General features: G+C 45.2%; 10 protein-coding genes across 18 annotated transcripts; 6 read left to right on the top strand and 4 right to left on the bottom strand.

The window, feature by feature from the left end:
* The first annotated feature begins 12001 nt into the window (after nt 1-12001).
* LOC125461833 (glutathione S-transferase omega-1-like) lies at nt 12002-27601 on the top strand. The gene is made up of 6 exons (XM_048551100.2): nt 12002-12134; nt 13827-13935; nt 15740-15962; nt 21731-21832; nt 22691-22797; nt 26410-27601. Exons 1-6 carry the CDS (start codon nt 12110-12112, stop codon nt 26561-26563), a joined length of 720 nt encoding a protein of 239 aa, XP_048407057.1. The 5' UTR covers nt 12002-12109; the 3' UTR covers nt 26564-27601.
* A 780-nt stretch (nt 27602-28381) lies between these two features.
* On the bottom strand, nt 28382-39368 carry LOC125461832 (inositol 1,4,5-trisphosphate receptor-interacting protein). 2 transcript variants are annotated; one of them, XM_048551099.2, is made up of 2 exons: nt 31856-33561; nt 28382-31628 (listed from the first exon to the last, which is right to left on the bottom strand). In XM_048551099.2, the coding sequence occupies exon 2, from the start codon at nt 31614-31616 to the stop codon at nt 29769-29771; it is 1848 nt and encodes a 615-aa protein (XP_048407056.1). In that variant the 5' UTR covers nt 31617-31628; nt 31856-33561; the 3' UTR covers nt 28382-29768. The 2 variants fall into 2 exon arrangements, with proteins under 2 accessions (XP_048407056.1, XP_048407055.1); XM_048551098.2 differs by lacking the exon at nt 31856-33561 and adding an exon at nt 39243-39368 and having other exon boundaries at nt 28385-31628.
* Nucleotides 39369-74585: 35217 nt separating this feature from the next.
* Nucleotides 74586-107167, top strand: LOC125462032 (gamma-glutamyl hydrolase-like). Of its 2 annotated transcripts, none has more exons than XM_059652906.1 (11): nt 74586-74662; nt 81503-81650; nt 88086-88117; nt 92419-92530; nt 95105-95155; nt 99013-99097; nt 101123-101261; nt 101873-101979; nt 103700-103793; nt 104185-104322; nt 106620-107167. In XM_059652906.1, the coding sequence occupies exons 2-11, from the start codon at nt 81634-81636 to the stop codon at nt 106739-106741; spliced, it is 897 nt and encodes a 298-aa protein (XP_059508889.1). In that variant the 5' UTR covers nt 74586-74662; nt 81503-81633; the 3' UTR covers nt 106742-107167. The 2 variants fall into 2 exon arrangements, with proteins under 2 accessions (XP_059508889.1, XP_059508890.1); XM_059652907.1 differs by lacking the exon at nt 74586-74662 and adding an exon at nt 74836-74905.
* Nucleotides 107168-112836: 5669 nt separating this feature from the next.
* LOC132210792 (calcium homeostasis modulator protein 3-like) lies at nt 112837-119049 on the top strand. The gene is made up of 4 exons (XM_059653203.1): nt 112837-113391; nt 114824-115205; nt 117755-117890; nt 118914-119049. The coding sequence occupies exons 1-4, from the start codon at nt 112837-112839 to the stop codon at nt 119047-119049; spliced, it is 1209 nt and encodes a 402-aa protein (XP_059509186.1).
* A 3801-nt stretch (nt 119050-122850) lies between these two features.
* Nucleotides 122851-125529, top strand: LOC125461951 (calcium homeostasis modulator protein 1). Its single transcript, XM_048551353.1, has 2 exons — nt 122851-123402; nt 124243-125529. The coding sequence occupies exons 1-2, from the start codon at nt 122851-122853 to the stop codon at nt 124714-124716; spliced, it is 1026 nt and encodes a 341-aa protein (XP_048407310.1). The 3' UTR covers nt 124717-125529.
* Nucleotides 125530-130592: 5063 nt separating this feature from the next.
* pdcd11 (programmed cell death 11) lies at nt 130593-187557 on the bottom strand. Of its 3 annotated transcripts, none has more exons than XM_059653020.1 (37): nt 187455-187557; nt 186018-186125; nt 183803-183943; nt 179513-179677; nt 178013-178174; nt 176014-176137; nt 175368-175549; nt 172639-172746; nt 168788-168994; nt 167570-167694; nt 167071-167131; nt 165998-166144; nt 165485-165736; nt 165024-165164; nt 163025-163219; nt 162277-162351; nt 159782-159877; nt 158946-159165; nt 156523-156672; nt 154963-155078; nt 153368-153882; nt 151574-151636; nt 148329-148431; nt 147657-147746; nt 146405-146507; nt 145692-145869; nt 144844-144900; nt 142542-142664; nt 141000-141122; nt 140085-140262; nt 139098-139211; nt 137813-137965; nt 136927-137174; nt 135902-136070; nt 134635-134788; nt 133309-133474; nt 130593-131178 (listed from the first exon to the last, which is right to left on the bottom strand). In XM_059653020.1, exons 2-37 carry the CDS (start codon nt 186114-186116, stop codon nt 131007-131009), a joined length of 5475 nt encoding a protein of 1824 aa, XP_059509003.1. In that variant the 5' UTR covers nt 186117-186125; nt 187455-187557; the 3' UTR covers nt 130593-131006. The 3 variants fall into 3 exon arrangements, with proteins under 3 accessions (XP_059509003.1, XP_059509004.1, XP_059509005.1); XM_059653021.1 differs by having other exon boundaries at nt 137813-137962; XM_059653022.1 differs by lacking the exon at nt 144844-144900.
* Nucleotides 187558-187892: 335 nt separating this feature from the next.
* atp5md (ATP synthase membrane subunit k) lies at nt 187893-195855 on the top strand. 2 transcript variants are annotated; one of them, XM_048550737.2, is made up of 4 exons: nt 187893-187994; nt 188743-188847; nt 195037-195139; nt 195717-195855. In XM_048550737.2, exons 2-3 carry the CDS (start codon nt 188761-188763, stop codon nt 195133-195135), a joined length of 186 nt encoding a protein of 61 aa, XP_048406694.1. In that variant the 5' UTR covers nt 187893-187994; nt 188743-188760; the 3' UTR covers nt 195136-195139; nt 195717-195855. The 2 variants fall into 2 exon arrangements, with proteins under 2 accessions (XP_048406694.1, XP_048406695.1); XM_048550738.2 differs by having other exon boundaries at nt 187972-188088.
* A 948-nt stretch (nt 195856-196803) lies between these two features.
* Nucleotides 196804-213019, bottom strand: taf5 (TAF5 RNA polymerase II, TATA box binding protein (TBP)-associated factor). The gene is made up of 10 exons (XM_048551442.2): nt 212154-213019; nt 210063-210378; nt 209393-209556; nt 207448-207583; nt 204960-205080; nt 202377-202506; nt 200764-200928; nt 198741-198918; nt 198458-198635; nt 196804-197286 (listed from the first exon to the last, which is right to left on the bottom strand). Exons 1-10 carry the CDS (start codon nt 213017-213019, stop codon nt 197069-197071), a joined length of 2472 nt encoding a protein of 823 aa, XP_048407399.2. The 3' UTR covers nt 196804-197068.
* Nucleotides 213020-213866: 847 nt separating this feature from the next.
* On the top strand, nt 213867-244341 carry LOC125461985 (pancreatic lipase-related protein 2-like). 2 transcript variants are annotated; one of them, XM_059652904.1, is made up of 13 exons: nt 213977-214104; nt 218297-218345; nt 219661-219815; nt 222795-222920; nt 224401-224535; nt 225320-225428; nt 226011-226130; nt 227419-227538; nt 229597-229715; nt 233503-233632; nt 240897-241008; nt 242616-242783; nt 244017-244341. In XM_059652904.1, exons 2-13 carry the CDS (start codon nt 218297-218299, stop codon nt 244084-244086), a joined length of 1413 nt encoding a protein of 470 aa, XP_059508887.1. In that variant the 5' UTR covers nt 213977-214104; the 3' UTR covers nt 244087-244341. The 2 variants fall into 2 exon arrangements, with proteins under 2 accessions (XP_048407400.1, XP_059508887.1); XM_048551443.2 differs by lacking the exon at nt 218297-218345 and having other exon boundaries at nt 213867-214104.
* Nucleotides 244342-256980: 12639 nt separating this feature from the next.
* tlx1 (T cell leukemia homeobox 1) lies at nt 256981-273598 on the bottom strand. 3 transcript variants are annotated; one of them, XR_007249567.1, is made up of 4 exons: nt 272980-273598; nt 270180-270417; nt 260041-260573; nt 256981-257338 (listed from the first exon to the last, which is right to left on the bottom strand). XR_007249567.1 is itself a non-coding variant. In XM_048551206.2 (3 exons), exons 1-3 carry the CDS (start codon nt 273434-273436, stop codon nt 260351-260353), a joined length of 918 nt encoding a protein of 305 aa, XP_048407163.1. In that variant the 5' UTR covers nt 273437-273598; the 3' UTR covers nt 256981-260350. The 3 variants fall into 3 exon arrangements, 2 of the variants coding, with proteins under 2 accessions (XP_048407163.1, XP_048407164.1); XM_048551206.2 differs by having other exon boundaries at nt 256981-260573; XM_048551207.1 differs by lacking the exon at nt 260041-260573.
* Nucleotides 273599-287631: the final 14033 nt, after the last annotated feature.

Raw genomic sequence — 287631 nt, 5'->3', positions numbered from 1 at the left:
GCGGCCCATGCGGGTGCCCATGGCCACCCCCTTTGTCTGTAGGAAGCGGGAGGAATCGAAAGAGAAGTTGTTGAGGGTGAGGACGGGTTTGGCTAGGTAGATGAGGGTGTCGGTGGAGGAGGACTGGTTGGGCCTGCGGGACAGGAAGAAGCGGAGCGCCTTGAAGCCATCTGCATGCGGAATACAGGTGTATAGGGACTGGACGTCCATGGTGAAAATGAGGTGTTGGGGGCCAGGGAATTGGAAGTCCTGGAGGAGGTGGAGGGCGTGGGTGGTGTCACGGACGTAGGTAGGGAGTTCCTGGACCAAAGGGGAGAAAATGCAGCCCAGATAGGTGGAGATGAGTTCGGTCGGGCAGGAGCAGGCTGAGACAAGGCCCGACCAGTCCCCCTCCACCGACACCCTCATCCGCCTAGCCAAACTTGTCCTCACCCTCAACAACTGCTCTTTCGATTCATCCCACTTCCTACAGACAAAGGGGGTGGCCATGGGCACCCGCATGGGCCCCAGCTATGCCTGCCTCTTTGTAGGTTACGTGGAACAGTCCCTCTTCCACACCTACACAGGCCCCAAACCCCACCTCTTCCTCCGGTACATTGATGACTGTATCGGCGCCGCCTCTTGCTCCCCAGAGGAGCTCGAACAGTTCATCCACTTCACCAACACCTACCACCCCAACCTTCAGTTCACCTGGGCCATCTCCAGCACATCCCTCACATTCCTGGACCTCTCAGTCTCCATTTCAGGCAACCAGCTTGTAACTGATGTCCATTTCAAGCCCACCGACTCCCACAGCTACCTAGAATACACCTCCTCCCACCCACCCTCCTGCAAAAATTCCATCCCTTTTCTCAATTCCTCTGCCTCCGCCGCACCTGCTCCCACGATGAGGCATTCCACTCCCGCACATCCCAGATGTCCAAGTTCTTCAAGGACCGCAACTTTCCCCCCACAGTGGTCGAGAACACCCTTGACCGCGTCTCCCACAATTCCCACAACACATCCCTCACACCCCGCCCTCACCACAACCGCCCAAAGAGGATCCCCCTCGTTCTCAAACACCACCTCACCAACCTCCGGATACAACGCATCATCCTCCGACACTTCTGCCATCTACAATCCGACCCCACCACCCAAGACATTTTTCCATCCCCACCCCTGTCTGCTTTCCGGAGAGACCACTCTCTCTGTGACTCCCTTGTTCACTCCACACTGCCCTCCAACCCCACCACACCCGGCACCTTCCCCTGCAACCGCAGGAAATGCTACACTTGCCCCCACACCTCCTCCCTCACCCCTATCCCAGGCCCCAAGATGACTTTCCACATTAAGCAGAGGTTCACCTGCACATCTGCCAATGTGGTATACTGCATCCACTGTACTCGGTGTGGCTTCCTCTACATTGGGGAAACCAAGTGGAGGCTTAGGGACCGCTTTGCAGAACACCTCCACTCGGTTTGCAATAAACAACTGCACCTCCCAGTCGCAAACCATTTCCACTCCCCCTCCCATTCTTTAGATGACATGTCCATCACGGGCCTCTTGCAGTGCCACAATGAGGCCACCCGAATGTTGCAGGAACAGCAACTCATATTCCGCTTGGGAACGCTGCAGCCCAATGGTATCAACGTGGACTTCACCAGCTTCAAAATCTCCCCTTCCCCCACCGCATCCCAAAACCAGCCCAGTTCGTCCCCTCCCCCCATGCACCACACAACCAGCCCAGCCCTTCCCTTCCACCCACCGCATCCCAAAACCAGTCCAACCTGTCTCTGCTTCCCTAACCTGTTCTTCCTCTCACCCATCCCTTCCTCCCACCCCAAGCCACACCTCCATCTCCTACCTACTAACCTCATCCCACCTCCTTGACCTGTCCGTCTTCCCTGGGCTGACCTATCCCCTCCCTACCTCCCCACCTATACTCTCCTCTCCACCGATTTTCTTTTCTCTCCATCTTCGGTCTGCCTCCCCGTCTCTCCCTATTTATTCCAGAACCCTCACCCCATCCCCCACTCTGATGAAGGGTCTAGGCCCGAAACGTCAGCTTTTTTGCTTCTGAGATGCTGCTGGGCCTGCTGTGTTCATCCAGCCTCACATTTCATTATCCCATATACAATGACTTACTGTTTTCTGTACTTCGAGCAGAAGTACAGAACTTTTCTGGAGTAAATCCACATTGACCATCCTTAATTAAATCAAACCTCTCAAGCTGTCTGTTCATTCTACCCTGATTTTTTCTTCTATAACTTACCCACTACCTGATGTCAATTTGACCAGTCAGTAATTCTGAGAAGTGTTCTTATACTCTTTGATTCGATTCCCTTCAGTGTGGAAACAGCCCTTCGGCCCAACAAGTCCACTCTGCCTCTTGGACCATCCCACCCACACCCATCCCCCTATAACCCACACACCCCCTACGGGCAATTTAGTATGGCCAATCCACCTAGCCTGCACATCTTTGGACTGTGGGAGGAAACGGGAGCACCCGGAGAAAACCCACGCAGACACGGGGAGAATGTACAAACTCCGCACAGACAGTTACCCGAGGCTGGAATTCAACCCGGGTCCCTGGCACTGTGAGGCTGCAGTGCTAACCACTGAGCCACTCTCCAACCCTTTTCTCAACAATGCCATTTCAAAGAATTGTACTGCACTTTATTGATCATTCTACTCATTAGCTGTCTTCACAAAGTGACAGCAATCTGTACCAAAATATGTTGCAGAAATTCAGTAAGACTCCTTAGACAGAACACTCCAAACCCATGACCTCCACCACCTAGAAGGACAATGGCAGCAGATACATGGGACCCACTATCTGAAATTTCCCCTCCAAGCCATTCAACGTCCTGACTTGGAAATATATCACCATTCCTTCCATGTGGCTGGGTCAGAATCCTGGAACACCCTCCTTAAAGTACTGTCTGTGTATATACACTACATGAGCTGTAATGATTCAAAAAGGCTCACCACCATATTCTGAAAGGCAATTAGGAATGGGCAATAAATAAATGTCTACATCCTATGAACAAATTTGTGGAAATTGTTATATCTGTGTTGATGAAAGGAACAGATAAATATGACTATGACAGATAAATATTAGAGGAGAATGTGAATGTACAGGTGGAGAAAAATGTTAAATAGAAAGGGAAGAAAAGAGAGATATGTGTTCCTAAAAATTGCATTGTATGAAAGATTTAAAAAACTTACAACTTGCTTGCTGCTTTACCGTTTCAGATTGCTGTGAACCTTTGCTCGCTCTGTTTTCTTACTCATGCAAGTGTACCTTGTCCGCACAGAGCAATTTCTCTCTGCTGTTGAATGTTTATTGATGGGTGAAACTGCCTTCAGTGCTGGAGAACAATGGGACAGAGAATCTTGCCATCTACTTTGAACCTTCAAAACAAGTTCAATCTACTCCAGTTCCTGGGCCTATGTTTGACATATAAATATCATGTTGATCTGTATGTACTGTTTTATGGCTTTATTGTCTTGAGCTGTTGATTTTACTGTCTTATTTTCCTTGATTGATGGAATGGGTGTTACGTGTATTGCTAACATTTATTATCCATCCCTAACAGACCTTAAGAACATGGTGGCCATGTTCCTAATTAGCAGCATTCCGTGTGGCATTAACTATACCCTCAGTTGGTTCCAGAGAAAGCTCCAGGTGATGGAGCATGAAGCACACTTGTGCAAATCATAAATTGGCCCAAATAAACCCCATGAGCAGGACAAGCAAATCTGAGGCTTGCTGCAGGAACGCCCTCAACCAGAAGAGTGTGTTTATTGATTTTATGATTAAATGCTGTGAATCATGAATCGACTAAGTAGAACTGACAAAGTGCCAACTGTCAAATTTTTGCAATCCCTGGCATTTAAATTTTGAACACCATTGTTTGCTTGCATCTGTAAGAGGGAACCAAGTTTGCTAACACTTTCAACAGAGGTTTGTTGACATTATCCTAAGTGCTATTAATATCGCATTATTAACGCTCAACCACTCACACAACCTCTCATTATCACAATGAGTGATTTTACATTATGATTTGGCCGACAGCTCCAATAAGTTATTAAAAGAATAGGTGACTTTGATGTGGGATTATGAATGCAGTTAAGATTTCAGCTGATGTTAGTGCTGATAAACCAGGTCCCAGATTGAAATCTGGCTCAATTCTTGGTTTTAATGAAATGCAAGCAGGCAATGTTGCAGATTTGGTTTAAATCACAAAATAGAAGTTTATTATGCAGAACAACTGAAAAGAAAATAGAATAAATCAAGCTATTTGTGTATAAGACAAATCTAACAATTTCAAAACACTTAGTAAAAGCATAATCACATTAATCCTAAAAGCACTCTTTTAGAACTCACATCAGAGAGAATGTCTTTCTTTATCACAACTACATCTTTACTTTTTAATCCCAGTCTTAAGAATCTTTCTAGAGTCTTCAGACAACTGAGCTTAAACTTTATCAGCTTGAAGTAACCCCCTCAAAGTTTCAGCCAAATACTTCTCGTCTAGAACTTTGCTGAACCCCCTTACACTATTTTCAACAATTCTAAAATAACTCCTTCCATTCTCAAAGTTTTAAACATCCAGGTTCGACAAAAAAAATCATTTTTTTCCAAGCTACAGGTGTTTCCCCTAATCAAAAGAAAAATAAATTCCTCACCTTCTAAACTGGAGCCTAATGCACAACACTTTGCTTTGTTTCCTGGTAAAATTCTATCAATTTGAACAAAAACCTATACAGGATGAATTTCTTCCACACTGTGTTTTAAAAGAAATCACGGTGGCTCCAGAAATATTTGCAAGTTCATCATTAAACCTCTTCAAACAAACAGGAAATCCATAAGTTGCTGGTGTAAAATTCAAAAATCCAAACTCAAAAACAAATATATATTTATCACAATAAAAATGTTTGCTTTTAAAATGGATTGAATACTTGATGAGATTTAAATATACTGAATGGGCTTTCATGAATGAGTATTTTTCTTAAATGGTGAAGTCTGTAATAGGCACTTCAAACTTTATTTTATTCCTGAGGCCTGGGTTACATGTTGAGTGCTGGGTGAATTGGCATGGAAGCTGTAAGGGCAAAATATGGTGGTGGGAAATAGGAATTGGTACTAAGGTGACATTGGGGTTTTAAGGTGGTGCATCATTTAGTGGAAGAATTTGCATTATTCTGGAGTCTATGAGAGGCCATTGAAGATAAGTGGTGGAAAATAGGTTGGCATTGAACGTATCAGAGACTGTTGGAGGTGGATGTAGTGGCATAGATTGACATGGGTTTATGAAGCGCCATTGGAGGTTAGGTACATGTGTTAGAATGGATAGGGGGAGGGGTGAGTGCTATAGGGTTATAATGTAATAACAGACCTAGAACTGAAATCTTTCAAGCAGCCATTCCTGGCACTTAGCTGTCCCTGTGTATGTCTGTGTGCCACGTAGTCCGGTTCAGTTAATGGTCATTGGTAACACTTAGGATATTGCCAGTGGGGATTCAGTAATGGTAATGCCATTGAATGTTGACGTGATGGTAAGATTCTCTTGCACTTGTGTACATAAATATTACTTACTATTTTTCAGCTTAAACATGAATGTTGTCCCAATCTTGCTGTTGTATCTGAGGGGTTACAAAAAGAACTCAATTCAACGTCATCTTTTGTGCTCCTAAGATGCTGCTGGGCCTGCTGCGTTCATCCAGTTCCTCACTTTGTTGTCTCGGATTCTCCAGCATCTGCAGTTCCCATTATCTCTCTCAACAATCAACAATACACATCTCACCTTAAATCTTATGATGAAAGGAATGACATTGTTGAAAATTTCTGAACCCAGAACAACATACTGAGGAACACTGCAGTGATGTCTTGAGGCTTAAATGTTTGACCACCAAACAATTCCCTCAGTACTGAATAGGTCTACAATCAGTGGAGATTGTACATTGTTCCTCCAACAAGTCCCATTGACTCCAGTGTTGCAAGGTCTCTTTGATGCCAAATTTGGTCAAATGTGGCCTTGATGTCAAGGGCTGTTACTCTCACCTCTTGAATTGGAATTATGCAATGAGATCAGCTGCTGAATGGCTCTGGCAGAATCTAAATTGAAATTCAGCAATTGCTGAGTAAGTATCCCCTTGGTAGCACTATTGTTCACAGCATTCATTATCTTTCTGATGGATTGGTAATTGGCTGGATTGTCCTGCTTTTTTTTCAAAGCATATTACCCTGGCAACTTTCCACATTGTCAGGAAGATATTAGAATTGCAACTGTACTAGAAATCACTTGGCTACAAACATAACTAGTTCTAGGGCACAGGTCTGGAACATTGTCAGCGCCCATCACCTTTGTAGTGCCCAGTGCCTTCAGTTGTTTCTTGAAATCATTGTGGAATGAATTGAATTGGCTGAAATCTGGCATTGGTGATGCCAGGGACATCAGGGAGGCAGGCATGCTCATCTGGTTGGAGGCTATTGCAGATGCTTCAATGTTACATACACGCTGACTACATCATCATTGACGGTGTTGGGGAGTTGTTGGCACAATTTCCTCATTAGTTATTTAATTGTCCACCATGATTCATCATTGAATTGGGCAGGATTGCAGAGCTTTAATCTGTTAGTTGTGGGATCATGTAACCCTGCCTATCTCATGCTGGATTTTGTGAACTGAACTTGCAAATCTCTCTGCTCCCAAATGTTATGGCCATTGGTTTGGATTTGTTGAAACCCCTGATCATTTTCAGTTGTCTAGATGAAATTAAAATCTGAAAGTGTGCATTTATAAAGTGCATTTGTATATTCAATCTATAATAAATATTAACTAACTCTGCATCTGGGATCCAGTGCATGGTACAGATTACCTAATTTAAGAAAAGATGTAAAAGTGTTGGAGAGAGCTCATACCAGATTGGACTGGAAATGGGGTTTTGTTTTAATCCGGTAATACTGGTCTTGTGCTTGCCGAAGTTTAGAAGAATATGGTCAATGTGGAGATGATGTTTTCTCTTATGGGAGAACTAGAACTACGACTCACTGTTTAAAAATCAGGGATTATAGAATCATAGAGTCATACAGCACAAAAATAGAGCCTTTGGTACATCCAGTCCAAGCCGACCAGAATCCCAAACATGAGGTCAGTTGGCTCACCTCACCCAGAGCTACAAATCTACTCCAAAACCTTGTAATCCTAGTCCCATCTGCCTGTACTTGGCCTATGTCCCTCCAAACATTTCTTATTCATGTACCTATCTAAACGTCTTTTAAGTGTTGTAACCATACCCACATCCACCACTTCCTCTAGAAGTTCATTCCAAACACGGACCATTCCCTGTGTAAACAAATTTCCCCTTATGTCTTTTTAAAACCTTTCTCTTCTCAGCTTAAAAGTAATGTCCCTGAGCCTTGAAATTCCCCATCCTAGATAAAATATACCTACCACCATTGAAATAACTCCACAGAGGTCAGTATCCCATCACTAAGTCACCCTTTATTTACACATGCAGTGTACTCAACAGTGGCCTGGCTTCCTCAGAGCCATCTCTCATAGTCAACACAACCTCTGATACTCCTGTTTATATCCATCATCCAGGGCTCCCTGATTGAACCAGGTTAATAGCCCCAATCAGGGAACTCATACCCTATGAGGTCCTCCTGGATGACCTTGTTACAATCACTACGTCCTTCCCCATCTAAGCCTGGGGATGTAGGCCTATACTTTTTCTTGTGCCCACTCCTGGGGCATTTTCGCACAAGGCCCAGTTCCTCTCACTCAGCCTCAGGTATAGGCAGTGTGTATTGGACCATAGACCATCTCTTGTGCCCAGAGAATCTCAGAAGAAATTCATCCTCCTCCTCATGCGGTAAAAATATCATGGCTGCAACATCTGAAGTGTCCATCTCAGACTCCAAGGTTTCTTTGACACTAGATAGAGGGAGAGAACCCATGGGTTTCAGCAGCCTTTCCCGGTGTCCTGTGGGGCTGAGTATAGTTTGCTCCTGCTCTATTTGTAAGTTTGTAGCTTTCATGTGGTCTACACCCTTGTTCACGATCACCTCAACATTGTACTTCAAGGGACCTGACCTTGCATTGACCATGCCTTTTACCTGTGCATAAGGCCATTTTCATGGTTTCAAGACAAAACATTGTCCCCTGAAGTAAACTGTCTTTCTCTCTTAGAGATGTCTTGTGCCCAGCATTGTCTTTCCTGATGCCATTTCACCATCCCCTCAGCACAGTTTGGTATCTAGTGAAGCTGTAGGCTCTTTCTTTAAACCTGGCTTCAACGTTTGGGCTGCTCTTTTTGCCAGACCATTGGACGATGGATGCTATGGAGCTGCCCTTGTATGCCAAATGCCATTTGGCTTTTGGAAATACTGGAATTTTCCAGTGGCAAATGATGGCCCGTTGTCCGTAACCAACACTTCTGGCAGCCCACGTACTGCAAAAGATGCTTGTAGCTTTTCTATCGTTGTCCCCATGTTTTGTACATTCAACCACTTTGAGTGGGCATCCACAATGGCTAAGAACTTTGACGTCTATGAAAGAGGGGCTGGCATAGTTGACTTATAACTGAGGCCAGGCTTAACCCAGCCATTCTCATGAAGGTAGGGGAGCTGCTGGCGGTAGTTTGTGTTCTTGTTAGCATGCTGGACACTGCCCCACCAATGCTGCTATATTGGCATCCAATCCTGGCCACCAGACATAACTTCTTACCAACACCTTCATTCTGGACACCCCTGGATGACATTGGTGGAGTTCAGCCAGTACCTGGTGGCGACATTTATTCAGGGCAATCACTCTTGCTCCCCATAGTAATATACCATCCCTTATGGTGATCTGGTCTCACTGGGTCCAGAAAGGTTTCAGTCCTGGTTTGTGATGGCTTTCTGTTTCCCCCATTACCACCAGCTGTCTGGTTTTGTTCATGCCGACGGTCAGATATTGCCAGTATTGATCGGAAGAAAGTCCAAGAAGTTTAAAACTGGAATGGACACTTCTGGTGACATATTTGTCAGTGGGAGGCAGCTCAAGCCATCTGCATTTGCTACTTGGCCTTCCAGACAATGTTCCAACTTGTAATTGTAGGCACTTAGAATGACAGCCAGCCATTGCATTCGACCAGAAGGTATGGGCGCCAGGGCCTAGTCCTCTTTGAGTAGCACTGGCAGGGGTTAGTAGTCAGTTATTATTACAGATTTATGTATGTAAAGGTATTTGTAGAACTTTCTCACATCAAAGATGACCATCAAACCTTCCTTTTCTAATTGGCATATTTGCACTTTGCATCAGCCAAACTCCAGGAAGCATATACTGTTGGGTTATCCTCTCCATTAGTCACCTGTGAGCCAAAACTGCCCCGATACCGGATGGGGAGGCATCACATGTCAGCACCAGATCTTGCTTGGGATCATAACGTGCCAACACCTTGGACGACAATATCTGCTTCTTCACTTCCCTAAAGGCTATGTCTTGGCTAGGAGACCATTTCCAGTGGTTTCCCTTTTAAAATAACAGGCGTAAGTGTGCCAGGATGGAGACTAGGTAATGTATGAACTTTCTGTAATAATTCACTGATCCAAGGAAAGACCTGAGCTCTGATACACACCTGGGATTGGGTACCTTTGATCACCCTCATTTTATCTTCGAGTGGATATAACCCAGTCCTGACTCCGTAGCACAAATAGGTGACTCAGGGTGGAGTTCTGAGAAAGGGTCACTGGACCCGAAACAATAATTCTGATTTCTTTTCACAGATGCTGCCAGATCTGCCTAGCTTTTCCAGCAAATTTGTTTTTGTTTCTGATTTACAGCATACGCAGTTCTTTCGGTTTTTATTTAGGTCATTCAGGGTGCCTGGTACACACATTTTTCCCTTCTAAGGGTATGGCCACCTGGGAAAAATGACTGAGGACATGTTTAAGTTCTCTAAGTGCCTCCACTTTTGCATGTAAGGAAAATGGCACTGGGTGGGCTATGCAGAACCAGGGAGTTTCTTCCTAGGCAACATGCTAGGTGGCCTTATCTCCTTTGATAGTCCCTCGATCTTCCCGGAAAACCAACAGGTAGTTAATTTAGGACTTCACTCAGGAAGCCATTTTTAATTGAAAAATGTTGAGCCAGTCAAGCCGAATCTTTCTCACCCAATTTTGCCACATCAGGCTTGGGCCCCAGCCTTTTACTACATTCAGTGGTAGCTGTACAAGACTAGAGCTGAAGTTGTACCCTTAATGTGTAAAGGTTCCCTGGTATAGGTTCTTCGTCTAGCCAAACTTATGATTAGAGTCCAGAGCAAATTTTTTTTAAAGACTGGTTCGGCAATCACTGATACCAAGCCAGCATCAAATTCTATTAGAACCAGGTGACTCTTTGGCCAGATGTTTGTTTTGAGTAGTTCTGATTTAGATGTTGCTAAACAATTGAACTATTCCAAGCCAGATGTAGGTGGCCTTTCCAGGGTGTGCACTCTCCTGGATATCAGCCTATTAGGCCTAGGGAATCTTTTGTTGCCTCCTGTCCACACACTGGCAGTAACTACAATGGCTTGCCAGTCCTGAGCCTGAAGAAAATGTTAACTGTTTGGCCAAGGGTTGCCTTTGTTTTGAGGTTTTGCTGTGGGCTGAATAGAGAGTCTGTATTCAGAGTATGTCCTCAGTGAGGCTATGCAACTGCCTTCACTCAAGTGGTGTCCCTGAAGCTCCTTCAGACAGGTGAAGTTGTCCATTCCCGTCAGAATACCCTGTAACTCATAAGCTCCACTTCCCACATTTCCTAGTGACAAAGTCAGGTGTAGTGGTTTTCTAAAGTATAGTTAGGCTTCAGTTAGTAGGCACTTTTGCATGGTTATTCCATTAATCCCACATACCGAGTGGTCTCTCTGTGACTCATTAAAGGTTAAATCAAAGTCACATGCCTCTGCCAGTCATCTTAACCTCATAAAAATCCCGACACGGATTCCCCTTGTTGTTGAACTGCAGAGTAAAACCAATAGCATCTCAGAATTACAGGAGGCTTGGGGTCATCATACTCCTCAACTAAATCTGTCAACTCTTGAATGGTTTTAGTGTCTGGTGCCTCGGGAAATGTTAGGGTTCTAATAACCGAAAAGCTTATGGCTTCATTGCTTTTCATCTGCCCCAATGTCATTTGTCTGGAAAAAAAAATCCATCCCTTCCACATACTGGGCCCAGTCTTCAGCAGGATCAAATAAGTCAAGCTTCTCAAATAACAGCATGATTCCAGAATGTGTGCCCCAACTCAAAGAGGACTGTTTAGAGTGAATTTCTTTGGGAGAATTTTTTTTTTCTCTTGTCACCACTGAAGCAACCCCATAGAGGTGGTATCCCATGACCAAGTTACCCTTTATTTACATATGCATTGTGCTTGACCCCAGCCTGGTTTCCTCAGAGTCAACTCTCATAGTGAACAGAACTTCTGACATTCCTGTTTTAATCTGTCAGTCAGGGCTCCCTGATTGGACCAGTTTAACAGCCCCAGTCAGGGAACTCATACTCGTTGAGATCTACCTGGCTAACCTCATTTCAAATACCACAGGGGCTGCACATTTATTACAGAGAATAGACAAAATTTATTCTCTCAGAGGATTGTGAATCTTTAGAATTCTCTTCTTGAAAGGCCCTTGAATGTTTTTAAGACAGAAGTGAATATATTCTTGTTTAAAAAAAAGGGTGTGAAAAGGTGATCAGAGTAAGCAGGCATGTGGAGCTGAGGTTATGATCAGATCAGCTATGACCTGATAGAATGACATAGCAAGGTGGAGGGCTGAATGGCCTACTCCTACTCCTGCTCCTAAATTTAAGTAAAACACCTGTTAATAACTAAAGATTTGAGTTAGAACTCCTCCTTTGGGCCGACGATTAATGTATTCCGACTTACTCTCATTGTGGCCTTGACTTCAGGAAACACCCTGCGTAAATATTTGCGGTGAGTCAGCAAATTCATAATTTTGATAATGACGCCATAGTGGGGTGGGTCTACACTGGTTGATTCTACTGGCTCCATTTACAGGCTTCAGTGAACTTGGTGCTTCAGACTGTGTAAGCTGCTGTCTGTCTCCTGAAGTGTCCAGATTGATCACAGACTCAGCTATGTCTGCAAAAGCGCTGGCAAAAGGTAACAAAGTGAACAGCCTAGCATGTGTGCATGAGGGAGAGGCTCTGAAAGGTTTCTGCTTCTCAATCAATCTATCTTCTTATCTCGTGTGCATATTTATCAACTTTGTTTTCATCTTTTCTCCCCTGTTTCTCAGTGAAATTTGACTGTTGATTTGACTGTGTACGGGGCAGCATGTGTGCATGTGTCTGTATGAGTATGTTTATAATTTGACCTTGGCTGAATTTCCTGTCCCTCTCGGTGCATAACTGTGCCACTGACAGTTTCTGTGTGCCTGAGGCCCTCTTTGTCTCTGTATATCTGTGTGTCTCTGTCCACACAGTCCTCCAGTCTCCCTCGTTCTGTTTGTGTCTGCCTCGGAGCTAGAGAGATTGGCCTGAATTTTAATGCAAGACCAGATGTCATATTGGTGCGACTGAAAATGGGACAAATCCTGCACAAGTGGAAGGTGAGGGGCCCGATCCAATCGGCAACAGAAAATTAATAGTGTCCACCATCCCAGAGAGGCAAATGTCAGCTATAGAGGGAAAAAGAAAAGTCACTGTCATATGGAGGGAACTTCAAAGAGCTTGTCTGAATTTCTTTCATTGTTCTGGTTCCAGGAGGGCAGGCTCTGACCTTTAGGATGCTGGGGCCTGCTCCCTGGCCCGTGGGACAAACTAAAGGAATACCTGCACTGCCGTGCCCAACCCCAACTCTATCACTCCTGGGATGCTGCAGAAGCTCCACTTGGTGGTGTTCTCACACGGAGAGGGCTCATACCCAAACCCTGTAAATGCTGTTGGGGCATAAAGGGTTGATAACTGGACACCAAGCATATCAGTTGCTTGCCTGTTCCTGCAATTAGTAACCAGCTGAGCTGCTGCCCTTCCTGATATTGAGGGCATCATGTAGCAACAAGAATTTGACTCCCAATGTATTCTGCTGCCATTTTACCACCTGCCAGCTAATCTCCAGAAGGCTGTTCAAATTCAGCCTGTTGTCTTGTGCTCAGTGACAAATGCTGTTTCTCTCATTTGGAGTAATTCACATATTCTAGAGAATACAGGAAGAGACTATCGTCCTCAAGCCTGTTCTTTGATAGTTCTAATGCAATGAAAAACTCTATTCCTCTTCATTCATACCCCAGCTAATCTCTCCATTCAAAGCATTCCTGGTATTTTTCTAATTCCCTTTTGAATATCCCTGTTGAATCTGCTTCCAAAGCCCTCCTGGGCAGTATGTTCCAGATCACAGCAACTCGCCGCTTCTATTCAGCCTCCATCAGCATTCGTTTGTCACCAAAGTCAGTTTGAAACTTTCTCGAATCTTAAATCGACATTGCCCTTTTAATCCCACTGCTTTCAATTTTGCTACCAGGATAGGCAATAGCTTTTCTAAAGCCTTTTGAAAGTCAAATATATATGTCCGATCGTACTTTCCTAGTCCCTCAGTTTATCAAAGAATCTTATCAGGTTAGTCAAGCACAGGCTACCTTTAGCAATCACTGCAAACAATGGTGTAATTGGTTCCTTTTCTCAATGTTTAAACTGTTTTGTTATCCCACAGCTCTGCACTGTTGGTTTCACAAGGTGCCAGTCAAATGCTCCAGGGATGCTAGTTTCCATATGTTTGTTGCTCTATCACTGAAGGCTTGATGCCAACTCTCATAAATGTTTTTGTGACCGATGATTGATCCCTCTCCGTTTGTAGGAAGCCCTGCGCCAGGCCCTGTGCCTGCAGGAATGATTCGCCTGTACAGCATGCGATTCTGTCCATTTGCTCACCGTACTCGCCTGGTCTTGGAAGCCAAGAAAATCAAGTGAGATGGATATTTCTCAAAGTTCTGTCTGAGTTAATGTCAGATACCCTCTACAGTTTCAACAGGCCTAGTAATTCCGAGCCAGCCCCGACCCATAGCCAGATCTGCCCCTCTGCATGCTACCTTTGATTGTCCTGGCAAAAGGCACCCATTTGGCTCCTCAAACCTGCTCCACCTTTTAACACGACCTACGCTGATCTTCTGTCTCAACCCTACTTCCCTAAATCCTCTTAACCCTTCATTTGTGGAGTGATCAAAGACCTGTTGATCTCAGCCTTAAATATATTCAGCAATGCATAATCCACAACCCCTTGGGGCCTAGAATTCTGAAGATTCACAACTCTGTGTGAAGACATTATTCTCCCTCTCTCATTGTTTTCCTGAGACTGTGATTCCCCAGCTGGGGGAAACAGCATCTCACTGTTAACAGTCAAGCTCCTTCAAATTATTGTATGTGTCAGTGGGACATTCTTCTACTTTCCAGAGAATGTGAGGTTATTAACAGGACCCCGTTTAGTAGAGCAATCACTGGGACAATTATTCTTTCAACTTGAGTTCTGAGTAACTTGATAAGCTAACGTCTTGAACGGCATTGTGTTTTTTGAGCAAATTCAGTCACAAAGAGGAACTTAGAAGGTTCATAAATGTATGATCCTGTTAGATGGTGAGTTACTGATTAATCCTTATACAGAGAGTTCCAAGATCTTGTGGTCTTCTGCAGTTTTGCAGAGGCAACTGTGTTGAGAGTTTCTGGGCTGACTGCAGGTCTTGACAATCCTGGGAGATGTCAGGGCCAGGGATTGGAAGTTAAAAGACAAGTTCAGGAGAGGAAGGAGGTGGTTTTCACCAGGAGAGAGGGAATCAACTAGAGGGGAGTTTGAAAGAGGAGAATGTTGCATCTTCTGTGGAACTGGGCCAGGAAGTGGTGAGCGAGTTAAGGGACTTTCCTCTTAAAATGCACAGTCCTTTACTTACTATATACACACAAACAAAACGCTGAAATCTTCACCTTGAATTTTTATTGCAGTTGTAACCTGATTAATTATTCCAGAACACTTCACATGAGTATTATAAACCAACATTTGATGTATAAGGTGATATGCGACAGATGACCCAAACCTGCTAAAAGAGGTAGAATTAGACCAATCTTTTAAGGAGGGAGAGAAATGGAGAGGCTTAGGGAGGGCATTCCAGAATTTAAGCTCCAGAAAACTGAAGGCACAATTGTCAGTGAAAAAAAATCAAAATTGAGAGTGGACAAGAGGCCAGAATTGGAAAAACATTGTACTGAAATTTTGGATGATTGTAGAACTGGAAGAGATTAAACAGATAGAGAGGGATGTAGCCAGGAGCAGATTTGCAAACAGAAATGAAAATTTTAAATACACAGTCAGCTTTGTTAAAACCTTAAGGGCAATATTTTGTGGATTTACTGTGAAGCCAAGGAAACATTGCTGTGGTTAAAGCACAAAATCACCAACTTTTCACTCAGAAGGTGTGTACCCTAAAGTTTATTCATATTGTTTTTCCAACTGAAGGGGCCTTGTTTAATCTGAACACATTTTTGCATGACATACTAACTCCGAGAAATAAGGAGTGCAGATGCTGGAAGACAGAGTCTACAGGGGTGAGGCTGAAAAAGCACAGCATGTCAGACAGCATCCAAGGAGCAGGTAAGTCAATGTTTCAGACCTAAACGTTGGCTTATGTGCTCCTCGAATGCTGCCTGACATGACATACTAACTCCAGTTTGGTAACTTTCTGATGGTACTAAGATTTTTACCTAAACTCCTTTCTTTTTAAGACATGAAACTATCAATGTCAATCTGTTGAACAAACCCGACTGGTGCTTCGAGAAGAACCCCCTTGGCATGGTGCCAATCTTGGAGACCTGCAAGAATGAGCTGGTCTATGACTCACCAATCGCCTGCGAGTTTCTAGATGATACGTACCCTGCCAAAAGGCTTCTGCCCACGGATCCCTATGAGAAGGCCAAACAGAAGATGCTGCTGGAACAGTTCAGTAAGGTGAGCAGGGAGTATATGTTTTTACTGGATTGAGTGTGACAAGCTTAGTTTCTTGGACACAACAGAGGGCACACAAAGATGTTAATGGCCTTCAGCCAGCTCATAGAATCATACAGGTCAAATGCAGGCCAATTGACCCAATATTCCTATGCCAGCTTTCAAAAGAGGTCTTTTCACTTAGGCCTACTCCCTTACTCTATTGCTGATTACTGACCATTAGTCTGTTATAAACTCATTAATAGGGATTTATTCCTGTGGTTAATCAGGAAGTTAATAATATTGGATCATATGACTGTCAGGAAAGCAGACACGCAACTCAGTGAAGCACAGAGTTCTCCAATGTAGGAATCCTCTGGCTTCTGATGTTGGTTTTGTCCACATATGTTGCTTCAAAACTGGCCTAAGCTCATTTTCAGGCCACTGGTTACTATATCCCCACTCTGAACCTTTTCTCCTTACAACACATTTTGTCAGAATTGACAAAGGGAGGTGCAGAATTCCTCAAGGAGGGGGAAGGAGAAGAGCAGACAATGGTGGCAGTTCCAAGTGCTGGGCATTGATCTTAAAATCAGGTGCATATTTAATGACTGGAGGTGGTTTTATTTGAAATAGTGCTGGGTAATTTAGAAAGTCCGCTGGGAAACCAACTGGTTTCAAACAGGAACAGAAGACTATTCCTGTTCTGCTACCTATCAGTGAGATGAGAGCTGAGATAATGGGAACTGCAGATGCTGGAGAATCCAATATAACAAAGTGTGAAGCTGGATGAACACAGCAGGCCAAGCAGCATCTCAGGAGCACAAAAGCTGACGTTTCAGGCCTAGACCCTCTCTCTGATGATTCCATATTTCCACCATACATGGCATTGCCATAAATGGCTCTGGTCACAGTGCAATGTCTGTCCAGCTCCTTCCTCCAGCTGGGCCTTCAGTTGTTCTTTGCTGAATTGGCACACAATATTTTCTTTAGATAGATCCCACAGTTTTCACCTTCAGCAAACCTTTTTAGTCAGTGTTCCAACAACACAAGAAAGAAAAACAGGATGAGACTGCACGGACCATTGACAGTCCTCTACGATTCTGTAAGATTATGGCTGATCTTGAGCTTCCCACGCACTCCCGTGATCCCTGTGGAGAACAAAAATCTGTCTTTCTCAGCTTTAAACGTGTTCATCAATGTAGTATCTTTTGAGGAGACAATTCCAAAGATTCGCAGTTCATCGAGTGAAAAATGTCACAGCCTTAAATGATTAGCCCCATATCATGCAAATATGTCCCTGCATTCTAGACTCCTCAGCCAGGAGAAACAGCTTCTCAGTATATTCGCTGTCAAGCGTGTTCAGGATCTTTGACACTGCAATTGCCTCTCAATTCTCTTAAACCCCAGGAAATATTGACCCAATTTACTTAGTCTCTCAACAAAGGGCAACTCCCTCATCCCAGGTACCAATTTAGTGAATCTTCACTGTAGCACCTCCGATGCAAGCATGTCTTCCTCTTAAATACAGAGTCAAAATTTGCATGCCATATTCCTGATTTGTTCTCACCAAAGCCTTGAACAATTGTAGCAAGACGTCTTTATTCCTGTACTCCACTCACCTAGCTGTAAACGTTAACATGCAGTTGCCTTCCTGTCTGCTTGTAGGTACCTGCTACTAATATTCTATGCATCTTACAAGAGCACTCCCATGTCTTTAAGCATAAAAATTTACAAGTTACAGAGAAATACAGAATTATTACAGTGCAGAGTAAACCATTCAGCCTGTCACAACTGTGCCAGCTCTTCAAATTAGTATTTTATTCCAATGCCATTCCCCTACCCTCTCCATTATCCTGCATATTGTTCCCTTTCATATAGCAGTTTAACTCACTTTTCAATGCTTCTCCTGAACCTGCCTTCACCGCATGCATAAGCAGTGAATTCCAGCTCCTAACCACTCGCTGCATTGTTATAATCCCAGCAGATAATCCTGCTCAAGTCAAATCTCAGAATGAAATGAGATTTGATAGATCACAAATTTATTTTGACAGTTTTTTACTATAATCTTAGTCACTCAACATATTCACATGAGTTTGCCAATGTTCTCTTAATACAAGAATGCAAAAGGAAAACAAAACTAATAACCTTATATATTGGTGTATATGCAAGTCAAGATGAATAGTTTTCACATAAGCAACTTGGACAAAAATGTTGGAACTGCAGATGCTGGAGAATATGAGACAACAATGTGAAAAGCTGGATGAACACAGCAGGCCAAGGAGCATCATAGGAGCAGAACAGCTGACATTTCGGGCCTAGTCCCTTCTTCAGAAATTGGGGCAGGGGAAGGGAATAAATAAATAGGGAGAGAAGGGGAAGTGGATAGAAGATGGATAGAGGACAAGATAGATGGAGAGAAGATAGACCAGTCAAAGGGGCGGGAATGGAGCCAGTAAAGGTGAGTGTAGATGGGGAGGTAGGGAGGAGATAGGTCAGTCCAGTATGACGGACAGGTCAAGGGGGCGGGTTGAGGTTAGTAGGTGGAGATGGGGGTGGGGCTAGAGGTGGGAGGAGGGGATAGGTGGGAAGGAGGACAGGTTAGGGAGGTGAGGATGAGCTGGGCTGGTTTTGGGATGTGGTAGAGGGAGGGGGGATTTTGAAGCTTGTGAAGTCCACTTTGATACCTTTGGGCTGCAGGGTTCCCAAGCGGAATATGAGTTGCTGTTCCTGCAACCTTTGGGTAGCATCGTTGTGGCACTGCAGGAGGTCCAGGATGGACATGTCGTCTGCGGAATAGAAGGGGGAGCTGAAGTGGTTCGCGACTGGGAGGTGCAGTTGTTTATTGCGAACCGAGTGTAGGTATTCTGCAAAGCGGCCCCCAAGCCTCCGCTTGGTTTCCCCAATGTTGAGGCAGCAACAATGGGTACAGCGGATGCAGTACACCACGTTGACAGATGTGCAGGTGGACATCTGCTTGATGTGCAAAGTCTTCTTGGGGCCTGGGATAGGGGTGACTGGGGAAGTGTAGGGGCAGATGTCATGCTTCCTGTGGTTGCAGGGGAAAAGTGCCAGGTGTCGTGGGGCTGGAGGGAAGTGTGGAACGGACAAGAGAGTCATGGAGAGACTCTGGAAGGCAGATAAGGGTGGGGAGGAAAAATTGTCTTTGGTGGTGGGGTCAGATTGCAGATGGCGGAAGTGTTGGAGGATGATGTGTTGGATCCGGAGGTTGGTGGGGTGGTACGTGAGGATGGGGGGGGATTCTGTTTTGGTTGTTACTGAGGAGAGGGGGTGTGAGGGATGAGCTTTTTTTGCAGGAAATGCAGGAGACACAGTCCAGGGCGTTATCGACCACTGACACTGAGCAGGGGTGGAAGTTGTGTTCCTTGAAAAACGAGGACATCTGTGATGTACGGGAGTGGAATGCCTCTTCCTGGGAGAAGATGCGGTGGGGGCAAAGGAATTGGGAATAGGGGATGGCATTTTTGCAGGAAGGTGGGTGGGAGGAGGTGTATTCTAGGTAGCTGTGGGAGTCGGTGGGCTTGAAATGGATATCGGTTTCTAGATGGTTGCCGGAGATGGAGACAGAGAGGTCAAGGAAGGGGAGAGAGGTATTTGAGATGGTCCAAGTGAACTTAAGGTTGGGGTGGAAGGTGCTGGTGAAGTGGATGAACTGTTCAAGCTCCTCGTGGTGGCACTGATACAGTCATCAATGTAACGGAGGAAGAGGTGAGGTTTAGGGCCAGTGTATATTCGGAAGAAGGATTGTTCCACGTAACTACAAAGAGGCCGGCATAGCTTGGGCCCATGCGAGTACTCATGGCCACCCCCTTTGTCTGTAGGAAGTGGGAGGAAGTGAAAGACAAGTTGTTGAGGGGGAGGACGAGTTCGGCTAAACAGATGAGGGTGTCAGTGGAGGGGGACTGGTCGGGCCTGCGGGACAGTAAGAAGGGGAGTATGGGGAATGCAGATGTATAGGGACTGGATGTCCATGGTAAAGATGAGGTATTGGGGACCTGGGAATTGGAAATTCTGGATGAGATGGATGGCGTGGGTGGTATCATGGATGTTGATAGGGAGTTCCTGGACCAAGGGGGAGAAAAGGGACTCTACAGAGGTGGCAATAAGTTCGGTGGGGCAGGAGCAGGTGGAGACAATGGGTTGACCAGAGCAGTCAGGTTTGTGGATTTTGGGAAGGAGATAGAAGTGGGCAACGTGAGGTTGGGGAACGCTGAGGTTAGAGGCTGTGAGTGGGAGGTCACCTGAAGTGATGAGGTTCTGGATGGTGCTTCAATGATGCTGTTTGGCCTGTTGTGTTCATCCAGCTCTTCACCTGACAAAAATGTTAATCTTTTTCCCAGCAATATCCTTTTCCAGATAAACCGCAGATAACTTAATCCCAAATAAGTTCCATTTCTATCTTAACTCTTTAACTTCTTACATAGCCAGCTCTTTCAGTTTGCTTATTGTACCGCTAAACAGTTTTAAGACTTCTTTTCAGTTCTGATGACCTCCATCTCATTTCAGTCCTAACAGCATGAACACTTCCACGCAAACTCTCACAGCATGGAGATGTCAGAAAAATTATAACCATTCTGCCATGATGAAATTGAAACTTGATCCTTCAGAACTAAACTCGAACTAAACTAGCAGTGTCCCTGGTCATTTAGTTTACTGTATTTCATCAAATCTACAGTGCAATCATTTCATCAATTTACCCCACTAGTATTCAGATAGTTCCATGATTTTTGGAAAATGACTTTAGGCCATTTCTCCAAATGACTTTCTTTCTTCTTTTAAACAAAAAAAAACCCTCATAGAGTGGAAACCAAAGTTTATTTTCCCTCAATGTTTATAAAATCCAAATTTCCAAATGGTTGTATTTTATACAGCTTTATAATTGCAAGAAAAAGATTTTCATTTTTATTGTTTAATGTTTCAAGTATATTTCATTTTTAAAAATTATTTCTCGTGTCTCTGTAATTTCCAATGTTATGTCGTTCAATAACCTTGGATACAGCTCAGCTTTTCCTATACCTTGTCAACTTTAGGTACATATAGCCTATTGAATACCTACTTGTTTCCACTTTTATACTCCGCTCGTGACTGAATTTCCTCCTCTTTCACCATAACCTAGTTCCCGGCAGACAATTTGCTATTAGATTGCTAAATTAACCCTGCATCATTACACAATAATACATCTCTACTCAATGTCCCTGTCCTATTTGTCAGCTGTGTGTCTCAATGTTTCGCTGATATCCCTGTCTCATTCTCCCTGAAAGTGATGGATGGAAGGAAGATTTTGAATTTATCCAAATTCTTTTATGACCTCAAAAGGCAACAATTCAGTTCTGTAGAAATGTCACTGGACGCAAAAAGTTATCTCTGCCTTAGCTCCACAGATGCTTGCCAGCTCTGCTGAGTTTCTCCAGCAATTTCTGCTTTTGTTTCCAGCAATGATTAAGGGAGAAAAATTGTCAGAAAACTGAGGGGAAAATGCCCTCTTCAACAAAGTGCCACAGGTTCTTCTAGCATTCCTTCAGAATTGCACCAAGCTTTCAGCCTGGACTTTATGCTCAAATCTCTGGAAGAGATTCTAACAAAATGAGATGCAATTCACTGAGTCACATCTTACACATGTAGATGAGCGTAAAATCTGCTTATGCTGTCAACACAGCCACACACAATTTGTGAAACTTTGTATTTTAGCAGTGCTAGTGAGTGATTGTGTATCAATGTCTGAACCTGGATGTCCAGTGATTTCTCTACACTGCTGGCTTTTCCGTGACTAGGTGATGGGTTACGTGTACAGGATTCCAGTGGAAAAGAAAAAATCCGTGGACACTTCCAAAATGGAAGAGGAACTTAAAGTTCAACTCAGCAATTTCGAGCAGGTAAGGCAGGAATTGGTGAAACCAGGAAGCAGAAATGGAGATACTCTGGATTATGGTAGTGTTGAAAGGTGACATAGAATGCTGGGTCTTTGAGTATTAACCCAGGATCTTTAATATTCCCCTGACCACAGGGAACAAACCACAGGCTCCTTGCTTGATGGTTCTTCTAACAAACTGCTGAGCTTGAAGATAACACAAAACACCACTTTAAGTGTGACATACTTAATAGAAATAGAGATGACAGAATTTACTTATGTTTGTATACTCCGTTCTATAACCTTAGGACATCCCATAGCCAGTGAAGTGCTCTTGAAGTGGTTAAGCAGCATACAAATCAGCATCGATATATGCATAGCAAGATCCCACTAACAGCATAGTGATAAAGACTGGAATTTTTTTGATGTTAATTGACAATTACGTATTGGCATAAAGGGTGGTGTTGTGGCAATGTCACTGGACTAGTAGTTTAGAACAGCTGACTAATGGGCTGAGGACATTGGTTCAAATCATTACCTTGGCAGGTGGTAAAGTTTGACTTCAATAAAATCTGGAATTAAAATGCTAGCCTAATGGCCAGCACGTAACAACTGTTGATTGCTGTAACGGTCCATCTGGTTCGTTAATGTTCATTAGGGATGGAAACTTGCAGACCTACACCAATGTGGTTGATCCTTAGTCCACTTAGTTTAAGGAAAATTAGGAACGACCAATAAATACTAGCCCACATCTTGTGGATAAATTTTAAAAATGCAGTGATTAAGAATTCACTGGTCACATCCCATTCCAATTTTCCACATCTGGGTAGTTCTGGAGGTGCACTTTCACCTACGCTGTCCTGACTGCTGTTTTTTTTTGCAGAAATTGGTTGATTCGAAGACTCGTTTCTTTGGTGGTGACTCTGTGACAATGATCGACTACTGGATTTGGCCCTGGTTTGAGCGCATGGAAGCCCTTGGATTCAACAAGTGAGTTTGGAAGATTAAAATGGCGTGTGAGTGGCTAGCAGCACAGCTCAGATACTGATCTTCCAATGTGGGTCAAATCTAACCCAAACTGATAGAATTAACCTTCCTCTTTTCAGGGGTCCTTTGAATGATGTAGTGTGAAATTTAGGCACAAAGATCTTTCTTTCGTTCACTGGCATTAGGTCTTTATAAATATGAAAGGAAGTTAATGTTAAGCTAGAAAAACAGAGTATTTCTGTGGAATTAAGCCTGTTGTTTGCAACTGGTTGAGGATCTTTTTCCGTACAGTGTGGAAACTGGCCATTTGGCCCAACAAATCACGCTGACTCTCCAAAGAGCATCTGACCCAGTCTCACCCCACTTACCCTAACCATGTAACCTTGCATTTCCCGTTGTTAACCCACCTAACCTACACATCCCTGGACATTATGAGCAATTTAGCACGGCCAATCCACATAACCTGCACATCTTTGAACTGTAGGAGGAAACCGGAGCACCGAGAGGAAACCCACACAGACACAGGGAAAACATTCAAACTCCACATAGACAGACAACCATGGCTGGGATTGAACCCGGTCCCTGGCACTGTGAGGCAGCAGTGCTAGCCACTGAGCCACCATGCCCAGTTTTGACTGACTCGTCCTCTCTTCATGAGTCCTCCTTCTTACAAAGACATCCTTTCCTCTGAACAGCGCCTGCTGCTGCTATGCTTTGTGATCTTGTTCAGCATCGCCACCTGCTGCTGAAGTTTGCACTACAGTGAAACGTGTTTGGAAAGTCACAAACGGGTTTTAAGTGGGTTTGGACACAGAGTATGAAGCGGCCCCAACTTTTGTCACTAACTTCACAGCCTTCCTTATAGATATCAATGGTTGCTGCTGTCATGAAGCATTGTTCAGAGACAATGTGGATGGAGTTTCACTCCGTATCTAACCCCATGCTCTATTTGGTGCAAGAAGCATAGAAGATGAGGGAGGAGATCAACAACACACGGAAGCGTAGAAGCAGGAAGGGGATGAAGGAAGCCTCTCTCTTGAAGATTGAGCCAAAAATGAATTGCAAGGTTTGCTGACGCTTCCTATCTCAGTAGCACCAAGATGCTCAGAACCTGTCAGTCCCACCCCAGCTATTGCTGATCTCTCGGTCTGGAAGCTACAGACCTCAGTGTTCTAATTTCAAAGAATTCCACAATAAGGCAAGAGCAGTTAAAAAAAAACTCAAACCAAAATATTGGACCTGCAGAATGCAGTGAATGAGGCATGACTATGCATGTTGTTACTGCATAAATTTAACAAGCTTTTATCTAACTCATTTGCTTCATTTGCAAGGCCAACTAAGATCTGGCTGAGTCTAACAGAGAATAAGTAATGTCACCACTCATAGATTCAATGTTTTATATGCCCTTTGATTATAAAGGTGCTTCAATAACAGGAATGTACAGCCCTGGCAGAGTCCACTTCCCCATTGTGTTTTGGGAACTGGAAACAATGACCGACTGTCACATCCATTTAGAGTTCTATCACTCTGTCTTTAACATGATTTGATTCCCAACCTTTGTTTAAAGGCACCTACGGCAGGTACCGTAATTCATTTCATTTACAGGTAGTGAAGAGGAACCTGTTGTGATAGGAATGAGGTCAGCCAGGTGGACTTTGTAGAATATGAGTTCCCTGATTGGGGCTGTTAACCTGGTCCAATCAGGGATTCTTGGCTGAGAGATATAAACAGGAGTGTCAGGAGTGCTGCCCACTCTACGAGCTGGCTCTGTGCCAGCTGGAGGAGAGTCATGTACTATGCCCGTGTAAATAAAAGGTAACTTGGTGCTGGAATACCTGCCTTCGTGGAGTTATTTCAGAACCAATACCTGCTAGAAACAGTGATCAATTAATATTGACTGCTGTAACTGGTTCACACCCTTCCATCTCCCAGAGGGGAATGGTAACTGGGGGTCCAAGGAAATCAGCTGCTGCATTTCTTTGGATGGTGGGACAAGTGATTCTAAAAAATCAAAGTCAAATGCCACACATTAAGTTGTCTATTGATATTGATGTGAGATGCAAGGTTTTGCACTTTGGAAAAAAGAATACAGGCATGGACTATTTTCTAAACGGTGAGAAAATTCATAAAGTAGAAGTACAAAGGAATCTGAGAGTGTTGGTCCAGGATTCTCTAAAAGTTAACTTGCAGGTAGAGTCCGTGATTAAGAAAGCGAATGTAACGTTGTCATTTATCTCAAGAGGGTTGGAATATAAAAGCAGTGATGTGCTTCTGAGACTTTATAAAGCTCTAGTTAGGCCCCATTTAGAATACTGTGTCCAATTTTGGGCCCCACACCTCTGGAAGGACATACTGGCCCTGGAGCATGTCCAGCGAAGATTCACACGGATGATCCTTGGAATGGTAGGTTTAACGTACGATGAAAGGCTAAGGATCCTGGGATTGTATTCATTAGAGTTTAGAAGGTTGAGGGGAGATCTAATAGAAACTTACAAGATAAAGTATGGCTTAGAAAGGGTGGTCGCTGGGAAGTTGTTCCATTAGGCAGGGAGACTAGGACCCATGGGCACAGCCTTAGAATTAGAGGGGGTAAATTTAAAACGGAAATGAGGAGACATTTCTTCAGCCAGAGAGTGGTGGGCCTGTGGAATTCATTGCCACGGAGCGCAGTGGGGGCCGGGACATTAGATGCCTTCAAGGCAGAGATTGACAAATTCTTGATCTCACAAGGAATCAAGGGCTACAGGGAGAGTGCAGGGAAGTGGAGTTGAAGTGCCCATCAGCCATGATGAAATGGCGGAGTGGACTCGTTGGGCTGAATGGCCTTCCTTCCACTCCTATGTCTTATGGTCTTATCTCTCTGGCGCCTTGTTGGCAGGCCTACCCTCTGCTTTGGAGTTTCTGAAACCATATTGATCATATGATGAATTCCTGCCCCCTGCTGGTATTTGTCAATTTCGTCCATCACCAGCTAGCTTCACCCAAGCCAATGAAACACTCATTGCTTGCTGAATGCTAACCTTTGTGGAATGTTTGCACTTGAAACAGTTTCCTCACCAGTGACTGTGCCATTTCTTGTAAAGTTGAGCCTGTATTGTTGCAATTAGTAAGAAATTAGTAATAACTGCTATTGGGGTTGGAGTTGCCGGGACAAAGGGTCTGGATTGAGAGGTCTAAGATGAACAACCAAAAACACAAAACTAAATGTAGGCAATCTGGTCCAGAAGGCAAGAGAAGCACCTTCAGATAGAGACAATTAGAAGGTTGTGAGATATACTCCCAGAATTAGAAGATGAGGCAGAAATTTTGCAAACATTGCAGATTAGATCAATCAAAACAAATTGGCATAAATGATTATAGCAGCAAGGAGATGTGAACTGAACTATTTATTCATGTGGGGAGTAAATGCTATCACGGTCTGGTTGGGCTGAATGGCCTCTAACTCTTGTATGTTCTATGTTTAGCTCCAGCTCTCTGATTAGTTGTGGTTCTGAGGGTAGGTCTTGCTCCCGCTGAGGGGACAGTCTGGGGTATATAACAAAGGGAAAGGGGCTTTATTCAGGTGCAGGTTAACAGCTCTTGTCTCTCACTGAATCTCTCTTCCTGTTTCTGCAGGCTCCTGGAACAGATGCCAACACTCAAGCACTGGATGCAACTCATGCAGCAAGATCCTGCAACCAAGGCCACTGGCTATAGCACTGATATCTACAGAGGATTCTACGAGATGTACTTGCAGGGTAACCCTGAGGCCTGTGACTATCATCTCTAAGAAGAGTCACCTCTAATTAGACTCAGCAGAGAACACAGGCATCTGCCCCCTACTTTAGACAGTACACGGCAGGACATCAACGGTTTGATATATACTGATTCAGGAGTCACACCAAATGTTCTACCAGCTCCCGATTCAATCCAACTTTGCATTACACCTGCAGATAGTGAAAATTAAACTTGCAAAAGCTGGAAGCCAGAAATAGGACTGAGAATACAAGGCCAGCATGAGTCAGATGGGAATTAAATAGAGGGTGAATGGTTGTTACCCATTCACTGACCTTCGTTCCCAATGTTGACATACCTGCTCTCTCACAGACAGTGGCACTGGCGTTATTTTTAGATTATCCTCTAAGTGCCTCTGGGGAAATGAGTCTACACAACCGAAACTGGCTGCCGAATTCATAAGCTCTGGTTTATTTTGGCTGCCTGCCTTTTACTGAGCAGCATCTGATTGGAGATATTCAGTAAACCGACCTCTCCCTTTAGAATATTTTTAAAAGGGATACTTTCCTGTTTTTGTTTCAGTGTGACAATATTGCTCTGCCTGTTCTGCTGCTCTGAACAGTCTGGGTAGAAATTTGTCTTTGTCACATTTTTATAGTCTTCCCAACCCCCACTTCCGAAATGATCATGAATCCCCAGGAACTTGTCCTGGTGTCAAGACACAAATATTCAGGGTTCCTTTTGTATCCTAGAACCATGTTCCTTTTTCACAACTTTGCTAAACCATGGAAGTCTAGTGCAGTGCTGAATGTGTCAATCTAGCCACACACATTCTCACTGAGATGTTTCTGTTCCTGTTTTGGACTGTCCAACTTCCTGTTTCACCTCCTTTCGATTTCAATCGCACCATCATACCATTGGCATTGTCACCGTTCCCTATCTGAAGGCAGATTCTCGATTACCCACTCCCCATCCACACTGCCCAGGCTGCGGAAGAGCACGGTGTGATCCTGGTGAATCTTAATGCCCCAATGTCACTGCTGCCAACGTCTTGATGAAAATTATAGACAGAATAAAAGATGCCGTAAAGAGATTTCTGCAGCAATTCTTTTCATGGGGTGGGGGGGTGGGGGGGGTGGTGGTGTGGCAGAGTTTGCTGATGAGGGATGACAAGTCCAGCCAGAGGTCATTTATCACCCAGTATCCTACAAGCTGTCAGCATCACTGAGATCTTTGTGCTTCAGTTTAGAGTGGGCTGGTTTACTCCACATGGGCTTAGCGTGTGGCAGGTAGGTCTGGCGGGGTGGTAGGGGGTGAATTTACTGAGTTATTTGGATTTGGGAAAGCTCCTGGTTGTACCAGTCACAGGCTAGAGCTGGGCAACAGACCATCATTGACATGGGAGTTCCATGAGACGGCATTCCGGGGGCTCATTACTCCACTGGGCTGAGAGTTCTCTTGGGATAGGCTGAAGCCAGATGACAGCCTCCTCTACCACCATCAGACCCCCTAAAGATGGTCAAAGAAGGCATCTGATAGCTTTCAGGCCCTAGTTGTCTGGCCTCACCACTGGTGAGATATTGTCAGGCCTGGCATCTGTACCCTCAGGAGGGGCTGATCATTGACAGCAATCCATGAAAATCATGAGGTAATGCTTTGGAACAGAACTAAGGGCTCTCTGGGCTGAGCAATGCACTGGTACAAACAGCCCAGTCAGTGATCCACTTGTTACAAGCACAGCCTCATTTCCCATTGCTGAAGGGAAGCTTCAAGTAGTCAAACTGCTTTAAAAAAATGAGACTGGATTACTGACTCAATCTTTAAAAATGCACCAAGTATCTCTACAGAACATTTCACCAGTGTGAGGCTGTCTCAATGTAGTTCATAACCAAAAAAAGGCATTTGAACCCGTGCTTCTTTGTTTTATTTAAACATATCATGTTTCTGTTGTAATCTGGAAACACAGAAGCTCAAGAGCACAGCAACATTCTATCAGAGTGCAACAACTTAATGACTGGATAATTTATTTTGTAGCGGCAGCTTTGACACTGGAGGGAACCACTCCACTTCCTTAAAATTCTGATGTGAGGAGATTTTACACTCACCAGAGACAGTATCTGACCACCTGACAGTGCGGTGCCCCTCGGTACTGACCCCCCGACAGTGCGGTGCCCCTCGGTACTGACCCCCCGACAGCGCGGCGCCCCCTCGGTACTGACCCCCCGACAGTGCGGCGCCCCCTTGGTACTGAACCCCCGACAGTGCGGCGCCCCCTCAGTACTGACCCGACAGTGTGGCGCCCCCTCAGCACTGACCCTTGGACAGTGCAGCACTCCCCTCAGCACTGACCCGACAGTGCAGCACTCCCCTCAGCACTGACCCGACAGTGCAGCACTCCCCTCAGCACTGACCCTCCGACAGTGCGGCGCTCCCCTCAGCGCTGACCCTCCAACAGTGCGGCGCCCCCTCAGCACTGAGCCGACAGAGCGGCACTCCCTGAGCACTGCCCCTCCGACAGTGTGGCGCCCCCTCAGCACTGACCCTTGGACAGTGCAGCACTCCCCTCAGTGCTGACCCTCCGACAGTGTGGCGCCCCCTCAGCACTGATCCGATAGTGCGGCACTCCCTCAGTACTGCCCCTCCGACAATGCGGTGCCCCCTCAGCACTGGCCCTCCAACAGTGCGGCACTCCCCTCAGCACTGAGCCGACAGTGCTGCACTCCCTCAGTACTGACTCTCCAACAGTGCGCGCCCCCTCAGCACTGACCCCCTGACAGTGCGGCGCTGACTTCACAATCTAAATCAGTGCCTGAATGTCTGAGTGGCTGACAGGTCAGGACATCATCAGAATGACTGATGGGATCTGTGTTTGTAAGGCTGCTCCGACTTTGATCCAGTCAGTCTTTGTTTTGTAAATTGAAGCTGCTCAGCAGTGATATTTATTCTTATCTGTTAAGCAACAAATACTTAAAACAAAATAGACCCTAACATCCAACAGTGGCTGCAGGCAACTGGCTCTGAGCTGCCAGCATTAGCGAGTTTGCCAGCTGTGCTAGTACAGCATGGAGGTATTTTGGCTCTGAAAGCGTGGATGGACTTTCCTTACCCAGAGGCCAGAAGGTCAGGGTTCACATGCCCTCTTGTCCTGGAGGTGTATTTTAACAGGTCTGAACAAGCTGATTAAATAAAATTACAGCAGCCAGTCTCACAGTCTCTTCACTCAAGATTCGTGCCCCCTCAGTAAAAGGTATGTCTGTCTCTCACTCTTTCTCAGGAGTGGTCTGCATTGTATCCCCATCCTTCCTGAGGTGAAGGATGGTCAGTTCCTCCTGCATTTGCCTTCCCTGCTCAATTTGGCCTGAAGCTGCCCCTTTTGTTGCGTCAGAGTGTGGTCTCCCCTCTCCCCGATCTCTCGGGTTAACTGTGCTCTGCTGCTGTGCTGTGTCATGCTCCGATTCGTTCTGGCTGGGATTTTCCAGGCTGTATTCCTGAACCAGGACCGGCGTGTTCCTCAGCATCTCAGACCAGGTCCAGCGCGCCTTCCGATAGCAGGCACAGTGCGTGACAAAGCCACGGAACAGGTTGAGGGGCTCGGCAGAGCGGAAGGAGTCTGGGATGTCAAAGTCAGGGAGGACGGCTGTGTTACCGATAATGAAATGGTTCAGGCGTTTCTCCAGCAGTGCCTTGTCCAAGTACTGTAACAGGTCCCTGAGCCGGGACCAGAGGCAGGAATGGTGCCATGCTCCTGGGTGTTGGCTGATCATCAGGTGCAGGAGTGCAGTCTTGAAGTGGTACTGGCTGAGACCACTGGCCCCAGTTAGATTGCACTGTTTCTCGTGGAGAAACGAGACGATTTGCAGGCACATCAGGTGGCAAGAACTTTCTGGAAGCTTCTTCGCCATCATCTTGAGGAAACGTTTCTCGTAGACAGCAAACGTGAAGGGCCAGGCTGTGTCATTGGAATGGGCAGTGCCAAGAAGGGGCACATCACTGCCCAGCAGGGGCATAAAGTAGACATCAGAGTTTTCAAATTCCACCACAGGGAGCAGGCTGAAATGCACAGTTTTCCCTGAGCGAAATCTTATCCTCAGTGCTCCTGGCCTCTCCAGATCTCGGAAGGAAAGCTCAAAGTCGTACTTGTGTGAGATCTTAGCCCAGGCTTTGGTCAGGGCCCTCTGGAACCATCGGGTGACCTGAGTCTTGCCCAAATAGGGAGCAGTGGCAGACCACAGCAGCTGGTCTTTTTGTCCAGAGCCTGCCAGTCTGGTCTCCAGAGCGTTCTCGCTATGGACCAGGCACAGCATGTCCTCCACCAGCTGGGTCCGGCCGCAGACACAGCCAGTCGAGTCCTCTTCCAGATTAATTACACGGACCATCCCAGTGCCAAGATCCCCAGGGACCCCTCCCCCTGAAGCTATCCCTAGCCCTCCCCCAGCGCATTTCACTTCTGCTCGGAATTGGTAAGGCTCTGGGGGTGTGAAGGGCACAATCAAGTCACACACCAAGGGCCTCCTGACCCTCCAGTTCTCATATAAGCTCCCGATGCCAATGCACTCCTCCACTTCCATGTCCAGGTCCCGGTTACACACACTTCTCAGGGCCTCCAGCAAATCGTCCGCGCACCCTTCCACCAGCTCCTTGATCCTGCACAACTCAGCAGCTGGCACATGGACACACTTGTCATAGAAGCGGACCAGTGCCCGATGGTCTGGGAGGGCTGCGCACCACCACGCCTCCCCAGTGGCACCAGAATCTTCGTCCTCGTCCGTCACCTCCTGCATACACCGCAGTTCCGTGTCCTGCCTCCAGATCTCCAACAAAAGGAACGCAGCCACAGACAGGGCACTCCACAGGTTCCAGCTGTACTCCTGCCCCTTCCCCGGCTCCCCGCTAGACTCCAATCCCAATTCTCCGTGAGACGACTCTGCCATTTCCCTCTCCAGCCTCTGCATTTCAGCTTGAAGATGTTCCTCACGCTCCTTCATCCGCCTCAGGGTCTCCAGCTCCTGCTGCTGCTCTCCATTCCACCTGGGCTCCTGGAAGGTGAATGGCTGATTGATCACAGTGACCGCCATGACCAGGCACACGGCTAAGATCCCAACCGGCATGGCCACCCAACACTGCAATGGGGACAAAAGAAAGAAAGATCACCAAGAAAATCCACTGGGAAAAGCAAGAGGCATGCAAACATGGTAAAGGAATATCCTAAACAGAGGGGGAAACACAGGACCAAGCACAGACAGGGCCAAATACAAGATCAAACATGAAACTACGCACAGGGAAAAACTCTGGACCAGATACATGGAAAGACAGGACCAAAAAGATACCATGCATTTATTTACAATACCTCTGCATTCTGGAATATTATTGCACTGAGGAAGACCGTTCAGCTTGTTGTGTCTGCGGTATCTCTTTGAAAAAAAGCTAATTTATGCCACATCATCCTCACCTCCACTCCCCTGCCCTCACGCCATAGGCCTAAATTATTTTCCCATCGGCCATTTTCAATTCCATGGGTAATGAATTTGAATGCTGAGGGCAACAATATGTTGCTCTAGCAGACCGAGGACACGGGGAGGAGGGAGGGTGGATTCAATGGGTGATCACAGGGGGAATGGATGTGGGGCTGAGGATTGATGGAGGAAACTTCCATTGAGCATTAGGATGACTAGAGAGAGGGAGAGAGATGTCAGTGAGATAGCAGGCGACTAGATTATTTTGACATCCCACAGTGCCTGCAGCAAACCCATTGAGCCAAGGGGAACGTTTAGACCCTCCCTGCTCTGATTCCGAATATACATGTATGTATCAGCAGCAGGAGTAGGCCATTCAGCCTCTGTAATCAGCTCAATAAGATCATAAATTATGTGATTGTGGCCTCAATTCCATATTCCCACCTGCCCCCGATAACCTTTGACTCCCTCAAGAATTAGTCAAGAATTTATCACCCTTTGCCATAAAGATGTTCAATGATCCTGCCTCTACCACTCTCTGACTCTTAATGTTCTGAGGGAAACTAAATTCTTCCTCATCACTCTCTAAAAGGGAGGCCTCTTATTTTCAAACTGTGTCCCCCTAGCTGTAGTCTCTCCCACAAGAAGATACCACCTCCTAGCATCAATCTGGCCAGATCCCCTCACAGTGTTAAATGATACAATAAGATCAACTCTCATACTTCTAAGTTCCAAATACAAAGGGCCCAGCATGTTCAACATTTCCTGATAAAAGAACCCTACCTCTCACAGTTCTCCTGTGAAATATCATCCCTCCTTAATTAAGGTCACCAAAACTGTACACAATACTCCAGATATCTCACCAATGCCCTGTATTAGCTCAGTTGGCTAAACAGCTAGTTTGCAATGCAGAGCAATGCCAACAGCATGGACACAATGTCCACAACTGGCTGAGATTACCATGAAGGATTCTCCTTCTCAACCTCTCCCCTAACCTCAGGCATGGTGACCCTCAAGTCAAACCACATCAATTGCCTCTCTCTCTCTCTCTCTCTGAAATGAGAGAGCAGCTCAAAGGTCTAGAAGGACTATAAGAAAGAGGAGCAGAATTAGGCCATTCAGTCCATTGAGTCTGCTCCACCATTTTATTATAGCTGATATGTTTCTTTTCTCTTTTTTATTCTTATTCATTTTGTGGGATGTGGGCATTGCTGGTTGGCTAGCACTTCTTGCCCATCCTTAGTTGCCGTTGAGGAGGTGGTGGGGAGCTGCCTTCTTGAACTGCTGCAGTCCTCCTGCTATAGGTTGACCCACCATGCTATAAGGGAGGGAATTCCAGGATTTTGACCCAGCAACAGTGAAGGAATGGTGAGATGTTTCCAAGTCAGGATGGTGAGTGACTTGGAAAGGAACTTGGAGGTGGTGGTATTCCTCAATATCTGCTGCCCTTGTCCTTCTAGATGGAAGTGGTTGTGGGTTTGGAAGATGCTGTCTGAGATCTTTGGTGAATTTCTGCATCTTGTAGATAGTACACACGGCTGCTACTGAGCGTTGGTGGTGGAGGGAGTGGATGCTTGTGGATGTGGTGCCAATCAAGTGGGTTGCTTAGCCCTGGATGGTATCAAGTTTCTTAAGTGTTTTTGGAGCTGAACTGATCCAGGCCAGTGGGGAGTATTCCATCACACTCCTGACTTGTGCCTTGTGGATGGTGGACAGGCTTTGAGGAGTCAGGAGATGAGTTACTCACCGCAGTATTCTCAGCTCTGGCCTGCTCTTGTAGGCGCTCTGTTAATGTACTGAGTCTGGTTGAGTTTCCGGCCAATGGTAACCCCCAGGATGTTGGTAGTGGGGGATTCAGTGATGGTAACACCATTGAATATCACGCGGCAGTGGTTAGATCATCTCTCATTCTCCTGCCTTCTCCCCATAAGCCTTGATTCCCTAACTAATCTAGAAAGTATCTATCTCTGTCTTAAATACACTCAATGACTTGACCTCCACAGTCCTCTGTGCCAATGAGTGCCACAAATTAACCAGCCCCTTGCTGAAGAAATACCTCTTATGTCAGTTCCAAATTTTCACGCCTTCACTTTGAGGCTGTTCTCTTGGGTCCTAGTCTCTCCCACTACTGGAACCATCTTCTCCCTGTCCACTGTATCCAGGCCTCTCAGTGTCCATAAGTTTCAATCAGATCCTCCTCCATCTGTCAAATTCATCAAATACAGACTCCAAATCCTCAAGCACTCCTTACATAACCAGCCCTTTGTCCCCTGGTTCATTCCTGTCAAAGTCTGCTGGACCCTGACCAACAACAGCACATTCTTACTGAGATATGGGCCCAAAACTGCTCACAGTATTCTAAATGTCATTTGGTAAGAGCCTTATACACCTTATACAGCAATACATCTCTGCTCTTGTATTCTCGCCCTCCTGAAATGATTGCTAACATTGTCTTTGCCCTCTTAATTGCTAACTGAACCTAAATGTTAACTTTAAGAGAATCCTGAACTAGGACTCCCAAGTTCTGTTGTGCTTCAGATTTTTGAAGCCTTTCCCAGTTTAGGAAGTCGTCTATGTCTCTATTCTTCCTACCAAAGTGCATAACCTCACACTTGCCCCTCTCCTAGCCTGTCTGCAGCCCCACCACTTCAACATCACCTGTCCCTTCACCTATCTTTGTCTTATCTACAACCAAACGACAATGCCCTCAGTTCCTTCATCCAAATCATTAATGTATAATGTAAGTTATAGTGGTCCCAACATGGACCCCTGCAGAACTTCACTAGTCACTGACTGCCATCCTGAAAACGACCCTTTTATCCCCACTATCTGCCTTCTACCAATATACCAATTCTCTGTCTATGCCAATATCTTGCTCCTAACACCATGGCAAATCTGCCAACTTTACCTTTATGTAGAACTGTAGCTAAACATTTCTACTTTTATATTCCAAACCCCTTACACTAAACAATAACATTCCATTTATTTTCTTAATCACTTGCCGTACCTGCATAATACCCAACAGTAAATTGTATATCAGGATACCCAAGTCTCTCCTAAGCTCAGAATCCTGTGACCTCTCTCCATTTATATAAATAAGGGCACAAGAAATTCTTCTAACCACATTCAACCATTGAGAATTAGTTTCGATGAAATAGCATTTTTGACGATGCTCAGGATGATGAAGCAGACCCTGAAGCACAGACGCGGTGTTTCCGCTAACAGTTGTCCCGGTAAAAGTCATGAAACACAGCAACTAGGAATGCAAAGAAAGTGACAATCCATCAATTTCACCTTCTACAATCCTGCCACCAGGATATGAATCTAACTCTATGTAACATGTTGATAAAGCACATTTCATAACATACAATTGTCAAACTTTTCTGGAAGTACAGCCACTGTCATAGCATAGGAGTCACAGCAGGAGAATACAGGCATGACAGTGCAGCGCTCCCTCAGTGCTGGCCCTTTTGACGGCGCGGCGCTCCCTCAGTAACGACCCTCTGACAGTGTCACAATTTGTATGAGAGGTACATCTTGGAACTGGATTAACGAAAGTAGCAGCATTTTATTTTCAGCTGCTGCTAATAATAACACTGAGTTTTTCAATTCTTTTCTGTGGTTTTGCTCTGATCTCAGTAGCAGGGGTTCTTTGAAAGGAAGTTTCCCTTGTTCTTGTTCAGAGGTCTGCTTCATCATCCTGAGCACCGTCAAAAATTCTATTTCATCGGAACTAATTCTCAATGGTCGAATGTGGTTAGGAGAAGTTAGGTGACTGAACTGATGCCTCTGGAGATGAGGTTACTCTCAGAGCTGGCGGCGGGTCAGAAAGAGGGGAGGGCTTTTTGACCAGATGGGGTCTTTAGTCTGGAAGCTCGCTCCCTCCTCTGGTATTTCATCTCCACACCGTTCCCAACTTAGGTCTGATCATGTGTCTGTCATCTCTCTCCTTGAAATCAACAACTTGAGTTGTAATGTGGCTTACTCTGAAGTCACTCTGCTACTATACTTAACACTGATGGTGAAAATAGATCTGGAGATACCGCACAGGAAAAGCTCAAAACACAAGTTTGATGCCAAGTTGTGTAAAAACTGTTTTGATTGGTGACTAAAAGCTGAACAAAATCGACTGGTTTGAACTTGAACTGGATTAGCCACATGAGTACAATGGTTACAAGCACACTTCAGATTCTGGGAATTTTTGCAAGGAGTAACTCGCCTCCTGATTCCCCAAAACCAGTCCACCATCAACAATGCACAGGTCAGGTGTGGGAAGGAATACTCCCCACTTGAGTGGGTAAGTGCAGTTTCAACAACATTCAAGAAGCTCAAAACCATCCAGGACAAAGCAGCTTCTTGGCTGCCCCCCCACCAAAATATAACACCTTCAACTTTATTCCCTTCAATAAAAACAAACAGCAGCAGCATTCTATACTGCATACAAGATGCAACGCAGCAACTGTCTCAGGTTTGACTGCAGTTTCCAAACTTGCAATCTCCATCATCTAGAAGGGTAAGGCCAGAAAACACATGGGAACACCAACACTTCAAGCCACCTGCCATCCTGACATGGAAATATATTGCTGCTCGTTCAGTGGCACTAGGTCAAAATCCTAGAACTCCCTTCCTAAACACATTTTGGGGACTCCAGTGGTTTGTGAAAGCAGCTCAGCACCACCTTTTCAAGGGCAATTAGGGACGAGCAATAAACACTGGCCCAGCAAGCGACACCCACAGCTTATGTGTGAATAAAAAGTTCCTAAAGCTTTCTCACACTAGAGGTTTTCCTCAACTTGTGTCTGGGTGGACTCGTGGTGAGAGATTGATAACTGCAACTGGTGAATAACTTCATTATCAGTGTCTCCTGTAATAGCAGAAGGTAAATGAGAAGGTGTTTAGTCTAACTATTACTGTCTTCCCATCTGTGAATGGCCCTACAGAGAATGCATAGAATGCCTGGACTGCTCAGGATAATTGTTTCTCTGCACTACAGAAAGGACAGTCACTGTTGACTTGACCAGAGTGACAGAACGCTCCCAGAGGCATCATTACGCACGTCAGTGTTTTAGATCTCTCCATATAACATGCCCTAGTAGTGCCTTAGTGATCAAAGGCTCCACTTTGATATATGTTGGCCCATGTTTATGTTTGATAAAGTGATTTACCACTGCCTTCAGTTGGATGGTAACTCTCCAGCTCTTGATGTCTGCAATTGGGCAGATTGAAAAAATTAATAGTCAATATGCTTGACTACGTTATGAACACACCTTCCTCAACTAGCAAATCATAGAGTGGGACCCGAACCCAGACATTCTGGCTCAAAAGGCATGGACACTACCCACTGCATCACAAGACCTCACACCTTAGATACAAGAGCACAATGCTGGAGGAGATCTGTGTGGGCAGTGGAGCAGACACACATTTTCCATCCCAGGATCTGTGTTCACAGCAAGCACAGAAAGGACAATTTCCTTCACAAGGGGAAGCGTGTCTCTGTCTCCCAGCTGAACTGCTGAAGGCCCCAAAGAAACAAAGCTCTGATAAACCAATATGACTGTCATTAAGCTGAGAGAGCGAGGGCAGGTTGTGAGAATCCCTTACTGTTCCAATCTCTGAAGCTCCATGACAGTCAACACTCTGAAGTGAGCCAGTCATTTCCGAACTAGTGAAGGAGAAACTGAGGTCAGAAAGTGGGGAAAGAGGCAGAAAAAAATAACAAAGGGCATCAAATGGAACAGGCCAAATTGGAAAAGTGGAAATGCAACACAGACTTGCCAACTTCCAATCGAGTGCGCTCATGACTCTGAGGAGCTGTGACGGGGAAGAACTGAAACAGTCAGGCCACAGAGAAGGAAATAGAAAGTAAGTGAGACAAACAAAAGAAGATAAAGATACTAGTGTAGAAATATGCACAACATTGTCAGTAAGGGCCCACATGGGATTGAACCAAACTGTTCACCATCTTGACTTGAACTGAACTCCCAAATCCATGTCCTTTTTGTCATTAAAATCATCCTATTTCCACCTCAGAGAATCCACCCCATCTCACTCATTGACCGCTGAAAACTTTGTTCACATCTTTGTTACCTCCAGGCTTGACGATTCCAGCCATCCAACATTCTACTTTTGTCAAGTTGAGGTCATCCAAAACTCTATTTGCTGTGTCTTTACCAAAACCAAGGGGGAAATGTTAGTTGTGGCTCAGCCCCAGTATCTTACTTCACAGAAAGGTTCTCAGATCACCTCCTCCACCTGATTCTGCCTAATCATGCTCACATTGAACTTCCTTGGCATGTTTTACTGTAGGACAGGTGCTATGTAAATGCAAGTTATTGCTCATGAGAAAACGAAGAAGCTCAGATTAAGAAGGATTTCCAGGGAACTTCATCAAATGAGAAATCAAATTGTTCATTAAACCCCAGAGAAGGCCATAAGCAGGGAGAGAAATAAATGTTTCTGCAGAGGGTAAGGATTAAGGGATATGGTGAGAAAGTGAGTAGTATTGAGGAATGTGTTTCATCGAATTGCACAATAAATATACACGATTTTTAAGTTCCTATTTGATATTCATCTCTCCCAAGTGAGAGCTGGTGTTTAGGATGGAGGTTAATGAGATTACAGTAACTCCAGAACATGCAAAATTGGATGATCAGGAAACTGAATCTTCTAGATCGTGGGAAAGATGCGATAGGGAGCAAAACTGGATCCTTAAAAATCTGCAGAAGTTACACAGGCATTCACTGTGTTAATATCCCAGGTTGATATATAAATGCAAACTGGTGTGTCCCTGACGCCATTACACGCACATAGTGATTGTCTTACACACGCGCGCGCGCGCTCTTCCTCACTCTCACTTTCACATTTCCACCGTCACTCTCTTACACACAGTCCTCCTCATAAACCCTCAGTCGCACCTATACTGTCTCACTCACGCGTGAAACGCGATCTAAACAAGTTTTGACTCCTGGTAAATTCTATCTCACTAGGACCTGTCCTTTAAATTCTGCATTTAAAAACTTCCCCTTTAAACAAGGCACAACTCAGCACCACCATAAAAACCAATCCCTCTCTGACTGCGGACTGTTTCAAACTCTCCCTCTACACCGAGAGTCTTGTCTAATGGACCGACAGGGAGTCTGAGCTAGTATTAAATCACATCATTGCCACTGAATCTCAAACTGTCCTGCCTGCCAGCCGGGAGAGACAGAGAAACAGTAGCCAGCACACAAAGCGAGTCAGTGGGTACAGCTTCCAGCCAGAACCCGACCCAGAGTCACTCACCTCCGGGCTGTAACTGAGCTCCCGGGACTGGAGAGCGAGGGGCTGGGGAAGGGAACAGAGGGTGACCCAGCGGCCGGTCAATGCTGTCAGGTTTGCTGCAGGCTCAGTTCCTTCCCCTTTCTCCGCTCAAAGCCTCTTCTCATCCTCACCCCCGCCCCCCACTTGACTCATTTCCTGCAGCTTCTGATTTGATCGCCAAACACCAAAGGAAGCGAGAGGTAGATACTGTATGTTTGAGCTGTAACCTCTGGGAAACCCGTACAACTGCCAACCCCCGGGGTGGTTGGCAGTTGACCTGATGGTCAGAGTGAGCACCCGGGGAGAATAATCCCCTCCACATAACCGTGGCTTAGATCTGCCCCATTTCCTGTCCATCATTAAGGAATCTCACATCCAGAATAACTTTATTACCTTCCTTACAGTCCCCTGCCCGAAGATCACAGGCTGCTGAACCCATCGCTTGTGCCTTTCTTACCTCAAGAGTCCACAACTCCAACGACACCACTCATTGGCTGCGCTCTCTCTCTCTCGCCCTGTAAACTTCAACATCCTCCAAATTGACCAAACCCAAATTAAAATCTGTCATAAACTTGCAGAAGTCCTATTCTGCCATCACTCTCAATGCTCGCTGACCAACACTAGCTCCCCATCTGGCAATATCTTGATCTTAAAACTCTCATCCTTGTTTTCCCCTGATACAATTGACTGTCCACAGATCTTGTCACTTCTGCACTGCACCAGCAAGATATTTCAGTCCTTGACTGCCCAGTTAGCACCTTGGGCAGTGTGTCACTTATGGGGATCTGACCATCATTGGCGGGGCCAGTATGGCCAATCGCTAGTTACCCCTTGAGAAGGCAGTAATGAGTTGTCTTTTTCCAATGCTGTAGACCCAAAATGCTCTTGGCGAGGGAGCTCCAAGATTTTGACCCAGTGATACTAAAGGAACAGTGATATATTTCCATGTAAGGATGGCGGGTGGCTTGGAGGGGAGCTTGCAGATAGTGGTGTTCCCAAGTATATGCTGCCCATGTTCTTCTATTTAAGTATCTAAGGAGCTTCAGGGAATTTCCGCACTGCATCTTGAGCATGGTACACTGTGTTGATACTGAATTGTGGTGATGGAAGTGGTGAACGTTTGTGGAAGAGGTGCCAAGCAAGTCCTCCTGAAGTAGTATCATATCAGACTGGAAACTCTGTTTCTCTCCGGAGATGCTGTCAGACCTGCTGAGTTTCTCCAACATTCTCTATATTTGCTTGTGATTCTTAACCATCCTTTGAAATGGCTGAGCAAGCCAATCTGTTCAAGGGAAATTAACCATGGAGAACAAATGCTTGCCTATAGACATTAAAAATATATAAAGTGTGCTGTTGCAGATGAGTCAAATGGGCAGAATGTCATCATCCTGCATCGTAACTATTCCATCTGGTGAGATTATAGCTGGTCTGCAACTACCTCCTGAAACTCAGCTTTGTCCCCAATCCCTGAGTATCTTTTGTAAATAAAGATCCATCAACCTCAGACTGAAAAATAACCAATTGTTCTAACATCAGTTTGGATGTTGCGCACAGGGTTTCAAACTGCTCCCACCCCTTTGTGTAAAATTGTTTCCAAGTTGCACTCCAGAAATGTATGGCTGTGATTTGTAGACTCTGCCTCATGATCCTAGACTCTGAGACCAGCAGAAATCGCCTCGCTCTATTGGCTCTATCTCTTCCCGTAGCATGCCAAAAATGTTTACATTCTGGGAATTACAACCCCAGATACTATAACCTCACTTTATAATTTAACCTTCAGATTCCAAATCATTGAGGGAATCAAGGGTTATGAGGATAAGAGATAACACAGAGTGGAGCTGGAGGAACACAGCAAGCCAGGCAGCATCAGAGCTACAGGAAAGCTAACGTTTCAGGTCGGGACCCTTCTTCAGAAATCTCTCCACATTGTGGTATCTCTGACTCCAGCATCAGCAGTTCTTACTATCCCTTATGAGGACAAGGCTGTTTACACTATATATGAATGGCTTGGAGGAAGGAAGAAAATGTACTGTAGCCAAATTTGCAGACAAAACAAAAACAGATGTAAAACGCAAGTTGCAAGAGAGTTACCAATAGATTACAGAGAGATATTGATAGGTTAAGTAAGTGGACAAAAGTTGGCAAACGGAGTATAAGTGGAAAAATGTGAAATTCTTGATTTTGGAAAGTGGGGGGCAAAAGAACAAAATATTACTTAAATGTAGAAAATCTGCAGAAGGCCGCATCACACAAGCACTTCAAAGGGAACTTGTGCATGAAACACGGAAAGTAAGCACTCAGGTACAGCAGGTAATCAGGAAGGCTAATGGAATGTTGGCCCTTATTTCAAGGGGATTGGAGTGTAAGAGTAGGGAAGTTTTACTGCAACTGCACAAGATGCTGGTGAGACCATATCTGGAGTACTTAGAGCAGTTTTAAGTCCGCTTCTTTGAGGAAAGATATAATTTAATTGAAGGCAGTTCAGAGAAGGTTCACTAGGATGATCCCTGGTCTGGATAATTGCCTTATGAGCAAAGGCTGAACATCATGGCTCAGTGGTTAGCACTGCTGCCTCACATCACCTGGGTTCAGTCCCACCCTTGGGTAGCTGTGTGGAGTTTGCACATTCTCCCATGTCTGTGTGGGTTTCCTTTGGGTGCTCTGGTTTTCTCCTGCAGTCTGGGTGGGTTGGCCATGTAGTGCCAGAGATGTGTAGATTAGGTGGGTTGTAGTGGGATGCTGTGAGGGCCAGTGTGGATTTTTTGGGCCGAAGGTTCTGTTCCCTTGCTATGGATATTCTATGAGGTTGGAAATCTGCTAACTGGAGTTTAGAAGAAATAGAGGTGATCTCATTAAAATATATAGGACTCTTAAAGGTATTGACAAGGTCAATGCTGAGAAATGTTTTCCCTTATGCAAGAGCCTAAGGTCAGAGGGCATAGTTTCAGAATAAAGGGTTGCCAATTTAAGACTAAGATGAGGAGGAATTTCTTCTCAGTGGGTTGTGAGTCTTGGGAACTACAGCAGCTTTTGGGGCAGAGTCGTTGATATATTTAAGGCTGAGATAGATAGGTTCTCCATCAGAGCTGACGTGAAGTGTAGAGGGAGCAGCATTTATGCAATGGTTGGGAGGGGTAGCCGTGTGGAGTGCCTGGGGAGAAAGGGTGCTGATAGTGCAGATGAAGTGATCAGAATGTGAGATTGGAACAATGGTGTGTCTAGCTGCCAAATTTGAAAGAACAGACAGCCCCACTGGGCTGGGGAGTGAGGGGTGACAGAGAATGTAACAAGTAAAGCTAAAAGAAAGGGAAGGAATGGGGCTGGGTTCACAATCTGAAGGCGTTGAACTCAGTATTATGTTTGGAAGGTTGTAAAAGTGCCTCGTCTGAAAATGAGATGCTGTTCCTCCAGATTGCACTGTGATTCTCTGGAGCACTGCAGTGTGCTGAGGCCTGCCCCCAGCTCCCCACCATTGCATAAATGCTGGCCCCTCCATACTCAAGTCAGCTCTGATGAAGAGTCACTCAGACTCAAAATATTAGTTTGCTCTCTCTCCATGGATGCTGCCTGAACTTCTGTGATCTCCAGCATATTTGTTTTCGGTACAGATTCCAGTATCTGCTGTAATTTGACCCTAGATACAGGGAATCTAAGGTTATGCGGAAAATATTGGGAAGAGTATGTGAGGAACGTTGGATCAGCTATGATCCTATTGAATAACAGAGCTAGCTGTTCTTGTTCATATTTCTGAAAATGGAGTTGAGGATTGTTCGATCAGCCATGAACTCATTGAGTGGCAGAGCAGAACCATTGGGCCCCATGGACGACTTCTATTCCTAAGTCATACGGTCTTGTGGTCAAAGTATTATTCTGGAAAATACAACACTGCACTCACTCCAAGATCAATCTGTCCTTCCTAACGTGGTACCCAGAGCTGCTCACAGTGACTCCAGATGCAGCCTAAACAAAAATTATCACTGAAATATAACTTCTACCACAGTGAGAGTCAGTGTGTGTCTGGGGGCTGAACCCCAGTGAGAGTCAGTGTGTGTCTGGGAGCTGTACCCCAGTGAGAGTCAGTGTGTGTCTGGGAGGTATATCCCAGTGAGAGTCAGTGTGTCTGGGAGGTGTATCCCAGTGAGAGTCAGTGTGTGTCTGGGAGCTGTACCCCAGTGAGAGTCAGTGTGTGTCTGGGAGGTATACCCCAGTGAGAGTGAGTGTGTGTCTGGGAGGTGTATCCCAGTGAGAGTCAGTGTGTGTCTGGGAGCTGTACCCCAGTGAGAGTCAGTGTGTGTCTGGGAGGTATATCCCAGTGAGAGTCAGTGTGTGTCTGGGAGCTGTACCCCAGTGAGAGTCGGTGTGTGTCTGGGAGCTGTACCCCAGTGAGAGTCAGTGTGTGTCTGGGAGCTGTACCCCAGTGAGAGTCAGTGTGTGTCTGGGAGGTATACCCCAGTGAGAGTCAGTGTGTGTCTGGGAGGTATAACCCAGTCAAAGTCAGTGTGTGTCTGGGAGGTATATCCCAGTGAGAGTCAGTGTGTGTCTGGGAGGTGTACCCCAGTGAGAGTCAGTGTGTGTCTGGGAGCTGTACCGCAGTGAGAGTCAGTGTGTGTCTGGGAGGTGTATCCCAGTGAGAGTCAGTGTGTGCCTGGGATATATATATCCCAGTGAGAGTCAGTGTGTGTCTGGGAGGTATACCCCAGTGAGAGTCAGTGTGTGTCTGGGAGGTGTAGCCCAGTGAGAGTCAGTGTGTATCTGGGAGCTGTACCCCAGTGAGAGTCAGTGTGTGTCTGGGAGGTGTATCCCAGTGAGAGTCAGTGTGTGCCTGGGATATATATATCCCAGTGAGAGTCAGTGTGTGTCTGGGAGGTATACCCCAGTGAGAGTCAGTGTGTGTCTGGGAGGTGTAGCCCAGTGAGAGTCAGTGTGTATCTGGGAGCTGTACCCCAGTGAAAGTCAGTGTGTGTCTGGGAGGTATATCCCAGTGAGAGTCAGTGTGTGTCTGGGAGGTGTACACCAGTGAGAGTCAGTGTGTGTCTGGGAGCTGTACCGCAGTGAGAGTCAGTGTGTGTCTGGGAAGTGTATCCCAGAGAGAGTCAGTGTGTGTCTGGGAGGTGTACCCCAGTGAGAGTCAGCATGTGTCTAGGAGGTGTACCCCACTGAGAGTCAGTGTGTGTCTGGGTGGTATATCCCAGTGAGAGTCAGTGTGTGTCTGGGAGCTGTACCCCAGTGAGAGTCAGTGTGTGTCTGGGAGGTGTACCCCAGTGAGAGTCAGTGTGTGTCTGGGAGCTGTACCCCAGTGAGAGTCAGTGTGTGTCTGGGAGGTATACCCCAGTGAGAGTCAGTGTGTGTCTGGGAGGTGTATCCTAGTGAGAGTCAGTGTGTGTCTGGGAGGTGTATCCCAGTGAGAGTCAGTGTGTGTCTGGGAGGTATACCCCAGTGAGAGTCAGTGTGTGTCTGGGAGGTGTATCCCAGTGAGAGTCAGTGTGTGTCTGGGAGGTATGTCCCAGTGAGAGTCAGTGTGTGTCTGGGAGGTATATCCCAGTGAGAGTCAGTGTGTGTCTGGGAGGTATATCCCAGTGAGAGCCAGTGTGTGTCTGGGAGGTGTAACCCAGTGAAAGTCAGTGTGTGTCTGGGAGGTGTATCCCAGTGAGAGTCAGTGTGTGTCTGGGAGGTATATCCCAGAGAGAGTCAGTGTGTGTCTGGGAGCTGTACCCCAGTGAGAGTCAGTGTGTGTCTGGGAGCTGTACCCCAGTGAGAGTCAGTGTGTGTCTGGGAGGTATAACCCAGTGAAAGTCAGTGTGTGTCTGGGAGGTATACCCCAGTGAGAGTCAGTGTGTGTCTGGGAGGTGTACCCCAGTGAGAGTCAGTGTGTGTCTGGGAGGTGTATCCCAGTGAGAGTCAGTGTGTGTCTGGGAGCTGTACCCCAGTGATAGTCAGTGTGTGTCTGGGAGCTCTATCCCAGTGAGAGTCAGTGTCTGGCTGGGAGGTGTATCCCAGTGAGAGTCAGTGTGTGTCTGGGAGCTGTACCCCAGTGAGAGTCAGTGTGTGTCTGGGAGGTGTATCCCAGTGAGAGTCAGTGTGTTTCTGGGAGGTGTATCCCAGTGAGAGTCAGTGTGTGTCTGGGAGCTGTGTCTCAGTGAGAGTCAGTATGAGATGAACATTAAATGTTTAGTAAAATTGAGCCAAGCATGAATGGGTTCCTGTTCTCAGTGGGAGTGGCTTGTGACCTTCAGTCCATTTACTGCAAATATTGCAGTATTTCCTGGACGGAGATGTTTGCCGAAAACTAGCCAGACCACCTAACCCTCCCTTACCCCCTCACCCCTTTCCTAGCCCCTGTTGGCCATTTGACTGTCCACTGATATTTGCTGTTGAGTAAGGGTAAATTTCAGCCTGTGTGTTCTTCCCCCGCCCGCTACCGCAGCCCCCATCTTGATGTGGTCGAGTTCTGTTCCGGTCGATCACAAACATAACAGCCGGACACACAAGAACTGGAGGAGGATGTTCTTTCATTCAAATAGGCTGTGCCAGATCTTTATCTTAATCTAAAGTCCATTTACCCACCTTAATGTCTTTAATCTTTGCCGACCAAGCTATTACACAGTTTTGATTTTTCATTTGCGACCCGAACAGCTTCAACTGCTTTTTAGTAGAGAATTGCAGATTTCTACTTTGGTGAGAAAGCGCTTGCTGACTGCACCCATGAATGGTCTGGCTAGGATTTTAAGTATCCTGCCCTTGAAGGAAACAATTTCTCTCATTCAATGCTATCATATCTTTAAATCACTTTAAACTTCTCATATTTATCACCCCATAATCTTCTAAACGCTCGGCAATGTAAACCTATTTTCATAATTTAACTGTTTCAGCCCCATGGTCATTCTGCCAAATCTGCAATACTCCTCTTCAATCAATTATGCAACAGTGCTGAATTAACCTATAAACTATGTGGGTGCAGTGGATCATTGGTTAGCAGTGTTGCCTCACGGCACTAGGGTCCCAGATTTGATTCCATGCTCAGGCAATTATCTATATGCAGTTTGCCTATTTTCCCTATGTCTGTGTGGGTTTCTGCCTGGTGCTCTCAGTTCGTAGAGGTGGATTACTCATGGGAAATGCAGGCTTACAGGGATACAGTAGGGAGGTAGGTCTGTTGGGATGCTTCTCAGTGGGTCGGTGCGGACTCAATGGGCCGCATGGCTTCTCTGATTCCATGATATCCTCCTTAATCCTGGCGCAAACAATTTGTACGTAAAGAAGACGAGGTGTCACAGCACTGCAGAGCAAGTACAAGTGGAGAAAAACCCTGCTGGTCATCCATGGAACCCTGAAAGTGAGGAAACAGACCTTTTGGCCCAAGTCAACACTGATTCTCGGAACAGCATCCGCTCAGACGCATCCTCCTCCCGATTTCCCGTGGCTGACCTGCACATCTGTAGACTTTGGGAGGAAACCAGTAGAAACCCACACACAGACACAGGGAGAATGTGCAAACTCCAGACAGACAGTCACCCAAGGCTGGAATTGAACCCAGGTCCCTGGTGCTGTGAGGCAGCAGTGCCGACCACTGAGCCACCGTGCCAAAGCAATTGTGTTCAAACTAGAAGTTTGTAGTGAAGTGACTTTCTCACAGTTCCCTTGGTTTCTTGTCAGTGAGATCACCAGCTGTCAGCCACAATGTGATGGAAAGTCCTCCATGTGGATATCTGGTCCCTTAGACATGGGCCTTGATGGTAAGGTTAACAGTTCACCTTTCAGAGTTTATGAGGAGATCTGACATATTGATACCTAGAGATTTCTCTGATTCACAGGAGATATTTCACCGAGATATTCCACTGGTTTTATTTAAAAGTTACATTCTCACTAACTTAGGAGAAAGGGGAGGTGTTTTCCCTCTTACTAGCTCATCCAAACTGCCCACAGCTTTAAATCTGTGGCAAAACACACATCCTCTCAGACTAAAGGCTGTTGCTAGGTAATATTCAACATTAGGGCCCTTCCAAATTTCTGTTTGTCCAGCAATTAAGTTCATAAAATAATTTCTTTTCTTAAAAAAAACTTTCCTCCCAAGGTCACACGGCTTTTTATAAACAGCAAATAATCCTCTGTTCTTCTGAACCTTTGATATTTGCGTTCTAAAAAGTCAAACAGTAAATCTTTTGCAACCCAGGAATGTTTCAAATTTTCTATTTTCTAATTCTTATAATCTATAATTATAAGTATTGTGTCTGTCTATGTGTATTTCCAACAAGACAGATCCAATTTAGTCAGCCTACCATCCTAGGACATTCCTGTTAACCCAGGGATCAATCTAGGACACATTCATTGAGCTATAGTATCAGAGATAATGGGAACTGCAGATGCTGGAGAATCCAAGATAATAAAACGTCAGGCTGGATGAACACAGCAGGCCGAGCAGCATCTCAGGAGCACAAAAGCTGACGTTTCGGGATGAAGGGTCTAGGCCCGAAACGTCAGCTTTTGTGCTCCTGAGATGCTGCTCGGCCTGCTGTGTTCATCCAGCCTCACATTTTATTATCTTTTCATTGAGCTATATCCAATTTATCTGTGCGTAGCTCACAATCAGAACAAGATCATCAGGAATCGGTGGGAATTGGTCTGTGGATTTGATCAGCTGGGGTGGGTACAGCTGACGTACAGCGTACAGCTGGCTTGCTCTCAGTGAAAGTTCAGCTCTCCTGGCTTGCTGGGGAAAGCAGGATTAGAGACAGTTATTGAGGTAAGCAGTCCTGGGCCAGGGATATGGTGTCGGAGGAGCATGGTAATGAACTCTGTTGCTGTACTTTGAACTACATGAACAGTTTAACTGCTGGCTATATTTATGTAGCACCTTTAACTGAAACATCTCACAGTGCTGCCCAGGAACAGGAATAAAACAATACATGATACTGAGTCATGTGAGAAGGTAGTAGGACAGGTGACTGATGGCTTTGTCAAATAGGTGGGAGTTTAAAGAATGGTCCTGAAGGAGCAGAGTGAAGTACATACTCAGAAAGAATCAAAGACAGATTGCCTGACAAACTCAGTAGGTCTCGCATCATCCGTGGAACAGAGTTAACATCTTGAGTCTAGTATATCTCTTCAGGTGAAGGATTTAAAATGGAAATCCTGCCTGAGAGAACAGCAAAATGTCTTCCAAGTGGATGGAAAAGAAGTGGCAGTGAATTAAACTTTCAAATCAAACCAAGATAGTGCAGATGCTGGAAATCTGAAACTAACACAGAGAATGTGGGAGAAACTCAGAGGGTCTGGCAGCATCTTTGGAGACAGAAACAGAGTTGATGTTTTGAGTCTGGTATGACATGAGGCTTCAGGGGTTTAGGGAGGGTGTTCTGGAGTTTGGAACCCAAGCAGCTGAAGGTAGGGCTGCCAATGGTCTAAACTCAGACTATTCTGTAGGGCAGAATTAGACGAACTTAGATGCCTCAGAGAGCTAGGGGCCTGGAAGAAGTTCCAAAGAATGGGAACGAGGGACAGATGTGGAAACAAGAATGAGACTTTTACTTAGAATCCATACAGTGTGGAAGCAGGCCATTCAGCCCATCAGGTGGAACCAACTCTCCAAAGACCATCCCACCCAGACTCACCCCCTACCCAATCCTTGTAACCCTGCATATCCCATTGGCTATCCCACCTAACCTGCACATCCCTGGACACTTTGGGAGATTTAGCACAGCCAATCCCCAACCTGCACATCTTTGAACTGTGCACTTCAGACAGTGGCCTGAGGGTGGAATTGAATCTGGGTCCTTGGCCCAGTGAGTGTTAACCACTGAGCTACTGTGCTGCTACTTAGGAGGCTTTGCATGATTCAGGGCCAGTGAGAATGGGGTTGGCGGGTTGGGATATTAATGGTGCTATAGGGTCTGCATAGATTTAAATGGGAGCAGCAGAGTTGTAGTCAATGTGAGATTTGCAGAGGGTATAATGTATGAGGTCAGTCAGTAACACAGTGAATTAACACTTCTGTTCTCTGCCTTCTGTGAATTACATTGTTCATGTCTTACACATCCAGAGGAAGACAGCTTTATAGCAGCCAAGCTGTGCAAAGCATGATCCCACAGATAGCAGTGAAATGTATAGCCAAATAATCAGAAAATTTAAAGAACTGCAAATTATGGAATTCAGAAACAAACGCAGAAATTGCTGGAAAACCTCAGCAGGCTTGGCAGTCTTGGTGATTGAGGATGAGTCTCTTCCACTCTCAGGGTGCATCTGTAGGTTGCTGTACAGTCCAATGCAGCTACCACAGGCTATGCTACACTTGGCGCGGAAGGTGATCATGGGAAGGGGGAGGGTGGGGCATTGGTGTATAGCAGTGCCTCACCCTGGCTTTCTCCTTTTCCTGATGGCAAGTATTCAGGTGCTCCACACCTTTCCAGATGCTCCTCCTCCACTTGGGACGGTTTTGGGCCAGTGATCTGCAGGCGTCTGTGGGAATGCCACATTTCGCCAGTGAGGTCTTGCGGGTGTCCCCGAAGCATTTCCTCTGCCCACCTGAAGCTGGGAGTAGAGCACCTGCTGGGGGAGTCTTGTGTTGGCCATGTGGCCAGCCCATTGTAGCCGATGAAGTTGTGGGTGGGGGAGGGGATCAGTGCCTCGATGCTGGGGATGTTAGTCTGGCCAAGGATGCCGGTGTTGGCCTATCATTCTTCCCAGCAGATTTGTGGGATTTTGCACTGGCAGAGTTGCAGGTACTGCTCCAATGTCTTGAGGCGTCTGCTGTAAAAGTCAACGCCTCACAGCCATATAGGAGCGTGGGAACCACCACAACTCTGTAAACCAAGATGTTGGGAGATCATACCACTGTAGGAGATACAAGGGCAAGTGCAGTACAATCCCACACACCAGCATCCCATCTATGAGGGATGATGACAAATGTTAGAAGTTCCCCCGACTATGTGGGCAGCACCTCTGATCTCAGGACTCTCTACTGATGAAACAGTAAGCAGATAGTTAGGTAACAAGTAGAACACTGGAAAACAAAAGAGAGAAAACAGGTGCGGAGGCATGTGCAGGATGTTAATAAGGATTAACTCCCTCAGTTTCTCACGTATTAGATGGTGAGATTCCGGGTTCCTGGAGGTAATGGGGAATGATCTGAAGGCCGTAATTCAAAAAGAGAAAAGACCAGGCACATTACTGAAGCTTAATCAACAAAATGCCCCACACAGCAAATAGGAATCTCCTCGACCATTGAGGACTGAAAGCCAAGGTAAAAATGAGTTATGTCCTGCTCTGAGGTCCTCTGTAAACTAATAATACTGCACTCATTGTTCAGACAGAAGATCTGCCCCAAAGACTGATGGACTATGTGCCCCATGCCTGTGTCATGTTCTCTCTCACATGCCATGTAAGGGATACTGCAGTTATGGGATGTGGAGTTGTATCTGTGCCTGTGACTGGACTCGGTGATATACCAACTGGAGACTTTCAGCAAATCCAACCACCTTGTTAACCAATATGTTCTTTCTTCATAACTAGCTCAGCACATAGATCAGAGAGGCAGCCACCACTCATTACCAACTAACTAAACAGGCATGAAGGAACATAGAATCCCCTACAGTATGAAAGCAGGCCATTTGGCCCATCAAGTCCACACCGGCCCTCTGAAGAGCATCCCACCCAGACCCACCCACATATCCTATTCCTGTAACCTTGCATATCCCATGGCTAATCTATCCTTACCTGCAAATCCCTGAATGCAGTGGGCAATTTAGCATGACCAATCCACCTAACCTGCTCATGTTTGGACTGTGGTAGGAAACTGAAGCTCCTGGTCGAAACTCACGCAGACAGAGGGGTAACATGCAAACCCCACACAGACAGTCCCTGAGGCTGGAAGCGAACCCTGGTCCCTGGCACTGTGAGGCAGTAGTGCTAACCACTGAGCCACCGCGCCACTCCAGAAGCATACAGATTAGGAGCAGGAGTAGGCCATTCAGCCCTTCAGGACTGCTCCACCAGTCAATATGATTATGGCTGATCATCCAACCCTGTTCCCACTTTCTCCCCAGACCCTTTGATCCCTTTAGCCCAAAAGCTATATCTATCTCCTTCTAAATCTCAACCACTTTCTCTGGCAGAAAATTCCACAGGCTGGCCACTCTCTGGGTGAAGAAACTGGATCCTTACATACAAACCTGTATTCCCCATGGTTGTATGGTACTGAAGCCCAGGCAATTTGCAGCAGCCCCCAAAAAGCTTCAATAAATTCAACCTCTGGCACCTCCAACACACCCTCTCTTTACGAGGAAAGGCAGCGTCAACAATCAGGCATCCTTTCAAGGGCAAACATGCCAAAGTTGTCAACACTAATGAAACCAGGACGATGTTTCAAATTTGAGATGATCAGGACTCAGCATTAGAAGTACTAGAAGGAAGTAGTATTCTGGAGCATGCTCAGAAGTGCTCTGAGAGAAAAATATCAAGTGAGGTAGTTTCTAAATTACTCCAACCTCTCCTAACTTAGCACTTTCACTTTGGATTTGGAGCAAAGTACTTGTGTGATACAATTTTGCAAATAACAGTGTCCAATTTCAATAATTCTGCAGATCATAAGTTTATTTTCTTTGCAATCTCTACTCTGCATCCAAATTGACAGGCCTTTGACGATATTTTACAGCTTTGATATAACAATGCTTTCTTGGTCATATACAGATGGAAGATGATCACATCCCCAGATTTATAGGGAGAGAGTGCATTCCAAGAAACCTGCAGGACAACCAAAACTCTGATACAAGGATTCCGTCAAAAAGAGACATGAAAGCATGCATCGATCACAGCAATTGGCAAAGTCTAAATAAAAACCAAAAGAACTGCAGATGCTGTAAATGAGACACAAAAAAAGAGATTGCTGGAAAAGTCCAGCAGGTCTGGCAGCATCTGTGAAGAGAAATCGGAGTTAACATTTTGGGACCGGGACTTGAAACGTTAATACTGGATTTCTCTTCACAAATGCTGCTAGACCTGCTGAGATTTTCTAGCAATCTCTATTTTTGTAACTGGCAAACTCTAGCTACTAAGAAATGCATTTGGCTACACCAGCTGGGGGCAGGAATTTGCTGTTTTGACAATGTGGTTGGAGGAACTCCAAAGCAGAGCTAAGCCCTTAAAATAAGGTGTCAGCAAGCAGACATCATCCCACATCAGCATCAAGGGGCACTTTCAGGTGGCACCTTACATAGAACATAGAACATTACAGCGCAGTACAGGCTCTTCGGCCCTCAATGTTGCACCAACCTGTGAAACCAATCTGAAGCCCATCTAACCTACACTATTCCATTATTATCCATATGTTTATTCAACAACCATTTAAATGCCCTTAAAGTTGTTGAGTTTACTACTGTTGCAAGCAGGGCATTCCACGCCCTTACTACTCTCTGAGTAAAGAACCTACCTCTGACATCCGTCCTACATCTATCACCACTGCCTTGCCTGTGCCTTTTTAGAATCGACTTATCCAGCCATCCAAAGAAATACAGCAGCTGATCTCCTCAGAGCCTCAGTTCTGAGGCTGCACTCCCATCACATCTGGCAGATGGAAGGATACCAAATAAAACAAGTAAGTAGCCAGTCAGGGGGCAGTTGGAACAGTGGGAGATAAAAGAGAGAAACTTGGTGCAGGGGAATGTACAGGATACCAGTAAAGATTGACATGTTAGATAGTGAGGTTCTGGGCCCATGTAAGTGAGTGGGGATTGATTCTGGAGGCTGTCACCCAACAAGAGAGAGGATCAGGCACATCACTGAAATTTACACAACAAACACTTACATTTTTATAGCATCCTAATCGTAGTCAACCTCTTTGGACCGAGAAAGACGTTTTTAGGACAGGTGATGAAAAGATTTGCTATTGAAGCAATAATTCCTGCAGTGCCACGAAGGAGGAAAGAAAAACACAAAGCGTTTAGGGAGGAAACTCAGCCACAATTGCCAGGATCAGAAGTCACACAACACCAGGTCATAGTCCAAAGGGTTTACTTGAAATAACAAGCTTTTGAAGTGGTGCTCCTCCATCAGGTAAAGTCAGCTGACATCACCTGACAAAGGAGCAGTGCTTCGAAAGATTGTGATTTCAAATGAACCTGTTGGACTATAACCTGGTGTTGTGTGACTTTTGACCTTGTCCTCCCCAGTCCAATGCCAACACCTACTCATCATAACTGGCTTGGCCACCAATAGTGGAGCAATTAAAATCTTACCACTTAACATAGCCATAACTCAGTGGTTAAAAAAATCTCTCAGTTTATTCAGAAACTAATGACTTCAGGTTCAAACCCCCAGACTGCAGTACAGACTTCTTTCAGAGATAGTAGGAACTGCAGATGCTGGAGAATCTGAGATAACGATGTGCAGAGCTGGATGAACACAGCAGTCCAAGAAGCATCAGAGGAGCAGGAAAGCTGACGTTTTGCACCTAGACCATTCTGGAGAAGGGTCTAGGCCCAAAACACCAGCTTTCCTGCTCCTGTGATGCTGCTTGGCCTGCTGTGTTCATCCAGCTCCACACCTTGTTATCTTAGTACAGAATTCTTGCTGACACACAGAGTCAGTGCTGAGAGTGTGCTGAGGGAGTGCTGCACTGTCGGACAGTCAGCACTGAGGGAGTGCCGCACTGTCGGACGGTCAGTACTGAGGGAGTGCTGCACTGTCAGAGGGTCGATGCTGAGGGAGTGTTGCACAGTCAGAGGGTCAGTGTTGAGGGAGTGCTGCACTGTCAGAGAGTCAGTACTGAGGGAGTGCTGCACTCTCAGAGGATCAGTACTGAGGGAGTGCCACACTGTCAGAGGAATGGCACGGCAAGGAGCTGATTGAATCAGTGTAATAACAACCTTCAATGTTTGGAATAATGTGGATGGCTCAAAACTGCTGCTTTTCTATTGCTAACACCCTTCTTACTTCAGTGACTATCAGGTCCTACTCTTTAAAGAGCCTTTCAGCAATTGATTTCGTCAAACAGTTAACACAAATGCATTGGATTCCTTCCCGTTTCGATTGTAATTCCTCTGATCTGAATTTGTTGAGCAGGTTCAGTCAGGTCATGTGATGTGGAATTGTACAATTAATGTCTGTTGTCTTCTGCTTTACAGTCAGTTTGTGGGTGATACCAATGAGACTCATACCAAACCGCAGAGCCTTTCAACTTTGTCAGCACCAACAGGATATTGCTCAAACGGGCTGTCCATCTGTTTGAATTATCCTGTCATGGTGACAGACATTGCGAATTATCCTACCACAGAGAATTATCCTGTCACAGTGTGATGATGCTGTCACGGTGCGAGGGATCCTGTCACAGTGTGAGTGCATTAGATTAAATGTGTTAGAGTCATGAAGCACAGAAACAGACCCTTTGGCCCAACCAGTCTGCACCAAACATAATTCCAAACTAAACTAGTCCCACCTGCCTCTTCCTGGACCATATCCCGCCAAACCTTTCTTAGTCATATAACCATCCAAAGGTCTTTTAAATGTTGTAATTGTACCCACTTCCACCACTTCCTCAGGAAGTTCTTTCCACACACGAACCATCCTCTGTGTAAAGCATTTGCCTGTTATGTCTTTTTTAAATCTCTCTTCTCTCACCTTAAAAATGTGCCCTTTACTCTTGAAATTCCTCATCTTAGGGAAAAGACATCTGACGTCAACTCTATCTGTACCTCTCATTATTTTATAAACTTTGGTCAGGTCACCTCTCAACCTCCTACGCTCCAGTGTAAAAAAAAGCTCCAGCCTATCCAGCCTTTCCTTATAACCCAAGCCTTCCGTACCCAGCAACATCCTGGTAAATCTCTTCTGAACTCTCACCAGCTTAACAGTATCCTTCCTATAAATGGCTGACCAGACCTGGAGACAGTATTCCAGAAGAGGCCTCACTGATGTTCTATACAACTTCAATATAACGTCCCAACTCCTACACTGAAAGGACTGAGCAATGAAGGCAAGTGTGCCAAACGCCTTTTTACCCATCCTGTCTACGTGTGATGCAAACTTTAAAGAATTATGTATCTGTACCCCAGGTCCCTTTGTTCTACAACACTACCCAAGCCCTACCATTAATTGTATAAGCCCGACCCTTGTTTGTTGTACCAAAACACAATTTTTGCACTTTCCCAGATTGAACTCCAGCTGCCATTTTTCAGCCCATTGACCTACTTGATCAAGATCCCTCTGTAATCTTAGAAAAGCTTCTTCACTGTCTATCATGCCATCAATGTTGGTGTCATCAACAAACTTACGAACCATGCCTTCTATATTCTCATCCAAATCATTTATATCAATGACAATAAAACAGAACCCAGAACTGATCCCTGTGGAACACCACTGGTCACAGGCATCCAGTCTGAAAAGCAACCTTCCCCCGTTACTCTCTGTTTCCTGCTGTTAAGCCAGTAATGGATCCAATTGATGAACTCACCCTGAATCCCACATGACTTAACTATACTAACTAGTCTACCATCTGGAACCTTGTCCAAGACTTTACTAAAATCCAAATAAACAATGTCTGTTCCTCTGACATCATCAACCTTTTTGGTAACTTTCTCAAAAAACACAATTGTGTTTGTGAGACACGATTTTCCTCTCACAAAACAATGCTGATTATCCCTAATCAATTTTTTGCCTCTCTAAACATCCAAAAATCCTATCTTTTATAACCACCTCCAACAATTTATCCACCACCAAAGACAGACTCAGAGACCTATAATTCTCTGGTTTCTCTTTGGAACTTTTCTTAAACAAAGGTACAACATTAGCTACCATACAATCATCAGGCACCTCAGCCACAGTTATAGATGATGCAAATATTTCTGCAGGGCATCTCATAATTTTCTCCCTTACTTCCCGCAACACTCTGGGATGCATTAGATCGGGTCCCGGAGATTTATCCATCTATATATTCTTTAAGAGTGATCCTGTCACAGTGAGTTATTCTGTTGCTGTGAGAGTGATCCTGACATAGAGAGAGACACCCTGTCACAGAGTAAACAAGCTGTAGAGCTGGATGAACACAGCAGGTCAAGCAGCATCAGAGGAGCAGGAAAGCTGACATTTCAGGCCTAAGGGTCTAGCCCTTCTGGCTCCACTGATGCTGCTTGGCCTGCTGTGTTCATCCAGCTAAACACATTGCTGTCTCAGATTCTCCAGTATCTGCAGTTCCTACTATCTCTGTCACAGAGTAAGTTGTTCCAGTGCAAGCGTTCATGTTAGAGTGAGAGTTAGCTCGTCATACTATGAGGAATCCTGCTGCAATGTAAGGGATCCTTTCACTGTAAGTGATTCTGTCTCAGTCAGGGTTACCCAGCATACTTTGAGGGATTCAGTCACAGTATGAGGGATCCTGTTGCAGTGAGAGGGATCCTGTCACAGTGTGAGTGATCCTGTCACAGAGTAAGTTATTCTAATGGGAGTGATGCTGTCACAGCGTGAACTATTCTGTTACAGTGAGAGTGGCCCTGTCATAGTGAGAGACACCCTGACATACTGAGAGTGATCCTGTCACAGCGTGAGCTATGGTGTGAGTGATCCTGTCGCAGTGTGAACTACTCTGTTATAGTTGGAGTAATCGTGTCGCAGTGTGAACTGTTCTGTTATAGTGTAAGTGATCCTGCCGCAGTGTGAACTATTCTGTTATAGTGTGAGTGATCCTGTCGCAGTGTGAACTGGTCTGTTATAGTGTGAGTGATCCTGTCGCAGTGTGAACTATTCTGTTATAGGGTGAGTGATCCCTTCGCAGTGTGAACTATTCTGTTATGGTGTAAGTGATCGTATCGCAGTGTGAACTATTCTGTTATAGTGCGAGTGATCCTGTTGCAGTGTGAACTATTCTGTTATAGTGTAAGTGATCGTGTCGCAGTGTGAACTATCCTGTTATAGTGCGAGTGATCCTGTCGCAGTGTGAACTATTCTGTTATAGTGTGAGTGATCGTGTCGCAGTGTGAACTATTCTGTTATAGTGCGAGTGATCCTGTCGCAGTGTGATCTATTCTGTTATAGTGTGAGTGATCCTGTCGTAGTGTGATCTATTCTGTTATAGTGTGAGTGATCCTGTCGTAGTGTGAACTATTCTGTTATAGTGTAAGTGATCGTGTCGCAGTGTGAACTATTCTGTTATAGTGTAAGTGATCCTGTCACAGTGTGAACTATTCTGTTATAGTGTGAGTGATCCTGTCGTAGTGTGATCTATTCTGTTATAGTGTGAGTGATCGTGTCACAGTGTGAACTATTCTGTTATAGTGTGAGTGATCCTGTCGTAGTGTGAACTATTCTGTTATAGTGTAAGTGATCGTGTCGCAGTGTGAACTATTCTGTTATAGTGTAAGTGATCCTGTCACAGTGTGAACTATTCTGTTATAGTGTGAGTGATCCTGTCGTAGTGTGATCTATTCTGTTATAGTGTGAGTGATCGTGTCACAGTGTGAACTATTCTGTTATAGTGTGAGTGAACCTGTCGCAGTGTGAACTATTCTGTTATAGTGTGAGTGATCCTGTCGCAGTGTGAACTATTCTGTTATAGTGTAAGTGATCGTGTCGCAGTGTGAAATATTCTGTTATAGTGTGAGTGATCCTGTCGCAGTGTGAACTATTCTGTTATAGTGTAAGTGATCGTGTCGCAGTGTGAACTATTCTGTTATAGTGTAAGTGATCGTGTCGCAGTGTGAACTATTCTGTTATAGTGTGAGTGATCCTGTCGCAGTGTGAACTATTCTGTTATAGTGTGAGTGATCCTGTCGCAGTGTGAACTATTCTGTTATAGTGTGAGTGATCCTGTCGCAGTGTGAACTATTCTGTTATAGTGTAAGTGATGGTGTCGCAGTGTGAACTATTCTGTTATAGTGCGAGTGATCCTGTCGCAGTGTGAACTATTCTGTTACAGTGTAAGTGATCGTGTCGCAGTGTGAACTGTTCTGTTATAGTGTGAGTGATCCTGTCGCAGTGTGAACTATTCTGTTATAGTGTAAGTGATAGTGTCGCAGTGTGAACTATTCTGTTATAGTGCGAGTGATCCTGTCGCAGTGTGAAATATTCTGTTATAGTGTAAGTGATCGTGTCGCAGTGTGAACTATTCTGTTATAGTGTGAGTGATCGTGTCGCAGTGTGAAATATTCTGTTATAGTGTGAGTGATCGTGTCGCAGTGTGAACTATTCTGTTATAGTGCGAGTGATCCTGTCGCAGTGTGATCTATTCTGTTATAGTGTGAGTGATCCTGTGGTAGTGTGATCTATTCTGTTATAGTGTGAGTGATCCTGTCGTAGTGTGAACTATTCTGTTATAGTGTAAGTGATCGTGTCGCAGTGTGAACTATTCTGTTATAGTGCGAGTGATCCTGTCGCATTGTGAACTATTCTGTTATAGTGCGAGTGATCCTGTCGCAGTGTGAACTATTCTGTTATAGTGTGAGTGATCCTGTCTCAGTGTGAAATATTCTGTTATAGTGTAAGTGATCGTGTCGCAGTGTGAACTATTCTGTTATAGTGTGAGTGATCCTGTCGCAGTGTGAACTATTCTGTTACAGTGTAAGTGATCGTGTCGCAGTGTGAACTGTTCTGTTATAGTGTGAGTGATCCTGTCGCAGTGTGAACTATTCTGTTATAGTGTAAGTGATAGTGTCGCAGTGTGAACTATTCTGTTATAGTGCGAGTGATCCTGTCGCAGTGTGAAATATTCTGTTATAGTGTAAGTGATCGTGTCGCAGTGTGAAATATTCTGTTATAGTGTGAGTGATCGTGTCGCAGTGTGAACTATTCTGTTATAGTGCGAGTGATCCTGTCGCAGTGTGATCTATTCTGTTATAGTGTGAGTGATCCTGTGGTAGTGTGATCTATTCTGTTATAGTGTGAGTGATCCTGTCGTAGTGTGAACTATTCTGTTATAGTGTAAGTGATCGTGTCGCAGTGTGAACTATTCTGTTATAGTGCGAGTGATCCTGTCGCATTGTGAACTATTCTGTTATAGTGCGAGTGATCCTGTCGCAGTGTGAACTATTCTGTTATAGTGCGAGTGATCCTGTCGCAGTGTGAACTATTCTGTTATAGTGTGAGTGATCCTGTCGTAGTGTGAACTATTCTGTTATAGTGTAAGTGATCGTGTCGCAGTGTGAACTATTCTGTTATAGTGCGAGTGATCCTGTCGCATTGTGAACTATTCTGTTATAGTGTGAGTGATCCTGTCGCAGTGTGAACTATTCTGTTATAGTGTGAGTGATCCTGTCGCATTGTGAACTATTCTGTTATAGTGTGAGTGATCCTGTCACAGTGTGAACTATTCTGTTATAGTGTAAGTGATCCTGTCGCAGTGTGAACTATTCTGTTATAGTGTGAGTGATCCTGTCGCAGTGTGAACTATTCTGTTATAGTGTGAGTGATCCTGTCGCAGTGTGATCTATTCTGTTATAGTGTGAGTGATCCTGTCGCAGTGTGATCTATTCTGTTATAGTGTGAGTGATCCTGTCGCAGTGTGATCTATTCTGTTATAGTGTGAGTGATCGTGTCGCAGTGTGAACTATTCTGTTATAGCGTGTGTGATCCTGTCGCAGTGTGATCTATTCTGTTATAGTGTAAGTGATCGTGTCACAGTGTGAACTATTCTGTTATAGTGTGTGTGATCCTGTCGCAGTGTGAACTATTCTGTTATAGTGTGAGTGATCCTGTCGCAGTGTGAACTATTCTGTTATAGTGTGAGTGATCCTGTCGCAGTGTGAACTATTCTGTTATAGTGTAAGTGATCCTGTCGCAGTGTGAACTATTCTGTTATAGTGTGTGTGATCCTGTCGCAGTGTGAACTATTCTGTTATAGTGTGAGTGATCCTGTCGCAGTGTGAACTATCCTGTTATAGTGTGAGTGATCGTGTCGCAGTGTGAACTATTCTGTTATAGTGTGTGTGATCGTGTCGCAGTGTGAACTATTCTGTTATAGTGTAAGTGATCCTGTCGCAGTGTGAACTATTCTGTTATAGTGTGAGTGATCCTGTTGCATTGTGAACTATTCTGTTATAGTGTAAGTGATCCTGTCGCAGTGTGAACTATTCTGTTATAGTGTGAGTGATCCTGTCGCAGTGTGAACTATTCTGTTATAGTGTAAGTGATCGTGTCGCAGTGTGAACTATTCTGTTATAGTGTGTGTGATCGTGTCGCAGTGTGAACTATTCTGTTATAGTGTGAGTGATCGTGTCACAGTGTGAACTATTCTGTTATAGTGCGAGTGATCCTGTCGCAGTGTGAACTATTCTGTTATAGTGTGAGTGATCCTGTCGCAGTGTGAACTATTCTGTTATAGTGTAAGTGATCCTGTCGCAGTGTGAACTATTCTGTTATAGTGCGAGTGATCCTGTCGCAGTGTGAACTATTCTGTTATAGTGTAAGTGATCGTGTCGCAGTGTGAACTATTCTGTTATAGTGTGAGTGATCCTGTCGCAGTGTGAACTATTCTGTTATAGTGTGAGTGATCCTGTCGCAGTGTGAACTATTCTGTTATAGTGTGAGTGATCCTGTCGCAGTGTGAACTATTCTGTTATAGTGTGAGTGATCCTGTCGCAGTGTGAACTATTCTGTTATAGTGTAAGTGATCGTGTCGCAGTGTGAACTATTCTGTTATGGTGTAAGTGATCATGTCGCAGTGTGAACCATTCTTTTATAGTGAGTGATCCTGTCGCAGTGTGAACTATTCTGTTATAGTGTAAGTGATCGTGTCGCAGTGTGAACTATTCTGTTATAGTGCGAGTGATCGTGTCACAGTGTGAACTATTCTGTTATAGTGTGAGTGATCCTGTCGCAGTGTGAACTATTCTGTTATAGTGTAAGTGATCGTGTCGCAGTGTGAACTATTCTGTTATAGTGTAAGTGATCGTGTCGCAGTGTGAACTATTCTGTTATAGTGTGAGTGATTGTGTCGCAGTGTGAACTATTCTGTTATAGTGTAAGTGATCCTGTCGCAGTGTGAACTATTCTGTTATAGTGTGTGTGATCGTGTCGCAGTGTGAACTATTCTGTTATAGTGTGAGTGATCGTGTCGCAGTGTGAACTATTCTGTTATAGTGTGAGTGATCCTGTCACAGTGTGAACTATTCTGTTATAGTGTAAGTGATAGTGTCGCAGTGTGAACTATTCTGTTATAGTGTGAGTGATACTGTCACAGTGTGAACTATTCTGTTATAGTGTAAGTGATCGTGTCGCAGTGTGAACTATTCTGTTATAGTGTGAGTGATCCTGTCGCAGTGTGAACTATTCTGTTATAGTGTGAGTGATCGTGTCGCAGTGTGAACTATTCTGTTATAGTGCGAGTGATCCTGTCGCAGTGTGAACTATTCTGTTATAGTGTGAGTGATCGTGTCGCAGTGTGAACTATTCTGTTATAGTGTAAGTGATCGTGTCGCAGTGTGAACTATTCTGTTATAGTGTAAGTGATCCTGTCGCAGTGTGAACTATTCTGTTATAGTGTGAGTGATCCTGTCGCAGTGTGAACTATTCTGTTATAGTGTGAGTGATCCTGTCGCAGTGTGAACTATTCTGTTATAGTGTAAGTGATCGTGTCGCAGTGTGAACTATTCTGTTATAGTGTGAGTGATCCTGTCGCAGTGTGAACTATTCTGTTATAGTGTGAGTGATCCTGTCGCAGTGTGAACTATTCTGTTATAGTGTGAGTGATCCTGTCGCAGTGTGAACTATTCTGTTATAGTGTGAGTGATCCTGTCGTAGTGTGAACTATTCTGTTATAGTGTGAGTGATCCTGTCACAGTGTGAACTATTCTGTTATAGTGTAAGTGATCCTGTCGCAGTGTGAACTATTCTGTTATAGTGTGAGTGATCCTGTCGCAGTGTGAACTATTCTGTTATAGTGTGAGTGATCGTGTCGCAGTGTGAACTATTCTGTTATAGTGTGAGTGATCCTGTCGTAGTGTGAACTATTCTGTTATAGTGTGAGTGATCGTGTCGCAGTGTGAACTATTCTGTTATAGTGTGAGTGATCCTGTCGCAGTGTGAACTATTCTGTTATAGTGTGAGTGATCCTGTCGCAGTGTGAACTATTCTGTTATAGTGTGAGTGATCCTGTCGCAGTGTGAACTATTCTGTTATAGTGTAAGTGATCGTGTCGCAGTGGGAACTATTCTGTTATAGTGTGAGTGATCCTGTCGCAGTGTGAACTATTCTGTTATAGTGTGAGTGATCCTGTCACAGTGTGAACTATTCTGTTATAGTGTGAGTGAACCTGTCGCAGTGTGAACTATTCTGTTATAGTGCGAGTGATCGTGTCGCAGTGTGAACTATTCTGTTATAGTGTGAGTGATCGTGTCGCAGTGTGAACTATTCTGTTATAGTGTGAGTGATCCTGTCACAGTGTGAACTATTCTGTTATAGTGTGAGTGATCCTGTCGCAGTGTGAACTATTCTGTTATAGTGTGAGTGATCCTGTCGCAGTGTGAACTATTCTGTTATAGTGCGAGTGATCCTGTCGCAGTGTGAACTATTCTGTTATAGTGTAAGTGATCGTGTCGCAGTGTGAACTATTCTGTTATAGTGCGAGTGATCCTGTCGCTGTGTGAACTATTCTGTTATAGTGTGAGTGATCCTGTCGCAGTGTGAACTATTCTGTTATAGTGGAAGTGATCCTGTCGCAGTGTGAACTATTCTGTTATAGTGTAAGTGATCCTGTCGCTGTGTGAACTATTCTGTTATAGTGTGAGTGATCCTGTCGCAGTGTGAACTATTCTGTTATAGTGTAAGTGATCGTGTCGCAGTGTGAACTATTCTGTTATAGTGCGAGTGATCCTGTCGCAGTGTGAACTATTCTGATATAGTGTAAGTGATCGTGTCGCAGTGTGAACTATTCTGTTATAGTGTGAGTGATCGTGTCGCAGTGTGATCTATTCTGTTATAGTGTGAGTGATCCTGTCGCAGTGTGAACTATTCTGTTATAGTGCGAGTGATCCTGTCGCAGTGTGAACTATTCTGTTATAGTGCGAGTGATCCTGTCGCAGTGTGAACTATTCTGTTATAGTGTAAGTGATCCTGTCGCAGTGTGAACTATTCTGTTATAGTGTGAGTGATCCTGTCGCAGTGTGAACTATTCTGTTATAGTGTAAGTGATCGTGTCGCAGTGGGAACTATTCTGTTATAGTGTGAGTGATCCTGTCGCAGTGTGAACTATTCTGTTATAGTGTGAGTGATCCTGTCACAGTGTGAACTATTCTGTTATAGTGTGAGTGAACCTGTCGCAGTGTGAACTATTCTGTTATAGTGCGAGTGATCGTGTCGCAGTGTGAACTATTCTGTTATAGTGTGAGTGATCGTGTCGCAGTGTGAACTATTCTGTTATAGTGTGAGTGATCCTGTCTCAGTGTGAAATATTCTGTTATAGTGTAAGTGATCGTGTCGCAGTGTGAACTATTCTGTTATAGTGTGAGTGATCCTGTCACAGTGTGAACTATTCTGTTATAGTGTGAGTGATCCTGTCGCAGTGTGAACTATTCTGTTATAGTGTGAGTGATCCTGTCGCAGTGTGAACTATTCTGTTATAGTGCGAGTGATCCTGTCGCAGTGTGAACTATTCTGTTATAGTGTAAGTGATCGTGTCGCAGTGTGAACTATTCTGTTATAGTGCGAGTGATCCTGTCGCAGTGTGAACTATTCTGTTATAGTGTAAGTGATCGTGTCGCAGTGTGAACTATTCTGTTATAGTGTAAGTGATCGTGTCGCAGTGTGAACTATTCTGTTATAGTGCGAGTGATCCTGTCGCAGTGTGAACTATTCTGATATAGTGTAAGTGATCGTGTCGCAGTGTGAACTATTCTGTTATAGTGTGAGTGATCGTGTCGCAGTGTGATCTATTCTGTTATAGTGTGAGTGATCCTGTCGCAGTGTGAACTATTCTGTTATAGTGCGAGTGATCCTGTCGCAGTGTGAACTATTCTGTTATAGTGTGAGTGATCGTGTCGCAGTGTGAACTATTCTGTTATAGTGCGAGTGATCCTGTCGTAGTGTGAACTATTCTGTTATAGTGTGAGTGATCGTGTCGCAGCGTGAACTATTCTGTTATAGTGTGAGTGATCCTGTCGCAGTGTGAACTATTCTGTTATAGTGTAAGTGATCGTGTCGCAGTGTGAACTATTCTGTTATAGTGTAAGTGATCGTGTCGCAGTGTGAACTATTCTGTTATACTGTAAGTGATCGTGTCGCAGTGTGAACTATTCTGTTATAGTGCGAGTGATCCTGTCGCAGTGTGAACTATTCTGTTATAGTGTGAGTGATCCTGTCGCAGTGTGAACTATTCTGTTATAGTGTGTGTGATCGTGTCGCAGTGTGAACTATTCTGTTATAGTGTGTGTGATCGTGTCACAGTGTGAACTATTCTGTTATAGTGCGAGTGATCCTGTCGCAGTGTGAACTATTCTGTTATAGTGTGTGTGATCGTGTCACAGTGTGAACTATTCTGTTATAGTGTAAGTGATCCTGTCGTAGTGTGAACTATTCTGTTATAGTGCGAGTGATCGTGTCGCAGTGTGAACTATTCTGTGATAGTGCGAGTGATCCTGTCGTAGTGTGAACTATTCTGTTATAGTGTAAGTGATCCTGTCGCAGTGTGAACTATTCTGTTATAGTGTGAGTGATCCTGTCGCAGTGTGATCTATTCTGTTATAGTGTGAGTGATCGTGTCGCAGTGTGAACTATTCTGTTATAGTGTGAGTGATCCTGTTGCAGTGTGAACTATTCTGTTATAGCGTGTGTGATCCTGTCGCAGTGTGAACTATTCTGTTGTAGTGTGAGTGATCCTGTCGTAGTGTGATCTATTCTGTTATAGTGTGAGTGATCATGTCACAGTGTGAACTATTCTGTTATAGTGTGAGTGATCCTGTCGCAGTGTGAACTATTCTGTTATAGTGTGAGTGATCCTGTCGCAGTGTGAACTATTCTGTTATAGTGTGAGTGATCGTGTCGCAGTGTGAACTATTCTGTTATAGTGTGTGTGATCGTGTCGCAGTGTGAACTATTCTGTTATAGTGTAAGTGATCCTGTCGCAGTGTGAACTATTCTGTTATAGTGTGAGTGATCCTGTTGCATTGTGAACTATTCTGTTATAGTGTAAGTGATCCTGTCGCAGTGTGAACTATTCTGTTATAGTGTGAGTGATCCTGTCGCAGTGTGAACTATTCTGTTATAGTGTAAGTGATCGTGTCGCAGTGTGAACTATTCTGTTATAGTGTGTGTGATCCTGTCGCAGTGTGAACTATTCTGTTATAGTGTGAGTGATCCTGTCGCAGTGTGAACTATTCTGTTATAGTGTAAGTGATCCTGTTGCAGTGTGAACTATTCTGTTATAGTGTAAGTGATCGTGTCGCAGTGTGAACTATTCTGTTATAGTGTGAGTGATCCTGTCGCAGTGTGAACTATTCTGTTATAGTGTAAGTGATCGTGTCGCAGTGTGATCTATTCTGTTATAGTGTGAGTGATCCTGTCGCAGTGTGAACTATTCTGTTATAGTGCGAGTGATCCTGTCGTAGTGTGAACTATTCTGTTATAGTGCGAGTGATCCTGTCGCAGTGTGAACTATTCTGTTATAGTGTGAGTGATCCTGTTGCATTGTGAACTATTCTGTTATAGTGTAAGTGATCCTGTCGCAGTGTGAACTATTCTGTTATAGTGTAAGTGATCGTGTCGCAGTGTGAACTATTCTGTTATAGTGTGAGTGATCCTGTCGCAGTGTGAACTATTCTGTTATAGTGTAAGTGATCGTGTCGCAGTGTGAACTATTCTGTTATAGTGCGAGTGATCCTGTCGCAGTGTGAACTATTCTGTTATAGTGTGAGTGATCCTGTTGCAGTGTGAACTATTCTGTTATAGTGTAAGTGATCGTGTCGCAGTGTGAACTATTCTGTTATAGTGTAAGTGATCGTGTCGCAGTGTGAACTATTCTGTTATAGTGTGAGTGATCGTGTCGCAGTGTGAACTATTCTGTTATAGTGCGAGTGATCCTGTCGCAGTGTGAACTATTCTGTTATAGTGTGAGTGATCCTGTTGCAGTGTGAACTATTCTGTTATAGTGTAAGTGATCGTGTCACAGTGTGAACTATTCTGTTATAGTGTAAGTGATCGTGTCGCAGTGTGAACTATTCTGTTATAGTGTAAGTGATCGTGTCGCAGTGTGAACTATTCTGTTATAGTGTGAGTGATCGTGTCGCAGTGTGAACTATTCTGTTATAGTGCGAGTGATCCTGTCGCAGTGTGAACTATTCTGTTATAGTGTGAGTGATCCTGTTGCAGTGTGAACTATTCTGTTATAGTGTAAGTGATCGTGTCACAGTGTGAACTATTCTGTTATAGTGTAAGTGATCGTGTCGCAGTGTGAACTATTCTGTTATAGTGTAAGTGATCGTATCGCAGTGTGAACTATTCTGTTATAGTGTAAGTGATCGTGTCGCAATGTGAACTATTCTGTTATAGTGTAAGTGATCCTGTCGCAGTGTGAACTATTCTGTTATAGTGTAAGTGATCGTGTCGCAGTGTGAACTATTCTGTTATAGTGTAAGTGATCGTGTCGCAGTGTGAACTATTCTGTTATAGTGTAAGTGATCGTATCGCAGTGTGAACTATTCTGTTATAGTGTGAGTGATCCTGTTGCAGTGTGAACTATTCTGTTATAGTGTGAGTGATCCTGTCGCAGTGTGAACTATTCTGTTATAGTGTAAGTGATCCTGTCGCAGTGTGAACTATTCTGTTATAGTGTGAGTGATCCTGTCGCAGTGTGAACTATTCTGTTATAGTGTGAGTGATCTTGTCGCAGTGTGAACTATTCTGTTATAGTGCGAGTGATCCTGTCGCAGTGTGAACTATTCTGTTATAGTGTGAGTGATCGTGTCGCAGTGTGAACTATTCTGTTATAGTGCGAGTGATGCTGTTGCAGTGTGAACTATTCTGTTATAGTGTGAGTGATCGTGTCGCAGTGTGAACTATTCTGTTATAGTGTGAGTGATCCTGTCGCAGTGTGAACTATTCTGTTATAGTGTGAGTGATCCTGTCACAGTGTGAACTATTCTGTTATAGTGTGAGTGATCCTGTCGCAGTGTGAACTATTCTGTTATAGTGTAAGTGATCGTGTCGCAGTGTGAACTATTCTGTTATAGTGTGAGTGATCCTGTCACAGTGTGAACTATTCTGTTATAGTGTGAGTGATCCTGTCACAGTGTGAACTATTCTGTTATAGTGTGAGTGATCCTGTCACAGTGTGAACTATTCTGTTATAGTGTGAGTGATCCTGTCGCAGTGTGAACTATTCTGTTATAGTGTGAGTGATCCTGTCGCAGTGTGAACTATTCTGTTATAGTGCGAGTGATCCTGTCGCAGTGTGAACTATTCTGTTATAGTGTAAGTGATCGTGTCGCAGTGTGAACTATTCTGTTATAGTGCGAGTGATCCTGTCGCAGTGTGAACTATTCTGTTATAGTGTGAGTGATCCTGTCACAGTGTGAACTATTCTGTTATAGTGTAAGTGATCGTGTCGCAGTGTGAACTATTCTGTTATAGTGCGAGTGATCCTGTCGCAGTGTGAACTATTCTGTTATAGTGTAAGTGATCGTGTCGCAGTGTGAACTATTCTGTTGTAGTGTGAGTGATCCTGTCGCAGTGTGAACTATTCTGTTATAGTGTGAGTGATCCTGTCGCAGTGTGAACTATTCTGTTATAGTGTGAGTGATCCTGTTGCAGTGTGAACTATTCTGTTATAGTGTGAGTGATCCTGTTGCAGTGTGAACTATTCTGTTATAGTGCGAGTGATCCTGTCGCAGTGTGAACTATTCTGTTATAGTGTGAGTGATCCTGTCGCAGTGTGAACTATTCTGTTATAGTGTGAGTGATCGTGTCGCAGTGTGAACTATTCTGTTATAGTGTAAGTGATCGTATCGCAGTGTGAACTATTCTGTTATAGTGTGAGTGATCCTGTCGCAGTGTGAACTATTCTGTTATAGTGTGAGTGATCGTGTCGCAGTGTGAACTATTCTGTTATAGTGTAAGTGATCCTGTCGCAGTGTGAACTATTCTGTTATAGTGTGAGTGATCCTGTCGCAGTGTGAACTATTCTGTTATAGTGTGAGTGATCGTGTCGCAGTGTGAACTATTCTGTTATAGTGTGAGTGATCCTGTCGCAGTGTGAACTATTCTGTTATAGTGTGAGTGATCGTGTCACAGTGTGAACTATTCTGTTATAGTGTAAGTGATCGTGTCGCAGTGTGAACTATTCTGTTATAGTGTGAGTGATACTGTCACAGTGTGAACTATTCTGTTATAGTGTGAGTGATCCTGTCGTAGTGTGAACTATTCTGTTATAGTGTAAGTGATCGTATCGCAGTGTGAACTATTCTGTTATAGTGTGAGTGATCGTGTCGCAGTGTGAACTATTCTGTTATAGTGTAAGTGATCGTGTCGCAGTGTGAACTATTCTGTTATAGTGTGAGTGATCCTGTCACAGTGTGAACTATTCTGTTATAGTGTGAGTGATCCTGTCGCAGTGTGAACTATTCTGTTATAGTGTAAGTGATCCTGTCACAGTGTGAACTATTCTGTTATAGGGTGAGTAATCCTGTTGCAGTGTGAACTATTCTGTTATAGTGTAAGTGATCGTGTCGCAGTGTGAACTATTCTGTTATAGTGTGAGTGATCCTGTTGCAGTGTGAACTATTCTGTTATAGTGTAAGTGATCGTGTCGCAGTGTGAACTATTCTGTTATAGTGTGAGTGATCGTGTCGCAGTGTGAACTATTCTGTTATAGTGTGAGTGATCGTGTCGCAGTGTGAACTATTCTGTTATAGTGTGAGTGATCGTGTTGCAGTGTGAACTATTCTGTTATAGTGTGAGTGATCGTGTCACAGTGTGAACTATTCTGTTATAGTGTAAGTGATCCTGTCGCAGTGTGAACTATTCTGTTATAGTGTGAGTGATCCTGTCTCAGTGTGAACTATTCTGTTATAGTGTGAGTGATCCTGTCTCAGTGTGAACTATTCTGTTATAGTGTGAGTGATCCTGTTGCAGTGTGAACTATTCTGTTATAGTGTGAGTGATCCTGTCGCAGTGTGAACTATTCTGTTATAGTGTGAGTGATCGTGTTGCAGTGTGAACTATTCTGTTATAGTGTGAGTGATCGTGTCGCAGTGTGAACTATTCTGTTATAGTGCGAGTGATCCTGTTGCAGTGTGAACTATTCTGTTATAGTGTGAGTGATCGTGTCGCAGTGTGAACTATTCTGTTATAGTGTAAGTGATCCTGTCGCAGTGTGAACTATTCTGTTATAGTGTGAGTGATCGTGTCACAGTGTGAACTATTCTGTTATAGTGCGAGTGATCCTGTCGCAGTGTGAACTATTCTGTTATAGTGAGTGATCGTGTCGCAGTGTGAACTATTCTGTTATAGTGTAAGTGATCCTGTCGCAGTGTGAACTATTCTGTTATAGTGTGAGTGATCCTGTCGCAGTGTGAACTATTCTGTTATAGTGCGAGTGATCCTGTCGCAGTGTGAACTATTCTGTTATAGTGAGTGATCGTGTCGCAGTGTGAACTATTCTGTTATAGTGAGTGATCGTGTCGCAGTGTGAACTATTCTGTTATAGTGTAAGTGATCGTGTCACAGTGTGAACTATTCTGTTATAGTGTGAGTGATCCTGTCGCAGTGTGAACTATTCTGTTATAGTGTGAGTGATCCTGTCGCAGTGTGAACTATTCTGTTATAATGTAAGTGATCCTGTCGCAGTGTGAACTATTCTGTTATAGTGCGAGTGATCCTGTCGCAATGTGAACTATTCTGTTAATTCCCGAACTGAATTGAAGATCTCAAATTGCTGTGGTAGAATTTGAAATCCCAGTCTCTGGAATCTTCCTCCACATCAAAGACACATTTGAAAGGGACAAATGCTTGGGATCACAGCAGGCCAGGCAGCATCTATGGAGAGTCAGCAATCTAATGTTTCCAGTCGTGATGACTCTTCATCAGAGCTAATGATGCTCTTGTGAAAAGTCACATCGGCTCATAACGTTAGCTTTATCTCTCTCCATGGATGCTGCCTGACCTGTTGTGATCCCAAGCATTTGTTGTTTTCAGTACAGATTCCAGCATCTGCAGTAATTTGCTCCGACTTTTGAATGGGATTGCTTCCCCTGGTTGTCTTGGTTAAATTCTCAGTTACTCACTCCACTGACTCATCTCCACTATTTAAAACTGTGACTGGTTCCTGAATGAAATTGCGTGGATGCATTTAATGACATAATTTTAAAAATTCAGAGGTGTAAGAAACTATGTGAAACTGACAATGACATGGGACTGAGACACACGAATCAGCAACTGAGGGACAGTGACAGAAGCTGAAAAATAACAACTGTCCTGAAGAAGAGTCATGCCAGATTTGAAACCTTAACTCAGTTTCTCTTTTTGCACATACTGCCAGACCTACTTAGTTTCTCCAGCATTCTATGTATTTGTTTCAAATGCCAATAGGTATTGAGAAACCCACCACCATCTGTCCAATTGTCGCCAGAAATTCACCCACACTGTTACCTTTGGATCTATCTGAGACCCTCCTACTGTTTAATCTCCATCCCCCACCCACCACCTTGAGGTCATCTGGAAATACAGTGTTAGTTTTCACATGTATGCTGACTACAACCAGCACCATCTTAGAACTATCTCTTCAGACTCCTCGACCATCGCTCACTCAGATGGTGTTGTATGAGGCCCTGGATCTGGAAGAGTTAATTTTGATGGGGATTAGCTCCACCCAATCTGATGATGTCACACCTTCTTTGTGTGAAGAATTGTGCAGCCCTGAGTCCCTGACGGAATCAGGCAGGTCACTTCTGGCCCCAACTGGTTTTAATCAATTAGTTAATGTTCTTTGTACCTTTTGCTACCTGACAATAAACTACACATTGTTATGAAAGGCAAGTGCCTCTTCTTGTTAAGACTCTTTAATTGTTTCTCCTTTACCACTGAGAATTAGATAAGCCTTAGAGTCAGCCTTAGGAAGTGGGTTGGTAACAATGATTTATCCTGGTCATAGGCCATCAATAGTTAGTACTCACTGCCCAATAAGACAGATTTCTGATTCAATACTGAATGAGCAAAAATTTTCATAAAACTGAAACCATTGTTTTTTGACTCCTTTTCCCAAGTTACCAACTCCATCCCTCTACCTGGTACCAGTCTATTCACATAGAGGAGCCTCACGTTTGTCCCATGACAATGATCGTCTATTTCCATAGCTGTATGAACCCTCCAGGTCTCAGGTCTTCTGCTGTTCAGACCGTCAGCCATGGGTTTTTTAACCTCTGGACTCAACTATTCCTACTCGCCCCTGGTTGGTCTGCTACACTCTACATTCTGTAAACTCAAGGACATCCAAAATTCTGCTGCCTCTGTGTGAACTCACAGCAAAACCCACTTCCTCCTCACCCCTCTGCTTGCTGACCTGCTCTGAGTCATGGTGAAGCAATGTCTGAATTTAGAAATTCTCAACCTTCTTTTTAAATCCTTCACCACTTCAGTCTTCCTTAATTCTTTACACTATTCCAACCTCACATCCTATCTTCACTCTTCTTTTGTTCGTTGCTTGGTTTTAATTGCTGCATCTTCTGTTGCCTAAGAGCCAAGCTCTGAAATTCCCTCTCTCCAGCTCTCCTTTCCTCCTCTCCGCCTCTCTCCTCTCCATTTCACTTTCCTCCTTTGACACATTCCTTTAGTTCCGACTTCTTTTACCAAGCCCTGGATGATCTGAGCAGTGACTTGCGATATTTCATTGTGATGAAGATGCTACTATAAGTTATTATTGTTGCAAGACATACACCATGATGAGAACCACTGTATTTCCCTTCCGGCCATTCAGCTGCTGAATGGGTGTGGTGGGGGGAGGGTGAAGGAGTGTGTCAGAAATGTGGAACTGGAATCTCCTGAATGAGCACAGATTGTGCAGTTGATGATTCATTCTGTCCGAGGCAATTCCCCACTGTTCACACCCAGAGTTTGTTACACAGTAACAGGATGAGGCCATTCAGCCCATCAAACCTGTTACACAGCAACAAAAGGAGACGATTCACTCCCTCAAGTCTGTTACAGAGAACAAGAGGAGGCCATCAGCCCCTTGAGACTCAAGTACAGGAATAGAGATGGCCCTTTTGAACTGTTTTAACTGCTGATCCCTATGTTTTCAGCTCTGGAGGGAACATGATTGGAGAAATGTTTCTGTGTTGTTCCCTGCCCTTGCCTTTCAGCATTCCAGAGTGAATGTTCCCTCTGTGGACATCCCATTCCACTCCTTGATCTCTGCAATAAACGCCTCCTACCTTTCCCTACTCAAACAACTTCTTCCAGCTCCTCCCCTGTCGCTATCCACATTCTCAAACATTCCCTCCAGATGATTTCCTTGTGACTTGTTCCAATTTGCTGAACTGTATTTGTTGTACACAATGTGAAGTTCTGTACACTCTGCTCCATAGAGCAGCCCTGGCCACTCTCCCAGCCTGACCCCTGAGCTTCTGATTGCAGTGGTAAATCACACCCTCTCAGCCTCCATCCTTGACCTCGGACAGTTTCCACGGAGATCACAAGGGGCGTTGCCTTATCGTTCAATGTGGGACCTTACAGCTTTCCATATCCTGGGCAATCAGCTGCCCTCGGCTGGGTTATTATCTCCTTCCTGAGGTGCAGTGCCCAGTGCTGAATAGTGACCACCCCCTACCTTCTGTCACTACCTCACCAGTTCATAGAATCACATGATACAGAAGAGGCCCTTCAGCCCATCAGGTCGGTACTGCAACAAGTACAATACCACCTGCACTAGTCCCACTGTCCCACACTAGGCCCGTAGCCTTGAATGTTATGACACTTAAAGGGCTTATCCAAGCACTTCTAAAAGGCTGATAAAATGTGAGGCTGGATGAACACAGCAGGCCAAGCAGCATCTCAGGAGCACAAAAGCTGACGTTTCGGGCCTAGACCCTTCATCAGAGAGGGGGATGGGGGGAGGGAACTGGAATAAATAGGGAGAGAGGGGGAGGCGGACCGAAGATGGAGAGCAAAGAAGATAGGTGGAGAGGGTGTAGGTGGGGAGGTAGGGAGGGGATAGGTCAGTCCAGGGAAGACGGACAGGTCAAGGAGGTGGGATGAGGTTAGTAGGTAGCTGGGGGTGCGGCTGGGGGTGGGAGGAAGGGATGGGTGAGAGGAAGAACCGGTTAGGGAGGCAGAGACAGGTTGGACTGGTTTTGGGATGCAGTGGGTGGGGGGGAAGAGCTGGGCTGGTTGTGTGGTGCAGTGGGGGGAGGGGATGAACTGCGCTGGTTTAGGGATGCAGTGGGGGAAGGGGAGATTTTGAAACTGGTGAAGTCCACATTGATACCATATGGCTGCAGGGTTCCCAGGCGGAATATGAGTTGCTGTTCCTGCAACCTTCGGGTGGCATCATTGTGGCAGTGCAGGAGGCCCATGATGGACATGTCATCAAGAGAATGGGAGGGGGAGTGGAAATGGTTCATCAAGAGAATGGGAGGGGGAGTGGAAATGGTTCATCAAGAGAATGGGAGGGGGAGTGGAAATGGTTCATCAAGAGAATGGGAGGGGGAGTGGAAATGGTTCATCAAGAGAATGGGAGGGGGAGTGGAAATGGTTGATCAAGAGAATGGGAGGGGGAGTGGAAATGGTTGACCTCATCCCACCTCCTTGACCTGTCCGTCTTCCCTGGACTGACCTATCCCCTCCCTACCTCCCCACCTACACCCTCTCCACCTATCTTCTTTGCTCTCCATCTTCGGTCCGCCTCCCCCTCTCTCCCTATTTATTCCAGTTCCCTCCCCCCATCCCCCTCTCTGATGAAGGGTCTAGGCCCGAAACGTCAGCTTTTGTGCTCCTGAGATGCTGCTTGGCCTGCTGTGTTCATCCAGCCTCACATTTTATCATCTTGGAATCTCCAGCATCTGCAGTTCCCATTATCTCTGATACTTCTAAAAGGCTGTAAGGTTTCCTTCCACCAATAACCTCCCAGGCAGTGCATTCGAGACCCCCACAGTGTTCTGGGTGAAAAAAAAAATGCTTTTCCTCAATTTACGTTGGCTGGGAGCTCAGGGGAAATGCCAGTCTGCTTGTTCTCCAGGGGAATGTTGTGGTGCTCCTGTGTTTGTGTCTCTGTGCTGTCTGCCCCATGGGGCCTGTTTCAGCAGAAGCAGTGACACCGAACACCCACAGGGCACAGCTAATACACACACACACACACACACACACACACATACAGAGCAGCCAAGTGAAATATGAGACTTTCTCGGCCTTTTGCAGATGGAGCCGTTGCAGTGTGGTTTTGCAGGGAGCTGATGCTTATAAAGAACTGCAAAGATCGAGTCTAGTTACTGCGCCTCATAAATTCCATTGTAAGCATGGCAAAGGACTGACGCAGCTCGAAACAACTCGCTCGATGAGTCAGAACAATCGACGTGCTTTCCAGTTTGTGTTGTTGACTGTCACTCCCCTCGAGATTTCCCTGTTGTTGCCTCTTGTTCTTTCACTTCAAATCATTTGCTCGAGAAAGAATCTTGGACTTGCATTTATGTAACACCGGCTGGATGTCTGCAAGTGCTTCACGGCCAACCGAGTGGTGCATTCACCGCTTTCAAGTATGCAGTATGGATGGACAATGTATACGCAGCAAGATCCCACAAACAGCAATGTGATAAATAACCAGTCCGACCTGTCTCTGCCTCCCTAACCTGTTCTTCCTCTCACCCATCTCTTCCGCCCACCACAAGCTGCACCTCCATCTCCTACCTACTAACCTCATCCCACCTCCTTGACCTGTCCGTCTTCCCTGGACTGACCTATCCCCTCCCTACCTCCCCAACTATACTCTCCTCTCCACCTATCTTCATTTCTCTCCATCTTCGGTCTGCCTCCCCCTCTCTCCCTATTTATTCCAGAACCCTCACCCCATCCCCCTCTCTGATGAAGGGTCTAGGCCCGAAACGTCAGCTTTTGTGCTCCTGAGATGCTGCTGAGCCTGCCGTGTTCATCCAGCCTCACATTTTATTATCAATGACCAGAGAGCCTGCTTTTTGTGACCGTAGGATGGTTATTAGCCAGGACATTGTGGAGAACTTCCCTGCACTTCTGAGAAATAATGGCCATGGAACTTTTGACATTAGTCTCAGGAGGCAGTTGCCATGTGGGTTTAACGTCTCAGCTGAGGGACATAGCCAGAAATCACTCAACACCAGGTTACAGTCCAATAGGTTCATTTGAAATTGCACAAGCTCTCTGAGTACAAGATAATAAAACGTGAGGCTGGATGAACACAGCAGGCCAAGCAGCATCTCAGGAGCACAAAAGCTGACGTTTCGGGCCAAGACCCTTCATCAGAGAGGGGGATGGGGAGAGGGAACTGGAATAAATAGGGAGAGAGGGGGAGGCGGACCGAAGATGGAGAGTAAAGAAGATAGGTGGAGAGAGTATAGGTGGGGAGGTAGGGAGGGGATAGGTCAGTCCAGGGAAGACGGACAGGTCAAGGAGGTGGGATGAGGTTAGTAGGTAGATGGGGGTGCGGCTTGGGGTGGGAGGAAGGCATGGGTGAGAGGAAGAACAGGTTAGGGAGACACAGACAGGTTGGACTGGTTTTGGGATGCAGTGGGTGGAAGGGAAGAGCTGGGCTGGTTGTGTGGTGCAGTGGGGGGAGGGGACGAACTGCGCTGGTTTAGGGATGCAGTAGGGGAAGGGGAGATTTTGAAACTGGTGAAGTCCACATTGATACCATATGGCTGCAGGGTTCCCAGGCGGAATATGAGTTGCTGTTCCTGCAACCTTCGGGTGGCATCATTGTGGCACTGCAGGAAGCCCATGATGGACATGTCATCTAGAGAATGGGAGGGGGAGTGGAAATGGTTTGCGACTGGGAGGTGCAGTTGTTTGTTGCGAACTGAGCAGAGGTGTTCTGCAAAGCGGACCCCAAGCCTCCGCTTGGTTTCCCCAATGTAGAGGAAGCCGCACCGGGTACAGAGGATGCAGTATACCACATTGGCAGATGTGCAGGTGAACCTCTGCTTAATGTGGAATGTCATCTTGGGGCCTGGGATAGGGGTGAGGGAGGAGGTGTGGGGACAAGTGTAGCATTTCCTGCGGTTGCAGGGGAAGGTGCCGGGTGTGGTGTGGTTGGAGGGCAGTGTGGAGCGAACAAGGGAGTCACGGAGAGAGTGGTCTCTCCGGAAAGCAGACAGGGGTGGGGATGGAAAAATGTCTTGGGTGGTGGGGTCGGATTGTAAATGGCGGAAGTGTCGGAGGATGATGCGTTGTATCCGGAGGTTGGTAGGGTGGTGTGTGAGAACGAGGGGGATCCTCTTTGGGCTGTTGAGGCGGGGGCGGGGTGTGAGGGATGTGTTGCGGGAAATGCGGGAGACGCGGTCAAGGGCGTTCTCGACCACTGTGGGGGGAAAGTTGCGGTCCTTGAAGAACTTGGACATCTGGGATGTGCGGGAGTGGAATGCCTCATCGTGGGAGCAGATGCGGCGGAGGCGGAGGAATTGGGAATAGGGGATGGAATTTTTGCAGGAGGGTGGGTGGGAGGAGGTGTATTCTAGGTAGCTGTGGGAGTCGGTGGGCTTGAAATGGACATGTTACAAGCTGGTTGCCTGAGATGGAGACTGAGAGGTCCAGGAAGGTAAGGGATGTGCTGGAGATGGCCCAGGTGAACTGAAGGTTGGGGTGGAAGGTGTTGGTGAAGTGGATGAACTGTTCGAGCTCCTCTGGGGAGCAAGAGGCGGCGCCGATACAGTTGCAGGAGGGTGGGTGGGAGGAGCTGCAGTTCCCATTCTCTCTGAGTACAGCCGCTTTGTCAGCTGTAGTGAGAGAGAGACACAGTTTATAGGCAGAGAGACCAATGGCCAAGAGATCAAAAGATGGTGTGAGAGGAAGGTCAGGTAATAAGTCTCAGCAGGTGATCAAGAGAATTAGACAGTGAGTAATGGGTCAACAGCTGAATAACCAGCAAAGTGATGACCCCTAATCCGATCAGGTGAGGCAGAGAGATATAAAAAAAATTAAAAATAAGGTGGTGCTGGAGAAAAACTAAACTGGAATCACAGGCCGAATACAAAATTGCGCAAATTAATGATGGTAGAGAGATCATGACAATTTATCAAAGTGATGCTGTCAAAACGGGACAGTAAGGAAGGTTTTACAGATACAGAACAGCGTGGTGGGGTCATATGTAGCACGACATGAACCCAAGATCATGGTTGAGGCTTTTTTCATGGAAATGGAACTTGGCTATCCATGTCTGCCCGGCGATTCTGCGTTGTGTGTGTCAAAGGGCACCTTGGAAGACACTTACTGGAAGACAGGAGGCCGAATGTCCTTGTCCGCTGAAGTGTTCCCCGACTGGGAGGGAGCATTCCTGTCTGGCGAGTGTTGTGTTGTCATAGCGGCTGCATGGCTTTGCCGATACACCATGCCTCGGGGCATCTTTGCCTGCGGCTTATGACATAGACAATGTTGGCCACGTCACGTGAGTACCCGCCTGGAATATGGTGATCCCACTTGTGATGGTAGTGTCCGTGCTGATGACTGACATGTGTTGCAGAGGATGCCATGACTGGGTTGTATAGTGTGGTGGTCGATGTTGTCCTGAAGGCTGGGCAGTTTGCTGCGAACGATGGCCTGTTCAAGGTTTGGCGGTTGTTTAAAGGCAAGAAGTGGAAGTGTGGGGAAGCCTTGGTGAGATGATCATTGTCATCGATGACATGCTGACGGCTGCAAAGAACGTGACATAGTTCAGGGGAAGGGTACTCTATCAGTCATATCTTGTGTCCATCTTCTGAGGAGGCCATTGCAGCTTTTCGCTTTCATCAGAACTGGCAATCGACGAGTTGAGTATCATATCCAGTTCTTACGAGGGTGTCTGTAGTGTTCCTGGTTATTCAGTTGTCTGTATATTTCTTTGAGGTAGTCCATTCTATTCTGTATGATGATGGCTCCTCCTTTGTCTGCTGCTCTGATGATAGTGTTGGGATTGGCCTTGAGAGCACAGATGGCGTTCTACTGTGCTTGGGTGACATTCTGCACTTCCTCGCGTGTGTGACTGATGACTCTGGTGATCACCCATCTCCTGATGTCTTGAGCAGACATGTCAAGCCCAGGGCAGCGGCCTTCTGGATGAGCCCAATCCAACTCTTTCTTCTTTGGTCGCTGCACCATGGATCTCACTGCTGACAATCCTGGGGTTTAAGGCTCCGGGAATTCTTCCATAAACCCCAGGATGTCAGGAGCGAACCCAATGAGACAACAGTTGACAAAGAGATCCATGGTGCAATGAACAAATAAGAAGGAGTCGAACTGGACCTCTCTGGAAGGCCCCTGACCTAGCTCCATGTGTTTGCTCAAGACATCAGGAGATGAGTGAACACCAGAGTCATCAGCCACATTCGAACCCACTGTGCAAGGAGCCCCCGGCTACTGTCACAACACCAAAGATCTCTTACAGAAACTCAGCGCCCTTGGACCAAGAGCAGTCCTCATCACAATGGACATTTCGTAACTCTACACCAGCATCCCCCATGACGATGGCATCGCTGCAACAGCCTCAGTACTTAGAACCAAAAACTGCCAATTTCCAGACACCATCCTACAACTCGTCCACTTTATCCTTGACCGCAACATCTTCACTTTCGACAATCAGTTCTTCATCCAGACACATGGAACAGCCATGGGAACCAAATTTGCAACCCAGTATGGCAACATTTGCATCCAGAAGTTCAAGCAAGGCTTCTTTGCTGTGCACAAGGTACATTGATGACATTTTCTTTCTTTGGACTTATGGTGAGGAATCACTGAAACAAGTACATAGCAATACCAACAAGTTTCATAACACCATCAAACTTACCGTGGACTACTCTTCACAATTAGTCTCATTCTAAGACACACGTGTCTCCAACAAGGACAGACACACCAGTACCTCACTCAATCATAAACCCAAGGATAACTTCAGAATGCTGCACTTCTCTAGCTTCCACCCTAAATATATTAAAGAAGCCATCCCCTACAGACAAGACCTGCAAATACACAGGATCTGCTCAGATGAGGAGGAACACGACAGACACCTGAAGGTTTTGAAGGATACCCTTATAAGAATGGGATGTGATGCTCGACTCATTGATCACCAGTTCTGACATGCCACAGTGAAAAACTGCAATGACCTCCTCAGAAGACAGACACAGGACATGACCGATAGAGTACTCTTCATTTTCCAGTACTTCCACGGAGTAGAGAAACTATGCCATGTTCTTCGCGGCCTTCAACACGTCATTGATGATGATGAGCATCTCACCAAGGTCGTCCCTACGTCTCCATTTCTCACCTTCAAATAGACCATTGTTTGCAGCAAACTACACAGCCTTCAGGATAACATCAACTACAACACCACACAACCCTGTCACAGCAACCTCTGCAAGACATGTTGGATCATCGACATGGAAGCTACCATCACACATGGGAACACCACCCAACGCATACACAGTAGATACTCATGTGACTCGGCCAATGTTGTCTATCTTATACGCTGCAGGCAAAGATACTTCGAGGCATGGTACAATGGCAAAGCCACGCAGACGCTACGACAACAGATGAATGGACACTGAAATAATTGGAGGGCTGGTGGAATGTTTAAAGTGAGGTACAGAAAGGAATCAAAAAGGCTAATCGCACAGTCAAGGCCTCGTCTGGAGTATGTGTTCAATTCTCAGTCTCTGGAAATACTGGCCACCTGAATAATGTCAGGGTTGACTAGTCCACTAGCCACTGACACTTGAACTCCAATGCCAATTTTTCACCCTATCCCAGCCCCTAATCCTGACTTCAGAACTCCATCTGAATCACACAATGGAATTCCACAAAAGGGATTGCCCATTAGATAGGAAGGCGCATGAATGATTGTTGGTTCATGTGGGTGAATCAAACATTACTTGCATTCTGAGCATTCCTGTGTTTTTAATTCTCTACGAATTATCCTCAAACGGGAAACGAATAGTCAGAAATGACACAACGTTAGCTCCAGAAACAGAAGTAAACAAAATTACTAAATGATTTAGAGAAACAGCTGAAACACAAACCGTGCCTCACCCCCCTGCCATACGGTTGGGGGTGGTAGTGGGAAGCGGATTTCCCAGGAGGAGGTTTTGTGAAGGGCTGTAACAGGAGGTCTGGGGAAGGAGTGAGGGGTCAGACAGGGGGCAGCTCACCCATGGTGGTATTGGTTGGCACCTGGGGTTAGGGCAGGAGGATAGTGTGGCACGATAAGAGTTGGTGACAGTTGCCGCACACAGAAATAGTCACTGGAATTTACGGCAAGTTACGCTTCCTTTCTGCAGGAATGTCTGGTTCCACAAGACTTCCTGAAAGCGTTCAGTGAAGAGCAACGTGAATCGTACAAGAGTTTGCAAAACAATTGCGTAGAGGATGTGAGGTTTTTTTTGCATGCGGCAACTTCTGTTGGTCCGGAATAAGTTGCAAGAGCAGTAGAAGCAGGTTCAATAGTAACTTGAACATGAAAGAATTGGAGGGCTGTGTGGAACAACAGTTGGGGAGTGCGACAGGCAGAACAGCTCGAATGAGGAACCAGCACAGATACGAGGGGCAGGCAGTGTCATTCTGTGCCATGTTGTTCCGTCATTATATTGTTAACATATTTCAACAAATACTTTGTTGCATCGCTCCTTTCAGTCTGTTGGAGAACCTATAAATTAAGCTGACTGCATGTTCACACTTGAATTTCATAAGCAGGGCGGTTTTGCTGGAAAAAGTGACCCCCTTCCTGTGAGAATCTAGAATGAGGGTTATGGTTTAAATGTAAGGAGGCTTCCATTTCAGATGGAGGTGAGGAGGAATTTGTTCTCCTAAAGGCTCATTACTGATTGGAATTCTCCCTGCTGAACATATTTAAGGCTGGGTTAGTCCTATTTTCACCTACAAGGGAATCAAAAGTTATCAGGGACCAGGAAAGTGGAGTTGAAGTAACAATCAGGTCAGCCGAGATCCCGTTCAATGGCAGAGTAGGGTCGATACGTTGAATGGCCTACACCCACTTTTATTTCTCATGTTCCTATTTTGTCCTCGTCTGTTAAACACTGAGCGAGGCTTTGATTAATCTGAGCACCTTCAAGTAACCTTGTGAAATGAGCTCAAAATTTCTCGGGTGAAGAAAGAGTTAAAAGATTTACTCTGTGATTTCCCAGACTGTGACATTACAAGGAACTCCCTTCGATTGCTGCCAATATATACAGCTTCCTGTCTCCGAGAATCATTCAATTCCTGATCCGTGTGAAGGAACTCCCTCAGAGCTCCCCTCACCAGCAAAGAAACGACCATGAATGGACTGACCAAGTGAGTGGTTTGGTTTAACTCTGGAGCTTTGTCTGATGGGTGGTGGAGGGTTGTTGGTGTGGTGTGGTGGTTTATACTGTCTCTGTGTTGGCGACAGTGTTTTTCCCATTGTTTACAATGCTGGGCACTGCCAGAGAGTTTGTGCTGAATTCAATAACTGCAAATAAACTGGCTGCATTTCTCAGATTAAAGCCAGAGTGTATTGGAGCTCAGGTGGAGTGGGGTCTCGGATAGACCCAGGTCTCGGATAGACTGGGATCTCAGGTAAATTGGGATTTCAGATAAAGTGAGATCTTAGCTAAAATAAGATCTCGGTTAGACTGGGATCATGGTTAAACTAAGAGCTCAGGTAGATTGGAACCTTAGACTGGGATCTCAGGTAGATTGGGATCTCAGGTAGTTTGGGATCTCATACAGGTTGAGATCTCGTACAGGCTGGGATCTCGTACTGACTGGAATCTCAGGAAATGACTGTTGATTGTTGTTAAAAACTCATCTAGTTCATAAAAGTCCTTGACCAGCACTTGAATGAAGCACTGAGACTGGCAGCACAGAGAATGTACTCTGGGAGAGGAATTTCATTGTCCATCACCCAGAGTGACTCAGCAGCAGTAGCATGGATCAAATTGGTTGGGTCCTAAAGGACATTCCTGCCCAACTGGGCCTACAGCAGATGGTGAGGGAACCAACAAGAGGGAAAAACATACCTGACCTCATCCTTACCAATCTGCCAGCTGCAGATGCATCTGTTCATGACAGTATCAATAGGGTGACCATTGCACAGTCCTTGTAGAGACAAAGTCACTCCTCACATTGAGAATAACCTCCATCTTGTTGTGTGCTAAATGAGACAGACTTCAAACACATCTAGCAATTCAAGACTGGGCATCCATGAGATGCTGTGGGCCATAAACAGCAGCAGAATTATACTCCAGCACAATCTGCAACCTCGTGACACCCCATATCCTCCACTCAATCATTACCATCAAGCCAGGGGGTCAACTCTGGTTCAATGGAGAGTGCCAGGAACAGCATCAGGCAGACTTGCAAATGAAGCGTTAACCTGGTGAAGCTACCAAACAGGACTACCTATACACCAAACAGCATAAGCTGTGTGGGATAGACTGAACTAAGCAATCCCACAGCCATCAGATCAGATTTACGTTCTGCAGTCGTGCTACATTCAGTGATCAAAGGCGGGAGACAATTAAACACCTCACTGGAGAAGAAAATTCCACAAATGTCATAGAATTTCTACAGTGAGGAAGCAAGCCATTCAGCCCATTAAATGCACACCAACCCTCTGAAGATCATTCCAACCAGACCCATCCCCAGTAACTCTTCATTTCCCATGGCCAATCCACATAACCTGCGCATCTTTGGACAATGGGAGGAAACCCACACAGACACAGGGAGAATGGGCCAACACCACATAGGCAGTTGCCTGAGGGTGGAGTTGAAACCGGGTCCCTAGTGCTGCAAGACAGCAGCGTTTACCACTGAGTCACTGTGCTAGTTGGGTCACACTTCAATGAGACTGATCACATCCTGTGTTGCAAGGATAGCTGTAACTCAGGTAGACACAGATTGTGGTCTGAGAGATAATGGGAACTGCAGATGCTGGAGAATCCAAGATAACAAAGTGTGGAGCTGGATGAACACAGCAGGCCCAGCAGCATCTCAGGAGCACAAAAGCTGACGTTTCAGGCCTAGACCCTTCATCAGAGAGGGGGATGGGGTGAGGGTTCTGGAATAAATAGGGAGAGAGGGGGAGGCGGACCGAAGATGGAGAGAAAATAAGATAGGTGGAGAGGAGAGTATAGGTGGGGAGGTAGGGAGGGGATAGGTCAGTCCAGGGAAGACGGACAGGTCAAGGAGGTGGGATGAGGTTAGTAGGTAGATGGGGGTGCGGCTTGGGGTGGGAGGAAGGGATGGGTGAGAGGAAGAACAGGTTAGGGAGGCAGAGACAGGTTGGACTGGTTTTGGGATGCAGTGGGTGGAAGGGAAGAGCTGGGCTGGTTGTGTGGTGCAGTGGGGGAAGGGGACGAACTGGGCTGGTTTAGGGATGCGGTGGGGGAAGGGGAGATTTTGAAACTGGTGAAGTCCACATTGATACCATATGGCTGCCGGGTTCCCAGGCGGAATATGAGTTGCTGTTCCTGCAACCTTCGGGTGGCATCATTGTGGCACTGCAGGAGGCCCATGATGGACATGTCATCTAAAGAATGGGAGGGGGAGTGGAAATGGTTTGCGACTGGGAGGTGCAGTTGTTTGTTGCGAACTGAGCGGAGGTGTTCTGCGAAGTGGTCCCCAAGCCTCCGCTTGGTTTCCCCAATGTAGAGGAAGCCACACCGAGTACAGTGGATGCAGTATACCACATTGGCAGATGTGCAGGTGAACCTCTGCTTAATGTGGAATGTCATCTTGGGGCCTGGGATAGCCAAACTCGTCCTCACCCTCAACAACTTCTCTTTTGACTCCTCCCACTTCCTACAGACTAAGGGGGTGGCCATGAGCACCCGCATGGGCCCCAGCTATGCCTGCCTCTTTGTAGGTTACGTGGAACAGTCCCTCTTCCGCACCTACACAGGCCCCAAACCCCACCTCTTCCTCCGGTACATTGAAGACTGTATCGGCGCCGCCTCTTGCTCCCCAGAGGAGCTCGAACAGTTCATCCACTTCACCAACACCTTCCACCCCAACCTTCAGTTCACCTGGGCCATCTCCAACACATCCCTCACCTTCCTGGACCTCTCAGTCTCCATCTCAGGCAACCAGCTTGTAACTAATGTCCATTTCAAGCCCACCAACTCCCACAGCTACCTAGAATACACCTCCTCCCACCCATCCTCCTGCAAAAATTCCATCCCCTATTCCCAATTCCTCTGCCTCCGCTGCATCTGCTCCCACGATAAGACATTCCACTCCCGCACATCCCAGATGTCCAAGTTCTTCAAGGACCGCAACTTTCCCCCCTACAGTGATCGAGAACGCCCTTGACCGCATCTCCCGTATTTTCCGCAACACATCCCTCACACCCCGCCCCCGCCTCAACGGCCCAAAGAGGATCCCCCTCATTCTCACACACCACCCCACCAACCTCCGGATACAACGCATCATCCTCCAACACTTCCACCATCTACAATCCGACCCCACCACCCTAGACAGTTTTCCATGCCCACCCCTGTCTGCCTTCCGGAGAGACCACTCTCTCCGTGACTCCCTTGTTCGCTCCACACTGCCCTCCAACCACACCACACCCGGCACCTTCCCCTGCAACCGCAGGAAATGCTACACTTGCCCCCACACCTCCTCCCTCACCCCTATCCCAGGCCCCAAGATGACTTTCCACATTAAGCAGAGGTTCACCTGCACATCTGCCAATGTGGTATACTGCATTCACTGTACCCGGAGCGGCTTCCTCTACATTGGGGAAACCAAGCGGAGGCTTGGGGACCGCTTTGCAGAACACCTCCGCTCAGTTCGCAACAAACAACTGCACCTCCCAGTCGCAAACCATTTCCACTCCCCCTCCCATTCTTTAGATGACATGTCCATCCTGGGCCTCCTGCAGTGCCACAATGATGCCACCCGAAGGTTGCAGGAACAGCAACTCATATTCCGCCTGGGAACCCTGCAGCCTAATGGTATCAATGTGGGCTTCACCAGTTTCAAAATCTCCCCTTCCCCCACCGCATGCCAAAACCAGCCCAGTTCGTCCCCTCCCCCCACTGCACCACACAACCAGCCCAGCTCTTCCCCTCCACCCACTGCATCCCAAAACCAGTCCAACCTGTCCGTGCCTCCCTAACCTGTTCTTCCTCTCACCCATCCCTTCCTCCCACCCCAAGCCGCACCCCCATCTACCTACTAACCTCATCCCACCTCCTTGACCTGTCCGTCCTCCCTGGACTGACCTATCCCCTCCCTACCTCCCCACCTGTACTCTCTCCACCTATCTTCTTTTCTCTCCATCTTCGGTCCGCCTCCCCCTCTCTCCCTATTTATTCCAGAACCCTCACCCCATCCCCCTCTCTGATGAAGGGTCTTGGCCCGAGCGTCAGCTTTTGTGCCCCTGAGATGCTGCTGAGCCTGCTGTGTTCATCCAGCCTCACATTTTATTATCACAGATTGTGGTATGCTTCACTGGGATATGATCATCTTCTGAGTGAAGAACTTTTGCCCTTGAATGTGTCTTTATGATCCACTTGAAACATTGTACCTTCCATTCTAAAAATAGAACTTCTTTTCACTAAGTCTGTGGAATTATCACTAGATTTATTTGACACATATTCAAAATATTAAACTTCAGCCCATTTCGTGGGATACATCAGCAGAAACTGCACAATGAAGACAGTCCAGGCCAGGAGGTGTATAATGTCTTTTTTTGTGTCGTTTGCTTATTAAACACTAATTAAGTAATGTCCCCGTCCTCAATGATGGAGGTGTTCGGCATTTCATTGTAAAAGACAAGATTGAATCATTCGTAACACATTTCAGCCGGAAGGGCTGAGTGGATGATGTATCTCGGCCTCCTCCAGGTATCCGCGATATCATTGATGCCAGTTTCAGCCAATTCGATTCACTCCATGTGATATCAAACAGCTAAAGACAAAGGATACGGCAAAGTCTATGGCCCCTGACAACTTTCTAGCAATGGTACTGAAGACATGCACTCCAGAACCAGTGGCACCCTTAGCCAAATTATTCCAGTGCAGTTACAACAATGTGGCAAATTGGCCAGGTGTGCCCTATCCACAAAAACCAGGACAAATCCAACCCAGAGATAATGGGAACTGCAGATGCTGGAGATTCCAAGATAATAAAATGTGAGGCTGGATGAACACAGCAGGCCAAGCAGCATCTCAGGAGCACAAAAGCTGACGTTTCGGGCCTAGACCCTTCATCAGAGAGGGGGATGGGGGGAGGGAACTGGAATAAATAGGGAGAGAGGGGGAGGCGGACCGAAGATGGAGAGTAAAGAAGATAGGTGGAGAGAGTGTAGGTGGGGAGGTAGGGAGGGGATAGGTCAGTCCAGGGAAGACGGACAGGTCAAGGAGGTGGGATGAGGTTAGTAGGTAGATGGGGGTGCGGCTTGGGGTGGGAGGAAGGGATGGGTGAGAGGAAGCTACCTACTAACCTCATCCCACCTCCTTGACCTGTCCGTCTTCCCTGGACTGACCTATCCCCTCCCTACCTCCCCACCTACACTCTCTCCACCTATCTTCTTTACTCTCCATCTTCGGTCCGCCTCCCCCTCTCTCCCTATTTATTCCAGTTCCCTCCCCCCATCCCCCTCTCTGATGAAGGGTCTAGGCCCGAAACGTCAGCTTTTGTGCTCCTGAGATGCTGCTTGACCTGCTGTGTTCATCCAGCCTCACATTTTATTATCCACAAATCCAACCCAGCCAACTATTGTCCTATCAGTCTACTCTCATCAGCAAAGTGATGGAAAATGCCATAAACACTGCTATCAAGCAGCACTTACTCAGCAGTCATCGGATGTGGCCAATCCATCCTTGTCTAACTAGCAACACTATAACCCATGAAAGGACGTGAAAGTGGTCACCGAGCAGGTTACTAAATGCTGTGGTAGAATGTGTTTGCATTGAGCTGGATCATTCAGGGCCTGAGCATGTAGCCCACAGAGTTTCAGTAAGTGATAGGAGCCATCAGACAGTATTCCATGTCACATAAACAGAAGTTGCTGGAAAAGCCCACGGGTCTGACGGCATCTGTGAGGAGAAAATTACAGTTAACATTTCAGGTCGGGTGACCCCCTTCCTCAGACCTTCCTGAGTTCTGAGGAAGGGTCACGAGACCCAAAACATTAACTCTGATTTTCTCTTCACAGGTGCTGCCGGACCTGTTGAGCTTTTCTGGCAACTTTTGTTTTTGTTGCTGATTTACGGCATCCGCAGTTCTTTTGGTTTTTATTCAGTATTCTGTGTAGCTTCCTCAACCTTGGGTTTTGAGCTGTAGGGTGAGGCTGAGCAGGCTGGGGCATTTTCCCTACAGTGTTGGAGGCTGAGGGATGACTTTATAGTGGTTTTGAAAATCATGAGGGGCATGGAGTGGGTGAATAGCCAGGGTAGGGGAGTTCAAAACTAGTGGGCATGGGTTTAAGATGAGAGGGGAAAGATTTAAAAGGGCCCTAAAGGGTAACTTTTTCATGCAGAAAATGGTGCATGTATGGAGTAAGCTGCCAGAGGAAGTGGTGGAGGCTGGTACAATTTTATTACAACATTTAAAAGGCATCTGGATGCGTATATGAATAGGAAGGGCTTAAAGGGATATGGGCCAAATGCTGCCAGAAGGGACTAGATTAATTTAGGATATCTGGTTGGCACAGTTGGGTTGGACCTTAAGGTCTGTGTTTGTGCAGTACAAGTCTGTATCAAGAGGAAGCTCATTCTTTTCTCTTTACTTTGCCAGGACTGAAACTCTGAATGACAGACCAGTGATCGGTGAGTGATCCCAATACCTCTACCGCCTTCATGCTGAGGAACAGGCTGATCCAGGCTTTGGGTGAACTGAGGCAACAGGTTCCAGCAAGGGCCACCTCATCACACAGTCAGGGGAGAGGGACAGAGAAGATTGGAGAAGAACATTTGGGAGATATGGAAAATGAGATGGATAGAAAAGAGACAGCGTGTGAGGGAGAATGTGAACATAGAAGCTAATATGGAGATGTGCACCAATACGACAACAACAATTAAAGTTAATATAGAACCTTTGATGTATTAAAATGCCTCAATGCACTGCTCAAGAGCAATTATAAAACACAGTATGACAATAGCAACACGAGGAGATATTAGGTCAGAAATCAAAGCTTAGTGGAAGAGATTGGTGTTAAATAGAATCTTTAAGGAAGGGCGTGAGGGGGAGGTGTAGGGAAGGATTTCCAGAGTTTGGGGCCAAGGCAACTAGAAGCACAGCCACCAATGGTGTTGTGCTTAAAATTGGGAATGTAGAGGTACCCAGCTTGTAGTGCGGTGTTATGGCTAAATTACTATAAACTACCTTTAATTTGTCTGCTGAGTACAAAATTTCGCCAACAATGGGAAGTGTTGGCCCAATGGTGTTTTTTCTGGATTGTTAATCCTCAGGTAATGTTCTGGGGACCTGGGTTTGAATCCCACCATGGCAGATGGTGGAATTTGAGTTCAATAAGAATCTGGAATCAAGAGCCTGATGATGACCATAAAACCATTGCCAATTGTTGGAAAAACCCATTTGGCTTGCTAATGTCCTTTAGGGAAGGAAACTGCCATCTTTACCTTGTCGAGCCTACATGGTGACTCCCAAACCCAAAACAATGTGGTTGATTCTGAACTGCCGTCTGGGCAATTAGGGATAGACAATAAATGCTGGCCTAGCCAACGATGCTCACAATCCATGAATGAATAATTATTTAATCTTTATTGCTTGTGGCAACCTTAATAAGACCCCACAAGTAGCTATGACTCCAGCCAACAAGGATGTGCCCGGAGTTCAATCCTTGTGCAGTGTTGTTCTCCAGAGCTCTGATCCCAAGGAATCCTGGAATTGTATTATTTTACAGTTTTATGAGAGTATTGATGATCCTTTGGATTCTTTCATCCATAATATTGGCCACTCCTTTGATACTATTGAATCTTCATGTTGTCTTCTTATTAGAGTAGCTTCTTTGTTCCTTCTTACACTGGGCATCGAATTGTCCGTTTGAAGACACACTTTCCTGCAGTTAACTCCTTAAGTTCTTCTGAATTTTGTCATTGTGGCATAAGGCAACCATTTAGCAAGTGTATTAAAACCATTTTGTTGATATAACTTTGACTCCTTATTCTCCCAGATATGCCTAATTGCTTTCAATTCCTATATAGGTTTGTCATTGTCCCTTAACAGTTAATTCCAGACAAGTACAGTTATTAAAATTCTGAAGTTTACACTATCACAACAGATATTTGAAAGGGTTATGAGATTGAAGGACATTGCAGAAATAGGACTGAGACCAGGGAGGGATGTGAAAACAAAGATGAGAATTTTAAATTTGTGATGGTACTAAACAAATGTTGGTCAGCAAGTTCAAGGGTGACAGGGAAATGGGATGCAAAACAAGTTAAGACATGTTCGTAGAATCCCTACAGTGTGGGAACAGGCCATTCAGCCTATTGAATCCAATACCAACCCTCTGAACAGCACCTAACTGCATACCTTTGGTCTATGGGAGGAAATCAGAGCAAACCCACGCAGACACAGTGAGAATATGCAAACTCCACACAGACAGTTGCCTGAGGGTGGAATCAAACCGAGGTCCCTGGTGCTGTGAGATAGCAATGCTAACCACTGAGCCGCCGTGCTGCCCTGTGGTAGAGTTTTAGATGGCCTTTATTTTATTGAGAGGAGAATGTGGGAACACACAGGAATGTTACTGGATGAGTCAAGTCCAGAATGACAGAGGCAGGAATGAAAGTTTCAACAGCAGATGGACTGAGGTAGAGAAAGGTTTGGTGATGTCACAGCGGTAGAAATAGGAGATGAAGGTATGAAATACCATTGAAAGCTCATCCTGGCATCAGATTGGCTTAAACTGAAACTGTTGCTGGGAAGAAGGATGGAGTTACTCTTTCGGGAATGCAATTTGGAATGGAGACCGAAAAAGATAACTTCAGGTTTCCAGAAGCTATGCAGGTTGGATAAGCAGTCTGCTCATTTCAGGACAACAGGAGAGGTGGAGAAAAGTGAATTAGAGCTGGGAGTTATCATTGCACATACAGACTCTGACACTGAGAACGGCACGGAGATATAGAAGGGAGATTGATCCTTTGGGACACCAGAGGTAAATGATGTGTGAAAAGGAAGGCAAGCCGTTATAAGTGATTCTCTGCTAGGATCAGTTAAGAATGGAAACGGGTGACAGCACTCCCTCCCAGCCAGATGATAGCGAGGAGGTGTTGGAGGAGGACTGTGTGGTCACTGTGTCAGGAGGACAAGTCTACGACAGTCACAACACACAGAATGTCATTGGTGAGTTTGATAAGCGGCATTTCAGTACTGTCGCAATGGAATAAACCTGATTGGAGGGATTCAAAGATTGGATTCCTGGAAAGATGAGAACGATTTGGGGGGTAGCAACATGTTTAAGGACCTTGGTGATGAATACGAAGTTGAAGGTGGGGCACTAGTTTGCAAACAGAAACAGTCAAGGGTTGGTTTTGTGAGGAGAGGGTGATGTCGGCGGGTTAAAAAGAGAGAGTGACAACACCTGAACAGAGAGAATTGTTTACAATATCGGGAAACATGGAGGTTACAAGGGGAAGTCAGGCAGTGTTCAGTGGGAAGAAGGTGAAGGGAACATAAGATGGGTCTAATGGACAGGTTGAACTCAGAGAAGGTGAGAACAGGTAAACTAGAGAAAGATGTGAGGTCAGGGCGGAGTTGGGGGTGGGGATGAATTGAAGGGTGTTTGGTCAGGAGGGTGAGTGGGAGGGAGTGACACAGCAGAGACAGGCGAGGGGACTGTCTCAATCTTAGTGACAAAAAAACTCCATGAGCTCTTCACACTTGTTATTGGAGGAGAGGCTGGTGGGATCAGGGTGGGGGTCAAAGGTCATGTTGGGGTCAGGGCTGAGACATTTAAGAAGACCATTTGCTGTCGAGAAAGGAAGCTGGGGTTACCTTTGAAATCCCGGGTGAACCTGGAATAGTGAGCAGTTTGGGAGGAATAGAGAGCTCGATAATATTTTACATGGTCCAATTATATCTGCCAATGGATGATTAAACTAATCACAGGCCTAATTCCAAATGGGAATGTTCTACACTGATACCCACCAAGGGACCCTCAGAGCAACTTACATAGGCTGATAGCCAGGGTGCTGATGATTTTGATCTCTGGTTTGTGCCTTCATCATAAGAACCAATTTCCTGCCCAATGATATTGCCCACTCCTATTTCAGCTCATCTATTGCTCAGCTCTCATTCATGCCTTTGCTTCCTCTACACTTCACTAGTCCAGCTTACTCCTGCCTGCCCCACCCTATTCTACCCTCCAGAAATCAATTATCTAATGCCCTACTGATCAGTGGCCCAACGCAGACCAGGTCTCCTTCTCTTGCCGCCCCCTGTTCTCACTGCCTGACATTGGCTCCTAGAACAACATCTTCTCTGTTTTGAAACTGTCATACTCATTTTCAAACACTTGCATCCCCGATCCCTCCCTGTCTCTGCAATCTCCTCCAGCCCCCACAACCACCTGGGATATCTGCGCTCCTCTAATTCCACCCTCTTGACCATCCCTAATCCTTATACCCATTCTGAACAAAGCCACCATTGGCAGCCCTATCTTCAGTTTCTGAAGTCCCAAGAGCTGGACTACCTCCTTACAACTCTTCTCCCTCTCTCTTTATATCACTTGTCTCCTAATTCATGCTCCTTAAGACTCACCTCTTTCACCAAGATAATAGGAACTGCAGATGCTGGAGAATCTGAGATAACAAGGCTGGATGAACACAGCAGGCCAAGCAGCATCAGAGGAGCAGGAAAGCTGACCTTTTGGAAGAAGGGTCTAGACTCACAATGTCAGCTTTCTTCAGAAGGGACTTCTTCTAAAGAAGGGTCCAGACCCAAAATGTCAGCTTTCCTGCACCTCTGATGCTGCTTGGCCTGCTGTGTTCATCCAGCTCTACACCTTGTTATCTCTTTGGCTAAGGATGGGTTGTTCCTACAAAGTTCCTTCGACTCTGTTCAAGATGCTAAGTAAATGCAAGTTTGTTGTTTTTACCCACAGGGATCTTAGCACAGCACACTGTAGATGAACTGACCGAGGTGGCGAAGACCTATGTGGCCATTCCCTATGTGAAGTACCTGGAATCAGCTGGGAGCAGAGTGGTTCCCATCAGGTGACACCATTGTCATTGTCTTTGTCTCCCAGTGGGAAACTGGGGGAAGAGTAGATGGTTCAAGGTGGGAAGGATTAGTAGAAAAAGTCAAGATGAATCAGGAGATATTGGTCAGGAGGTAATATAAAAGATCCTGAAGGCCTGGGGAGGATGGAGAAAGGAAGGATGTTTCCTCTTCTGGGAGAATCTAGAACTGGAGTCACTGTTTCAAATTAAGGTGTCAACCATTTAAAAAATATGAGATTATTTTTCTCTCACAGAATCATGATTCTTTGGATCCCTGTTCCTCATAAGGCAGAGTCCTTGAATATTTTTAAGGCAGAGTTAGAGAGATTTCTGCTGAGTAAGAGGCTGAAAGGTTCTCAGGAGTACACGGGAATGCAGATTTGATTTAATAATCAGCCACGATATTGGATGGCACAGTAGGCTCAAGGGGCTGAATAGTCAACTCCTGCACTCTGTTTGTATTTTTACACTTTTGTATTGCTGGGCTTACGTATCTACAGATTGCAGGAGGGAGGGCAACTGAAGGAAGGAGAAAGAAGAGGAATCATTGAGAAGGGTAATGACATGTGAGAAGGAGAAACAGAGATGAGGAAGGGGAATTCTACTGAATTGAAACTTTGGGGAAGGAAGAAAGAATTGCATTTATCAGGGCTTTACACAGAATTGCAATGGCACTGGAGGTAGTCATTCAAACATCGTGTCTGCACCCACTCTCCAAATGGGCATCATGACTTAGCATCATTTGGTGCCCTTTTCCCTATAGCAATCTAACTTATCAATTTAAACAATCTTGAATGGCTGAATATAAACCTTATTGAGCTTTCCTCCATCACACTTTCAGGGACTATATTCCTGACCCTAACTACTCACTGTGTGAGAAAAGTTTTTTGCTCACATCACATTCACAAATCACTTTAAATCTGCGCTCCCTTGTTCTTGATCCATTTTTTAGTGGGACCATTTTCTTCTCAGTTACTCTGTGTAACCTCTTATGAATTTGAAAAGTTCAATCAGATCATGTCTCAGCTTTCTCTTCTACAAGAAGGACAGACCCACAACTTCTCCAATTTATCCTCATAACAGAAATCGCTCATCCAGGGATCTATTCTTTAAACCTCTTCTGCACTGCCTGCAGTGTCTTCACTTCCCTCCTAAAATGTCACATTGGGACAGTACTGGCTGAGCTGACTTGGTATCATTTGAAATTCACCATTACCTACCTACTCTGATAATCCATACATCCATTAATAAAGTGCATAGTAAAGCCTAGGATACTGTATACTTTATTAATCGTGTTCTCTCCCTGTCTTGCCACCTTTTAATGCACTTATGCACTCCAGTCCATATTGTACTACATCCCCATTACACTTGTACCCTTTGTTAGCTTGTCTGTCCATGTTCTTAACAAAATGCATCACTTCTCACTACTCCACACTGATTCTCATGTTGTTTTCCAATTCCACCAACTTTATATGTCCTTTTGAAGTTCTCCTCACAGTTTACAATCATTCCAAGTTTCAAATAATTCTCATTCTCTCATGTGAAATAGTGCCCTGTTCACCAAGGTCAAGTCATTAATTTACAAGAGGAAAGCAAGTACCCCAAGACAGTTCTCTGGAGAGCTCCACCCTAAACACTTCTCCATCCTGAAAAATATCCATCCACCATTACCCTCTCTTCCCTATCTCTCAGCCCAATTCAGGTTGTTACTTTCTCTTTAAACCCATGATCTATCATCTTGCTCAGGAGATTGTTGTGTGACCACAACCAACATGCTCATCAACCCTCCATTACATCCCCAAATCTCCAGCTAGTTAATTAACCACTGTTCTCCCTTAAAGAATCAATTCCTGTTCTCCTTATTTAACCCACATTTCCATGTGACTATTAGTTCTATCCTGAATTAGTTGATTCTAGAAGTTTCCACATTATAACTATTGAACTGACTGGTCTGTAATTGCTCGAAATATCCTGACAACCAGTTACACCTAGAGGTGGCAACCAGCCAGTGAAAGTTGGTTGAAGTGTTGGAACAGGAACTGGAGAAGGATGGGACCAAGAATGAAATAAAGGGACAAATTGATGGCAATGAAGTGATTATGGTGATAGGCAAGATGAAGACTGTGTTGTGATTAGAATTAGGGTTATGACCAGGACTAGAGATGATGCTCGGTTAGGATTGGATTAAAGTCAGCGTTAGGATGAGGGTTGAGGTTAGGATTGCGTTAAGGTCAGAATTAGGGTCAAGTATAGGGTTGGGTTTGGATCAGGGTTAGGGATTAGTTTGGGGTTAGGGTCAGGATTCAGGTCAAGGTTAGGGTCATGGTTAGGGTTACGGCCAGGTTGAGGGTTATGTTTAGGGTCAGGGTTGGGATCAGGGTGAGGGTTGGGTTGGGTTCAGTATTATTGCTGAGGGTTATAGTCAGGGTTAGGCCTGAAATTGGGCATGAAGTTAGGATCAAAGTTATGATGGAAATAAGCTTAGCTCTACAATGGTGATAGACTCTGTCAGGTTGAAAATGGCTGAAGTTAATTGACTGACGTTTGGTTCTCCCTCATTTCCTGCAGGTTATATCTCACTGAGTCTGAGTATGAGAAAATATTCCATTCAATTAATGGGTAAGCAATGAACTATTTCTCATCTCTTGATCTGCTCTCTTCATTGAACTTTGCAAATGTTGGTTCTTAATGGTTTCATTGCACTTTAATATTTTATCACTTTCATATGCCTCTCTGTGGAAAGTACATCGGATCATTTTGTTTAGTGTGTTATATTCTTCTGCATGAATATCAAACTCTTCCTGCCCTCACCTTGAGGTGTGATAGAACATAGGAAATTATAGCAAAGGAACAGGCCCTTTGGCCCATCACATCTATGCTGACTATGATGCCATTTTAAACTAATCCCACCTGCTTTTACATCATCCATATCGCTTTAATGCCTGCCTATTCATGTGTCCGTGTAAGCACCTCTTAAACTTTGCTAGTCTTTTCTTCCACTACCTCCCCTGGCAGTGTGTTCCAGGCACCTACCAGCCTCTGTGTAAAAGACTTTGCTTGTACATCTCCTTTAAGCTTTCCCCCTCTCACCTTAAGCCTATCATTTAATATTTCCACCCTGGGAGATAGGCTTCCAACCTAACTGAGCCCCTCATATTTTTACATACTTCTGTCAGGTTGTCCCTCAGCTTCCAATGCTCTAGTGAAAACAATCCAAGTCTCTCCTTATAGCTAATACATTCCAATCCAGATAACATTCTGGTAAATAAAATGTGAGTCTGGATGAACACAGCAGGCCCAGCAGCATCTCAGGAGCACAAAAGCTGACGTTTCGGGCCTAGACCCTTCATCAGAGATGGGGATGGGGTGAGGGTTCTGGAATAAATAGGGAGAGAGGGGGAGGCGGACCGAAGATGGAGAGAAAAGAAGAAGTTACGTGGAACAGTCCCTCTTCCGCAGTTACATGAAACAGTCCCTCTTCCGCGCCTACACAGGCCCCAAACCTCACCTCTTGCTCCGTTACATTGATAACTGTATCGGCGCCGCCTCTTGCTCCCCAGAGGAGCTCGAACAGTTCATCCACTTCACCAACACCTTCCACCCCAACCTTCAGTTCACCTGGGCCATCTCCAGCACATCCCTTACCTTCCTGGACCTCTCAGTCTCCATCTCAGGCAACCAGCTTGTAACTGATGTCCATTTCAAGCCCACCGACTCCCACAGCTACCTAGAATACACCTCCTCCCACCCACCCTCCTGCAAAAATTCCATCCCCTATTCCCAATTCCTCCGCCTCCGCCGCATCTGCTCCCACGATGAGGCATTCCACTCCCGCACATCCCAGATGTCCAAGTTCTTCAAGGACCGCAACTTTCCCCCCACAGTGGTCGAGAACGCCCTTGACCGCGTCTCCTGCATTTCCCGCAACACATCCCTCACACCCCGCCCCCGCCTCAACAGCCCAAAGAGGATCCCCCTCGTTCTCACACACCACCCCACCAACCTCCGGATACAACGCATCATCCTCCGATGCATCCGCCATCTACAATCCGACCCCACCACCCCAGACATTTTTCCATCCCCACCCTTGTCTGCTTTCCGGAGAGACCACTCTCTCCGTGACTCCCTTGTTCACTCCACACTGCCCTCCAACCCCACCACACCCGGCACCTTCCCCTGCAACCGCAGGAAATGCTACACCTGCCCCCACACCTCCTCCCTCACCCCTATCCCAGGCCCCAAGATGACTTTCCATATTAAGCAGAGGTTCACCTGCACATCTGCCAGTGTGGTATACTGCATCTATTGTACCCGCTGTGACTTCCTCTACATTGGGGAAACCAAGCGGAGGCTTGGGGACCGCTTTGCAGAACACCTCCACTCGGTTCGCAATAAACAACTGCACCTCCCAGTCGCAAACCATTTCCACTCCCCCTCCCATTCTTTAGATGACATGTCCATCATGGGCCTCCTGCACTGCCACAATGATGCCACCCGAAGGTTGCAGGAACAGCAACTCATATTCCGCTTGGGAACCCTGCAGCCCAATGGTATCAATGTGAACTTCACCAGCTTCCAAATCTTCCTTTCCCCCACCGCATCCCTAAACCAGCCCAGTTCGTCCCCTCCCCCCACTGCACCACACAACCAGCCCAGCTCTTGCCCTCCACCCACTGCATCCAACACCAGTCCAACCTGTCTCTGCTTCCCTAACCTGTTCTTCCTCTCACCCATCCCTTCCTCCCACCCCAAGCCGCACCTCCATCTCCTGCCTACTAACCTCATCCCACCTCCTTGACCTGTCCACCTTCCCTGGACTGACCTATCCCCTCTCCACCTCCCCACCTATACTCTCCTCCCCACCTATTTTCTTTTCTCTCCATCTTCGGTCCGCCTCCCCCTCTCTCCCTATTTATTCCAGAACCCTCACCCCATCCCCCTCTCTGATGAAGGGTCTAGTCCCGAAACGTCAGCTTTTGTGCTCCTGAGATGCTGCTGCGCCTGCTGTGTTCATCCAGCCTCACATTTTATTATCTTGGATTCTCCAGCATCTGCAGTTCCCATTATCACTGTACAACATTCTGTTAAACCTCGTTTGCATCCAGTCCAAAGCCTTCACTTCCTTCTTCTGATGAGGCAACCAGAACTGTACACAATACTCCCAACGTGGCCTAACTGAAGTCTTATGCAGCTGAAACATGTACACTCAGTGCCACAACTGATGAAGGCAAGCATGTATGTGCCTCCTTTGTCATTTTATTCACTTCTGTTGCCACTTTCAGGGGTCTATAGACTTACACCCCAAGATGCTTCTGTATATCAATACTCCTAAGAGTCCTGCCATCAACTGTATACTTTCCTTTAACATTTGATCTCTCAGAATGCATCACCTCACATTTGTCTGGATTATGCTCCATCCGTCATTTCTCTACCCAACTTTCCAAGTGATCTATATCCTGCTGTATCTTTTCATAATCTTTTGCAACTCCACAATTTTCGTGTCTTCTGCAAATATACTAATCAGATTGCCTACAATTCCATCTAAGTCATTTATAAATATCGCAAACAACAGAGATCCCAGCACTGATTATGGTGAAACACCTGTCACAGACCTCCAATCAGAAAAACACCCTTCTACAATTACTGTCTGTTTTTATGACCAAGTGTCCAATAACGAATATTGAACCAGGCTATCTCTCTCTTCATTCGGCTTCTCCATTGAATACATGAGAACATAAGCAATTGAGAAAAGTGAATGAGCCCAGGAAGTCTGCTCCCTTTCATTCCATAGACAAACTCAGATTCTTCTGGAAGACGTGACTACCTGATGAGTAGAGGTTAGGTAGAATGGGCCAAATGGCCTGTGACTTTCAAAGAATGAGAGGTAGACAGATTGGAACACGTCACATCAAAAAGGGAGTGACAGAGTCATCACTGAGACGATATTTCTCCCTGGCAGAGAAATCTAGAAAACGGGCAGATAGCCTCAGGATCAAGAGATTTTGAACTCAATGCCAGAGAGTTTTGGATGTTCGGTCATTGAATATACTGAAGAGAGAGGCTGATAGCTTTCTCGGATGTGCATGGAATTAAGGAAAGTGGGTACAGTGCGAGAAAATTAAGTTGATGTTGATGTTCGGCTATGACCTCAGTCAATGGTACAGCAGATTTGAGGGGCAGAGTGGCTGACTCCAGCTCCTATTTCTTATGTTTCCACATGAATAAAATGGATCCATTAGCATCATCTTTAAACCTAATTCCTTGAGGAGAATTAATCAGGTTCTTTGTTAAAAAGATAGACGGGCTTCCCTTTTCATTTATCTCTCCCCTGTCGAAAAACAGATCGTGTTCAAATTTCTCAGGTGCCTGAGCTACAGCGCACAGCAAATTCTCAGCCTCTGCATAAGAAACTCATTGCCGAGCTCGACTCCATACACCGGTCTGAAATATTGAGTCAAAATTTCTTCTTGCCCCAGGATCTTACTGCCAGGCGGAGCTGTCGATTTGAAGACATCGGAATTTGCCCGAGTTGCTGGCATCTTCTATCGATTGGCACTGAAGGTCTGTAAGTGTTCGAACCACCTTTGGACAGTTTCGATACTTTTTATGGAGGTGACTGGGATAGATGCAATGAATGACAGGGGTTAGAATTGTGGTATCAGCAGAGCACAGTTAGTGTCAGAGGCTTGAACCAGTGGCAAGGACGCTGATTTTCCACCGACACCAAGAGAATGGATAGGAGCAAAACCGCTCAGGTACGGGGCACAGTACACAGTGAGGGTCATGTTTAAATTCCACCCTCCGGTCAGAAAATGGGAAGATGAAAACATAAAGCAATGGACACAGACTCACTATCTGTCGCCCTCATGACACTGAGCCTACGACAGAAGCCAGAAATTGCCAAGCTCTGTCAGATGGCACCATGGATCCCTGAAAGCCACTTGAGGCAGTGTCAATCTACCACCTTATCTGAAAATTAGAGTCTGTGACAGTGTAGCACTCCCTCAGCATTGACCCTCTGACAGTACATCACTCCCTCAGTATTGACCCTCCAACAGTATGGCACTCCCTTAATACTGACCTTCCGACAGTGCAGCACTCCCTCAGAACTGACCCTCCGACAGTGCAGCACTCCCTCAGAACTGACCCCTCCGATAGTGCAGCACTCCCTCAGTACTGACCCTCTGACAGTGCAGCACTCCCTCAGTTCTGACACCTCCGACAGTGCGGCACCCCCTCAGTTCTGACACCTCCGACAGTGCGGCACCCCCTCAATACTGACCCCTCCGACAGTGCAGCACTCTCTCAGTACTGAACCCTCCGACAGTGCGGCACTCCCTCAGTACTGACCCCTCCGACAGTGCGGCACTCCCTCAGTACTGACCCTCCGACAGTGCAGCACTCCCTCAGTACTGACCCTCCGACAGTGCAGCACTCCCTCAGTACTGACCCTCCGACAGTGCAGCACTCCCTCAGTACTGACCCCTCCGACAGTGCAGCACTCCCTCAGTACTGACCCCTCCGACAGTGCAGCACTCCCTCAGTACTGACCCTCCGACAGTGCGGCACCCCCTCAGTACTGACCCCTCCGACAGTGCGGCACTCCCTCAGTACTGACCCCTCCGACAGTGCGGCACTCCCTCAGTACTGACCCTCCGACAGTGCGGCACCCCCTCAGTACTGACCCCTCCGACAGTGCGGCACTCCCTCAGTACTGACCCCTCCGACAGTGCGGCACTCCCTCAGTACTGATCCCTCCGACAGTGAGGCACTCCCTCAGTACTGACCCTCTGACAGTGCAGCACTCCCTCAGTACTGACCCCTCCGACAGTGCGGCACTCCCTCAGTACTGACCCCTCCGACAGTGCGGCACTCCCTCAGTACTGACCCCTCCGACAGTGCGACACTCCCTCAGTACTGACCCCTCCGACAGTGTGGCACTGCCTCAGTACTGACCCTCCGACAGTGCGGCACTCCCTCAGTACTGACCCCTCCGACAGTGCGGCACTCCCTCAGTACTGACCCCTCCGACAGTGCGGCACTCCCTCAGTACTGACCCCTCCGACAGTGCGGCACTCCCTCAGTACTGACCCCTCCGACAGTGCGGCACTCCCTCAGTACTGACCCTCCGACAGTGCGGCACTCCCTCAGTACTGACCCGCTGACAGTGCAGCACTCCCTCAGTACTGACCCTACGACAGTGCAGCACTCCCTCAGTACTGACCCCTCCGACAGTGCAGCACTCCCTCAGTACTGACCCCTCCGACAGTGCAGCACTCCCTCAGTACTGACCCCTCCGATAGTGCGGCACTCCCTCAGTACTGACCCTCCGACAGTGCGGCACTCCCTCAGTACTGACCCTCCGACAGTGCAGCACTCCCTCAGTACTGACCCTCTGACAGTGCAGCACTTCTTCCCTCCATTGAAACGTCCGGGGAACACCATCTACATGAACACTCTCCCATTCTCCCGCCCACTCACTGGAACACACTGATCTTGCCACATGGAAGGTCTCTGGTCTGTGTGCTGCTGGCAGTGTATTTTCTGTGCAGTGAGTATAAAGCAGATTGTTTGTGTTCGGTGCAGGCCTGTGACCAGGGTGATTATTTTCCAATCTGGGGAACGTGTTTGGGCCACCAGCTGCTGACAGCTTTGACAGCTGGAGAGGATCTCCTGGTCTGGACGGACAGCTCTAACGTAGCATTAACGCTAGAGTTTACTGACGGTAAGCCCACTGACCTTGTTGCTCAGGATGAGTACACCATCCACTCCCTGCTGGTGGCCCCATGCTCTCTGGAACCAGGATGAAAGAGGCAGGTGTATGTGGATCTCCAACTGGATTTTCTCACCTCCAATTGCACTCTCTACTCCTCTCTGAGTGTGTCCTGATTTGGAAAGAGGGATGTAATCCACTTGATTTCAGGACCACTTCAGATGAAGAATGCCATTGGTCCCTCTAATTCCATCCCTTCGCAATGTCAACCTTCCTGTTTCGCCGTCACACCATCCACTCTCCCTCTTTCCTCAGTATCACACTATCTACTCTTTCTCCTATTTCACTATCATACCATCCACTCTTCCTCCTTCCTCAGAATCACACCTTCCACTATTCCTTCTGTGCCACCATCACACCATCCACTCTTCCTCCTGTTTCACCATCACACCATCCACTATTCCTCCTTCCTCAGTATCACACCGTCCACTCTTCCTCCTGTTTCACCATCACCATCCATTCCCCAGTTGTGAGTTGGGAAGATTGCATGAGCTCTTTGTCACTGTCTTCATTGTGCTCTGGTTCAAATGTAGACAGATGATACACATATGTTTATTTTTCAGAAGGAAAATCCAGTCAAATGTTTAGAGAGTTTCCCCCAGAGCTGATTGAAGTTTTATCAAAGAAACCATTGACTGGAAATTTCCACAAGTTCAGCATCACAGAGCAGGTGAGGCAGGGATCTGCAGAGCCTGTCTTGTGGGCCGCATTGGAGCCCTGGGGGCATCAGGAGGTGGAGGGGCACATGGAGAGTTGGGTGGGGGATGAAAGAGGGACACTGGTAGGGAATTGGGAATGGGGAGGGATATGAAAGGGGGGAAGGGATGTGGGGTTGGGGAGGGAAGGGGGTTGAAAGGGGGTGGGATTGTTGGTTTCAGGGAGGGGAATGAAAAGGGAAAGGGCTGTGGGGGTCGAGAATATGGGATGAGGAGGGGGATGTGGGGAAGTTATAGGAGATGGAAAGGAAGATGTGGAGAATGGGTGACAGGGATAAGGGCCGGGGAGAAGGGAGATATGGTAAATAGGGGGGATGGAAAAAGCTAATGTTCACAAATTTACTGCTTGCTCTACATCTTCAACTTCCTTCCCCATGGCATCACATTTCCATCCTTTCAGTCATATGTTTATGTTGAGAAATGCGCAGTCCCTCAGCACTGACCCTCCGACAGTGCGGCACTCCCTCAGCACTGACCCTCCAACAAAGCGGCACTCCCTCAGTACTGACCCTCCGACAGTGCAGCACTCCCTCAGCACTGACCCTCTGACAGTGCGGCACTCCCTCAGTACTGACCCTCCGGCAGTGCGGCACTCCCTCAGCACTGACCCCTCCGACAGTGCGGCACTCCCTCAGTGCTGACCCCTCCGACAGTGCAGCACTCCCTCAGCACTGACCCTCCGACAGTGCGGCACTCCCTCAGCACTGACCCTCCAACAAAGCGGCGCTCCCTCAGTACTGACCCTCCGGCAGTGCGGCACTCCCTCAGTGCTGACCCCTCCGACAGTGCAGCACTCCCTCAGCACTGACCCTCTGACAGTGCGGCACTCCCTCAGCACTGACCCTCCAACAAAACGGCACTCCCTCAGCACTGACCCTCCAACAAAGCGGCACTCCCTCAGTACTGACCCTCTGACAGTGCAGCACTCCCTCAGTACTGACCCTCCGACAAAGCGGCACTCCCTCAGCACTGATCCTCTGACAGTGCGGCACTCCCTCAGTACTGACCCTCTGACACTGCGGCACTCCCTCAGTACTGACCCTCTGACAGTGCAGCACTCCCTCAGTACTGACCCTCTGACAGAGCGGCACTCCTTCAGCACTGACCCTCCGACAGTGCAGCACTCCCTCAGTACTGACCCTCCGACAGTGTAGCACTCCCTCAGCACTGATCCTCTGACAGAGCGGCACTCCCTCAGCACTGACCCTCCTACAGAGCGGCACTCCCTCAGTACTGACCCTCCGATTCAGCGGCCCTCCCTCAGTACTGACCCTCCGACAGAGCGGCACTCCCTCAGTACTGACCCTCTGACAGTGCAGCACTCCCTCAGTACTGATCCCTCTGACAGTGCAGTGCTCCCCAAGTACTGATCCCTCTGATAAAATTTTGAAACGTGATGTCCAATGTGAGTGTGGAATAAGTTGGTGATTGGGAGAGGATGGAATTTTAATCAGCTGGGAAAGCTGGAGTGAGGATGTTGGAGAGAGAGGGATGAAAGTGTAATGAGGTGAGGCAGAGGCAATGATTGGGGGTTTACAGGAAAGTGGGAAAGTGGTGAGGTAAAGAGAGTGAGAATGTGACGGGAGGAAGGAGGAACTTTTAGCTAAGGCTAATTGATGTCCTGTGGTGAAATGGCATCAGTTAAGTTTCTCTAATTTCAGTTTATCTCCTTAGGCCTTTGTATCCAACAAGAAATTGCGATCATTCTACAGACTCATCTCCACCAGCAGAGACTGTCAGGGAGTCCCATTTGTCTCCACGATGGAAGGTGCGTGAGGGATAGTGAGCCCTGGGCCGAGGAGTATCACCCCCAGCCCTTTCCCCTCTGCCCATTCATGCCCGGTCAGCCCCTGGTGCTGGACAGTTCCAGGAGTTAGTGGAAGCTGGGGCAAACAGTGTTTTTGCAGTTCCATTGTTAACTTGATCCTCAGTGAAGTGTGAAACTAGGCACTCACGTTAAATTAATTTATGTGATAGAACATTCCAGTGACTGTCTCCCCCAGCAACAGTCTCCCCCAGCGACAGTCTCCCCCAGCGACAGTCAACCTCCCGTGACAGTTTACCCCAGTGACAGTCTCTTCCAGTAGTAGTATTCCCCAGTAGTTGAGTTTGTCCTGGTGGATTCTAACTGTGTTCCGTTACCTCTCTGTCCCTTGCAGCTTTCGCGTATCCGTTCTACGGCACTCAGTGGCATCCTGAAGCAAACCGCTTCCTATGGAAGGAGAGTTTGGCAGCTCCTCACTGTTCCCATGCAGTCAGGATATCCTACCTCTTGGCCGAGTTCTTTGTTAAAGAAGGTAATTCTGCAGCAAATTCAGTTGATTCCATTTCAACCAGTGCACGGAATTCCCAGCAACTTGGACACAATGGCCCTATCCACTGCAGCTTTCACTTGGCTCCCCATAGCCTTCACATCACTCCTAGAACATCAAGGCCTATCCCTTGGTCACTCTGTGTTTCATAGATTCAAATGAGGACTTTTGGCCCATCACGTCCATGCCGGTCAACACAGACCTAACTACACTCCTTCCATTTTACAGATTTTTGGCTCGTAGCCCTGGAGGCTATGGCAACACAAGTGAATATCTAAATATTGCTTAAATGTTACAAGAGTTTTTGACACAAGCATGCTTCAGGCAGTGAGTTCCCAACACCCACCACACACTGAGTAAAAATATTTCTCCTCATCTCTCTTCTCTAACCTTAACTCTATGCTCCCTGGATATTGACCCCTCTGTGCTCTCCGATCCACCCTGTCAATACCCAACATAAACACAGGCATCTCCAACAGACCCCCTCTCAACTTTTACTGTTCTGAAGAAAGCTGCCCAGTCTATGCCACCATCCTGATAGCTCAGGCTGTCCAACCCATGCAGCGTCCTCCTAAATCTACTCTGTACCCTCTTGAATTCATTCACATCCTTCTGATAATGTGATGACCAGAATTCCACACAGTACTCCAGCTATGGCTCAAACTGTGTTTAAAATCCTTGCTTTTTTGTTCTACGTTAAAACCAAAAGAACTGCTGGAAGGTGCTGGAAATCAGAAACAAAAACAGAAATTGCCGGAAAATATATTCTGGGGAAGGGCCAACTGGAGATGAAATGTTAACTTGGATTTCTCTCCACAGATGCTGCTAGACCTGCTGAACTTTTCCAGGAATTTCTGTTTTTGTTTCTTGTATCCTATGCCTTGTCTGATAGAGGCAATGGAAGAGTGCAGGGATTTGGATAAAGATCAGGAAGAAGAGGGAGGTTAAGTGGAATAATGCATCACCAAACTCAATCAGTACCAAGAGCAATAGAAAATCAATAAGATGGTGGCACAAGTAGAGATGAATGGTTTGGATCTAATCACCATTGCAGAGACACGTTTGCAAAGTGACCAAGATTGAAAATAAATATTCCAGGGCACATAATATTTCAAAAAGGAAAATAGAATGGCAAAGAAGGAGGGGCAGCTCTGATAGTGAAGGATGACAGAAGGATATAAACAAGGAAGGACGTTAGTTCAGATGATCAGGAAGTGGAATCAGCAATAGTGGAGATTTGGAATAAAGAGGGTCAGAAGACATTGATGTAGGTATATTGTGGGCAGAGCATTAAACAAGAAATAAGTTGGCTTTTAACTAAGGCAATGTAATAGTTGCATTGGAGTCTTCAATCTTCACATACAGTGGATCATTCAAATTGCCAAATCCCATTGCAGAGATGAATTTTTGGAATGTTTTAACGTGGGTTCCTTTGAGAAGGAGGCAGAAGAAATTATCTTGTGGAATGGGAAAATAGCAGAGACATTAAATATTGTTTCTGCTTGCCTTCACAGGAAAAGACACAAGTTACACATGAGAAATAGAGGGTCAGCTGGGGACTAAAAAAATTGAGGAAATTCAGGTGCTCAAAATCAGCAGAGAAAATGAACTGGAGAAACGAACAAGACTAAAATTCAATAAATCTCCTTCACAGATGGCCCATAGCCTGGGGTTTTAAAAGAGATAATTACAGAGATAGTAGATAGACTGATTAGGATTTTCCAAAATTCCTTTTGTTCTGAAAACGTCCCAGTAGATTCAAAGTTAGCAAATGTAACACTGCTATTCAAAAAATGAGAAAAAGAAACAGGGAAGCAAGGATCGGTTGGTCTAACCTAACATCAGTCATCAGGCAAGTATTAGAATCTATAATTAAGGAAGTTTTGATAACGCACTTGAAAAAATTATCCTATGATAAGTTAGAGATAATATGGCTTTACAAAAAAGAAAAACCTGTGTGAAAAATGTGTAACGCTGTTTGACGATATAACCAATAGGATGGATAACGGATGGGTGTAGTATATCTAAAAATAGACAGGTTACGTGAGTGAGCAGAGAACAGATGGAGTGTCATTTGATTTGATTTGATCTATTATTGTTACATGTGCCGAGATACAATGAACAGTATTGTTTTTCATGCTAACCAGACAAATCTTACCTTACATAAGTAAATCAGGGTAACGGAACAGAATGCAGAATAGCATGTGGGGTTATTCAGAGAAGCATTTGATCATTGGGGTTAAAGATCTTTCATCAGAATCTCTACTGTTCCTTCCCAACAGCTAGAAAGAACCTTCATCAGTTTGAGACAAAGGAAGAGGAAGAATCTGCTCTGATTGACAATCACAAGCCAGTGTTTGTAGGTGACAAGAATTCCTTTAGAACCCTCTACTTCTTCGATTAAGAATGCAGTTCCCACCTCCGTTGTTGTCCCAGAGTCCCCACTACTTTGCATAGTGAGGTGGAAGTGGAAGTTTACTGGAGGGCGATGTTCTGGGATTGTGGCTTGTCCAGGAATGAGCATTGTGTTTGCCCCTCCTCCTACTCCATGATACTCTGCTGCAGAGTGATATTTCCTCTGAGTGATGGTCGCCAGGAAATTTGACTGTGCGGGGATTGCCGCTGTGTCCGGTCCTGGTGTGAGACGGGCATGCTAGGCATCCGAATTCAGATTATACTGGAGCTGGCTACAGAAACCTGGATAATGTCATATCTGCAGCTCATTGCCAGAGTTCACCAGATGTGGGCCAATGGACACATTCAGGGAACACAATCAGACAATCGGATTTTTTTCTCTGGTCTATACTTTGTGTCAGAGAAGCCACTTAATAAAACCTGTCAATGAAATATTTGTTGTTTACAAAGTGTTTTCCTCACCATTTCATCCCCTCTGCAAGCCCTTCAACTGTGGCAAAATTCTTGGAAATGCGGTGCCTTAATGCGTGGACAAATGGCAACAGCCATGTTAGCACAGTAGGATCCCAAAATGAATCACCAGTTAGTTTTTAGTGGCGTAGGTTAAGGGTGGAATGTTGTCCAGGACATCTCCTGCTCACCTACCAACATGGACAAAGGTCACATTAATTAAAGCTAAAATGTTAAAAGACCACAGATTGAGAGAATTCAGGGGCTGAGGAAGAGAGAGTAAAGACCGTTGATCGTAATGTTTCAAAACTCCTTGAAGTAATTGGGCGGGACAGTTAGAGGAGCACCTTTCTGTTTAAAATCAGGGTATTCCACATTAATAGCAGACCAGCATCTGGAATTAGGTAGACTAGCTAGTCAGGGAGAGGTTTATAGATTAAGGGTTGGATATCTCTGAGTGACAGAATTTACAGGGAAGCGTTGTGTGAAGTTTGATCTGACCTGACAGCTTCAGAGTGCTGACAGACACTCCATTTTGCTCTGTATGTGGCTTTAGGAAGCAGTAGACAATCCTTGCAGAGCCAAGGTAGCAATCTGGCCTGGTTCATGAGCCAGGCTGCAGCCCTTTTAACACAACCAAGGTAGCTATTTACAGAGCCATAGTCAGACCTAGTCTCAGGTCAACGGGGTCGGTTCTGGACACCATATTTTACTGAATTAAATTCAGTGGAATTTGACTCCATAACGTTAACCCAGGCTTGAACTCACTAATGCAATATCATTACCACTGTACCATCTAGTGGAGAAAGTGATGCTGGTGGTCACGTACCTCCAACTAGATAATCCCCAATCCTCTCCTGGAGATTGACTAGAAACAGCATTAGCCAGGCCGATTTCACAGTGTTCAATGTTCTGGTCACACGGTGAAGAAGAACTCAATATAACAAATTGCCATGAGGGCATCAAACACACACAGAAAATGATGGAAATCCTCAGAGGGTCAGGCAGGCTCTGTGTGAGCGAGGAACAGGCTGCTTAAAGCAAGCTTTGCAGACCCAAAGAAGGACCCAAAGAATGTGCATGTGTGCTTTGCTCTGTTTCCGCACACATGTGTACGTTAGCCTCTGTGTATTTGTGTGTGTGTGTGTGTGTGTGTGTGTGTGTGTGTGTGTGTGTGTGTTTGTCTGTCCATATGCTTCTGTCTGAATGTATCTGCGCATGTGTGTGTATGCTTTGCTCTGTGTGTACATGCGGGTGTGAACTTTTGTGTGTGTGTGTGGGTGTGTGTGTGTATGCATGCGTGCTTTTGTGGATGTGTCTGTGTGTGCATGCGCGTGTGCTTTTGCCTGTGTGTGTGCACGTATGTATGTGCTTTTGTGTGTGCATGTGAATGTGAGCATGTGTTTGTGTGCTTTTGTCTGTGCGCACTTGTGTGTATGTTTGCTTTTGTGTGAGTGAGTATATGTGTGTGTATTGGTGAGTGTGGGGGAAGTGTCAGAGATGGGGTGAGGGTTAGGTCATAGGATGTAAGAAATGTGGAGGATACAGAGGTGATGCTGACAAATTGTAGAATTCAAAGTCAAGTACTAAAGACTGTAAAGTGACATGGCAGAAAATGAGGTGCTGTTCCTACAGCCTGACCTGCAATTTGTTGCCATACTATAGCAGGCCCAGGACAGAAATGTTTGCCTGGGAGAACAGACATTTATTGAAATGGTCTGTACAGACAGATAACCACAAGTTTGGTTGTAAAGACAGATTTAAGAGAAGGAGATAATTCCAGAGATTTGGAAGAGACTGAAGACAAGGTCACCAGTGTACAGCTACTTACATGATGGATGATCAAAAGGCCAGAGCTGAAGAAAGGTAAAGATCTTGAAGGCTTGTGGAGCTAAAGGAATATTTTCATTGTGATTGTAAAATTGTACAGAAGTATCAATATCTAAAATGTAACATTGCCATTGCAACATTCTGGTGTTAACTCCTTCTTTGGGTCTGCAAAGCTTGCTTTAAGCAGCCTGTTCCTCGCTCACACAGAGCCTGCCTGACCCTCTGAGGATTTCCATCATTTTCTGTGTGTGTTTGATGCCCTCATGGCAATTTGTTATATTGAGTTCTTCTTCACCGTGTGACCAGAACATTGAACACTGTGAAATCGGCCTGGCTAATGCTGTTTCTAGTCAATCTCCAGGAGAGGATTGGGGATTATCTAGTTGGAGGTACGTGACCACCAGCATCACTTTCTCCACTAGATGGTACAGTGGTAATGATATTGCGTTAGTGAGTTCAAGCCTGGGTTAACATTATGGAGTCAAATTCCACTGAATTTAATTCAGTAAAATATGGTGTCCAGAACCGACCCCGTTGACCTGAGACTAGGTCTGACTATGGCTCTGTAAATAGCTACCTTGGTTGTGTTAAAAGGGCTGCAGCCTGGCTCATGAACCAGGCCAGATTGCTACCTTGGCTCTGCAAGGATTGTCTACTGCTTCCTAAAGCCACATACAGAGCAAAATGGAGTGTCTGTCAGCACTCTGAAGCTGTCAGGTCAGATCAAACTTCACACAACGCTTCCCTGTAAATTCTGTCACTCAGAGATGTTCAACCCCTAATCTATAAGCCTCTCTCTCTGACTAGCTGGTCTACCTAGTTCCAGATGGTCACAAAGTCACAGACAAAAACACATAGACAGACAGGCAGACATACACACACTCACATGTGCACACATGCACGCACACACGCTCACACATACATATACACACACGTATACACATACACACACGTACATAGACATACATGCACAAACACACATATATGCATACAGACACACGTCCATGTTCATGCACATACACACATACAGACACAGCACGTGCAAACACATACACACACACATAAAGGCACACACACATGCACACAAACATGGAAACACATATACACACAGACTCACACAGACAAATGAACAGACACACACTCTCCCACACATGTACATGCACACAGACACATACATACACACACATACTGACACACACATGCACACACTCTCCCACACACACACACACCCACACACTGACACATAAACACACATCCAGAAACACAACATGCACACACATTCACAACTTCCTTGACTTTGCTCTCAGGAGAGTAAGTTCATTTTCTCCCTTTCACACCTTCATTTACAGCTGTTTTCCCATCTCTACCTCCAGTTCACCATCATTAGCAACCCCCCATATGTCTTTCACTCTGGACACCCTCATCATCTATTCCTCCTCCCCTTCTGTCTGCAGAAGCACAGATTTGCAACAGTTTAAGCTCTGAAGAAGAATCATATCCGTCTCGAAATGTTAACACTGTTTCTCTCTCCACAAATGCTGCCAGATCTGCTGAATTTCTCCAGCACTTTCTGTTTTTATGATGAGACACTATGCCTATTTAACACCCTGGGTGCTGTGAAAGTGCAATGTAAATGCAGGTTCTTGTTGTTGGCCAAGCTCTTCCTACCCATGCAATCACAGACTCATGGAAGGAGGCTGTTTGGCCTATTGTTCCTGCACTGGCTCTCCAAATGAGCATCATAACATCGATCTCCTGCATTTCCTCCACATTCGTGCACATTATTTCCAGCCACACTGCGATGGCTCCATGCCAGAAATAAAGAGCTGCTGCCCCACACCATGATAATGTATGATGGGGTTACTCCAGATTCACATTGAAACCTTTCATCAGAGAGGGGGATGGGGAGAGGGAACTGGAATAAATAGGGAGAGAGGGGGAGGCGGACCGAAGATGGAGAGTAAAGAAGATAGGTGGAGAGAGTGTAGGTGGGGAGGTAGGGAGGGGATAGGTGTGTCCAGGGAAGACGGACAGGTCAAGGAGGTGGGATGAGGTTAGTAGGTAGCTGGGGGTGCGGCTTGGGGTGGGAGGAAGGGATGGGTGAGAGGAAGAACAGGTTAGGGAGGCAGAGACAGGTTGGAGTGGTTTTGGGATGCAGTGGGTGGGGGGGAAGAGCTGAGCTGGTTGTGTGGTGCAGTGGGGGGAGGGGACGAACTGGGCTGGTTTAGGGATGCAGTAGGGGAAGGGGAGATTTTGAAACTGGTGAAGTCCACATTGATACCATATGGCTGCAGGGTTCCCAGGCGGAATATGAGTTGCTGTTCCTGCAACCTTCGGGTGGCATCATTGTGGCAGTGCAGGAGGCCCATGATGGACATGTCATCAAGAGAGTGGGAGGGGGAGTGGAAATGGTTTGCGACTGGGAGGTGCAGTTGTTTGTTGCGAACTGAGCGGAGGTGTTCTGCAAAGTGGTCCCCAAGCCTCCGCTTGGTTTCCCCAATGTAGAGGAAGCCGCAACGGGTACAGTGGATGCAGTATACCACATTGGCAGATGTGCAGGTGAACCTCTGCTTAATGTGGAATGTCATCTTGGGGCCTGGGATGGGGGTGAGGGAGGAGGTGTGGGGACAAGTGTAGCATTTCCTGCGGTTGCAGGGGAAGGTGCTGGGTGTGGTGGGGTTGGAGGGCAGTGTGGAGCGAACAAGGGAGTCACGGAGAGAGTGGTCTCTCCGGAAAGCAGACAGGGGAGGGGATGGAAAAATGCCTTGGGTGGTGGGGTCGGATTGTAAATGGCGGAAGTGTCGGAGGATAATGCGTTGTATCCGGAGGTTGGTAGGGTGGTGTGTGAGAACGAGGGGGATCCTCTTTGGGCGGTTGTGGCGGGGGCGGGGTGTGAGGGATGTGTTGCGGGAAATACGGGAGACGCGGTCAAGGGCGTTCTCTTTCACCGTGGGGGGAAAGTTGCGGTCCTTAAAGAACTTGGACATCTGGGATGTGCGGGAGTGGAATGTCTTATCGTGGGAGCAGATGCGGCGGAGGCGGAGGAATTGGGAATAGGGGATGGAATTTTTGCAGGAGGGTGGGTGGGAGGAGGTGTATTCTAGGTAGCTGTGGGAGTCGGTGGCCACCCACTGCACCCCAAAACCAGTCCAACCTGTCTCTGCCTCCCTAACCGGTTCTTCCTCTCACCCATCCCTTCCTCCCACCCCAAGCCACACCCCCAGCTACCTACTAACCTCATCCCACCTCCTTGACCTGTCCGTCTTCCCTGCTCTGACCTATCCCCTCCCTACCTCCCCACCTACACTCTCTCCACCTATCTTCTTTACTCTCCATCTTCGGTCCGCCTCCCCCTCTCTCCCTATTTATTCCAGTTCCCTCTCCCCATCCCCCTCTCTGATGAAGAGTCTAGGCCCGAAACGTCAGCTTTTGTGCTCCTGAGATGCTGCTTGGCCTGCTGTGTTCATCCAGCCTCACATTTTATTATCTTGGAATTCTCCAGCATCTGCAGTTCCCATTATCTCTCACATTGAAACCGCTAAGTCACTTTAATGCAAATCTCAGTTCAGCAGCCCCACCTGGTGGACAGGTGTGCCCTTTGCGCACACACCTGCCTGTCTTTGAGTGATAGCTCCTCAACCAATTAGTTGGCCAATTTAAAGCAAATGTCACCGAATCTGAGCGTGACAGGGGTGGGTTACGATTAGCCGAGCACCCAAGCTCTCAGTGAAAAGTCGAATTCTCACTTGACGGTTTGTTGCCTCTTGGCTCTGTTCCTGCAAACCATTCCCAAATCTGACCACCATGGATCGCTTCATCAGCATCTTCCGCCACTTCCAATCCAACTCGGAGTCAGTGATGAATGGGATTTGTGGAATCTTGGCCTTGGCAAGTGTGCGGATCTACAGCTCTTTTCAATTCATCTGCCCATGTTTGCCCATTTACAATACGGTCTATGGGATTGGGGTCATGCTTATCCCACCCATTATCCTCTTCTTCTGTGGCATTATTGTCAACAAACACTCGCTGTTGATGCTGGAGGAATGGTTGCGGCCAGAGAGTCAGAGGACCAAGGACCCATCTTTACTCCATTACATGTTCCTTGCTGTAGTCCAGAGAGCAGCCATCGCTCCTGTCATCTGGCTCGTTGTTGCCCTGCTGGATGGCAAATGTGTTCTTTGTGCTTTCAGCACCTCAGTGGATCCCAGTCGATTCGTCAACGTGAGCAGTTGGTCTAGAGGAGATCTGCTGATCCTTCTGTCCAAGGTGCCCTGCAAAGACCTCACAGCTGACCAGCTTCAGCACAACCTCAGCTTCCCGAGGAAAGCGGTGTACAGGTACCTGCGCTCAGTATCTCAGGTAAACTGGCCTCAAATCAAACGGGATTCAACTTAAGCAGGATGTCAAGACTGAGGGGTCAAAGGGTGTACAGGAGATTTTGTTTTATTCATTCATGGAATGTGGACATCACTGGCTGAACCAGAATTTATTGTCCATCCCTAATTGCTCAGTTAAGAACCGACGACTTTGCTTAGGGTCTGCAGTCATGTGGCGACCAGATCTGGGAAGGATGGCAGATTTCCTGCCATGAAGGGCATTCATGTTTTACAACAATTGGCAATTAACACCAGATTATTTTAAAAATCAAATTTCACCAACTTCCATTGCTCAAACCCATTTCCCCAGAGCACTGAGCCGGGGTTTCTGGATTTCCAGCCAAGTGACGTACCTCTACACCATTGCCTCCACTTTACCAATTCTTTGAAAGTGCCCAAACCATTCATCAAACCAAATTAAAACAAATTGATCCAAATTAAGATGTGTCAGGCCCCTTAAAGGGGCAAAGTAGCAATAAAAAAATTGAAAATTTACATGAACAAAATCAAATTAAAATATGAATGTAGTGATTATCAATGCACACCAGCCCCAGCAGTTTCCATCAGCCATGGTTCTCCAGTGAGACAGTGGATGCTATCTATTCCCTCTCCAAGGACACCTGGGCATGTACATAACCAAACAACTGGCCGAATGGCCTTTTGACCTCCCACTGTCTGTACCTGTGTAGGGCCGCCTCGGGGGACCTCAGTGAATGTGGAGAGATTACAGGAGCTCCGTACAGCAGAGGACTGAAGTGGGAGAGTTAATCCAAGCAGTGAAAATCAGGGAGCGTGTTGATAGAGTAAATGAGGGGCAGGAAAGTCAGGGGCAAATCGAAACTGAGAACACGCAGTGTCTGCCCAATGTCAGTCTCCGAGTGGTAACCTTCACACTCTGTCAGTTTGGGTAGAAGCTGAAATCCATGGGATGAAATATTAGCGTCTCCCAGTTCTAGCCTGTTATAGATGGGAGGACAGCTTGAGTGACACAGAGAGAGCCATACTAAGTCACTGGTTAATTCTGATTGCCATGGGATGTTGAGTTAGTTCCACTCTCAGTGCTGAAACTGTAAATAAAAGGCTGTTATCGGACTGTCATTTGAACAGGGCTGTATTTGCTATGGCTGGGTCACTTGTTCGACAGGTAAACCAGCTTTCTTCAACAGCACCTGACTTAATTTCACTAACCTCAGCGTTCTCATTCCTCAATTCTCAAATCCCTCTATCCTGACCTTCCCCCTCCATCACTCTGAGATCCTTTGGTTTCCCAACTGGGCTGATGATGGAGGACCTTTGACCTAAGTAACCCCTCTGTTCCTCAGAGTTTCCCTCAGTCACTCTCCCATCCTTTAGCCTCCTTTTGTAAATATGCAAGCTCGCTGCGCCAATGGCTGTTTGTTAATTGTTGTCTTTAGGCTCTAGGGTGGACCATCCTCCTGGTTCTGATTTTGACTGCATTCCTCTCTCGCTGCCTCAAGCCATGTTCGAAACATGTCACCTACCTCCAGAGCCGGTACTGGAGCAACTACATTGACATCGAGCAGAAGGTGTTTGAAGAGACCTGTTGTGAGCACGCTCGAGGATTTGCCCATCACTATGTCATCCAGTTTTTTGACAGCATGCAGGATGGGTTCCAGACATATTGTCATGATAACCATGTAACGGGGGCTGAGGGAGACCCGCTTCATGGCATCACAAACAAGGAGCAACTTGATGCTCTCCTGGCAAAGTGGTTCAACACTAAACCTCCACTGAATATCATGCCTGTCAATCAGTACCGAGTGAATGCTGACCCTGGTACAACCAGGGAACCCCCACAGCTTCAGCAGCAACCCGCAGCTCCACTCAGCCGTGTCAAACATACAGTGCTGTAGGAGCAAGTTCACCACAGTCACGGGGCCTCTCTGACCAGCTCCCTCAACAGAGTCAACTCCAACAACAAGGACCCCTTACCATGCAACCAAACATCAAAAACAAATTCACGCCTTCCCCTTTGGATCACTGTCCAGTAACTATCACCTCTGCTGCTCCCTTCACACCAGCGTATGGGTCACTCCCTTGTAGTCTCTTGAAATGTTTAGTCTCCTTTACAGCTACTCTCCTGGACCGGTCACTCTCCTGAACCGGTCACTCTCCTGCAGGGCACTTTCCTGTCCGTGCTGGGGAGAAATGCACACAGGGATGGTTGAGAACTAGGAACGAACGTTGAAAAACAAAAGCAAAATAAAAAAGGACCGCAACAGTGAAAATAAGGAAGAGTGAGGAAGCAGAGGAGAGGAGGAAGCAAAGTTGCCATATAATTTTGACTTTCTCACACTCTCTCATACTTTCTGTCCTTCACTGTGTTTTTCTCTTTCACTGGCTTAAGAGAGCAAGATAACGAGGTTCACACCCAATGAGCGGATATAACCTGGCTTTAACACTCTGTAAACTCCTCTGTGTTGCTGGAAAAGATACACAGACAGTAAAGTGGTGAGAGCTGAGAGTGAGAAGGGGAAAGAGAGATTGGAAGGAAGTGAGAGAGAGAGAGAGAGGTAGATACAGTGTGTGATGGGAAAACCTTGGACACAGTTTGACATTTGATTCAACTTGAACCAGATGATAGATAACCAGGTAATTGTGACACATAACAATTAACATTATAGTTGCCAGTAATACCCTATTGGTCAGGATGGTATTCCAGGCAGGGAGAGTACTGAATGTTGCAGCATTTCATAGTGACAAAGTCACATTTTATTTCTCAATTCTATCAATCTTCAGAATTTCTGCTTTCTGTATGAAACAATGTGTTAAAGGACAACTCAATAATAAAGTCTGCTCAGTGAAAGAAAAAGAGGTCCTGGGTCATGATTTAATCAGAATCAGAGGGAGTGCCGCACTATTGGAGGGTCTGCACTGAGAGAGTGCGGCACTGTTGAAGGGTCAGTACTGAGGGAGTGCCGCTCTGTCAGAGGGTCAGTACTGAGGGAGTGCCGCACTGTTGGAGGGTCAGTACTGAGGGAGTGCCGCACTGTTGGAGGGTCAGTACTGAGGGAGTGCCGCACTGTCGGAGGGTCAGTACTGAGGGAGTGCCGCTCTGTCAGAGGGTCAGTACTGAGGGAGTGCCGCACTGTCGGAGGGTCAGTACTGAGGGAGTGCCGCACTGTCGGAGGGTCAGTACTGAGGGAGTGCCGCACTGTCGGAGGGTCAGTACTGAGGGAGTGCTGCACTGTCGGAGGGTCAGTACTGAGGGAGTGCCGCACTGTCGGAGGGTCAGTACTGAGGGAGTGCCGCACTGTCGGAGGGTCAGTACTGAGGGAGTCCCGCACTGTCGGAGGGTCAGTACTGAGGGAGTGCCGCACTGTCAGAGGGTCAGTACTGAGGGAGTGCTGCACTGTCAGAGGGTCAGTACTGAGGGAGTACCGCACTGTTGACAGCCACCAGGCCCAACATTGGATGAGAATGCCATATATTTGTTTCCTGTGCAGTTCCGTGTGTATGGGAAGTATTGTTTACTCACAAGCCTGTCTTTAAATCTGTTTCCTCCGTTACAAAGTACTGTTCTCTGATCAAAAAGAGAAATAGCTGGAGTGGTGCAGCATGTCTGGAAACATCTGGGCACAGAGAAACAGAATTGAGTTTTTGCATTTGACATAACTATTTTTCACGACTGTAGCATCAGCTGGGGTTGTCAAGAAGCTTTTTGATCGGTTTCTGGCAGGGAAGGGATTGAGGGATATGGAACTAATAGGTTGAATGGGATTGATGTATAGCCATAAACTTACTGATGCGACAGGCTCAGAACTCCTGAATAATGAGGGCACTGGGCTATGACTTTAATGCCTGCAGGTGCCGCAAGTCAATTTACACACAGTTTGCATATTAACATTAAATATGCTCAGTAATGATTGGAAGTTTATCAACGTCAAATGTATGCAAACAGCTGGAGGTCACAACACAGTGAGCATTGGAGTACATCCTACAATCATCATTCTCTGGCTCAGTGGGTTTCAGATACATAGCCATATGCAGAGGAGGCAAGTACCAGGGTTTGTACCCTCAGCACGGACGACTGTACCCTCAGCACGGACGACTGTACCCTCAGCACGGACAACTGTACCCTCAGCATGGATGATTGTACACACAGCAGGGATTCCTGTAGATGCAGTTGGGATTATTGTGCATACTATAGGGATCACTATGCATGCAGCAAGGATTATTGTACATTATAGATGATTTCACTGTACACATAGCAGGGATCACCGTGTGCAGAGCAGGGATTGCTGTACACAGTGCAGGAGTTACTGTACATATGGCAAAGATCACTGGCTTTGTTTTCCTCACTTTTTGAATTCAACATTCCCCAGTGGAGAAAGAAAATGTCTTCACAAATGGAGAACTTCAAAAGCAAATGGCTCCAAAATTCCCTGAGATACAGCCCAGCTTCCGGAAGGTTTGTGTCCATCTGAGATCTTTCTTGGTCTGCAATCCCTCAGATATCCAGTCAGTTCTCATTTAACATTCCCCAAATGTTACTGTCATCACAACTAGATGTTGTGCTTCAGTCATAGAACTGAGGGGTCCTTCTAATGAGGGCTGCACACTAGTTTTTCCCAAATTTAGTAAGGCCAAGACTGCAGCATGGCAGTAACGTCACTGATTTAAGAATCCTAAACACTAGCCTATGGCTGTAGGGGCTGTGGCTTCAAATCCTCCCACAGATGCTGATGGAATTTAAATTAAGGCTGATAAAATCTGATCATGAAACTGGATTAAAAGTCATAGATGCACCAATATCCATTAGGGAAGAATACCTGCTGTCCTTACCCTGTCTGGCCTACAAGTGACTCCAGACCTGAAGCAATGCAGCTGACTCCTAACTGCCCTCAGAATGACCAAGCATGTCACTGAGTTCAAGGGCAAATAGCTATGGGCAACAACATCTTGCCAGTGATGCCCACATCCCACAGAAGAATAAAGAGAGTAAACGTCGGCACTGATTTCAGGAAGATGAGGGGGATACCTTGTCTTGATTCAAAAGCGAGTTGGATGATTCTGTGCAGCAGAAACGTGAACTAAATTAAACCCAACTCCCCTCCATCATTCTTAACTTCCTAATACATTTCAGTTTTAATTGAGTCAGGCAGAGGGTATTTGCTGGTCAGAGAGTGTATTTAATGAAAGAAAGGAGTATTTAGTAATTGGGGATCTCGAGGGCCTGTTTACTGGGAAAACAGTCTATTAACTGGGTGTGGGGTGTTATTTATGGGGTGGTGGGGGTATTTAAAGGGAAGGGTAGAAATCCACTTCAAAATTTCTGGAATTTTATTGAATCAGACTTGGTAAGCTGTGTCTGTTCATCGGGAAGGTACATCTTTAAAGATGGAAATGGGTAAGAACCTATCATTTGTCCTTGGGGAAGGTTATTTTGAATCATTAGGGAAATTGCATGTCAGGAAATTGACTTTGCCATTCAAAGACTCCACATTTATTCAAGTATATTCAAATATGTTCTGATTTAAACAGGATTCAGTCAACAAATGAAATCACATCACATTCCTCATCCAGCTCTCCAATGTCTCAACTCGAAGTCCGCTTCGGAAGCTTTCTTCAGGGAATAGGGATGGAGTTTGCCCTGATCGGTTATGCAGATCAGAATTAGCCGCCCATTTGACAAGTTTCAATGACTCCATGCTCTCTTTCACACCAAACCTTTCAATTCCCCACAACAAAAACAAAGTTGCTGGAAAAGCCCAGCAGGTCTGGCAGCATCTGTGAAGGAAAAAACAGAGTTAATGTTTTGGATCTGGTAACCTTTCCTCAGAACTGATGGTGGCTGGGAAAACGTCAGTTTATATGCAGAAAGAAAGAGAAGGGGATGGGGTAGGAAGTAAACAATAGGATACTACCTAAAGAGAGAGAAGAGCAGTTGGATAGACAAAGAGTTGATAAAGATCAGGCTGGGAGGGTGAATATTGTCAATGCGGACTGTTAGTGACTAACAACATATGGTGTGTAATAGAGGCCTAAGTGGTAACGAGGCCTGGTGTGTGGGGTAGTGGGCTGGGCCATGGGAGAGTTTAGGCCCTAAAATTATTGAACTCGATTTTGAGTCTGGAGGGCTGCAGGGTCTTCAATTCCTTTCACAGTCTAGGACTTGCAGGAATTGAAGCATTGAATGCGCTCGTCACTACCTCCCACCACCACAGTTCTATCTCCCACTCCCTGTCACCCCCACCCTCAGCACTGTTCAGTTCGTCCTCCTGCAAAGATGCTCTGGAGCTGAAATGACTGATCTCCGACAACAACCATCGTCCTTTGTACCGGGTCTGTCTCCTGATTTGTGCCTTGTAGATGGTGGGTAGGTTTTGATGAGTCTGTGGGGGTGGGGAGAGGGGCGGGGGTTACTCCCTGCAGGATTCCAAGCCTCTGACTTGCATGGTAGCCATATTATTTAATGGTTGTCCAGTTCAGTGAAGTACAGAATTATTCACAACCGCAGACCCTTTGAAATTGGAGCCAAGATTTTTTTTTTGTGCGGGTTTATTAACCCCTGTCACTACTTCCAGTGAGTCATGTACCTCCAGATCATTCTGTTCCTCTACCACATTTAGATACTTATTTTCTGAGTGTATGCGATCCCCTATTCTTCCTGCCAAAATGTACTACTTCACACTTAGCTATATTGAGGTCAGTTTGTCAAATACACACCCACTCCATAAGTTTATTCAGGGCTTTCCTGATTTTGTCACAACTCTCACAAAAACTCATTTACCAATTTGGTCTCATCTACAAATTTTGAAATGGTATTTGAAATTCCCAGTGCAAATTGCTTGTATAAATTGTAAGCAGTAGTGGTCCCAATGCCAATCTTCATGGAGCATCACTTCCCACCATTTGTTGTTAATCCGAATAAGAGCCTTTAGCCCTCATTCTCTCTCTGCTGCTATTAACTCACTTCTGATAAGACTGTAAAACTTACAAACAGAAATAGACCATTCGGCCCATAGGGTCTGCTCCACCATTCAATAAGATCTTGGCTGATCTGGTTACCCTCAACTTTTCTGCCTTTTCCCCGTAACTCTTGATGCCCTTACAGATTAAAAATATGTCTCTCTCAGCCTTGAATATACTTAATGGCTCCGCCTCAACAGCTCTGCATGCTAAAGAATTCCACAAGTTCATTCCCCTCTGAGAGAAGAAATTCCTCCTCATCTCTATCTTAAATGGGTGATCCTTTACTCTGAGATTATGCTGTTTGCTCTTAAGATGCTCCCACAGAAAAAAAATACTATTGGATATAATCCAAGCTTATTCATGCCTCTGCTGTCTTGTACCTTATTAAATGTTTTAATAAAATTCAATTATATTGTATCTGTTTTATCACCCTAATTTATACTTCCACTCTATAACCCTTTAATCAGCTCCGTGCATTACTGACCACATCTCAACTATGTTAATCCATCTTCCTCACACTGTCACTCAGTAATCTCTCTCCCCTGGTACCCTTTATTACTGATTGTATCTCAACTGAAGTTAAGCCACCTGATATAATTGTAGAGAAGGCCCAACACTTGATCAGTTTCGCTGGGGCTGAGCTGTGTTTAGTATGCAGTTTCTCATTTCATGCAGAGTTTGCCAATCCCAGAGAAACTTTAATAATCTGTTATGAAGAAAACTGAAAAGCACTAAAGAATTGTAGCTTGTAGAATGAGTTGTTTTCTCATTATATTAAGCTGAAAGAATGCGACCAGAGCTGCTTCAAACAAAATCTAATCAGTCATGCTGGAATTGGAATTCATGTGTCTCTACTCCTATTAATTCACGAGAGTCATTTATTTTAATTGTTCATGGGACATGAGTGTTGATGGCTACAGCAACATTTGTTGCACAACTCTTAAGAAGGTGTTGGTGACCTGCTTTCTTGAACCACTGCAGTTTCTGAGAGGTCATTGCACACACGATGCTTTTGGAGTGGGATTTCCAGGAGTTTGAGCCGGCAACACTGTAGGAATGGTGATATATTTCCAAGACAGGATGGTGAGTGGTTTGGAGGCGAACTTGCAGGTAGTAGCATTCCCAGGTATCTGCTGACCTTATACTTCTGGGTAAAGTCAGAGAAACCTTGGTGAATTTTTGCAGTGCAGCTTGTAGATGGTATGCACTGCCGCTAATGAATGTCAGAGGTTGGAGCAAGTGAATGTTTGTGAATGTGATGCCAATCAAGCTAGTTGCTTTGTCCTGGATGGTGTTGAGCTTCTTGAGTGTGGGTAGATGGTAGACAGGGTTTCATGAGTCAGGGGGTAAGTTACTTGCCGTAAAACTCCCAGTCTCTGATCTTGTAGCCACAGCATTTCGATGGTAGGTTTTGTTCAGTTCTTGCTGCATTTAGACTGCTTCTTTATCTTAGGAATTGTGAATGGCACTGAACACTGTGCAGTCATAAGCGAATATCCCCACATCTGATCTACTACTGGAGGGAGGGTCATAGGTGAAGGTGTCTGGGCATAGCAAGCTACCCTGAGGAACTCCACACAGATGACCTGGAGCTGAGATGACTGACCTCCTACTTTGTGCAGGGTATGATTCTAGCCAGCGGTGAGTTTTCTACCGATTCCCATTGAGCATAGTTCAGTTAGGGCTTTTTCATGCACACTTAGTCAAATGTGGCCCTGGAAGTCAAGTGTTTTAAAACTGTTTTAAAGTTGGAGGATAGGCGCTGTGTCCCAGTGGCTCTACCTAGCTGTTGTTAGGGGAGGAGCCTGGTTTGCAAGACACATTGCAAACAAATAAAGAGCAGTAGTGAAACAGACTGAAGGATAGAGTCAGACTAACAGATAGAAAAATAGGGTTAGACTCAGAAGCAAGGAGAGATAGAGACAATGGCAGAGAAAGGGAATTGGAAAAATGACAAGAGACAGAGTTAAATGGTGTGAGAAGGAAGAGGGTCATAGAGAGAGACCAGGGAACAGAGAGAGGAAAAAGAAACAGAGAAAGGGGATAGAGAAATAGAAGTGGATAGAGAGGGGAAATGGAGAAAGGGAATAGAGAAATTGAATGGTTAGAGAGTGGGGGGAGGGGAGGTAGAGAGAAAGGTGGAAATGGAAAGGTGCAGTAGAGGGAGGGGTATTAATAGAGAGGGAAGGGGATAGAGAAAGGGTGGGTACAGAGAGTGGAACAGAGACAGGGAAATCGACAGAGTTTGGCGGATAAAGCGAGGGAGGCGGGGATAGAAAGGAGTAAATAGAGGGAGGACAGAGAGAGTGAGGAAGAAGTAGATGGGGTGGTGATAGAGAAAGAGGAGGGAGTAGAGAGAGTGGCATAGAGAGAGGGGGAATAGACAGCGGGTGGGGGATATACAGAGGGGAATAGGCAGAGGGTGGGGGATAAGAGAGAGAGGAGAATAGAGAGGGGGGATATAGAAAGAAGGTGAGGGGGGTCCTCAATATTCCTCAGCGGGAGAATGGATAAATTCCGGATGATTTTCCAGTTCCTGCAGTCTAACCAGGAATCCTTCCTGAACGGGCTGTGTGGGATTCTGGCTCTGGCTAGTGCTCAGATGTATTCGGCTTTCGAGTTTAACTGTCCCTGCCTCCCCGGTTACAACGTGCTGTACGGCCTGGGAGTGATGTCGGTACCGCCGCTGGTGCTCTTCCTCCTGGGCTTTGTGTTAAACAACAACGTGTCAGTGCTGGCCGAGGAGTGCCGGAGGCCCGAGGGGCTGCGGGCCAAGGAGCCGGGGGTTCTCCGCTACATGTTCTGCTCGATGGCCCAGAGAGCGCTCATTGCTCCGCTCATCTGGCTCAGTGTTACCCTCCTGGACGGAAAGTGCTTCACCTGCGCCTTCAGCGAGAGCCTGGAGCCTCGGAGGTTGGGGCTCAATCTGTCCGGAGCCCTGCCGGCTCAGCCCCAGCTCCGCCGCCTTCTCGCCTCTGTCCCCTGTCCTGACATCTTTCCGCAGCAAAGCGCCCTGTCCCGGGAGGGAGCAGTCCGCTACCTGCGCTGCCTGTCTCAGGTGAGGCTGTCCCGGGGCGAAGGGAGACAGAGCGATTGGTGCAGTTAGATACAGGATTAAGGTGCAAATCACTCAGTGTGGAGAGAGCTTTACTCTGCAGCTAACCGTGTACAGAGAGAGCTTTACTCTGCAGCTACCCGTGTACAGAGAGAGCTTTACTCTGTACCTGACCCCGTGGTGCACTTGTCATTGGGAGTAATTGATGGGGATCATGTAGAAGGAAGCTTTACTCTGTATCTAACCTCATCCTATACCAGTCCTGGGAATGTTTGATGGGGATAGTGTAGAGTGAAATTTCATGCTTAAAACCGTGGAGAGTGATTTACTTTCTATTTAAAAGAGTAAGGAGAGCTTTATTTTCAGAGTAGAGGATCTTTACTTCGTACCTAAGCCCCGCTTGTCGCTATCCTGGGAGTGTTTGACGCAGATAGTGCACAGAAAGCTGTACTTTCTGCTGAGTAGAAGGAGCTTTACTCTGTATATGGTACTTTCTAACTAACCTGTTCAGAGATGATATTACACACCTCTGAAACGTGTAGGGCTTGAACCGTGGCCTTTCGGTGTGTTACGCTGTGCTGCTCCTGGCTTGGAGAGTGTTTGGTGGGGTCAGTGGAAAGAAATCTTTACATTTAACCCCGTGAGGTGCCTGCTCTGGGAACGGCTGATGGGGGTAGTGTAGAAGGAGCTTTAGTCTGAATCTAATCTCGTGCTGTCCCCGTCCTGCGAATGTTTGATGGGGCAGTTTGAAGAGAGAGAGCTTCACTCTGTATCTAATGCCATACTGCCGAGCTCCTGCAGTTGAGGCTGCGAAATGAGAATGTTTGTGTTGCTCCCTCACAGGCTTTGGGGTGGTGCTTTATTTTGATGATGACTTTCTTGGCCTTCCTGGTGAGAGCAATGCGACCTTGCTTCACCCAAGTTGCCTTCCTGAAGACAAAGTATTGGTCTCATTACATTGATATCGAGCGCAAGCTGTTCGAGGAAATGTGCACGGAACACGCCAAGAGTTTCGCCAAGATCTGCATCCAGCAGTTTTTCGAGGGGTTTCAGAATGAGATGGTCAGAGGTTATAGTCGCTGTCAGATGCCAAAGTTCCATGATTTCGAAACTGGCGAAGAGCAGGAGAAGCTCTTCGGAATCACCGACAGCAGGAATATGAATAAATTGCTGAGGAACTGGCACAGGTGCAAACCACCGCTGAATGTGAACACGGGTGTGAAGGATGATGCTCAGCAGAATGGTGATGTAAATCCAGTCCCTAATAAATGCCCTCCGCCACGTAGGGAGAATATTGTCTTCTATAGTAAGGTCTGAGTCATCGCTTTGATGTGCGAGAGTTGTGTCTGTCTGTTTCTTTGGTTTGTGAAGACTAACTTCTTTACTACAGCCACCATCCCAATGGGGCCCCAGTATAGGAGGAGGATGCTATATATTTATCACTGCGACCATCATTGCATTACTGGGTTACTGTCAGCCCTGGTTCAGGCCCTGGTTCCTCGACTGCCCAGTATTCCAGTGGAAGGCTAAGAAAATGCCACCAAGACATTCCGATGCCCCCTTTCAAACACAGCAGTATGGACATTAATGACTGAGAGGAGCTTGCTACAATCCATTCAAAACAGGAACAGTTTGTCCATTCAGCTGCATCACACCGTCAACAGCATCAAAGAATGGAGCAAAAGTTTCACTCCATTCCCACTCCCCGGGGATATCTTTCCTCAGCTCGAAGACATCCCAGTCAAAACGTGGCTTGTTCGATCACATGAAGAGCCATAGCTGAATATTATGACCCTGAGTAAATGTTATTCTCAAGGCGAGGGTCAACTGCTGCCAATCCAGGATGGGACACTGAAACCTGGAGGGAGTGTGGTAACATTCTCAGATAGATTTATGATGGATATAATGATCCACCTTCAACACGCCAGACTATCAGTTTGCAACTCATTTAAGCTTAAGTCATATTTCCACTTAAGTGCCCACACAGAGACCGGACTGGGGGCTCTGTACTGGAAATACTTTATCACAAACAGAAATTGTGTTTCTTTCTACTACCCATGATCTGTATGTTGGTATGTAAAAGGTATGTGTGTTTTCTTCTCCTTAGAGTGATTCTCCCAGTTAAGTAAACCTACAGCAAGCTTTTTATGTGAGTTTTAAAATAAAGGTTATTTATCTCACACTCATTCAAATATTTAAAGCTCATCTTATACACCTGACCATACATGCCAATGGGTAGATACAAATGCAGATAAGGTAATACATTATGACCATCTCAAGTACCTTTTATGGCAGGGTTATAGTTTGTTAGCTGAGTTGTTGCAAACATCTTGTAAAGCTAAGGATTCTTAGTAAGCCGTAGAGTATCTTGCAATTAAGTTCTCAGGAATTAGTTTCTCTGGTGAGTTTGAAGTTGGAATAGGTTGTATAGTGAGTGTTATTCTCTCACTTTCATGAGATTACTGTTTTCCGCTTTGATGACTTGCAATGGTTGGGTAGTTTTCTAATGGAACTCTGGCTGCAGCAAGGCTTTTTGCTGTTTGAAAAGCAGACAGAGGAAATGAGTACCAAAAACAGAAGTTGCTGGATAATCTCAGCATGTCTGTCAGCATCTACAAAGAGGAACTAGAGTCACTGTTTCAGGCAGTGTATTGAAATTGCAGGCAACTGGAAGTTGTCTTTTTTGCAGACAGAATGTTGGTGTTTTGTGAAGTGGTCACCAAGCCTATGCTTCACTTTGCCAATGTAGAGACTAGAGGAATTGGGTATTTCAGCTTTTGACTTGTTCCTAAGATCAAAATCCTTTTTCAAATACAGTGCGTGGTTAGGAAGATTACTCATTGCATGTTCAGGATTTTACACCTTGAAAATCTGAGCCAGTCTCTTTTCAGGTGAAGAGACCCATTCAACTGCTAATGCCCTCTGAATTAGGAATCAGTGCAGAAGTTAGTAAGGTTCCTTTTGTTTCCTTGAGACAAGGTCAGACGTCATGATAGGTTATAACGCAACAGGTTTATCTGAAAATCACAAGCTTTGGTGATGCTGTCCCTTCTTCACTAAAGGAGCAGTGTTCCAAAAACTTGTGCTTTCAAATAAATGCATTGGACTATAAACCTATGATTTCTGACCTTGTCTACAGTATAACTCCACATCATCCCTTGAAACAGGTTGGCGTTCTAATCAATAAAACTATAGAGTGAGCTGGCCATCTCACTGTATTCTTCAACAAAGCACAAAACACTGCAAAAATTAGTTTGAAGTTCAGAACAGCCTGGGACATGACAATCCATTTACAGGAAGAAAAACTTTTACTTTAACTGTTGCTACTTAGATAGTTTGGATTTAAGAATCATGGAATATTAAAACAGCATTTTGGCAAGGCATTGTCAACACAGAGGATTAAAATCCTGTTTGTTCCTGGTCTCTGCCCGGTCCACTCACCTGTTGGGAGTCAATGCCTCAGGACAATACCACAGGAACAAAACTTTTTAAAAATGTCTTCCCCCAACTCCTGATATAATCTGGTGAATTTCAAAACTTAATACAAATCCACATATAGAATCATAGAATTCCTACAATGCAGATAGAGGCTATTCAGCCCATCAAATATGCACCAAACCTTCAAACAGCATCCCACCCAGGCTGTCTCATTTTAAAGAACAACCAAGCCTCAGGCAGCAATATTCTCCTTCAGGTCTGAACTGCTCAACTGCTGTTGTGTGTTTCAGTCCCGTGACTCAAAAATAGTGTAGAGACTTCTGGGCCACCCCTGAACCAATTCTGATATGAACAACAAATTCTGTAATTTCCTCCCAGACAGCATTGTGGGTCTATCTACACCACACAGACTGCAGTGGTTCAAGGCAGCTCACCACCACCTTCTCAAGGATTATTAGGGATGGCCAATAACTGCTGCCCTGAACAGAGAGTCCCTCATCCAGATAAGAACAATAACCCAACCTAGTGCCCTAGAACTAGCTGGATATTTTTGACATGGAAGCAGACTTTTGCTGGGAATGAGTGCTCCGATGCCAAGTCAGCCACAGTGCAGCAAATCCCTTTTCTCTGCTAATTCCAGTCATTTTGCATTCATCCAGTGCTGATAGTTAAAACCCGGTGCATTTCTACATGTTGCTCTTTTCACCTGCTGTCTCTCACCTGAATTTTCTGTTCTCATGAGCTCCATGAAATCCACATCCCTTCTAAGCCACTGACCACCTCAGTAAAGCAAACAGAAGTTAGGAGACAGTGACTATTATCATCTTGATAACTCTTCCTAAGAGTGGGTTCATCTTTAATAATAACTCACTCCTTCCTAAGGTTCTAGTCCAAAGTGTCTGCTCATCTTTATTGAAAAATATGTAAAAGCACTGTCAGCAATATACCCATAATCTCTGGTGATATACATTAAAACACAGACATCACGATAATTCAATATTGGATGAGACATTACTCATTGATTTGTAACATTCAGTAAATTGAGTTTGACAACTGTAGCTTCAACAGTTTGGTGCTAACATGAATTTCAACCCCTTTTGAAGTGCCTTCTTGTTGGTTCAGAAGCCCCTGAATTTTGCTTAAAATTATTTTTATAATTAACCTGTTTTGTTACATTATTACATGCCTCTGGAGCAGTTAGAACTTAAACCTGAGCTTCCCAGTCCAGGGGTAGGGACACAACCACTACACCACAGGCCCCTGGATAGAGTTTAAATGTACACAAGAGGTATTTGACACTGGGCCTCAGCTCACATTGCCTCTTGGAGCTGCACTATTAAATTGAAGACTAGTCTACTGCTGCCTCCAAGGGGTCTGAAATCAGAAATGCTGAGAATTACTAATGAGCAGTAGTTTCCCCAAGTATCGCCATTTGACCACAGAAGGTATCACAATTAACCCTAACCCTGTTCTCACCTGACATTCAGACTGCATAGCAGATGAGACGAACTGTGAGCCACATCCAGACTAATTCTGGGACAATGAGACCATTTGCAATAGTTCCTTTATCATTGCACATTTGTGTTGACAAATTTATAGGCACAGTCATTTATTACAATGGGTGTAGAATTGGATACTTGTGATCATTAAATAGGCATAAAATGGTTGTGAAGGGTCCAATTTATGACGCTAATGTCTTGTGCCTGGAATGTGTAAAAGCAGGTTAGTTCGGATGTTAGAGGTACTCATGCTAGTGAATGGTTAAAACCAATAGAAGACACCTAATTGACACACTCAAGGACCTGAATTGGAACTGCATTAAACCCAGCCAGCAGCAATCACAATTCTGTTTAAGGTCACCAGCTCCATTTGGCCAAACTAGGGATCCTAAGGGGCTACTTGCCACTGGCTGAGCTCACAGCATGTACATCATCCTTGGCTTGTGCTGGAAATGTAGCAATGAGTTTTTGAGGAAGTGGAATGGAGAATTTGGTGCTGAGAACCAATGTGAACCATCAAGATTAGACAGAGGTGACAGGAAGATTTAGGTTGTGGGAAGGGGAGGCCATCTAACCCTGAACTGATTTGTTCTTTTAAAAAGGTAAAGCTCTTCCTAAGTAAGGAAAGATATACTGGCATTACAGGTAAGTCGAGAGATTGTATGAGGAGACACTGAATATGTTGGGCCTATACTCAGAGTTTAGAAGAATGAGAGTAGACAATATTGAAACATAAAATTCTTAGGTGACTTCACAGCTTAGATGCAGAGAAGTTGTTTCCCCTGTGGGAGAGTTTAGGACCAGAGAGCAAAATCTCAGAATAAGGCTGCAAATTTAAGAGGGGAGAGGAAGAACTTCTCCTGTCAAAGGATAGTGAATTTCTGGAATTTTTTTTTACCACAGAGGGTTCTTAAGACTGGGTCATTATGTATATTCAAGGCTGAACAGACTGATTTTTAAGATTTATGAGGAAAAGGCAGGAAAGTTGAGTTGAAAATTATCAGATGAACCATGGCCTAACTGAACAGCAACAAGACCTAAATGGGTTGAACAGGCTGATGATGTTAGCCTTGCTCTCTGCCTTTTATATCTGATTTCCAGGAAATCTGATGTCACCCCAGTTTTGATTTGCAATTATTGCTGTGTTAAGACTGCTTCACTCTTTTTGATGAAGGGATCATTATTATACATCAGTAAAACAGGGCAACTACTTCATCGAGCACATTACTGAGATGATGCAGTCACAGATTAAGAGTGGGTGAGGACGGTGCTGAGAATTTCTAAGTCTCATGGACTAGAGCAGATGTAGGCAGCAGATTTTCTTTGAGTTCTTTGGCCAACAGTTTCACAGTCACTTTTACAGAGACCAGCTTTTCATTTCAACATTAATCCAGGGAACTTGCAAGTTTGATGGGCTGGTTGGTGGGGAGTTAATAATAATATTGCTCCACCATACCCAATTTATAGTGTTTATATAGCACCTTTAAGGCTGTAAAAGGCATTCAGCACAGGTGGCCCATTGTGATGCTTGTAGATGGTGGCAACTGAGAGGCGAGGGAGGCAGGTTGGGGGCCTCTCCAAGCCAAGAAATTTTTTTCTTTCCAGCCATCAGAATGAGTTTGATGGGATTAGGCACTGATTAGGGAATTTAGGGACCAATTGAAGGTCAAGTACATTTTTAATGAGATTAGTTAGAAATGTTCAAAATTATGAAGTGTTTTGATGGAGAAATATAAACTGTTTGCAGGAGCATCGGTGATCAGAAGGAGATTTACACTGGAAACTGACCGACAGCAACACCCAAAATCAGGAAGCACCCTGGCATTATTGCTTACATTGTCAGAACAGGGTCAGTCCTGTACAGAGGCTTATGCAGTAAAACGCTGCCCCTCAACACATACATTTATTCCACTCGAACATCTCAGTTTGAGTTCCATCCAGAACAGGGAGAGGTCCCACCCTATGCCAGGCCCCTGGACCTTGTAAACTCGTTCTCCATCAGTTCAGAAGTTGCAGTCTTATTGCTGTGATCCAGAGTGGAAGAGAGACCAAACAGATTCGGACACTGCTCAACTTACCAAAAAAGGTTTGCAAACACATGCTGTAATCTGGATTCTGGGCTAAAACATTGCAGACCTAAAGACAGGGTTTGTCATTAATCATGGGCGAGGAGGTTGGAGAGCAGTGGAAGACATGTAGACTCTGGTAAACTTCACAGCACAACATGAGTCCTGATTTCCAAACTAGCACAATCACTTTGCAATATGTTAGGTTTTATTTGAGGGAATAACATTCATTGTCACTAGAAAGATAACAGCAGGAATGTTTTCAGTTAACCATCAGCTGGAGTGAATGTGGAGCAAGAACTGTTCTGGCCAAGGTGGCACTTGGCTGTGAGATAATCACAGCATCCCAGATCGATGCTTTGCTACACTAGTTATCTTCAGGCAGGCACTGGAGTCTGAGATTGCAATAGATACCAGATTCTCAACTCCACACATATTTCAAAGACAAACTGCTGCTGAAGGATTGGAGAACCTTCTGGGCATTGAATTTTCATTGGATAGTCCAGAGTTCTCCTCCAACCTTGCCCTTCCTCCAACACAGGAATCTCAGAGTCCAACACAATCAGTGAGCAGTCTAAATCTCAAAGTGCAGCTATCAGTGCGATTAGCTGTCCACAGACAAGGTCGTCGACTTAACATAATCCAGCGCCTTTTCCTTCACAGCCTGTACCCTCTGCTCACTCCCGTGTTTCTTCTCGTACTCGAGATACCTTTTGAAGAAGAACTTCATCTTCTTTGGCGCGAGCTTCAGGTGTATGACTCTTTCAAAGAGATGCCTAGAAAATGGAGATTAGTAAATTGTTGTGAACTATTCAATCTACAATCCACATTATGAATAATTTACAGATTTTTGGATTTGGTTAGTGATTAATATTGTGAAGTTGAAAGTTCAAATCCCAGAGTGGATAAATGAAATAGCTGTATTAAAACATGAAAGCCTTACTGTCAAATTATAATCAAAAATGCCAAGTTGATCTTGAATGTCTTTTGAAAAGAACTCTGCATCTTATCCAATTTGGTCCTTCTTTCTCACTCCAAGCTGACACAATGTCTTTCAATGCAGTAACTGAACCAGTGTGTGCAAGACAATGCAAAGAGAGTGTGAGGGGCAGAGAGAGGGAAAGGCAACAGACAAAAAAGAGAGAGGGAGAGTGAGACAGAAAATGCATATGACAGGCAGAGAGAGAAACTATATCCTCGGCCAGGAATCCAGAGCATGGGAAAATACTTAAGTACTGTCAGATAGTATTTTTTTTTTCTCCACAATAAAAGGAGTGTTTTCTAAAGAAACGTTATTGGCATAAAGGCATTTGTGGCTGGACCAGCGTTTATTGCTGATCCCTTGAAATGGTGGCTAGCCCTGCCATCTCGGAGGGCAGTTAAGAGTCAATCATGTTGCTGAGAGTCTGGAGTCAGATGCAGGCCAGACCGGGTAAGGATGGCAGTTTCCTTCCCTAAAGGGCATTAGTGAACCAGCTGGACTTCTCACAGAAAAGGAAATGATTACCATTAGATTTGACTTTAATTGCAGACTTATCATAGGAACTTAAATGTCACTTGCTGTTGTGATGGAATTTGAACCCACATCCCCAGAGTAGTAACTTACGCCTCTGGGTTCCTCATCCAGTGACATTAGTACCACACTGGCCACTCCCTCTTTGCAGAGCAGATGTCAGCAATTTGGGCTGCACTGTAGACAGCCAGCTGGCCTCTGCTGGATCTGGGTATAGCTTTCAGGTTGTGGTTTTGGATGCATCAGCAACAACTGGAGTGAATATCCGTGCAGTGATTGCTTTCCATCCTAGCAGCTGTCTGGCTTTTTCCCAACCTTGTGTTCATTGGTGGGCAAAATGGCTGCAGGCTGAGTTAGGAAAAGAAATTAACTCAAGATGCTGAAGTATTAGCTGTCTTTATTGGACTGCAGCCATTCTTAGCTCAGCTGCGATGCAAAGAGACAAAGATATTTCTTAACTGAATAGTCTGCAGTGCAGTAGGACATCTGTTACCTTCTTTAACATGTTGTGCTGCAGGCAGGAACACAATTAGTACAGCTCCCACAGGCTGGATACTAACAAACAGGTGAGCAAGAGAGATCTCATTGCACCAACTCAAATGTGGAGAATCCTCCACGTCTCGGCCAATATTTCTTACTCCTCTCTCCTTAACCCTGTGGCTCAGTGGGAGCCACCCCTGCCTCAGATTTAGAAGACGCAAGGCTCATGCAGAATAATTCCAGCTCAGAATTCCAGAACATCTGGGAGTTGAATCACAAAATTCCTTTCACCTGCCTGGGCTAACCTTATTGACTGGTTAAGGATTGTTAGGTGCTATGTGATGATGTGGTGTTTCAGAGTGTGAACTGAGCTCTATCACTGCTGCATACCAAATGGCCGCGTGTTGGAGACAAATAACAGCAATAAGTGCCATCAGAAAGAAGTGAAACATCTCAATGACCTCTTGTTGGATATGCTGGGCCTACAGTCACAGTTAGAAACCACATGAATCAGCTCAATATGTCCAGGTTTGTAGGATCAAGCCTCACTGCCGATCCCCAAGAACAAATTGGACGCTGCAGTACTGAGATGACCCCAGTGGCTAACATTTCACCCTTTCGATGAAATGTTAATCTGGGGCCCACTTGCACCCTCAGTGAGATCAAAGCTCCCACAGCGACTATTTGAAACAGCAAGAGAATTCCCACTGGTGTCCTGCAGCCTGTTGCTATGCCTTGAACAGAGGATTTGGTCACTATTCCATTGTGTCTGGAATCTTGCAGAGCACAGATAGCTATTGTGCTTCCTCAACTACAACAGGAAACTACGCCTCAAACAATTCCACTGGCTGTGTAGCATGGGATATCAAGATGCAACAATATGATTTTAGACTCCGGCTCAGGTGTAACTAACCTGACTTCGTCCTGGCTACCGTGTTTCACCATCATGTCAATATAGACTGACCATAGGTCTGTGCGTTTGGGGTAATTGCTCAATGTGCTCTCAAACATTGCCTTAGCCCGTTCTGTGTCCCCAAGACGAAACTCCAGCTGAGCAAACTTGGCAATTATGTCAACATCTGAAACAAAACAGAGCTTGTGAATAAACGTGAAGTAAATTATTGTTTCCTTTTACCAATTTGGAGCAGGTTCACTTCTTGGTGACTGGAGAGTGGTACTCAGATGTCCTGCCCCGGGAAGGTAGTTCTCCAAGCTGTTCTACCCTCAGAATGCTCGGACTCTGGGCTATCCCAGTATTAATGGAGGACACAATACATTTCTGCTGCTTGTGTAATTTTGGGCCGGGTTCCAATCTGCAAATCTTCCATCATAGGACAACAGCTTCAAGGCACCTACAGGGGCAGCACGGTGGCTCAGTGGTCAGTACTGCCACCTCGCCAGCGACCAGGGTTCGCCCCCACCCCCTGACCGTGTGGAGTTTGCTGTGAGCGTGCGCGTGTTTCCTTTGGGTGCTTTAGTTTCCTCCCACAGTCCAAGGATGTGCAGGTTGGGTAGATTGGCCTTGGGAAATGCAGGCTTACAGGGATAGGGTAGGAGGATGGATCTGTGTGGAACGTTCTTTGGAAAGTCAATGTGGACTTGATAGGCATGCTTCCATACTGTAGGGATTCTATGATTCTACAGTTACAAACACAGAACATGAAGAAGATTAGGCCATGCAGCCCTTTGAACCTGCGCCATCATTAAGATCAAATCTACATTCCTGCATATCCCCGATAATCTTCCACCCTGTCCGCAATCAAGGGTCTATTCACCTCAGTCTTGAAAATCCTTAAAGATTCCGCATCCCAGTTGTCCCTTTTTAAGGCAGTTATGAGCTTTTTACTTCAGGTAATGGGTTTGACAAAATGGGGGAGACACTTGATTGCCGATTCAGGCTCAGGCACACAGATAACAAGGTGTAGAACTGGACGAATACAGCAGGCCAAGCAGCATAAAAGGAGCAGGAAGGCTGACGATTCGGGCCTAGACCCTCCAGCATCTGCAGTTCCTACTATCTTTCAAGCATACAGGCTCTTGTTAACCCTCCAATACCAACAAACATAAAACATGGGCACACAAGAAGCAGTATTTTATGAAACCAGCAAAAGAGGGCCAGACACAGGGGAAAATGTGAAAATGAGAACTGCATTCAACTGATGGGGAGAAGACATCAGCTACATGGTCAGCTCCCCTCCAACACTATACACACGTGACCAACATCCCGTTGCCGACTCACGTTCTTTCTGGGGCAGACACTTGAGTGCTCTCTGCAGTAAAGCATTAGTACAGTCAGTCTTTCCCTGCTTGAGGAGGAAGGTGGCGTAATTGAGCCAGATAATGCTCTCTTGGCGAAACCGTTTCAGCATGGTATTGTACAGGTTGTCTGCTTGCTGAAAAAAACAAAACAAGCATCATATACTGGCCCAAATCTCAAATACTTTACATTACTGGAGTCTAACACAGCCTACAGCTTCCAAAATCAGGCCTTATGAAAAGTCATCCACAGGAAAAATTACTGTTTCCCCTTCTTGACAGAAGCTGCTAAACTTTCAACATTTTCTCTTTCACAATCAACCCTTTGAGCTCTGCAACAGTCAGTCTGAGATAATACTGCGGCAGCTTCAGTCATTATCCTGGAATTGTGCAGTGTCACATCAAAAAGGCTGACTGACCTTTGTGACAATGGTATAAATACACTTCAGGTCACAGAGGGCCCCCTGGCTACCAGCCAAGTACAACAGTGCTTTGGAAATCTAGCTGGGAAAGGTGGTGGCGAGCCCAGGCATCCACAGCACCCAGAAGCCAAGTGACAATTAGAAATGGATAGCTGATGCCAAAAATTGGAAACGTCACTTGGGAATTAGGGGATACACCTCAAAATGGAGCTCAGCACAAAACTGAGATATTGTTCTGGAAGAAACATAGCTTTATCTGTATCTAACACTATGCTGTACCTGCATTGGAAGTGTTTGATGAGGGCAGCGTAGTGCGACAAACGGAAACTGCTGGCAACACTCAGTAGGTCTGGCAGCATTTGTGCAGACAAAGCAGAGTTAACATTTCGAATTTGGTGACTGTTCATCAGAACACATCAGTTCAGACCCTGATGAACAGACACCTTTGTCTCCACAAATGCTGCCAGATCTGTCGAGTTTCACCTGCAATTTCTGTTTCTGTTTCAGATTGGCAGCATCCACATTCCTTTATTTTATTGCCATCTACAGAGACCTTCAAATCAAACACCCTGTTGTACCCAATCTGGGAGTGTTTGATGGGGACACAGTAGAGGAAACTTCACCAAGAAGCACATAGTTTACATAACAGCACCTCGTAGAGTCAGCAGCCTCAGTGTTCAACTCAGTCCAAGCCACTGGTGTTACAAACAGCCCAACCTGATCTGTAGATCACCTCTGCTCTGTGGTATAAGTTATTTATGACATGTCAGTCACTGTTACACAAACTCAGATGGAATAATAAGCCAAGTTGACAACATTTGTGTTTACCTTGTATTTCTCAGATTTGGTGTAGATACTGGCCAGCTGCTGGAAGACCTTCAGTGGCTCACTGTACTGAATGGCACGCTCAAACACTTTCATCAGCGACTCTTCTGTGCCATAGAGATTCTCCAGATTTAGCAGTGCAACCCAGACATTCAATTTCTCCTGCTCCTCTCTTCAAAAGTATGTGGAGAGGTGGAGAGGGAGAGGGATATCAACAAGGCAGTTATAAAAATTGATACTGAAGAGAATACTTGAATGACATGGATTTTGCACTTTCTTTGCAACTCAAGAGCAGGTTCGCTGGTTGTGTGTCAAACTGCTGTTGGGTGGGTTATGCTATGGAACAGGACTTTTGCTTTTGTCCTCAGAGGTAAGCTAAGTGCCTTCTCTTCCACATGACAGCTCAATGACAGACCAGGTTGGAAGCTCAAGGTGCAGTGTCTGAGAGAGAGGAACACACCCAATTTCCCACCTTGCTAGCAATAAACAGAATTCATTGCGCTCAAGTGTCTCCTGCTGGCGTGCTGCAGTATTTCAACACCTGGCACTCGGTCAGTTATTGGCGTGTGATACCACAACTGAGATATCCCTCTCATGATCACCAGAAGTGAGGATAATCAATAGGACAGCTCCCCTGAAGGTACAGAATGCCACTGAAAGTTTAAATAATAGCCCCAAGGGAACAACATTCTCGGTCTTCAAGTTTAGTTGAGTAAACAGTCGTAGTAAAGAGTTTAGTGAGGTGTTAGATTGAGGGGCCAGGGAATGCAAATGTGATGTACACAGACTTTGAGTTAGGTAGCACACAGAAGATTAATGGAGGTGTATGGGGTCTAGAATAAGGGGCCATTGATATAAAAGTAAAGGAAGAAAGACTTAGGAAAGAGCATGGGACACTTCTTTGAATGAAAGCAGACTTGCAAAGGTGTTGAATACACCAGCAGAGTTAACGAACCACAGTAGGTGGGATTGGCTCTTCTGTCTGGATGCAGTAGCGCTCTCTCTGTCTGGTTCAGTTATGGTCCTACCTGAAGGAGATGGTTTTCAGGGCTCTCTCTGCCACAGTTCGTGCCTTCTCAATCTCAGTGGTGTGCAGGTGGAATGCCATGTACTGCGTCCAGAGAATGGAGCTGTTGGGGGAGCTCAGGACCAGACGGTCAAAGTCATCAGCTGACTGGGGGTGTCGATTGGGGTCCATCAGCTGCTGCTCAGCCTTCACCAGCTCTTTTTCTATCTGCCGTTTCCCCACTTCCTTCTCTCTCCTCGTCAGCTTGGCCTGAAGAAATGATCAATCACATTTAGTCAAGCTGAAAATCATATTTCTCGTTTGCCTTCTCCCTACAACTCTCTGGCTGGGTTACAGAGGGTAGGGCATCTGGCCATGGTGGTGGGCTGGGGCTAAAGGAAAGCAATCCTTGCCTAACTCATGGGACATGACAGATATAACTTCTAAGTCATCAATGCTCCACCATTCACTTCATCAGCAAACTGACAAAAAGACCATCAGGTCAGGTTGGATTGACAGACAGAGGGGTGTAGACTTGCAACATCAACTCCACCTTCTTCTATCCAGGCAACGAGAGTCTTTCCAATAGTTGTTGCAGGTTTTTAAAACATCTTTGTCCATTGACCCCAATCTCACCCACCGTCACAGCCTCCCCCTTCCCAATACATTGCACCCTTCCTATCACAGTGATCTCTTCTCAGAGTTTTTCTTTAAACAAATAAAAATTATTCACCAAAGGGATTTCCCCATCTTGAAAGGCAGTACCTCCCAAACAGAATACTGCTCCCAAAGTCACAGAGCTCAGTGAAAATTAGTTTCTGATCCTTTTCCCAAATTGTTTGTTTTTTGGGTGGTTAGTGCTAGGACGAAGAAACCAATTAGTACAGAACACAGTAAATCTCTCCTACCTTGGAGTCCTCAGGCTCATTGTCCTCACTGTCTGAGCTCATGTCTTCATGTTTCCCAGTCACAGGAGAGATGGTGTTTAAATTCACATCCCAAGCAAAGCTGCCTGACACTTCTAGCCTGGGAACTTGAGTTTTTCTGGGTTTTGGCTGCTGCTGAGACAGAACAGTAGCTTTTAGCTACTGGGTACCAGGTACTTACAGTTGAAAAGCTTCATGACAATATAAGGAATACAGTAGTCTTATCTGGAGACACTGAGCAGTCTGGGCCCATACTCACCGGAGTTAAGAAAAATGAGTGTTGATTTTATTGGAGGATATCATTCCAAGGGGTTTTGATGGCATGGATGCTGAGAGGGTATTTTCCCTTATGGGGGAATCTAGAACAAGGGTACTCAGTTTCAGAATAAGGAGGATCCCATTTAATATGGAGATGAGAAAGAATTTCTGCTGTCAAAGGGCCAGTTATTCTTTGAAATGCTCTTCCTTCGCTAAGCAATGGAGGTTGGATCATTAAATATATTCAAGGCTGAGTTAGAAAGATTGTTCATCCACAAGGGAGTCAAAGTTATAAAAGGGATAGGGAGGGAAAGAGAGTTAAGGCCAGAATCAGAATAGCCATGATCCTAATAAACAGCAGAGCAGGCTTCAGGGGCTGGATGCCCTTGACTGGCTCCTAGTTCTTTCTTGTTAGTCAGGTTTACTATCTCACACACAAGGCATAGCAGGCCACTGGTTGTAATGGGCATCAAACATACACCCTTCCCCATTTGATGGTCCAGGCTCATTCCTGCCCTGTTGGAAGGGCAGGGCACAGTGAGTACTGCACCTTCAGTAGCTCCATTTTTCAGCTGGGACACTAATTGGAGCCCTGGTGCCCAGGTCAACATTTATCCAATAATCAAACAGCACAGAAAGATTATCTGGTTATTATCACATTGCTATTTGTGAGAACGTGCTGGGTGCACATTGGCTGCAGCCTGTTACTCTAATGAGTACATTTTAGAAATATGTAACAGGACTACAAAGCATTTCTGAGGCTGAGAAAGGTGCCACATCAGTGCAAGTTCTCTGTTGTTATCACTGAAAGGCAGTGGACATTGGACCTACGGAGCACAGCGAAACTTAAAACACCAACCCCCAACCCAAGCAACCAATCCCAGCACATATCTGAAAGGGCTGTCAAATGAACAAGAACTAATGGTTTGGAATGTTCCAAATCGAAAAGAAAGCTCCCATAAAGTTAAATATCTACATGGGATACAGGTGATAATCCAGTGTTACTTACTTCAACTTCAGCGTCAGCATCGCTGTCCTCCTCATGACAGTATACCTCCACTCCACTGTCTGCCTCCTCTGAATGCTTCTGTTTCTTCTTCATTTTGAATTTTTTGGAGGAAACCTAATGGGAAACAAGTCAAATACAGATAAAAATAATTTGTCAGACAGTGAGATCACCTACAAAGAGCCAGACAGCAGCTTTAGGGAGAGAACAGCAAAACTACTTCTGGTTAATGCTGGTCAACATGCTGTCCACCCACTCTCCGCACCCTCCAGTATCGTCCACCCAGTCACAACCACATCCTCTCCACACCTCCCCCAGCTTCACCAACACCAGCTTTTTTTGTTCCAGTATGGGGAAGCTTTGTTCCGAAAACTAATCCTCTGTCCTTCAATGGACGGTTATCAGGGACTCCTAGAATTAATCACTCTTTCATTTGGTAACCTGTTCACCAAAGACTCCAAATATCTCACTATAATGCTAGATGGATTACAGATTGACGAAATATTGAACAATTTTGTATCTAAACTAAGTGACATGTCTATAGGATAGAAATATGGAGCAGAAAGGATTTACTCAATTGTGTCAAATACATCACTTGATCAATTAAATTAGTCGTTGATTAATTATCCTTTTTGTGAAAAACCATTGGGAAAATGACTGAGTTGGCATATTCAGATTTCACTTGTCAAAGCCTGATACACGAGTGTTCTGCCTGGCATGCAAGCAGCAAAAAAGTCAACTTTGATCTCTTGTAATACGTGCTTATACACGTCCAACACAAATCACAGGATAGTGTTAAATAGAGGGCCTGAAGGCAACTCCTACTGCTCACTTCGGCATGTTAGTGATCCCCTATTGCCAGCTCACTCAGTATAGCTGGCTCTCCTAGCTGTTAGAAGGAGTCAGCTTCCAAGTTAGTGGGTGAAGGGTAATGGAGAGTCAACATTTCAATTAGAAAAAAAAATAACATTTTGACATGGAGCATCCTACCTGCTCACTCTCCGAACCTCTTCTCTTGCGTTTGGAGGTTTTTAAGGCTGATCCTTTTGCATCATTCAGCATTTTGGATTGCTTGGATGGCAAGCCAAGGGACTTTGACAGCACATCTGGAGCTCCTGTGTCCTGAGGGAGGAGTGACAGCTCCACTTCACCTTGTCCATTATTTATGCTGCAAAAGGAATGTTTAAATTATATACAGCTGGCCACAGGAAATCCTCAAAATAGAGCAAATCCTTTTCTTGGAGGGCATGAAAGATTTATTTGGATGGCAAAGGGATGAAAGACTTTAGTTAAACGGAGAAACAAAAGAAGGTGAGCTTATTCTCCTCACAGTGGAAAGGTGATGGAGAGGTGTTCAAAATTCTGAAGGAGTTTGACAGCTTCTGTCTATCTACCCTGTTTCCACTGGCAGGAAAGCAGTAATAAACACAACAGATTTAAGATAATTGGAAAATGGATTTTTGTTTACAAGCAATGAAAACAATGAAATGAAGATCTGGAATGGACTGTGTGAAAGGGTGGTGGTAGCAGATTCAATAATAACACCGAAAAGGGAATTGGAGACTGCAGGGCTGTGGTGAAGAGCTAGGGAGTGGGATTAATTAGGTAACTTATTCAAAAAGCCAGAACAGGCCTGATGGGTAGTGCTAATAGCTATCTACAGCCCATTTTGGTTTCCTTCCCTCCAACGGATGTGCAGACTCTTGCCAGGAAATAGTTCTTGGCCTTTGACCACTTGATGCTGCTTTGGAGTATGTGAGATGTTTTAGGGTGAGCTCAGTGTACAAGAGAAGCCTGATAAGTTGGCTTTACCCACGTCGAGCTAAGCTAACTCAACCAGTGAGCACTAGCTTGGGATCTTCACCAATTCTCCTGCTCGGTGCCTCCTTCCTAGTAAATTCCTACCTCAGTACTTTAACTGTCACCAGCTTTCCTTTTGGGATGCTTTCCAGGAAGATTCCATGGTCCTTGACATAGTAATCTGTGACATAATTGAAGAGGACACGGCCTGACAGTGAAGCAGAGAGGCTGAAACATAAAGATTACTTGTTGAAATATCTGCACTAACTCCGTACAGCCAGCCTTCACCGCATAGCTATATAGTTTTAAAAAAACCCAGAAGAACCTCCCCCTTCACACTGCACCACAGGATGCTGCTGGGGAAACCTCAATGTAGGAGTTGCTAAAACTAACTGCTGCACGCTTCCTTGTGGAATCTATCTTATAAAAAAATGAATTCACTCATGGATGTCGGTGTCACTAACCAGGCCAGCCCATCCCTAGCTGCCCTTGAACTGAGTGGCTTGTTAAGGCCATTTCAGAGGCTTTGTATTTCAAAGCAGGTAGGCATTTTGGCAAGAATAAATAAACCCATAGTTTGGAAAATGTATCTAAACAGAGCTGAAGAACAGAGAGATCGGCAGTACAGATTCACAAATGATTGAAGGTTGTGATGGAGGGCAAGAAAGCTGTAGGGAAAAAGGAAACAAAGCAGTGGGTTAATTTCCACAGACTATGTTTGAAACTTGGTTGCAAAACACACACTGCGAATGCTGATAAACTAAAATAAAAAAGAGGGGTGGAAATATTCAGCAGGCCTGGCACAGAGAAACACAGAATTCATGTTTTAGGTCAATGACCTTTCAGAGTGAAAAGTGCTCTTGGTGTACTGTGAGCAGTTCTGATCTTAATATGACAAAGGCACTGTAGGTGATGTATAAATTTACAGGTATAAATTTACTCAGAAAAGATCAGAGAAGTGGTTTCCTGTACAACGGAGAAATTGAGCAATTCCATTCTCCTTAAATGGAAATATTTTCCCCAGCACTACCCAATGATATTTACTTACTTTAATGATCTGTATAAAGGTCAATTGCCCAATAGGAAGGCAGGAGAGCAATACAGATTCTGTAAGTGAAGGGCTTTAATATGGAAGGGCAAAATGTGTTGGTGCATGCTTGGAGGGCTGATGGGCCTGTTCCTATTCTGTGTTGTTCTTCGTAATCATTTGACTTCTGTGAATGACTGAGGAGATAGCCTCCACCACCCACGTGTATATTCTTTCCTTTCTTTGGTCAATGCCTCAGTGCATCACACCTTGCAGCCTGTGGTCGCCATGTTATTTTACCACTTGTCCCAGTGGTGACCACAAGACTGACATCACCTTCATTCACCTTTGAAATATTACAGTATCAGTGCTCCATTGCCCAGAGAGACTTGGAAAGAAGCAGCCTGCGTAAGTTATGTGTCTGCCTGCAAGTAACTGACATCGATTTGAAACAGTTTCACTCTAAGAAACATACATTCAATGTCACAATAGCCCAGGGTTAAAAATCCAGACAAGGAGACATATACCCAGCTCATGCTTACACTTGCAAACAATGGCTTGCTATAGTCTGTTACACTATTCATGAATGGCTTCTCTCACCACAACCACACAATGCTCACCTGACAAAGACTCCAGGCTCTCCGACAGCCTTTATATAACCTCTGAGGAGCTGCCCCTTCTGAAGATCCTTGGCTGTTGCAATCTCTGGGTCATTTATTGAAGACTCACGCTCAGGGTACACCCTAGAGAGGAATGGCACACAAACATCAATCTGGAAAACCCAATAAACAGTAGCAAGATGACATGTTTCAAACAGGTTTTCAATTTAATGCAGACAAAAACTCGTTATGTTAAAGTTGAGTAGAACTTTGATTAGATCACACTGTTTACAGCCTGATCTCTACATTATAAAAAAGATAGGAGGTACTAGAGATGTCAAAAAATTCACAAAAATTCTTCTTGAAATGAAAGGTTGAGAGAACACAGGCTCCTTGCTCTTGGAAAGTGAAGGTCAAGAGGTAACCTGATGGGTCAAAGGGATTAGCAGGATAGATGCAGAGAAGCTGCGTCAACTTGGGCAAGACCCCAAAACTGAGGACCATTAATTTGTAGAAGATACTCGTTGACAAATCCAATATGGAGAGGGTTCTTTATCTGGAGTGCTGATAATGGGGAATTTGCTGCTATGAGTGCGTGAAGTGAGCAGCAAAGCTGTATTTAAGGGGAAGGTAGTTAAGAATGTGGGAGAATGGAACAAGGTTACGTTGGTGGTGCAAGACAACGTTCATGTGAAAACATAGCATCGATCAATTGTGCTAAATGGGAAATACACAAGCCAGACCTTGGAGTATATATTCTTTACAATCATCACTTGACTCTAAAGAGGAGACTGGCCAGCTGAAGTTTTATCATTGTGCTAAATGGAGTTGACATGAAACAAACCAAAGAAAGACTTGGATTCCAAGTGGCAATGTGGGCTATTAGTAGCTGCAGAATCATATTCCAACACAATCTGCAACCTTGTAACCCAGTAGACATTGGCTAGATGCAGTCTGAAAGAACAGAAGTGTTTGGCCAAGTGGTCAATCTGTAAAAGTGACCTAAAATTCCAGCTGCCTACCACTTCAACATGTTGAAGTTCAACACACACAAAATTTGAATAATTTATATTGAGGAAGGGTCACTGGACTCTAAACGTTAACTGATTTATCTCTATAGATGCTGCCAGACCTGGTGAGTTTCCCCAGCAACTTTGTTTCTCTCTGTCTCAGGCCTGTTGCAATACTCCAGGAGGCTTATCACCTCATCGTTCACTTGAGGACTTTATTCAGTTTAACAACCTGGAGCAGGAACACCTCCTTCTACATCGATTACCTACCTCAAAACCCCAGGCTGAATCATGAAATGGGCCACTTTCCACGTAGCCAACCCATTTTCAACTACTCATAGCCCAATTAGCTATCGAGCTTCTCTTCTTCCCTGGCTTACTATCAACAATCTTTTTGTCTACCTATTTTATCTCTGTCCTCTGACTCCACCAATCCATCCCTGCTATTCTTACCTCCACCCTATCATCAGCCATTCAATACCACCTTTTCCCAGCTATCATATCTGAAGAAGGGTCACTGGATTTGAAATTTTCTCTCCGCAAATGCTGCCGGACCTGAGTTTCTTCAGCAATTTCTATTTTTCTTTGAAATATAATGTCATTTCAGGGATTTCAGCTGATTAAGTTTCTTCAGGATCCAGCGATGGTTTGATGGATCTGCTTCTGTTTTAACATGTGTAATTTCAGCAATTAGAACAGCATGGCTGTAATCAGGAGAGTGGCAAGCTTTAAGGAGCCACTTAAAGAAAAGATATGGAGAGGTTTAGGGAGGAAAAGGCAGCGCTTGGAATAGTGTAACAATGGAAATTGGAGTATATTCAAGATGCCAGAATTCAAGGAGCTTCAGAGAGCTGGAACAATTGTTCGGGTGGGGAAGGTGATGGTGAAAGGGAGAAGCTAGTCAATTGAAGGATTTTAAAATAAAATATAACAATTCTGAACTCAAAACATCAGCTTCCTAAAGAATGCCACAGATTTTCTTTCTCTGCCTCAGATATTTCTGCAGGGCCTCACTGCTACTGGCAAAGACCCTGTGCCCAAACTTGACAGACTCTAATTTATTTGGCCAGTCACTCCATGTAGATATCCCTTATAACACTGGGGTCAAGCATCCTAGGCTGGCAATACCCTAGTGCTGCTGTAGCTCATTGAAGGTGTGATGTGTTGGGGGTTGGGGTGGGGGAGCAAAGATGGTGGAGGCTAGTGTGTGGAAGAAGGATTGGAAGAGACAGTGCGAGAAAAAAAACAGACAGCAGAAAGGTCGAGAGCGTGTGCGTGAGATAGAGAGAGAGAGAGAGAGAGAGAATGCTCACCTCGAGCTCCTAAGAGAAACTGCCAACTCATGCTCAGTTTTTGAAATGACACAACACCTGTTGAAACACCAGAGTCAGTGAGAGAGGTCACTACAAGAGGTTAAACAAATAATTTGATCTGGGGCAAATGACAGAAATGTTAACAATAAATCAGGGCATGTGAGGATTGAGACGACAGTCTGGAAACAGCGTTTTATAAAAACATTTGCTCTCATCTCCTCAGAAGCTGATTGATCTGTGTTTTTATTTGGATCAAACCAGGCTGGGTAGGGAGGCTGCTGACTTTCAGTCACCCAGGTTTATCAGTCAGGAAACAAAATGGAGCAGATATCTACCGGCAACTCAATGGAATTAATTACAGTTTAAAAACTGAAAAAAATTTTATAGCACTTTCTAGTTCTCTTACAATCCCACATTACATCACTTATAAATTACTTGTAATGATAATGGTGAGCACAGCAAACTCTCATGATAGACATGAGACAATAAGTAAGAGGATCTGCTTTCAGCGATAAAAATTACTCAGTTGCATGGGGAGCTCCCCTGTGCCTCTGAATAGCGGCTGTGCGATCTGAGAATCAGTCAAAATATCTCATCTATAAGGTAGTATCTTCAACACTGAGGCATTCCCTCAGTCTTTCATTGATGGGCCTCGGTTAGGCTTTTGTGCCCATGTTTTAGGGGTGGGACTTGAGATCGCAACCTTCTAACACAGAGTTAAGTGTGTGACCCAGTAGAGACAACTGATGAACAATTATCATTCTCCTCCCTGCAGTGAGGCGCAGTCTGTAAGTGCAGTAATTAAGTAACAGCAGGGAGAATTCTGCCTGTTACATGCTCCATCTAACCTGACCATGCGGCCCAGGGTGAGCTCCTCCAACGGTGATTCTTTGTACGAATCTGCTATGTCACATAGCCCCACTTGACCAGTCTTTCCAAAAGGGAGCCTGATGGTGACCCCCAAGTGTGGAGTGACCTTCTCAATTGTGCCCAGTGTTATCGAACCTTCATCCAGAGAGCATGCACCTAGACAGTGAGTTCAGGGAACAAGTGAGAATTTCTGTTTAAAATAGTTTAAAAGTACAAATATCAGGGTTGGAACAGATCATGTCACAAAAAAAATGCCTCCACCCCAAACTACTCCTTACCCTGCAACCCATCTCCCTTGTGACAGCCTGCCCAAGTCTCCATTACCCAGTTTTCTGGGTCTGAATTGGACTTCAGAATCTCTGAGGTCCAAGTCCTGCCAGAGGATCTCACTGGAGATTCCAACTTCTGTCCTCTAACATCCAGACTACGTGCACTGTGGCCCACATTCAGAGTCTTCAGTCAGCAAACTCTACTCTCAGGAAGTCTCAACCCCCAAACCTCTCCACTGTATACCTGCTTTCCTTCTGAATCCACACCTGCTTGTGGCTTTCACCTCCAACCAAATATCCCTCCCAGCAGTTGTTCATTGTTCCACTAATGGGAGACATCAGTGTGATATATTAAGCAACCACCAGAAGATAGACCCCTTCTCTTCCTGCTCTGCTATAGTAGCCTTTGAGCTCAATCTTACCTGAGAGAGAGAGGCTGAGACGAGTGTTTGTTCTGTCTGGGCCGATCACTGTTGCTGTTAAGGCTTGACCAGGTTGAAAATGTTTCTTGGGACACTTCAAGTGCTGAAGTAAGTGGAGTAACGGGTGGGGTGGGGAAAAATAAAAAGGTGTTTGTAAATTACACAGTAGCAGCATATCAACTGAGATGAAATTGTCAGCTTGTTCAAAAAGCTGAAGTATTATCAAAGGGTGACTGCTTTGGGTAGGGGTTATTGGAGAGCCATGAACACCCAATCCTAAGATTCACTTTCACCAGAGAATGAAAGATTTAACAGAAGTGCTAATATGATGAAAAGATTTGATAGTTTGTCTTCATTTTCTGTTCCCATTACACATGGCACTCCAGTTATGAATTTTAAATGTCAGGGCAGAGAGGTAATTTGATTCATGTTGTACATGGAATGCAGTGTGCTTGGGAGTACCAGCCAATTGTGAATCACTCATTCCCAAAGCTCTCCACTGCTGGGGACTTTCCTCAACTCAGATCTGGTTCTGTTATTAATTCATTGATTGTGACTGATAACTGGGGCTTAGTCAATAATTCCAATAATGCTGAGTCACACAATTCTAAGGATCTGAGAGGTTACATCAACCTATATCAAAGCACTGCACAAACAGCAATGTGTTAATAACCAGACAGACAATCTGCTTTAGTTGAAGGATAGGTATTAGCTACGCGCACCAGGAGGATGAAAACAATATGTAAGAAAAGCTCATTAGGTCTGGCAGCATCTGCAGAGAGACAAGTGGTGTTAATATTGAGTCCCATGACCCTCCTATGCTATTAGGATGATAACACCAGGACACGGTTAGAATAATGCCATTAGATCTTTCATGTCCACCTAAAAGGGCAAACGGGGCTTGATTTAACATCTCATGAGTGCTTTGGGTATGGAAGGTGTTGCTTAGAAATGTGGTGGAAGCACAGGAGTCTACTGAGGCATTCAGGATGATACTGGATGACCACTTGAATAGAAACATGATTAAGGATATAGATGAAATGCAGGAGATTGGCATCAAGTCATAATGCTCATGTAGAGAGCAGAAATGATGAGCCAATTGCCCTCTTTCTACTCTGGAACCATTCCACAAAAAGACACTTTTGGTTTGGCATGGATTACTGGATGTCAAACAGGACTCGAACCAATGACCCTCTGATCCAGAGAGCCAGGCTGATTGAGATTACAATTTGTATCACAGCAGGAGGCTTACCTTGACTCTTTGAGACATCAATAGCAGTTCCACACTCCCTTGAATGATTGGAGTCACTTCGACATCCAGACATTTCTTGGTACAGTTGTACTGGAAATAGGGAGAAGGAAAAGTTAAGAGCTGGTGACAGCAGAAACAGGATGCAAAAGCAGGTCACATGGCAGAACAAATGAGAGTTGGTCACAGCTAGAACAAGAATTCAGAGCCAGAGCAGGTCACGGTGGTGACATTCAAACTGAACAACTTTTTGTGTTGCTGTAGTCAACTCGCCCTAATAATCCCCTCTCTGCAAAAGCACCCTTCACCCACTAAAAAAAAAAGGCACAGGGGCCGGACAGCCACTCCTACTTCAGGTCCCATTTTCCAAATTGATGCCACTGCCACGAAGCATACTCAGTGTCAGAAACAGAACATGCCTATCAGCCATCATCATGGGGCCATTCAGCTCAATACATTCCAAATTTCACACCCGGAAGTCAAAAATCACCGAAATGATAAATGTCAAGTTGCAATAGGTACTGTTGTATAAATTGCACACAGCTATCTGACTCAAATCAGAATGATAACATGGAGGGTTCAGAATAGTTCTCCCTCCTTGCCCAGGGTCTCTTCAATGACCATGCCCTGCTCCCTCGCTGATCCCCAAACCCAGTATGGAATCAGCTGCTGTACCTTCGACACGTAACACGTTAACGTTTGGCCAGGTTTGTAGGATTTGAGCTGGTCTGCTAATTGCTCACTCTGGAACATGACCTCACAGTCTCCTGATAGCTTGCTGTGGAAGGAAAAGGAAAGTCAGCAGGCAGGAAAACATTCACTGATTCAAGGGGAAATTAAATAAGTACGAATTAAAAATAAACTCCCCAGGCAAGTTCAGACACTTAACGGGTTTAAAAATTGTTAAGGTGGCAGTACTAGACAGGTTTCTGCACTAAAAGTATATAAGGCACCAAACAAATGAAATGCATCCATAGATATTGAGGGAAGGGAGTAGAAATTATGGAGGTACTGGGTAATAGTTTCCAATGCTCCTCAGATGCAGGGCTGGTGCCAGAGAGGATTGAGGAATTGCAAACGTAGCACCGTTGTCAAAAAAAAGTACAAAGATATGTCAACTGACTACAGATCAGTCATGTTAACCTCAACAACAGGGAAGCTTCTAAAAGTGACATACTGGGACAAAGTCAACAATTACCTGCGTAAAAATGGGTCAATGAAGCATAGCCAGACTAAAATTTGCTAAAGGACAAAATGTGTTTCATTACCCTACTATTGTTTTTTAGAAAGAAAAAGGAGATAACAGAGGGTTGATATAGTCCACACTGATTCCCAAAAAAGTATGTGATAAGCTACTGCACAACTGACTGATCAGCAAACTTGGAGCTCAAGGAATAACCGGAACAATAGCAACACAGATATGAAATTGGCTGTATGACAGGAAACAGGAGTTTGTCGTGGAGCTCCCAGGGTTCAGGGTTAGGAACTCTGTTCTTCTTAATATAGAGTAGTGACCTATATCCTGATGTGCAGGTCACAATTTTAAAGTCTGTGGATAATTAAAACTTAGAGGTACTGTGCACAGAGAAGGATTACTACAGAACTTCAAAAAGGACATAAGCAAATTGGTAGAGTGGATGTACAAGTGACAGATGAAATGCAATATTGATTCATTTTGGTCAGAAAAACAGAGTTTAACGAAAATAATTCTAAAGGGAATGCAGGAACTGCATACAGTTTTGAAGGTGGTAAGCAGGTAGAGAATGGTTAAAGAAGCATAGAGCATCGAGTAGTTTGAATATTGCAACCAGTTCTCAATGGACACCACATACTTTAAGACGCGGTGAAGGAAAGAGAGTGTGCAGGAACGATTCAAAAGAATGGTTCTAGTGATGGGAAATTTCAGATAAATGGATAAGCCCGGGCTGTTTTCATTGAAGAACAAAAGACTGAAGTAGCTTGATTCACATATTCAAAATCATGAGAAGTTGGTACAGAGTACAGGAGAAAATGTTCCCACTGGTGCAAGAAAGGAGAATCAATTTGACAGAAGTAGTAATAACAATGTGAAGATGATATTTTCATGCAGCAAGGGGTGGGATATGGAATCACTGCCGGATAGTGTCGTGGGGACGTATTCCATGCAGGCATTTAAAAAGGAATTGTTTACCCGAATGGGTAATTCATTTACCCTGTAATTACAGAACAGAAACAGGCCAATCTGCCAAATTGATTTTTGTTGGTATTTCTCATCCGTACAACCTCCTTCTGCCCTACTTGCCACAGCTTCATCTCAGTGCTGTCTGCCTCAACAGCTCTCTGTGGTACTGAGTTCCACATTTCCATCACTCTCTGGATAAAGAGGACATCCCTAGGGTCCTCATTTTTCAAGGACCACAGTTTTCCTCCCACAGTGGTCGAAAACGCCCTCGGCCAGATCTCATGCATTTTCTGCAACTCATGCCGCACACTCCCTCCTCGCAATAACAACAAAGACAGAATCTCCCTCGTCCTCACATGCCACCCCACCAACCTCTGGATTCAACACATCATCCTCCGCCACTTCCACCACCTGCAATCTGACCCCACTATCAAGGGAGTTTTTCCCTCCTCACTCATATCTGCCTTCTGGAGGGACCGCTCTCTCCATGACTCCCTCGTCCACTCCACGCTCCCCACTAGCCCCACCACCCCAGCACTTTTCCCTGCAACTGCAGGAAGTGCTACACCTGCCCTTACACCTCCCCTCTCACCTCCATCCCAAGCCCTAAGAAAATCTTCCATATTAAACAGATGCTCACCTGCACATCTGCTAATGTGGTATATTGTATCCACTGTTCCCAATGTGGCCTCCTCTACATCGAGGAAACCCAAGCAGAGGTCTGGAGACCGCTTTGTGGAATACCTATGCTCGGTCCATGACAAATGACTGCGCCTCCCAATCAAGAAACCACTTCAACACCCCCTCCAGAGCCACAACAATGCCATCTGAAGGCTGCAGGAACAGCACCTCATTTCGCTTGGGAACCCTGCAGCCCAATGGTCTCAATGCAGACTTCACAAGCTTCAAAATCTCCCCACCTCCGTACTCATCCCACAACCAGCCTAGCTCATCCCCACCCCCTTGACCTGCCCGTTTTTTCTCCCACCTATCGCTCCTCCCACCTCACTGACCCAACCCCCCCACCCCCACCCCCAACCACCACCACTTCCTACCTGCCCGCCTCATCCCCACTTCCTTGACCGGTCCATCTTCCCTCAACTGACCAACCCCCATCCCAACTCCCCACCTACACTCACCTTTACTGGCTCCAACCCTGCCTCCTTGACTTGCCTGTCTTCTCCCCACCTATCTGCTCCTTTATCCACTTTCCATCATTATCTCCTCTGTTTCTCTATTTCTTTCAGAGTTCCCTTCCCCTTCCCCATTTCTGAAGAAGGGTCTAGACCCGAAACATCAGCTTTCCTGCTCCTCTGGTGCTGCCTGGCCTGCTGTGTTCAACCAGCTCTACACCTTGTTATCTCAGACCCCAGCATCAGCAGTTCCAACCACCCCCAAGATCCTAATAGGATTTATTAGATACTACCTGATACCGATGGCGTGTGGTTTTGATCTTGCCTACATATGGCAACATCTGTTTACCCCATTGCACCCTCACATTATTTTGAAGATTTCTGTAACCTCTCCCTCAAGTTCACTCTCTTCTGGAAAAGAATAGCCTACTTAATTTCCCTAGACAGTTCACATCTCAGTTCTTGTATCATCCTTGCGAATCCTTCTGCACATTCTCCAGTACTCTGTATTATTTTATACAGACACAAGTATTCTGCACAAACCAAAACAGAACTGTGTACAGCAAGCTAAACATTCTGTGACCTGTAGCTGATTCCCCAACAGGCGTCACGGTATCTTGCCTTACCTTGGTCGCAGTGTTAACACCGGCATAGTCACTGAAAAGTTCGGGTGTGTGATCGGCAAAAACCTAATTATGTGGGAAGGCAAAAACAACACATCAATTGCTTCTAGAAAACAGACGTGCAACCAGAAATGTGCAATAATAATACCCTGCGCCATCAGCAGCTACCAAGCATGGCAATTCAGTTTCAGTATAATTACCGCCAGACATGAATTCCACACACATTGAACAGACACCATGCAATCTTTTTTATAATCCTACAAGATGAAACAGCATCGTGGCTCAGTGGTTAGCACTACTGCCTCACAGGATCAGAGACTTAGGTTTGATTCTGGCCTTGGGTGAATGTCTGTGTGGAGTCTGCACATTCTCCTAGTGTCTGCAAGAGTTTCCTCCCACAGCCCAAAGACGTGCAGGTTAGGTGGATTGGCTATGGGATAATGCAAGGTTACAAGGACAAGGAAGGTGGGAGTTGGAGGATCTGGGTGGGATGCTCTTCAGAGGGTCAGCATATGGGCTGAATGACCTGATTGCACTCTGTAGGGATTCAATGGTTTCGCTGATTCTGAAAACAGGCCTCAACCTAACTTTGTGACTCTACAACACAAATCTTGTACCCCTGAAACTGCAATAAGCACTTGTCTTTTCAGGAGCAGATTCTAGAAATAACTAATTCACAGCAATTTGCAAGCGTGAATTTAAATTTTTAAAAAAATCTGCTGCTGCGTGATGGAAAACCAGCAAAATAGTTGGCAGAAAGTGAATTTTAACTGTGCCATTTCCACCACAGTGCTGAAGGAGCGTGCGCTGAGGAAGCACCACATTGTCAGACTGGCTGTTGCTCAAGAGGAGGTTAAATTTCAGTCTTACTGTCCCTACTGGTTGCTATAAAATAATCTTTGGCAACAACTTTGAAGATATCAACAGTTAGCGTTCTGTCTTACATTTATCCCTCTAGCATCACAGATATGGTCATTTACTTTCTACTTGTTTAAACGATGTATTTATGGTTGGTAAAATCACTGTTTACTGTGTATTACTTTTCGAACTAATATCTTCTTCGATCATTTCAGAGGGAAGTTAAGCATTAATCACATTGCTGAGAGTCTGGGATCAGGCATAACTAGACTAGGCAAGAATGACAGATGTCCTTCCTTAAAAGGACATGAGTAAGCCAGGTGGGTTTTTACAACAATTTAGCGATTTCCTTCTTAGAAATGAAAATAGCAGTGCAGTGTAAATTTATTGACCAGATTCAAACTTCTCCCCACTGGCATGGTGGGGTTTGAAGCTGTGTCTCTGGACCGGTTACCATACTACTGTTATTTCGCTAATCTTCTTGGGATCTTGTTATGTGTAAGTTGGCTGTCTTGGTTCTCAAAATACAGCAATGCCTGGATTTCAAAGTATTTAACTGCTGTAAAGTAATGTAACTGCGAATGGCAATATAGAAACGAGAGACTTTCTTTAGGTACGATAACCTATCAGAAGCTTGGAGTCTAAGTGATATGACACTAGGCACCTACTATTTAAGGAGTCTGAATGTGTGAGGAGTGAAGCAAGGGTAATACATGGCACTTTGCCTGTGTCCCAATTATAATAAAAACCCTCAGCGACACTTGCTAACTTAAATGACTTGGAGACATTGTAAATCTCCATAAAACAATGACTGCAGGCTTTCCATTTAGGTCACAGCTCACCAGGTTCCCATCGAACCTCAGAACTAGTCCATAGGATTAAGATCAAGCCAGAACCAAACAAACAACCAAATATTCAGATATCCAGCAGATCACCTACTTGTGAGACTTTACTTCTTTCCCTCCAATGACTTTTGCTGTTACGACATTGCCAACTTTCTGTTTCGATGATGGGAAGGAGCCGTTGGGAACCTGATCGAGGATCTCTGAAGCATGAACAAATCCAGTCACGTCACCTTCTAACTTAATCAGCAAGCAGTTTGTCTGCACTGATTTCACAGTTCCACTTAATACATCCCCAATACACAGTGCATGCTGAACTGTAGGTATCAAATCCTCTTCTCCTTCTGACATTTGGCGCTCTCGCTTGGCCCTGCTGTGTTTCCTGTGTCCACGTGCAGCAAGCGGGATCCCATGATGCTCTATTCCAGCTGTCTGCAGTGACAGACAGATGGTCTGCCCCACAGAGAGTTTCTCAGAGTCAAAGTGGAAGGTGTCGTTTAGATGGAACGTGACTGGAACAAGAAGCAGCTTCGAAGTGCCGGCCAGCGAAACAACGGCAACATCCTGTGTCACAAACTGCACCACAGCAAGGTGCTGGGAAATTCTTTTAAACTGCAACACAGAATGGTCCATTTCATCAGCTCATCACTCTTTACTAACTCAATCATTCCATCTTGTTGGCTTTTTATCTCTACACAATACAAACTCAAGACTGCCTCTATCCCTTGCACCAGGTTTCCCAGGCCAGATTCTGGACAGGTTTTAAATAGAGTTCATTTCCCTTGACACTGTACCCGCCAAACACTCCCAGGGCAGAGACAGCATGGGTTTAGATACAGAGTAAAGCTACCCTTAACACTGAAAGCAAAGCTCCCTTGACACATCCTGATCAAATACTCCAGCACAAGTACAGCATGGGGTCAGATGCAGAGTAAAACTTCCTCTACACTGCCCTCAAACACTCCCAGGACAGGTACAGCACGTGGATTGAAAGTAATGTTCCGTTTATTCATTTAAACTGAAGCTAAGAGTTCCTCTACTCTTTTAAACTGAAATTAAGGCTCTCTCTACACTGTCCATATCAAGTACTCCCTGGATAGGGGAGAGCAGAGGGTTAGCTACAGAGTAAAGCTCTGTCTACTCAAACTGAAAATAAATATCCCTCTACTCTTTTAAACTGAATGTAAAGTTACCTTAACACTGTCTACATCAAACATTCTCAGGACAGGGTCAGCATGGAGTCAGATACAGAGTAAAGCTTCTTTAATTGCTTTCCTATCAAACCCGCCCAGGATAGGAATAACACCAGGTTAGTTAGAGTAAAGCCTCCTTTACACTTTGAGCCCACTGCTTACCAATTTCAGTCAGACATTTAGGTCTACAGCAAATTCTAGGTGGATTAGTTCTGGATCATTAAGGGTCAACAGAAGTCTTTGATAAGTAGCGGGAAACTCCTTTCTTTACTCCACCGAATCCCAGGCCTGAAGTGAAGAAACTCACTGATACACAGCTTCATTTATCTCAGAAATGGCACTGGGATCCCACTTGTTCCTATTGTCACAGCCATTTTCATTCTAAAGTTAGGATTCTTGCTCAATGTCATTGAAGTAGCTGCTGCTGCTGATTGTGTTTTCCTCTGTCACACCTCCACCCAGACTGGGAAAGGTTTCCAAGATCCCTGGGCCACCATACCTTTTTCGCACTGGCATTTAACAGCTCCTGACGGACAGACACATGAACGATGGAGGAGAGAAGATCTACAAACAGCACAACTGCCGTGCACCGTTGTCCTGGGCTCACAGTCACCTCTACAAACAAAGAACAATAGCAGAATGAACAAATGCAGCAGAAATTTACGGTTTCATACGAATCATTTCATCGTTCATGGCTCCTCAAGCATTGAGCGCGTTCTGCCACAGTGATTTATAAGATTTCGACTATGATTAGAACAGCATCATGTTCTGGTGTATCTGTGACTGGTTTTCCTGCATCAGTTAACTAATAAAATGCTCTATGCTCATGTTACTTCAGTGGGCTCCTGACAGGATGCTGAGCTGTTAAAAAGCCAGAGTCTCATTGTAAAACCTTGATGCTTTAAAGACACCAAGTTTCAATCGGTTTTCCGAATTCATTCACATCTGTGGAATGTGGTCTGAATCATTACTCCATATAATCTTAGAAGATCTATTCAGGCTATTGTTTACAGTCAATTACACTGGAAACAGGAATGAGGAGGTGGTTTATTACACAGTGAGAAAGCTGATGTAACATCAGTAGAGAAACAGTAACACAGGACACTGCAGGGCACAGGGGATGCTGAATGACAGTGACAGGGAGCTGGATTAAAAGTAAATGACAAACAAACCATCTAATCATGCTTGATAAATGTATTTATTTCAGATTTCTTTAAAGTAGTAATAAGCAGGGTAGATAAAGGGGAACGATAGATGCTACACATTTAATTTTCTAAAAAGTATTCGATAATGTATTCCATAAGTTACAACCAAAGCCAAGATCTCATGGTGTTGGGGGTGATATATTAAGCGTGGACACAGGATAGGCTCTCTGACAGGGAACACAGTCAGGATAATTGGGTCATTTTGAGTTGGCAAACTGAATGCTACAGTCCAGCGGGGATTGGGTATCCCTGCACATAAATCACCAAATAGCAGTATGAAGTTTCAGCAAGGAAGAAGGCAATTAGAATGTTGGCCTTTATTTCAGTGGGGATGGAGTATAGAAGGACAGAAGTCCTAGCATGATTATACAAGGCATTGAGGAAATGCCACCTACAATACTGAGCAGTGTTTTGGTCATTTTATCTAAAAATGATATATACTTGCTTTGGAGTGGTTTCACAAAAGGTTCATTTGGCTGATTCCCAGAATGAAGAGGCTGTCTTTTGAGGAAAGGCTGGGCCTGCAATCATTGGAGTTTAAAAGAACAAGCAATGATTTTGTTGGATGTATGATACAGACAGTTTAGATGCTGGGAGAATGTTTCCTCTCATTATAAGAGATGGAGTCTAAATCTAGTGGCACAGTTCAAAAGTGACAGACAATCATTTAAGACAGCCAAGAGGAGAGATTTCTCTCGGAGGATCATCAATGTTTGGAATTCGCTCTCCTAGGGAGCACTGGAGGCTGGGTCACTCAAATTATTTAAAGGTCAAGTCAGACAGACTTTTGATTGTGATTTAACTCGTCAATCAGGTGAACCCTCAACAAATGCCAATGCCAGACATGTACTTACCCCCCTGGTGATAGCGACTGGCTGTAACAGTCAGCTTTGTAACCTGTGTACCAGTGAAGTATACTGTGCCATCATTCTCCACCCTATCCACTACGAGCTGGAGTCTCTGCCCTATGGCCAGGCAACTCAGACTGGTAACAACTGGAGAATCTAAAACAGGAAACATTCATGAAGAATTAAATATCAACCCCCACACCAGCACTGCAAGTACCATTTGATTGGATTTCAGTTTAAAGCTCACTCCCAGATACCTGTTGTTCTACGTATAAAATCTTGTAAAAGAGATACAAAAGGAATGTTGTCTCCCAAAAGGTAGTGAATGTCTGGAATTTTCTAACCCAGAGATTTGTGAAGGCTAGATCACTGGAAGTATTTAAAGAGAAGGTAAATAAGTTTCTGAAATGTCAGGGAGCTGAAGGCTTTGAGAAGCTGGCAGAAGAGGAGAGTTGAGAATGCGGTGGTTGGTTTGCTCATATTGGTTCATTAGTTTGCAGACCTTTCATTACTCTGCTGGGTAACATTATCAGTGCAGCCGCCAAAGTAGTATTGTTGTATTTTCCCGCTTGCCATTTAAACTCTGGGGTCAACTGAAGTCGATTACCCTATTTCTGTTCTGTTTTGCAGTGCTGTGCATATAGGGTCTAATTCTATGCGTTTATTGATGGCCTTCTTGGTGGAGAACTCGGCCTCTAGAAATGCCCATGCTTGTCTCTGTTTGGTTTGTCCCAACACTGGTGGTTCTCCTTGTCTGTGTGCATGGAGACCAGTGTGTATTGGTCATGTCTTTTTGTTGCTAGTTGGTGTTCATGATTTCTCATAGCCAGTTTTCTTCCTGCCTGTCCAATGTAATGTTTGTCGCAGTCCTTGCATATTACGTTTGTTCTGTCCATAGTGGGCAAGGGGTCTTTGGTCCTTGTTAGCAGTTGGCGTAAGGTTGAGGTAGGTTTGTGCTACTCTGATGCCCTGTGGCTGTAGGAGATAGGTGACCACATAGGTGTCCTGTTGATTTGTTCATAGATCTGGCCATTAAAGGTAAAGTGGGTCATGAGGCACAGGTCCAGTAGTTTCAGCATGTTCTCTGTGGAAATGGTGTTACTCAGGTCCAGTTCCTTCAGAAGTGAGGCTAGTTCTCTTGCTAGGGGTATGTTGATTGATGTGAATAGGGCACTAACATCAAACGATACCATGATCTTGTCCTCGTCAGTTTTTATGTCTTTGCGGGTTTTGAGGAACTTCTGGACTGAGTGTATTGAGTTGTTGATGAGGTGCTTTAGTCTTTTTTATAATTCCTTGGCTCACCTGTGTGTTGGTGTGCCTAGGAGAGACGCTATGGGTCTGAAGGGTACTTTAATCAGAAATTCCCTGTTGGGCCAGCCACTGGGCATCAGAGGGGCACACAAACCTACATCAACCCTGCGCCAAAGAACCAAAGACCCCTTACCCGCTACGGACAGAACCAAAGTAATATACAGGATTCCATGCAAGAACTGCGACAAACATTACATTGGATAAACAGGAAGAAAATTGGCCACAAGAATTCAGCAACACCAACTAGCTACAAAAAGACATGACAAATACTCACTCGCCTCCATGCACACAGGAGAATCACCAGTATGATTGGAAGAATGTCAGGATCCTAGAACAAGCTAAACAGAGATAAGCATGGGGATTTCGAGCAGCCTAGTTGTCCACCAAGAAGGCCCTCAATAAACATAGAATTAGGGCCTACATGCATACCACTGCAAAGAAATACTAGAAGTGAGGTAATCAACTCCAATGGACTCCAGAGTTTAAATAGTACGTGGGAAAATACAACAGAGGCTACATTGATGTTACCCAGCAGGGTAATGACATGTCTGCAAATTAATGAACCAGCTCAGTGAGCGAACCAACCACAGCAGCCACAACCCAATCTACAAATCTACTCAAGAACATTAGGGGAATTGAGAAGTCTGGGACAGATCACGCTTGATCTTGTTGAATGACAGACAGGTGGGATGGCCTACGCATTTCTTATGTTCTTAACATCAAGCTACATTAGGGGACTAGAAAACTGCACCTCTGACAACGTACACTCATGAGTGAGAGGCAGAAAGAAGAGGATTCAAAACCAGTAGCTCCAAGCAGGAGTCTCATCCTGTGTGAAATCATCTGTCCCAGGAAGCTGCTGAGACTGGTGCTTAATTGAAAATATCAAAACAGTGACTGGATAAGAATATTCAAGGGTTATGGAACAGATCGGGCAACAGAATTAAGACAGAGATCAAATATAAACTAAATGACTTGTGAAAAAGACTCAAGGGGTTGAATGATCTCCTCTCAAACTTACGATCATGATCAATTCAAAATTTATTTCCTGTCCGAAGGTTGTGCATTTTCTGGATTTCAGACCCAAGGTGCAGAACATTAGATTCAGACATTACCTCTGCTGCTCATCAAGGTCCTGACAAATTCCAGTTCAGCACAGTACTGGCTCAGGAGCGCCAGGCTTTCACCATCACCCTCTGCAGAACCACATTCAGACACTTTCAGAGTCAGTAATACTCGCTTCTTTTCCTCATCCAGATTTGTAACGTTGGCAACCACTGTCTGGCCCAACACAAAATGATCCTCTGTGTTTGTGACAAACTTATCAGACATAGCCTGGAAAAGGGGGCGGGGGGGGGAGAAAAGCGAGAAAGAAAAACATTAACCAGCAAAATGAATGCACCTGTAAATCACTCTGGCTTACCTATTATTCTGTATACAAACTCCACTGAGCCCCTTGATTAGAATCCGGTATGTAATTCATTCCTGTTTTGATAGTTTAGATATGAGCATGACTACCAAGTCTATAATTTATTGCCCACCCCAAGCTGCCCTTAGTTTGATGCAACCAAGGGTGTTTGCTAAGCCATTTCAGAGGAATGTTGAGTATCGGCCACATTGCTGTGGGACTGGAATCACCTCCAGACCAGACTGGGTCAGGGAGATTTCCTTCCCTGAAGGACATGAGTTAACCAGGTGGAGTTTTTGCGACAATTACTCCTTGGCCACCTTCCCAGAGTCCAGCTTTTTACTTCCAGGTTCTAAATGATTCAATAAAGAGAATTCAAAATTCACTACCTCCCATTCAATAGATATAAGCACCACAATAACATAAGCACTACACCATCACTGTCAGTTGCAGGACCATGTGAACCGTTTAATAAGACTCAGCAAATCTGCTACTGCGTTGGTCAGAATAAGTCAATAAGTGTAAACTGGATATTGGACTCACAGCTTTGGGAGCCAGGCCGACCAGTCCATGTGGGAATTCGACAAACACTCCATACGCCATTATGTTCATCACAAAACCCGGCATTTGCATACCCACCTAATGAAAACAGAAAGGCAGGTAAGGCACTGTAGTTTCCAAAACTGAGCTCTTTCCCCAAGGAAGATGATACTTACCTGACAGACAATGCAACAAAGTCTCACTAGATTCTGGGGAGAAGGGGAGCAATCTTATGAGGAAAGATCAAGTAGAATGTGCCTAAAATATTTACATTTTAGAAGGATCTCATCTAGTCAGAATTCTTTTCTCCTCCACTTATCCAGGTTCTCTAACTCAGTCACGTTGGTTTGGAAGGTGCAACATTTCACACCAGTTTCTGATATCATCTTTGCTTCCTTCATGAGACCGATGAGGCTTGACCCTGTCAATCCATTTCCCATTCTTCCACCCTCATCTTTTCCTCCCACCCAGAACCACAAGCAAGTTCTGCTTGCTTTCACACGCTATCCCACCATGGCCTCTGCATTCACCCTATCATTACCTGCTATTTTCACTAAATCCGGTATGGTGCTTCCAGCACATCTATCCTCTCAATCTCTCCTTTCTGGATTTTGAAGGGACCATTCCTTTTCTGAAACTCTAGTCCTCTCCTCGGCCTCACCAAACACTTCCATTTTGCACCCCCCCCTCACCCAAATAGTATGTCCTTGCCAGCACAGCTAATACAATTTCTGCCCTTTTATCTCCTTTCTTTTCACTGTCCAGTCCCCCAAGCATGAATTCCAAGTGAAACAGGAGGTTCCATGTCTCTTAATTTAGTACTCGAAATTAACAATGCAATCTCCTCTGCATCGAGGAGACCAAGTGCACCATTTGACCTAGACCCAACATGTAAAATATTTCCATTCAGTCTGCGAGTATGACTGAGCTTCTTGTCATTTGTTGTTTTATTTCTTCATCTTGTATCTCTCCGACCTCAGTCTGCTATGGCTTAAAACAAGCTTGAGAGCATCATGTTTTAATGTAATTTCAGGCACCTGGGCTTGACAATGAACATAGAACATAGAACAGTACAGCACAGAACAGGCCCTTCAGCCCACAATGTTGTGCCGACCATTGATCCTCATGTATGCACCCTCAAATTTCTGTGACCATATACATGTCCAGCAGTCTCTTAAATGACCCCAATGACCTTGCTTCCACAACTGCTGCTGGCAACGCATTCCATGCTCTCACAACTCTCTGCGTAAAGAACCCGCCTCTGACATCCCCTCTATACTTTCCACCAACCAGCTTAAAACTATGACCCCTCGTACTAGCCATTTCTGCCCTGGGAAATAGTCTCTGGCTATCAACTCTAACTATGCCTCTCATTATCTTGTATACCTCAATTAGGTCCCCTCTCCTCCTCCTTTTCTCCAATGAAAAGAGACCGAGCTCAGTCAACCTCTCTTCATAAGATAAGCCCTCCAGTCCAGGCAACATCCTGGTAAACCTCCTCTGAACCCTCTCCAAAGCATCCACATCTTTCCTATAATAGGGCGCCCAGAACTGGACGCAGTATTCCAAGTGCGGTCTAACCAAAGTTTTATAGAGCTGCAACAAGATCTCACGACTCTTAAACTCAATCGCCCTGTTAATGAAAGCCAAAACACCATATGCTTTCTTAACAACCCTGTCCACTTGGGTGGCCATTTTAAGGGATCTATGTATGAGTTCAATAAATTAAGAACTTGCATTCATTTAATTTAGTTTTTCCTTGTAAATCTGGTTGCTCATTTTTTTCCCCCATTTTCAAATGGATGCCAGTTTCCTGTCAGTCACACTACCTTTAGATGCATTCTTTTGCGTTTACAGTTTTAACTCACTAGTTCTGATGAAATGTCACAGGCTTGAAATGCTAACTCTACATTTCCCCCCACTGTTGCTGTCCTCCTTTGACCATTTCCAGCATTTGCTGTTCTCATTTCGGATTTCCAGTATTTTATCTTTGTAAAATTCTTGAAGAGTTTGGCAGGGTAGGTGCTGAGAAGTTGCTTTGTTTGGCTGGAGAGTCTCGAACTGGAGATCATAGTTCCAGCATGAGGAGTCAGCCATTCACTGCTAAGATTAGGAGAACTTCATCATTCAGCATATAGTGCAGCAAATCTTTGGATTCCCCTATCACAGAGAACTGGTAATTGAGAATAGTCAAAACTAAGGAAGATGAGAGTTTTGTACTCTCAGGGAATAAAGGGATATGGGGATGAGGCAGAAAATTAGAAGTCAAAGTTGAGCCAATGCTCACACAGAATGGCAGAGCAGACACGAAGGGCCACATGGCTCCTAGTCTTATCTGAAAAATAGGACTTTGTCAGTGAACTCATGACGAATCAGCGCAATATCAGTGGAGTTTGTTCATTCTAATGATGTACCACCAGCAAATTCGAACTCTTTAGACTACATCTAAGGAAGCATGTCAGAATGACGGCTGTTTAGAGAAGCGAGTTACAACTCACCTGGAGTTCCAACACATCCTTTGGCATTGGCCCTTGTTCAGCAAAAGCTATCACTGCAGCTTTTCTAGAAAGAATCTGAGCAGTAGGGTTAAGGACAGGGAACACCGGATATACAGGAAACTAGCACTGTTACTGAGTAACACAATTCACAAGAAAGCATGCCTGGTAGTCGAGCTGATGCAATCCTCAGTCATGCAGCAATGTTGTTACATAGCATCTACTTCCAAACGAGCTTGAGAATTCATAAAAATCAAACACTGGTCACATAACACAGACTGCTAATCAGCACGTTTGTACTGGGTCGCTGTAAAAGAGACTCACCTTGTCCCATTCCCCTGCAGATTCCTGTCTCGCTGCTAACTATTCCAACTCATTTATTGACAATAACTAGAAAGAGACACAAAGTTTAAGTTCTGTGCTATCATCAATTAGATGATGCTGAGCTTAATTGTGACGTTAAAAATCTCAAAATACTATAAGAAAGATTGTTTCTCTGCTTTAGTTTCATTCTCAACCCATATTTAAAATGGAAAATTCAGGAGCAGGTCACCACTCTGCTGCTGAGGGATCCTTCAGGGACCTGTAACACTCCCAATAAATTCTTAATATTTATCGACTCTCACTGCATTTTCTATCACCCTTGACAATACATTGGTCTCCATCATACATTATTAAACTATCTGTTGAAAATGTACTTGGTAATAACGAAGACTCTATAAGGCTAAAGTTCAGTCAGAATAAAGGATACAATGTGGCCATTTGTTTGGCTTAAACACATGACATTGGAGAGGATGTCACCCTTCTGCAACCTCGCAGTAAGAAGCCGGCAATTTGAGACATGGTCTGAGAGATGCATCGTTGGGAGAAAGGCAGATACATGCTGTGGCAGAATGGAGACCTTTAGCCCATTCTCTACCTTCGCCAAGACTTCCACATCCACAATCTGAAATACATTTAGAGTCAGAGAGTTGTACAGCATGGAAACAGACACTTCAGTCCCACTCATCCATGCTGATTAGATATCCTAAATTAATCTAGTCCCATTTTAGAGTGTTTAGCTCATATCCCTCAATCCCTTACTATTCATGTACCCATCCAGATGCCTTTCAAATGTTATCATACCAGCCTTCACTTCTGGTAGCTTCTTTCATACACACACCACCCCATGTGAAAAAGTTGCACCTTAGGTCACTTTTAAATCTTTCTCCTCTCATCTTAAACCTATACCCTCTACTTTTGGACTCCCCTAGCCAAGGGGAAAAAAGCTTGGTTATTCACTCTATCCATGCCCCTTATGATTTTATAAACCTCTATATGGTCATCCCTCAGCCTCCAACACTCCAAGGAAAACAGCCCTAGCCTATTCAGTCCCTCCTTAAAGCTTAAATCCTCTAACATCCTTGTAAATATTTTCTTAACTTTTCCCAGTCTCTCAACATCGTTCTTATAGCAGAGAGACCAGAATTGAATGCAGTATTCCAAAAGAGGCCTAACCAATGTCCTGTACAGCCGTAACATAACCTCCCAACTCCTATACTCAACGCACTGACCAATAAGGCAAGCATACCAAACATCTGCTTCACTATCCTATCCGCCTGAGACTCCACTTTCAAGGAACTACGAACATGCACTCTCCCAGACTTTACCGTTAGGCATACAAGTCCTGCCATGATTTGCCTTTCCAAAATGCAGCACTTCACATTTATCTACGTTAATCTCCATCTGCCAATCCTTGGCGAATTGGCCTATCTGATCAAGATCCCGTTGTACTCTGAGGTAACCTTCTTTGCTGTCCACTACACCTCCAATTTTGGAGTGAGTGGTAAGCTTACTAACCATATCTATATTCATGTACAAATCATTGAAATAAATGATGAAAAGCAGTAGACTCAGCACTGATCCTTGTGGCACATAGTTGGTCGAAGGCCTCCAGTCTGTAAAGCAAACCTCCATAACCACCCTGTCTTCTACCTTCAGTCCAGTTCTGTATCCAAATGGCTAGTTCTCCCTGTATTCCATGTGATCTACATTTGCTAACCAGTCTACCATGAGGAATGCTTTCTAACGTCTTACTCTAATCTAGTGAAAGCACATCAGCAGCAAGAGAAGCAAGAAGATGCATTCTAAAGTAGGATACCAGGGACAAGATGAGGCCATTCATCACACACAAAAACAACTCCTTTCCCCATGTACTAAGGCTGCTCAATATTGCAATTAGATGACAGCTGATCTGTATCTTAACCTCATTTAATTCTGTAACTTTTAATCTTCTTATTCAAGAAAAAATTCTGAGCTTTGACATTTAGAGACAGAGTTTTGAAAGACCCACAATTGCCTTGGCTAGGAACTTTGGCCAATAAATCTTTTTATTAAAAACTTATCCAGATAAAGTATTTAACTGGCCTCAATAACTGGAAAAAGCTAATTATCACCTTAAACAGCTCAACTGGATAACTCCCAAGTCTGTCGTCAAATACAAAAATACAAACCTGGTTTTCAAATTAATGCTTTTAGTACCGGGATCATTTTGGTAAATATAAGCTGTAACCCCATTAGCCTGTAACCACTGTTTTGTAACTGATATTCTAAGCTCCCAGGCAGAAATGGTATTTCAGTTACATCTGGCAAAGCTCATCTTAAAGTGAAGTGAACTTAATTGTTTATCTGACCTGTCTATTGACATTTTCCTACAGTCTACATTTTCTTCCTTATTATTTATCAAACCTGCTATAGATAACCACAAATACCTTTCCAGTTGGGTACATTGAAGACTCTTCAATTTCCTTAGTGAAACCATCAGCTTCAGTTTCCACGTTCCGTGTGGCTTTCAGGGACAACAGCAGCTTTTCCTGAGTTGGGTCACACTTTAGGACAGCAACCTTGACAACCTGTGAAGGGGTCAAGTCCAAAGGCAAGCAGGAGGTCAAAAAAAAGCAGAACAGCATCCAACGCATCACAAAATAGCTGCTCCACCTATTTCATTCTGCCTCCCCAACACACAGGCAGTAGACCCAACATGACACTACTCCTTCTTGTCGCCCATTACCATCTGAATCCATCTGCCTCCCACCTGACCATTCCCAGTCAGAAAGGCACCCCCATATGCCAACACTAACATGGTCCCATCTGCCTGAACATCCATAACACTCGCCCCTGAAACTGTCCCACTCTTAATGATCCCAGTCTCCCCCGCTGACCACATTCTCACCTGACCAACATAAAAGACCTTCTCAGGAAAGAGGATGGGATGGGAGCCCAGCTCCTGCTGTGGGACCAGCCCTCGCACGTCACCATAGAAGCGGATGATGCAGCCAAAGGACTTCACAGAGACAATGTAACCGTGGGCCAGTCGCTTGGGAACAGCTTCCTTGTACTGGGTAATAACAGAAAGTTTTGAACCAACCAGCGTCTTTTTCAGAGTCAGGATAAGTTTCTTGGTGTCACTGTTTACCATCAGTACCTGAGAAAGAAACAAACATTTAATCTTGGAGGAACACTTCAGCTCAGTCATTTAGAAATATAGAGATTTGTCTTTGAGGAGTGGTGACACTGCTGTTCCTAAAGGATTGCATACTCAGTGCAAGAGTGGATCACAACTAGGCTGTATTGGGTTGGGGGGGGGGGGGGGGGGCGGTGCGGGTGGGGAAACCAGGCTCCTTTCCTGGATGATGAACACACCGCACACAGCCCGTACTGCACAGAGAATATGTTGCACACTCACCCTGCACTTCACCAGATTTCCCACACTGTACAGCTTTTCTGGATGCTTCAGGGGAATGTCTGACAGATGCGTCCGAGGCACCAGTCCCCGAATGTGGTCTGTTAGCTTCACATGCATCCCATAATTCTCCAGAGAGGTGATTTTACCCTGAAATGCAGCAAAATGATGAATGTAGGCTATTGACAAATCTGTTGGAAAAGGCCGCAGTTAGATTCCACCCAGCTCTATTAGCAGCCAGTTCTTATCTATACACAAGGCAGTGAATGCTGACAAATATCCACAAGATGGGCTTTATTGAAAGGTCACTAAATACTAAGGATCAGTGGGTAAGAAGGTATCAGAATACACGGTACAGACACTACAGAATATGAAGGTTAAGTAGGTAAGGACCAAGGGATTGATGAACAACATTTCTCAGAGGTTGCTGTGTAATCAAAGACTTGTTCACTTAGGCTGGCAAAGTTCAGACTTAGAGATGAGGCAGATGCGGTGGAGTGGTAGGAATGAACGGTATGCAGGAATCTTCACAGGATTTGTCAGTCACACTGATAGAGTTTTCGCAATTTGTCCAGATCAGAAACAGATGGACACAGTTGAATTGGGGTGCCTAGAATCAAACTACAAGGAGCTAGGTGGTAATCCAATATTAAAAGGATGCTGGTAAAAGGGACAGGGGTTTGAGTTTGTAGTAGCCAGGCTGGGTTTAAGTGAAGGATTCAAAGAAAAAAAAACAGCAGAGGAAATGAAAACATTAGGACCTGAAGGACAGCAAGCAGATGATTTTTGACATTCTCAATTTGATTCCATAAGGTTCTCCTGGCAAAACTGAAATCATGACCAAAGCTGGTGGGGAATTTAGAGGAACTCTAACAAATACCCAATTAGAAAATACTGAAGGAATAATTGGGTAAGTCATTAGTTGAGCAACAGCTGGAGATAGCCCTGAGGCAGGACAGCAGGACATTTTGGCAGAGGCCACTCACTCATTCTCTCAGTCTTGCTGGAGGCTGTTTAGGGAACCTATATTTTACAAAGATCATTCTGTTTATAAAGCTCCAGCTATAAAGACTCACCTCGACCAGTTGTCCTGGTTCGATGTCTTGATACTTTAAAAATGGGGCATCAAGAATGCTCCTAAAAATGAGAAATTCAAAATCAAGGAAGGGTTGTGTGTACCACAGGAGTCAGACATATCCTTTCAGTCTCTGCTATTGACAATGGTTCCAGATTGAATTTGGTTTGTGCTATTTCTGTCCCTTTCATTTGGGCTGCACCACAAAGTACAAAAGTCATTTTGTTTTAATTAAGAAGATGGGAAGGAATATCACTGGAACAAAACTATTGAAAGTGGAAAGAAAACAGCCTGTTTGTACATAACCCTATGCTGTACTTGTGCTGGCAATGTTTGATAGTGGCAGTGCAGAGCAGCTTTATTCTGCACTATACATGTGCTCCTTTTCCTAGTCATCGTTGCCCAGTAAACGTGTTTGGGTATTGCTGGATCATGGTCCGTGCCACCTATTAGTCTCTATTGAACACAACATCTCAGTATTGCTGACCGATCACACTCACTTTTTCAGAGACACCAAAACCATCTGTTCCATTGGGCTGTGGTCAATGACCCTGCACCTGTGCTTGGTACCTTCACGGAAGTCACTGGGATTTAAAGGTGTCTTAATGCCAGATAGATGAACTTTCTGCAGCGTTAGAAATTAACAAATCAGTGATCTTGCGAAAGACAGTGCAGTTACACTACAACAATACAAACATGTGAACAGTACATGCCTGCAATTGAACAGGACTTATTAATGAGACAGCACTCTTACACAAGTCAGGTGACCATCACAAACTGAACCAGATAGTAAACAATGAAACCAGCTTTACTTCAGCTGCTGTCAGTGCTTAATCTGCAACAACTAGTGAAGAATAGAAGATTTTAATGATAAAAAGTGTACTTTGTGAAGAAAACAAATGCTGGAAATATTCAGCAGGTCAGGCAGGATCTGTGGAGAGAGAAACAGAATTGATGTTTCTGTTCAATGCATTCTCACCAAGAAGCTTGGCAAAACAGTCTTCCAGCATAGCACGAGGCCTCAACCACAAAAGGTGGCAACCATTTTCTCGGCTGCAGGGTGTAAACGAGCTCAGGGGAAGTGTGGGTTTGGGCAGCACATCTCAGGAGTTTCTCGGTCCTCACAATCAGATCTCTCATTGGCTAGCAGTTCAGAGATTTAAGAGGGAGGTCAGAGACGGATACTTCAGTGTAAGCGGCATCACAGCACCCCATTGTGGGAGGACAGCAAGGCAGCATCCCACCTTTGAAGCAAGATTGCTGAGAAGACGATGCACTGCCAGCAGGACTCTCTTCCAAAGATGACTTCCAACCAAGAGTCTGTCAACCCTCACATGGCAACATTTTAAAGATCAGATGCTTGACTCAGTGAGCTACCCAATGTTCATCCCTGAACCAATGTTATTTCAAAACACCCAGGGATGATTTAAAAAAAAAAGTATTCTATCCTATTCGTGCAATTTTGCCGTGCTCAAATTGGCTGTCTTTTAAGAAATTTATTAACGGGTCGTGGGCATTGCTGGCTAGATCAGCATTTATTGTCCGTCACTAACTGCTTCATATTGTTACATTACGGTGGTACTTTTAAAGTGCTTAAATTGCTGCAAAACCCAGAGGATGTGAAGGGTGCTATACAAATGCAAGACTCTCTTAACAGATTGAAATATTATTAGTGTTCAAACTCAATTCACAGACACAACTGGAGTGGAGTCACTCACACGTGAATAGGCAAAGGTTCCATCAGCCAGCTGAAAGATGACACCAGCTTCTTTCTGGTAGCACCGCACAGTGCAGTGCTCGAGAACCTTCCCGATCCCATGTGGGCTTGGCTGTTGTAATACTGCCCCTGGCTGCAGGAAGGCAGGCCGCAGTGTCAGGTGCACAGCCTTCGTTTCCGGCTGCACGTATAAAATACAAGCTTTCACCTGGAACAGAAAGACAATCCCGTGATTTCTTCTCTTGCCACCACCAGCGTGAAACAAAGAAAATTCAGCCAATCTCAAATGGAATCAAATGCAAAACACTCTCACATTTGGGCTGTGTGGAAGGAGGACGGGGGAGGAGGGAGAGAGTGTCATCCTGCAAGACCTGTAAGGAGCAGGAACACTTCACTCGGGGTGGGAGGGGTTGGGCTCTCTCTCCTTGCATCTAATGAAGACGGAAAACTTGATTAGGGACTGTGTGCCGTTAGTGTCCCTGTGACAGCGATCCCTGCATAAAATTCTACACTTGCAAGGGCAACTTGCGGTGCAGAGCCCACTCTGGGCACCAGGCAGCTGATGCAAGTGTAAAAGTGAAGGGTTTTTCTTTTTAAGTGAAACCATTGCTGTGGCCCTGGTCCTTGGTCAGCAACACTAGACCCTTCAAAACATGCACATCATGTGATAATGTCTGGCTGTAGCTTTCTGCAATTACGATTCTTTCTCCTGACTTCTGTGGCCTACAAATCTGGGTTAGGGATGAGCTTTTGGCAGAGGTCTCTTTCAAGAGACTGTTGCGTGAGCACCAGCATTTTCTAGACTGGCCTGCATCGTCCTTGGTGGCAGAAAGTGATATTCCCTGAAATCAGCCTAATTCTTTTGTTCACAGCAGGCCAAGCTTGGTTTCTCACATAGAACATAGAACAGTACAGCACAGAACAGGCCCTTCAGCCCACGATGTTGTGCCAACCATTGATCCTCATGTATGCACCCTCAAATTTCTGTGACCATATGCATGTCCAACAGTCTCTTAAATGACACCAATGACCTTGCTTCCACAACTGCTGCTGGCAACGCATTCCATGCTCTCACAACTCTCTGTGCAAAGAACCCGCCTCTGACATCCCCTCTACTTTCCTCCAACCAGCTTAAAACTATGACCCCTCGTGTTAGCCTTTTCTGCCCTGGGAAATAGTCCCCGGCTATCAACTCTATCTATGCCTCTCATTATCTTGTATACCTCAATTAGGTCCCCTCTCCTCCTCCTTTTCTCCAATGAGGAAAGTCCAAGCTCAGTCAACCTCTCTTCATAAGATAAGCCCTCCAGTCCAGGCAGCATCCTGGTAAACCTCCTCTGAACCCTCTCCAAAGCATCCACATCTTTCCTATGATAGGGCGACCAGAACTGGACGCAGTATTCCAAGTGCGGTCTAACCAAAGTTTTATAGAGCTGCAACAAGATCTCACGACTCTTAAACTCAATCCCCCTGTTAATGAAAGCCAAAACACCATATGCTTTCTTAACAACCCTGTCCACTTGGGTGGCCATTTTAAGGGAATCTATGTATCTGCACGCCAAGATCCCTCTGTTCCTCCACACTGCCAAGAATCCTATACTCAGCTTTCAAATTCGACCTTCCAAAATGCATCACCTCACATTTATCCAGGTTGAACTCCATCTGCCACCTCTCAGCCCATCTCTGCATCCTGTCAATGTCCCGCTGCAGCCTACAACAGAGATTATGAAGTTGCCAGCGGCGAGAAGAACTAAAGTCTCACTACCAGACACGCCAAAGAGTCAAGCCAAAGAACTACAATAGAAACTGAAATACTTAGTTGACAACACTACGCACTCCACCCACTCGCAAAAATTCCTCCTCATCAAGGACACCAGAATAGAAGAGGAGATAATGATATCCTTCAACGTAACAGCGCTATTTACATCCACAAACATCGGCCTTGCCAAAAAGACAATTGCCACACTGCTGGGCAAATCAGGAAGCCTGGCAATCCACAACACCAACAGCATCAACAAGGACAGCACTCAAACTGCTGGATTTGTGCCTCACAGCCCACTTCACCTTCAAACGATTTGTTTGAATATCCAATCAAAATGAGGAAAGTCCAAGCTCAGTCAACCTCTCTTCATAAGATAAGCCCTCCAGTCCAGGCAGCATCCTGGTCAACCTCCTCTGAACCCTCTCCAAAGCATCCACATCTTTCCTATGATAGGGCGACCAGAACTAGACGCAGTATTCCAAGTGCGATCTAACCAGCGGGACTTGTAGCTCGGGTTGTGGATGAGGTGGTAGACTTGCTCACCAAACCAGTGGGTTTGATTGCAGAAGTTTTGTCACCTTGCTAGTTATCATCAGTGCACCTCCGGTGAAGTGAGTTCCCTGGCATGTCTCTGTTTGGCTTGCGCTATTACAGATGTGTTGTTCCAGTTGAATTTGTGTCCTTCATTATCCGGGTGCGAAACATTACTGATTCTCACTGGTCTCAATACACACAGATAATGAAGGACACAAATTCAACTGGAACAACACATCTGTAATAGCGCAAGCCAAACAGAGACATGCCAGGGAACACCAGCAGGATTCCCAATATCAGGGCTGATTGCCGAAGCAGTAATGCAAAGGTTAGAATGGCCAGTGCACCCCATTATACAACCCAAACCCTGGGTCTGCCACTTGGATGACACCTATGTGATTATCAAATGCACAACACTAGAAGAAACCCACCGACATATAAACAATATCATCACTGGAATAAAATTTGCAAGAGAAGAGAACAATAATCAACTACCTTTCCTTGACATAACGGTAGAACGTAGAAACAACGAGGAAGCCCAGTCCGTTGTATACAGAAAGGCGCACATATGGACCAGATACCCAATTACACCAGAAACCACCTCAACTCCCATGAACAGAGCTGCATCAGGACATCAAACGAGTCACAACAGACTGTAGCAACCTGGAATTGTTCTGCTTTGCGCAGAGTTCTTATACAGAATTTTTAAAAAGGAATGGATACCCAAAAAGCACAATCTGCCATTACCTCCATGACAAATCACAACAGGAAGACACAACATGGCCAGACACCCTACTGTGCATCAGATATATATCAGAGATGACCACTAGTCTACTCAGGACCCTAGGTATCAGGGCAGGCTACAAACCAACATCCACCCTGCCAAAGCTACTGACAAATTTAAAAGGACCCTAAACCCACACCAATAAAACTAATGTAATATATAAAATAGCAAGGACTGAGAAACATTACATTGGCCAAACTGGAAGAAAACTGGCAATTAGGATACACGAGCACCAATTAGCTACTAAGAAACATTACTGATTCTCACTGGTCTCAATACACACGGATAATGAAGGACACAAATTCAACTGGAACAACACATCTGTAATAGCGCAAGCCAGACAGAGACATGCCAGGGAGCTCAAGGCATTCCAGCCAGAACTCCACCAACAGACAATACATGAACTGGACCCGATATACAAAGCACTGAAAACCGAACTGATAGTGATGCCAACCACCCCAGCAAACCAACGCACATAAATAACAAGTGGGACAGAACACCAACACTTCACTGGAGGTGCACTGATGATAACTAGCAAGGTGACAAAACTTCTGCAATCAAACCCACTGGTTTGGAGAGCAAGTCTACCACCTCATCCATAACCCGAGCTACAAGTCTTCTCAGAAACTTCGTCAGCTTCTCTCTGGTGTCCAGGTGTAAATTACATGAAATGTTTTGATGGTCTTATATGGTTCATCATCACTTCCTTATATTTATTCTCTTGCTGTTTTGCAGCATTAAGGTGTTGTACAAACTGTTTCATTAAACCAACCTTTTGCCCGGGGTGATAGGTCTTGACTTTCCGTGGATCCATATGCATGAAATCAACAGAACCAGTGAAACCAGACAGGAACTGCAGAATCAAACCATGGTGTGCCACCTGCAATCAAATCAGTAAAGGTATAGAACACAGGAGTTCACAGCACATCACTGCTGCTAGAGGTGGGTAGGCTTGAGACAGACAGGCCACGTGGACCAAATGGATAGAAGGGAAGTGATACATGCAGAGAAAGAGAGGGAGAGACACCCAGAAAGCGAGAGACACCCAGAAAGCGAGAGATAGAGACAGAGATGGAGAAGAGCTTTTTTTTTGGGGGGGGGGGGGGGTGTTGTGAAAGACAGCAAGAGCAAAATCTAATATGTCAAGAAATTTAACTATCCCCACTTATCATTAACGATTACTTGATCAGACTCCAGAATATGAAAGTTCTCTGGGATACTGTAAACACTAAAATAAAACTGTAGGGGTGGCACAGTGGCCCAGTGGTTAGCACTGCTGCCTCAGTGCACCAGGAACCCAGGTTCGATTCTATCCTTGGGCAACTGTACGGAGTTTGCACGTTCTCCGTGTGCGCGCATGGGTTTACTTTGGGTGCTCCAGTTTCCTCCCACAATCCAAAAATATGCAGGCAGGTGAATGGTTGGCCGTACTACATTGCCCATAGTGTTCAGGGATGTGGAGATTAGGGTGATGGGTCTGGGTGGGACGTTCTGAGGGTCAGTATGGACATGTTGGGCGAAAGGGCCTGTTTCCAAACTGTACGAAACCTAAACTAAAATCTCTTACTGGCTGAAATGAGAAACTAAAAACGAAAGTGTAGGGAGCTCAGAGATCATCTACCACCTAGGAGAGTTTGGGTTGATTAACATCATGGCTACTGCGCTACCCTCAATCTCTGCTCTCAGATCAAAGGTCACATGTTAACTTTTTGTACCTGTGTCCAACATGAGGGGTTCATGTACAGTCTGAACACAATTGTGTGTATAACCAGAGGGTATTATTGTTTCTGTGCTGGAGTTCAGTTTACAGCAGTGTGGATGATCCACATAAGTTTGTTCCTATCCAATCAACATATTGCTTGATTTCTGTGGACTTGTCTTAACTGAATTCCCCTCAACTGCATTAGCAACCTCAATATTCTCACCACTCTCTGGGCAAGCAAGCTCCTTCTAATACCCCAGTTGGGATTTATTTGTATTTGTTTTCATGGTCCAGAGTCTTGTCATCCCGAAAGAATGAAGCATCTTCTTTGTCTACCTAATCAAACCTCCTTATTTAAAGATAATAAAATGTGAGGCTGGATGAACACAGCAGGCCAAGCAGCATCTCAGGAGCACAAAAGCTGACGTTTCGGGCCTAGACCCTTCATCAGAGAGGGGGATGGGGGGAGGGAACTGGAATAAATAGGGAGAGAGGGGGAGGCGGACCGAAGATGGAGAGTAAAGAAGATAGGTGGAGAGAGTGTGGGTGGGGAGGTAGGGAGGGATAGGTCAGTCCAGGGAGGACGGACAGGTCAAGGAGGTGGGATGAGGTTAGTAGGTAGCGGGGGGTGCGGCTTGGGGTGGGAGGAAGGGATGGGTGAGAGGAAGAACCGGTTAGGGAGGCAGAGACAGGTTGGACTGGTTTTGGGATGCAGTGGGTGGGGGGGGGGGGGGGGGGAAGAGCTGGGCTGGTTGTGTGGTGCAGTGGGGGGAGGGGACGAACTGGGCTGGTTGAGGGATGCAGTAGGGGAAGGGGAGATTTTGAAACTGGTGAAGTCCACATTGATACCATATGGCTGCAGGGTTCCCAGGCGGAATATGAGTTGCTGTTCCTGCAACCTTCGGGTGGCATCATTGTGGCAGTGCAGGAGGCCTCCTGCACTGCCACAATGATGCCACCCGAAGGTTGCAGGAACAGCGCCTCCTGCACTGCCACAATGATGCCACCCGAAGGTTGCAGGAACAGCGCCTCCTGCACTGCCACAATGATGCCACCCGAAGGTTGCAGGAACAGCAACTCATATTCCGCCTGGGAACCCTGCAGCCATATGGTATCAATGTGGACTTCACCAGTTTCAAAATCTCCCCTTCCCCTACTGCATCCCTCAACCAGCCCAGTTCGTCCCCTCCCCCCACTGCACCACACAACCAGCCCAGCTCTTCCCCCCCACCCACTGCATCCCAAAACCAGTCCAACCTGTCTCTGCCTCCCTAACCAGTTCTTCCTCTCACCCATCCCTTCCCCCCACCCCAAGCCGCACCCCCCGCTACCTACTAACCTCATCCCACCTCCTTGACCTGTCCGTCCTCCCTGGACTGACCTATCCCCTCCCTACCTCCCCACCCACACTCTCTCCACCTATCTTCTTTACTCTCCATCTTCGGTCCGCCTCCCCCTCTCTCCCTATTTATTCCAGTTCCCTCTCCCCATCCCCCTCTCTGATGAAGGGTCTAGGCCTGAAACGTCAGCTTTTGTGCTCCTGAGATGCTGCTTGGCCTGCTGTGTTCATCCAGCCTCACATTTTATTATCTTGGAATCTCCAGCATCTGCAGTTCCCATTATCTCCTTATTTAAAGGCCTCCAGCAGGTCACCCCACATCCTGGGTGGGATGCTCCAAGGGGCGGTGTGGACTTGTTGGGCCAAAGGGCATGTTTCCACACTGTAGGGAATCTAATCTAATCTAATTGTCTCCCTACAAAAAGAAATAGGAGCCAATGCAGATTCCTAAAGTATGCACCTTTTGAATTTCAGCCCTGATCACCAGCCCAGGGAGCAGATTGGAGAGACTCCACTTCTGATCTTCAGTTGCTATAGCTGCAGCAATGTCGGTGTGACGGATCGAGAGTTGGGCAATGCGACCATCATTCTTCACCGACTCCACAAGAGTGGTTAGATACTGACCAACACGGAGAGGCATGCCTAAATAGGAGCAAAGACATCAGGGCTTTGGTTACAAGATGAATACAGAAATATGACAGCAAAACAAACGGCAAAAAGAATGCAGGGCAAAACATCACCCCTGCAATATAAACTGCTGGCCAGGTCCAATTATCAAGCCATTAACATGCATGCAGAGTCATGTAAGGATAACATAACAGACAAGTTTTCCAGTTGCAAAGCAAATCCTCAGCCTTCCTAGGTATTTTAAACGAACTGAAGTCTCTGGTCAGCAAAGTAAGTGCACAGGAATCATACAGAAGTTACAGAAACCTTAGATATCTCTCAAACTAGCTACAGTCAGCAGCTCCCAACAGCCAGGCACCAGACCTCTAGGAAACTGGTGCCATGGATCAATATGGTTCGATTTATAAGTTTGACTGGTCTGTTGAGACAGCAGCACAGTACGTCAGACAGCGTTCACCTCAGTTTATCAGGACACGCACCTTGATTTTTATTCTTTATGTAGTCCTGGGTTTTCGTGTGAGAGAGGAAAGCTTTGGTGGCTTTGACTCCAATGTCAACCAAATAGCCATGTTCTTCAATGCTGGACACACAGCCAGAAAGCAACTGCAATAAGAAAGGCAGAGGAGCATTGCACTCGGTACACAATACTAGCAGTTGGTACAAATGAAACAAACCAAGATAGATTGTATGTCCACCTCTGCCCTTCATCCCTGCTACTGAACGTCAGTGGAATGACCCCCAGGTAACTCCTATATCCTAACACTAGTCTTTGTGGGAAAGATTAATGAAACAACAGGTCTTCACACTGACATTTTGAAATGATTTTCAGAATTGATAGCACATATAAAGCTAACGATGAGGAACTGAACAGGTTTTATTTTAAAAATATTCACCAAAACCAGATGCTTAAATGAATGTTAAAATAAAATAATGCGCAAATTAGCACAAATTATTTCCAATCTGATTTTAACTTGAGATAAACATCACTACATCAGCAGACAGAAAATACACCAAAATATCCACAACCTAACACAGAACACTCCCTGGTCACAGGATACATCATCCTCTTGTACTAACCCACCCGCAACTTGCGCTGCTACAAGAGTCTGGGGCTCATGAACAAATGATGACAATTTATTTACATAAATTGAGTTTCTTTCAGTTATGGAGAGGATAGGTGAGAAACTTCAGGACAACACAGGCAGCTAGTGAAATGAGGGAGGGGAACACGTGGCAGGTGAAATTTAACAGAGATGTAAACTGACTCATTTTGGTAGGAAAAACACAAACAGGAAAAAACAGAGTGCAATTCTAAAGGGGTTGCAGGAGTAGCGAGACCCGTGGATATACATGAATAAGGTTACTGAAGGTGACATTGGATTCTGGGCTTTATAAAAAGAAAATTATGATGAACATTTATTCAGCACTGGCTTTCCCTCAGCTGGAGCATTGTGTCCAGTCTGAGTATGACACTTTAGGAAGGATGGGAAGGTTTTCAAAAGGGTTCAGAAAGATTCAGAGGAATGGTTCCAGGAAGGGCGGGCCTCGGTTACATGCTTAGGCTAGGGAAGCACGAGCTGCTCCCCTTGAAAAGGAGAAGGGCAACAGGAGATCTGATAGAAGTTTGCAAGATCATGAGTGGTCTGGAGCAAAAAGCTAGGAAGAAACTGTTCCCATCAGTGGATGGATTGAGGATCATAGATTACAGATTTAATGTAACTGAAAATAGAATGAAAGGCGGCACAAGGAAATAATCTCTTATTTTAAGTACACTGAGCGGTTAAGATCTGGAAGTTGCCTGAGAGATTGGAGTACACAGGGTCAATGGAAGTTTTCATGAAGGAACTGAATCATAACAGCAGGCAGATTTTGCAGAGCTGCAGGGAAAAGGTGGAGGAGTGGGACCAGCTGAATTGCCCTTAGAAAAATCTAGTGTGGACATCACAGGCTAAAATGCCTCCTTTCATGCTACACCCAATTCAATAAAACATTCACTTCTCCCAATATTGGAAAACTTTCCTTATTTCACGGCATTGGTAGCTGGTTTTATAGATGGTTTATGGGAAAAGTTTGTGTCAGAGGAGCAGCACAGCCATTTTCATTGATCAGAAAAACAAAGGCAGAAGATTCAAAATCAAAATTCAGAGCCAAGAAGTGTTCTTGAAGGGAAAAGAATAGTTTGAAGTGAATTAAAATGATGTCTTGTATGACTGGTGTGGCATTCAGTTCAAAATAGTTCACAAGTCTGTCATATGGTTAGATCCAAGATAAACTCTAGATAACGAGCATGCTCCTGAACAAAAAAAAACTGTGATTCAACAAACCCATGAAGTGTTCCCTAAGCACGGAACAAACATGCTAGGTCTGGAAATGTTAAACTTGAGGAAGCATTTCGTTAAACTGTTTCCCCTAGATCAGCAGCCAAATCAGATTAGTGGAGCTGGATCTGGGAATTCTGGATTATATTGATACACTCACCATGCCAGCTTGCAGTGCCCCAGGAGGCAATGCCTTGTTTACATCCTTCGGGTTAATGGAGAGTTTCAAGCTGTGGCGGTTGGCTTTTGTCTTTTCCAGCTCATAGACAACACAACGTACAACCATACCAGGGCTGTATAGGTCTGAGAGGGCTACCAGGTCCTATGGTTTGGTGGGAATGAAACATAAATAGGCCAGTGACCAGAAGTACGTCAGAAAGCAGCACAAATACACAAGCCAAAACCCAGCAGCACTTAAAAATAGCTGGTGGCACACCTTAACCATCACTAGTTACTCTTTGCTTACAAACATCATTCGTTATTTTAAAATCCCTCATTCATTTTTCCACATGGAAAGAAAGCTTTCTTCAAGTTTAACAAGAAAATACCTCAAAGGCCTCTACAATCCCCCATCACTACCGCAAGCCCCTCTGTAGAAATCATAATACAGAAGCAAGGCCCTCGGCTATCAGACCTGTATAACCTTACAGCCACAGTTACACATCACGGAAAGACCTTCCAGTCCATGCCAACTCTAATTCTGAACTAAACTAGTACCACATGCCTGCGCTTGGCCCACATCCCTCTAAACATTTCTTATTTATATAACTTTCTCCTTCACAAGTGGAAACATCTTCTCTACGTTCACACTACTGCAACCCTTCAGGACTTTAAAAATCTTTAACAAAAACAGAAATTACTGGAGAAACTCAACAGGTCTGGCAGGATCTGTGAAGAGAAAGCAGAGTCAACACTTTGGGTCCGGTGACCCATTCATGACCTCAGTTCTGCTGAAGGGTCCACAAACATTGATTCTGCTTTCACTCCACAGATCCTGCCAGACCTGCTGAATTTCTCCAGCAATTTCCATTTTCTGTTTCCAATTTCCAGCATCCGCAGTTCTTTGTTTTACTTTAAAAGTCTTCGTCAGGTGCACCTCAGCCTTCTGTTTTGTACAGAAGAGCTCTTGGTTCATTCAGTCTTTCCCTGGCAATTCTGCAGAGTTGGCTTCCTTCCAATCCAATTTTCTGGATGCGTATGTCTGCAGGGAGATGCTTTGTTAAGTTACTGGCTGCTGCTTGTCTTCAGGTTTTGACATGCGGCAGGCAGCTCTGCTTGCACTTTAGTCTGTACACCAGCAAGAGACATCCACAACACAAGGTGGGGACTGAAACAGGACGGCAGCAGAATGATGAACAAGCACCTTTGGCCTTCACAGTTTGAGAGCTGACTGCCATGTCGCAAACCACCATCTTATGAGATGGATGGCTGTCACCACTATTAACCTTAATGCTGTTAGGCCAGCCCCTGCAACAGTTTTGTTTTTACTTCAACTTGGAAGTATTCCCCCACATCACCAGAGAGACAACGATAATTCTGACAGTAACACAGGTAGGACTTGAAGTAGCCCAGATCCTGATGCCCGAAGCCCTGCGTCACAACAGGAACGGTGTACAAGAGGAAACTCAGAGATAAAGTAAAAGAAGGATAACAGACTCACCTCTGACAAGTCCTCATCAATCTGTTCCCTCAGGGATTTGGTATATGCATCACAAATATTGGTGAGACTCACGTAACCAGTGAGTCCATGGGGTAAACCAACGGCGAGTTCAAAATCAGTCACTTCCTTCACACAGCCGAGCAGGAGCATCCCAACATTCAGTTTCTGGTGGCAAAGGGAGGAATAAATCAACAAAATTCAGATCAGACACAGCACTGTTATAGAGTTCACATGTAGAACCCAAAATAAATCAACTTGAGATCCTTGGTGATCGCAGTGAACTTGATGTTGGCATTTTTCTTAGATTATACTCATTCGCGTCACTGGCTAGGCAAGCATTTATTGCCCAGAGGGCAGTTTGGAGTCAACCATATTGCTGTGGATCTGGAGTTACAAATAGGCCATTAGAGTAAGGGTGGCAGTTTCCCTCCATAAAGAACATTAGTGACCAGATGACGAACAAGTAAGTTAGGTGAGGATCACAACAGAATCTGCATTTAAAAAAAAGACAGGAATGAGTCAACCTCACCAATGTACATAGACAAAACCCAAAGGATTAATCTGAAACTCTGTTTTTAGAGCACTACAGCAGTGTTAGGAAGCTCATCATCACATACTAATTGAAGTTACTAATGGCTACATAAAACTCTACTGATTTTAATGAATGAGTTACAGTTTCACTTTCCTACCCTCAATTGGAGGTATGCGCAGTCAAAAAGTGGGTGTCATGGGTAGAGGGAAAGATCAGGACAGTTGTTCGCAGGGTTTGCAGAGATGATCCTTTTGGTTTGTCAGGGCCTGCTCCTCCTCAATTTTACTGTTTAATCTACACAGATTCTGCCAGACTTATTGAGTTTCTGTTTGTTTCAGATGTCTGGCACCACAGTTCTTAGTTTTAATTTCCAAGGTTTTGGAGTAGATTTGTAGTTTAGCTTTAGTTTATTGCTCCTTGATCTTCCTTCTCCACGTACTTCCACTTACCTGGAACAGGCACATAGTGACTGGTTCATAACTTAGAGTGTCTAATTTGTTGCTCACAGCAACTGCTGAAGGAAAATAAACTGGCTTTTTTTAGGCTCGAAGTGTTTTTTTTAGTGCAGAGAAAATGACAGCTTTTCCTTTTTAAAGGTCCAATGGATTCTGTCTAAACACTCACACTCAAGGTGTCCAGCTACTTGGGAGTGAAACGTCATTGTTGGCAGACAGATGAGCTCTATCAATCATTGAAACGCCACAGACCAATCAACTACTTCTTGTCAGCTGAATCTCCCTTCATATACATGGCCAGGCTCCATCTCATCTGCAACGCACTGCTTTCACAAAATAGTGCAAACAGCACTTACAATATGTAGAGGGAACTCACTTTTACAAAACATAGCAATCCTTCAACAATGCTTGGCTTTACTCAAGTCCACAATCAAAAATAAAGAGATGGTCTTCATACAATCGTGAGGGTATGAAAGCAAAGGTAACTGAAGTGAGCTGGCAAATTAGATTCAAGGATAGATTAGTAGACATACAGTGGAGGGATTCATCATTTGAGGGTAAATAAAAAAGTTGAAAGGTAACATAACTGTAAAGAAAAATCATAATTGCACAAAGTTGAGTATCAGGACAGAAAATTGGACAGAATATAAAATCACAGCAAAGAATAACTAAAAATTAATTTTTAGGAGGAGGGAAAATTAGAGTGAGAGAGAAAGCTATCCATAAAGACAAATAATAGGAGCCTTCATAGACATTTGAAAAGAGTTAACAAACTGAGAGCTGATTCTACATTAGCAAGTCTGGAGAATTAATAACATATTAACATTGGAAATGGCAGATGAACTAAACAGGTATTTTCTTGAACTCTAGTCCACCTATAAGACCATAAGACATAGGAGTGGAAGTAAGGCCATTCGGCCCATTGAGTCCACTCCACCATTTAATCATGGCTGATGGGCATTTCAACTTCACTTACCCGGACTCTCCTCGATTTTGCACAAGTCTTTGCTTTACGAGGTACAAGTTACATCACAGAAGTAGAAATAAATTAGGAAATGAAAGGGAGGGAGGAACACAGGAAAGCACAGTTAGCATTGAGCAAATGGTTATTGCTGCAGACTGACAAGTCCCTCAGTCCAGACAAGCTTCATCCTTGCATCTAAGTGCTCACAACACAGATGACGCAAAATTCCCTAGATTCAGTTAAGATTCTGTTACAGTGGAAAATAATGAATCTTGCTCCTTTTCTAAAACAAGACAGAGGTAGACTGAAAGCAGGCAACTACAGGTCTGTTATCTTAACATCCATCATCGGGAAAATGCCAAAAGTTAATTTTATAAGACTGAATGTACAAGCATTAAAAAAAGCAGACAATAGGGTCAAAGGAGGAAAGAAAACCTGGTTAAAAAAGGCAAAATGATTGGTACTTGACAAATATGCACTGCATTCAAAACAAGGGAAGTAATGGCACAAATGGAGGTTAATGGGTATGACCTTCTAGTTATTGTGGAGTAATGGTTACACAAAGATCAAAGCTGGAGACTAAATATTGTGGTTTTTCAAAAGAAAAAGCAAGAAGGATGTTGAAATAACTCCTTTAGTACATGATGGAGTAAGTACATAGCAAGAAATTATCTAGGAATGGATGGATCCATATTGGCAGAGATAAATATGGGGAAGATGGCAATCTTGGGAGTAGGCCACAGGCCCCCTAACAGTAACTGTGATTTAAGTCAATGGCAGAATGAAATAGTCTGGCTCGTGCTCCGTACTCATGTTTGTTTTAATGATCATTCTGGGTAGGGCAATCTTCAGTTCCTGATTCTGGAATTTCAGCTTTCATCCTGTCCACAACTTCTCTTTCAAATTTCCACTTTGGCAATCTGCTCCAGGCTCTTGTCAATTGATTTATTATCAGGTTTTTTTTGATAACCATCATCTTCATATTTTTGCTGCATTAAAGACTTAATATAAAATTCATGCTGTGGTTAGAAATGGGAACAAAACTGGGATGCACTTCACTTGGCTGCTTGAAGCTCAGCTTTTGGTCTGAGTGGCAGGCACAATTCAAATCATTTGCTTGGTTTAAATAATCCATGCGATGATGATTGGTGTAGGATGGGCAATGGGTGTGATTGGAACATTAATTCCAAACTGGAACTCTGCACTCCATTCCAGAATCTTGGGAGTGTATGGTAACAATGAGCTGGGAGAGGAGGTATATGCTGGCAAAAAAAATGGAGACTGCAGCAAATTCTCCAATTACCCAGCCACAGGCTCAGTTCATATAGCATGGAAATAGACCTTTCGATCCAACCAGTCCATGTCTGTCATAGCCCCAAACTGAACTAGTCCCACCTGCCTGCACTTGGCCCATGTTATTCCAACCCTTTCCTATTGATGTAGGTATCTAAATGACTTTTAAACAATGTAACCGTACCCGCTCCCACCACTTCCTCTGGAAGTTCATTCCAGAGAACCACTATGTTAAAAAAAAACTGCTCCTCATACCCTTTTTAAAATTTTTCTCCTCTCACCTTAAAAATATGCCCTCTACTCTCAAAATCTTATAACCCCCCACTCTACGGAGAAGACACTTGTCATTCATCTTATCAACAGACCTCATGATTTTATAAGCCTCTATAAAGTCATCTCTCAACTTCCTACACTCCAGTAAGAAAGTCTTAGCCTACCCACATAATTCAAACCCTTCATTCAGGCAACATCCTGGTGAATATCTTCAACCCTCTCCAGTTTAATAACATTCTTTCTGTAACAGGGCGACCAGACTGTACTCAGAAATCCAGGAGAAGCCTAACCAACATCCTGTACAACCACAACATAATGTCCCAACTGCTAAAGTCAAAGGTCTGAGCAATGAAAGCAAGCATGCTAAATGCTTTCTTAACCACTCTGTCTATAAAAGTGATGCAAACTTCAAAGAATTATGGACCCGAACTCCTAGGCCTCTTTTGTTCTACTACACTACCCAAGGCCCTACTTGTAGTTGTACAGGTTCTGCCCATCTTTGTTTTACCAAAGTACAATGCATTGCATTTATCCAAATTTAAAACCCGTCTGCCACTCTTTAGCCCATTGACCCACTGATCAAGATTTCTTTGTAGTTTTGGATAACCTTCGTCACTATCCAGTATACCACCAATCTTGGTGTCATCCATAAATATACTAATCATACCTTCTATATTCCCATCTAAATCATTCAAATAAATGACAAACAAAAGCAGGCCCAGCACTCTGTTTAGGATGATCACATTCTCCAAGGTTCAGCTGTATTTACGTACCTTGAAGGAGAGAATCTGTGCCTTAATCTCTTGTTTTGTTTGTAATGTACCACCATTCTTTGTCTTCTGTTTCTTTGCTTTTACAGGGATTAATTCTTCTCTCTTCCTTTTCTGTTTCTTTCTGACATCATCATGATGCACCTGGAAGCAGGACAGGTGCAGCATGGGGGTTAGATACAGACTAAAGCTCCATCCATACAGTCACCATCAAATACACCCAGATAGGTACAGCATAGTTAGATACAGAATATGAGAAGAAGCTATCTAGAATCATTAAAGTGGATAGCAAGAGTTTCTACAGGTATTTGTAAAGGAAAAGACAGTGAGTGTTGGTCATCTAGAAAGTGAGAATGGGAAGTAAATGGTCGACAATGAGGAAATGGAAGATGAAATGATCAAATATTTTGCTTGTCTTCAGCAAAGAGGATACAAAAATGTTCCATCACAGCCGTAAATCAAGAAGGGAAGGCAGTGGAAGGGAGACAAGAACTTACAGAAATTACGAGGGAAGTAGTACTAAAACTGATGGAGCTGCAGCTGACAGGTTTTAAAGTGCCGACGGACTTCATCTTTGAACCTTAAGAGAGGTACCTAATCAGGTAGTAGATGCTTTGGTGTTAATTTTCCAACATCCCTCGATTCAGGAATACAAAGTAGCAAATGCAACTCCTCTGTTCAACAAGGGAGGAAGTTAGGAAACAGGAAATTACAGGCTAATTATCTTGATGTCTATCATGGGAAAAGTGTTGGAATCAATCATTTAAAGAGATTACAGTTGCACACTCTAAAAATCTCACATTAATTGGGATAAGCCAGCATAATTAAATCAAAAGGAAATCATGTTTAACAAATTTACTGGAGTTATTTGTGCAAGTAGGTAAAGGAAAGTCTGTAGACATGCTAGACTTGTGTTTCCAGGATGCATTTGGTAAGGTTTAAGGTCATTTTGGGAAAATCCTCATGATGCAGAGTGTAACATGATAGTTTTAACAGAAGATTCTGGCTAGCAGAAAACAGTATTCATATTGTTGTGTCTGTTTGATTGGTAGCCTACGATGAGCAGAGTCCTGCAAGGGTCGGAGAGGCAGCCTCAACTTTTCAAGTTTCTAAAAATTCGTAACATGAGGAGAGTGATGGCATGATGACTACCTTTTTGACTTTTGCAAAATTAGGTAGGAACAATATAATGCGAACAGGTAAGGAAGTTACAGATGGATATGGATAGGTTGAATAAATGGGTAAAATCTGCCCATGGAGCATAATGTGGAAAACTATGAATTTGTTCACTTTAATAGGAAGAATGAAAAAGCAGTTTATTATTTAAATGGAAAACAAGGACAGAATTCTGAGTTAGAGGGATTTATGTATTCTGCTGCATGAGTCAAAAAAATTTGTATGCAGATACACACAATCAAGATGACAAATGGGGGCTATTACTTATTACGAGCCGAATTGGATATGAGAACAAAGATGTTATAATTCAGTTTTAGAGGGTATTAGTCAGACCACATCTCGAATACGCTGTGTCATACTGGCCACCTTATTTAAGGAAGTAAATGCATCAGAAATGGTTCAGAGGTGGTTTACTAGGTTGACAACTGAAGTGAAACAGTTGGCTTACGAGAATAGTTGGGCAGGCTGGGCTTGCATCATCTGGAGTTCAGGAGGATGAGGGGTGACTTGATTGAAGTGTATAACATCCTGAATTGTCTTGACAGGGTGAACACAGAAAATATGTTTCTTTTTGTGGGCTAGTCCAGATCTAGGGGGTGCCATTTCAGAACAAATGAGGAAAATTCTCTTCTTTCTGTGGGTGGCTGGGGTGGCTCACTGAATATGCTTAAGACAGCGGGTGGACAGATTCTTGTTAGGCAGGGATACCTAGAACATGGGTAAAGCTCTGTTTATACTGCTTGCACACTGTGTTCTCTACAGGAAGGAAAGCAGTACTTTAATTGTGGATTTTCTTTGAACATTTGTAACAAATTGGTTTTACAAGAAAGTTTTCCAGAATTCAAAGTATTTATCAATTCAATGGGATGGCTACAAAGGGACATAGGCGAGGCATTTTTCAAGTGGTCAATACAGCACATGACAGACATTGGGTACAACTCAAGTTACTTAACTTTCACTTTGCTGCAAACAACAAAATGCTTCCTTTAATCTGTACTTTTGCCACTGACTTCTAGCCACACCTGTGTGACAGCATACTTACCCCAAACAGGTTTTCATCTTCCTTGCTCGTCTTCACCTTTTCCCGAGCGGGCTTTCTCTGAACCCCTCCACGAGGGAAATCTTCATCCATTGCAGCCATCCTCACAACCTGGACAAAGAAGTAAAAATATCTGACAGGAGTAACAGTTCAGTGGGAAAAGACAATTCTGAGGAAGGGTGAAGGTCTTTTGGGCAAGTTGATGGGGGGAGGGGGTTGAGAGGGGTTTTGGCAAGGTCTGGAGACAAAGTGAGGAGTGGACTAATGCCAAAACAGATTGTTACAAATCTGGCAACATCTGTGGCTAGAAAGCAAAGTTAAGATTTTGAGTCAAATCACATTTCAGAACACATGGTAGCTAAAAGAAGGTGACAACAGGTGACAGGGGAAGGACAAGGAATGAGGGGATATGTTGGACACGGAGACTAAGAACGAGAGGGAGAATGACACATAGGAAGAGAAACGGGAATGGGCAATAGCATGCTCAGGAGAAAGAAATGTTGATTATGGGGACAATGAGTTGGTGCCAATGGTTGGCTGTGCTAAAAGCAGTCCATGTCATGACAGGGCCTGGGGTACAGGGATGAGAGAAGGACGACATGGAGTCTTGAAGGCTACAGGGTCCCCATGCAGAAAATGAGATGTTCTTTTTCTAGCTTGTATTGAGCCCTGCTGAAGCAGATATGTTGGCCAGAGTGCATGAAGTGGTTGGCAATTGGAAGCTTAGGGTCAGTTTTGCAAAAAGTAGGTGTTGTGTAAAGTGGATGCCCAATCTCCACTTCATCTCCTCAACACAGGAGAAGCCACACAGATTACGTGAATGACAAGTAAATTGCTGCTTCACCTGGAAGGTATATCTTGGACAGTGATAAGGAAGGAAGTAGGTACAGAGGCAGGTGCTGCACCTTCTGCAGTTGCACAGAAAGGTGCCACAGGGATGTTGGAAGTGGAGCTGGAGTAAACAGTCTCAACAAAATACTTACAAGGGAGAGGAGGGCAATGTGTGCCTGGTGGAGACATCCCACTGGGGTTGGCAGAAATGGTGGCTTATGATCCTTTGGATGCAGATGCTGGTGTGGTGGAAAGTGAGCAGCAGGGGATCCCTATTGGTGCTGGAGAGGACAGAAGGGATGGGGATAGATGAAATGTGGGAAATAACTAAAGGCCCTGTCATCCACGGTGGCAGCGAATCCTCAGGCATTTCTAAGAGCCCCCACCACCCCTGGCGAAAGGCAGCATGGTCAGAACAGATGAGACAGAGAAACTGGGAGAACGGGATGGACAGGGGGTCCTTAGAGGAAGCAGGGGGTGAGCAAATTACAGTGTGGTGTACAAGCCCACCGACTCCAACAGACAAAGACTATCAGGAACAGAACAACCGAGGCAGGGGTTGACGGTATGAACGATATTTGCAGCTACGCTTGATCATATGAACATTACCGAGGAGAACTTCAGTAACTGATTCTGCCGAAACCAAACCACTTCTCGTTCACATGGCCATCGTCATGACGCTGACCTCCGGAAACATTCACTGCCTCTGGGCAACTGCTTCCGGCGGATACCGTCAACTAATCAGTGTCTCCACTGTATAGGCCAATCAAGATTGGGTATTTTTGTATTTGATACAACTCTTGTCCAATTATAATGTCGGAATGAAAGGCATCGTTCCTTGCGTCACGAAGGTGGGACGGGTATGACAATGGGCAGCCAATAACGATCGATTCTCCCTGCAGACGGTAACGATTGACAGTGATATTGTCCATTCACTACAGAGAGCTTGGGGGGGGCGGGGTTAAGGTGTGATTGACATCTATATTATTCAATGGTAGTAGTGTTCGTTTGACGTAACGTCCAGCCGGCTATTATCCGGCTGAGTGATGGTTGTTTGGGCCAATAGGAGTGGAAAGTGGGCGGTATTTCCGGGAGCGGCGGGGTTGGTGGTTAGAGCCTGTGAAGGGCACGGGAAGAGATTGAGTGAAGGTGAGAGTTGGGCTTGGGGTTTGCGACGCTGTTCTCGGTCATGTCGACGGTGCAGTCTGTCGTTGCATTTGAGGAGGAATCTGCGAGAGTGAAGGCAAGGCATAGTAGCGTCCTGGTCCGGTAGTGCCCGCCTCGCACCCTTCCCCAAACCCCATTTGACTCGACGGCTCTGAGGCCCTTTCCGGCTTGTGCTCCAGAGCCCGACTTGTCCCAGCCAACGGCTGGGGAATGGGTGGTGTTGGGCTTCCAGTGAAACAGGATCTTGTAATACGCCCGGTTGCTGAGCTCGATGAGACATGGGGATTGTCAATGTAAACTGTCACGCTGTAGTTCCACCCTCCTACATGAAGTGGCGCTGTGGCAAATGGTCCCTAACATAAATAGCAAGCAGACAGTGTACACACTAAGAGGTAATGGGAACTGCATCAGAGATAGACTAAAACATCTTTGGGGGCGTGTAGAGATCTGAAGGGAGTTCTTGCAATTCTCAGGACAAACTTAAGTTCTCAATTTCTGGAAAGCCTTGTGTTCACCCCTCATTGAATCCCAACCCTCTGCATCATCACTTTAAGCAGCCCAGCTGTTGATGTTAGGATATGAAACTGCAACTGACCCCAAGCAAAACTTGCAAAGCCTGAAATGAGATGGGGGAAAAAAAATTCAGCCCTGTTTGATGGTGGTATGCAATGTGTGTTTGGCACTGTGACATCTGATCATTTGTTTTAAGTTGTTATTTTTCCCTACACAGCTTGAGTGAGAAGAGAGGATGGCAGGTCATGATGCTGGTAGCCAGCACCAGTTCACTGGCTTCCAAAAGTACTTCAACTCTTACACCATCACTGGGAGGAGGAATGTAAGTACCCATTAAAGAGGAAACTTTTTGTTTTTAATTGTGGAACTTAGTTGCTGGCTGGTCAGAATATGTTGCCTGTCCCCAGTTGCCTTGGAGAAGGTGGTGATGAGCTGTCTTCCTGAACTGCCACAGTCCTTGTGCTACAGGTAGACTCTCAATGCCATTAGGGATATAATTTCAGGACTTTGACCCAGTGACATTGAAGGAATGGCAATATATTTCTAATTCAGGATGGCGAGTGACTGGGAGGGGAACTCGTAAGTGGTGATGTTTCTATGTATCTGCTTGTCCTTCTAGGTGATGTTGTTATTGGTTTGGGGGTTGCTGTCTAAGGGTCTTTGAATTTCTACAGTGCATCTTGTAAATAGCACACGCTGCTCCTACTCGTGGAAAGTGTGGATGTGGTGTTGGTCACACTCCTGACTTGGTGCCTTGTAGATTGTGGACAGGTTTTGGGGAATCAAGGGTGAGCTATTTGTGGTATTCCTGACCTGGTCTTACGGCCATTGTATTTATGTGGCAGATCCAGTTGAGTTTCTAGTCCATGGTAACCCAAAGAACATTGTTAGTGGGAAGTTTGGTGATCATAACATCACGGAATGTCAACTTAGGAATATTTAGATTGTTTCCTATTAGAGGTGATCATTTTTCTGTTACAAATGTCACTTGCCATTTATCAGCCCAACACTGGGTATTGTCCAGACCTTGCTGCGTTTGAACATGGGCTACTTCAGCATCTGATGAGTTACAAATGGTGCTGATCATTGACAATTATTGGACATCCCCACTTCTGATCATCTTATGGAGGGAAGATCATTGAAGCAGCTGAAGATTGTTGGGCCTAGGACACTACCTGCGGAATTCCCCACAGTGACATCCTGGGGTTGAAATGACTGACCTTCAACGAACACAGCCATTTTTCTATGTGCCAGGTATGAGTCTGACCATTGGACGTTTGTCCCCAATACCCACTGAATCCAATTTTGCTAGAGCTCCTTGATACCCCCCCCCCTTGATTGAATGCAGCCTTGATATCAAGGGCTGCTGCTCTCACTTAACCTCAACCTCAGTGCTTTTCAACTGAGGCTGTAATGAGGTCAGGAGCTGAGTCATCCTGGCAGAACCAAAACTGAGCCATGAGCAAGTTACTGTTGAGCAAGTGCTGCTGAAATGTACTTTTGATAGCTTCCATCACTTCTAACAATGATTTGCGAGTACACTGAGGTAGTAAGTGTTTGCATTTGATTTATCCTGCTTTTTGTGTACAGGATGTACCTGGGAAATTTTTTTCTGTATTATGTCTTCAGTACTATTGCTGGAATATTTTCATAGCCTGCAGCCTTTGTGGTATCCACAGCCTCCAACAGTTTCTTGATAAGATGTGGAGTGAATAAATTTGGCTGACGACTGGAGGAGGGTGAGATGGTTCATCCACTTAGCGCTTCTTGCTGAGATTGTGGTGAATGTGATGAATGTATCAGCCTTATCTTTTGCAACAATGTGTTGGGCTTCTCCATCATTTGAGGAGCTTTTTCCTCCAGTGAGATGTTCATTTGTTCACCACCTTTTTATGATTGTACTAGCTTAGATCTGATCTGTTGGTTTTGAAATTGCAAGTTTATCACTTGCTGCTTACGTTGTTTTGGCATGCAAGTAGTTAAATCTTGTAACTTCACTAGGTTAATGCCCTACTTTTATATATGCCCAGTACTGCTCCAGGCATGCCCTTCTGCACTCTGAACCAGGGGCTCCTGACCCGAAACATCAATTTTCCTGCTCCTCTGTTGCCTAGCCTGCTGTGTTCCTCCAGCTGTTATCTCTGATTCCAGCATTGGCGGTTCTTACTATCTTGGGGTTGATCCTTGGCCTGATTGGTAATGGTTGAGTTGGGGATATGTCAGGCCAGGAGGTTTCACTCTCTGCTGGAGTACAGCTCTGCTGTTAAGGGCCCACAGTGTCTATTGGAACAGATCCAGCAACTCGACAGGGCATCCATTAACACGGTGTTAGTGCAACACAGCAAGATGGAGGGTATTTTGAGCATGAAGGCTGGACTTTACCTCCACAAGAACTATGCAATGATTCTGCACCTGACAGTTTGGCAAGAATGAGGGGAAGCATGTTTTCTCTCTTTTACATCTGCCGCAGACTGAGTCTAGCAGCTATGTTCTTTAGCACCTGTCCAATTGTGCTGCTGCTGAGGCATTTTTGCCAATGGCCCTTGAAATCTCCCACCTAGAGCACATTTGCTTCCTTGCTACTTCTAAGTGTTATTCAACATGAAAGAGCACCGATTCATAAGTCAAGCAAGGACTGTACGTGATAATCAGTAGGTTTGTTTGACTTGGAGGCCCAAGACCTCATGAGGTCTGTAGATAATGTTGAGGACTTCTTCTTGACTGTATACCACATACTGCTGGTGGAATAGGATATATCCAGGGTTGATTGCGGTGGTGTCTGGAACATAGCCATACTGTCAGAACCACACCTTTAAAGACAATGTCAGGCTATTGCTTGACTAGCCTGTGAGCCAACTCTCCCAATTTTGGCAGTAGCTCCCAGTTGTTAGTAAGGAGGACTTTGCAGGATTGCCAGGACTGTTTTTGTCATTGTCTTTTCCACATTTTAGACCAATGATGTGGTCCATCTGCTTTCATTTCTTTGCTGAGCCTTCAGAGCAATTGATACAACTGAGTAACTTGGTAGGTCAGTTGAGAGTCAGCCACATTGGTGTGATTCTGGAGTCAGATGTAGGTCAGACCAGATCTTCTCTGGGAAGCCATGGAGGAGATTGCTGAGCCTTTGGCATTGATCTTTAACTTGTCATTGTCTACAGGAATAGTGCCAGACGAATGGAGGATAGCAAACGTGGTTCCCCTGTTCAAGAAGGGGAGTAGAGACAACCCTGGTAATTACAGACCAGTGAGCCTTACTTCATTTGTTGGTAAAGTGTTGGAAAAGGTTATAAGGGATAGGATTTATAATAATCTAGAAAACAATAAATTGATTAGGGATAGTCAGCACAGTTTTGTGAAGGGTAGGTCATGCCTCTCAAACCTTATTGAGTTCTTTGAGAACGTGACCAAACAGATAGATGAGAGTAAACCAGTTGATGTGGTGTATATGGATTTCAGCAAGGCGTTCGATAAGGTTCCCCACAATAGGCTATTGTACAAAATGCGGAGGAATGGGATTGTGGGAGATATAGCAGTTTGGATTGGAAATTGGCTTGCTGAAAGAAGACAGAGGGTGGTGATTGATGGGCAGTGTTCATCCTGGAGACTAGTTACTAGTGGTGTACCACAAGGGTCGGTGTTGGGTCCACTGTTGTTTATCATTATTTATAAATGACCTGGATGAGGGCGTAGAAGGATGGGTTAGCAAATTTGCAGACGACACCAAGGTCGGTGGACTTGTGGATAGTGATGAAGGATGCTGTAGATTGTAGAGAGACATAGATGATAAGCTGCAGAGCTGGGCTGAGAGGTGGCAAATGGAGTTTAATGCGGACAAGTGTGAGGTGATGCACTTTGGTAGGAGTAACCGGAAGGCCAAGTACAGGGCTAATAGTAAGATTCTTGGTAGTGTAGATGAGCAGAGAGATCTCGGTGTCCATGTACACAGATCCTTGAAAGTTGCCACCCAGGTTGACAGGGCTGTTAAGAAGGCATACAGTGTTTTAGCTTTTATTAATAGAGGGATCGAGTTCCGGAACCAAGAGGTTATGGTGAAGCTGTACAAAACTCTGGTGCGGCCGCACTTGGAGTATTGTGTACAGTTCTGGTCACCACATTATAAGAAGGATGTGGAAGCTTTGGAAAGGGTGCAGAGGAGATTTACTAGGATGTTGCCTGGTATGGAGGGAAGGTCTTACGAGGAAAGGCTGAGGGACTTGAGGCTGTTTTTGTTAGAAAGAAGGTTGAGAGGTGACTTAATTGAAACATATAAAATAATCAGAGGGTTAGACAGGGTGGATAGGGAGAGCTTTTTTCCTAGGATGGTGATGGTGAGCACGAGGGGGCATAGCTTTAAATTGGGGGGTGTAAGATATAGGACAGATGTCAAAGGTAGTTTCTTTACTCAGAGTAGTAAGGGAATGGAACGCTTTGCCTGCAACGGTAGTAGATTCACCAACTTTAAGTACATTTAAGTCATCATTGGACAAGCATGTGGACGTACATGGAATAGTGTAGGTTAGATAGGCTTCAGATTGGCATGACAGGTCGGCACAACATCGAGGGCCGAAGGGCCTGTACTGTGCTGTTATGTTCTATGATTTAATTAAATGGCCTTCTGTCTATTTGAAAGGTAGTTGGAAATACCTCTGTTCAGCATTATCCCATCTTTGTGACATACAGAAGTATTTCTCAGCCACATAATGGCTTTTAAAATGTCATCACTGGCTTAAATAGCCAGGAGAGAGTATTCTGTGTCTGACTCCTTCCTACTAGAATTTACACTTCTTGTCTGGTGTGAATTTTCTGATCATTGAGATTTAGATGAGGCTGCTGTGAGCATTGTTGCCTCAGTAGTGGAACTGACCGTCAGAATATCCAGAACTCTGAATCGGCAACCTGAGATTTCTGAAAATTACTGGGAGCAGTGATCTGAACATAATAGATGACCCCAGGGAGTTGAATGAAATCATCGGATGTCCCTGTATTACAGTCTCTTGCTATTTGATAAATGCTGTTCAAGGAAAGATGCAATTTGAACAATGATGGTGCTGTCCCTTAGTCCACTGAGAATTCTCCATCATTCATACTGTAGGCAGTCTGTTACTGCCCTCACTGTGGTAGTGAATTTCTGTAAACTGTATCCTCCTGACACTAGTTCCACTCAATTGTTTGTCAAGGAGAAGACCTTTTGAAAAATCAGGTTGATTTGTTGTAATGTAGAACCCCTTGTAGCAATATGTGCACAGTGAGATTCTGTAAAATGCAATAAATGTGTTACAGAAATAGGCTGTTAAGTGATTGGGAAAGATGATGAGTAGATGAAGGATTATGTTGGGAATGTGGAATTTTACACTTTGGGGAGGAATGACGAACAGAGTGTTTTGCTTTTTAATAGGTGACTAAATGCTTTGGTCTTTTTACAAGTGAACCACAAACCTGAGTTGGACCTACAGCAAGCAAATAGTGCTGGTATAAGAACATAGAAAAGTACAGCACAGTACAGGCCCTTCGGCCCATGATGTGCTGTGGAATAATCCTAATCCAAAAATAAAATAACCTAACCTACATTCCCCTCATTTCACTGCTGTCCATGTGCATGTCTAGGAGTCGCTTAAATGTCACTAATGACTGTTTCCACGACTACCACTGGTAAACTATTTCATGCGCTCACAACTCTCTGGGTGAAGAACCTCCCTCACACGTCTCCTCTATACCTTCCTCCTAACACCTTAAAACTATGACCCCTCGTGGCAGTCAGTCCTGCCCTGGGGAAAAGTCTCTGGCTATCGACTCTATCCATGCCTCTCATTACCTTGTACACCTAACGTTGGATTATTAAAGATGTTTTGTAACGGTTAAACTTGTCAGACTGTCTCTGGAGTGCTGCGTGCAATTTTTGATCCACTTATCGTAGGATGTAGTTAACTTGAGATGGATTATGATGGAAATTTACTGATTTGAATCAAATTGACGTTCACCTTCTGGACTTTAAAAGAATGGAGTGGCGATCTCATCCAATGTATAAAATTTTTTACTTCAGTGTAAATACTGAGAAGCTTTTTCCCTTGGCTGTGGTCTCTGGTTGTCAAAGTCATACCATTGGCTACAGGTGTCAGCCATTTGGACAGGCAGATAAAGGCAATTCCTTCAAAGTTTTTTTAAAAATTTTGTTTTTGCAATTCTGTGCCTTGGATTACTTTGGCACTGTGTGTTCAGGACCAAGACCAATTAATGTTTCCATACTGAGATGAGCTGGCAGATCAGCCACTATATTTTCTTTAATGGAATATCAGGTGTAAAGAACTGAAAGGCCTCCTCTTGCTGTTTTTGAATTCTTACTGGAAATAGATACCAGGGGACTATTTTTAATTTCTGAATGAGAGTCCAGAGAATTCAAATCCATTTCACTTGATCTGTTTTTTTTAAATTTGATCCCTCTGACTGTTGTGAGCTTTCCTTTTTTCATTTTTGAGCAGGTTCCTTTGTTAATGTATGCTGTCTGTGTTCACAGTATGTGATAGCAACGTACACCGGGATCGCAGCAATTTGTTTGTTTTTCAAATTAAGATCAAAAAAGAAGATGCCACCAGCAATCACAGAACAGAAATGATGTGGTGAGGAATTTTTTACTCTGTACTATCCCTGCTGTGTGTATATTTGATGGAGTGTAGAGTTAACCAAACTTTTTTTGGTTGAAAAGAGAGCGCTTTACTTGCATCAAACTCTCTCAGGGCAGCTATAACACAAGGTTAGATAGTGATGTTGAACCACCTTCACTTTGTCTTCAAAGAATAGCATACTTTACTGTGCATCTAACCCTGTGCTACCCTTGGCCAGAGTGTTTCCATCAAATATTATGGGACATTTCATTTCTATTCAAGAGTGGAGGGAGTTTTAGTCTGTATCTAATACTGTATAGTTCCTGTCCTGGGTGCGTTTGATGGAGACAGTATCAAGGAAATTTTATTTTCACTCTGGAAGAGCTTTACTCTGACACGAATCCCCTGCTGTGTCATAACATTCAGTGAGCATTGGAGTATTTTCAATTTCTAGGCAAATTACCCTCTTGGAATTATGATAAAAATTCCATTTTGCCAGTATCATTGACTTAACTGGATTTTATTATTTACAGAAGATCACTGAAATATTTGTTTCCACGTGAAATTTACTGTATGTTTGATTTCCTTTCAGATTCTCCTTAAGACCAGGCTAGTGGAGTTTAAGGACCATTGTGTGGAATGGGAGAGAATGTTTGAAACCCCTACAATCGTGTCATATAGTGATGTGTTATAACTTATCAGCCTTCACAAATAAAATTCGTGGGACTGCACAGTTGTGATACTAGTATTTTTGGAGCAAGGGGATGACTGACCTATGTTGTTCCACCAGCAACCTTGACCCTCACACTCAACTCTCTACATTTTGATGTGTGTTCTTTAAACATTAACTTGGGAAAGTGAAAGATGTGCCTTATTAAAGAAAAAAATGATAGATTTGATTGAAGACTGGCACTGTAACAAAAAGCACCTCCTATTACAGGTCTCATTCTTGCATGAAGTCCTACAGAAAAATACACCGAGCATGATTGCAAGCTAGAGCAAATATAGGTACTAAAAACTTAGAATGGCAGATGTTATAAATCAGGAACAAAAAAAGTTGCTGGAAAAGCTCAGCAGGTCCTATTGAGGAAGGGTCACTGGACTCAACATTAACACTTCTTTACCCCTTCAGATGCCACTAGACCTGCTCAGCTTTTTCAGCAACTTTGGTTTTGTTCCAAATATAGGTACTATTCAGTCATGGGCCAGCAATGATTAAATGCAGCAGTACTGTTTAATGGATGTAAGAGAAAGTGTTCAAGTTCCATACTTTCAGTTCACACAAATGGCCATTATTCCAGGGTGACTGAAATTCATTTTTAAATATAAAATTGCTGCAGGGCTTTCAAGAGTGGTTTTGGGCTGAGAATTAGAATGAGCTTGAATTTATGGAAACTGGGCTGGAGAAGACACAAACCTAAAGCATTCTGGGGTGATTCACAAATGCTGCTTAAGTTACAACCTTGCCTGTTAACATGTGCTAACACAATGAATTTCTGGTATTTGACCTATGGAAGCTTCTGATGGCCTGCAGAAGAGTAATAAACTTAGCACTAAGCTGGCTGGTGCTCCTGAAAATCAAAAAACTAAAGTTGGAGCATTCAGACCCTACAATATAGTAAGGGAAGCTTTTTTCCCCCTCCTCCCCCCCCCCTCCCCCCGTAGGAGAAACACAATAATTGATTTCAGTATTTTATTGCAAACTTCATTAAGACTTTTTTTAAAAAAAGTAACACTATTCATTCAATGTAATGCAAAATGACCCTGCACGACAATATGTCGTAAATGGCTATAGGGTTCAGAGGAATTTTGGGTGGGAAGGGAATATGCGAGAATTTCACAGATACTGTGAAAATATCTGCATCCTCCATCCATTTTGGCAGCGCTGGCAGGGACCAGAGAACGAGGATGGGAAAAGACAGAGCAAGGGTTGGGATTTTGCCATCACTGTGGGTTATATGCCCCTGCAGCCAGTAGGAGGTTACGGCGAGTGAAGTGCAGGCCAATGACTGGGGTAGATTTAGTCATATAGGAGCCAAGTAACAGCTCTTGAGAGTTGTCAGGCAAGTTAATATGCCCAGTGGCAGTGCTGAAATCATCTGTTTCCAGGTCCTCAAAGGCTTTGACTGTGTCCCACATTTTCACTGTATTATCCATTGAACCTGTAACAACAGTTCAGAAGAATCACATCAGTATAGTGACAGACATTTAGCATTGTAGAACTGGAGTATTACTGGAGAAAAAAAACATCACCTTGCACTCAGGAAAACTCAAAATACACACAAAAGGAAAACATGGATGAGACACTGCTGATTGGTTGGCAAATGGACTCTGTAGAGCTATTGCCATTAAGAATACGGCAGTTTGATGATGGGTGCCAGTCAATTGCCAAACTTTATAGCTTAAAAACTTTAATGATAACTGACTGTCACTGCCCTGAGAAATGAACCTCAGAGTGATGTGCATATTTTAAGCTGAAGCAAGCACAGTGTGTGCACATGTTCTGTCTCCAAAGAATAGGATCCTCTGTATTAATGTGTCATGTTTGTCAGGGCAATTCTTCACATAGGATTATGCAGCAAATGTTGTCCAATTGCAAACTGATCTGATGACCAGAAGATACTAAGCTTTAATAAGTTATCCCTCACCCTGCCCAGCAATGCAGTGAGAAATGTTTAACAGTTTACAGCTGGGATCTTCCCACACTCCTTGGTCCACCTGTGTTACTTCACTAGGAGTAGAGTGGAACCTCTCACCAGTGCAGGAGTGACAATTTCCAAGGGACTTCCCAATTGACATTATTACATTGACTCCTAAGCCCCATTATGGGGCAAGCAGCTTTCAGAGTTGATTCCTACATTTTTGTCTCTGAGCCACACACTGACCCAGGACCCAAGGTGACATCAGTCGACACTGGGTCAACATCTCCATCTGACGCAAAGTAACAATCAATAATCCTGGTAGTACAACGAGTTGGACAGCTATCAGCAGGGTAGAGATCTATGACTGTATAATAACCCCGGGAATCAGAACTCAACCTTACACAGCAAGTTTGGGAATATAAAATCAAATTTTGAAAACTCCTGAGAAGATATTCTGCTACTGTGAAGGTGTCAAATTATCGTAATAACCAATTGGGTCACTAACATCCTTTGGGAAGGAAAGCTGTTGTCCTTATCTGGTCTGAGCCTACAGGTGATGATCATAATTGTCACTGTCATTTCAGATAATTAGGAGACAGTAGTCAATCAATCAATACTGGCCATGCCAGCAGTGAGAAGTAACGGTTTAATAACTTTATCCTTGACCAACTCTCCAAAAGCAAATTCTCACCAGAGGCTAGAATCTCCCCATCTCGGCTGAACTTCAGTGCGTAGATCGTATCAGTGTGACCTTTCAACTCGCCTACAAGTAACCCATGCCCGATATCCCATAGCAGAATCCGGCCATCTGTAGCCCCAGAGGCCAGGTATCTACCATTTGGAGAGAACACCAATGAGTGGATCGGTCCCTGGGAGGAATACAGAAAAGGAACGTTTACAAGAGGGTCCGCTTAAGCAGGCACATGGGCAGTGTTCACATACTCACCAACAACTTCCATGCCAGCATTTCATACCTTGTGTCCAGTGAGGATTCGAACGCAGTTGCCATTTAAAACGTCCCACAGTCGGATGGTCCTGTCTGCAGATCCTGTCACTACATAATTTGAGTTGGGATGAAATCTCGTGCAAGTGACATCAGACAGGTGACCAGAGAATATTCGTAGCGGCTGATAATGGTCAGTCACCCAAAGCCTAAGGAACAGAAAGTCCCAAACTATTAACTAATACAGCTCCATCTTACGGATACTCATGGCCAATGTCATTCACACTGTGCACCTGGCCCTAGGGAGACACCATGCCGCCGTGTTAAGATACATTTATGCACAAGTCCATCCTGAATGTCAGAAGCAAACACAAATGCTTTAGAAGGATTCAGCGCTCATGACCAGACAGACACTCAGCTAATGAAGTGAGTATCGAGCAACCGAGTTGCTTTTTGCTGGAGGAACATAGTGAAGGGACACGTGGTTTGTAAATACTGGAACATATGGTGAGAATAAACAAACAGTTGCACCAGAATAAGGTCATTGGAAAAAATGTGCAAAACATTCAGAAACCTGCAGCAGGGTTATTGGGTGTTGGATATAGATCCAGCTTACAGAAAAGGGACTTGATTCAGAGTTAATTGCCTCCTTTAACAAAAAGCTGGATTGATATCCCCTGAGCTCAACAGTTCGCGTACTTCTGAGTTAGAGTAGTCAGACACTGACTTTCGGCAAATTTGGGCAGACGGATTGAATAACTGTGTCTCATTCTGACTTTGACTTATCCCACACGGTAGCACGCTATTAGTTCATTAATCTTAATTCAAAGAATGTAAAAATCACAATCCAGTTAAAAGGCTTGTTTCATAACGCTGATCCCGTCACCATATATCCACATCAATAACAATGGGACACTCGTTCAAAAGTAACATTGTTGCATTAGTATCACAATCCTGTACTCATTTACCCAACCATGACCTTATGTACACATCATGCCACTTGACTGGAATCCTACATTCACTGATTACTCAAGCATGACCCTACCCTTGCACATTCACCATGTCACTCAATTGTGACCCCTGATGTCAGACTAACTGTGATTCTCAATTATGGCTCCTGCAAGGGACCATCCTTCTCTTCCCTTGTGGACTAAAACCCCCCAAAAAATGGAAGTTAGATGGCCAAAAAGTTAAAAGTGCCAGGAAAGTTTCTGTAACTTGAAGATCAAGTGGGATTGATTGGTGTATGCTTTAGCTGCTGGAGATTGTTACTTTTTGTAATGAGTCAGATACTTTAAGAGACACAGAGGCACCAGGAATCTTCAAACTGGGGAGAAGCTTCCTATTAGCAACCTTAAGATTGCTTCAGGGACAGTGTGTAACAGACCTATCAGAGCATTTAGAGACATCCAAAAGCCTGCAAACAGCAACACAACTCTCTCCGTAAGAAAGAGAGACAGATTTGAAGTCTCTGAAAAGAAAGAATTCCAATGCAAAAAACTCATCCCACCCAATCAAGTATTGAATTGAAGACTATCGTGCTGCAGACCATGTCATATCACCATCACATCAAAAACTGAAGACCAATTCATCCAATCCTTGTGGTCTGGAATCACAATAGGCCCGAAACATCAGCTTTTGTGATCCTGAGATGCTGCTTGGCCTGCTGTGTTCATTCAGCTCCGCACTTTGTTATACAGAATTTGTTTTTCGCTATTCTTCCATCATTAGTATATTTGTCAAACTGTTCATTTTAGTCTGTCTTATTTGCAAATAAGTGTTTGGCATTTTGAGAGAGTTTGGCTTACATTGCGAAGTAGCAACGAGTAATCCATTTTTGTTTGCCATATGCTTGTTTGTGATAAATAGGATTATTGTCCTGTTAATAATGAAACGTTAAGCAGTCAGGCAGACAAATTCATTGTGCTGTTAGTTTAAATAGGTGGTTACACTTTTGTGACAGATCATGGAATAGTGGAGCTTATTAATGGCACATTCCTCTGAATTGAGTCATGCCAGTCAACACTGGCACTCAATCGTGACTCCATACTCACCGTGCCACTCGATCATGACCCCCTGAAATGAAGTAGTAGCCATATGGAGAAAACTGTGTATCCCACACTGGGTAATTATGTCCCTTGTAGCCCACAAGGCAGGTGAAGGTTTGCAGACTCCATAGTCTCACTGTGCCATCCTCAGAACTGGACAGCAGGTAGTTCCTGGACAAGAGATAATGCAGAAAAACTTTGAGCTTCCCGTCTGTAAAGAAGCTATCAAGCAAGAGGAAATATCCCTTTCATTCCCCTCACAATAGATAGATGAGCTCTTCAATGGATGTACCTTCACCATCTCGTAAATAACTTTGCTAAAAGGCGGGACCGCTTTGCAGAACATCTACGCTCCGTTTACAATAAACAACTGCACCTCCCAGTCGTGAACCATTCCAACTCCCCTACCCATTCCTTAGACGACATGTCCATCCTGGGCCTCCTGCAGTGCCATAATGATGCCACCCAAAGGTTGCAGGAACAGCAACTCATATTCCATTTGGGAACCCTGCAGCCCAATGGTATCAATGTGGACTTCACAAGCTTCAAAATCTCCCCTCCCCCCACTGCATCCCAAAACCAACCCAGCTCGTACCTGCCTCCATAACCTGTTCTTCCTCTAACCTATCCCCTCCTCCGACCTCAAGCTGCACCTCCATTTCCTACCTACTAACCTCATCCCGCCCCCTTGACCTATCTGTCCTCGCTGGACTGACCTATCCCCTCCCTACCACCCCACCTATACTCTCCTCTCCACCTATCTTCTCTATCCATCTTTGGTCCGCCTCCGCCTCCCCCCCCTCCCTATTTATTTCAGAATCCTCTTCCTATCCCCCTTTTCTGAAGAAGGGTCTGGGCCCGAAACGTCAGCTTTAGTGCTCCTGAGATGCTGCTTGGCCTGCTGTGTTCATCCAACTCCACACTTTGTTATCACTGTCACTATTCATGTGTGTGACACAGCACCCTCCAGCAAAATAGATTAGTTAGTGAACGTAGGCATTCAAGTGTCAACCAGCTCACGGTTACAGATGAATGACTGACCTGCAAATAGTTCCAACTCCTAATGGTATAACTACTTGACTGGGCATGTGCAAATTACCCTGCACAGTCCATACAAAAGATTCCAATACTGAAAGAGTTCTCCCTCTGTGGCACATCAAAATACCAATCATAAAATCATAGACAAGTGACAGCATCAAAGAGGTCACATGGATGACTCTGTCAGCGTCAGCTGAAAACTAAGCCAGCCAGCTTGATCCCACTTTCCAGCATCGGGTCAATACCCCAGCGGGTTATGCATTTGAGGTGCATACCCAGAGGCTTCCTAAACGAGTCAAGAGGTTCTGTATCTACTGCTCTTTACCGTATTAAATTCCAAACCTTTACTAAATAAAGATTATCTAGGCATTAATATCATCATTTACAGGACTTATGCGGGTAAACTTGGTTGCCATGTTTCCAAATTTACAAGTCACTACAATAAGTAAACACTTCATTGAGTGCAGAGCACTTCTGAACATTCCAGGTCATGAAAATCTTTAAAAAATGAAAATGTTTATTTTCTGACAGTGAAAGCCGTAATCTGTTAATTTACAGTTATCGAAGAGCCTATTCCTTACCTGTCGGGACTGAAACTTGTCCCATAAACTGGGCCTCCATGTCCCAGTAGCATTTTAAACTCACAGGCAGTCTTCTCGTCCATTATTCGCTCCAGCACATCGTCTGACTCTTTATCAATTAAACTGAGATCTAGTAGGGGAAAGACAAAGCAGTTATTGAGCCCACTGCCTCTAAATGTACTGTGTCCAAGTGCCAACACACCATCGTCAGCCACTCTTGGATAAGACCAGAAACTTTCTGCAGATGTATACATATGTACCAAAATCAAATGGGCTGGATGGGATTTATACTAGGATTCTCTGGGAAGCTAGGGAGGAAATTGCACAGCCTTTGACTTTGATCTTTATGTCATCATTGTCTACAGGTATAGTGCCAGAAGACTGGAGGACAGCAAATATTGTCCCCTTGTCCAAGATGGGGAGTAGAGACAACCCTGGTAATTATAGACCAGGGAGCCTTACTTCAGTTGTTGGTAAAGTGTTGGAGAGGATTGTAAGAGATAGGATTTATAATCATCTGGAAAGGAATAACTTGATTAGGGATAATCAACACTGTTTTGTAAAGGGTAGGTCGTGCCTCACAAACCTTACTGAGTTCTTTGAGAAGGTGACCAAACAGGTGGGTGAGGGTAAAGGGGTTGATGTGGTGTATATGGATTTCAGTAAAGTGTTTGATAAGGTTCCACACGGTAGGCTATTGCAGAAAATACAGAGGCATGGGATTGAGGGTGATTTAGCGGTTTGGACATGAAATTGGCTAGGTGTAAGAAGACAGAGGGTGGTGATTGAAGGGAAATGTTCATCTTGGAGTTCAGTTACTAGTGGTGTACCGCAAGGATCTGTTTTGGGAACACTGCTGTTTGTCATTTTTATAAATGACCTGGACGAGGGCCTAGAAGAATGGGTTAGTAAATTTGCAGATGACAGTAAAGTCGGTGGAGTTGTGCATAGTGGAGAAGGACGTTGCATGTTACAGAGGGACATTGATAAGCTGCAGAGCCGGGCTGAGGGGTGGTAAATGGAGTTTAATGCGGACAAGTGTGAGGTGATTCACTTTGGAAGGAGTAACAGAAATACAGAGTACTGGGCTAATGGTAAGATTCTTGGTAGTGTCGATGAGCAGAGAAATCTCGGTGTCCACGTGCATAGATCCCTGAAAGTTGCCACCCAGGTTGATAGGGGTGTTAAGAAGGCGTACAGTGTGTTAGGTTTTATTGGTAGAGGGATTGAGTTGCGGAGACATAGCTTTAAATTGAGGGGTGATTGATATGGGACAGATGTCAGAGGTAGGTTCTTTACTCAAAGTAGGAGGGGCATGGAATGCCCTGCCTGCAACTGTAGTAGATTTGTCAACTTTAAGGGCATTTAAATTGTCAATGGACAAACATATGGGTGATAATGGAATAGTGTAGGTTAGATGGGCTTCAGATTGGTTTCACAGATCGGCGCAACATCGAGGGCCGAAGGGCCTGTACTGCGCTGTAATGTTCTATGTTCTAAATCACAGCATGCCACGAGTGGTCTCCTTGACCTCCATGGGCTGCAATACTAAACTGGTTATGTGTGCAGACACATATGGGGCTGCATGGTGAAATCAGTGCAGTTCACAAGGTGCTGTGACTAAAACCCATGAGGCAGTCTGTACGATATAGTGCAGCTTACTCAAATTTGTTCAAGATGCACACTCACAGAAATGGAAGGGGCAGCGCACAGTGACAGAAGGAACTATACCTGCAATCACAAGCACTAAGCTTTTGATAGTGCTGACACTGAGTCCACCAGCTTTTCACCACCAATGCTACAGCCACTACTAATATTAAATAACTACAGCCTATTAATTGGGCACTTTGACTTGCTGCATTCCACTTCTTATGCAGTTCAGGTAACCAGGGATGCACTGCCTTAAAGGGCAAGGGAATCAATTCCAAAGGAGGTCACCCATTGGATATTTACTAAAAGGGAACTAATTTGCAAGGTTATTGGGAAACAGACAGGGTGTGAAATTAAATTGGAAAGCTCTGAGAGTGACGCAGAGCGACTTCCTTTTGTTCTGCAAGATTCTATTCCAATTAGCCTGAAAGTGCAGACATTGAGGCTGCATTGGGCAGCACGGTGGCACAGTGGTTAGCGCTGCAGCCTCACAGCGCGAGGCACCCGGGTTTAATCCCAGTGTCGGGCGACTGTCTGTGTGGAGTTTGCACATTCTCCCCGTGACTTGCGTGGGTTTCCTCCAGGTGCTCCGGTTTCCTCCCACAGTCCAAAGATGTGCAGGTTAGGTGGATTGGCAATGCTAAATTTCCCCGTAGTGTTCAGGGAGGTGTAGATTAGGTGGGTTATAGGGGGATAGGTCTGGGTGGGATGCTCCAAGGTTCGGTGTGGACTTGTTGGGCCGAAGGGCCTGTTTCCACACTAGGAATTCTAATTCTAATTCTAAATCTCTGTGGGTTACTTCCCTGAAAATGGGAAACTGGTTTCACAAAATGTCTGATTTCCTAAATTGACTACATCCAACACTGAAGCCCTTTTATTCGCTTGGGGTCAGTAAAGCACAGCCCCAGCAAGGCGGCCGCTGGCTTGTTTTACCTGTAGCCCCTTTGACACTGCGCAGCTTCTTCGGTGTGACACTCCACACTCTGACAGTGGAATCAGCAAATCCTCCTGCTATCAGACTAGAATCATCTGTGAAGTCAACTGCAGTGAGTCCCTGTGCCAGTACAGAAAGGTGACATGATAAAGTAGAAAGCACATATAACAGGACAAGCATTTCTGAAAAATTTGTCATTAAAACAATGACAGTGCACCCAGTACTAATAGTGAAAAGAATAGTTACAGCATAGGAAACAGGCACTTAGTCCGTCTTCTCTGTGCTGGCTCTCGGCGAGAGCAATTTAAGTACAACTACCCTCCTACCCTAATGCTTTCATAGTAACATGATTATTTTCTTGGTTTTATTTTGAACAACTTCACTTAGAGACTTGAATTTCAAATAGGATATTTATCACCTTATTCACCTCTGCTCTCGTCTTCACCAAGACAGCTCAAACCTCTCCCTGTCCCCTGTCTAACATTAATTTTTTTTCCATTCATTCATGGGATGGGGACATCACTGGTTAGGCAGCATTTATGCCCATCCCTAATTGTCCAGGGGGCAGTTAAGAAGCAACCACATTGCTGTGGGTTTGGAGTCACATGTAGGCCAGACCAGGTAAGGATGGCAGTTTCTTTCCCTAAAGGACACTAGCGAACCAGATGGGTTTTTCCGACAATCAACAATGGATTCACGGTCATCATTAGATTGTTTATTCCAGATATTTATGGAGTTCAAATTCCACCATCCGCCATGGCAGGATTAGAAACTGGGTCCACCAAACATTATCTGGGTCTCTGGATTAACAGTGCAGCAATAATACCACTAGGCCATCATCTCCCCTGATAATGGCCCTGGAGAAAGTACTGGTGAGCTGCCTCCTTGAAATTCTACAGTACTTGGGTGTAGGAACATTCTCAGTACTTTTAGGAAAGAAGCCCCAGGACTTTGACCCAGTGACAGTGAGGGAATAATAGTTCCGAGACAAGGCACTGTGTGGTTTGGAGAAGAACTTGCATGTGGGCGTAGTCTCAGGCATCTGCTGCCCTTCTCCTTGTAGCTGGTGATGGTTGTGGCATTGGAAGGTGCTTCGGAACTCAAGAAGGGTCACTTAACCTGAAACGGTAACTCTGCTTTATCACTACAGATGCTGCGAGACCTGCTGCGTTTATTCAGCAATTTTTGTTCGTGATGCTGTCAGCTGTTGCTTTTAATCAGCATGTCAGTGATTTTATAATTTGTGAACCAGTCACTCTGTGCCTTCTGTAAGGGAGTGCTGAGTGAAAGTGAAAAGTACCTGAAGAAAGATTGACAAACAGCAAGTCCGGACAAACAAAAGGACCATCTCAGCAAACTCTGTGGACAAGTGCCATTGAATTGCTTTCTCAGCTTTTCCCTGTACACGTAAAGTCAATTTTATCTTTAGCTGTGTATGTAGGGAGCTTTAACTAGTAGATCTAAATGTTGACAGTTCAGTTATTTACCTGCAACTAGAATCTATTTTGTTGTAATAAACAGTCATTCCGGTTAAACACAGAAACCTGAGTTTAAAAAGGTAGATAAGTTAGGGAATTTTGGTACATTGATAAAATCTTTAACTTTTGTGACAACTCGGATTAACAGGGCTTGATTTCCAGTGCATTACTGCTATGAGGCATGACAATATGGAGACCCACAGCAGAAATTCACAACCAAGTAGAATATTATCCTGGAATTAAGGGATAGCCAATGACAATTCGCCAAATTAATATCTCCTCCTGTTTAGTACCAAGAAAGGAAGGCAGCCACAACCATTAAAAAAACTTGCACCCAGTTTCTTGTCTGCTTTATTAACATACACCAAGTTTCAAGTGAACTGAGATCTCAGGTCTGATAAGTGACGTTGACTCATCATTTCATGCAAAAAGCAGAATGACAATTTATCACATTTGGGTTTTGAATTAGCTATACGTAACTAGTAGCAAATATACTAGACAACAACGACACTGAAAATATTCAGCGATCTCCAGCTAACTTTCAAGTATTCTGGGCATCATTTCCTGCGGTCTACTTGCTCCTAACCTAGTCTTTAACCAACAGTCTGATCAGCACTAGCTATCTCCTGAGCTTGAGGCATTCCCTGACACAGTGAGGAACAGGAAATCACACAGCAGAGATAGTAGGAACTGCCGATGCTGGAGAATCTGAGATGAAAAGGTGAAGAACTGGATGACTGGCTGAATGCAGTAGGCCAGGCAGCATCAGAAGAGCAGGAAAGCTGACGTTTCGGGTCGGGACCCTTCATCAGAAATTCCAAAATGTCAGATTTCCGGTTCCTCTGATGCTGCCTGGCCAGCTGTCTTCAACTAGCTCTACACCTTGTTAAATCACACAGCAGGTCTGGCACCTTCCCAATGACAGGCAGGCAGGAAGGACCAAGGAGACAGTGCTTCCTCAGACGAAGAGGTGAGAGTGTAGCATGTCACTATGTCGAAAACCACTCACCTGATAAGCATTCAGAAACGTGTAAAAGCATATGGAGGGCAGGCAGTCCGGCCCCAGCTTCACCCGCTTTGTGGCTTCTTTCATTATCATTATCTTGTCCAGTTTGTCAGAATCTTTTAGTTCAGGAAGTGGAATTCTGAAGGTGGTAAATAAAATTAAAGATACAATCCTTAACGTCTGAATCCAGTTGTGTCCAATCATAAAGTCAGTTCAATACGGGGCCATTTGGCCTTCTGATCCATGCTGACTCTGCAGAGCAACACTCAGTCCAATTCCTTGTTTGTTTTGGAACATTTCTTGCTAGGCTAGTATTATTGCCCATTTCTATTTGCCCAGAGGGTACATAATATTTAACCACATTGCTGTGGATCTGAAATCACATGCATGTCAGTCAAGGTTGATTTCCCTCTTTACAGGGCATGAATGGATCAGATGGGTTTTTGGCAGCGGTTACATGGTAGCTAATTTCATCTGCCAAGATGGGATTTTAACTCATCAATACCTTTAATTGCACCCTGTGATAAATAAAAACCATCATCCTAAATACACTTTCCACATATTGGTGAGGTCACAACTAATGCATTTCAATCATATATACACAAAGCTAGAAGATTTAATCAGGTAGTTACTCATCTTTTTAATGCATCTCAGAACTCACACTCAGATTGAACAACTGATAGTATTTATTACAATAGCAGACAGCACAATTTGCTCATTCAGTAGTTCCTGATCGTATGCAGCCTTAAGCTGGAGACTCCACATTTATTATCATGGAATTCATCACACTACTGATTTCAAGTCTGCATGGCTTAATTAGCTAAGTATTCCTTTGCTGGCAAGTTAAAAAGTGTCTTCTTTCTACATGCAGCCACCTTCTCCCCCATCACTTGCAAACTCCTCATAAACGCACCCCTCAATTTTAACCAGGCTCTATGGAAGGTGCATTGCATTGGAACAGATACGACAAAATTCAGCAGAATGATACTGTGACAAGAGTGGTTAAAATACATTCTTTGAAAACAAAGAGTGTGCCGAGTTTCTGGAAGATGACCAGGAAACGGCACTAGGTAAAATGCTCGCGTGGAGTCAGTGCAAGTATGATGGGTCAATTGGCCTCCATTCGAAAGCTACAGTTGAGAGATAAACGGACAAACAGTTAACACATGACTAATATCCTTTTGATTCCAGATGCAGGGATGATTTCACTGAGAAGTTTATATAGTGGATGCAGAATTTTTTTTCTGGTGGGATAAATCAAGGACAAAAGGAAAAAAATTCTTAAATTTAGACCTGGGTTGTACAAGAGTGAAATGGCAAAGAAATATTCATACACTGATGACCTGGAACTTTCTCTCTTCCCTTAAAAACTGTGGATGTGGTGGTCAACTGAGGCCTTCAAAACTGAATGCTAAATTTTTATTCAGTCAGATGATTAAATAACAAAGCGTGAAGCTGGATGAACACAGCAGGCCAAGCAGGATCTCAGGAGCACAAAAGCTGACGCTTCGGGCCTAGACCCTTCATTAGAGCTCTGAAGAAGGGTCTAGGCCCAAAACATCAGGTTTTGTGCTCCTGAGATGCTGTTTGGCCTGCTGTGTTCATCCAGCTTCACACTTTGTTATCTTGGATTCTCCAGCATCTGCAGTTCCCATTAAATCAGCTGATTAAATAATATGGAGCAAATGCAAATGAATAGTGTGGAGGTCCACAACAGCCATGATCTAACTGATGATGGAAAAGGCTCATAAGGCTAAATGGCCTCCCTCTGCTCCCAATAATCACTCTCTCACTCAAAGCTGTCTCTACTGGTAACAATAAAGCAGCTCAGCTCTGTATTCGATGAAAGGAGTAGAAATGATCCAATAGCTAAACAGGGTAGAAAGGTTCTATCCAGGAGAGGCAACAGTTGCAGGAATGCATCTCTGTGATATGTTGCCTCACTCACCTGTTCTGAGGTGGGGCGTTGGGGTCCTGCTTCTTGCTCTTTGCACCCAGGCTGTCTTTCTTTGGTTTTTTCTTCTTTGGTTTCCCCTCCTCGTTCTCTCCTTCCTCGTCTTCATCGTCAAGTGGAAGCTCAATCTCTGGTTCCTTCAACAACCCAAAGAATACCTGCCAAGATTTTGACAAGTTAACTGAGCCTAGTGCGCACATCCACCCACCCTGAAATTAAAGCTCAGAGTCCAGGGCATTACAATTCAGCAACTCAACAGTCCACAGCAAAACCTGGGACACTTTTCCCAGGGATAATGATCAGTGGAGGATGGAGTTTGGTGTCCTGGGATAATGCTGTGGGGAGAACGGGATATAGGGTCCCATGGATAATGATTTTGTAAGGACTGTAGTCAGTGCGCCCAAAGTGGTGATCCTGTAGGGAATGAGGTCTAGAGTCCTGGGGTTCATAATCCTGTAGGGATCAAGGTCTGGGGATAATGATCCGGTAGAAAAGAGAGTTGAGGCCCTAGGAATAATGATCCAGTGAATATTGGGGTCCAGGAATAATGATCCAGTGAATATTGGGGTTTAGGAATAATGATCCAGTGAATATTGGGGTCCAGGAATAATGATCCTGTGCAATAGGGTCAACAGTGATTCTGCTGAGAGAGATTGTTCCTTACCTTGGTTTTATTTGCCTCCCTCTTTGCTTCTCCAGCCATTCCCCCAGAAGTCACCTCGATCTGCTGCTTGCTCCTCGGCATCCCATCAAATACATCAATGAACAGCTGCTCCTGCACAATGTTCCAGATCTGGTTATTATGCCTCTCCTGTAAGTGACGCTTCAGGCACTGGTACGAATCCCGTGAAATCCGTAACACAAACTTACTAGTCCGAAAATCGAGCACTGTCTCGTTCCCCTGCATGTGTTCCTTCTTTGACAGGCCAGCTAACACTCGCAGGTCATCATGGTAATAACCTTCCTGATCCCCATGATACCTGGAACCAACCAGAAGACAGGTTCAGACTCCAATAGATGTAACCTCCCATACTCTCACTGTGTGGATTCAGTAGACAGCTACAGATTGCAGAAAAAGTCAACAATATTTTCAAAGTAGCTCTCCAGGATAAACTCGCGCACCACTTCCTCATCCTCACCTTGATACATGCCAGTGGAGCACAACCCTGACCCAAGAACTTGAATTCCGTCAAACTCTTCATTTACCAGGGTTCCCCTGCACCTCCTTTCCAACTTTGGCCCATGATCAGGAATGGGGTACACCATCCACCAGCGGACTGCCCAGTTTAAAAAGCTTACAAGCACAGGAGTGCATCATAAAAGACTGACACTTCCAGGAGCTGTCATGCGCAAAGAGTAACATGCTCTCCTTCAATGGATGTAGCCCGAGTGTGTAAGCAGCATGAGCCTGTCACAACCGCTAACGTTACTTGTTCCAACAGCATTGTGGCCGAAACTGATGTTTGGGATGTAGGTGATAACAGTCCATCTTCAAGACAAAGAGGGGATGACTTCTCAGTATGACATGAGGGAGAGAGGGGGAACGTAATGGGATGCAAACATGCTGGAAATCAATGTGGAAATTATCATGTAAATTGGAGCAAGTGGTGAGAAAAAAAACAGAACTCCACAGTTGAAGTACAGGGACAGACCAGCTCATCTCCGAGTCTATTCCACTGCCATTCGAGATCATGGCTGATCTTCAACAAACCCCACACACCCACCTTTGCGCCTGCCACCCAGGTTTGATTCCACCCTCAGACCCAGGTTTGATTCCACCCTCAGACAACTGAGTATGGAGTTTGCACTCTCCCAGTGTCTGCATAGGTGTCCTCCTACAGTCTAACGATGTGCAGGTTAGGTGGATTGGCCATGCTAAATTGCCCACTGTATCTAGGTATATGCAGGCTAAGTGGATTAGCCATGGGAAATGCAGGGTTACAGGTACAGTTTCGGTTGCTAGGTCTAGCTGGGGCACTCTTTGGACAGTTGGTATAGACTCGAAAGGTCAAACAGCCTGCTTCTACACTGCAGGGATTCCATGATTCTACAATATCTTTCAATAGCAAAAATCTTACCAACCAAGATTTAACATAAACCAATCCAACACCAACTGAATTTGTGGAAGAGAACTCCAAACTGTTACGATACTACTTACAGATGCTCTCCTTCAGTTTCAAAGAAGGTTCACATCAGACTTCAAACACTACCTCCATTTCTCTCTCCACAGATACTGCCAGACTTGCTGAATCTCTCCAGAAATTTCTATTTTTACTTTACGTCCCCAGCAGTACACTGATTTTATCTTAATTCCAGTCCTGACAAGCTACACTTTTTAAAAAAACGACTGCCAAATACCAGACTCATTGGCGGACTTTGTATCCTAGATTCCCCATTCAGCAAAAAGTCTCCTTCTACTAACCCAGTCATTTCTCATAGCACGTCAAAAATTTAATTCTAGGAAGTACAACCGCAGATACTGTAACCTCTCTTATTTAACCCCAGGAACCCAGATATGATTCTGGTGAATCTACAATGCACTCTTCTACCCTGTCCGGTGCAATCAATGGTCCTCACTGTATTACGATAAACAGATCTGTTGGTAGTATCCTTATTACGACCTAACCAATGTTGAATTCAAGTTCAGTACAAATCAGAATCAGGAAAGGACAAGATATTAACGATATACAGATATTGTAATAGTTATGATATTCCAGACATTGATAATAAGTTTGTGGTATTGGAGGCCCCTCACTTGTGGAAGAAATGCCGAGCTTCCCTCTCATGCTCATTGTAAACCAGCTCCAGGTAAAGATGCACGAAGACCGGGTACAGGAGAGTGGACAGCTCGGCTTTAAAGGCGTCCAGCGCCGTCTCGATGAAGCCCTTGAGGCCAGTGTAATATTCCTCGTACAGGCTCGGGTCTCCCTCATTGCTGTAGGCCGAAAGCACCGAGCTGACATCGGGCTGATGAACCGAGTCCGAACCCCTGTGGCCGGCCGTCCTCAGCAGCGACTCGTCCAGGCTCTCCTGCAGGTTGGCCTCCTTCCTCAGGATCTCCTCTGCCTCTGTGAAGTGGTTCTTCTTCAGAAACTGCAGCACTGCCAGCAGCGTCTGCTTGTCGGGCAGCTCTGGTCCTGGACCTGGAGCCGGGCCTGCAGCAGTCGCGGGACACGGAGCTGTAGCTGGACCCGCGGCCAGGCCAGGCTTATGGTTTTCGGCCGGACTTTCACTCGGCTCCAGCTTGGGGATCAGGGTGGGAGAGGGAGTGGGGGATGGAGAAGGAGCGGGAGAAGGTGTCGGCACTGGGGCTGGGGAAGGGGAGGGAGCAGGGCCTGCGCCCGGAGTTGGGGCTGTGGCCGGAGGTGGGGTTGGGGCTGCGACTGGGGCTGGGGCTGGGGTTGGGGTTGGGGTTGGGGCTGGGACTGGGACTGTGGTCGGGGCCGGGACTGGGACTGGGACTGTGGTCGGGGCCGGAGCCGGGGTTGATGTCGGCGCTGGGACTGGGACTGCGGTTGCGGTTGGGACCGGGACCGGCGCCGGCGCCGGAGCCGGAGCCGGGCCCTCGGCCTCGGCCTCGGCCTCACTTTGCGCTGCCACCGGCTCTGACACCGCCGCCATTTTGACAGCGTCTGGGGCACTTCACGACACCGCCGCACTTTATAAAGATGGCGGCTCATTTTACGGCAGTTTGGGCAAGTCACCGCCCATGGCTGTTTACGACAATTTGGGCAAAGCGGAAATCCGCTTTACGGAAAGCTGGACTGGGCTGCCCCCTTGAAGATGTTGAAATTATAACATTTAGACCAAACAAAACCCTAAATCCTGTGACTCAGATTTCAGTAGCACTGAAAAACAAAACAGAGATGTGTTCAACAGTATAAGCCTTTATACTTTAAAAAAGTATACACTCTCACAGGTAAATAAAACTTGTTAAATCACAAAATAATCCTTATCCATAAATATGGGTCAAACTGATCAAAGTTGGGACCCAAACAAATCCTTAGTGTGGCTCTGGGGGCAAATGTTGCAGGATGTAAACAGTCAACAGCACAATACTGTTGCTCTGCTAGAATCGTCAACATGTTTTCCACTATGAGAAAAATTGGTCAGTTTAAATGTCAGAATTTTGTGGAAGAGAAAATGCAATGTAATTTACAAAAATTAAACTTTTTATCTCAAAGTTACTGCTGCTGCTTAGCGATAACTGATTTAAAACATCACTAAGGAATGAAAAACATGTTCATATTGTGATAACTGCAAAATGTTACTCATTACAATTAATTAGTATTAATTATTAACTCATTCACATAATATTGGAGCAAATTTTCCTGCCAATCTTTAACACAACCTTGAAGCCTAGCCAGTACTTTAACTTGATCGGACTATTCTGAACATTTCCACTTCAGTCACTTGTGGGACATAATTTTTTTGTCAATCCCTAGTTACCCTTGAGAAGCAGGTGGTGAGCTGTCTTTTTGAACAGCTGTATTCCATCTAGTGTAGACACTCCCATATGTCATGTGTGAGGGGGTTTCAGAATTTTGATCCAGCGACACTGAAGGATTGGCGATGTATTTCCGCACCAGGATGGTGTGTGCCTCAGAGAGGAACTTGCAGGTGGTGGTGTTCCCATATATCTGTTACCCTTGTCTTTACCGGCAGTAAAGGCCTCAAGATTGGAAAGTGCTATCAAAGGAGCTTTGGTGAGTTGGCGCAGGGCATCTTGTAGATTATACACACTGCTGGCATTGTGCATCAGTGGTGAAGGAAGTGAATGTTGAAGCTGGTGAATGGGGTGTTAGTCAGGAGGGCTGCTTTTTCCTGGATGATATCAAGGTTTTTGAGTGCTGTTGAAGTTGGACTGAACCAGGCAAGTGCAGAGTATTCCATTACACTCCTAATTTGTGCTTTGTAGATGATGGAAGGGTGTTGCAGAGACTGGAGGTGAGTAGCTCACCACAGAATTTTGAGCCTCAGAACTGCTATTGTAGCCACAGTATCTATATTGCTGGTCCAGTTCAATTTTTGGTCAACGGTAATTCCAGGATATTGATATTGGGGGATTCGGCGATAGATCTGCCATCGACTGTGAAGGGATGATGGTTAGAATCTCTCTTTTTGAAGATGGGAATTGTCTGGCACTTGTGTGGTGAGAATGTTGTTTGCTGTTTATTAAAAGAGATTGGATATTGTCAAGGTCTTGATGCTTAAGGACATGGACTGCCTCAGTGCCTGAGCTGTCGTGAATGGTGCAGAACAGTGCGCAATTATCAGAGAACATCACCACTTCTGACCGTATGATGGAGAGAAGGTCATTGATGAAGCAGAGGAAGATGGTTGGGCTCGTGCACTACCCTAAGGAATTTCTAAAAAGATGTCATAGAGCTGAGATGAATGACCTCTAACAGCCACAAACATCTTCATTTGTGTCAGGTTTGACTCCAATCAGCAGAGAGTTTTCTTCTTAACTCCAGTTTTACTATGGCTCCTTGATGCCGTACTTGGTCAGTTGCTACCTTGATGCCAAGGGCAGTCACTCCCACTAGTCATGGAGCACAGGTCTTCAGTACTATTGTCGGAGCATTGTCAGTGCCCATAGCCTCTACAGTATCTGGTGTCTTCAGTAATTTCTTGATATCATGTGGAGTGAATCAAATTGGCTGAAGACAAACGACTGCCGCCTCCATAATGTCACTCACCTACACCTTACATTCTTCTTGAGCACATAAATTTAAGTTGGAATGATAGAGAGGAGGTTAGTCTATCTTCTGGTGGAATCCTCTTCTATATTTTATCAAGACTAGATTCACTTAGTCCAGTGCTGTACTCACTTCCACACACAGTCTCACACACAGACACATGCACTCACATCGCTCATCACCCAACCCCCACCTCTTTTCCAAGATGAGGAAACTTTGGTTCATCTAAAACTCTGCTGCTGTACCTTGACTCACACTTAGTCAAAAAATAAGTGGGAAAGCAAGTGGTGAGGATGACACAAAGAGTCTGCGAAAGAAATGAGGGGGCAAAAGCTTGGCAAATGGAATATAATATGAGTTATGTCCTTTGGTAGGAAGAACAGAGGGGATGAATATTATTTATGTGTAGAACGACCGCAGAAAGCTACGGAACAGTGAGAATTTGGACCCGTCATCAATGAATCACAAAAAGCTAGCATCCAAGTTCAGTGGGTAACAAGGAAGGCAAATGAAATGTTGGCCTTTATTTTAAACAAGTCTTTTTACTAAAACTATACAAGGCACTAGTCAGACAACAACAGGAATACCATGAACTGTTTTGGATTCTTTATCTAAGGAGTACTATTCTGACTTTGGAGGCAGTTCATTAGGTTGATACCCAGATGTGGAGGGACTGCCTTATGAGGAAGAGTTGAGGTGGCTGGGCATATACGCAGTGAAATTTAGAAGAATTCAAGGTGACTTTCTTGAAACATACAAGATTCTTAGGGGATTTGACAGGGTATATGCAGAGAGGTTGTTTCCCTGTGTCGGGCCAGAGGGCATAATCTCAGAATAAGGGGGTCACACATTGAAAACAGAGATGAGAAGGAGTTTCTGCTGTTAGAGGATACTGAATCTGCAAAATTCTTTACCCCAAATGGTTGTGGAGGCTGGGTCATTAAGTGTATTTGAGGCCAAGATAGACAGATTTTTAATCAGTAAGGGAATCAAGAGTCAAAGGGAAAAAGCAGGAATATGGAATTCAAAATTAATTGATCAGCACTGATGATCTATTGAATGGTGGAGCAGACTCAGTGGGCTGAATGGCCTACTTCTTCTCCTATGTCATATGTCTTATTTACCCATCAGCCCCTCTGACCACTGACAACACCCTCCATACCCATTACCCAACGGTCCCCCATGCTCTCTGAGAACACCCTTGTCTTCACTGCTCAAAACCCCATGCCAAAAGATGACAGCTCTCACTGTCCAACCTCGAACATCCCATGCCCACTGCCCAATACACCCTATGTCCAGTGACCAATCCCATGTACTGTCCATGCCGCAAACTGGCCCTCCCTTACCCTCTTGTCCAATGCCCAGGATCAGTGCCCACTGATTCTTCATGATTTAAGATGCTTATCTTGTTTAGATTCTCTCATGGCCTAGCTCCATCAATCTCTATGTAACATTCTTGACCCCTGTGCTACCACCCACAAGCTCTGAATCCAGCCCCTTCCTGGCAAAGAGTCCTTGGACAACTGGATGGGTCGGACACTTGCCATGTTGCTGTTAATTTAAAAGCTGTCTCCCACCCTGGACCTTTTCTTGCCACTTTCTTGCTTGGTGAGGTGGCAAGGGTTCAAACTGGGGTTTGTATGAAACTGGACTCCTGACCTTGTGGCACTGCCAGTAAAGGCTTTGGGATATGTTCGTGGTGTTTGCCAGAATCCAGCTGTGCACTTCCCACACTTAAATTCGATGTTTTGAAATATTGAGAGCCCTAGGAGCATATATATAAGAGAGAGAACCCCGGTGAGCTCCAGACGGTGTACTTGTGTCATGGTCTTGGGGAAGGTGAGTCACTCTATTTACTGCTTAACTTCTTACCTGGAACAAATTTCACCTTACCTTATGATTCGAAAACAATTACTGGGAGCAGGGGAAGTACTCAAGGTTGATCATTAGAGTGGCACCAAAGGAAAATCTGGCAACACCTGTCCAATAACAAAAGAACCATCAAGGAGAAGAGAGAAAAAAACACAACAATAGTGACTTGGAGTGCACTGCCTGAAAAGGCAGTAGAAGCAGATTCAATTAAAACATATTTTCTGGGCAATGGCTGATCAGGAGACTGAATCTAATTTGATAAATCTGGGGCAGGCATGATGGACCAAATAACCTCATTCTGTGCTGTATCATTGTGAGATTCCTTCACTTTATGTGAAGGTGAGAGACAGCAAATTAAGAAATAGGGAGCAGGGAGATGCAAGCTTAGGTATTAACCCTTTCCATTGACATTTTCAAAAGTGCTTTGTAATTTTATGTTTCTAGGACGGAGTGTGAAAAATGCCCTGTGAGGGAGGTGAGGTAAGAGAGACATGAAAAGGGACAGAGCTGAGGAATGCAGGAAGTAACAAGACAGAGCAAGAGAGGAGTGAAGAGGGTGAGGAGAAGAGAGTAAGGCGTGGAGGAGATAATGGGAAGGAGAGATTGAGGATTGAGGGAGATAAAGAGGAGGAGTTTGTGAGGACTGAGGGAGGTGAGGAGGAGGAGTGAAAAGTGAGGGAGGTGAAGAAGGATATGACGAGCGAGTAGATGAGCAGGACGAGGCTGAGGAGAAAGGGAGGTGAGGAGAGAGAAAGATAAGGATGGAAGATATAAGGATTGGACAAAGTAAATAGTGAAAGAGTTAAGGAGTGTGGAAGGTAAGGTTAGAGAGCGTGTGGAGTTGGGAGTGTGAAGGACAAGGGTGAGTAGAAAGGCATGTGATGAGAGAGGGAGGAGAGTGAGGAAGTTGGGGAGAGAGGGACTGATCCAGGTTTAAGATCCTCAAGGTTTGGTAAGGTAAGGGGCCAGAAAGTAATCATGGCCAGGATTTTTGGAGATGCAGAGGAGAGTTGGTGGAACACATGAGGAGAAAAGAAGCCCTGAGGAGTTGCAGCTTTGGAGGGATTCATACCTCATCAAGAGCTCAGTAATAATCTGGGAGAGTGATAAGGCTCAGTGAGTATCACAGTCTCAGGTTTGAAGATGTAACAATTAAAGTGAGCAAATGTGGTCCTGTTCAATAGGCTCTTTGTTCACAGTCTGCACACTGATATGACTGAAGCTAATATAAGACAATGGTAGTTTTGTGTGTTTGGTCCAGGTGTTGAAGGCCTCTTTGGTGGTAGATACTGTGATGACCCCAGCAGCTTCACTTCTCTTTCAGATGCTGAGGCTCCTGCTTGCCATCAGTCTCCTTCTCATCCAGGTTAATGGTAAGAAAACAAGACAGCAATTGGTTCAGTGGGAATGCTCAAGGTGAAGCACAGGAGTGGGACCAGCCAAGAGTTGTTGTTCCTGGAGTACCCACTACATGGGGGAAAACTTGAATACCGTCATGGCAATTCGGGAAAATGAATTAATCAGGAAAGTGTCTTTGAAAATGGCTCAAACCCTATATAAATCAACCAGCACCCTTATGTACTTTAAAATGGGTGTTGCCTAAGCTATCAACAATTCAACAATCAGAGGGAAAATTGGAATCGGAGATCATAAAAGTAAAATGCATGGGGTGCAGCATGGGATTAGATACAGTTCCCATTACTCTATTTACTGGAATTAAAGCTACCTCTACTCTTTTAAAGTAGAAGTAAATGGAAAGTAATGTCCCCTTGACACCATCCCCATCAAACACTCCGGGAACAGGGACAGCACAGGGTTAATACAGAGTAAAGCTTCTCTACACTGTCCCTATCAAACTTTTGCAGGAAACGCACATTTAGAGTTGTCATCCATCGCTCTGCGACAGACTGAAATGAGGAAACACCCAATGTGATAGAGGATAACGCAGGCTGATACATTGAATCTGCAAGTTCCATTAAGCTTTTAGTTATCTGTATTATTTCATGACATTAAATGTCGGTTGTCAAATGTGATGAGCCTTGTAATATCTTATGATATTAAGGTACCAAAACAAAATGGGCTGTTGTTATGGGATTGCACAGTCTGATACAGTAAACTGTCATAGGAAAATCCTTAAATATACCATATGACTAAATCTAGAACTGTACCATGTTACACAGACTGTAGGTATACTGCAGTCCGTACCTTCAGTTTGCACTATATGATGTGTACTGCATGGTGACTGGTTCATAGAATCCCTACAGTGGGGAAGCAGGCCATTTGGCCCATTAAATCCACAACAACCCTCTAAAGAGCATCTTACCCAGTCCCACTTGTGTACCCTATGCCCATGACCCCGCATTTCCCATGGCTAACCCACCAGGCCTGCGCACTACAGGAAATTTAGCCTGGCCAACCCACCCGAACCTGCACATCTTCAGACTTTGGGACATAACTGGAGCATCCAGAGGAAAAGCACACAGACACAAGGAGAATGTGCAAACTCCGCACAGACAGTCACCCGAGGGTGGGATCGAACCCGTGCCCCTAGCACTGTGAGGCAGCAGTGCTAACCACTGAGCCACTGTGCTGCCCTGTGGTTGTGAGGGTTTGGATCAGGTTGTGTATCGTGCTGGAATTCTCACTGACTCTGTTTTTCTTTGCCTCTTAATGCCATGATCATTGAAGCGGAGGGCATTTGCTTTGACAGACTTGGCTGCTTCCCAAGTGGATACCCATGGACAGAGACAAAGGAGAGGCCTGCTACCAAACTCCCCTGGAGTCCAGAAAAAATCAATACACGTTTCCTGCTGTATACCAGGCAGAACCCAGACAATTACCAGGTAGAGACGCTGAGAACATGCTCACAGGCAGCCACCAGTAGCATGAAATTGGAGGGTTAGGGCTGCAGGGAGATGCTGAATAGACTGGGGCATTTTTTCCCTGGAGCTGTTGGAGGCTGAGGGGGTCACCTTATAGAGGTTTATAAAATCATGACGGCCATGGATAAGGTAAATAGGCAAAGCCTTTTCCCTGGGTTGGGGGGAGTCCAAAACTAGAGGGTGTAGGTTTAAGGTGAGACGGGAAAGATTTAAAAGAGAACCAAGGGGAACGTTTACACACAGAGGCTAGTGCGTGTCAGGAATAAACTGTTAGAAGAAATGGAGGCTGGAGCAATTACAACATTTAAAAGACTTCTGGGTGGGTACATAAATAAGAAGGGTTTAGAGGGATATGGGCTAAATGCTGGCAAATGGGACTAGGTCGGATTGGGATATGTGGTCTGTGCAGAGGGGTCTGCTTCTATGCTGTATAACTCTATGACTCTAAAAGTAATGTCACTGATTAATGCAGATTTGCGATATTACCCAATGTAAACCCACCCTCTGCCACCCCGCCCTGGTTGCTGTGGTAACTGTGAGATTAACACAGAGGCACTAGTTGGAGGCTTTTACACAAATTTACTGACTCAAGCACTGTGAGATGCTAGTGTGGAATCCCAGACTGTAATGTCAGTTTTCACCATCACCACTGTATAAGTGTAACAACAAATTCTAGCACCTGCACATATGCAGGTAAAAACAAAAACCTGGATGTTGCTAAGTGATACCTTATCCTGTGCTCTTCGAGACTGCCCATTTAACACAAGCTACAGCTTTGTCATATTTACCCTGTTAAAAAAAATCACTAAGAAAGTGAAACCTGTTCAGTAGGGTATGATGGGAATTTTAGTAACATTCTAAGTCAACTTTACTGCTGGACAACCTCTCTGACCCTCAAAAACAAGTATACAAGTGTGACTCTCATTCCGTAAGGGTAAAATTTAAATCAACAGGTCAGAGGTGGAGATGTTCGTCGATGATTGCACAATGTTCAGCACTGTTCGCAACTTCTCAGAAATTGAAGCAGTTCACGTTCAAATGCAGCAAGACCTCGACAATATTTTGAGGCTGGAGCTGAAAAGTGCCAAATGACATTCGTGCCACACAAATGCCAGGCTCATAGCTCATAGAACCATACAACATGGGAGCAGACCCTTCAGCCTAACTAGTTCATGCTGACCCATGTCCCCAAGCAAAACTGTCCCACTTGCCTGCATTTGGCCCATATCTCTCCAAAACCTTTCCTATTTGTGTACTTACCAAAACATTTTTAAAATATTATAACCATACCTGCATCCATCGTTTCCTCTGGAAGTTCATTCCGCACACTAACCACCCTCTGTGTAAAAAACAACTTGCCCCTCATGTCATTTTTAAACCTTTCTCCTGTCAGCTTAAAAATATGCCCCTAGCTTTGAACAGTTTTGAACTTCCCCCTTCTTAGGGAAAAGACACCTGCCACTCACCTTCTATAAGACCACATCTCTACTACCTACTCTCCACTGAAAAAAGTTCCAGCCTATTTTTATAACTCAAACCATTTATGTCAACATCCTGGTAAATCTTTTCTGAACCCTCTCCAGTTTAATAAATCCCTTCATGAAGACAGAACACAATCAGAAATAAAAACCAAAAGAACTGCGGATGCTGTAAATCAGGACCAAAAACAGAGTTGCTGGAAAAGTGCAGCAGGTCTGGCAGCATCTGTGGAGGAGAAAACAGAGTTAACGTTTCACGTCCGGTGACCCTTCCTCAGAACCCAATGAGAAATAATGGGCAACATGCAGTGACAGAAAAGACTTGCATCATTCTCCCTTTTCAGAGTAATCTTGGGATTGTGGTAGCCTTTGGCCAAGGATAGAGAGAGATACACTTACCATGATGAAGCCAGATCAGTTGGTGAATACTTTAACTCATTGAATTTGTGCAGCTTCTACACACAGTCCCCAACTGAAGACAATGGTGTAAAATACGGAGAACAATAGGTATAAAACACTAAACAAATTCAGCAAAAGCAGGAAAAATGGTAAGAGAACAATTTAGCAATGACCATTTCCAATAAAAGACAATCTAATCATTACCCTTGACCTTCAATGGCATTACCATTGCTGAATTCCCCTCTATCAACATCTTGGGGATTGTCATTGACCAGAAACTCAACTGGACTCACCATAAAATACAATGACTACAAGAGCAGGTCAGACGTGAGAAATACTGCAGCCAGTAACTCACCTCCTGACTCCCCAAAAGCCTATCCACCATCTACAGGGCACTCCCCACTTGCCCTGATGGGTGCAGCTCCAACAACATTCAAGAAGATTGTCACCTGCCAAGGCAAAGCAGCCCACTTGATTGGCATCACATTTATTCCCTCCGCTATTGCTTGGTAGCAGCAGTTCAAGAAGGCAGCTCACCAGCATCTTCTCAAGTGCAACTAGGGATGGATAATAAATGCTGCTAGCCAGCAAAGCTCATATCTCATAAATATTTTGTTAAAATAAAAGCTTTGGCTTTTAAAATGATGAAATGAATTATATTTAATATTTTACAGCTTGTTTTTTATCATCTTTTTCATAACCCCATATCTATCTGGATCTTTCTGTATATCCTTAGAAAGTGAGTTATATTTCCTATATTTTACTTCTGGCTGGATTCTTCAATCTGCGAGGCTGATGAGTCTACCTACTCCCACACATTTAGAAGATGACAGATTAAAAGTCAGATCAAATTCTGGAAACTCCATGATCTTGGGAACATCAAATCTTGACAGAAAACCTTTCTCTTGGTCATTAGGAGAGCATGGTCCCTCTGGTAGACCGCCCAATCAGGATCAAGAAAATCAAACCATGTGTTTGTGACAGTTTTGACCACATTAGCAAACATTTTGGGGGGGAGTCACTTCTGACCTGAATCTCAACCCGTTTCTTGTTGTTTGTTTAGGAAATTAGTGGAACCACTCCTGAGACAATAGTTGTTTCAAACTTTAACCTTGATCAGAAATCAGTGTTCATCACTCATGGATACCTGGAAAATGGAGATGTCAGCTGGGCTGTAGATCTATGCAAGGTGAGAGCTGGTGATATGTACAATGTGTGAGCTGGGGAAATGTACATAATGATATGTACATTGCGAGTGATATGTGCAAGGTGTGAGCTGGGGTGCAAGGTGTGTGTTGAGGAAGTATGCAAGGTGTGAGTTGGGGCATTGTGCAAGGTGACAGAGAGAGTCTTTTTGATTTTTTTTGGTTGATTGATTTTATTGTCACGTGTACTGAAATATAGTGAAAAGTTTTGTTTATGAGCATTGCAGCTGGGTCGCAGCAAACAAAGGATCAAAAAGACATAGAGCCATACAGGTTACATTGCAGGTTACATTATTTGAGGCTAGACACTATTCAGAAGTCTGATGATGGCTGGAAAGAAGCTGTTCCTGAACCTGCTTGTGCATGTGTTCAGGCTTCTGTATCTTCTGCCTGATGGAAGAGATTGCCGGAGATTGTTACCAGGGCGTGATGAGCCTTTGAAAATGTTGGCTGCCTTTCCACGGCTGGGGGCTATGTAATTAGAGTCCATGGATGAAAGGCTTGTCTTCCATGATGGTCTGGGCTGTGCACACCACCTTCTGTAGTTTCTTATGGTCCTGAGCAGAGCAGTTGCCATACCAGGTCATTATGCGCTAGGACAGTATGCTTTCAATGGTACATCTGTAAAGGTTGTTGAGGGACTTTATGCAAAATTTCCTGAGCAGCCTGAGGAAGAAGAGGCATTATTGTGCCTTCTTGACTGTCGCATCTATGTGGGAAATCCAGGGCAGGTCGTCAGTTATTGTCACTCCGAAGAATGTGATGGTCTTCACTCTCTCAACTACAGCTCCATTGATGTAGATGGGGGCGTGTTCTCCTCCTTTCTTTTTATTTAATAAATAAGATAAGGAAGTGTGCAAGTTGTGAGCTGGAGAAGTGTGCAAGGTTCGAGCTGCAGAACTGTGCAAGGTGTGAGAGCTGGTGGTATCTGCAAGGTGAAAACTGCAGAAGTGTCCATGCTGTGGACTGGGGTGGTGTGTAAGGGATGAACTGGTTTCAGTGTAGAAATCTGGTGACTTTCTGAACAGAGGGACGGAGGATGGGAAATAGGGCTGGCAACTCTCCAAGACTGCTTTTGAGTTTCGGGGAATAGACAGTGAACATCAGGATACAACATCACTGGGTGTTAAAATCGCCTGTGTGATTTTTTTATTCATTCTTTTTCAACATTTTTCTTTATTGATAGTGTAATACTGGAGGTGCAGTAAAATGCAGCTTATTTGAGTGGGACCATGGTTGACCAAGGTCATATGATAAAACCTCCAGGATTACATTCATTGAGAGTTGGCAACCCACACTCGGAGGAGGTAGTTAGTGTGGGGGCACCAGCACAGTGTTGAATGAGTGAAATGACCTTTGTATTTGCTATACATTTCATGTCATTCAACGGTGTCCGCAGGGTGGGTTCCTGAGGATTGGTGAGATCATCAAATTCACGTCAGATTCTGTTTTCTACTCTTTAAGATGATTCTGCATGTGGACGATGTAAACTGTATCTGCGTTGATTGGAGAGGGGGTTCACAATGTTCTTACAGCCAGGCTGCTCAAAACATTCGGGTTGTGGGAGCAGAAACTGCATACTTTCTGGATGCTCTGAAGGTCAGTGAACAACTGCAACCAAAACCCCTATAGACCGATGCAGACACCCTATCACGGGAAAAATACCCTATGGAGTAAGGACTAATCACCCTATAGAACAGATAGTAGCCATTCTAGAGTATAGGTATATAATGTAGCAGAAACAGTGAATCTATAGAGAAGTGTAAGAAATATTGGTGGGAATCATTTTCTTTAGTCACAGGGTGTGGGTGTTGGTGGCAACGGCAATATTTGTTACCCATCCCTAATTGCCCCTGCCAGGCCATTTCAGAGGGCAGTGAGTGGTTCACCACATTGCTGTGGCCCCGGAGTTACAACACTAGGTAATTATGGCTGATTTCCTTCTCTAAAGTGAAGGAGATGGGTTTTCAGAACTATTGATGATGGTTTTCATGGTGATCACTCCTACTGCTTGGTTTATTTATCAACTTATTCACTGCACTTACATTCCACCAGTTACCCTGGTGGGATATGAACTTATCTCCCAGAGCGTAAGGCTCTACATTGCTAGTCCAGTGGCATTACCACTGTGTCATTACCTGAAGTCAAGTATTCTGGGGCCAGACAGCAAGTGGTTAGTTATAGAGGTGAAGGGACAGTGGCCAGATACAATGTGGCTTCTGCCAGACTTTATCCCTGGACTGGATACCATTCCTACTGTCCGAATATTGGAACATGTTATTGGGATGTACTAAGAGAGTTCATGCAGGAATTTGACAAAATACTGAAATTTACTTCAAATATCTGTGGATTTAACATTCTGCCTCTTCTTTATCTGCCTCAGAACCACTATAATTACACTGAGTCTGATGTGTACCTGGTTGGACACAGTCTAGGGGCACACGCAGCTGGGGAAGCAGGCAAGCGTTCTCCAGGGATTTCTCGGATTACTGGTAATTCATTCCACCCTCAAGTCTCAAACCAACACAAACTGAATGACAGCCAGAGAGAAGGGTTTGAACAAATGGGATTCCATGGAATGGGTGTTGAAGAGAAATGCTTTGGCACACTTGGCCATTACATAATGGGAATTTATAGAAATGTGTTTATTTGTTGGACTGTTATTTGATGTAAGCTTGTTTTTCTTTCCTCTCATTTGTTCATGGGACATGACTGTCACTGGCTAAGCAATCAGTTATCGCCCTTGAGAAGGTGGTGATAAGCTGTCTTCTTGAACTGCTGCAGTTCATTTGTTGTAGGCACACTCACAATGCTATAAAGGAGGGAGTTCCAGGATTTTGGCCCAAGCACACTGAAGGAATGGCAATATATTCCAAGTCAGGATGGCAAGGGACTTAGAGGGGCGCTTGTGAGTGAATTGGGATGGAATTGATAAATTGGAATGCTGGTTGATGGGGTCAATGAGAAGAGGCTAATTTAGCAATCTGGAATTAACCCTGTTGTTTATGAATCCTATAAATAATTGAACAAATATATTGAAAACCAATTCAAACAATCCCAGATTTATCCCACAGGCCTTGATCCAGTTGAGCCATATTTCCAGAACACTCCACCTGAAGTCCGACTGGATCCCACTGATGCATTGCTTGTTGATGTGATTCACACGGATGGTTCATCCCAATTTCCCAGAATTGGTAAGTGCCATCTCTCAAATATTCTATTGGAGAAAAGTAGCCATGGGGGTGGGGTAGCACAGGCATTTCTTGCCATCATGTGGAGTAAATCTAATCGGTTGGAAACCGTGAGCCAGGGGGAACCTCAGGAGGAAGTTGAGATAGATCATCCACTTGGCACTTCTGGCTAGAGTTGCAATGGCTCAGGCTTGCCTTTTACATGGATATACTGGCTCCCCTATCATCGAGGATGGGGATATTAGTGGAGCTTTCTTTTCCAAGCAGAATATAGATAGACTGGAGAGTTGGACAGATAAATGGCAGATGGAGTTCAATCCGGGCAAATGTGAGGTGATGCATTTTGGAAGATCTAATTAAATGGAAAAGTCCTAGGGATAATTGATGAACAGAGAGATCTGGGTGTTCAGGTGCATTGTTCCCTGAAGGTGGCAACGCAGGTCAATAGGGTGGTCAAGAAGGCATACGGCATGCTTTTCTTCATTGGGCGGGGTATTGAGTACAAGAGTTGGCAGGTCATGTTACAGTTGTATAAGACTTTGGTTTGGCCATATTTAGAGTACTGTGTACAGTTCTGGTCGCCACATTGCCAAAAGGATGTGGACGCTTTGGAGAGGGTGCAGAGGAGGTTCACCAGGATGTTGCCTGGTATGGAGGGTGCTAGCTATGAAGAGAGGTTGAGTAGATTATGATTATTTTCATTAGAAAGACGGAGATTGAGGGGGGACCTGATTGAGGTCTACAAAACCATGAGGGGTATAGACAGGATGGATAGCAAGAAGCTTTTTCCCAGAGTGGGGGTCTCAATTACTAGGAGTCATGAGTTCAAAGTGAGAGGAGGAAAGTTTAAGGGAGATATGCGTGGAAAGTTCTTTACACAGAGGGTGGTGGGCGCCTGGAACACGTTGCCAGCGGAGGTGGTAGACACAGACACGTTAGCATCTTTTAAGATATATTTGGACAGGTACATGGATGGGCGGGAGCAAATGGACACAGACCATTAGAAAATAGATGACAGATTAGACAGAGGATCTCGATTGGCGCAGGCTTAGAGGGCCGAAAGGCCTGTTCCTGTGCTGTAATTTTCTTTGTTCTTTGTTCTTGGTCTCCAACCATTTATGACTGGATTTGGCAGGATTATAGAATTTTGTTCTGATCAGTCAGTTGTTGGTTTGTGGTTTGCTGTTTCTGCTGTTTAACATGCTCTTCACACTATTTTGTTGCTTCATCTGTGATAGTATGAGTGAGTGGAATCCTATGGATCGCTCTGATTAGCTGTCTTCTGCCACAGGATTTGGGATGTTTCAAGCTTGTGGGCACATGGACTTCTACCCAAATGGTGGTGAGAACATGCCAGGCTGCAGCAAGAACATCCTTTCAACCATCCTGGACATTGATGGGATCTGGCAAGGTGAGTACTGGATGATAGTACTGTTCCTCAGACAGACACTGCTGCTGGCAACACCGAGCAACGCAGAGGTACAGGTGAGGTGTGTTCAATCCTTGGGCAGCTCTCCCAGCTCTCTGCTATTATCATTACACGTCCCTTTATGATAGAGACATAGATTGTACAGCATGGAAACAGACCCTCCAGTCCAGCTCATCCATGCCAACCAGATATCCATACTTAATCAAGCCCCATTTGCCAGGGTTTGGCCCATATCCCTCTAAGCTTTTCCCATTCATATACTCATCCAGATGCTTTTCAAATGTTGTAATAGTACCAGCCTCCACCACTTCCACTGGTAGTTCATTCCAAACATGCATCGCCCTCTGTGCGAAAATGTTGCCCCTTAGATGCCTTTTAAATCTTTCCCCTCTCACCTTAAACTGATGCCCTCTAGTTTTGGACTCCCCTACCCTTGGAAAAAAGACCTTGGCTATTCATCCTATCCATGCCCCTCTATTAATCGCTATAAGGTCATCCCTCAGCCTCCGACACCTCCCTCACCTATTTGGCTCCTCCCTATAAGTTAAATGCTCCAATCCCGGCAAAATCCCTGAAAATTTTTCTGGACCCTTTCAAGTTTAACAACGTCTTTCCTATAGCAGAATAGCATACAGTATTCCAAATGTGACCTAATGAATGGATTAATACCTGTAAGATGTTGCTGGAGGGAGACAGTCACAGATTAATACATCATAGCACAGAAGGAGGTCATGCAACCCATTGTATCCAGGCTGTAGTGCAGAATGGAATTGTTTAAAGTGCTGGTGTCATGATGAGATAAAGTGGCATCTCATCCTTTTCTGTCTAGGTTAACCCTGTTGCTTAAGAGCAGACACTCCTCGCTCAAAATCGGGAGGGTTGTGTTGCAATCCCACTTGTGAACAGTCCTAATACATGGAGAGAATCAGCAGCGCTGAGTAAATATCTCATCCAGTTCCTGACTCCACAATCCCCCGTCTCCCATCTTTTCACGTGAGGGACCCATATCTCTTCCTGGTGTGTAGGACAAATACCTATTGCCTGAGAAACAGATGGTCTGGTTAATGATGGCGAATTCATATTGTAACCCGAGATAATGGGAACTGCAGATGCTGGAGAATCCAAGATAACAAAGTGTGGAGCTGGATGAACACAGCAGGCCAAGCAGCATCTCAGGACCACAGAAGCTGACGTTTTGGGCCTAGACCTCTCTGATGAAGGGTCTAGGCCTGAAACATCAGCTTTTGTGCTCCTGAGATGGTGCTTGGCCTGCTGTGTTCATCCAGCTTCACACTTTATTATCTCATATTGTAACCCGACAGGTTGTTCATCCCACCAGCTCCTCACCCTGCCTTCCAAGAGAGCAGGAGAACGCAAGCATAACAGTATTCTTTTAATCTCTTAGTTTCTGTAGCAACGGGTGGCATGGAGGTTATTTTAGTTCACTGGTAACCCAGAGAACCAGATTCGTAATCCAGGCAAAGGTTTAAATCTCAAAAGAGCACCTGGAAAAAATTAGGTTAAGGCTAAACTGGAATAAAACTATAGCCTTAAGAATTCGTGATACCCTTCAGGAAATGAAATCTGCCATCCTTTCCCAGTCTGGAATAGATATGACTCCAGGCCAACAACAATGCACTGATTCTTAACTGCCATGTGAAATGGTTGAACGAGGCAGTCAGGAAGGGTAATAAACGCAGCCACACTCACACCCTGTGAATGACATTTTAAAACAAATTTGATCAGCCTCTTAGCCAGGGAATGTGCACTCATTTCCCCTGAGATCACAGAACCAGCACCTGGGGCAGTCGTGACAGAATGTTACAGGAGATGAGAGTTTCCTCATTCGCTCTTGAGCTATGAAAATATTCAACACCCACACATTGAAAGGACAAAGACAGAGCTGATTCTTGGTCACATCTGTATTCCTGTATCTCCTTGTTCAAAAGATCCAAATCAGACCAGCCTCCAGGTCCATCAGAGTTTCAGAGAATTCATTATGTCTTATAATTATGAATTATAAATGATTTGCTTTTTCAGGTACAAAGAACTTCATTTCTTGCAACCACTTCCGCGCAGTTCGATATTTTTCAGAGAGTGTTTTGTCGCCTGATGGTTTTTTGGCATTTCCCTGTGGCAGTGAGAAAGAGTTTCAGGCAGTAAGTATGAGAGGAGTACACTCCACACATCTATGCCCCTCGCAGCATTTACCAATCAAACTAAATAGCGGAGAATGATAGAGAAGCCTTCGAGATCAAACGCAGAACCAGCACAGCAGGGCTTACACACAGACCACTCAGTAAGATCAGCTGTGGGCAGCTGCTCATAAACAACATAGAGGACGCCAAACTAAACAATTCATTGTAAATGAGCCCTGATAAAAGAAAAAGCCCCTAAATAATCCGAAACAGGAAGATTTACTCAGGGTCTAACTCTGGCAGATTATTATCTGAATGGAAACAGATTGGAAAAGCCAGATGGTCTGCCACAGAATCTGGGTGTCCTTATAAACCAGTCTCTAACAGTAAGCGACAAAAATTGAAGTTGCTGGAAAAGCTCGGAAGGTCTGCCAGCATCTGTGAAGAAAAATCAGAGTTAACATTTCGGGTCCGGTGACACTTCCTCAGAATTGAGGAAGGGTCACCAGACCCAAACCGTTAATACTGATTTTTTTCTTCACAGATGCTGCTAGACCTTCTGAGCTTTTTTGGCAACTTTTATTTTTGTTCCTGATTTACAGCATCCGCAGGTTTTGATTTTGGTAAGCATATAGGTGCAATAGGTGGCAAAGAAGGCAAATGATATGTTGACCTTATAGCAAGAGGATTCAAGTACAGGAGCAGGGATGTCTTGCTGCAAGTATACAGGGTCTTAGTGAGACCAACTTGGAGTATTCTATGCAACTTTGCTTTCCTTATCTGAAGAACAATGTTCTGCCCATGGAGGGAGTGCAACAAAGGTTTACCAGACTGATTCCTGGGATGGCAGAACCGAGGTATGAAGAGACTCTGAAGACACCACTTAAGATGATATTCACTGGAGTGTAGAAGAATGAATGGATATCTCATAGAAACCTATAAAATTCTAACAGGGCTAGGCAGAATAAACTCGGGAATGATGATCTCGATGACAGGGAGACCAGAACCAGGGGTCATGGTTTTAGGATTTGGTACAGGCCATTTAGGACTGAGGACTGTGGGGTTCCACAGGGCTCTGTCCTTGGGCCTCTACTGTTTGTAATTTTTATTAATGACTTGGACGAGGGAATTGAAGGATGGGTCAGCAAGTTTGCAGACGACACAAAGGTCGGAGGTGTCGTTGACAGTGTAGAGGGCTGTTGTAGGCTGCAGCGGGACATTGACAGGATGCAGAGATGGGCTGAGAGGTGGCAGATGGAGTTCAACCTGGATAAATGCGAGGTGATGCATTTTGGAAGGTCGAATTTGAAAGCTGAGTACAGGATTAAGGATAGGATTCTTGGCAGCGTGGAGGAACAGAGGGATCTTGGTGTGCAGATACATAGATCCCTTAAAATGGCCACCCAAGTGGACAGGGTTGTTAAGAAAGCATATGGTGTTTTGGCTTTCATTAACAGGGGGATTGAGTTTAAGAGTCGTGAGATCTTGTTGCAGCTCTATAAAACTTTGGTTAGACCGCACTTGGAATACTGCGTCCAGTTCTGGGCGCCCTATTATAGGAAAGATGTGGATGCTTTGGAGAGGGTTCAGAGGAGGTTTACCAGGATGCTGCCTGGACTGGAGGGCTTATCTTATGAAGAGAGGTTGACTGAGCTCGGTCTCTTTTCATTGGAGAAAAGGAGGAGGAGAGGGGACCTAATTGAGGTATACAAGATAATGAGAGGCATAGATAGAGTCGATAGCCAGAGACTATTTCCCAGGGCAGAAATGGCTAGCACGAGGGGTCATAGTTTTAAGCTGGTTGGTGGAAAGTATAGAGGGGATGTCAGAGGCAGGTTCTTTACGCAGAGAGTTGTGAGAGCATGGAATGCGTTGCCAGCAGCAGTTGTGGAAGCAAGGTCATTGGGGTCATTTAAGAGACTGCTGGACATGCATATGGTCACAGAAATTTGAGGGTGCATCCATGAGGATCAATGGTCGGCACAACATTGTGGGCTGAAGGGCCTGTTCTGTGCTGTACTGTTCTATGTTCTATGTTCTATGTTCTATAAGGCATTTCTTCACCCAGAGAGTGATGAGTCTGTGGAATTCTCTGCAACAGAAAGCAGTTGAAGTCAAAATGTTGGATGTGTTCAAGAAGGAGTTTGATATAGTACTTAGGGCTCAAGGGATCAAAGGGTATGGGGAGAAAGTGGGGACTGTTGAATGATCAGCATGATCATATTGAATGGCAGAGCAGGCTTGATGGCCGGAGGGCCTGCTCCTGTTCCTCCATTCGACATTTCTACATGCTGTACCTGTTCAGGAAATGTTTGATGGGGACAGTGTATTTTGTTTCTTTCAATTTAAGATAGAAGAGGAAGCTTTATTCTGTATCTAACCTATGCTTCGCCTCTCCTGGAATTGTTAGATGGGTATAGTGTGGAAGGAGCTTTACTTTCAGTGAAAAGAATGGAGAGAGGCTCTTGCTTTCAGTTTAAAAGACTAATGGGTCTCTTCCTCTGCACCTAGGTCTGGGCTGTCCCTGACCTGGGGGTGTTTAATGGATTCAGTTCAGAGGAAGCTTTACTCTTCGTATACAAGAGTAGATGGAGCTTTACTCTATATCTAAATCTGTGCTGTACCTGTCCTGGAGTGCTTGATAGCGGCAATGTTTAGAGTTTAAAAGCATTGAGGAAACTTTAATTTTAGTTTAAAAGAATACAGATCTTTATTTCAGTTTCAAAGATTAGAGAGAGCTTTACTTTCAGTTTAAAAGAGTAGTAGATGCTTTAATTTCAATTTGAAGGAATAGAGGAAGTTTTTGTCTGTATCCAATCCTATGCTATACCTGTTCTAGGAGTGCTTGATGTCGAAGCGTAGAGGAACTTTTAGTTTCAGCTTAAGAGAGTAGAGAAGCTTTACACTGTATCTAAATCCATGCTTTACCTGCCCTAGGAGTGAGATGGGGACTATGGCTACAGTACACTGTCTCCGAGGGAGGCTGAGTTATCTGCTGAGGGGTTGGAGGTGAGGTTTTGGGCTTATTTTCAGAAAGTGTTGTGGTCTGTTGAGCTGGATAGTTGCTAACAGTTTGCACAGTCTCTCCCTTGAGTGCAGTTTCACTGAGCATCCATGAGTAAAGGAGACAACTGAATTACCGAACGTGATCTCCCAATCTGAAAAGCATGAAGAGAAGATGCGCAAAGATTCCTTTTGGGATGAACCAACTATGCCAATTGTTACAGCATTCCACATTGATCACTTCAGCTCTCAGGCTGTATTCCCAGCAAGTGGAATGAGTCTGTCTGAAAGGTTCTTTGCTACCATCAGGTGGTGCCAGTGAGCTATCTGATACTTGCTGAGGCCCCAGCCTAAAGCAGTAAAGTATTTCTCACTTACCCTCCAACAACTCTTCAGCTGCCTTCCATTCCTACTTTGGACAAGTACCCACTGGATGGGTGGAGTGGGAGAATGGCCTCTTTCGACATCATACAGGGGATTCACAAAACCAATCCTGGAAAATGGATTATCTCAAATTAGGGTAATTAATTACTTGAGAACACCACATGGCCCCACCCAAGGGCATTTAAACCCAAGGCTTTTCTGACGCTCTCTGTTGGGATGTCAGGCAGTTTGATGTCGAACGCTGGGCTGTGTGGAGTCTGACAGATTGCCCCGAATGCAGATACAAGGCCTGCAACACCAGGGCCTTTTGTCACACGTCTTTGGGATCATTCTCTGCACCAGCTCCTGTACTTTTGAGAGTGAAGCTGACTGCCCATGTACGTGGTGATGTGAACTTGCAGATTTACTGTGTGTATTCCAGGAGAAGTGCTTTGCGTGTCCAGCTGGCGGCTGTCCAACAATGGGATACAAGATTGGGCCATATCGCCCAGCACCTGGCCTACTACATCAGACCTTCTACCTTCAAACAGGAGACTCCAGCCCCTATGGAGGTGAGTGTCTGCCTGACCCAGGAGCAGTTTGTTAGTCCTCCACAGTGTTGTCTACGCCCCCCACTCCCAGAGTTTCCCAGCAGCAAATAACGTACCCACACTCCCACCTCATCCCTCTCATGCGAAATTAATGCGACACTTAGTCCTCACACTACCCTGACTGTCACTCCCTCCACCCTCGCAGTCACCAGACCCACACTCCCTCAGCACCAATATTACCTTGATCCTTATTCCCTCGGCCTCCACACTGGCCCAACCCTCACTTCCTCAGTCCTCACACTCACAACCTCATACTCACTCCGTCAAACCTCTCATACACACTTCAGTCCTCACACTCATTTAGTGTTCAAACTCGATCCCTGAATTCACTCGCTCAGTCTTCACACTCATTTCCTTAGCATCCACACCCACTCTGTCAATCCTTTCTTCTTCAACCCCCTCACACCCTCTGCTTCAAACCCCACACTAACTTCTTCAGCCATTGGTCCTGCTCCCTTAACCCTCAATCCCTCCAATCCCGCACTCACTTTCTGAAAGGTCATTTCACTCCCTCAAACCTCGCCTCACTCCCTCAAACTTCACCTTACTCCTTCAAACCTTACCCTTGTTGCCTCAACCACCAACCTCATTCCACCAAACCTCTCTTCGCTCCCTCAACCATCATCCTCATTCCGTCAACCTTCATTCCATCCAATTTCGTGCTTCCCAAACATTATGCCCCTTAAGACCTGTCCCTCACTCACTCATCTCACTTTCACACATTCAAACCTCTAAATAGATCTGTTAGACTTCATACAGAGCTGGGCCTCAATGAGTAAATCCTACACAACTATCCCAAAATTACAGTTACACTGTGTTCTATAATTATGCCTGACTCCTTAACCCCTAGCGAGTTTTGAGAAGAGTTGTAGCTCAGGTTGAAGTTCTGGATGTGAGTTTGCTCGCTGAGCTGGAAGGTTCGTTTTCAGACGTTTCGTCACTTTTTTTAATTTGAAAAAATATACTTTATTCATAAGATGTACAAAAAAACACAGATTTATACACCTACCCAGTCATGCAAGCCACTCCGGGTTACCCAGGGGGTACGTACACCAACTAAAGGAAAAAAAAACAAAGCAAAGAAAATACCCCGGCAGTCGTCACCCCGCACAGTCCTCGTTTGCCCCCTGACCAAATGGGGAAGGCGCCAGCTGGGCCCAGTTACCAGATAGGGCCCTTTTTTCTATTCTGGACGAGGGGTTTCATACGGTGGTCTTTCCCCAACATGCCTTGGCGGCGGCTGCCCCAAGCTTTAGCGCGTCCCACAGCACGTAGTCCTGAACCTTGGAGTGCGCCAGTCTGCAACACTCGGTCGGGGTCAGTTCTTTCAGCTGGCAGACCAGCAAGTTGCGGGCAGACCAAAGAGCATCTTTCACCGCATTGATGGTCCTCCAGGCGCAGTTGATGTTGGTCTCAGTGTGCGTCCTGGGAAACAGCCCGTAGAGCATGGAGTTCCGCGTCACGGAGCTGCTCGGGACGAACCTCGACAAATACCACTGCATCCCCCTCCAGACCTCCTGCGCATAGGCACACTCCAGAAGGAGGTGATCGACAGTCTCGTCCCCCCCACAGCCACCTCGAGGGCAGCATGCGGTGGCGCAGAGATTCCGGGCATGCACAAAAGGATCTCACTGGCAGAGCCCCTCTCACCGCCAGCCAAGCAATGTCCTTGTGCTTGTTTGAAAGTTCTGGTGATGAGGCATTCTGCCAAACGACTTTGGCAGTCTGCGTGGGGAACCACACGACGGGATCCACCCTCTCCTTTTCCCGAAGGGTCCCGAAGATACTACGTGCTGACCACTGCCTGATGACCTTGTGGTAAAAGGTGTTTCCTTTCAAAAATTTCTCCACGAAGGACAGGTGGTACGGAACGGTCCAACTACTCGGAGCATTCCGCGGCAACGAGGCCAGACCCATCCTTCGCAACACCGGGGACAGGTAGAACCTCAGTAAGTAGTGACACTTGGTGTTTGCGTACTGAGGATCCACGCACAGCTTGATGCAGCCGCACACAAAGGTAGCCGTCAGGGCGAGGGTGGCGTTCGGTACGCCCTTTCCCCCCATTTTCCAGGTCTTTGTACATGGTGTCCCTGCGGACCCGGTCCATCCTCGACCCCCAAATGAAGTGGAAGATGGCCCGGGTCACTGCAGCGGCGCAGGTCCAGGGAATAGGCCAGGCCTGCGCCACATACAACAGTACCGAAAGCCCCTCGCACCTGACAACCAGGTTCTTACCCGCGATGGAGAGGGACCGGAGCGTCCACCTGCCCAGCTTCTGCTTCAATTTTACGCTCCTCCCAAGTCTTAGTGCACGCCCCAGCTCCACCAAACCAAACACCCAGCACCTTCAGGTAGCCTGTCCTGACGGTGAAGGGGATGAAGGAGCGGTCGTCCCAGTTCCCGAAGAACATGACCTCACTCTTACCCCTATTGACTTTGGCACCCGAGGCCAGTTCAAACTGGCCGCAGATGTCCAATAGTCTACTCACCGACCGACGATCGGTGCAGAAGACGGCGACATCGGCCATGTACAGGGAAGTCTTGACCTGAAGGCCTCCACTGCCTGGGATAGTCACGCCCTTCAGGCTCACATCCTTCCTGATGGAGGCGACGAAGGGCTCCACACAGCATACGAACAAGGCAGGAGAGAGCGGGCAGCCCTGCCTGACTCCAGATCTAACAGGAAAACTGTCTGATTCCCATCCGTTGATCGAGACTGCGCTAACGATGTTGGCGTAGAGCAGCCGGATCCAATTGCGGATGCCCTCCCCAAACCCCAATTTGGAGAGGATGTCCCTCATGTAAGCATGAGAGACCCTGTCGAAGGCCTTCTCCTGGTCCAGGCTGACGAGGCAGGTGTCCACCCGCCTGTCCTGTACGTAGGCGATCGTATCCCTGATGAGCGCGAGGCTCTCAGCGATCTTCCTGCCCGGCACAGCACAGGTTTGGTCAGGGTGAATCACCGACTCCAGGACAGACCTGACCCGGTTGGCTATGACCTTGGCCAGGACTTTGTAGTCCACGTTCAAAAGTGAAATGGGACGCCAATTCTTAATTTCTTCCCTCTCCCCCTTCCTCTTGTAAATGAGGGTGATGATGCCCTTCCTCATGGACTTGCACATTTCCCCTGCCCGAAGCGCACTATCGTACACCTCCAGCAGGTCCTGGCCAACCAGGTCCCACAGAGCGGAATACTGCTCGACCGGTAAGCCGTCGCTCCCGGGAGTCCTATTCCTCTCCAAGGACTTGAGGGCTCTGGTCAGCTTGTCCAGGGATATCGGCCGGTCCAGCCACTCCCTCGTGCCGTCGTCTAAGACCTCCGTGATAGACGACAGGAACGACTCGGCGGCCGTACTGTCCGTGGGCTTCGTGTCGTACAGTCCGGCATAGAAGGATCTGCTGATCCTCAAAATGTCGGGCCGAGACGACGTCACCGAGCCGTCGTCCTCCTTCAGCCAGCTAAGCACAGAGCTTTCTTTGTGCACCTTCTGAAAGAAGAAACGCGAGCACGTCTCGTCCTGCTCCATGGAGCGGACCCTGGACCGGAAGATTATCCTGGATGCCTCCGCGGCAAAGAGCGAGGCTTGCTGGCCCCTCACTTCGCGGAGGTCCTCTGTGACATCGACCCCCATCAACTGCAGAAGGAGCAGGTTCTGCACCCTTTTCTGGAGTCGCGACAGCTTTCCCCGCCTCTCTGTCGCCTTCCGAACACCCTTGAGGACAAAGAACCTCTTGATGTTCTCCTTCACCGTCTCCCACCAGTCACCCGGAGACTCAAAGAGGGGTTTCACGGTTCTCCAACCGGCGTACTCCCCCTTAAGCTCCTCGACGTTGTCTGGGGTCAACAGAGTTGTGTTGAGCTTCCATGTCCCCTTGCCGGCCGGCTGGTCATCCTGTAAGTGACAGTCGGCCAGCAGGAGGCAGTGGTCAGAGAAGAACACCGGCTCGACACCGGTGGACCTGACCGAGAACGCCCGTGACACAAACAGGAAGTCTATCCTTGAGCGAATAGACCTGTCTGGCTGCGACCAGGTGTACCTCCGCTGCGCTCCGTCTGCAGGGGTGCTGAAGACGTCGAGTAGCTTGGCGTCCTTCACCGTGCCCATCAGGAATCTGGACGTGACGTCCAGTTGACTCCCCCGACTCGGTGTCCCCACGCCGGATCTTCCATCTGCATCGATGATGCAGTTGAAGTCTCCGCCTAGTATGACCGGCCTGGACGTAGCCAGCAGGGGTGGAAGCCGCTGCAGGACGGCCAGCCGCTCACTCCGTACCGCTGGGGCGTACACGTTGATCAGCCTCAGGGGAGCGTTCCTGTAGGTGACGTCAGCCACTAGGAGGTGTGCCCCCACCACCTCCTGAACTGGAGAGATGGTGAAGTTGCGCCCCCGCAGCAGAATAGCCAGGCCCGAGGAGCGACAGTCGTTACCCCCCCGACCAGATCGAAGGCCCACAGGTCCAGGCGCTGGACCATTTCCCATACCTGCCGGGGTGCGGTATCCCGCACTCCAGCGGAAGCAGGAGGTCTGCCTTGATGGTGGTCAGGTAGGCCAACGTGGACACACATCTTGCGATGGACTTGACACTGCGCACATTAATGCTCGCAACTCGTACCCCCATTGTGGGCAGTGACCGCAGTACCCTCCCCAAGTCCAAGGTCCAGCCCCTCCATCTGTCCCTTCACGCCCATTGCCCGGGCTAACTGCTGGACGCTCTCCGGGCTCACGAAACCATCCGTGCTGCCTTCCGGGTGGCATCCCCCCGTCGGGGGTGTGGAGGCAGGAGAGTCCAGCTCTGGGTCAGGCTGGGGACCCGCTGTTTCCTCCTTCCCGCCTGGAAGTTCCGGGGGGCCCTCCAGTGCCCCAGCGGCACTTGACTGGGTGTCGGAGGGAGCCTCAGGACGCCTCCCGTCACCTGGAAGCGTGGTGCTGCTTTCCTTCTCCCTTGAGATCTTTAACTTCTGCTTTGGGTGGGCCCTCTCCGAATCCCCCTCGTCAGAGGAGCTCTTATAGCCCCCCTGTAGCTGCCTCTTCCCGCCTGATGGTTGCGGTTCCTGGGCCCATCGACGCACCTTCCTCCTCGCTTTCCGGACAGTCGTCCACTCCCCTGGGTCGCCTGTCGCCGCCTCCATCGACTCCGGGTTGTTGGGGGGGAGCGGAGCCTGCAGGGGCACTTTGCTGGCCTCGGGCCCATCCTGTGGGGCTGGGCCCTCCTGCACGACCTGGCCCTCCTACACATTAGTGGGCCCTGGTGCCTTCCTCTCGTCCGGGGGGGCTGGCCCCGCATTGCCCCTGCTGGCAACCTGGGCGTAGGTGGTCCCCCGCTGCAGGCATGCCCTATAGAGGTGGCCCGCTTCCCCGCAAAGGTTGCAGCTTTTCTCTTGTGGGCAATCCTTTGCAAGGTGTCCCTCCTCCCTGCAGTTCCTGCAGATGGTGGCTTTGCAGTTGGCCGCCACGTGACCTGACCTACCACAGGCATGGCAGACTTTAGGTTGCCCTGCGTAGGTCAGGTAGCCCTTGCTCCCGCCGATCGCGAAGCTGGACGGTGGGTGTATGACGTTCCCATCCGCACCCGCCCTCAGCGTCACCATGACCTGCCTCTTACTGGTCCAGATGCCAAAGGGGTCCATGATGTCAGTTAGGTCCCCTTCCACCTTCACGTACCTTCCAAGGAAGGTCAGGACATCAACTGCTGGCACATGCGGGTTGTACATGTGTACAGTCACCATACGGCTCCTCTGTGCTGGCATCACAAACAGCGGGACAGCGGTCAATACAGAGAGGGGGCCCTCACCTCCTTTCTCCTTGAAAACCTCCAGGAAGCACTCACAAAGCTTGGCACTGCTGAAGGTCACGTCGTTAAAAACCTCCTCCAGGGAAATCCTGCAGGCAGTAAATGTCCGCAGCAGCGAACCCACAACAGTCCAACAGGACCCTCTTCACAAAGAAGGTGCGGTCCACAGGTGCACCTTCATCCACCTTCTTTACGGAAACACGAATGGTGTTCCGGTCCCCCTGACCAGGGGCACGAGCACTTGCCGCAGCCATCGTTGCAGGTTGGCTGCTCCCCTGAACCAGCGTTAGGCCGAAGCCAGTATTAAAATCCACTGGTCGCAAGGGTGCACAGCCAACCCGACGTCCTCCTTTCACCTCCAAGACAGCACTCTCCTCCTCTCGGTCCACAAGAGAGTGGGTCTTTATTGTGTTCCAGATGTAAGCTGGTTCACTGAGCTTGAAGGTTTGTTCCCAGACGTTTCGTCACCATACTAGGTAACGTCATTAGTGAGCCTCTGACAAAGTGCTGGTGTTATGTCCCGCTTTCTATTTATCTGGTTAGGGTTTCTTGGGTTGGTGATATCATTTCCTGCGTTGGTGATGTCATTTCCTGTTCTTTTTCTCTGGGGATGGTCGATTGGCTCCAAATCAATGTGTTTCTTTGATGGAGTTCCGGTTGGAATGCCATGCTTCTAGGAATTCTCATGCATGTCTCTGTTTGGCTTGTCCTAGGATGGATGTGTTGTCCCAATCAAAGTGGTGTCCTTCCTCATCTGTATGTAAGGATACGAGTGATAGTGGGTTATGTCATTTTGTGGCTAGTTGATGTTCATGTACCCTGGTGGCTAGCTTTCTGCCTGCTTGTCCAATGTAGTGTTTGTCACAGTTCTTGCAAGGTATTTTGTAGATGACGTTCGTTTTATTTGTTGTCTGTACAGGGTCTTTTAAGTTCATTAGCTGCTGTTTTAGTGTGTTGGTGGGTTTGTGGGCTACCCTGATGCCAAGGGGTCCGAGTAGTCTGCCAGTCATTTCGGAAATGTCTTTGATGTAGGGGAGAGAGGTTATGGTTTCTGAACCCGTTTTGTCTGTTTGTTTGGGTTTATTGCTGAGGAATCGGCGGACTCTGTTCATAGGGTACCCATTCTTTTTGAATACACTGTATAGGTGATTTTCCTCTGCTCTGCGTAGTTCCTCTGTGCTGCAGTGTGTGGTGGCTCGTTGGAATAATGTTCTAATGCAGCTTCGTTTGTGGGTGTTGGGATGGTTGCTCCTGTAGTTCAGTATTTGGTCCGTATGTGTTGTTTTCCTGTAGACGCTGGTTTGAAGTTCCCCATTGACTGTTCGCTCTACTGTGACATCTAGGAATGGCAGTTTATTGTTGTTTTCCTCCTCTTTTGTGAATGTTATGCCAGTAATCCTTAACCCCTTTCTGTGTTCTCCTCACTTCTCAGTTTGGCGTTACAATGTGTCTGTGACACTTTCAGGCTCTCGCTCTGTTTCTGGGATTTTGTATGTTGCTTTGTATGGATCCAAAGGGAACACTCGACAGCATCAAATCACAAAGTAAGTGCCAGTGTCTTCAGTGTATCTATTGGATCATCATAGGCCTGGATTTTAAGAAGGAGGGGCTCACACTGCTTAGGCAAAGAGGTTCAGTGGCTGAGAGATCCCATTCTGTGGCCTAGGGGGAAGTGATACCCCCCCAGTTTTTACAGCATGGAAGAGGACCCTTCAGCCCATCATGTCCATTCCAGTCATCAAACATGCATCTGTTCTAATCCCATTTTCCAGCACTCGACCCAAAAGCCTTGTATGTGTAATATTTCATATGTTCATCTAAATCCTCATCAAATATTTAAGGGTTCCTGCCTCTGACACCTTTTTAAAATCTGTGAGTTCCTGATATATTTGCTCAAATCTACTTGAAACCATCTGCTCCTTACTTTAAAACAATATCTCCTGGTTAGTTATCCTCTACTGGAGGATCTGTATCTCTATCTATCTGTTACCCTCAGAATTTTGTTCACCTCAATACGATCCTCCCTCAGCCTACACTGCTCTAAGGAAAACAGCCCCAGTCTATCAGGTCTCTCCTCACAGCTGAATTGTTCCAGCCCAGGCAACATCCTGGGTGAATTTCCTCGGCACCCGCCCAAGTGTACCCCTTTCGTGTGGAAACCAGAACTGCACACACTACCCCAGCTGAAGTCTCACTAATGTTATATAAAGGTCTGTCATAACCTCCTTGCTCTTGTATTCAGTGTCTGGGCTAATGAAGACAAACATCACAAATGCTGTCTTAGCCACCATATCTGCCTAACCTGTTACCTTCAAGGATCTATGCATATGCAAATCCAAGGTTCCTCTGATCCTCTATAATTCCTAGCATCCTACCATTTAACACATGCTCCCCTGCCTTGCTTATCCTCCCGAAAAGAATCCTCACATTCTATTCTCTCTCAGCCATCTGACCAGCCCAATGATATTGTCCTGTAGTCTGAGACTTTCCTCCTCACTATTTACCACACCACCAATTTTCATGTTATCTGAAAACTTGTTGATCATAACCCCATGGGTGGTTATCCCCAGTAAGTTCAAGGTTCACTCCTGAACTTTGTTGAGTATCTCCTGCAATTCCTTTCTGCCTTTTATCCAGTTAGGGTTTAAAAAACCGAGTTTCCATTCCTGCCTTGACCACCCTTATTATGGCAAAGCAGGCAGTTGGTATGGTAACAAACTCATTTGGCAAGTTATGATTTATTGAAAACTGATGGCTATCAATGACAGTGGACAACTTCGGGTGGGTATGTGGATGGGGAATTTGCACAAATGTTGTATTTTACAGGCAGTGTATCCCAGTTCAAACACATCTAACTCATGTTGGGAGGTTCTTGTGTCAAGCTTATGAAATTATCACACTCATTCCTTTATCAAAGTATCCCTTGTTAATATATTTGTAGCTTTTATTAAGTGATAGATTACCTCAGTACAATTCCTTATTAGAGGATATTCAGTGCATTGTGTCAAACCCCACTTTCAATGCTCAGTGATGGCAGAGCTGCTTCATGCATTTGAAGGACAGAATAATCCCCAACCCCAATCTGTAAATGGGACACTGAGAAGGAAATACAGCACAGGCTTGAGTCAGCAATATTTTACTTTTTTTCTAGAACGAAACTTCATCCAGGTGAAACATACTGGGCGCTCATTGATGCAGAACTGAATGTGGGTGATGTTACCAAAGTGAAGTTTCTGTGGAGCAACAATGTGATCAACATATTCCAGCCCAAGCTTGGGGCTGAGAGCATCACCATGGTGCGAGCGAAGGACCACGCCAGGTTAGGCTTTGCTTAGCTTACTCACTCGCATTATAGGAGATGCTGGATTCCAAACCACAAACCACTGAAATCTAGAACTCTGCACTTAATCATTGCTGATAGAACAGCCAGAACACGCACTATCAGAAGGCCAGTGCTGAGGGAGTGCTGCACTGTCAGAGGGTTAGTACTGAGGGAGTGCTGCACTGTCGGAGGGTCAGTACTGAGGGAGTGCTGCACTGTCAGAGGGTCAGTACTGAGGGAGTGCCACACTGTCAGAGGGTCAGTACTGAGGGAGTGCTGCACTGTCGGGGCGGTCAGTACTGAGGGAGTGCCGCACTGTCAGAGGGTCAGTACTGAGGGAGTGCAGCACTGTCAGAGGGTCAGTACTGAGGGAGTGCTGCACTGTCAGAGGGTCAGTACTGAGGGAGTGCTGCACTGTCAGAGGGTCAGTACTGAGGGAGTGCTGCACTGTCAGAGGGTCAGTACTGAGGGAGTGCTGCACTGTCAGAGGGTCAGTACTGAGGGAGTGCCACACTGTCGGAGAGTCAGCAATGAAGGAGTGCTGCAGTATTGGAGGGTCATGACTATTGGAGTGCTGCACTGTTGAAGGGTCTGTACTCAGGGTGTGCTGCACTATCAGATGATCTATACGCAGGGACTGCAGCGTTGTTGGACGGTCAGTACTAAGGCAGTGCTGTACTGTCAGAGGGTCAGCACTGAGGGAGTGTGTGCTATCGGAAGGTCATTTGTGAGGGAATTCTGTGCTATTGGTGATATTTACTGATCATATTTATAAGAGTGTGTTGGGTGAACATGTGTGGATACAATTATATCCTAAGGAAACTTTACTTAATTAACCAATCAAACAATATTGAGAGGCTCAGTGTTTTCGGGCTCCTAATTGTATGGAATAAAGTGGGGTGCATGGAATGTAAACATAGCTTTAATGTAGTGTGAGTGATAATGGGAACTGCAGATGCTGGAGAATCCAAGATAACAAAGTGTGGAGCTGGATGAACACAGCAGGCCAAGCAGCATCTCAGGAGCACAAAAGCTGACGTTTCGGGCCTAGACCCTCTCTGATGAAGGGTCTAGGCCCGAAATGTCAGCTTTTGTGCTTCTGAGATGCTGCTTGGCCTGCTGTGTTCGCCCAGCTTCACACTTTGTTATCTATAGCTTTAATGTACCTAGTTTGATTTTCACAGCGTTATTGCAAACTCTGTAATTCCTGTTCCTTATTTTTCCCGATAGTTTCCGTTTTTGTGGGAATGAGGTGGTTAAAGAGGAGACTTTGCAAACTCTCACCCCCTGCACCTCGTAGAAAAATCGAACTGTGCTGATTGGACTACACATCAAATCTGTCTGTCAGAGAAATAGAGTCCACACTCCTTCTGGAAAATTTTAACTAGAAGACAACGGGGAATAACATGCATCAAGGTCACAGAGAATTGATTGGTAAAGGAATATTTCAAAATCTTCAACAAACTACATTAAAGAAAATCCAGATAAATCCTGTCAAGGCACGGTTGATTCGATATGCCTGCACATAGAGCTGGAGTGGATTCCTCTAACAGAAGCAGACTTCAATCATCATTGGTGGATTAGCTTTGATTCAGCCTTCTGTATCAATCAAATAAAAAAAAAGACAACTTACTCATTTACTAATTTCATATTTCAACTGAAATGCACAAGGTAGCAAACGAACAGATTACACAGAACTACAGAAGCATTGGCAAACAGTTCAGTGGGAGCGAATGGAAAGGGGTCAGTCTCAAACGGGAATGTGTACAGTAGGAATGAATCGGAAAGGGCTTGTGTCCATTGGGATTGTATACAGTGGGAGTGAAGGGGATGGGTTTTATCCATGGGATTTTATTACTGATGTAATTGTTAAATGGAGTTGAATTCTGTGAAATGGGTGTGGGCAATCTTATTTGGAATTCACAAGTGTTGCTAATGAAAGTATACTTTTCAAAGTGAGTCTTGAATCTCCATAGAATACCACATGTTCAACAGAGCAAGATGAAACCACAACCCACCAAACAGCATCAGGACAGGGACAGCACGGGGTTAGACACAGAGTAAAGCTCCCTGCACTCTTTTAGACCGAAAGAAAAATACTCGCTACACTGTCTCATTAAACATACAAACATGAATGGGAGGAAAGTTAGCTGTGGCCACCCGGGAGATAGCAAATGACAGGCTGAAAGTGACATACTAGGATAATGACCTGCCTTCGAAGAGATTCTCAGTGTGAGATTTATAGTTGTTAGGAGTGAGATCATGTTTAAATGCAGATGAATATACTTTTATTGCTCTGTTTATTTTTGAAAGTAACCATTTTGAAAATTATTGAAATCTGTAACTGATACGATGGATCTGTCAATGTATGGCAGCTATGGAGTGTGAGCAAGTGTGTGAATGAGAGAATGCCAGAGACAGAAGAAGTTGAGAGTGTCTGGAAACACAAGAGCTTGAGAGACAGAAAAGGGAAAATAGAGAATAAAGAGGGACAACATGGAGAGATGGAAGAGTTTGAGGGAAAAAGAGATGGATAGAAGAAAAGTTAGGCAGATGGAGGGGAAAACGTAAAATTATGACCTTCTACAGGCCCATCACAAGAAACAAAGCAGGATTTGAGCCCATTTGCCTGAAACTGGGAGCAGGGAGTTGTTGTCCCAAAGGAAACAAATGCCTTTTCCTCTCCAGGGTAATCATTGAAAATAAGGAGAGCGAGAGTTGGTGAACAAATCAGAGGGGGAATTTAAAGGGTTGGGAAGGAGGGATGCATGATGCTGCTGAGGTTCCTCAGACAGGTTTGTTGGAGTATGCCTGGGTTAATCAGGTGCGTGATTGGTGAGAATGATGCGGTTATGAAATGTAGAGAGTACTATTGCTGTAGGGCTGGACATTGCCACTGAAATCACATTCAATGCACACTGCCTGAGCTGTGGAGGTTTAGCCCCAGAGACCACTGGGAGGCTGCCCAGGTCCTCTGTCTAGGAGGGCAGGGGTATTGGGGATGACAGGGATGGTGGCAGTAAAGGTGGGAGGTGGATTTAGGGACAGTGGGCGTGCTAGTGTTGGAGTAGGATTGGAGGGTCTGATGGTGTGGGTGGCCATTCACTCCTCTTGCCCTCCCCGCAGGTACCATTGCTCAACACCAAGATAGCGAAAGATAAAGCAAATGTAACATAGACAGGAGAGAGAAATGGATGTCAGAAAGAAAGAAAGACAGAAATAGAAGAATGTGAAAAACACAATCCACACCCCATTGAGGGTCTCCCAACCTCCACAGGAGGATCTCGGTCTAGCCCATGTTAGACAAATACAATGACCAAATTTGGACACTGACACCCCTGGGACCATTGAGCCTCGAACCCTGATTTTCGACGGGCAGTGAGAGTTTGATGAATGTGTGGCTGGTCTCCCTGCATGGGGTTACCTGATACAGGATTTTCTATAAATACCTCTGCCTCAGACTGGCTGTCTCCCAGAATGAGCTGACCTTTTAAAAGCTTTTTAAGTCACAGGCCAGCTCTAAGTAGTATCCTTCAGCAGTTATTTTAAGGTGTGTGGTGGTGAGAGAGGGTGCAGAAGTTTAATCTATTCTCTCTGCCATTTAGACAAAAATCAATTATTAATAAGCAGCCAATCAGCCTCAGAGAGAGGGAGCGATGATGCTGAGGGAATTATGGTTTTGAATCTTCTGTTTCACTCCCTCCTTAAGGCTCTGACTCAGCTCAGTGCAATCTCTGAGTCCCTGATCCTCCCAGTAACTCGCTTGCTTTGTACTTCGTGAGAAAGGATGTTGATTCAGGGATGAGGGACTCGGAGAAGCTGGGATTGTTCTCCTTGGATGTAAGAATGTGAAGGAAAGATTGAATCAAGGAGTCCAAAATTAAAGGCAGGGCGGTGACTTTAATAGAGTAAATAATGCAAAACTGTTTCCAGCGGAAAGAGGTCAGTAATGAGATGGACGCAGATTGAAGAGGATCTGCCAAATGACCAGTGGGAGAGAAGGAAAGAATGTTTACTGACAGCACACAAATGCACTGCCTGGAAGGACAATGGAAGCAGATTGATTGGTGACTTTCAAAAGAGAATTAAATCAATATTCAGTATCATAGAACGGTTACAGCAGGGCCCTCCCAAGCTGTGACCCTGTGCAGAGTCGGGTGCTGAACATTTGGGATCATGGCTTCTGAGGCAGCCATTGCACATGTACAATTCTCACTGAGTATTCAAACCTGTGTGGGCACTTTAAATTGTCAGTTATTTTTACACAGTGAGTATGGCATGGCTGGCTGTACACTGAGTGAAGTCACTCCACAGAGGCCAGTCTCCTGTCACCAAGTCACCCTTTTATTTACATGTGGGGAAGTCCTTGAAACTGATCCAGCTCCCGCAGGACCAGCTCTTGGTGTGAGAAGGATGTGTGATACTCCTGTTCTTATCTGTCAGCCAGGGCTCCCTGATTGGACGAGATTACAGGCTCAATGGCTCCCAGATTGGATTTGATTAACAACCCCAATGAGGGAACTCATACTCTACGAGATCCACCTGCCTGACCTTTTTACAATCAATTCATCTCTTCCCCTCTGAGCCTGAGGACGTAGGCTAGATTTTTTTGTAGCTCCTCCTGAGTGGGGATGGGTCAGGGGGTGTTATCACTGGGTCAGGTTCCTGCAAAGCTACATCTGATATGGGAAGCATGTAGCACAATGGCTCGCCTCTTGTGCCTGGAGTGTCTTGGAAGAAATTCAACCTCCACTTCAGGTGGGAAAGGAATCAAGCGACATCCACCCTGTCCATCTCAGATCCCAAGCTATCTTCAAAGCTTGACAGAGATGAAGAGCCCACAGGTTCCAGGACAGGCAGAAAGCCTGCTGAGGAGCTGAGCACGTTTTATTTCCCCAACATCTGAGAGTTTGCAGCTCTCGTTATGTGATCCACATGCTCTTTGCACCTACCCAAACTTTAAACATCACTGGACCTGACCTCAAGTTGACCACACCGTTTACCCATGGAGAGAAATTCCTGTGGTTCCTACACCAAACTTCATCCCCTGAGGTAAACTGTCTGTCTCGCTTAGCATAGACTTGTGTTTGGCATTGGAGTTCCTGATGCCATTTCGCCCACTGTCCCCAGATCCAGGAAGATCAAATTTAACCCAATGCAGAGTCTTTTCTCCATTAGCAACTCTGCTGGAACCAGCCCTATAGTTGCATGAGGGGTGGTTCTATAATCAAATAGGAACCAGGACAGTTTAGCATCTAGTGAAACTGCAGGCTGACTGTTTATGCCTGGCTTCAAAGTTTGGACTGCTCTGTCTGCTAGAGTATTGGATAATGGATGATATGGAGCTGTCCTCAAAAGATGAATACCATTCCCTGTCGGTAAATGATGGTCCGTTAGCTGTGACTAGCACGTCTGGGAATCCATGTCTTGCTAAAGATACATGCAGTTTTTCTACTGTTGCCCCTGTGTTTGACAATTGAACTCAATGCATGTCCAACCACTTTGATTGGGCATCACAATGACTAAGAACATTGAGCCCATGAAAGGATCAGTATAGTCAACGTGTAACCCAATCCAGGATTTCCTGGATCATTCCCACGAATGTGGGTGAGCTGCTGGAGGAAACTTGTCATTGTCATTGTTGGCATTCTGGGCAGTGGCCTACCAACTGCCTAGGATTGTTGGCATCCTTTCCTGGCCACCAAACATAACTTCTTGCCAACATCTTCATTTGGAAAGCCGTTGGTAACCTTGATGGAGTTCAATCAGTATCTGGTGGCAACCTTTGCTCTGGACATTCACTCTCTGTCCCCACAATAATCTGCTGTCCTCTGTGGCCTGGTCCCTCCAGGTCCAAGCTGCTTTCAGTTCTAGTTGTCACAGTCCTTTGGTTTCCCTGCATCAGCACCGGCTGTTTCAGTTTTGCCGGGACTGGATCTTTCTGCATCCAAAGACTGATATTGTCAGCTGTGACTGGAAGTGTGTCTGGGAAATTTAAAACCATTATTCACTCTTCCAGTGGCAGTGCTACCGATGGTGTATCTGCCAGTGGGAGGTGGCTCAATGCATCTTCATTGCTACTTTGCATCCGGGCAATGTTCCAATTTGTAATTATACATGCTTAGTATTAGAGCTGAATTCAGCCTTGCTGATGTGGCACTGCCTTGTCCCCTTTAAGCAGACCGGACAGGGATTTTGGTCCATTATTACTACAAATTTACATCTGTAAAGGTATTGGTGGAGCTTCCTGAGTCTAAATATAACTGCCAAACTTTCCTTCGCTAATTGGGCATATTTACCTCCTGCCAAAATGCTGGATACATATACTATTGGGTGTTCCTCTCCTTTGGGCCACCGATGAGCTAATACAACCCTGATGTCATATTTTGTAGTGGTGGGGGGGAGCATTGCATGTCAATACCAGATCTTGTGTGGGATCATAGTGTACCAACACCTTAGAGGAAACTGAGCTGTTTCTTCAATTCCCTGAAAGCTATGGCTTGGCTACGTGAACATTTTCAAGGCTGATCTTTCTTTAAGAGCTGAGGCAAAGATGCCAAGATGGAGTCTAGTTTAAGTATGAAATTTCCATAATAATCACCAGCCCAAGGAAAGACTTAAGCTCTGGTGCAGACATTGGAGCTGGGACACCTTAGATTACTCTCACTTTCTCTTCCATCAGGTGTAGCCCAGTCTTGTCGACTCTGTAGCCCAAGCAGGTCATTTGGGGTGCCTGGAACACACATTGTTCCCTTCAAAGGCGTACGCCACCTGGGAAAAAGAACTACATTCAAATTCTCTAAGTGCTCCTTATTGGTATTCCCTGTTATGAGCATGTCATCTAGATAAAAGGTGACCTGGGGTAGGACCTTGTAAAATGTTCTCCATTGTCTGCAGAAATATTGCACAGACTGCTGATACATCAAATGGTAGTGTCAAACCATTATGAGTATTAATTACAGCATTACTCTTAGCATACTTGCAGGATTCCTCCTCTAAATGCAATTACAAAGTAAGCAAGGCTCATGTCTAGATTCATGAAGGACTGCCAGGACTGAAGCGCCCTGCCAGCTTTGCCTATAAATCCTCAATATGAGGAATTGGGTATTCATCCAGCTGTGAAAAGTGGTTTACTGTTTGTTTAAAATCCCCACAAGGGCAAACCGGCCCATTGGACTTCACAATCTGTATGACCAGTGCTGCCCATTTCAAATACTGTAGTGGTTTAACGATTCTTTCTCTTCCCAGGCTTCTGATTTCTACTTTTCCTCACAAGTCAAATGGCACTGGGGCGGGCCTTGTAGAATTGTGAATTGCTTCCTGGTCAACATGCAAAATAGCCTTGACTCCTGCGATAGTCCCTAGCCCTTCCTTAAAATCTTCTGTGTATTTAATTAGGTCTTCGTTCAGGAGGCCATTTTCTGATCAAAAATATGTTGATGCAACTTTCTCAACCAATTTCATTCATCAAGCTTGTGCCTGAGCCTTTTACTACAGTCAGTGATAACCAGACCAGCTGCCTCTCCTAAGAGATTGGAGCCAAAATTGTACCTTTAATCTGTAAAAGTTCCCCAGTATTGATTTTCAGTTTATCTGAGGTCTTGCATGGGGTTGGAGTTCAGTGCAAATTTAGTGGAAAAACTGGTTTTGCGATCCAGGTGACCATTTGATCAGACGTTTATTTTGATTGGACATTGCTAAGTAATTTAATAGTTCCAAACCAGATGTAGATGGACATTCCAAAGTGAGCACCCTCCTGAATACCAGCCTGTGAGTTGTCTTACTCATTTTTGGACTCTTTTGCTTTCTCAAGTCTGCATACCAACAGCAACTACAATGGTTTGCCAGCTCAGATCCTGAAGAAAATTCTACTTGTTTGACTGAGGCTTGGCTTTGTTTTGGGGTTTTGCTGTGGACTGATCTAGAGCCCCTCTGTTCAGGACATGCCCTGAGTGAGGCTGTGCAATTGTTTTCAATCAAGTGATGTTACCCATGCTCAGTTGGACTGGCGAGGGTGTCAACTTTCAACTCATATGCTCCAGTTGTTGCATTTTCCCATGATAAAGCCAGTTGTAGTGCCTGTTTGAAGATCAGCTGGGCTTCAGTGAGCAGGCATTTTGCATGGTTACTTCGTTAATCCCACATACCAAATTGTCTCTCAGCACCTCATTAAGCGTTAAACCAAAGTTGTATACATCTGCCTGTCATCTTGACTTAGTCATAATAACCAGGATTCCCCTGGCTCATGAAATGCTGAGTAAAACAAGTAGCATCTCAGAATTGGAGGAGGCTTGGTGTCATAATATTCCTTAACTAAATCCTTCAACTCTTTAAAACTTTAAGTATCTGAAGCCTCAGGGAAAGCCAGGCTCCTAATAACCAAAATTGCTGTGCGTCCACAAGCTGTCAGGAGAATTACTCATTGTTTTTCATCTGCCCCAGTGTCATTTGCTGAAAAAAATAAACACATGCTTGCCACATACTGAGTCCAGTCTTCGATAGCTGGATCAAACAAGTCCAACTTCCCAAACAGTGGCATGATGCCAGAATGCTTACTCCAAGTCAAAGACAACTGTTGTGAGTGAATTTCTTCAGGAATGTGTTTTTGTCTCATTGCCACTGAAATAATGCCACAGAGGTTGGTATTTCATCAGCAATTCTCCCTTTATTTACACATGGAGAGTCCTTGACATTGATCCAGCTACTTCAGAGCCAACTCCCAGAGTGGATTGGATTTCAGACACTCCTGTTTATATCTGTCAGCCAGGGCTCCCTGATTGGGCTGGATTAACAGCCCCAGTCACAGAAATCATATTCTATGAGGTCCACCCAGCTGACCTTGTTATTATCATTATACTGAGACCTGATTTTTCTTTTATTCAGAGCATATGGACATTGTTGGCTGAGCCAGTAATTATTGCCCATCCTTATCTACCCTCAAGGAGGTAGTAGTGAGCCATCTTCATGAACTGCTGCAGTCCACACGCTGTTAAGTAAGGAGTTCTAGGATTTTGACCCAGTGATATTGAAGAAATGACAAGATATTTCCAAGTCGGGATAGTGAATTTGCAGGTGGTGTTCCTAGAATATGCCTACTTGATAGTAGTGGTCATGGGTTTGGGGGGTGTTGTCAGAGGATCCTTGGTGAATTTCTGCAGTGCATCTTGTAGATAGTACACATTGCTGTCACTCTGCATAGGTGGTGGAGGGTGTCAATGTTCAAGGTGATGGATGGATTGCCAATCGAAGGGCCTCTTTGTCCTGGATGGTATCAAGCTTCTTGGGTGTTGTTGGAGCTATATCCATCCAATCAAGCACAGAGTGTTCTATCACATTTTTGAGCTGTGGTTTGGGGAGCCAGGAGGTAAGTTACTTGCTGCAGGATTCTTAGTCTTGGACCTGCTGTTGTAGCCTCTGTATTTATATGGTGAGTTTAGTACAGTCTCTTGTCAAAAATAACCCCCTGGATGTTGATAGAGGGAGAATCAGCGATGATAATGCCATTGAATGTCAGGAGCAATGGTTAGATTCTGTCTTGTTGAAGATGCCCTTGCCATCTTGTATAGCAGAATATTATCAGCCACTTGTCAGCCCAATCCTGGATTTTGTCCAGGTCTTGCTGCATGTGGACATGGACTGCTTTAGTATCTGGGAGTGACCAATGTTGCTGTATATATTGCTATCATCGAGGAACATTCCTATTTCTGACCTCATGATGGAGGGAAGGTTATTGATGAAGCAGCTGAAGATGGTTTGGCCTAGAATACTACCCTGAGGAACTCCTGCAGGGATGTCCTGGAGCTGAAATGAGCCACCTCCAATAACCATAACCATCTTCCTATGTGTCAAGTATGACTCCGAACACCGGAGAGTTTGTCCCCTTATACCCAGTGATTCCAGTTTTGCTAGGATTCCTTGATGTCATGCCCAGTCAAATGTAGTCTTGTTGCCAAGGCCAGCCACTCTCACCTGACCTCTTGAATTCAGCTTTTTTGTCCATGTTTGAACCAAGGCTATAATGAGGTCAGGTGTTGAGTGGCACTGGTGGAACTGAATTTCAGTGAGCAGGTTATTCCCATTTCTATTCCTCACATTGTTGATGATCCCTTCCATTATTTTACTGAAGATCAAGAGCATGTGAGGCTGATGGGTCTGTAATTGGTCAGGATGGATTGTCCTGCCTTCAGGGCGATATCAGTGTTGTACCTGTACTGAAACAGCTTGGCTAGAGTGCAGCTAGTTCTGGGACACAGAACTGGAATGTTGTTAGGGCCTATAGACTTTGCAGTAGGAGATAACAAGAACTGCAGATGCTGGAATCAGAGTCAATACAATGTGGAGCTGGAAGAACACAGCAGGTCAGGCATTATCAGAGGAGCAAGAAAGTTGACGTTTCAGGTTTCCACCCTTCATCAGGACTCTTAATAAAGAGTGTTAACCCGAAACATCAACTTTCCTGCTCCTCTGATGCTGCCTAACAGACTTTGCAGTACCCCATATGGAGAAAACGTCCACAGATGAGGACGCTCTTTTAATGTAAACGTGTGAATGAGACAGTCTTCAATGCTGTCCATAAGGATCAAGGGTTGTGCCTATTGTCAAATGGGAAAGTTTGGGAAGTGCTGGAATACAGCACAGAACAAGGCCATTCAGCTCATTGAGCCCATGCTGGCTGTCTGAAGAACATGTCAGCTGGGGACACATCACCTCCTGAATATGGCCCTTAAAATTACTTCTCTTCAGGTACTTGTGCAATTCACTTTTGAAAGCCACAACTTAATATTCCTCCCACAGTGCTCTCCACATCCTAACCACTGTATTTTAGAATATGCATCTGTGTTTTCAAATGCCTCCCATCTCTGTAATCTTCTCCAGCCCCACACTTTAGCCTCTGGATCATGCTTCCACTTATTATGGGGTTGGTGGCCGAATCTTCAGCTGCAAGATCATCAAGATCTGGGACTCCCTCCTCAAAGCACTGAAGCTCTTGCATTTTTCCCTTCATGACACTGTTTAAAACTTATCTTTTTGATCAACCTCTTACCTACCTTGATTATTACCATTTACTTGTCTGTGTTACAAATTGCGTGATAACTTTCCTATGAAGCTCCTTGAAAGTTTTAGTACTTTAAAGGTGCTAGATAAATGCCAGTTGATACATTAATAATGACCTTATCCATTAATACAGCAACATTGCCTCATTATAATATAGATACCCCTCCTTTAATACAGTGAACTCACATTTATAGCAAAGTGGTACCTGTCATGTTAAATATTGGACCCGGGCCCGAAATGTCAGCTTTCCTGCTCCTCTGATGCTGCTTGGCCTGCTGTGCTCATCCAGCTCTACAGATTCTCCAGCATCAGCAGTTCCTACTTTTTCTGATCAGGAGAACTGTAGTGTATCAGAACTGGTTATATTTCAGAATGAAACTATTTGCAATTGATTTCTACTGTCTTGTAAAAGCTAAAAATTAATATTTATAATTGAATATCTTGCAATGCTGAAAAAGACCACCAACGTTTGAGTGAAACCTGGGTTTCTAATATAACTTCAAGCAATCACTCATATCATTTTCCACAAAGGCATCTTATGTCAGCAAATATTGTATTTTTTCATTGAAATATATTTTACATAAAACTTTCAATTGGATTTTTGCAAATAATCTCCAGTTCAGATGAGAGACAGTAATCCTATTCAATTCTACCTGTTCAATGGACAACTGTCTGTGTGGAGTTTGTGCATTCTCCCCATGTCTGTGGGGGTTTCTTCCAGGCGCTCCAGCTTTTTCCCACAGTCCAAAGATGCGCAGGCTAGGTGGATTGGCCATGCTAAATTGCCTGTAGTGTCCAGGGATGTGCAGGATAGAAATGCAGAGTTACAGGGATATGGTACTGGGGTGGCTCTGGAGTGATGGTCTTTGGAGGGTCAGTGTGGAGTCAATGGGCTGAATGGCCTGATTCTAAGCTGCATGGATACTATGACTCTGTTGGAATCTGTTCCTCATGAACAATTTACTTTGCCACTGGAATCAAGACTTTAAATGACAAATGCCAAGAAAGCAATTAATCACATCCCAATCCTGTTAAACAACAGTAAGCTTGTTATCTTAGACTGTGTTACTGACAGTTTGATGGTGCAGCGCGAGTGTGTTTTGCAGTATGTGTGCATGTCACAGTGTGAGTGTGCGGTTTGAGAGTGTGTCACAGTGTGAGTGCAGTGCATGTGTACCAATTAGACTGACAGTGTGAATTTTCAAGAGTTCTTTTTAATTTCCTATTTCTTTGCTGGATTGTACATGTCACTGGCTAATCCCCATTATTTTCCAAACCGCCCATATAAAGGTGCTGGTGAGTTGCTTCATTATATTTGACTTGGAAAACTATACTTTGAATTTTTTTTATTTTGATGTGAGTGTTGTTCTAGTTTCTACACTGTCTGAAGGCCACAACTGGCTATTTACAATTGGATCAATTTGTGATGCGGCTGAGTAACTGTAATGGAATACTTTGCCATGTATCGCAATCCTGCTCCCGGTTTGACAGAATCTGGTTTGAAAGACCTGAGGAATCAATATTAAATTTCAAAGAGAGCAGGTAAAAAGCCTTCTTTGCTGCTTTTAAGTTTGACCGTGTCTTCTCAATCCTCTCAAACTTACACCCTAACCAAGTGCCCCATCCCCCACTTTTTATACATCAGAATAACAACAGACAGGTAGAGAGAGAAACCAATTTGACTGGCTGTGCTGGCAGAAACAATATGGATAATGATGTTGTCAGATAGGATTGCACTATTGATTCACAGCTAGCTCTTCCATCCAGCAATGAAATCCAGGGCAACATCCTAGGAATCAAAAGGCCACTCAAACTGTTCCAAGAATAAATTATGTTATTTTTGAAGCCTGAATATATGCCATTCATCCAATTAAACCATCCCCATATCCAACCTTGCCTTCTCCCCATATTGTTCAATCCCAACATCCTTCCTCTCCCTTTGTCCCTCAATCCCACCATCCCCTTCTCCTCCTGTCCCTCCATTCCATCATCCCCCTTCTCCCCATGTCCTTCAATCCCATCGTTCCCTTTCTCTCCATTTCCCTCAATCCCACCATCCCCCTTCTCCTCCTGTCCCTCCATTCCATCATCCCCCTTCCCCCCTCATCCTTCAATCCCATCATCCCCTCCTCCCCATGTCATTCAATTGCACCTACCCCTTCTCACCATGTCCCTCAATCCTGCCTCCCCCTTTTCACCACATCCCTCAATCCCGCCTCCTTTTCTCCCCACATCCCACAATCCTGTCAATCCCTTCTCCCCATGTCCCTCAATCCCACTACCTCCCCTTCTCCTACTGTCCCTCAATCCCACCAACCCCTTCTCCCACGTCTCTCAATCCTACCTGCCCCAATTCTCCCCATGTCCTTCAATCCCACCATTCCTCTTCCCCCCATGTCCTTCAATCTTGTCATTCCCCTTCTCCCCATGTCCTACCATTCCCCCGTTTCCGGAGTCCCTTAATGCCTTGCCGCTCATCAATTGTTTCATTATCCTATTTATCTTGGCTGGTTTTGCTGTCTTTCCCTGGGAATTATTTTGCAATAAGACAGTATTCTGGCTGATCCCTTCCCCTGTATTTCCTGCTGTGTGGTTTTTAACCCTGGCTCAGGGGAATTCAGCCTTTCATCTCACAGAGCACATTGCCTCCATTTGTCAACTCCAATTTCCCTATAAACCTATAAAAAAATCATAAATCATCATGAAGTTTCTCCTTTCTAAGGAAATGAGAAATTACTTTTTTTAACCTTTCCTGAAACAGTTAATTCCTCATCCCTGAAATCTATATTCTGGCAAGTTTGAAACAATACTGATAAATCTTGTTGACAGTGATGACACTTACTCCTGCAACTAAAGTTAAATGTGAATGAGAAAATTAGCAATTATCTAATTTGCAAAAAATCTATTTAAAAAATACATAACCTAAAGCATTAGAAATATTTCAGGTTATGGCACTGAGACAAATGTGGTGAAATTGGCAATGAGATTTTGACAGGAAGATTATTATATGTGATTTCAGTGACTCTGAGGAACTATCACTAAAGTTGACACCAGTTCGAACTCAACAGGAAAAGGCAATACACACACAAAAAACAAATGTCTGCTTTATTTACATCATGTAAACATTGATTGATGAAAAACAGTTAAAAAGCTCACAGACTGGACGAAAAAAAAACAACTTTATAAAACTTAAAAGGTTCCATGATGAGGGGAGGAACGCTGGTCGTAACTGTGTCAAGTGCTATCTGCGAAAATAACAGTTACATGGACTATGAAGTATATAGGATATATGTCTGAGTCTTTTCCACTCAGGAATGGATTGTGAACTGTGCAGAACATTTAAAACCAAGTTCATATGAATCTCCAGACCTCTTAGGTGCTGTCACTAACAAATCTCAGTGTTCCAGTTGAAGAGCAATATTCATCAAAGTGGCACCAAGAATAATCCTCTCCAAATCAGCATAGCCAGGAAATTCAAATAATCCAGAAAGTACCATCTAAAATACAAATGGAATTGAGTTGAAGGCTCATCCAGGATCTGATTGGCCAAGCTGTGGTGCTTGGATACCCCAAACAACACAAACCAAAGCTGCTCTGACAAAATTAACACAAAATAAAATCCTGGTGGATGATGGAACTGGCTTTGAATCAGGTAGAGAGAAAAACAGAGAGTACTGAAAATAACACCTTGGGATGTTTCATTATGCTAATGCTGCTATCTAAATGTAAGCTGTTGTTGAAATACTGTAGGTCCAACTGCAACTGACAGTGAGAGAGACATCAAGTTAATGCCTCTAAGGCAGTGTTAGCTGTTTCAGCATACTCTAACTCTAAAGCTCAGTGTGAACAACAGAGGATTTCTCCCTGAAGTCCTCGTCAACATTTATCACTGAAACAATACCAAGAGAACAGCAGTTTATCTGGTTATAATCATATTGCTGTTTGTGGGTGTTTGTTGTGCCAAGATTGGCTGATGTGTTTTCTACAATTACAACAGTGACTGCAATTAAGAAGGTCAATGAAGAAATTTAGAATGTCCTGAAGTTGTGAAAGGTGCTATACAAATGCAAGATCTTGCTCCTTTCACATCTTGACTGACCCTCTGTGCATTTCCACCAATTTCTGTCTTCATTTCAGACTTCTAGGACCTGGCCCTTTTCATGAATGTACTTTGCTGTTTAAATGGGGACACTTTCACCATGACCCCCTCTCCTCTCAGAGGCTGAGATTTGTATATAGAAAAATAAATCAGAGACTCTCCAAATACAGGACATTAGTGCTGCAGAACTTTTGTTCCCTTTTTTTAGACATAATTTACACAAGAATTGTAGAAAGTTGATTACAGAAAATATTGATCATAAGTGCATAACTTATTTTGAAAGCCAGGTCCATTGTTAAGGAAGAGACTGCGTGCTGGAATCATTCTGACTGTCAAATGTTTATCTAACAAAGATTCCTGGCAGAAATTGTAAATGTTAACACTGACCTTCAGAAAACAAAATACTTTGATCACTAATTTTACCGTTACTTTATATATTTATATATATATATCTATATATAGACGACAGGGAGCTGTCTTTCACTTGTCTTTTAAAGTGGACTCACTATATCTCTTACAGGGCAATAAGTCTCGTCCCTTTAAGACTAAACATTAGCTTGATTTAAGAAAAAAAACTCATGATGACCAACACCGTGCACTAACACACCAGTGTGAGAACGGGGCGAATTTTGCCAAATTGAAAAGAGTTGTGTGAAATTGTGAAGTGCCCGCTTGGTAGCGGGTTCTGAAGCCTGGCATCTTGACCAGCTCCGTGACTACATTGTCATTCCATGTGAACCCATTTGCTCCGTGCACATTCATCAAATCTGGAACATTTACTTCTCCACCCCCAATTTTTGTTTGTGGCCTATTATTCTAATGCACAGCGACGCCCTGCTTAGATCACTGTATCGGTTATTCGGCGGGAATCTGAAAAGAAATCGAATTTAGAAATAGGAAGGCGGTCTCAGAGAGCTGTGGTGCTGTCGGATTGCCATAAAAAGCCAACTGGTTCACGAACTGCTACTGTCAGGTCATCCAGTCCCCCGCCCAGTGAGGTTAATGACCTGTACGGTGTTCAGCTAGGACTAGGAAATGACCAGCAGTAATTCTTATTCCCCATGCCGCTCACAGCTCCTCTCCAATTGACTCACACAAGGCCCGTTATCCGGACTGGGAACTGAGGCTGTTTCGGGTGGTGGGGGTTCGGGGAGTAGGATCGGGGTTTACAACCGGGACAGAGGACCATCACTGGGTGGGGGTGTCTCTCACCTCAGTTCAGTTCTCCAAGCATTGATCCTTCACACATGTGTGTGCATCCGTAGGTATCTGTCAATAGGTTTCTGACCCCAGCTGCCCCCCGACTCTCTCTCTCCATGTTTCACTCTGTGTCTCTGTCGGTATCTATCCCATTATCGCTGTCCATGCTTCTGTTTGTGTCTCTGTATCTCTGTCTCTGTCTCTGTCCCTGTCTGTGTCCCTATAGGTATGTGTCCCTCTGTCCCTGTCTGTGTCCCTGTAGGTATCTGTTCCTCTGTCTCTGTCCCTGCCTGTGTCCCTATAGGTATCTCTCCCTCTGTCTCCGTCCCTGTCTGTGTCCCTATAGGTATGTGTCCCTCTGTCCCTGTCTGTGTCCCTATAGGTATGTGTCCCTCTGTCTCTGTCCCTGTCTGTGTCCCTATAGGTATGTGTCCCTCTGTCCCTGTCTGTGTCCCTGTAGGTATGTGTCCCTCTGTCTCTGTCCCTGTCTGTGTCCCTATAGGTATGTGTCCCTCTGTCCCTGTCTGTGTCCCTGTAGGTATGTGTCCCTCTGTCTCTGTCCCTGTCTGTGTCCCTATAGGTATGTGTCCCTCTGTCCCTGTCTGTGTCCCTGTAGGTATGTGTCCCTCTGTCTCTGTCCCTGTCTGTGTCCCTATAGGTATGTGTCCCTCTGTCCCTGTCTGTGTCCCTGTAGGTATGTGTCCCTCTGTCTCTGTCCCTGTCTGTGTCCCTATAGGTATGTTTCCCTCTGTCTCTGTCCCTGTAGGTATCTGTCCCTCTGTCTCTGTCCCTGTCTGTGTCGCTATAGGTATCTGTCCCTGTTGGAATATAACCTGTTGTTTGGTGTCTCTGTAGGTGTCGGTGTGTGTTACCGTACTGGCCTGGTTTGGAAGCACTCACTTCCCTTGGCACGTTGGCCTGATGCCGAGCGGGGGGGTGCGGGTAAGGTGTAGGTGGAATTCACAAGCCGCCGAGTTGGCTTTTTAATCTGCTCCGGCAGGAATCGGGATCCCAATCCAGTGTCGCGGCAGAGAGCGAGGAGAGAGGATGGGAAGCCGGCAACTGGGCTCTTCCGGGATATGCATCCAGTCCGGCTTGACCGGAGAGTCACTACCTCCTAGCGCCGCGCTGTGCCGCTACAGGTACAAGACAAGCCCGGGGTCCTCTTGTCTTTCTAAAAGCCCCAGTTAGTTGCTGAGTCTACAAATTGTTACTCGCAGGCCGAAGCCACGGAGGTGACCGAGGTAATCTTAGCCGTGTCATCCGACCAGGGCTGCAGGTTCTGCAGGGCGTACAACGAGGAGTTGTGCAGGCAGATGGGGTCAGGTTGAATGGGCTGGTTCAGGGATTTCTGGAAAGCTTCTTGCTGCAGTTGCATCAGGATCCGGTTGGCTTGCTGGCGCTCCGCCTCTCTCTCCTCCGCTGTTTGCCTCCTTGTCCGGAGCAGGCCAGAAGCAGGCAGAACGACAAACAAAACAAAAAAACAGAGAGAGTCTGTCAGTCACACTTCCCCTCAGCATCTCAAGTGGTCAGTGTGTGGAAACCGGGACCCCGCAAAACGGCTAGCCCCTTACCAGGAAACCTTTTACCCGGCAGGAACGGTCCAGCTAACGCCTGTCCCATCCTATACCCTCAGCGCCTGCCAAATGTAAACTGAGGTGCTTCCAGACATATACAACCCGCGACTGAAAGTTTGAGTTTGATTTTTAAAATGATTTTTCCTCCTCCAAATCCAATCATTTCTCCACTTCTCCCCTTTTAAAGACCAGAAGAGATAGGCGCAGAAATAGGCCATTCAGCCCATCGAGTCTGCTCCATCATTCTATCAGATCATGGTTGATCTGATAATCTTCAACACCACTTTCCCGACTTTTCCCCTTTAACCCTTGATTCCCTCAGTGACTAAAAGTCTGTCTCAGTTTTGAATATATTTAATGAACCAGCCTTGACAGCCCTCTGTGGTAAAGAATGCCACAGATGCACTAGCCTCTGAGGGAATAAGTTCCTTTGTTGGATGAGTGACCCCCTTATTCTGAGATTATGTCCTCTGGTCCTAGACTCTCCCACAAGGGGGAATCAACCTCTCCACATCTATCCTGTCAACTCCACCAAAAACTCCCTAAGAATCTCGTATGTTTCAATAAGGTAGCTTCTCATTTTTCTATATTTCAATGAGCGCAGGCCCAATGTACTCAACCTCTCATAGCAGTTACCTCTCCCGCCACCCTCTCCCATTATTGGGATGAGCCTAGTGAACCCTCTTTGAAAGTTCCGATTGAAACATCTTCCATTGTTCTTTAGCCACCATCACTACCCCACAAGCAGTTTCTTGAAAACCACAGTGATAAGTCTCAATTGGATTCTCAATTTCTGACATTGAAACGGTTCATGAACTGAGCTTCAGCCCAGTCCGACATGAATGAATACAGAAACAAAACAGTGAGCACAAAACCCATGATGGTATTAGTTTTGGCAGTCTTTCCAACCTGGAACCTGTACTCAGCTCCCATTATTGAGCAGGAGTGAATAAGGAGAGGGAACATGGCTGAGTGAAGGGGAACAGGGCAGGGGGATAAATCGTCAAATCTTTGGGAGGAGCTGCACAGAAGAGCTGGAGATGATTAAACAACAGGTATCATACAGGCAGGCAAAATGGAAAATCATTATCGCATCTAGCAGAGTCAGTGTGGCTTCATGAAAGGGAAATTGCATGTGTTAAGAGTTTTTTTTTCAAGGAAGTCTCAAGCAGAGTGGATAGGTGGGAACTGGTAGATGGCTTATATTTGAACTTCCGGAAGGGACCTCACAAAAAGTTAAGCTATAAGATAAGAGTCCAAGTATTGGAGGTAGTGCATTGACATGGATTGAGAATTGGCCTATGGGCACGAAACTGTGTGTGGGATAAGAGGTTCTTTTTCAGGCTGATGACCAATGAGGTTCCACAGGGATCAGTACGGGACCACAACTGGTTACAAGATATGTTAATGACTTGGAGGATGGAAATTAATGTACTGTAGCCAAATTTGCAGATGACACAAACATAGGTGGAAAGGTGGGTTGACAGTGGGATACAAATGGATTGCACGTAGGTTTTTGATCGGTTAAGTAAGTGGGCAAAAAGTTGGTAAATGAGTATAATGTGGAAAAACGTGAAGTTGTTAATTTTGGAAGGGAGAACAAAAGAACAGAATATTATTTAAATGATGAAAAACTGCAGAAAGCTGCAACACAAATGACCTGGGGGTTCTTCTGCATACAACACAGAAATTTAGCCCACAGGTGCAGCAAGAAGGCAAATGGAATGTTGGCTCTTATTTCAAGGGCGTTGGAGTGTAATAGTAGGGAAGTCTTACTGTAACCATACAAGGTGCTGGTGCGACCACATCTGGAGTAATATGAGCAGTTTTGGTTCATTTATTTAAGGAAAGATATCATTTTATTGGAGGCAGTTCAGAGACGGTTCACCGGGGTGATCCCTGGCACAGAGAGAATATCTAGCGAGGTGATCTCATTAAAATATATAGGATTCTTAAGTGTGCTTGTCAGGGTATTCTGAGAGCATGCTCTTTAGTTCTAGGCTCTTCCATGAGAGCATGCTGTTTAGTCCTAGGGTCTCAAAGAGCATGCTCTCAGAATAAAGGGACACCAATATAAGACTGAGTTGAGGAGGAATTTCTTGCCTCACAGGGTTGCGAGTCTTTGGAACTCTTTGCCACTGAGAATTACAGGGACATAGTCCTTGCGTGTATTTAAGGCTGAGATAAATGGATTCTTGATCAGTCAGGAAATTGAGGGTTATGGGGAAAGGGCAGAAAAGTGGACATCAGGAATGTCTGATCAGCCATGATTCGATTGAATGGTAGAGCAGATTTGAGGGGCAGAATGGCCCACTCCTATCCCTGTTTCTTATGGTCAATGGTTTTCTGGTCTAGGACAAAAATAACCTGTGTTTACGGCATGAAAAACATCCCAAGATTCTTAAATAGGGTGATGGAACAAAATATACTAAGCCATATAAAAAGGCTTTGGGTCAGGTAATCAATAGGTGGTCAAATAATTGAATCTTAAGCAGCAATGGAAAATGGGGAGGAAGGAGGGATTTAGGGAGGCAATTCCAGAGTTTGAGGTCTAGGCAGATGGAGGAACAACCAATAGTGCTGCATTAATTACACTTAGGGATTTTCAAGAGGCTACACTTAGAACAGCACAGAGATCCCAGAGGATTATAGGACTGAAAGTGATGACAGACATAGGACGGGATGAGGCCATTGGAGGACTGCAAAACAGAGATGACAATTTTAAATGTGAGGTCTTGGTGGATGGAAGTTGCTCAGTGAGGACAGCAACAAAAGACACACACAAGTGTGTGGACCGAAGTGTGGAAACGGAAGTCCAAAAACAGTAAATTTGAGAAGGTTGCAGTGGAAATTAAGACATTCATGGACAGCAGGTCTGAGATCAAGGTGATAGGAACATCCTAAACAGTCCCTTTCATCTGTCTTGGAAATGCTGAGCACCTGTCACCAGCACTGACGAATCAAGAGACAGTGAGAGAGCTGGGTCAGCTCTAAAGTTAGAAGTGCAATAGAATGATGGGATGATACAATATGAAGAGAGGCCATTTGGTTCATCTTTGAAGAGGTACCCAAAGAATGTCAACAAAGCCTGGCTGTCAATCAACATTAATTGGTGCAATCTCCATAGCCACACCTCTAACTGAGTCCACTGGCCAATCAATCAGCACTCTCCTCTCATGCAGTGTAAATGTTGGACGGTTCCCCTTGAATGGGTATTCTTGCAAACTGTCCTGATAAGTTGAGGACAGAAATCTTCCAGAAAATGTATCTTTTCTCAGCAATAGTCAAGAACAATCGAGTTAGTCATATTCTCTGTCTTTCTCCCTGTTACCCCTGAAATCACTTCTCTTCAGATATTTACTTCTTGAAAGTCTTATTGAATCTGCTTCCTGTTCCTGTGTGAAAAGGTTTCCTGGTGAACTTCTTGTAAAACATTGAGTGGACAGACGGGATGATATCCTATTACTTTGCATTAGTTTTACTGGAACAGTCAAGGTACCTGAAGTCAAGGTCAGTGAGTGAGAACAGAATGGTGGCTTCCAGCAAAATTAATTTCAAGTTACCAGTTGTTTGGCCAATATAGAGGAGACAGGAACAACTGGATGATACCAATTCTTTATTTTCTTCACTATCATTTTCGTTCTTGTTTATTGAACTAATATTTACAAAAAATTTAATTCACTATCTCAGACACAAGCTATTACATTATTAATGTGATTGAGAGTTTGATCCTATCCAAGGACTTTTAGAATTACTGGATCCACCGTAAGGTTACATTGGAAAAGTATTCAGGAAGAGCTTCATACAGAGACAGAGGTGCAGGATGAGAGGGCTAGAGACCCTTACACGTAAGTAGAGAGTCCTGCATACATAGAACCCTCACAAACAGAGACAGAGTATTTCACATGTAGGGAGAGAGACATCTACAACCACAGAGCAAAGTCTTATCAACATGCAAAGGAACAGTAACCCTCATATACATACACACATTTATGTTGACAGAGACCTCACAGACACACACACACACACACATACACACACACATACTCTCATTGAGCCACACAAGCACCCTTGCAGACACCCATACCCCTCTCATAGGCACACCTCCCCTCAAAGATACATAGACCCAGACATGCACACACACACACACACACACACACACACACACAAATCCTCACACAGAGATTTGTATATACACTGGGATATATTACTTTCTCTAGCAGCTCACCTGTTTTGAATGCCTACATAAACACCCCAATTTTCTTGCTCCTCTACAGTTTCTATTTTATTGCTATTTATGAAATATCCCATTCTTTGTTTCTCCCAATTCAAAATCACTGACCTGATATTCTGCAATATTGGAGTTTCATTTCATTTGTCTCTGTTACTTTGCAAACTGCTGGCCCTGTATTCACAGCATACTGTCACTCCTAACTTAATGCCATCTGCAAGTTTGGAAATTCTACTTTCTATTCCTTCATCCAAGTCATTAATAAATACAATGAAAAGCTGAGAGTTCACAAGAGTTCCCTGGCAAACATCAATGGTCACGTCCAGGAATCAGAGTACATGTCCTTCACTCTCACTCTCTGTCCCCTATTTCCCTTACACCCATTTCACAGGGTTATCTCCAATTCATGCTTAACAGTCTTGAGTGCAGATTATTAAATATCAAAGCTTTATTGTGATAAAATGCATTAGCTGAAGGCACTGAATACAGCAAAGGTAAGGGCTCCAGTAACATTCCAATATACTGGAGAACCCATTGGGTGCCGAAGATGTCTGCTCAAGAATTAGCTGCATGCTTAGCCAAACTGTTCCAGTACAGCCTCAACACTGGCATCTGTACAACAATTGCCCAGTTATGTCCTCTGCACAAAAAGCAGGACAAAACCAAACCATCAATCTACTCTTGATCATCGGGAGAGTAACAAAACATGCTATCAAACAGTTATACTCACTGATGCCAGCTCTGGGTTCCACCAGGGCAACCCAGTTCCTGACCTCATTACAGCCTGAGTGCAAACGTGGACAGAAGAACTGCACTGCAGAGGAGAGGTGAGAGTGACTGTTCTCGACTTCAAAGTATTTTGTTTGTTTACCGGATGTGAGTGTAGCTGGGTGGGCCAGCATTTATAGACGAGTCCCAGTCGCCCCCGAGAAGGCGATAGTGAGCTGCCTCGCTGAACGCATCCAGTCCATGCGGCGGAGGTAAACCACAGAGAGGATAGAGTGTCCTCCTGCCTCTGGGTCTAATTCCGGGGAAGCCCAGCGAGGACCAGGGCAGGGGTAGTGGGTGTGGATTGGTGTTATTGAAGGATTTTCCTGTTTTATTTCGATGCAACCGGGACAGTTATTCCTTCACACTCAGTCACGCCTGTTGACGCGGGGCAAAAAATAGAAACCGAGCGTGTCAGAGTGGCGAGTGAGTGAGAATCAGACAGAGAGAGAGAGAGAGAGTGGGGGGGGGGGGGGGTCGGAGAGACGGAGGAGCTAGGCAGAGAAATGCAGAGAGAGAATGAGGGAAACGAGAAAGAGAGCAAGGAAAGAAAATTCCGTCAGATTTGTTCATGTGTTTTTTTTTCGCGAGAATTTGCCGGGAATCACATCCTGGCAGCGCCTGAGATGAAACTGAAAGTGAACGGGTCTTCGGAATTGACCCTTCCCGGGAGAGGAATATAATTCCCGTCTCCAGGATCCTACTAAATCCCGAATGCTGCTTAAAAATTGGTGAACTCGTACAGGTTGGCGGGTATTGGGGTGTAGCAGGAGAAAGAGAGAGCGATGCGGGTGCAGGAGTGGGGCGAAAGAGATTGCAACGGCGACAGTGAGAGACATTTAAAACAATTAGAGAGGCGGAGTGGGGAAAGTGAAAATAGAGGGAGAGAGAACACGGAGTGAAACCAGGGGAACAGGCAAACACCTCACCGAAGGATAATTTTCATTTCCAGGATGAGACAGATCAAAGTCAATTGGCAATAAATAGCTTACTGCAGGGCACCCCTCTTGACAGTAGGGACCTGAGAGAGAATACCGAATCTGTCCCGCAGTAAACGCATGAATAAATCATTCCAAGGCCGGATGGAGGAACTAACCTCGAGCTGGGGGTCTTGTTTCCAGCGGAACACTCACCAGGTAAAGGGTCAACACTGAATTAAACAGCACTAAATTGTGTTTTTTTATCGGGGTCTCGGACAACCTACAGAAAGTCGTGGACAAAGTTGCACAAAGGTCATGTCACTGACAAATTGGTCTCAATGTGTGAGCCAGTATAATTTGGCAGGAAGGTGATGAGATATTGTTTCAAAATAAGCATCTGACCTGATAGAAGTTTATAAAATAACGAGAGGTACAGACAGGGTTAATGGTGATCAGAGATAATGGGAACTGCAGATGCTGGAGAATCCAAGATAACAAAGTGTGGAGCTGGATGAACGCAGCAGGCCCAGCAGCATCTCAGGAGCTCTCTGATGAAGGGTCTAGGCCGGAAACGTCAGCTTTTGTGCTCCTGAGATGCTGCTGGGCCTGCTGTGTTCATCCAGCTCCAGACTGTTGTCCAGGGTTAATGGTAGTTGTCTTTCCTCTAGGATGGGACACGTTGTTAAAGTGGGGGGAGAGAGATTAAAAAAGAAGACATGGTTCACGTGTGGAGTGAACTTCCAGGTGGATGACGGTACACTTACAACGTTTAAAAGCCATTTGCGTAAGAACAAGAATAGGAAAGGTTTGGAGGGATATGGGCCAAACGCAGGCAGGTGGAGCTAGTTTAGTTTGGGATTATGTTCGGCCTGGACTGGCTGGACCGAAAGGTCTGTTTCTGTAATGTATGACTCTATGACTTTGAATGGGGTAGAGGAACAGAGTGGTCTGGAGGTACAGATACACAACGCAACACGTAGTGACAGAGGTTATAAACCCATACAGTGCCCGGCTCCACTTTCATGGAGACAGCTGAAAAACAGGGGAAGTCACATTAAACTCGTATTAATAGAAATTACTGGAAAAAATGCTCAGCAGGTCTGGCAGCATCTGCAGAGAGAAATCAGAGTTAACGTTTCGGGTCGAGTGACCCATTCTCAGACTCAGCGTTCTGGGGAAGGGTCACCGGACCAGAAACGTTAACTCTGATTTCTCTCCACACATACTGCTGAGTCTTTTCCAGCAATTTCTGATTTACAGCATCCGCAGTTCTTTCGGTTTTTAAACTCACATGAAACTTGGTTAAGACCACACCCAGCACGGTGAACAGCTCTGGTCTATTATCAAATGGATATAAAGGCACTGGAAAAAGAACGAAAAATATTTAATAGATTGGGATCTTTTGCTTATCAGGCAATAATGAGCAGGCTGGAATACTCTCCCCTAGAAAGGGGAAAATTCAGGGGTGACTTGATACAGAGGTTTTGAAGATTCTGAAATGTGATGTGGGGAAAAGTTGCTAATTGTAGGGAAGATCAGAACTAGGGGCCAAAAAGAGAAGAACGTCACCGATAACCCACCCAGGACTCCTGGGCAAAGCTTTTATCGGAGAGTAGCGAGATTGTGGAATTCACTGTGAGAGTTAGAGAGAAGCAGGAATCAGGCAGGAACCGCGCGGAGAGGCTGGTTCTGTCTGATTGTCGTAGTTACTTCCAGCATCAGAGCGGGCAATGGTAAAACAGTGAGGAAATGAAGCCGAAAGGCACGGAGTGAGAGGAGATGGAGGTAAGGTGTATGAGGAGGATACGTGGAGTGACGGAGAGGAGACTGAGGGAGGGAGACTGAGGAGGAATTGAGGGGGCGGGTGAAATGATAATTGAGAAGAGAACGAGGGAGAAGATAACAGTTTTTTAAAAAAAACCTTGCGATAGGATGAAATAATTTTGGAAACTTTTATAACGTTTTAAAACTCCAGAAATATCGAAAATCAAAGCAGAATGATCTCATCCTGCTAAATTTCAGAGTACTAGCTCCTCATCCCTCCTCTCTCTCAGCCGCCTCCTCCTCACCATCCTCTCATTCCATCAGTTCTGGGTTTAGCTCCTCTCCGTTATTCGGCCCACACTCTCTCTGTTGTTCCTGCGCCCTGCCGCTGTTGGTGTTTGCAGAAATCTGCCGTGAATTTGCGATATAACAAAGTGTGAAGCTGGATGAACACAGCAGGCCAAGCAGCAACTCAGGACGGCTGGATTGCAGGGAGCCGCTGGAACAGGCAAAATATTGAAATTTCTCATTGAAACGATGCGGATGTCCGGGGCCCGGGGCTTGAAGCCTCTTCTCTCCCGGTCAGGACTCTGCTGTCCTCTGGGCCGGGGTCTCTCACCCTGACTTTCTCCTGCAAAGTCAGAAATCCTTCAACCACTTTTCACTTGGACCTTGATGACTGAAGTTCGTTGTTGGGGTGTAGCCGTGACGGCTCAGCACTTTCACACTGTGTGATCAGCTGAAAATAACTGCACCTTGATAACTTTTAATTTTTCCACAAGATTTTTTTTTCCCCAGGAGCGGGAAAGCGTGGAAATTTTTCGGCACAATCTCTCCCCTTTCATTCGCATCCCATTAAATAAAAAAAATGTTGGGGAAAGTAATTCTGATGTAAAGGAGAATTCCGGTGGCTATAAGAAGGCAGAGGGCAGATTCAGTGCCGGGAGATGGAGTTGAACATTGCAGGTCCGGGGAAATGGCTGGGTTTTAGGGAGAGAGAGAAGCACAACAAGTTCCCAGAGCAACCGACTCTGCGGAGCTTCAGCTATCCCTGAATATTTATCGAGTTCGCCTTCCCAAGCTCTCCCCACATTTCGCCGCAGCCGCTGTCTGTGCAATGATAAACTGCTGACAATCTTACACCCATGGCCCTGAGAGTTTGTCTTTACCACAAACGGAGGCACCATCCCTAATTTCAGCGTGCGACCAACTGCCTGCCTTCAGTCTGCTCCCTTCAGTTGCAGAATACATTCTCTAGCGAAGTTTGCTGGATTTAATTTTTACATCAAGAAACGATATTTCGCTCGGTTTTATGTTTGCATCATCATTGTGAAGATTTTGTGTACTGACTGTGTGTTATAATGTGGAAAGCAGTTAGTTCAGAAAGAGGGTTAGAGCGGTTTAAACAACGTTTGCTCCCAGTTACTGTATCTTCCTGTTGTTCGATTCTCGACCGCGTGCAGCGAATCCAATAACCGAGTTATTTTCTATACTATTTTTCGTGAGTTGTGTATCTACGTGTCCCGAGCCTGTTCCATTCAGACTCATTATTTTCCAATCCATTCAACTGGCCATCTCACACTTACCTGCGTTAAAGTCAGTCAGAACAGTCATACATTGCCCTTCCGAAAGTCATTGACGTGTCTCCTTGAACAGGGATGGCGAGGGGCGAGCTGGGAGAGGGGCAGAGCGTGGGGGTTGGGGTACATGGGGACGGGTATGGGGGTAGAGCATAAGGAAAGGGAACGCCGCCTAACCTCACCCTCACTCCCCACTTACCTCCACTTGGTCCGCCGGTTCTGGAACCACGTTTTGACCTGAGCGTCTGTCATTTTCAAAGCTTTGGCCAGCGCTGCTCTCTCGGCCGAGGCAAGGTATTTCTGGCGGTGAAACCGCTTCTCCAATTCGCAGATCTGTAGCCGGGTGAAGGAGGTGCGAGGTTTCTTCTTTTTCGGCGGAGTTCTGTTTTGATAAGGATGCCCTATCCGGCGGGTAACCGTGAAAGGCGACAGGGCCACTGCAAACACAAGCGGGTGTGGGCAGAATTAGTGATTAAACAATTCCAGGGAGGAATGAGACAGGGTGGGGTGTATTGCTGTCTCTCTCTCTCTCACACACACACACACTCACGCACAAACACGCTCTCTCTCACACATACACAAACACGTGCACACTCTCACACATACAGACACACTGTCTATCACACTCTCTCTCTCACAGACACACACACAAACACTCGCACTCAACCGTGGAGTTGGCCAGAGAGTGCATTTACAGAGATCAACATACGCTAATATCCACTTAAAAATCCACATACAACACTATAAATTCAAACAAGGAAACGCGGGTGGTGGAAATCTGCAACAAAAACTGAAAATACCGCAGAAACTCAGCAGGCCTCGCAGCGTCTGAAAAAAGAAACCCGTTTCGAGCAATTTCAGTTCTGAAGGGTCACTGGACTCAAAACGGTAACTCTGCTTTCGCTCTCCACAGTCGCTGAGGAATTTCTCCAGCTCTTTCAGTTCTTTTTGTTTTGTTGTTGCAAAAATACACTCTCCACGGACACCTGCGAATTTGGTTTTTACAACGAGTACGCTGAACCGGGGACAAGCACCCAGTCCCCAGCCTGCCTGCACTCATAAATCCACAGTGTAAAGTTCTCAGGGTTAGTGCTAATTCCTGCCTCAACATGATGGCGGTGCATACAATTGTTGGCGTTATTTGGGGTTTGCAAGGCTCGAGTTGACTGAATCCGGCGCCTATTTGCATGAAATATTTGTTGAGGAAATGTTGAAAGCTAGAAATAGTGAGGCGGCTGGGGCAGACAAAGATGGGGAAAAATCTAGGGGATACTGATAGAGATAGTGTAACAGAGATAAGTGAGGAGGTGGTGGTGGGGGCAGTGTATGTGTGCAGGAGAGTTAGAGTGTGGAAGAGACAGAGAAAATATCGAAAATAGACAAGGAAACTGACCGGAGGGATTAATGAGACCGAAAGAATAGAAAATTGGAAGAAGAATTCGATAAAAGAGAGAAAGAAAAAAAAGGCGAGTTGATTAAGTGTTGGCGAATCCGATAGGAAGCGGAGAGTTTAATCCTGTAAGTGTCTGTGTAATAAAACCTATGCTGTCCCTGGGTGTGCTGCCCAGGAAAGTGGAGATACATTTCATTTAATCTAAATCCAGGCTGCAAACTATCCACTGGAAGTGATTTGTTGGTCAGCTATTTTTTTGCTGTCGGGTTGGGGGGAGGGTGGGGGTTTATGAGGGGACGTCCGAAATTCGGCTGGAGACTGGGGAAAGTGGGGCTAACTCGAAGCCTCAAGCAGAATCGGCGAGGCTGCCCGAAAATTCGGAATCTTTGAGAAGAACAGAATTAGGAAGGTTAAAGCTTCCAGAAAAGAATTTTACTTTCCTCGCCGAAAGAAGCCGACAGAATGCTTGGATTTAAACGAAGTTTTCAGAAGAAGCTAAGCCAGTTTAACAGCCCATTTGCTGCGAAATTAGGACTTGTCCCAAATTCAAATGGCCCCCGATTTCACTACTGTATGTTTTAAAAACAAAACGGACTGTGACAAAAATTAACCAAATCTTAAAAGATATCCTTTCATTCTTATCCAGAACTGTAAATTTAAAACGTGCTTCTTTTTTAAAATAGCCAACAGTTGGATTATTTAAATTATCTCAAAAAATCGCCGGGAGCCAGTGTTATAATCGCTGTTGGAAATTAAAATGTGGATGAATTTGATGATATTATTAAATGACCTGATATTAAAACGACAAATAATGCACATCCATATATTTGAGGTTAATCCGATCCAAGCTCCTACCTCACAATTTGTAAATAAACGCTAGTTATTTTTAAAATGATAATGTAATTATTAATTCAGCCTCAATCTTTTTTAGTTATGGAGAGAAATTCCTTTGTGTGTTTGTTTTGTAAATTTCAGGCATCAGAGGTACGCAGGGACGGCTTCAACAAATGTTGGGAATGCTGAGATTAAACAGCGTTAGAGAACATATTCGTTTCGGTTTAAATCGATTCATCGTTTAGGGGGAAAAAAAGATATCGCGGTGGCTGAGTGGGGATCATTTAGAACCGAGCTGTTTAATTCAGGCTTTTGAAAGCACCGAGAGGGCGGCGAGAAAAAGGAACATTCTCCAGTCGGTTAAGCGAGGATCCGGCCGACACACGCCTTCTGCAGTTTACATTCAATTCTCGTTAGATTTTCTTTTCAAAGTAGGTTGTTTAGAATGGCAGATCAACTGTTTCTTCATAAATCAGGAACGAAAGAGGTCAGTTACAGACTTCTGGAAATCACTTCAATGTCGGAAAGATGTTTCTAAGTAGGCAAAATCTGCTGTGACTAGCACATAATTAGACCTAAAGTGGTGAATACGTTGTGAGGTTAAAGAGACATGATCTGGTCCGGTTTATATTCACGGACAAGACATGAAACGGTTCCCGCTGGTTTCCAAAGCATTTTGAGTTACAGGAGAATTACGGAAACGAAGGGAAAGATTTAAGAGGCTGGCTTTAGCTCGGGTTTAGCTACCAACACTTCTCTCCCTCCCCTTTACCTGTGAATCTATCCTTGGTATATCTTCTGTTACTTTCCATCCAGGGGAATGTCAGGTTTGTCAGGTTGTTGTTGGAGCTGGGAGCGGTCGTCACTCCAGTGGACAGAGGTTGGTGCACCCCTGTGCTGACGGGCCGATGGGCCGGTACCCTGATGACTCCTGCCGGGTTCAAACTGCTGCTGTTCATGCCCAGGTTAACACCGTAAGGGCCCGCCAGTGGCGCCAGGCTACATGCGTTATTGTAGCCGCCCCCGCTGCCGTTGCTGTTGTAGTTCACGGTGTAATTCATGTTGCTGTAATTCCCACTCACCATACAGCCCAGGCCATAGTCCATATCCTGCAGCCGGGAATTCGGGATCATGCAGCTTCCTTGATCCGGATTGTTCAAAATCTGGTCTATTCCGAAACTGATAGGCTCGTGTTGGGGGTGTGCAACTTGCCCCCCTATATGCTCCATTTTGTGGTCTGGGGGTGTGAGGGTGGGAAACAATAAATTGCCCGGTATTTCCAACTCACAAATCGAGATTCCCCTCCCTAATCTCCAGGAATAATAATACAAAAAAAACCCCTTGGATTCTTAGGCTCCTTCCCCTGCAGCCGAGGCCTGGCTGTTGTAATTTGCACAAGATTTTCCGAATGAGACTGAAGACCAAAGCATCAATCATTACGCAGCAACAATTCCCAGACAGTATGCATCGTGCATTGGAGGGAGGGCCTGCTCTTTATTGGCTGGGACCTGAGTGACACTAAAAAAGGCAGGGGGCTGGGGGGGGGCGGGGTGGGATTTGGAGGGGAGGGGGAGTTATCAGGACAGCGAAGAGATGTCCTATCCTAATAAAGTCAAGTCACAAATTCATGCGAAGAAAAAGCTTTTGGAATTCTCAACTTATTGATTGGAATATCATCACGAGCTCCTTCTCAATACACAAGAAGTGGGTTAAATATTACCATATTCTCAGAGGGGAAAGTCCGCCAGAAAAAAACACGCTTCCACAATTCACAATTTGTAACTCGCCCCCGCCCTCAATCTCTTCCAGAAATCTAACCATCAGTTAAAATCCGAAGTTGCTTTTCTCGCTTAATTTTTTTTCTCTCGTGTAAACAAACTGTAATAAACCGAGGAAAAATGGTTTTTAAATCCATCCGATTGTACAATGTACGTGGGCGTCCAAGCGCCTCTGTGTAGCGACAGAGTGAACGTGTTACAGATTTGAAAGTACTCAGTTTAGTGAATTTGTAAACGGCTACACAATGGCGAACTGGATACAGAGTGGGATTGGATCTACCTCTGGCCTGACCACGGGAATAAACTCATGGAACACTCCACAAAACGCAAGCAAAACACTTAAAAATAATCCAATCGATCAGGAAAATGACGACAAAATCTCCAATATAAATTCGTAAAAGATCATTTATCATTCTACGTTAAATCTCGCCACAGTTCAAAGTGTTTCATCACAATTTTCAACTTAAAATACAGATTGTTAGAAACTTCTAGGCATTGAACAAAAATCGAAACATTGTAAAAGTGAACGATTCCACATTTAAACAAACGGTACGTTGGGTTCGCCCCCTTTCATCAGGAACCGGGAACATGTTTTGTATTTTGATCGAATCTTTTAACACTCGATCTTTCCCGACTTGATGCTCGGCGAAGTGGAGTTTAAATTAAATGGTGAAATGTAACGAAAGTAAGGTTTCAATGTATTAAAACCAACGTTCGTGTACTTTCTAATATTGCCTTCATGTGGAATGAGCAAAATGAGGTATTGACTGAGCCTGGGGTGTTACACCGACACTGTTCCTCAGGTGAGATTCACACATTCCCTACCTCCCTCTCCCTGTCCCTCTCTGTCCTATGTTCACCTTTCTCGGGTTCTGACACTAACCTAATCACAGTCAAAGCCCAGAGAACTGAATTCATTCTTCTAACGCAAAAAAATGCTTTTATTGGGCAGATCTCATGTTAGCAGGTCAGCTCACTGATCAGTTTCACCGCCACGTATGGGAAGAAATTCCGGAATTCGGTAACCAGCAACGTCCTGTATCTCATCCCCTGCCTCCAACACCATCCCCTCGTTCACACACTCTTACATTCTCTCTCTAATACAAATCCCGCTCTGTCTCTCTCATCCTCTCCCCCATTCACACCTTTTCACATTCGCCCCCTCACACTCCTCTCTCTCTCAATCCCTCACACAAATCCCGCTCTCACATTCTCCCATTCCCCTTTTTTCACGTTCCTCCTCACACTCCTCCCCCCTCATATTCTCTCTTTCTCACCCACATTCCCTCTCTAATCCCTGTCCCTCCCACATCTCCCCTTTTTCACATTTCCCCCTCTTTCACATTCCTCCTCTCACATATCCCTCTCTCTCCCTCACATTGTCCCCTTTCATTTCCTCTTTCTCACAAAACCCTCTTATCTCGAACTCACTGTAACTCCCATTCGTTCAGCGCTGACTCTTGTCTTTCATCTTCTCCCCCGCCCCGCTTCCTCCTCCCATTCACTCCCCTTCTCTCACAGTCCCCCTTTACAGAACCAAAAACAGAAATTGTTGGAAAAGCTCAGCATTTCTGACAGCATCTATGAAGGGAAATCGGAGTTAACGTTTTGTGCCCGATGACCCTCACTCAGTGCCCGTTTCCAGGCCCCGTCTCACTGTCTCCATTTCTTCACGGATTTTTGTCTTTCTTTTACATTCCCATTTTCCATCCAATTATACTTCTCTCACCCTCTCCATTTTGCCCTCACTCTCTCCTTTCACTTCTCGCCTTTCACTCTTTTTCACATCGTTGCACATTCTCTCTTTCTCTCTCATACACTCTCCCTCTCTTACACACTCCCCCTTTCTCACACACATTGACTGTTTCACCTACACACACTCCCTCTCACGTACTTTCTCTCTCAGACCACTCTCTCAATTCTCTCACTTTCTCTCTGTTTCACACACTCCCTCTCACACACTCTGCCTCACACACACGTTCTGCCAAAAACACATGACTGGACATTTACATTTGGCTGGAGATTCTGGAAGTTGCTGGAGAAAGCGTGGATGTGACTGATCGCGGAGAAGCGGTGGTCAGTACGGTGAGGCTCAGGGCAGTTACTGTGGTTAACCTGAGGGCCGTGAGCGTGTGCTGTCAGAGCTGTGCTTACTTCACAGAAAACGCCACAGGTTGGGAAATAGTGAAACTGCAGGCATGTTGAGGGCTTTAATGAGTTGGTTGAACGGAAAATGCTACAGAAAATCTCAAATCAGTACTTGACATTAGCAAAGTGCCCAATTCTAAATATAGACAACACGTACATTCTCGTCAACATTAATGTGCTGCCCATTTAAAGTCTGTACGTGGTCTACACTTGGATTCCTCACTGAATCAGATATATGGTTGCCCGCTCCGGCAGTACCCAACGCTCTCCAGCTTTGTGCACACTTTAACTGGTCGTGGTCAACGACTTGGGAGCAACTGACTGTTCCCGAATGTAAATGTACAATATTTTCAAACCTAGTTCAGCTCAAACACTAAAAGGGTCTTCCCTGTGGACTCCAGCAGTGCCTCAGACAGAACTCAACAGCCGCTGAAACCATACAGAGTGTGTAAACTCTCACACTGACCGTATACGACAGTGGCTATATATTCTATAGACATCCGGGCAGGAGTTCCTCGGGGCTGTATCCTGGGTTGCTTCATCAGTGACCTTGCCTCCATCATAAGGTCAGAAGCGAGGATGTTCACTGATGATTGCACAACGTTCCGCACTTTTCGCAACTCAACAGATATTGAAACAGCCCATTTTCAAATGCAACAAGATCTGGACAACATCCAGGCTTGGGCTGATAAGTGACAAGTAACATTTGCAGGCAATGACCATCTCCAACGAGAGAACCTAACTATTGCCCCTTTACAATCAATGGCGTTACCATCACTGAATCCCCCACTACCAACATTTGTGGGGGTTAGCACTAACCAGAAACTGATTGGTCTCGCCATTTAACACTGTGGCGACAAGAGCAGGTCAGAGACTAGGAATCCTGCAGCCAGTAACTTACCTTCAAACTCCTCAAGTCTGTCCACCATCTAGAGTAGCACAAGTCGGGGGAGTGTGATAGAATACTTAGCCTGGATGAGCGCAGTTCCAACACCACCTCAGAAACTTGACACCATCCAGGACAAAGCAACTGATTGGCACCACAGCCCCCACCTTCGACATCATTTCCTTCATCACCAACTCTCAGTAACAGCAGTGTGTACCACCTACAAGATACGCTGCAGAAAGATACCAAGCTCGCTCTGACAGCACCTTCCAAACCCACAATTTCTACCATCTGGAAGCATAAGCGCAGCAGATAAATGGGAACATCACGAACTGCAAGTCACACTCCAAGCCACTCGGCACCCTGGCTGTGACCTCTAATCATCTTTCTTTAGAGTGGCTGGGTCAAAATCCTGGAACTCCCTCTCTAATAGCACTGTAGCCATTCCTACACCCAGGGACTGCAGTGGTTCAAGAAGGCGGCCTTCTCGAGGGGCAATTAGGGATATGCACTAAATGCTCACATCTCATGAAAATAATTTCAAAGCGAACAGGTAATTTACACTCTCTCACACCGACCAAGGGCCGGAACCTGACAGTGTACGCTAATATGTTCTGGCCGTGCCCTATCTGCAACTGGATACGCACAAACAGAATTACTCTGAAATACAAAATACACCTCCTGCCTTCCGTGAGTGTAACATGTAGACATCCTTACAAAGGATAGTCGACACTCTCATGTGTAAATGGAACCGTGACCCACAGCCTCAACCAGAAGTACCGAGTCGTGTGTAAATTTATCAAATTGACAGACACTCTGGGACGGAACGGGGCCGTCTTTGTCGGAGTTTCACGCGCTTTCGCAAATGGTTTCGGTCACTGTCTCCGCTTGTAGCCCGACTGCTTCACTCATTCAGCTCATTGAACGGGGTTACCCGAGTCCAAAAATGGTTAAAAATTATCTAAATTGTTAAAGCCGAATCTTCATACTGTAATTAAAGTACAGGGGGAAAAGGCTGCATGTAAGTCTGAAAATATACCTCCTGAAGTAACAGCTGTCAGAAACTTTCTGCTGTGTATGACAGAGAGGGAGAGTAAGAGAGAGAGAAAGAGATAGATAAAGAGGGAGACAATGTAAGAAAGACAGTGGGGCAGTAGACAGAGAGACAGGCAATGATAGAGAGGCAGGAGAAAGAACTCAAAGACATAGAAAGAAGGAAGGACAGAAAGAAAGAAATAAAGAAAGAAGGAAAGAAAGAAAGAAGGAAAACGAGAGAGGCAGAGCTGGAGACAAGTTGCTGAGTTCACTCGTGGGTAGTCTGTCTTGGAGAGTTTCTGCAGATCGTGACACAGCCCGACTTCCGATCTCAAGCTTCAGTTTTCTTCACAACTGCCCAGGAATACCCTTGTCAGAGAACTCACAACAGGGCCAGGTATCCTCACACCGCGCACAGCGATAGCTCTCAAACTCCGCAGGCAGTCATATCGTGTACGACCTGAATCCGAGCCAAGGTATTGAGCAGCACCCAGCCAGTGATCAGCTGCTGACAGCAAATTGCTGGAAAACCTCAGTAGGACTGGCAGCATCTGTGGAGAGAAATCAGAGTTAACGTTTGGGGTCGAACGACCCTTCCTGACCTGCTGAGCTTTTCCAGCGATTTCGGTTTTTAGTTGCTGATTTCTGGCACTCGCAGGTTCTTTCGGTTTTTACTTAGTTGTTGACAGCTGTTCAGCTAATTCATCTCTAGGAGACACCGAGACGCCAACGGAAAGAAGCGATCGTTAAAAAAAAATAAACGGAGAGACAGAGAGAATCAGAATGGAAAAGTCAGAGAGGATTCGACATAAATGTATGGGGGAAGCACAAACTCACACGCAGCCATGTATTTCCTCACATTCCCTGCAGCAGACCATTCGGTCCGCACCAATCCTCCGAAGTGTATCCCACCCGCCTGCCTTGGCTCTGTAACGCTGCATTTCCCCAGGGTTCATCCACCTGAGCACTGGAGACAACTTAGCATAGCCAACCCACCTAGCCTGTATATCTTTGGACTGTTGTTGGGGAGGGGGGGGGGGGGGCGGAGGTGGTGTGGGAAACCAGAGCACCCAGACGTGGAGAGAATGTGCTAACTCCACACAGCCAGTCACCCGAAGGTGGAATCGAACCCTAGTACCTGCTGCCTGCTGCTATGAGGTAGCTGCGCTAACCACCAAGCCACTGTACCCATCTAGGCTCAGAGGCACAAACTCACTGCCTCACGTACACATTCTCCCACTACTCTCTCACCACTCACACTCACTACCGGATGCAAGAACACAAATCCTTAATTCTCACTCCACTCACCAAGCATGCACAAAATGTGATTCCTTCCTCATGAGTTTAAAATCACATGAAGTCAAATTAGAAGAAAATGCAAATATTTAGGAACACAAATTTGTAACAAAGATGACATATGAGATGGTTTGTTTGTGCGTGTTTCTGCCAAATTGTTGGACATGGGAGTGGGAAAGAGAGCGAGACAAACATATTAACAAGAGCGAGGAGGAAGTAATGAAACCACAGAAATGTGGAAAATAAAAGAGCAAAATATTGCAGATGTTGGAAGTATGAAATAAAAACAGCAAATTATCTGAGTATTTTGTCAGTGATGCAGCATCTGTGGAGAGAGAAAAAGAGTTAATGTTTCAGATTGATGGCCTTTCATCAGAAATATTAGAGGCAGCTGGATGGAGAATGATGGAGACAGAGTAAATTGAGATCGATAGGGTTTGGAAAAGCAAAGAAATAGAGAAGTGGAGAAAAAGAGGGAAACAAGGAAAATATAAAGAGAAGCAGAGAGAGCGATAACAGTAAAAGAGAGAGAGTAAGATGAGAAATAAAGAAGAGGAAGGGAAGGCCACAGGAAGAGAATGGTAGAAGAGATAGAAGTAAAGAAGGTAAATTATGTTCCCGTGGAAATGCAGCATTTCTGGGTAATTATTGTCCATTTATCTTAATTTGATGGTTTTAAAACCGGCTGCTCTGGTTCACAGAAGCATTCTTTCCTGGACCAATCTGTAACAGGCCACCTGGTAAATATACAGCACAACTGGGGCCTCAGGCTAATACATGGCAATAAGATCAGAGATTGGATGCTGTTAGTTCATGCAGTTCTATTCATTCTGTCTATCTGTCTGTCTATTCATCCATTCATACATCTTTCTCAACCTCCCACTTTTGTGTGGATGTGTCGATGTATTGATACAAAATGTGCACACAAAAGAATTTCTACAGTAAACTGGGGAAATCTGTTAATGGGTAAAATGTCAGCAGATCAGTGAGGAATGTTCAGAAAAGTACTCCCCTACTTCAGAAATTGAACTGAACCAACTGTATAAATACTGTGACTACAAGAGCAGGTCAGAGGCGAGGAATCAGGCAGGAAGTAACTCACCAAAGCCTGCCCACTGTCTACAAGTTAGGAGTGTGGCTAAACACTCCCCTGTTGTCTGGATGAGCGCAACTCCAGCAACACTCAAGAAGCTTTGACACTATCCAGGATGAAGTGACCTGCTTGACTGGCAGCACACGCACCATGTTAAACATTCACCTTTTCTACCACCAAAGCACTGTGGCAGTAGTGTGTACCATCTACAAGATGCACTGCAGCATCTCACCAAAAATCCATTGTCAGTACCTTTGGCACCCCTTTGACAGACTTACAACAACTATCACCTGGAAGAACAAGGGCAGCAAATACTTGGGAACATCATCACCTGCAAGTTCGCTCCAAGACGCTCACCATCCTCACCTAGAAATATATCATAGTTCCTGCAGTGTCACTGGGTCAAAAGACTGGAACACCACCCCTTAACAATATTGTGGGAGTCCACATATCCCAAGGACTGTACAGGCTCAAGAAGGCAGCTCCAGCACCACCTTCTCAAGGACAATTAGTGTTGGGCAAGAAATACTGGCTTAGGCAGTGATATCCACATACCATGGCAGCATCAGATACAGTACATAATACAATATAAGCCAGCTTATACAATCTGGGGAGGTGATGTCAGAGAGGCATTATCACTAGACTGTTCATCCAGAAACTCATCTAATGTCCCAGGGATCAAATCCCGCCACGGCGGATGATGGAATTTGAACTCAATGGAAAAAAAAATCTGGAATTAAGAAGCTAATGATGACCATGAAACAACTGTCAGATAAAAACCAACTGGTTTACTAATGTCCTTCAGAGAAGGAAATCTGCCATCTTTGCCTGGTCTGGCCTACATGTGACTCCAGAGCCACAGTGATATGGTTGACTCTCAACTGCCCTCTGAGATAGCCTAGAAAGCCACTTAGTTGTAACAAACGCTATGAAGCCTCAGCAAAGGAATGAACATATGGAGTTCAAAGGTCCAAGAAGGTAGCTTACCATTATCTTCCCACCAACTAGGGACAAGTAACAAATGCTGGTTCACAAGAAAACAAAATAAAATACCCCAAAGGGGAAACAGCTCCAGTTGACAATCAAAATAGTTATGGATATTAAAGAATTAAGAGGCAAAATCAAAGTAAAAGAGAAAGCAATGAAAATTCAAATATTAAATGTACATCCTCGCAACTGGAAATGATAGAAGTGAAAGCAAAGAGTTATAAAACTGATAGCAAACAAAAGGAAGCATGTAAAAGAAACTGCAAAAGAATGTCAAAATCATCATAATATGTTTTGTTACACTTAAGAATAGGGAGTGGAAATACAGGTTCCTTAAAAACTGTTCACAGTCATATTCTCAATGTAAATAAGCAATGTTGAATTGTGTCGATATTTACACTAGAGGAAGAGATGGACTCCAAACATCCTGAGGAGGCTAAGGCTAATCCAAGGAAAAGAACTCACAGAGAATAATGTCAATAAAATAACAGGAATGAAGACAACAATGGCAGCAAAGAGCAACAAGTCCCTTGGACTAGATGGTTTCCATCTAGGGTTTTAACTGATTGCTGGTGAGGGCATTGCAGATGCCTGAGCAATACCCTGGCAAAGTTTTCCCCAAATATCAACCATCCGCACTGAAAAATGGTATATTTCACTCACAAATAGCCTAACTTCTAATTGTTCAAATCTAGTTCACCCTGAAAATCTTCAGCTATTGAGTAACAGAGAGGGAAAGTATGGGTTTGTAAAACTCATGCCTGACAAATCTAATGGAACTTTTTTTTAAAAAGGCGACAACAACAGCACAGAGGAGATTGTCTATGGATCATATTTAAATGACTTCCAGAAGACATCTAATCAAGTCCCAAAAATGAGCTGACATTGAAGCCCATTGAATGGAGGGCTAATTATTGATTGGGTTTGAAAATTAGCAGAGAAGTTGGAGATAGAACCAGGATCATGTGCACTTCTATAATAGGCAAGATGTGGCAAGTGGTATCCTGCAGCATGTGTATTGGGGCCTCAACTATTCACTGTTTTTATTAAAAACTTGGATGACAGGATAGAAAACCACCCATTTAACTCGGGCAATGTCACAATGATAAGCAGTACTATTAGCATTGCAGGTAGGAGGTTAACATTAAAGAAAAAGATCCATTAAGTCGGTAAAGGTCATTGTTGACTTATTCTCTGAAAAAATGGGTCATTAAACAAGCAGAAAAGTAAGGCATTTCTCCAAATAGCTCTCACAACATAACACCTCCGCCCCTTGATCAATGAAATGCTGGTAAATGATAAGCACATTGGTCTCAGGACTGAGGAAAGAAAACCAGGACCTCAAACCCTGGATTGGAAATGCAGTGGGACCAACCCTCAGTCATGGTTTACTGGCAGTAGTGATCCCTGTGCTCCTTTAGGCTTCAGAGACTTGGACAATCTACAGCAGGAAACTCAAAGCACTGGAGAAATACCATCAGTGACATCTTCACATGATCCTCCAAATCTAAGGGGAAGAAAGATGCTCACTTGCACGCACTTTCCCAAATCAATATGCCAAGCATTAAGGTGCAAATCATTCAAAACTGCCTCCACAAGGCAGAATATCTTTCATGGGCCTGACTGCAGTTTCTCAAAGAAACCACTTGCCTCAGAAGGTAGGCAAACAGGAGGCTGGAAGAATACAACAAGCCAGGCAGCATCTGGAGGAAAGGAGAAGTCATCATTTTGGGTATTATCATTCTTCAGTCCTGAAGAGGTCAAATATTTCAAGGTTGACCCTGGCCTATGGATGCCTATGGTTCATCTGGTAGACACTGAACCCACTGAGTGACATCATTGAGCACATGCAGAGACACTGTTGAGGCATTGGAAGGAGTGCATAAACCTCTAAGCAACCCATCAACCCAATCCTTCAAGCAGTATCTGCTACATGTGGCAGTCAGCAGATGACCTATTGGATTTATGAGCTATGTCAGTGGTACTTGAACCAGACAGGCAGCTAATCCAGGACATTTCCACAGCAACTCTTCAGGGTAGTGTGCAAGGCCCACCCATCTTCATTTGCTTAATCAATGATCTTCCCTCCATCTTTAGGTTAGAGGTAGGGATGTTCATTGATAATTAACGAGTATTCAGGACATTTTCAGACTCTTCAAATATTCAATCAGTCCATGCCCAATTGCAGTAAGTCCTAGTATCCAGGTTTGGGCTAACCTGTGGCAAGTAAAATTCAAGCCACACCACCACCAAAATTCATTGCTTCCAATTTAGAGAAAATCTATCTCCCTTGACATTCAACGGCTTTCCATCATTGAACAAAGAACAATATAGCACAGGAAAAGGCCTTTCGGCCCTCCGAGCCTGCACTGACATATTTTACCCTTGCAGGCTAAAACTGTTTTCACTTACAGGATCCATTTCCCTCTATTCCCTTCTATTCATGTCTTTGTCCAGGTGCTTCTTGAATGCTACTTCTTTTTTACTCATTCACGGGATGAGGGTGTCGCTGGCCAGGCAGCGTTTATTGTCCATACCTAATCGCCAGGAGGGCAGTTTAGGGTCAACGACATTGCTGTGGGTCTAGAGTTATGTGTAGGCCAGACCAGGTAAGGATGGCAGTTTCCTTCTCTAAAGGTCATTAGTGAAGCAGATAGATTTTTCCTGACAATTGGCAATGGATTTATTGTCGTCATTAGATTTCTTAATTCCAGATATCTTAGTGAATTCAAATTCCACCACCTGTTGTGGCAGGATTCAAACCTGAGTCCCCAGAACATTACCCGCATCTCTGGATTAACAGCCCAGCGATAACACCACTAGACCATTGCCTCTCCCTAGCTATTGTGTCGGGCAGTGTTTTCCAGTGTGTGAAAAATGTGCCTCCCACATCTCTTTTAAACGTCCCCACCCCCCAAATGTGTGCCCCTGAGTAAATGACCCCTCCACCCTGAGACAAAGCCTTCCACTTCCCACTCTATCCATGCCATTCACAATCTTATAAACTTCTATCAGGTTGCCCCTCAATTTCCTGTGTTCCAGTGAAAATATTAGCTAAAATGCCCCACAACAGGCAACATCCTGGTAAACATTTTCCACACCTTCTCCGAAGTATCCACATCCTTCTGAAACTGTGGTGATCATAACTGTATGCAATATTCCAAGTACAGCCTGATTAAAGTGTGGAAACCCCTGTTATTAACAGCAGGGGCAGGACTGGATCAGCCATATGGATACAACAGCAGGTCGAAATCTGGGCAATCTGTGGTCAATAACTCAACTCCTGTCTCTCCAAAAACCGTCCGGCGTCTACAAGGCACGAATCAGGAGAACAATGGAACACTCTGCACTTACCTGAATTGGCCAAAATAATCAATAACATTAACACCATCCATGGCTATGCAGCCTGCTTGCTTCGTACCCCACCCACCACCTTCACCATTCACTCTCCCACCACGAATATTCAGTCGTGCTATCCACCGACGCGCGAAAACAACTCACCAGGGATCCCCAGACAGCACCTTCCAAACCCACAACTACTTCCATCCAGAAGGACAAGGGCAGCCGATACACGGGAACACATCCAGCTGCAAGTTCCCCTCCAAGTCGCTCACCATCCTGACTTGGAAATATATCGCCGTTCCTCCAGTGTCAATGGGTCAAGATCTAGGAATCCCCTGCCTTAGGGGCATGTTCAGCCTACCCGCAGCACATGAGATGTAGCGGTTCGAGAAGACAGCTTACCTTCTCAAAGGGCAATTAGGGCTGGTCAGTTAATGCTGGCCCAGCCATTGAGGGACCCCTGCATCCTAAACACCGATTAAATATCCCATCGTCATCCCTATCCTAATCCCTGCTCTCAGTACAAAGCCCCGTCTCCGGCACCTACTGTGGGCTCCTACCCTATCCCCAACAGTTTCGGAGTTAGCTGCATATTTTCCTCAGTGGACCCCCCTCCCCATCGCTCTCACTGCCACACTATTGATCTGAGGGAGTTGCTTCAATTCCCGTCAACTTCCTACCGTTCGAGCCGGTTGAAATGGCCCCGTTTGCCGGGCACAAACCGAATCAGCAGGGTGGAGTAAATCCAGGAGCCGGCACAGAGTCTGTGAGCAAACATCTCTTGTCGCTCGGGTCTGCTGCTTCCTTTGATCTCCCTTTCTGCCCTGTTCCCCTCCTCCCCCCACCCCACCCCCAAACCTCCAGTCACGCTACAGATATCTGTCCACTCTCTCTCACTTTTAGCTTGAGTTCTGCCCCTTTCATCTTTCCGATGCTCTTTTCTCAACCCACTGAGCTGGGAATGTCTCTCTCACAATGACCTGAGCCAGCCTGCTCACTGCATTATGGATTAAGACTGCGAGGTTTAATTATGCATCAAGTTGCCCTGTTGCTGTGGCATTGATTTTTAAGTACAGCAGATCTGTTCCTCTGCTAATGTGGGGACGTGCGCTTGTCCATCCCATGACTCTCTCCCTCTCTCTTCCGGGAACCTCTCTGCGGATTAATTTACCTGCCGGGCCCTTGACTTCTGAACCTTGAAGGAGAGCTGGCGCCAGGTCTGTCCTTGCGCTGGCGATTCTGTTCAGGATCCAAGTCCTGGTGGGAGGTGTGAAATCCACCCTGCCCCTCCTCCACCGTCCCCCACCCCGCCAACACACACACACACACACACACACGCACACGCTCCACCCCCAACCCAGAAATGTACCCGGGGGATAGATCCCAGAGGAGCGAGGAATCCAGTCCTCCAGCAACGACCTGCATTCAGGTAGCGCCTTCAATGCAGCAAAGGCCCTCAAAGGAGCGGCTGGCGACTGAAGTGCAACACCCAATCACATCGGGAGATATGAGGCCAGGTAATCAATAGCTTAGTCAATCAGGGAGGTTTGATGAAAAGTCTTCAGAGTGTGAAGTTAGGGGTGTGGGGTGGGGGGAGGGGGGAGATCATGGCAAAACTGAAAGGCAACTAAAGGTGTGGTCACCATTGTGGAGAGATTGAAAACAGGGTGTTCAAATGGTCAGAACTGGCTGGAAGTACACGCTACTGCTGGTGGTTGTGGTTGTGTGGGAGAGGTGGTGTTACAGAGTGAGGCCATTACTGAACACTGAGGGCTGCAATAAAAATTACATTCCCCTCCCCAGCTCTAGTGCTGCTCCTGGCCTCATCTCCTCACCCAGACCCCCTAACCCAGACACAGTGACCCTGCACCATTCTCCACTCCAGCTCCCAACCTGAACACTATAGGCCCTGTAAGGTCCCCATTTATTAAAACCTTATTTACCCCACTCCACCCATTCCCCCACCCAGGGCCTTGGGACACACTCCATCCTCCAGCTCATTTAAGTCAGAACTTCAAAAAAAATCAAAACTGAATTCCTTCCCTGCAAATAGGGAGCCACCCTATTCATGTAGCTCATGACCCCCAGATAGATCCCTGCTCACCAGCTCCAGTGTTCAAGATTAACATGTGCTCCATTTTATATTAATCCAGACCAGGGATTGTGTGAACGAGAGATAGGATGTACAAGGGAGATAGAAAAGTGAGAGGAAGAGACAGGTGGAAAGACCGAGGGATGAAAATAGAGATAGTAATGGAAGGAAATAAATATTTGGGAAGGAGGGAGGCGGGGAGATGACACTGGTGGCTGATCAATGGACAGGATTCTAGGGAAGCCTGGTCAGTGGCAGTGAACCAAATCCAAGATTAACCCTGAACAGATTGAATAATAAAGTGCCCTCAATGCTCTTCATGTTCATATGAGAGTAAAACACACACAATGGGGAAAAATGTAGTGAAAAGGACAAGTGTAACAGTAGCTGTGAGATTAGAAAATGAAAACAAGATGTGAAGAAAAAAGAAATGTTATAGGAAATTCTGAAGGCAGCATGCTGACTCATGGTTAGCAACAGTTATCTCACAGCAACAGGGAATTGAGTTTGATTCCAGCCTCAAGTTACTGTGTGTAGTCTGCACATTGTGTGGACTTCCTCCAGGTGCTCTGGTTTCCTCCTACTGTCCAAAGATGATGGTGTGTTGCTTCCTGCCTGCCAGGATCAAGGATATCTCTGGGCGGTTGCAGAATATTCTGAAGGGCGATGGTGAACAGCCAGAGGTCATTGTGAACATTGGTACAGATGACAAAGGTCCTGTGTAATGAGCATAGGGAGTTAGGTAAGAAGTCAAAAAGCAGGACCTC

This window comes from Stegostoma tigrinum, chromosome 20 (assembly GCF_030684315.1).
Source record: "Stegostoma tigrinum isolate sSteTig4 chromosome 20, sSteTig4.hap1, whole genome shotgun sequence".
Classification (NCBI taxonomy): Eukaryota; Metazoa; Chordata; class Chondrichthyes; order Orectolobiformes; family Stegostomatidae; genus Stegostoma; species Stegostoma tigrinum.
Note: the sequence above shows the minus strand (reverse complement) of the source record. Positions and strands in the feature narration are given on the sequence as shown.

Bases quoted from the DNA above. Each gene is read 5' to 3' on its own strand.
- LOC125461833 (XM_048551100.2), top strand. From the start codon at position 12,110: ATGTCTGCAAAAGCGCTGGCAAAAG. The intron at 13,936-15,739 runs GTGAGATGGATA...TTTCTTTTTAAG, and splicing joins TTGGAAGCCAAGAAAATCAA to ACATGAAACTATCAATGTCA. The intron at 15,963-21,730 runs GTGAGCAGGGAG...TTCCGTGACTAG, and splicing joins TGCTGGAACAGTTCAGTAAG to GTGATGGGTTACGTGTACAG.
- LOC125462032 (XM_059652906.1), top strand. The intron at 88,118-92,418 runs GTGAGTGATCCC...TTTTACCCACAG, and splicing joins GAATGACAGACCAGTGATCG to GGATCTTAGCACAGCACACT. The intron at 101,980-103,699 runs GTGAGGCAGGGA...TTATCTCCTTAG, and splicing joins AGTTCAGCATCACAGAGCAG to GCCTTTGTATCCAACAAGAA.
- LOC125461985 (XM_048551443.2), top strand. From the start codon at position 213,915: ATGTCATGTGTGAGGGGGTTTCAGAATTTTGATCCAGCGACACTGAAG. The intron at 219,816-222,794 runs GTAGAGACGCTG...TTGTTTGTTTAG, and splicing joins AGAACCCAGACAATTACCAG to GAAATTAGTGGAACCACTCC. The intron at 226,131-227,418 runs GTAAGTGCCATC...CTTCTGCCACAG, and splicing joins ATCCCAATTTCCCAGAATTG to GATTTGGGATGTTTCAAGCT.
- atp5md (XM_048550737.2), top strand. From the start codon at position 188,761: ATGGCAGGTCATGATGCTGGTAGCCAGCACCAGTTCACTGGCTTCCAA. The intron at 188,848-195,036 runs GTAAGTACCCAT...CTGTGTTCACAG, and splicing joins CCATCACTGGGAGGAGGAAT to TATGTGATAGCAACGTACAC.
- LOC132210792 (XM_059653203.1), top strand. From the start codon at position 112,837: ATGGATCGCTTCATCAGCATCTTCCGCCACTTCCAATCCAACTCGGAG. The intron at 115,206-117,754 runs GTACAACCAGGG...AACATTCCCCAG, and splicing joins CCGAGTGAATGCTGACCCTG to TGGAGAAAGAAAATGTCTTC. The intron at 117,891-118,913 runs GTCAGTTCTCAT...TGATTTAAACAG, and splicing joins TGCAATCCCTCAGATATCCA to GATTCAGTCAACAAATGAAA.
- LOC125461951 (XM_048551353.1), top strand. From the start codon at position 122,851: ATGGATAAATTCCGGATGATTTTCCAGTTCCTGCAGTCTAACCAGGAA. The intron at 123,403-124,242 runs GTGAGGCTGTCC...GCTCCCTCACAG, and splicing joins ACCTGCGCTGCCTGTCTCAG to GCTTTGGGGTGGTGCTTTAT.
- tlx1 (XM_048551206.2), bottom strand. From the start codon at position 273,436: ATGGAGCATATAGGGGGGCAAGTTGCACACCCCCAACACGAGCCTATC. The intron at 270,418-272,979 runs GTAAAGGGGAGG...TTGTGTTTGCAG, and splicing joins TACCAAGGATAGATTCACAG to TGGCCCTGTCGCCTTTCACG. The intron at 260,574-270,179 runs GTAAGTGGGGAG...GCTCCGGACAAG, and splicing joins AACCGGCGGACCAAGTGGAG to GAGGCAAACAGCGGAGGAGA.
- taf5 (XM_048551442.2), bottom strand. From the start codon at position 213,019: ATGGCGGCGGTGTCAGAGCCGGTGGCAGCGCAAAGTGAGGCCGAGGCC. The intron at 209,557-210,062 runs GTAAGGAACAAT...AAATCTTGGCAG, and splicing joins GGGAGGCAAATAAAACCAAG to GTATTCTTTGGGTTGTTGAA. The intron at 205,081-207,447 runs GTGAGTGGTTTT...GTACTGGCACAG, and splicing joins CGTTTCTGAATGCTTATCAG to GGACTCACTGCAGTTGACTT.
- LOC125461832 (XM_048551098.2), bottom strand. From the start codon at position 31,616: ATGCCGGTTGGGATCTTAGCCGTGTGCCTGGTCATGGCGGTCACTGTG.
- pdcd11 (XM_059653020.1), bottom strand. From the start codon at position 186,116: ATGGCTGCAATGGATGAAGATTTCCCTCGTGGAGGGGTTCAGAGAAAG. The intron at 166,145-167,070 runs GTGAGTCTTTAT...GCTGCATTTCAG, and splicing joins AACCAGGACAACTGGTCGAG to GGTAAAATCACCTCTCTGGA. The intron at 151,637-153,367 runs GTAGGTGATCTG...CCACATAATTAG, and splicing joins AAAGAAGTAAAGTCTCACAA to GTTTTTGCCGATCACACACC.